The sequence below is a fragment of the Lacerta agilis genome, chromosome 8 (genome assembly GCF_009819535.1).
Source record: "Lacerta agilis isolate rLacAgi1 chromosome 8, rLacAgi1.pri, whole genome shotgun sequence".
In the NCBI taxonomy this organism is placed as follows: domain Eukaryota; kingdom Metazoa; phylum Chordata; class Lepidosauria; order Squamata; family Lacertidae; genus Lacerta; species Lacerta agilis.
In genome coordinates, this window is record NC_046319.1 from 3,791,002 (window position 1) to 4,052,681 (window position 261,680).

Below are 261,680 nucleotides of genomic sequence, written 5' to 3' on the forward strand. Positions count from 1 at the left end.
ACATCAGAATTACATCAAAAATTGGGAGGGTCTGGTAGCAGTGATCTGAGCATCTTGGACCCTGTCCCCATGTCTCCTCTTGCCCTCCACCAAAAACCCATCAAGTGAAACAAAAGATATTTACATTTCCCTATATCCCAGCCAAGTTAATCACACCCTTTTGTCTGACACTCAGGTATCAGGATGCCAGAGATTATCACTCAGGCAGAGGGCTGCTGAGTAGCTGGAGGGGAACCCCCCCCCCCTTTGTTCCTGAGACAAAGAAATACTTGGTCAGTTGGGAGTGAGGCCTGTCTTCCTGTGCTGGTTTTCAGACGTGTGGCCTTATTTGTTTTGGTACATTAATAACAATTATTATATATAAATAAAATACCTTAAAATTCTTACAACAGTACTTAATATAGCTCTTTATCTCCTGGCAATCTCTGTCTAATTCTTTACTCACCGCACACCATGCTTATATTATGTTTGCTCAGAAGTAAGTCCTGTTAGCAAAGATCCTCTGCAGCTTTGGTGAGAAGGATTCTCCTTAGTGTTTCTGCATCTAGTGGTAACTTCCTGCTCCATACAGGAACACAGGGATTGCTCCTGTCAAACTTACATTGGTAGAGAGTACCACAGGGTAGGGTCGTCCCCGTCCCCTTGCCCCCCCCAGTAAAGGCTGAGGCACAATAAATGTCAACCAAACCTCAGGGGCATGGGGGACCCCAAAAGTTTGGTAACTCTTGTGCTACTGAATTAGTTGCTCCACAGCTGCCCTGTTATGCTTATGTAGTCATTACGTTGATTTGTTAAAGCATTTTAATTGTTTTATATGTAATTGCTGCTTGTTTTTTATTTTATTTTACATGAGACATGGTTTTAACTGTTTTTAAGGGAAGATTGTGGCATTTGCTTTGAGGAGGCTAAGTTTATCACATGATAAAAATTTTCTAGAGCCACAGTATTGCAGTGTTGGAAGGTACACAAGGGTCATCGAGCACAACCCTTGCAATGTATGTAAGTCATAGGTAGGCAACCTAAGGCCCGGGGGCCGGATGCGGCCCAATCACCTTCTAAATCCGGCCTGTGGATTCAGCGTGTCTTTACATGAGTAGAATGTGTCCTTTTATTTAAAATGCATCTCTGGGTTATTTGTCGGCCATAGGAATTTGTTCATTCCCCCCCCCCCAAAAAAAATAGTCCGGCCCCCACAAGGTCTGAGGGACTGTGGACCGGCCCCTGGCTGAAAAGGTTTGCTGACCCCTGATGTAAGTTATTGCTTCATATGCTTTTGCTGCATTGCAAACTGCACTGAGATGCCTCGTAGGAAGCGATTCATTGATGAAATAAATAATGTGACCAACTTTTCTGATAATAGCAAATGGTTGAGCACAGTTAAAACAAAGAGAGGTTGTGAAATGCTCCAGGGACCTAGTGAGGTGCGCATCAAAGTGGCATAAGATTATGCACATGGGGCAACACTCCGCCCAGCACCCGCCTTCATGTATATGCTGAGCTGAGTCTCGGGGTTGTGACCGATAGCTTGAGGAAAACATTGGTGTTTTGAAAAAGGTGAAGAGCCTGCTAGAGAACAATTTGGGAAAGGCTTGCAAATAAAGCTGCTGATATCATAATGCCATTATACATACCCAGGGTGTGACTCCACTTGGAAGGCTGAGTTCAGTTCTGCTCCCTGCATCTCAAAAGCGGTATTCTAGAGCTGGGAAAGGTGCAGAAAAGGGTAGCCATAATGATCAACGGGGCCAGAGCAACTCCATCTTGAGTGCCATCAGAGTGGCACTGCCAGTCAGCTATAGTCAATCCTGTACCAGGTGCCCAAGAGGCATTCAGTGCCTTTCCTTGTCACTTCCCTTTCTGCACAAAGCCTGATCTTTGGGGGAAGTTGGTTGCAAGGCCTCCCAGGCAACCTGAATTGCATGGTACGTGACTGAATCCTCCTGGAAAATAGTGATAGTCTGGAAGTCAAGAGGGGCATCTACCTTGCTGGTGCTGAAACAGCTTCCTGGGCTTTCTCCCTGTTCCCAGGCCCATCTCCTAACAACAACAAAATAATAATAATAATAATAATAATAATATAATAATAATAATAATAATAAAAATTATAATAATAAATTATTTCTACCCCACCCATCTGGCTGGGTTTCCCCAGTCACTCTGGGCGGCTCCCAACAGAATATTAAAAACACGATAAAACATCAAACACTAAAAACTTCCTTAAGCAGGGCTGCCTTCAGATGTCTTCTAAAAGTCAGGTAGTTGTTTATTTCCTTGACATCTGTTGGGAGGGCGTTCCACAGGGCGGGAGCCACTGCCGAGAAGGCCTTCTGCCTTGAATACCCTGTGCTGCTTGGAGCCAGGAAACCAGGTGGAGGACCACCTTTTCCACCCTCAGCTTCTGGGGTGCTTTGGTAACTTTTGCAAGCTCTCCTCCAGGGACCCCCAACATGTGAGGTAGGGGGCAACTGAGGAGTGAGCCTGCTTAGTGGTAGCACCACAGCTGTGGAACACTCCCTGCCCCTCAGGAGCAACATATTGTGTTCTTTTGGTGCCATGCAAAATCCTTTTTATTCTTGATGGCAGTGCTTCCCATTGCTGGTCACCAGGAGGTCCACATAACCCACCCAGGAGCTCCATGGCATCACTCACATAACAAAAGCAACCATAGAGATATCAAAAAGTTCATCCCACTTTATCACTACCCGAAGGAGTCTCAAAGCGGCTAACATTCTCCTTTCCCTTCCTCCCCACAACAAACACTCTGTGAGGTGAGTGGGGCTGAGAGACTTCAGAGAAGTGTGACTAGCCCAAGGTCACCCAGCAGCTGCATGTGGAGGAGCGGAGACGCGAACTCAGTTCACCAGATTAGAGTCTACTGCTCTTAACCACTACACCACACTGGCTGAAGTTGGAAAAGGTCCAGAAAGGTGCAACCAAGATGATCAATGGGATGGAGCAACTCACATATGATGAAAGGTTGCAGCATTTAGGACTTTTTAGTTTTAGAAAAATGGTGAGTAAGAGGCGACATGAAATAAGTTTATAAAATCATGTATGGGGTGGAGAAAGTAGATAAAGAAAAGTTTTTATCCTTCTATCAGAACACGAGAACTCCTCAACATCCACTAAAGCTGAATGTTTGAAAGATTAATGGCAGATAAAAGAAAGTCCTTCTTCACACAGTACATAGTTAAACTATGGGACTCACTGCTATAGGAGTCAGTAATGGCCACCAACTTGGATGGCTTTTAGAAAAGGATTAGATAATTCCATAGAGGGGGGGTTATCATAGTTACAGTGGCTATGTTCTGCAGCAGTGCTTCTGAAAACCAGCTGCTGGAAGCTACAGGAAAGGACAGCTCTCTTATGCTCAAACCCTGCTTGCAGGTTTCCCACAGGCATCAGTTTGGCCACTGTGAGAGCCAGATGCTGGATTAGATGGGCCATGGGCCTGATCCAGTGGTCAACCAGATGCCTGTGGGAACCCCATAAGTGGAACCTAAGCACAAGAGCACTCTCCTCTCTTGCAGTTTCCAGCAACTAGTATTCAGAAACGTAACTGCTTCAGATCATGAAGGCAGGGCATAGTAATCGCCGTCAAAAGCCCTCAGCTCTATGAATCTGTCTAATCCTCTTTTAAGACCATCTAGGCTGGTGGCCTGTGGGAGCGAGTTCCATAGTTCAAGTGTCAGACCTTCCAGTCAGTGCTGGATTTAGGGCAGGGTGGACACACGCACACACGCCACTCAACAACAACAACAACTTACATTTACATGGGTACCTATTGAGAAGATTCATAAAAAGCAATTGTGAAAATAAGAAATATTTAGGGGCGCGCCAAATTTTGTCTTTGCTCAGGGTGCTGCCATATCACCCTGTCCACTCCTGTCTCCGTGGATTGGGCCCTTGATAATGAAGAGGAAGGGCGTGCATTTGGATTTCCTGCTTGTGGAACCAGACTGTCTTGGTCTGACTCTGGCCATTCTTGGTAACTTTCTCACCTCTGTCCCTGGAGCGGCTGCCACTTCCTCTCCCCATTGCAGCTTATAAGGACTTGCCCCTCACTTGTTTACCGAAGTGTAGCATAAAAGGAGTCAGTTCACAAATGAGGCGTTGCTTCCCAACTTTTTTCCTGCATACATTTTTCTTAAGATAATAATTCACCGGGTTCTGTTCTACCATCAGCCCAAGGTCAATATAATGAAATAAAACACCTTATATGGCTAACATACTATCCACTGGCCTTTTTAGGGTCTTGGCTTGGAGAAGATCCGCCTCTGAGGTTTTATAGTCTCACTGGTATTTATACCAAAGGCATCGTCAGAACAGAGTCCCCGAGGAAAGGAGGTTTCCTGTACACTTGGTGAGTAACTGCAGAAAGATTCTGCTTCAGCATAAACCCTCTTCTTGGAAACTGCCTCATTCAGGGGCAAGGCAAGAGTTGTGCATGGCAAGGGAGACTTGGGAACCACATTGCTGGCTAGCCAGTTTGGAATGTGCCTGAACATTGTGTCTGCCTGTTGGAGAAGTGAGTGGCCTTGAGCTGCAGTTCAGCCCTAAGCTCTGCCACTTCACGGAAGGTTTCTGCTGGTTTTTGTGGGTGCCTGTCTTTGTGCAAGCGTTAGCGGCTGTGGCTTGCCTCTCTCCACGGCACACTTTGGAGGCGGAGGGGAAGACCGTGACTTCTTGGGTCCATGGTCCAATATGCAATCAGGGTGTCAAGTCGTTTTGTTTTTTTAAAAGTGCAGCCTGGTGTTTTGGATACCACTTTTGGAGAAAGCCAGAAGTTTTTGACTGCTATTCCCGTGGATGCTAAATAATTTGAGATTATCTGTCACATGTTATTGATGCCTAGGGCTAACCCCTCCCCCCCCCACCGAGTTCTTGATTCCATACAGCTGCTTTATTTTCAATACCAGCTGAAATCAGTATTAGCTGTTTTAAAGACGTGACTGTTTCATCTTTCTTATATGATAAAAGCAGCCTGGTGTGCCTGAATCTGAAGGAAATATGTGGGGAGGGGCCTTTTCTCCCTTTCGGAGCCAGGGGTTGGAGAGATTATTTCCATTTTTGGGAAAAGCTTGTGAGAAACCTCGTGTTTCTGTTTATTCTCGCCCAGAGTCCTGGCGTGGGGTGCCATGCTTGCTCTCTGATTCATGCCTGTAGCTTGTGGAAAATTTAGAAAAATTCCAGAGGACCAGAACAAGGCTTGTGTGTTAGTAAAGGAAAATATAAGTATGTGATACAATTGCATCCTCCAGGGAAGGAAATTTGAAGTGAAGTGATCCAAAATCTCTGGTGTGTGAAAATTCTTGTGTAGAAACCTAGCATGAAAGTAACTGCACTCTGCACCTGCTCTGTGACACCTCCCTCTGGTAAAATCCTGGAATTAGGAAAAGATCAGAGTCTGAGAGTTGGTGAGCCCAGGTCCAGTTAAGTCATGCTCCTTGGGGCCCACTTTTATTTAGTATTTATTGTTTTATTAATTTGACTTATATACTGCCCTTTATCAAAAGATCCCAGGGTGGTGTACAACATTAAGAACACACTTTAAGGCAGCCACTGTGGTGGAGCAGCTGGAGTGGCCTGACTTGGACCGGGAGACCTTGAGCCAGTCACTTGCTCTTAGCCTGAACTACTTCACAAGGTTGTTGTGAGGATAAATGGGGGGCGGGGCGGGAGGAGAACACCTTGAGCTCCTTAGAGGAAAGGTGGGATATACAGTGGTACCTCTGGTTACATACACTTCAGGTTACAGACTCCTAACCCAGAAATATTGCTTCAGGATAAGAACAGAAATCGTGCTCTGGCGGTGCGGCGGCAGCGGGAGGCCCCATTAGCTAAAGTGGTGCTTCAGGTTAAGAACATTTCAGGTTAAGAACGGACCTCCGGAACGAATTAAGTACGTTAACCAGAGGTACCACTGTAAATGCAAGAAATAAATAAATTAATTAAATAAGATGAGACTCTCACCACCTGCTCTGCAGATGCGCTGAGATATATAGTCACTTCAATCTTGGCTTCTTGGAAACGGCCTCATTTACAGCACTCATAAAAACCTCAAGCTTTAAACCTGAGTGGCATTTGAACCAGAATGTGTAGAAGCTGAATCAGTGTGGAACAAGCCATGGCAACGGCAGGGAAGTCGAGGCAGTTGTCTTCTGGTCACGATGGCACCTTAGGAGGGTGAGATGTGAAGGCCAGGATGTCAGATGTGGAGGAGCCGGCTGGTAGAGGGAATCCTCCTGGATACGCAGAAAGAACATAAGGTCTTCCTTGCTGGATCAGGCCCAGCGAGGCTCATCTAGTACAACCATCAGTTCGCAAGAGGGGCCCCCCATTGGGAAGCAGGGCAGACATGCATACAGTTGTTGGCGTGGCTTTCCCGTTGATTTCAGCATCTGGCATTCAGTGGTATATTCAGGGCTTTTTTCAGCTGGAACTTGCCAGAACTGGGTTCCAGCCCTCTCAGGTGTATGACATTGCCATTGTAAGAGAATAACGAAGGGATTCACGGTGAGTTCTGGCACCTTTTTTCTAGAAAAATAGCACTGGGTATACTCCCTCTGCACAGAGTCTCTACATACGTATTGTGGCTAATGGCCAACCCTAGTCTCCATGAATTTATCCATTCCATTTTATAAGCGAGAGTGGATGCTTCAATCATTTCAGCTGCTTCCTGCAGCTTGCAGTTGTTTTCCCGGCTTTTGTGAATGGAAACAATCAAAGGAGGGTCCTGTTGTATCGGAGTGACCTGTTGAGAGACCAGCTAACTCATGAGCTCCCCATCAGCTCAGCTTCATGACACATGGGCTTACTTGCTATGATTCTCCTGCTCACTGCTAAGGGGTTTCTGTCTGGCCTTCTGTGTCTCTGCAGTTTGCTCCAATGGATGGGTCGCATCCCTTGATGTTTTCGGTTGGTGCCTTGAAAAGGAATTGGAGGACAGCCCCAAAGTTGCTAAAGCAGCCTTGCCCAGCCTTGGGCCCTCCAGATGTTCTGCGCTACAACATCAGCCCCTGTATACTATGATGGGAGTTGTAGTCCAAAGCATATGGCGGACCAGGTTGGGTCAAGGGGACAAATTATCTCTCATCAAATAGCTCCATTCAAAAACCTAGCTGTTATACTATTTAGCAACTATCATGGCTCTCCTCAAAGAATCCCAAGAATGGACTGCATTTTGGTGAGCATCCTGGTGATAATTGCTAGCAATCCACCCTCACTGAAGTACAGGTCCCAGAGCAGGTTCCTTGCAGAAAGGAATGACTGTCAAACTAAATCTGCACTGCACAACATGCTTGATGGGTCCTCTCACGGTTGGATTGCACTGGCTGCCTTCAAGTCAGTTCTTGGTCAGTCTCTGTGTTTAATGTTTGAACATAATTGAGTCCCCTTCTGCTGTCCTTCATTCAGGGCTGCCTGAGCCAAAACACCAAGATTTCAACTCTATATTATAGCATTCTATGACTAGTGCAAATTCATCCTAATAAACATATTTTTGTATGCAACATCCCCCCAGGATGCATTTTGTATGTCATTTTCAATACTATATTATTTTTTATGTACACTTTCCCCTAGTATATGCATTTTTGTAAGCACTAGTTGGCAAACTGTATCACAAAATTCAGACATGATGAGCATGAATTCTGAGCGAGATTCTGTCTTTTGGTTCGCATATTGTTTTGAAAAGAGCAGATTTGAGAGCTTCGCTTTAAGTGAATCTTGAATCGAATTCCTCCTCCTCCTCTACCTCAGAAAGAAAATGGGTTTCTCAAGGAATGATCTACCCACTGTGGTAAAAAGCATGTGTGTTCTCCCCAGATATGCAGTGACTGCCCAATATAATAGCAAACTCCCACTCAATCCTGGTGAGAGGACATCAGGCTCGCTTGGAGGGCAAAGTGCACACATATCTTCTTCTTCAAACCCCTCATTGCAACTCCTATAGCGTCTGCTGTCTGGTGCCTTGCCTAATGGCAGGGCTGGCTTTGCTTCACCAGCAATGACCCCTCCTGCATGTTTCCTGATCTTCCCTCTTCCAGGTTCCTGCGTCCAGCACCACCACCAGTCGAAGCCATGTGTGAAGGAGACACTGCCCTTGTTTGGACAATGGCTCTGGGCTATGCAAGGCTGGTTTTGCCGGTGACGATGCCCCCCGTGCCGTTTTCCCATCCATTGTGGGCCGCCCACGTCACCAGGTTTGTGCACAGGGTTCCCTTTGGGTGCTTTTAATCAGGGATTTTTTTCAGCTGGAACTCACGGCGCGTCTCAGGTGGACGCCATTGCTATTACAAGAGAACAAGGGAGGCATTCGTGGTGAGTTTCCGGCACCTCTTTTCCTAGAAAAATAGCACTGCTCAGAGCTGAGACACAGTTAGACTGGTAAAGAAAAAGTGATTATATGCGTTGTATGTGCGATATAACATTGTGCCACCAAATGGCAATGTGGAATCCCGTTTTTCTCTGTTTCCCCTGTTTAAATTTACAATGCTTTAAACTGAAACGCTTCTTTGATGTGTCTAGATCCAGCCTTGGACTATGGACTCAGCTATACAGCTGCAAATAAAACATTTTAAGTGTGTTTTAAGTGTAATATACAATGTGGCACTAGATGGCGATGGTGAGCCTTATGGAAAATTAAATGTGTTTTTTTTTAAAGCTTTTAAAAAGGCATTTTCAGAACGGTTTTTATATGTGTGAAGATTCCACTTATAATGCCCATCAGCCTCAGCCAGCATGCTGGGTGGGGCTGATGGGAGCTATGGTCCAAAACCTCTGGAGGGCACCAGCTTGGCAAAGGCTGATGCATGGCATATACATGGGGTAAAAATTATTATTTCCAAAAGTATATGTGCACAAATGAATTATCCAAAGAAACACAAGATGAACTATAAATCTTAAATCAAAAATAAAACGAACACTACAGTTTATTAGGAACCATCAATAGAATACATATTCAAAGGTCATAGAAGGAAGTAATTGTACAGCTAAATGTGTTTGGATGTTAAGAAACTGGTAGTTTCATAGACCAGTAATTTCTCATGTAAGATACTGTAGGACCCCATATTTCATCAGCTAAATGCACCTTGAGATTTGCTGAAAGTCTGGCAGCTTTTTCACTATTAGAGTATCCCAGAGCTTTGCAAAGTCTCTCTCCTGCCCCCACCTTAAAGAACTGGTAGAGCAAATTTACCAATATTTGGAAAATACAGGGTAGCAGAATCAAAGGAGTTCTGAGCCAGCCAATTCAGAAATTCAGCAGGGAAAAGATTCCAGCAAATTATTTGATTGAATAAGATAGAAGAGGATCTGTTTTGAATGTTTTGGTGACAAGCAGCTGTTTGCAGGCAAAGGACTCTGACATGTTAAGGTTTCCCACATGCTGTGCTTTTTTCTGGGGGTGCTCATCATGGGTATGCAGTGCTGGCACCTTCCCCCTGTTAAAAGTGTGGCACTTATTGTAACAACTTCAGGGTGAGTACCAGCACCTTATATATATAAAAGCACTGCCCATGTGAATCCTTGGAAATGGCTCAGTCTGTAGTTGAACTGGCCATGGCAAGTTCCCTTGACTCTTATTTTCACAGCTATTATGCGACTGCATTAATGCCATGCAGGAAGTGACAAGGTGATTGCCAAATGAGAACATTCCCATGTCTGTAGGGAGGAAGGTAATTGATGTTCAAGATCGGTCCTTGTTATTCTATCTGTGAGGCTGAAATAGTCCATATTCTGGGAAATGAGACTTGTGAAGGCCAACATAATTGTACCATTTAGCAGGGTGGAATAAGAGTGCTGTGAGGCAGAATGCCAAAACTTACCATGAGCATGTGATCAAGCTGAGATTTGAACTGAGGATTCCCTGGTGCATCACACTCCTACCCAATATAAATTTCACCTTCTTCTATTTATTTGCTTATTCATTGAAAAAATGTATTTTCCAGTCTGTGGGTTGGAGAAGGGCAATTCTAAATGGTCTGCAGAAGGGAGAAGTTATGGTGGTGGCAGACAGTGGTGTTGGGTTATGCAGAGTTTGTTTCCCTTTCTTTGAATTCCTCGTGCCTGGGGAAGGATGAAGAGGGGAGTTTATGATGTTCCTCTTCTTGGTTCCTAGGGTGTGATGGTGGGGATGGGCCAGAAAGACAGCTACGTCGGGGACGAAGCCCAAAGCAAGAGGGGGATCCTGACTCTCAAGTACCCCATTGAGCACGGCATTATCACCAACTGGGATGATATGGAAAAGGTGACAAGCTCTGCTCTTCGTTAACTTTTTAATTCAGATTTTGAATGGGAGGTTTTTTTTTTTATTAAAATAGAAAAACACAAACAATAGCCAGGAAATAAAATAACTTCTCAGAGCCTTGTATAATGTGTAGATCAGCAGAGCACCTACTAAACCTTCCTTCTGCAGCCTTGATGTTTCTGAGAGTTTGAATAATATTGTATCATTTGTTATGATCAAACAAATAATAGGATAACATATGATTGATAAATTTGATAAATTGATAAATTTATTGCTAGATTCCGTGGCTTTCCAATTGCATTTTCAACCAATTCCAGAAGTATTGTAGGAACTAGAGGAATTTCAACATAACAGTCATAATCAGTCATTTAGCTGAGCCAATGTGATGGTCTGAAGACACGACACAGCGAACGTATGACGTGATGATGGCCTGAGTCTGCTCAGTACCTACTTCGATTTTATAAATAAAGCGTTTTGCTGCTCTTCCCACCAAAAAAGATTCAAAGTATTGTGCGTATAGCCACCATCCTCTGTACTTCTTTGGACCCTAGTGTATCTGATCTTAGCAGATGGGGTGACCAGTCTTTATGGCTTGGATCAGGCATAGGCAAACTTGCCCTCCAGATGTTTTGGGACTACAATTCCCATCATCCCTGCCCAGCGGTCCTGTTAGCTAGGGTGATGGGAGTTGTAGTCCCAAAACATCTGGAGGGCCGAGTTTGCCTATGCCTGGCTTGGATCCTAAGTTCCAATGAGGTCCATGTAAGGAAAGCAATTCTCCATCCATGTGATACTGCACAATCTGATCTGTATTCAGGTTGCTAGGCTTTATAATGGAATTAGTGCCATTCAGTCATAAAAGATTCAGTTATGGAACATATGTGTTTGGGCATTATGGAGGAATGACAGTGGCATTGGCCTGAGGAATGACTGCGCTTCCTGAGCAACCCCCATAGAGGCAGAGGTGTAGGAAGGTCAGGTGGTACCCAGTGCGGAAAATTTCTTGTCAACCCCCCCTTGATTCCCCCCCTGAAAAAATTGTTTTACGTTATTTCATATTTCTTACAAAGGAATAATAACAAGTAGTAGTAATAATAATAATAAAATATAATAATAATAATAATAAAAACAACTTTTATTTATATCCTGCCCTCCCCGGCCGAAGTCAGGCTCAGGGTGGCTAACATCAGATACATAACACTGGTATAAAATCAAACAATAATAATAATATTACCTCCTAAAAACATCTCAAAATCAAATTAAAGTCTGATTAGATGGCTTTCCACAGGGTTAGGGTTGGGAACAGTAAGTGTTCCACTGAACTGAAATTTCAGCCTTCACGACATAGGAAAACAGCCAAGTAAACAGCTATTTTGGTGGAGGAGGGTCAAGATATTAACCATATGCATGAAATTTAATATATAGCTATATAATCCCTAGTATAGTAAGATAAGACCTTTGGAGCAGGCATTAAAAAAAAAGTTTTTATGAACCGCCCTATAGGGCAGTAATTGTTCCTTGATAATTTGTCACCCCCTCCATTATGGAAACTGGGGCAAACCGCCCCCTTGCTGCCCCCTGCATAGAGGCAAATTAAGAGGTTATTTTGCTTTAAGGGAAATCGTGCCTGATAGCAGTAGCATACAATAAAAATGGCTTATCTGAGTCAGCAGCACCAGCTGGGCATGACAGGCAAGACCCAAAGATGGATGTCATTATGGAGTCTTTTCACAATCACTGACCGACCTGAACTAGAGCTTGTGATGCACTGAGAATGAAGCCAGGCGAGACAAAAACTGGCACATTTCATCAGGCAACTCTTGTTTGTGCTCTTTGTCCAGATTTGGCACCATTCTTTCTACAATGAACTGCGAGTGGCTCCTGAAGAACACCCCACACTTCTGACAGAGGCACCCCTGAACCCTAAGGCAAACCGAGAAAAGATGACCCAGGTAAAACCTCCTGTCCTGCTCAGCTGGACAATGCAAATTGACATGTACTATAATGATGCATCTGCTTCAAGTGGGGATTTGGAAGCCATTAAGGGAGGTGAGGCAGAGCTGGGGGGGTGGGGGGTGTCCCACACAAGCCCCATTGAGATGCCTTCTGCAGCTCCTTTTCATTTCAGTAAGATTTGTGCAGGAGAGCAGAATGTGCTCTCGAGACCGAAGCCTCTTCTATCCAGCCTTGGAAGAGTGGCGTGCTGTTCATTCTCTCTTTTCCCCTCCTAGATTATGTTTGAAACCTTTAACGTCCCTGCCATGTATGTCGCAATCCAAGCTGTGCTGTCCCTCTATGCATCTGGCCGCACCACCGGTGAGTGCTTAGCTTCAATTGCTGAGTCTTCAGAAGTCTGAATTCCATGCAAGTCCACACAATTTGAGATGAAAGAGAGCCAGTGTGGTGTAGTGGTTAGAGCGTCGTCCTAGGACCTGCAAGACCAGGGTTTGAATCCTCACTCATTCAGGAAGCCCACTGGCACAATAGCAGAGGTAGCCTGGAGTCCATCCTGCTGCTGATGGTGTGCTGAGACCAAGCACTTTACAATTCAGTGATATGGATGGTTGACAGCTCATTGGATTCCCAGAGACAATGGAGTGGGCCTCCAGGGTTGAACTCAAACTGCTGGAGAATCACAGCACCTGCTGTGGCTGCAGACTGATAACTTGTAATTGCTGCCTCCCATGTTTTTTGCTGTGTTAGCAGTACCAAAGTGACCTCTCATGGGGCACAGGGCTGAACAATGTGTATGGAGTCCTGGGCTGCCCAGACAAAGGGCAAAGAAAAGCAGCATAATACATTGGCACCGGCTTGGCTGCTGGAGTTGCCAGAAGGAGGCGTACAAGGTGCCATCCAGTTGCCTTACGAGACCCAACTCCAGATTTGTGTAGGGTTTAATCGAAGCATAGGCAAACTCCTATGTTTGGGACTATAATTCCCATCAATCCTGACCACTGGTCCTGTTAGCTAGGGATGATGGGAATTTAGTCCCAAAATCTGGAGGGCCGGAGTTTGCCTCTGTCTGGTCCTTAGCCTTTTCTCCCCTCTAAAATGCCCCGCAAGACAGCAGGTGATATTTCCAGAGTAGTATTTTGATGTATTGTTAAAACACAGAGCCTAGGGGTTGCTGATCAGAAGGTCGGTGGTTCGAATCCCCGCGATGGGGTGAGCTCCTGTTGCTCGGTCCCAGCTCCTGCCCCTAGCAGTTCGAAAGCACATCAAAGTGCAAGTAGATAAATAGGTACTGCTGTGACGGGAAGGTAAATGGCGTTTCTGTGCGCTGCTGTGCTTCACCAGAAGCAGCTTTGTCATGCTGGCCACATGACCCGGAAGCTGTACGCCGGCTCCCTTGGCCAGTAACATGAGATGAACACCGCAACCCCAGAGTCGTCCGTGACTGGACCTAATGGTCAGGGGTCCCTTTACCTTTACTATTTTGACGTAAGAAGAGTGAAATGGGGGTTGGGGACCCACTGCATTTGTGTCACAGTCTTCTTTCCTCTTCCTCTTTAGGTATTGTTCTGGACTCCGGTGATGGCGTCACTCACAACGTGCCCATTTACGAAGGTTACGCCCTGCCTCACGCAATCATGCGTCTTGACCTGGCTGGCCGCGACCTTACAGACTACCTCATGAAGATCCTGACAGAACGGGGCTACTCTTTTGTCACCACTGGTAAGGAGGGGCTGGATCCTTGGAGCTGACGGCAGGGACCTAGATGGGCCTGCTCCAGCATTTCTTTTCTTCCTTATTTTTATTTTTTACTTTTTTTAAAGAAAAGCTCAGATAAGCACTTTTTATTGTCAAGCAGCTCAGAAATCTTAGCATTGTCTCCTCGTTGCGTTTTTGGGAGGGGGGAAATTGAAAGTAAATGGGGAGAAAAATAACATATTTTGTTAGACGGGATTGCCTTACCCCATCCATTAGAATCATAGAATTGTAGAGTAGGAAGGAACCACAAGGGTCATCTAGTCCTAGAAATTATAATAGTACAATAAAATATAAAACACACACACACTGAGAGGAAATGGGTAGAGAGGTGTATTGAAAGAAAACTAACAGTAACAATAATAACAACTAAGATAGGATATGTAAGACAGAGGATACCAAAGAAGGGCCAAAGGGGAGAAGCAAAGAAAGGATGAAAGAAGAAAGGGAAAAGGGAAGGGATAAGAAGAAGAAGAAAAGAAGAAGAAGGAAAGGCGGGAAATGTTTGTGTGTGTGGTGTGTGTGTGGTGTGTAATGCAGAGGAGAGGTATTCAGAAGTCAGATAGTTGAACATAGGTAACAAGGGGAGATGCTATCTTCAACCCTTTTCATTCCAATAGCTTATGAAAAGGACCCATCATTCTAGGAACTTGTTATCTTGTTGGCTTCTGACTTCTCTTCCTGAGTATTCCATTTGAACAGAGTTAACGTTTGCCATATTTCTGTAGCCATTCTTTTCAGTTGGTGGGGTGCGGCAGTCACTTCAGCCTTCCAATATTAGGAGATGCAAATTCCGTCTGCATTCTCTTTTCTGTTACGAAGACCAGCTTACATATTGCATGGTGCTTGTGTGGGTGTGTGGAAACATAGGGTATACTCCCCACCTCCCACAAATGAGAAGGCTGTACAAATAGTGTGTACGTGTATTGTGTGACTTACTGTTCAACATCATGTCTAGCTTTCTTAACCTGGGGCAGAATTCCCCAACCTGGTGCCCTCCAAATGTTTGGACTACATAGCCCATCAGCCCGCGTCAGCACGGCCACCTCTGGAGAGAACCTGGTTGGGGAAGGCTGACTTAGGGCATACCTTCACTGCAAATGTAAGTGAGTGCTAAGTCGCTTTTAACTATTGTAGCCTTTTCACTATGAGGAGAGTTCGCTAGGAGTTGTCCTTGTGGATTGTGCTGAGAATCTTGACAGAGGAAATTTCCCAAGGTTCGGTCTACTGGGGAAAGTAAATTAAAACAATTTAATTTGGTAGGCCTTAGTTCATCTACCATCATATCATCATCTTCGTTTATTTAATTTATATACAGTACCACTTATAAGGTGGGTATAACATGCCTCTGTCTTTCACAGCTGAACGAGAAATTGTGCGTGACATCAGGAGAAGCTGTGCTACGTCGCTCTGGATTTTGAGAATGAGATGGCAAACAGCTGCTTCCTCCTCATCCCTGGAAAAGAGCTATGAGCTCCCTGATGGACAAGTTATCACCATTGGCAATGAGCGATTCCGTTGCCCGGAAACTCTTTTCCAGCCTTCCTTTATAGGTGAGTCTGCATCTCTGGAGTCTGGGGTCAGAGAATCTGAAGTAATGCATGGGAACAATATTTCCTTCTCTCTTGGGGCTCTTTTCTTTGATTGTGATATTTCAACTTGAAGAATCGTGTTGTTGTTTTTTTGTATTAATATTTTATTGAAAGGTTTCAAATATAAAGAAATAAAGTGATGCAAAAAAATAAAATAAAAAGGCACAAAAATGTGTAGAAACAATATACAAATATATACATATACGAAAAATACCCTAACCCATACATTCTTATATAAATTTGATATTATTATCCTAATACATATGTAAATATTAATAGCCTACTACATTTTGTATAAATTCATTCCAAATATTGTCATATTTATCAAAGCAAAGTCTACGTCTGTAAGCAGTCCGCTCCTAAGTTGCAAGGGCTATCATATTGTCAATCCATTTATTAAAGGGGAGTTATATATTTATTCCAGTTGATCAATATCAGTCTCTTGGCTATCATTAGAGCCCATAGAATCTATTTTCAATGTCCTGTTGTTAACGTGTATAGTCTATACAATAGGTATATAGTTCAGAAGAATATACTTCAGTCAAGCATGAAAATAAAATGGAGCCTTACTTCTTGCATTCAATTTATTCATCCCTTGCTTATCTCTCCCAAAGGGAATCCCAAACCAACTAACAACACCGTACAAAAAAGTACAATCATCTCAAAGACAAAGGAATGTTTTATTTGACACAAATGCTAGAATAAACCTATAGATACCGGTACATTTTCCATTCAGTACTTAAGAGAATAACAATTCAGTCAACAATGGAAAATCCATAAACAGTGGAAGAAAACTGTGCAATGGTACCTTGGTTCTCAAACTTAATCCGTTCCAGAAGTCCGTTCCAAAACCAAAGTGTTCTAAAACCAAGGCGCACTTTCCCATAGAAAGTAATGCAAAATGAATTACAGTGGTGCCAACGCTAGACGAATGCCTCGCTAGACGAAAAACTTGCCAGACGAAAAGCATTCATTAGCGGAAGGCTGCCCCGCAAGACGAAAAGGTCAATGGGGCTGCCTCGCAAGACGGAAAAAAAAATTTTTTGTCGCGAAAACCGCTTTTCTGCCTTGGTGCTTCGCTAAACGAAAAAATCGCTAGGCAAAGACACTCGCAGAACGAATTATTTTCGTCTAGCGAGGCACCACTGTAATCCATTCCAGACTTTAAAAAACAACCCCTAAAACAGCAATTTAACATGATTTTACTATCTTACGAGCCCATTGATCCATAAAATGAAAGCAATAAACAATGTACTGTACTATAACATAAATAAAACAGTATTGTAGATGATAAAAATTAAAATTGATTTTTTTTCTTACCTGCACTGATGATAGTCATTGTTTGGATGGGGGGCTTTTATCTATTTCCGCAGTCACACAATCAATCAATCAATCAATCAATTGGTAGCTGAACTGGGATCCACACAGTCACAAAAACAAATTAACTGAAATGGCCCTCAAAACAAAAAAAACGCAAAATAAATAGCAAAAACAAAAGCACCAAATACAAGCTCCAAATATCACCTCAGAACACTGCAATTGGAAATGGAAGGCTTGAATTACAATTGGGGGGGGGGCAATTAGCAGTGCAACAGGAAACACAGGGGGACTCAAAACGGAGCATATTAGGTTTCCGAAAAAAGTTCGAAAAGCGGACACCTACTTCTTGGTTTTTGCCGCGTTCAGGTTCCAAGAACTAAGCTGTTTGAAAACCGAGGTACCACTGTATATGAGAATGATTCTTCCCATTCCTATTATATAATTTTACACTATAATAAAATTAAAAACCATGGCAATTTTAAAAAATAAGGTAGCATTTAAAGCCCAGTGAAACAGCAACAGCTCTTAAAGGCAAACCAACAGCTGCGACTTTTGCCAGTTGACTACAAAGGCTCTGATGGGAGAGGTTGCAAAGTTGTTTGAAATATGCTCCCCAGAAAGGAACTTGCGTAATTCTGAAGTTTCATCAAAGCCAACCCTAGTTCAGTGGTCGAGGCACTTGCTTTGCATGCAGAAATAGAGAGTCAGCATGGTGCTGTGGTTAGGGTGTGAGACTAGGACCTGGGAGAGACCAGGGTTCGAATCCCCACTGGGCCATGGAGCTCACCTTGGGCCAAGCACTGCCTCTCAGCCTAACCTACCTCACAGGGTTTGGTGGGGATAAAATGAGAAGGGAGGGAAACCATGAACACCATTTTGAACTCCATAGGAAAAAATGGCGGGCTGTAAATGCAATAAAAGAAATTAATAGCTCAGGTTCAGTCTTTGGGTTCTCCAGGTAGGGCTGGAAGTCTCCTCTGTCTGAAATCTTGCAGAGCTGCTGCCTGTCAGTATAGGCAATACAGAGCTAGATGGAGCAGTAGTCTGACTCAGTGAGAAGGTTTCTTCCTATGGGTAGTGATCAGAGGAAGTTAGTCTTACTGATTTCCCATTGGAAGTGGGGACAAGCTACTGATTTTGGACCATTCCTCCTAGGCATGGAATCTGCTGGCATTCATGAGACAACCTACCATTCCATCATGAAGTGCGACATTGACATCCGCAAAGACCTCTATGCCAACAACGTCCTTTCTGGAGGCACCACCATGTACCCTGGAATCGCAGACAGAATGCAAAAGGAAATTACAGCCTTGGCTCCCAGCACAATGAAGATAAAGGCATGTCTGCCCTATTTTCTTTCAGCGTTTGAAATACTGGTCCCTTAGCAGCCGCCCAGTCCCCATCCCACCTGCAACCTCACAGGACAGCACATACTGATTGATGGGAACAAAAATCCTTGAGTGTGCTATGGGTGGGGATTACCCATGAGTTTTTGGGACTGTGCCCCTTCCAATGGTCAACCACAGGGAACTCTTTGCTGTTATGCTCTGATGGGTATTGGCCCACTGACATGCCTATGGAAATAATCCAAAATTTAAAACTATCTGTAGTAGTTGGCATATATCTGATTGATAGCTGTGGGTCTTGACATTTCCTCAGGTCAGAACTGGCTTGTTTGTTTGTGCTCAGTCTCACACCTTACTTATTCAGTAGCCAAATGACCATAAAAAATGTCCCTTATTAACCCTCTTCTACAAATGTTTTCACAGATCATTGCTCCTCCTGAGCGTAATACCTGTTTGGATTGGTGGTTCCATCCTGGCCTCTCCTCTCCACCTTCCAGCAGATGTGGATCAGCAAACCAGAATACGATGAGGCTGGTCCTTCAATTGTCCACCGGAAGTGCTTCTAGAGGCTAGAGCTAGATTCTTCTAGAGCATGGAGACTCCTTCCTCCTCCTCCTCCTTTTGCATTTCTTTCTAACCCTTCAATAAGCATTAAAAACGTTTTTTCAAACTCTACCTGTAGCACTTTGTCCCCTGTTGTTGCTGCTGCTGTTAACTACCTTGCACCCTAAGGCTCAGGGCTGGTTACAACATTTAAAACACCATTTTAAAACACACACCAGTTTTAAAAATTGCAAAAAAACAGTGTGGGTCCTGGAACCATACATTTTATGTGTCAAAGGTGGTAGGATAGAGAGATACAATGGAAACTATATAGTGAAGGGCCAGGTGTACCTCTGTGGGAAAGGAATGCCACAGTGATTGCCCTCTCCTGGCCTACCTACCACCACTCCAAACTTCTGTGGGTTGTGGAACTACCAAGAGGGCCTACTCTGTTGAGTTTAACACTAGAAATCTGTTTGTAGCAATGAGGTGGTCTCTTTCAGACATTCGGGGCCCAAGCCCTTTTGGACTAAAAATGTTGATGTGATGACCCTGAATTGGGACCAGAAATGAACTGGCAACCAGTTCAGTTGTTTCAAAACAGCAGCTACATGAGGTCTAAACAGAACCCCAGCCAATAATCTGGATGCTGCATTTTGGAAAACCAGTTGAAGTCGCTGAGTCGTTCAAGGCCAATCTCACGTACAGCACATTTCAATAATCCAGCCTGGAATTTACCAGAGCATGGAGTACAGTGGTCAGGTCTTTGTATGCCATTGATCTTCACATCTGACTCCTTTGAGTAAACTTATTTGTGTTTTATAAAGAGAAGATATGCAGTTCAGAGGAGTGGGGGGTTGTTCAAGTGAAATATACATTTACCTGAAAATTCAGTACTTCAGATGCTGATGAACTGTGCTAGTCTGTTGCACGAAAAACAACAGAGCCATGTGGCGTCTTAAGAGGTCTGAATCAAGACCACGATGGGCCCTGGGCCAGCAGCCTTTAGCGCAGCCTTTCTCAACCTTGGGTTGCCAGATGTTGTTGGACTACAACTCCCATCATCCCTGACCACTAGTATTGCTAGCTAGGGTTGATGGGAGTTGTAGGCCAAAACACCTGGGGACCCAAGGTTGAGAACCACTGCTTTAGCGGGTACCCTACTCTATTCCCAACTCCAGAGTCACATGCACGACGTCTTGGGCATGTGAACACACACACACACACACGCATACAAAGAAGAAGCATGTTATGTGCAACAATGGGGTGGTAAGCTCTACTCACACTCAAATTAATGGGCCTAAGTTAGTTGTTGTTGTTGTTCAGTCGTTCAGTCGTGTCCGACTCTTCGTGACCTCATGGACCAGAGCACGCCAGGCACGCCTATCCTTCACTGCCTCTCGTAGTTTGGCCAAACTCATGTTAGTAGCTTTGAGAACACTGTCCAACCATCCTAAGTTAGTTATGTCCACTGATTTCAGTAGGTTTACTGTGAGCAGTGCTTAGTTGGATACAAGCCATGTGGGAAACCTTTCTACATATCTTAAAGCAGGGGTAGCCAATGTGGTGCCTCCCAGATGTTGTTGGACTGCAGCTGCAGCCATTTGCTGACCATCGGCCATGCTTGCTGGGACCAATGGCAACAGCAGCCCACAAAAGCTGGAGGGAACTGAGCTGGCTGCATCTTCTGCGCTTCACCGGAAGCAAGTCTGGAAAGGCCCCCTCACACATTTGTTGTGCCAAGAGGTCTTCTTCAGTGCAAAGCACTGGCCTCACCCCAGGTGCTGCATGGCTTTCCTGGCCCTCTTCCAACCTGCACATGCTGAATGTAGCCACCTGCCTCAGGGAAGCCTACCTGTTTCCCCTGCTGCCTATGTCCAGGGTGTGGACATTAGGGCGGAGCCTGGGGAAAGGGCAGCATCTGGAGCAAGGCCCCTTGCGCTGGTGGAGACCCCTTTGCACAGTTGACACATGAAGGGGGCTTAACACACCACCAAAGGGAGCAGGGGTGAAAGGGGAACGTGCTGCCTCCTGCCCCCACCCCGACCCCCTTCCACGGGCAGGGCACAGACTCTTGCTCTTCTGCTGCCTCAGGCAGCTTCTTCATTCCGCCTAATGGGTGGGCCGGTTCCAGTTCTTTGGCAACTTCTTTCTTCTCTACCATCCGTTTTTACCTCTGTGGCACAGAGCTGTGAAACGCCACTCAAATGCATACCAGGAAATGGTCCGAGCTGTTTTATATCCCAGAAAGGCAGAGTTTGCCGAATGGCACCCATTCTGCTCCTGAGCTGTGAGAGGAAAAGTGGACTCCCTCGTGCTTTTTTTTTGTTACACGCTGCAGAGAGAGGAGGTGGCTACGCTACCGAGCACCGCAGATGGGCCTTACTCCCGAGGAGACATGCATAGGGTGGCGCTGCAGACGCCCGATCCTCTCAAAACATGCGCGCGAACTCCAGGGTGCTGCATTCAACAAGCACATCCTCCTGCCCCGCAGATGGCCGTCTGCGGGAGTACTGCTGCACCAAGCTGGCGCAGCCCAGCGCTGGAACAAAGTGAACTGGGCCCCTTTGGGCGCGGCGGGCTCCGGAAAGACACGAGCGACTTCGGCAGGGCGGTAGCGCAGGCGCAATAGCTCGGCTGACCCTCCCGACAGCTGGGCGCTTGCTCGTGCTGCTCTGCTTGATGGCTGCGGCGCGGGAGGCCGGCAAGAGGCTCGCCATCGAAGGGAACATTGGTAATGGGTCTGGGGAAGGGGAGCAGGAGAAGCTCGGGGGTCATTTCATCCATTTTTATATAGGCAGCGCCATCCTGCGGCTTGGAAGGGCCCGTGCAGCCGGAGGTGGGGGGGAGGGGAAGGAACTCTGCACTTGCTTAGAGGCAGCCTTATTATTGCCTTGGATGCACCAGGGCTCGGGTCCTTGCACGGTTGCAGGATATATGCATTAGATCTTCCGCTCCATTCCCCGTCTTGCAGCAGTTGAGGAAGACGCGCAGGCTCAGGCGTTGGCGAGCCTCCAGGGAAGATCTTGGTTGGGTGGTGATTTACAGTATGTATTTACTATATTTCCATGCTGCTTTTCATTCAGAGGAATAGCAGGCAGTTACAAACAGTAAATAACTAGAACATAATAGTTCCAGTTACAAGTAGGTAGTCGTGTTGGTCTGCCATAGTCAAAACAAAAATTTCAAAAAAAAATTCCCTACCAGTAGCACCTTAGAGACCAACTAAGTTTGTTCTTGGTATGAGCTTTCGTGTGCATGCACACTTCTTCAGACTGTTTCAGTGTATCTGAAGAAGTCTGCATGCACACGAAAGCTCATACCAAGAACAAACTTAGTTGGAATCCCCCCCCCCCGTTTAGAACATAATAGAGCATTCCAAACTCAACACAAATCATATAGAACAGATAACAAATCATAAGTAAAACAATTGCAATCCATAGAACACCATCAACTAAAAAAATAGGCCAAACAGCACAATTACAGCGAATGGCATATCACAGAATTTACAAAGTACTGCAGCTGTCATGCTTAAAGCACGAACTGGTGCCTCCTCGAGTGTTCAGAAGTGAATGGAACTGGGTTGTTGTTGTTAGGTTGGGCGGTATTATTATGCCCCATAATATGCAGAAGGGGAGTGGGGCCAGGGTGAGGTTTGAAGTGGGTCACATGCACACCATACGTTTGAAGCACATGGCGTCCGAATCCTGGGAACTGGTCGGTTAAGAGTGCTGGGAATTGTAGCCCTTTGAGAAGCAAACTACAGGTCCCAGGATTCTTTATCCAATGAAGCTGAGCGTTGGAAGATTCAGGACAGAGAAAAGAATGTCCTCCTTCATGCAGCCCGTAGTTTTAACCACGGAACTCGATTCCACAGGAGGCAGCAGTGGTCACCATCTAGGTGGCTTTAGAAGAGGATTGGACAAATTCATGGAGGGGAGGGTTGTTGATGGCTGCTAGCCTCCACAGTCGGAAGCAGCAGTGCTTCTGAATTCCAGCTCCTGGAAACCACAAGAGAGGAAAGAGCTTTGTTGCTCGAATCCTGTTTGCAGGCCTCTCAGGCATCTGGTTGGCCCCTGTAAGAACAGGATGCTGGACCAGATAGGCCTTTGGCCTGATCCAGCAGGCTCTTCTTCTTGTGTTCTTATTTTATTTATTTCATAAAATTTATATACCGCTTGACTGACCCCCCCCCCGAGCTGTTTGCCAGAATGATTCTTTGGGGAAGCCATGTGCTCCAAAGTGTGTGGCGCGAATGTTCCATCCCATCTCCACGGCTCATTCTCTGCACAACGTAAGCAGAACGAGGTTGCTTTTATTTTTGCAAGGAAAACATTTGGATGGAAATGTTGGCTAATGGGCATACGTACTTTTTGCTCCCCCAGCGGTGGGGAAGTCAACATTTGTGAGAGTGCTCAGAAAAGCCTTTCCAGAATGGTCCATGACCTCGGAGCCAGTGTCCAAGTGGCAGAAAGTTCAAGCTTCTGGTCCCCACCAGGTAAGAGTCCAGATGCCAAACTTGTTAGGTCTGTAAGGAACTGAGCTGTTTTGGTTCATAGTCTTTTATTCAATCAACTGGCACTGGTAGGTTTGCAGGCCTGGGAGTTCTTCTTCAGTACAGGAATTCTGAGCAAAGAGGAAACTTGCCATCTTACCAACATAATCATTCAGATAAAGTAACCATTCACTCTCGTGCAACTTCCTTTGGCACCAAAGAGTTGTTGTTGTTTAGTCGTTTAGTCGAGTCCGACTCTTCGTGACCCCATGGACCAGCTCTTTGTGCCAAAGCAGGCTTCCTCAAACTCGGCCCTCCATATGTTTTGTGACTGCAGTTCCCATCATCCCTGACCACTGGTCCTGCTAGCTAGGGATCATGGGAGTTGTGGGCCAAAAACATTTGGAGGGCCGAGTTTGAGGAAGCCTGTGCTAAAGGTTATAAGAACACCAGTAGAGCCTCCCAGATCAGGCCAATGGCCCATTGAGTCCAGCATCCTGTTCTCACTGTGGTCAGGCAGATGCCTTTGGGAAACCTTCCAGCAGGAAACGACTGCAAGAGCAGCACCCATGGCTTCCAGGAGCTGGTGTTCAGAAGCGTTGCTGCCTCCGGCTGTGCAGGCGGAGCACTGTCATCATGGCTTATAGCCATCAGCAGCCTCATCTTTCCTGAATCTTCCAACATTTGGCTCCCCTGAATGCCTACGAATTCTAGTGTTCTGAGAGAGGTAGAAAAAATATTTCTCTATCCACTTTCTCCATATCATGCATGATTATTTTAAAGTTCAAAAAAAAAATCTGCAAAAATCTTTAAAGACTCCACCCATCCCCTGTGCTGTTCCTTACGTGCTGTGCTTCCGTTTATCCCAACTTTCTGGCTGGGGCTGATAGGAGCCCAAAACATCTGGAGGGCACCAAGTGGGAGAAGGTTGAGCTGGAGGGAGGCAAAGAGAAGAGGAACCTTGCAATATCTTCACATAGCACAGGTTCAGAGGCCCTGCTGTGGCGTCCACCCAGAAAGCCCGCACTTTGTTTTGTGGTTCCTGTTCCATTTGGTTCTTAAATGTTTGCCTCTTAAATTATCCCCCGTCACAGGCCTCACCATCTCAGAGCTTTGCAAACCTGCTTCAAATGATGTATCAGGAGCCCTCGCGATGGTCCTACACATTCCAGACTTACTCGTGTCTGAGTCGGCTCAAGGCCCAGCTGGAGCCCCTGTCTGTGAAGCCCCTGAAGATGTGGGACCACGTGCGGGTTTTTGAGAGATCTATATACAGTGATAGGTATGGTGCCACGATCCTGTTCCTGAAGTTGGCAGCAGCAGCAACAGTGAGATGGGGCCACGTGCCAAGGGAAGTGGGGAGATGTTTGCCTTTTGAAAGAACTGTACAGCCCCTTTGGAAATTGTCGGGGTTTGGGTGCTGGAGCTCCTCGTGCACGGCCTTGGACTGGTTATGCACGAGGTACCAGTTGCGGGGAAAGCGGCCAGCGTTCCGCGTGCTTTTGAGCACGGTCGCCGGCCAAGTCTCACAATCTGAAGGAAGTTGAGTAAGCCAATTGATGACTCCGAAGGTGTGTGAGTTCCTAATTGCCTTCTTAATGAAGAGTTGCCTCGTGAAATAAAATATATACCCTGACTCTGAATAGACGGACCAACTTAAAGAAATTAAAATTTTTACTTTACTCCCCCTTTTAACCCCAAAGGAAGACAGACACCGGTTGTATCTTTAGTGGCTTCGGCAGAACCCGCATAGGCTCGTCCCCTAAGCTAAGTTCTCCTAAGCTTAAAGTCCCTGCGCGCCCAATCTTCCGCGAGGCTAGCTAAATAAAACTAAAACCGAAATATCTTCCGCGGGCCTAACCCTAGGCTAACCTAAAGGAACCTATCTAAAACTAAAACCAAATGATCTTCCGCGATCTAACTCTAACTAAAGAAAAACCCATCCAACCCATCCAGCCCGCTCCTAATCCCTTAAACTAAACTTGACTTCAACTAAAACCCAACTAAAACAAAATGAAAGAATGCACGAACGAACGTGCCTAACCCAAACTGAATGTGCCTAAGCGGGGGTGCCTCTGCCTTTTATTAGGGAACAAACGTGACATCATCATCAATGCCTCAACCAATAAAATCACCGTTGCTGCCCTCCAAAAAGGCGGGAAGCAAGTTTAACGCTCATTAACAACTTTGAACATGACCGGAACTATAAAATAAAGGCGGATTAATCTCATAAGTGAACCACACTATTCATTCATGTTTTCACTTTCGCTTTTGTGCGTAGTTATACCAAAAATAGATCTCGAAAAACCTCATTAAATAACTACATAAATATGAATCCATGGCGGATCCGTGAAACGTATTCCGACAGGAAATGTTTTCAAGTATTCAGTGCCCCCTCTCCATGTGCAGAGTGCTCTGCAGTTTCATCCCACGCTTTCATTGTTGTTGAATGTCCTTGCAGTTCCTTTCAGCTTGTAACTGGAGAAACTTAAGGACGGTGCCCACGAGGAAGAGGAAAACCTTCCATTTTGTAATGATGAATGAATGGGTGCCAATTGCAAATACCATATTTGGGGAGCTTGGCAATTTCGCATCTATCTCTGACTTGCCTGTTCTTCTTCCTGTGTTTGCTGTCCCCCAGGTACGTCTTTGCCAAAAACCTGTTTGAGATTGGCCACCTGGCAGAGATTGAGTGGGCAATTTACCAGGACTGGCACACTTTTCTCCAACAAGCATTCGGGGACCAGCTTGACATCCATGGCTTCCTTTACCTGCGGGCACCTCCAGAGGTAACTGAAAACTACCGTTATATTTTTTAGTCACTTCGCCACCTCCCACCCTCAAAAATGAAAGTCAAAGTGATTTACAGAAATGAAGATTGAAAGCAAGTGTTAGGCCAGATGGTCCACTCATGTAGGAGACCGCCTACTACATCTCTGCCTGAGTCATTGCTCTGGCTGTCTCACTTTCTACTCAGCTGAAGGCAGGTAAATGGATCCTTCAAAGTTGGCACGCTGGGTGCACCTTCTCCCAGTCAGGAAGCATGTCCATGAAGATTTGGGTGGACTTATTTAATCATAGAATTTTAGAGAATTTAGTTGGTCATCTATTCCAACCCCCAGCAATGCAGGAATCATGGCAAGTTTTTACTTGTATACATCAGCAGTGGCTCTGCTTTGTTAGCCCAGGGGCCACATTTTGTACCGGCAAGCTCTCCAGGGGCCGCAGTACATGTTAGGCATTGTCAGAAAAGTGGGTGTGATGACCAGCACACCTGCACATACGTGTGCGCACACATCAGAGCACCATACACGCAACACACATCACGCCACTGAGCACACATGCAGAACGGAGATTGTGAAGGAGGGGGTGGTACTTGGTTGTTCCAGCTAAAAACTCAGCAGTTTCCCCCATTGGAACCTAGAACGCATTTGCAATTCAAGAGGGAGAACGGAGAGGACCATGGAAAGGGAAACCCACAAGAGAGTCAGTGCCTGTGGGAAATCCACAAGCAGGATTTGAACACAAGACACACTCCCCTCCTGTGGTTTCCAGCAACTTTAGTTTAGTAGCCATCACTGCCTGCCTGTGGGAGCAAGTTCCATAGTTTAACTCTGGGCTGCATGAACAAGGACTTCCTTCCATCTGTCTAGAATATTCCAACATTCATATTCATTGGATGTTCAAGAGTTTTATTGTTACGAGAGAGGGAGGGGAAACGTTTTATCTACCCACTCTCTCCACACCATGCATAATTTTATAAACTTCAATCTACCCTGTTGCCAGTTACTCACCATTTCTCTGAACTAAAAAGTCCCAAATGCTGCAACCTTTCCTTGAAAGGGAATTGCTGCACCCCCTTGGTTGCTGTTTTCTTAAGCTTTCCCAACGCTACAATATCCTATTGTACAACGCTGCCTTTCCTAATGGTCCCTAGAATGGAATTTGCTTTTTTCACAGCTTCTGCATTCTGGGTCTATAGAAAGTCACTTGGGGCTGGATCAGGCTTGCAGGCCAGCTGTTTGCTCCATTGGTAAACCTTCTTGGGTACGAGAGTGAAGTGTGCCTCTCTGGCAGAACAGGAGGTGCTGGTTTTAAGGCAGGGTGGGGCTCTGGCGTTCATGGCGCTGGCCAATGAATTCCCCTTTCCCTCCTTTCAGATCTGCATGGAAAGATTGCGCCAAAGAGGGAGGCCTGAAGAGAAGGAGGTCCAGCTGCGCTACCTGGAGCAACTTCACACTCAACACGAACATTGGCTCATGGAGAAGAGCACAGAGTGAGTGACAGGCGGAGCAGCAGAGAGCTGGCTTCATTGGGAAGGCAGTTGTGGCTCTGGCAGGCAGCATCCGCTCTCTGCGCCTGAGCCCCTTCTTTTTGATCCCACGCGGTTGTGTCACGTGGCAGGTGTAAGTTGGTGCCAGAGCACCTGCTTGATCCCACACGGAAGAGAGGAGCATGCAGCCAAGCCACAGTTCCCGTCACCTGGAGATGTGGATGATGATTTACATCCCACCTTCTTTCCTTCAAGGAACCCAAGGCGATGTATGTGGTCCTCTCGCTCCCTGTTTTATTCTCACAACAACTCTGTGAAGTGGGTTAGGCTCCAAGGCAAGTGAGGATTCCAGTCCAGGTCTCCCAGGTCCTTGTCCAACACTTTAACTGTTAAACAGTACTGCCACTGGGCTATGACGCTACACAGCAGCAAGGGCCAAAAGGAACCAGGAAGTCTTGGTAGCACAGAAATGGGTGGGCTAGAGACCATGAGGTGCAGGAGGGCAGCTGTGTACAGACAGGTGCTGTGTCCTGAGCTGTGCTCAACTCTGGCCCCGAAATAAGGTATGTGGCAGGCAACATTTGGAAGTGGGCCATGGGGTGTATTTGCCATTTGCTTCCCAACCAGAATCCTTAACAATCAGTCTCTTGCTCACCAGACACATTTAGTGGTCTCTGGATTACTCTAGGGCAGCTTTCCTAACAGTAAGTCAGGCCTGATCCAGATTACTCTTTTGTGATTCATTTGGGCTTACTTATTGGCAGAATTTTTATCCTTTCCCATTGTCACAGTTTACAGGCCACTACTGTATTAGTTGCAGTGTTGTTGCAAACCAGAGAGAGGCTGGAAGTTTCCGTTCTGCAGTGGGAGCGATGTGTGAAATCACAAGCTAGCTCAGCCTTCTTCAACTTTGTGCCCTCCCCATGTTTTAAGCTGCAACTCCTCTTATCAGCTCCAGCTAGCATGGCTGTGCTCCCATCAACTCTGGGGCACTGGCTGGGGCTGATGGGAGTTGAAGACCCAAATCTCTGGAGGGCATCAAGTTGGGAAAGGCTGCTCTAGGGATTAAGTCATCATCATCCTCTATTTTTTATTCATTCCGTTCCATTTATGAATGCTTCCTGTAGTGACTAAGAATAAAAACAAGTTTGTATATTTAAAACAAGTTCAAATCCAATGCATGCACAGACTGGGATAGAAATCTCTACTGCAAATTCTTTTAAAGGTGCCAGATGTATGCTCTCATTCTGCATGCTTTATTCTGAACACATTGCTAGGGTTTTCCAACTGTTACTTAGCAGGAAGAGAGGCAGGAAGGAATTATTGTTGCTTTACGCCAGCAGTTAAGGCAACTACAACTTCACTCCTCCACCAAAAAGCAGAAGAGACTGCAAATTAAGGGTGCCCAATGTTATCTTCCTTGCTGTTTAATCAGTAAACACATCCAGCAGCCTTGCATATTGTGCTCACTTACAACTGAGCTTCTGGAATCCAGAGAGTCTTTGGGTGGTGATGAATTCACTCAGCTGAGCTCTCTCGCTGCACAGAGCCTGTCTTGTCAACTTCTGAACCTTGATCAGTGGAAGCAAAGCAGGTGAACTTCCATGCTTTGCCTTGGTCTTTCATCCCCAGTCCTCTTGCTCTCAACCTGTAGTTAGTCATGCCCATCTTAAAGAAGAAGTGTTTTTTCCAGTTTTACATTATTAGTTTTCAGAACCAAGCTTTTTTAAAGCTTACATCGTTATACAGGTGAAGCTCGAAAAATTAGAATATCGTGGAAAGGTTCATTTCTTTCAGTAATTCAACTTAAAAGGTGAAACTAATATATGAGATAGACTCATGACGTGCAAAGCGAGATATGTCAAGCCTTTATTTGTTGTAATTGTGATGATTATGGCGTACAGCTGATGAGAACCCCAAATTAACAATTTCAACTTTGGGGTTTTTATCAGCTGTGCGCCATAATCATCACAATTATAACAAGCAAAGGCTTGAAATATCTCGCTTTGCATGTCATGACTCTATCTCATATATTAAACTCCAGTAGCTAATGAAAACAATTGCTTACATAAGTGGACTTTTCCACGATATTCTAATTTTTCGAGTTTCTCCTTTATAGTACGGGCAAAAGCAGCAGAGTAACTTTCAAGCACGGTCAGAACATGGGACTGCCTGACCTCTTTCCACTGCTTGTGAATTCTAATGATTTAATTCATTTTAAATGAAGCCCAATTCTATATCCCTACTTACTCATAAATGTGGGGCACCCCTCCTTTCTTATCCTGATTCCTGACATGTCTCTTCTTGTGATGATGCAGACACCTGCCCAAAACTCTGTCTCCCTCACTTTTGTCCCTCTTGATGTTGCATGTAATACTAATCTGTAGTCAGAAACAAACCATGGCTTACTGGGAATTTGTGTGTTCATCCACACAGTTCAATTTGCACCCACCCTTTGCCAAGCTGGGAGTAAACGAAACCACAGTGCTAGCTTAGCATTTTGTGTGACCCAGCATTGGTAGTTTGCATCTCTCCAAAGAAACTATGAGTAGTAAGTCAAGAACAAACCTTGACTTCTGCCCATGGTTTGCACACAACTCTAATCCAGCGCTGTTGTTTGTTTCCTCCCAGTTGGCAAATGGATGAGCAGAGTGGGTGTGATTTGAGCAGCATGTGTCATCTTGCTAGCACATTCGTCGTAAACTATAGTTTGTTTCTGACCATGACTTACTGTTGGGTGCAAACCAGGCCGTTAACTAGCTTATCCCATCTTTCCTCTATAGCCTGTCACTACAAACACACACCATTCCCTAATTGAAGGCAAATAGAGGTGGCCAGTGACCTGAGCCTCAGTGTTACAAAGAAGTTTTCGGCTGAAAGGTGGAGGCAGAGCGTGGGTGCATGGAGGCTAGATTGTTAAGTGAGCACATTGCAGAAAATGCTTACTGCTTACATGGTGCAGAAATTAAGCTTGGCACCTTAGGTTACAATTTCTACATTTTGGGATGTGCGTAATGGAATTAGTAAGTGCCTTAACAAACGTTTTTTTATCTGAAGGTATAATGCATTTGGCTTTGTTGAAAGGAAATCCATTGAATTATATGAGTCATGGTGATGGTGCAAGGCAGCAAAATTTAGCTTCACTGTGGGTGTATATTAGTCAACATATGTTTTAAGATGTTGAAAGCTCTCTCTCTCTCTCTGTGTGTGTGTGTGTGTGTAATAATCTGTAATCCTTGCATGAAGCTGCAAGAGAGGCTGTTTTTTTTAAAAAAAAATTATTGCTGGTTTTATTAACTTCACAGTGTGATCAACAGTTCAAGGAGTAGATTTGGTGTATAGTATAAGCCACTGTTATCTCCAAATTGCTCTGGGATGGCAATATGGTAAAGCTGAGACAGAGGATTACAACAGGGGCAGGAATCTTTGGGCCCATAATGTGCCCCCCCAGACCTCTCTGTCTGGCCCTTGGAACATTCCCCAGGCCATGCCCCTCACTGACTCTGCTTCACACCCTTTTTTGGCCTGGCTGGAATGTAGGCTTGAACTCTTGATTGTCTGGATGAATGATGGAGGTGTGTGTGTGTGTGTGTGTGTGTGTATAGAAAGTACCCTACTGCACAAAGGCAAACTTTCCATTCATTCTTCTGTCACCAGTATGTGACCCCCAGTAGATTGCCTAGAAGGGAATTTGGCCCCTGGTCTGTAAAACGTTCGCCTTGCTCTGGCTTCCAACAACCTTGGCATATAGCACACTGAAGGGAATGAGGTGAATGAACGAGACAACTCAATGTCAATGCAGATGAGATCATTCAAGGAAGTGAGCTGAACTACCCACAGTAACTGAAGCCACAATATTGATTGTATAGTGAAAAGAATTAAGGAAATAACATTCTTATTGCCCCCACAGGATTCATTCTGAAAACATAAGAAATGCCCCAGTCTTGCTGCTTGATGTCACAAAGGATTTTGAGAATGACACAAATGAACAAGGGAGGCTTATGTCCCAGGTAAGATTTCTCTTCTGTGAAATGTGAAAACTTTGGTATAATGCGATATTCTTCCATCAGATTAAAGTTGGCACCGTAAGCTACCAATTTGCCTCTTACTCTCTGGAACTAACATGGCAACAACTGAACAAACAATTGTTTGGATTTTATTTGAAGATCCGTTTCCTCTTTCCGCAGGTGAAGACTTTTATAAAGACTCTCTCAGGGGAGGCTTTGCCTTCTGCGTCTGCCTCTGCCTCCTAGCCCAGGATCTCAGAGCAGGCTCCTCGGAGTGGATGGCCGCCAAGAAGAGGCCAAGAGAAACAGTCCTTGATGGTCAGCTCCATTGGGAGTTAACAGCTCGGGCAGGTCAGAGGTGCTTGCAAGAGTTAAAGGTCTCTCTGCACAGTACTTCCAGGGTAAAGAGAGGGGTGTTGGGGGCAATTTCACTTGGGCCGGGTGAGCTCAGAAGCCATGCAGAGTCCTCTGTTGGCCAAGTGAGAGATCAGCCCTCTGATCTCTTGCCTGGAAAGGGCCTGGCAGGCTGCTCTGCCACCTGAGAGAGTGGGGGCCCATTTAATAGATTTGGGCAGTGGTGCATCTACTTAATCTTGCTGGCACTGGCTACCAGTGGCTCCCTTGCCATGATTCTGGACCTGCTCCCTCCCCAACTTCTGCTGCTGCATTTTCTCAAGGTGTGGAGTCTCAAGTTGTTGAGTCTATATGTGCCCTCAGTTCCTGCTAATTCTGTGACGTGGAGTGATAGCAATAGACACCTTGAGCTCACTTCCGTAATATATTATTTTTAGGCATCCTGCACTTAGACACCCACTTGAGTTTTCCTAGGCACTGCGGGACCGTCTAACGGTGCCCAGTTCCTGTGCATCTGCAAACCTTTCCATTGTCTGTGCATCAATAGCCTCCCCCTTGGAGAAGAGAGATTGGAGATTGATTGACACTGAAACAATTCAGGGACCAACCGAGGAATCTGGAAGGTTCAGAGTGCGAAAAATAGACTGAATTCTGTACAATTGTGTTAGTGTCTGTATCTGGCAGAGATGTAAAAAAAACAGACATGTACTTGAGCTTTTCAAGGGGCTGTTCTCTCTTCTGCTGCTTCCCACCCCCAGTGCAACTCTTATGTCATGGCAACCTTGCCTTTGGTGTTGCTGTGAGATAACAGCCGGCTCGTTTCTCGCTTTTGAAAGCATTTTATTGTCCTTACTAATTACAGAGCTATAAAAACACGTCTGCATTCTATTGCGGCAAACATCCTAACTGTCTTCCGTTTCGCGCCTCTTCCAGCACAATAACCTCCGGGTGCTTCGGAAGTGACGCGTAAATTTCTTCCTCCCTCTCTTGCTCCCCTCCCCCTGTTTATTACTGACGTCAGCACTCCCCCTTTCTTCTGGCGATACCTCTAAGAGAGGGCTGTCATCATCGGACGTATCTGTTGAGATTAATGGGACCGGTTCTCTATACCTCGCCCCCTCCCCCTGCCTGTCTGCTTTGCCGCTTTCCCTCACTGTTCCTCCTCCCACGCTCCTCTCCCGATCCAGGCTTGTCTCCGTGACATCTTACTTATGCGATGGAGGCCTCTGTGTGCATGAAGAGGCCACTGCATCACACACAAATATGGCAACTGTACGTTGCTTTCAAGAATACTTTTCACCTTCATTATCTGCCTTTATCACATTTCCATCAAATTTATCAAGTTTATCCTACAACCATAGCCCTCTTCATTCATTGCTTGTGCAAAGGGGCAACATGGATACGAAGGTTTTTAATTTTTTTGTAGATTTTTCCTTCAGCACAAACATCTGCAAAGTTCCTTTTAAAAGAAATGGAATAAACGGGATGTCTATCTGTGAGCAGTCCAGTTTAAAGTTTAAGATAGCCCTGTGGTATATTATCTTAAGATGCTGGAGGCACACACATCACCATGAATTTTGCAGAGAGGATATGAAAAGCATGCCCAGTGCCTCTTTGTAGATTGTAAAGTTCACGAAGTTGGCCTTGGGAAACTGGAATATGGATGTCCAAGTGTTTCTGTCCATGCATGTTCCATCCTTTTCTCCTCAAGAAATAGTCCTCTTGTGTTTGATGTTGCCTTTTCAAGCCTCAGTAAATCTATATATGCAAGTTCATCAGCAGTAGATGGAATGACGTGTCACCCCCGTTACTTTTTGTACATAGCATTAAAATTCATGTACCAATTATAAATAAGCTGCAGTACAAAACACTCCCTTTTTAATGCAGTGCTTTTTACAGCCAACCATTCATTAGCTTTTAATGATGGGCATTGTCAACATTTAATTTATCTCCCTTCTAATGTATAAAATTGTTGTATTTTTTAAGGCTGCTGTGTGTGATTATGGCCTGTGTCCAATGGTCTGTTGAAGTTCAGACATTCTGTTTCCAAAGCTGCTTGCAGTATCCTTAGAAAGTTTTGGAGAAACCATTTCTGCCACTGGGCTATTGTCCTTATATACTCAATTGCACTGGTGGCATCAACATTTACTGGAGCTCAAGAAATGTGTATTGGGGGGGGGGAGCTGCTGAAGATCCCCTCCTGACAGTGTTCTTGAATGTTGGGTCCCCCCTTGGTGTGGTTGGATTCTCAATTCCCATCTTCCCCAGACAGCTTAGCCCAGTGGTCAGGGAGTAGTAGTCCGGAACACTTTTCTCCTTTGTGTTTTTTACTACATCCAGTTGATAGTTTCTGTCTCTGCACAAGGATATCATTAGCATGTTACAAAATCCTCTGGTTGCAGCCCTCTTTGTGTTGCTTCTGCGTAAACATGCAGTTGACCTTGAAGGACATGGGCAAAAGATGTACGTGCTTCTTGGAGTTGAATGGGAGCAACCACAGAAGTGGTGTCAGCCATGTAGACTCAAGCTCATCTTAAGCCAATTCTAAAAAGAACTTCTGTGTTCCAGTCTTCTACTCATCTCAGCCTCCCTCATTAAGAGGAAGGCTGCTTCTGTACCACTATAATGTGCTTTTTAAAAGATTGAGTACGCTGGTAAACCTTTTGTTTGTAGATAACTGCATTCTTCTAGAATTTGTAAAATGCTACAGTTAAATCAAGGTCCGTATAGTTAAAGCTGTGGTTTTCCCAGTAGTGATGTATGGAAGTGAGAGCTGGACCATAAAGAAGGCTGGTTGCCGAAGAATTGATGCTTTTGAATTATGGTGCTGGAGGAGACTCTTGAGAGACCCATGGACTGCAAGAAGATCAAACCTATCCATTCTGAAGGAAATCAGCCCTGACTGCTCGCTGGAAGGACAGATCCTGAAGCTGAGGCTCCAATACTTTGGCCACCTCATGAGAAGAGAAGACCCCCTGGAAAAGACCCTGGTGTTGGGAAAGATGCAGGGCACAAGGAGAAGGGGACAACAGAGGACGAGATGGCTGGACAGTGTTCTCGAAGCTACCAACATGAGTCTGACCAAACCGCGGGAGGCAGTGGAAGACAGGAGTGCCTGGCGTGCTCTGGTCCATGGGGTCACGAAGAGTCGGACACTAAACAACAACAACAACAGTTAAATCAGTAAAACGAGTAACTTTAAAACACAGAGAAAGGGAGTAAATAAAATCGAAAATTCTTTCTAGTAGCACCTTAGAGACCAACTGAGTTTGTTCCTGGTATGAGCTTTCGTGTGCATGCACACTTCTTCAGATACACTGAAACAGAAGTCACCAGATCCTTAAATATAGTGGGGGAGTGGGGAGGGGTATTACTCAGAAGGGTGGTGGGAATGGGTGATAGGCTGATAAGTGTGGAAAACCTGTTGACGACTCTAAACGGCTGCAGTTAGTCTTGCAGGGAAATGCAAGGGGTGAGATGGCTAAAGATGGCTTTGTTATGTATAATGAGATAAGAATCCAATGTCTTTGTTCAAACCAGGTTTCTCCATGGTTTTAAGTTTGGTGATTAGTTGCAATTCAGCCACTTCTCTTTCCAGTCTATTTCTGAAATTTCTTTGTATTAAGACAGCTACTTTGAGATCTTTTATAGAATGTCCTGGGAGATTGAAGTGTTCTCCTACTGGTTTCTCTGTCTTGTGATTCCTGATATCAGATTTATGTCCATTTATCCTTTGGTGTAGGGTTTGGCCTGTTTGTCCAATATATTGTGTATGCAATCAAATGCCAACAGTGCCCTTCAGCTCTCTTATCAGCCTATCACCCATTCCCACCACCCTTCTGAGTAATACCCCTCCCCACTCCCCCACTATATTTAAGGATCTGGTGACTTCTGTTTCAGTGTATCTGAAGAAGTGTGCATGCACACGAAAGCTCATACCAAGAACAAACTCAGTTGGTCTCTAAGGTGCTACTAGAAAGAATTTTCGATTTTGTTTTGACTATGGCAGACCAACACGGATACCCACCTGTAACTGGAGTAAATAAAAGTTTGCCTTCCTCTCGTAACACTAGAACTTGTAGACATCCAGTGAAGCTGGAAGATTCAGGACAGATTTTTAAAAGTCATCCTTCACACACATCCAGGCTCTGCTCTGCCTCCATTGTTGGAGTCAGCAATGCTTCTCAATACCAGTTGCTCAGTCTAAGCCACAGAAGGGGAGAGGGCTGTTATGCACTCATGTGCTCCTTGTGGGTTCCCCACAGGCATCTGGTTGGCCCCTCTGAGAACAGGATGCTAGATGATCCAGCAAGCTCTTCTGATGTTCTTAGTTCTTGTTACGCTGGTGACGGTGGTGGTGGAGGGCAGGACTTGAAAAGCACCGTTTCATTTCATATTGTATCATATGGTATATAATACTTTTGTAAGGGAAAAGTTGTCATGCTGCAGTTCACGTGGCCACCAGTTTCTTGCTGCTGCAAAATACAGTGTGAGGACAGACTTAGGCTGGCTGGGCAGAGAGTGAAAGAGCAGTGGGGGGTTGGGGCAGCAGAGGCTGGGGGGGGGGGAGAGTGGGGATGGGCAGGAGACCTCCCAAGACACTGCTCTCTGAAGGGAAGGGGAGAGAAAAGCCTTCTTTTCCTTCAAACTTCTGGGGTTTGTGTACAGAGGGGCACTTGAAGGCATACCCCCCACCCCACAGCTGATAGGAATGTGCTGACAAATTCCCCACACCCCCGACTGCATTTCTCCTTCAGACCTCTGAGGTTAATTATATACAGTATACACAGACAGGTATGTTTTCCTGGGTCGCATCCAGAGTGGTGTTAAGTAACTTGTTCTATTAGCACTCGTGTGATGGAACTCCTCCACCCTTTGCACACACACCCCTGATTTGTTCCAGGGTTCACTCCAATCCTTCTGGAGCAGATTTAGGGAGAGTTTGGGGCACACACAGGGGCAGGAGAGAGGGGAACCTTTGCTGCACAAGCACAAATCTTTGTGCTAATGGAACAAGTACGTTGGGTGCAGTCCCATGAGTCAGATCCTTGGTCCAGCCGGCTCAGTGTTGTCCACACGGACTGGCAGTGACCCTCCAGAGTTTCAGACAAGGTGTCTTTCCTAGTCCTGCCTGTGGATGCTCAGGTTTGAACCCAGGGACCTTCTGCATGCAGAGCAAGTACCACTGAACTAAGGCCCTCTCTAGTTGCAGTGGTGTTTCTGTAGTTAGTATGAGGGATAGGAAAGTGATAGCAGCAAACGCTCTTCAAATTGAAAAAAGGCAGTGGTTTCTGTCTTGAGTAGATGTAAGAGTGGACTTTGCTCACAGCTCCCGCCCTCTGCGCACTCCTGGATGTGGGCTTGCAAAATCTAGGTTTGGACAGCAACATAGAAAGCTGCCTTACACTGAATCAGACCACTGGCCTGTCTAGCTCATTATTGTCTACCCTGACTGGCAGCAGCTCTTGGGGTTTCAGACAGGGAGTCTCTCTCTCTCTCTCTCAGCTGCAGTTTATAGCAGTGATTGGGAACTTAAAAGAGGAGAGGAATGCGGCTTGCAAAAGCCTTGGGGAGCCCTCCACCATGATTTCCTTGTCAGTCCCTGATCTTACTCTAATGTTAAACCGAGCGTGGGCTTGCAAGATCTGAGAGAATTGATCCTGAAATCTCTTGCCACTTTGAGATTGGGGTACATGCAACAATATGCTCCCTCCAACTTCAGAGTTGGATGCCTCTGAATACCTGTTCCTGAGGACCATGTGCAGGGAGGGTGACCTTGTTCATGCACTTACCAAAGGCACCTAAAGGTTGGTGGCTGTGGAAACAAAACTCTGGGCTTGATGGGCGTTTGGCCTGATCCCAAAGCAGTCCTCCTCTGCCATTTCCCCGCTGCTGTCTCCGAAGGGCTGCTAACCAGCCAGGTATTTCCTTTTGTTTCTCCTCTAGCCCCTCGTGTCACGTGCATCCAGCAGTTCTGACTTACAAATAACACTTTTGACTGACGCTGAAACAGTTCCCTGCTCTCTGGCCCAATGGCTTTTGATTGTGCAGCCAGTTCTTTAAAGCAGGGGTGATAATCTGGATCCTGCCAGCAGGAGCAGAACCTTCTTGCTCTTGTTCTCCCCCTCTGTTCCTCTTTCTCCCAGCCCCCCTCTCTCACACACAAACAAATGCATGTGGGACTCCCCACATGCCGATCACCTGATGTCACAGCGATGGCTGCTGGCCACTTTTTGTCCACACAGTTGGAAAGCAAATGGTGCAGGCATGTGTGAGTGTGGTGCAGTGCTTAGAGTGTTGGACTAGGACCGGGGGGACCAGGGTTCAAATCCCCACTCAATCATGAAGCTCACTGGGTGACCTTGGGCTACTCACACGCTCTCAGCCTAGCCTACCTCACAGGGTTGTTGGGATGAAATGGGGAGGAGGAGAGCTATGTTTGCCATCTTGAGCTCTTTGGGGGAAAGGTGGGATAGAAATGTAACAAATAAACAGCAAGTAAGTGTTGATGGTCAGCTGAGTCTAAAGTATTTACTGTTGTTGTTGGCACTTACCTGCCTTGGGAGACAATGGAGTACCTTCCTAGGTAAAGGTAAAGGGACCCCTGACATTTAAGTCCAGTCATGAACAACTGGGGTTGCGGTGCTCATCTCGATTTACAGGCCGAGGGATCCGGCGTTTGTCCGCTCCGCAGACACTTTTTCCGGGTCCTGTGGCTAGCATGACATAAGTTGCTCTGGCACAACGGTACACCGACACCAGAGCAGTGCACAGAAACGCCGTTTACCTTCCCGCTGGAGTGGTACCTATTTATCTACTTGCACTTTTGGACATGCTTTCAAACTGCTAGGTTGGCAGCAGCTGGGACCGAGCAACGGGAGCTCACCCCATTGCGGGGATTCGAACCGCCGACCTTCTGATCAGCAAGCCCAAGGCTCAGTGGTTTAGACCACAGCACCACCCTTGTCCCTGTTAGTACCTTCCTAATTTAGTTAAAAAGATAGCACAGAGCCCTGCAGAACACGACAAGTTCACAACACTCTGGAATAAGATGCCAGTGAAGGGAAAATGCCTTTTAAAAATCTGCCTCTTGATTTTGGCAATGCAGTATGTACATAGACTGACTCTAAAATCGCTTTGCTGGGGAAATAACTATTTGAATTCAGTGGTGTTTCACTGGTCTGGTAAATGCATTTTAAAAGTTCAAAGCCATGGCTGCACACTAGGTGGTGCTTTATTTCAAACTCACTTTCCTGACACTAGAGTTTAATTAAGTGCTTCAGCTCAAGAGCCAGACAGACTCTGGAAGAAAGCAGCTCTGTCCCAGCATGGGAATGAAGCGCTGCTAGGATCGGAGATGTCTTGGAGTCAAATGTTTTTTCCTACCCAGATAGGTGTGATAAGTTAAATATTTTTTGGTTGACTGCTGTCCACATGGTTAATCTGAAAGTAAGGAGGCTCATGCTGAGTGGAGCTGGTGTTCAGGCCAGGAGAAGCTGGCTGCTGCTTTTAACACTGAGGGCTTTAAAAACATTATTTTTACAGTCCGGAGGCTGCTATGCATACTATTTGTTTAATGAATTAAGAATCACTTCCCACAAAACATCCCAAAGTGAATAACAACAAAAAATAATAAAAATGCCAATAAAAGCATCAACACTAAAGAAAATGTGTAACTGTATGTTTGTTTGTTTGTTTGTTTGATGCCAATAAAAGGTTGATGATGATGATGATGATAAAGAACTGAAGTGTTTTATTGCTGGCAGCCTGTCAAGTTCCAAAGGTGTGTCTGACCTAATGCCTTGATGGGAAAGCTGACTAAAGAGCTGAAAGCAATGAAAGGGCATCCAGGTGGCGTTGTTTTTGCTTTATAAAGGTAAAGGTAAAGGACCCCTGACAGTTAAGATCAGTCACAAACAACTCTGGGGTTGTGGTACTCATCTCGCTTTACTGGCCAAGGGAGCCAACGTTTATCTTGCACTTTGACATGCTTTCGAACTGCTAGGTTGGCTGGAGCAGGGGCCGAGCAACGGGAGCTCACCCCGTGGCGGAAATTCGAAGCGCCGACCTTCTGATTGGCAAGCCCTAGGCTCTGTGGTTTAGACCACAGCGCCACCCGCGTCCCTTTATACATGCTTTATACAGTATGTTGAAAAGGAAGGAACAGACCCCGAGTCCCCAGATGACTTATGGACAGCTCTGGAGGGACCAGTTTGGGTAAGACTAGGACTACCTCCACACCAGACATTTAAAGCACTATCAAAACACTTAACAGACATGGCTTCCCCCAAGAATAATAGAATTGCAGAGTTGGATCCATTTGCGTCATGTGGGGAGGCCAGAGGGGTGGTTGCCCCAGGCACATTTTTTTGGGGGGGTGGGGTGGGCACATTTTATTCCTTGCCGCCCTGCCAGCCACATGCTGCTGTTTCACTGTCCACCCGCAGCCCTTGGCACTCCCAAGTAGCACACTCATGCTGCTTTGCCAGCTGTGCCCTTCTTTGCAATGCTGGAGGGCTGCCTGAGGAGGATGCAACAGACATGCTCCCTTCCTGTTCAGGGCACGTGCCTGTTGTGTCCTCCTCATGCAGCTTTGCAGCATCTCGGGGCAGCATGGATGCACCCTTTGGGCGCATGCCTGTTGTGTCCTCCAAGGGCTGCGGGCGGGCAGGGGTGCAGGACAGCCTCGCTTGGCAGGGGGTTGGTGGCGGTGTGGGCTGGGCATGGGCTTCATTCACCCTTCATGCTCTGCACCCTGCCCCTTGGGTACGCAGCTGCCCTCCTCCCCCAGGCACCACCACCACACACACTGTGCCACTAGTTGGAAGGGACTCTGAGGGTCCAACCCCCTGCAATGCAAGAATCCTAGCTAAAGCATCCCTGACATATGGCCATCTAAGCTCTGCTTAAAAACCTCCAGTAGGGAGTCCACCACATCCCAGTATTGGGTCAGAATCTACTTTCCTATGATTTAAATCCATTGGTTTGGGTCCTCCTCCCTCTGGAGCAGGCAAAAGCATGCTTACTCCATCTTCTGTGAGACTGCGGTCTCCCCTTTTTTATTCCCAACTCCCTCAACCATTCCTCATGAGGCTCGATTTCTCTGGGAGTTGTAGTTAAGGGTGCTGAGAGTTGTTAAGACACACACACCCGTTTCCCTCGCAGAGCTACAGTTCCCAAAGTGTTTTAACTGCCCCGAGGGAACTCTGGGAATTGCAGCTTTGTAAGGAGAACAAGGTGGTCAACTAGTAGCTCTCAGGATGTGGGCAAAGATGGAGACAACCATTCTGATATGGGTATGGGGGACATGGGTATAAAAATGCTTTAAGAGGAAACAATAAAATGCCAGGGTTCATAGAATCATAGTTGGAAGGGACCATGAAGACCATCTGGTCCAACCCTCTGCGATGCAGGAATATGCAGCTGTCCCATAAGGGGAGTTTAGTGAGCAAAGCCAAAAGGGAGTAAGGAATTAGTAGAAGTTCTGCCTCTCCTAATTTCCCTCTGCTGCTTTCCCCATCTCTTCTATATGTGCTTGGTGCGGGGGGGGGGGGGGACTGGTGAGTGTAGCACTTCTCCAAGAAAACAAAAATAAAAATCATTTTCCTTGTTAAAATTGAGTGTGTTGAGTGTGCACTTCATAGATCTGAGGGGCCAGGTCATATTCTTTGCAGTGTTGCCAGATGAAAAGAACATTGCTATGATCCAGTTACAGGTGGGTAGCCGTGTTGGTCTGCCATAGTCAAAACAAAATCGAAAATTCTTTCTAGTAGCACCTTAGAGACCAACTGAGTTTGTTCCTGGTATGAGCTTTCGTGTGCATGCATACGAAAGCTCATACCAGGAACAAACTCAGTTGGTCTCTAAGGTGCTACTAGAAAGTATTGCTATGATCCTCACCCTCCTACTCACGGGTAAGCCCCACAGAGCAGCACAAATCAAGATGCAACTGATTTAACTGCAGTGTGTGTGATGAACTGCTGTACTGTTTATATTGTATATTTTGTGTGATGATACTGAATTAAGGTGGACCTGTGACGCTGTGTGTGGGTGCAGCAGGGGGTAAATCCTGGCTACATCCATGGTGATGTGCAGATCATGTAACACACAATCTCTTCTGGGCATAACTTTTCAATTTTATTTTTGTTGATTTTTCACTTACATTGTATATATTATTGGAAACAGCCATGCTCCTCACCCCCACCTTCATACACTTTACTGGGGAGGGGCGCATACGCCTGGTTAGAAACACTGCCCTAACCTAGCATAAAAACCCAAGAAGAGTCTGCTGGATCAGCGCAAAAGCCCATTCAGTCCACTCGACACTGAGATGGTCATGGACAGTACCACTTTAATCTGCAGACTGCAGGTTTTGGGGGGCACCTGTAACTTAATGGATGCTCTTCCAACCCTCAAAAATTTCAGACACAACAAACTAATATTATAGTGGCTAGGTTACATCTCTCCCCCCCCCCATATGATACTACTATTCTGTCGTCCATGAAGTTTATCACTTGAGCCCATACTCGACGGCGGGAGTAGCCCAGCACGGCCACACTTTCACCCCCGCCCCTTTAAAAAGCCCCTGAAAGCTGCGGCCCCTTTGCCCATTTCCAAGGTGGGTTTGGTTGGGCAGGAACGGAATCCCTTCGCCCTCGTGCCAGATAAGGGCCCTGGTGGGTGCACGTGTGAATGGCTCATGTGGTTCGGTTCTTCCAAGAAGCTGAGGCATTTCTAGAACGCTGCCGCTTTCCGGAGCGCGAGTGTGGCCCAAACAAGTTTTTAAAATGCCCGTCGACGGTCCTCCGACTTCCTTTCCGGCTCCTCTCCAGCCCTTCCCTCACCCCGCGAGAGAGGCTGAAAAGCGCAGCTGAGGCGTCTCGTGTGAAGGCGCCGCGGGGCCGGGGAGGGGCGCGCGCCGACGGCGGTAGCCGGGCTGTGGCCACGCGGCTGCACCCAGGGGACCCTGGCCCTCCCGCTGGCTTGCGAGGAGGTCCTTCCCAGAAGCACTCTTCGGTCTCTTCTTCCGCGCTGAGGCGCCGCGGGGACCCCCCGTGGGCAGGAGCGGGTCACGGAGCGCGGCCGGAGAAGCTGCAACTTGGCGAGCCCGAGGCGCGGCGTTGGCGGCGGCGGCGGAGCGTCTAGTCCGGAGCAGCGCTCGCCCCGCCGCCAGTGCCGCGCGTCCCTCCGGCTGGCATTGCGCGGGCGGCGCTGAGTCAGCCCCGCGCCGGCAGCAGGCCGCTCGCTGCTCCCCCCGGCCCGGCCCAGCCCCCGCCCAGCAACCGGCGGGGGGGGGAGAGAGGCACCTCCAGAACAAAGAAGCAGCAGCAACGTGCGCTTCCTCCTGCTCCGCCGCCTTCAAGACCCTGCTGCTGCTTCTTCCCTCCGTCGGCCCCGCCGAGCAAGCTGCAGGCGGGGGCTCCCTGCCTCCTCCCCCCCCCAACGGGCCCGATCCTAGCGGTTCCCCTTCCCAGGAGGCGGCGGCGGCAGAGACTCGTGCTGGTGGTAATAAAGGGCTCCTTTGTGTCTTGGGCGGGGGCGGCGTTTGGAAGCTCCTTCGAGGGGCTTGACCTGCCGAGAGACTAGTTTGCCCCAAACACAACCCCCTCTTCTCTCTTGCGGAATGAGAGTCTTTTAGAAAGCAAAAGGAGGAAGGAGAAAAGTTCTCTCAAGCTTTGCCTGCGAGGCTTCAGGAGGAAGATCCTTCTTTGACGAAAAACGTCCATCAGGGAGTGGATTCCCGCTGGGATCTCGCGCCTGGGTGGGGTAGGGTCGCGTTTCTAAAGTTTTTGAAGGGCGTTCCCATCCCAGGGAAGAGCTTCCTTCTTCTCAAAACAAATAAAAACCGACACATTTTAATTTTTTTGCTGTCTTGGAAACCCAAGAGTGCTGTGTTGCCACCAGTTTGATGTGGAATGAGCTTGGGCTGACGTGTATCCAACCTAGATATGCATATGGAGGGGGTGTGCTGTGAGTAATGACCCCCACCCCGGCCACATTCCTCTTTAGAATAATTCGCTGAGGAAGGGTGACATTGGACCACCAGGTGTGGAGGCTCAAACTGAACTCTTTCTTGATGCTCACCCTGTGCAAAGTTCTTTTCTCTCCATGACGGTCCACCTTCAGAGCACCTCTGACCTCTGTTGTCCTAAGGATCGCACCATTTGGGGGTGTAGCACCCTGAGAAGAGAGAGAATATCGGGAAAGAAATGTAGATGAAGTACAGCAACGAGAATAGTATATCTCTTTTGTTGTTGTTGACTTGGAGCGAGTTGGACTCCTTAGGTAACCCAAATTATTCACCAAGGTGTTTTTAAGATCTTTGTTCTGAAGAGGTACGAAGTCTTGCACAGCTTCATGACAGGGCATCCCCCAAAGCTGGCTCCATTGCCGTTCGCTGCCACTGCAGAGCCATGAAAAAGATCCATTTAGCGCCGCCACTTAGCAGCACTCTGGAGGGGGCCTGTCACCACCCTGACTACAGTGAGATGCTGAGCACAGCCAGCGGTGGTTTCCCAACAACAGTGCAGGATGAAGGTTGCATTGGTGTGGACTCTGCCTCCCAATCCCGGAAGAAACGAAAGCGCTGTGGGGTCTGCACACCTTGCTTAAGGAAGGAAAATTGTGGGGCTTGCACCCATTGCGTGAATCGGAGAACCAGCCACCAGGTCTGCAAGATGAGGAAATGTGAAGCTCTGAAGAAAAAGAAATTGGGGTGCATGAGAGAGGTAAGTGTCCCTCTTCTTAGATGTTTTCTTACATGCTTGTTTAAACCTGGCAGCGTCTACTGAAGGGATTCCTTCTGTTGCCAGGCTGCTGTGGCACTGCTCAGTCTGGGAGTGACCCTTTGCAATATTGAAGAGGATGTGCACTCTTGGATCGTGCCCAGTTGCACATGATCTGTGAGGTGTGGCTCAGCTCCCACTGTGGCACTGGCAGAAGTGTGGATCTGGGACCACCTGTGGGTTCCTTGCATACTTTCAGATGCTCTGTGAAACTACAGTGAGGAATAGTGTAGGGCAGTGGCTGATGAGCAAGAGGTTTCTTAGGAGTAACCTGAGAGACACGCCCACTTTTCAGTGTAAACTTTTAATGTTTAAAAAGAAGTGGCCTCTGTCCTCTTCTGCAAGTGACTGTGTTCGAAGAATGGAAGGGAGATGAACAAAACTGAATGGACCAGAATTTGATTCCTTAGTGGCATGCATTTGGACCAAGGCACTTGTTGAACACCTTCCCCACCTAACTGCTATGTGGTGCTGGTCTGCAAAAGGGTGAGCAAACTAGAAGTGTGGTTGACTATAGAACATAGTTGGAAGAGCCACAGCTGTGTGCCATTTTGAGGGGTCATCATGGGGTGCACTCCTCTGATTGTGTTCTGCCTTGTCAGTCTCCCTAAAAACATGTGTCTTGAAATGGTTGCATGTATTGTTGGGCCAAAACCCTCTTGGGAAAATCTCTTAAGTCTTAGAATGATAGAATGGTAGAGTTGGAAGAGGCCACAAGGGTCATATAGTCTAGCCCCCTGCAGTGCAGGAGTCTTTTGCCTAATGTGGGACTTGAACTCACGACACTGAGCTTAAGAGTCTCATGCTCTACCAATGGAGCTATGCTTGCTTTCTTACTGCCAAAGTGAGTGGTGGGAGCTTCTAGAGCAGGGGTTGGCAAACTTACTGGGCCTTGGGCCAGTTCCTCCAGCGCCGATAGCACGGCGGGCTGGAGGGCAGGGGAGCGCGTGCCCATATGCGTGCGCACACGCTATTTCCGGTGCACTACCGGGTCGGCGGAGCACCAGAAATAGCTTGTGCGCATGCACACGGGCCTCCTCGGACCTGGATGTGCACCGGAAATGATGCTTGCGCATGTGCGCAACCTATTTCTGGTGCTCCGCTGCCCTGGAAGTGGGAAGCCGCGCCGGTAAGAGCGGGCGGTGGCAGCAGGCGGTGGGGGGCACTGCAGGCCAGATAATTGAGTCCCGCGGGCCGTATAGTTTGGAGACGTCTGTTCTAGAGAGCAGCTGCTGCCTGCACTTCAGTCTGGATACTGTAGCTCATAGCTGGGAACCTTGAAAGAGTCTGCTGCGCTTCCTGCAAGCGAATGTTTAATAAGGGATTCTGTCCGTATAAAGATTGTTGTTACATCATGGTTAGCAATTAGACACATGATGTTCAGCCAGATGGGAGGTGTGTCATGAATATGCTTGCTAGTACTGTACCATGACATAATAGCAACTCATGTGGGTGGAAGACTTTAAGCTGCTTCCTCTTATCAAAGTATGGGAAACTGTGGAAGCAACAAAACCAAACTACGCTGCTGCTAAACGCCACTTCGAGATGAAGGCAATGCACTTTCAAAGTTGATTTTACTGGATAGCATGGTAGCACTTGCTAGAGTTCATTGCTCTGTGACTGCTTTGCATGTGATTCAGTGTTGAGATGCGGTCATGGGAAGTTGTAATTTGCACAAGACTCTTTTCTGTTCACTTTTTTCCATGTGATGGAGCCCTCCATGCCAGTGTTAGAAATTAGTCAGGTGCATTTTGTGACCACATGGAGATTTCTGGATGCCAGGTTGCCGACTGACATCTCCATCTGGCAGTCCCTTCCAGCTTCCTTAAGCAAGTAAGCAGAATAACTTATTTATTACATTTATACCCCACCTTTTTATCCAAGGAGTACGTAGTTTACTCCCCTCCTCAGTTAATCCCTACAACAACCCAGTGAGGTAGGTTAAGAGGCTGTGATTGGCCCAAGGTCACCCAGTGAGTTTCATGACTGAGTAGTGCGACACTCTAACCACCACTACTATACACTGGCTTCCTGGAGTACCTCTGCTATGAATTAAGTAAATAAATAAATATGGGGAAAGCAAAATGTCACTCAGAAATATTTTCTGAAATATTTTCCTTGAAGCTTGAATTTGTTTTATTCTGGATTATTTTATTTTATATTTCAACGTGTTGTAAACGGCTTTGAGATTTTTTTCCCTTTAAAATATAAAGCAGGATATAAATGAAATGAAGAAGAAGAAGAAACTTCATTGGTGAAAAAATGGCACCTAGACATTCTGTTGCGGCGACCATAACCTAGGTTTAAGGTGTCATTTGGTGATTAAGCTTACACTTCTGAGTTTCTAACACTGCTCCTTACCCAACAGAGCAGGTTGTTAGTGACTGTTAGTTTCTCTTCATGGAAGGTTAAGAAGTAACACCCTGTCCACCTTCAGCACCTGGCTCTTCTTGCAACTATTATTATTATTATTATTATTATTATTATTACATTTGTTAATTTGTTACCTCAGGTGTCACGGTAAAGAGATGTGTCTTCAGTATTCACCAAAAGTCATATAATGAAGGTACCAGAGGCATCTCTGTGCAGAGTGAATTCCACAGCAGGGGCTGCCACAGAGAATACTATCCCCAAACTTTGAGGGAGGTAGAACTGCTATGTGGGCCTCCTCTGCTGTGCTTAACACCCTAGAGAATCTGTAGGGAAGGAGGCAGTTTTCCAGCTGTTTAGAGGCAAAGTCACTTTGGGCTTTACACTTGAGCATGAGCACTTTGAATTGGGCCCTGAAATGAACTGGCAGCCATTGCAGCTGCTTTAGAATGAGGCCATATGTAGCAACCCCAGCCAGTTAACTGACCACTGCGCTTTGAACCAGTTGAAGTTTCCTAGCCACCTTCACATAAACCACATTGCAATAATCTAATCTGGAAGTTGCCAAAGCATGGAGTACTATGGTCAAGGCATCTAAGTCCAAAAGGGGCAGTAGCTGACGAAACAGCTCCCGCTGCAAATACACATTTGTAGGCTCCAGTGACAATGTTGGAACAGGAGTACCCCCAAGGTATGAACCTGTTCCTTCTGGGGGAGTGCAACCCCATCCAGAACAGGCCATCTTCCCACCTCCTGGATTTGAGAACTTGGAACACATAACATCTGTGTCTCTTCAGGATTCAGCCTCAAAGTTTTTGCCCACATCCAGTCCATCATTGCCTCCAAACACCTGTCTAGCATCTAAGGCACCTCTCATGATTCAGATGGAACAGGGTTGGGTGTCATCTGCCTATCTGTCATACCTCACTCCATATCTCCTGATGACAGCTCCCAGAGGTTTCATATAGATGTTAAAAACATGATAGGCAAGATAGAACCCTGTGGGACACCACAGGACAACTCCCATCAATCGCATTGGACAGTGCCCCCCATCACTATTTTCTAAAGTACAGTGTCCCCAACACCCTTCTCCTTGAGCTGCTCCAGTATACTGTGGTCAGTGGTATCAAAAGTTGGGGAGAAGGCAAGAAGAACGAGCTACGTCCCACTGTAGTCAGATTGAAATGTATCCCATTATTCAGCCGCCTCCAAGTGTGCTGGAATATGGACCATCCTCCACCATCCTCTTGCCAAGTGAATCCTCAATTCTTTTAGGCAAGAGTAGATGTGTTTGAGACCCAACCAGGCATGGTGGAGAGAGAGAAAGAGAGAGAGAGAGAGGGAGGGAGAGAGAGGGAGAATGAATGGAGCACCTTAACTTGTTCATTTGCATATTCTAAAAGGCAACTTCGATCTTTTAAGAGAGGGAGAGAAAGAAAGTATTGTGGTTGCCATGCACAGAAGAATGGTGCATGTTGAAGGATGGTTGTGTCTGCATGAGGCTGCACTGTTTGGAGCTGTTGTTAGAGACTGTTTGGAAACTTCAGTTGGCTCAAAATATGGGTCCAGAATGCTATTGGGAACCTAGCAAATGGATATACAGTGGTACCTTGGTTCTCAAACTTAATCTGTTCCAGAAGTCCGTTTGACTCCAGAAACCGTTTGAAAACAAAAGGCACAGCTTCCGATTGGCTGCAGGAGCTTCCTGCACTCAAGCGGAAACCATGTCAGATGTTCGGCTTCTGAAAAATGTTCGAAAACCGGAACTCTTACTTCTGGGTTTTCAGTGTTCGGGAGCCGATTTGTTCTACAACTAATCCATTCAAGAACCAAGGTACCACTGTAATGCCAATCTTATATTATCAACTACATTACTTCTGGGCTCACTTTTAAAGTGCTGATGGTTTTAATCAGAGGTCGGCCCACGAAAACCGTTTTACCGGCCCACGAGCCGGCTGCTTGGCAATTCCCCTGTGCGTGGCGCAGGGACTCGCCAAGTGGTGCCGGAAATGGCATCTGCGCACGCGCAGATACCAGAAACCGCATCTGCGCATGTCCAGATGCCAAAAATTGCGTGATTTTCGGTGTCTGGGCATGCGCAAAAGCGATTTCCGGCACCACGGACATGCGCAGATGTGATGCCTGCTATGAAGAGATGGGGTATGTTTTTGTATCTTACCTTTTTTGCAACACCTTTTTTGCATTAGGTTTTTTAGTTTATACATTACGTTGTTATATTTATTATTTTGCAGTCTTAGAAAATGTTATCCATTGTATTGCTGAAGAAGTTACATCGAAACAGTGGTGTTTATCTGGAAACGCTGTCCTGTCCACTTCAGCCTTGTTGGAATCCATACTTTTTACAGCTTCTTCACCACTACAGCTTCGTGGGAATGTTATACTTTATGGTTTAGCAGAGACGTTCCAGACGCATTGTCATGAGCTTATATTTTATATACTGCCTACATTCATTTACTATATTATAGCAGTTACGTACGAGTTATCTCAACTTTATAAATCGCTTATATTCATTTATTACATTATGAAAGTTATGTACGAGTTTTCTTGACAAAATATTTGCCTGTGGTCTCGTGTTGCTTTGTTTTTTGATTAAGCCATGAGATTGGCATTGGGAGTCCTGCACCAGCTATGAGGCGCAGGACCTTTTATGAGTGACAGTCCCAAAACTTAGTAGGAGAGATCAGTTGGGCCCCCTCTTTTCCTGATTTTAGATGGACTTGAAAGCCTGCCTCCCCTTCTGTTGTTAGTTGCAATAGTATTCTATTTGTAATCCAGGGGTACCTCGTTTTGCGAACTTAATCCGTTCTGGAAGTCCATTCTTAAATCAAAACGGTTCTTAAACCGAGGCACACTTTCCCTAATGAGGGCTCCTGCCACCGGTGCCCTTCCACTGTTCGGATTCTATTCTTACACCGAGGTAAAGTTCACTATTTCCAGTTTTGTGGAGTTTGTAAACCAAATTGTTCTTAGACCAGACTGTTCTTAAACAGAGGTACCACTGTAGTAGGATTGCTTGTTACAGTATATCTTTTTAAATATTGTTATGTCTTTTTAAATATTATCTTGTTTTAGTTACGTATGAGATTGCCACTGTTTACTTTGATGCACACCACTTTGGGTGCAAATATATGTGAGAAAGTGAGATTTAAATTGATGTACTCTGCAGTCAAGGGACTTTGCTGATTGGTTTGGGTCATCCTGCAACCGTGTGCCAGCGTGACTCCATCCTTGCTGTGCTTGTGTGCCTTCATTCTACAAAGTAGAAAGTTCCATCTAGTTGTCATGATGCCAGAAACTGTCAACTGGCGGTTGGCGCTGCCCATTTTGGAGACTAGAGCGTGAGGGAGATGGTTTTGTTTGTGTAGGGCAGGGCTTGGCTGATAACGTTAAGATAAATAAGGATTTACTGATAGATCTGATTTGCAGCAGATAGGCCAAGATTTCTGGGTGATTTGCAGCAGATAGGCCAAGATTTCTGATTTTTCTAACTTCCAGTCATTTAATAATGCCAACAACAAAATGACTTCCAACTCCAAAATTATATTGTTGTGATGAAGGAAGCTGGGGAAATAACCTGTCACCTGGCTGGCCACTCTGAAAACAAGATGCTAGAGAGATGGGCTACTGGCTCAGGACTGAATATGTGTGGGGCAGCTCCATTCTGCCTCTCAAAGCAAATCCCTAGGTTCAAAATTCTTTTCATTCCAAATGTATGTCTCTTGCATTTCGATCTTGAGGTCCTATTAAAAAAATGAAGTAAATCCCCCCCTGGGATGGCAGGGAGTTGGTGGGCGTGCCTGTAGTTGCTGGTACACTGGCAGGCATACCAATTGTCAGTAAAACCACTGGCAGGCATACCAATTGTCAGTAAAACCACAGCAGGGATTTGGGCCTAATGTGTTTTGAAGCAGTGAGGGTTTTGTTTAAGTGTGTGTGCAGGTTGTGGTTAAGGGTTCCTTGTCCTCTCACTGGCCTTGGCAGCCAAGAATTGCCTCCCTTGTAGCCTTTTGAGGTTGGAGGAGGATCTGCCATTCTCACCACCTGCATATGCTCTGTGGGGGTTTCCCTCTTATTCCCTGCCTTAATGAAAACTGAGACAGTGCTGTTGTTGTTCTGTTCTTCTGTGCTAGAAGTAGGAGGCATGTGAAGAGAGAATTTCTGTGAAAGGGAGACTTGAAACTAAATTTAAAACCCCTTGTCACACTTCTGCATTATGTAGTTCTGCTTCTCAGAGAAAGGAAACTCCTCTGTTGGTGCTTTTTTGTCTTGTAAGTCACTGGTGCTGGCCTTCCTGTCAGTTAGTGACTAATTTCCCAATTTCTGCATGTTGCATTTGTGCAGCCAGAGCAAAGAAGCACAGGCAGGAACTTCTGACTCACAACGTTTACCTACTTGGGAGGAGAGAGGGAGGAAGGTGCTGCAATGCCTGGAGCCACCTTCATACGTTATGCCACGTGGTACCCACCTAAGGACACCAGAAGAGCCTAGCTGCTGGATCAGACCAAAAGGACCCATCTAGTTCAGCACCCTGTTTTCACAGCCATAAGCCTTCTTAGCATAGCAGACACTGTGCCAGTCCTATAATCTGAAGGTCCTGAGTTCAAGCTTCAGAGAAGGCAACTTGCAGCTCTCTCATTTGGATAGCCAGTGTGGTGTAATGGTTAGAGTTGTCCGTGACCTGGAAGACCAGGGTTCAGATCCCCACTTGGCCATGAAGCTCACTGGGTGAGCTTGGACCAGTCACCATCTTTCAGTCTAACCTACCTCGCAGGACTGTTGTGGGTACAAGATGGGGGGGGGGGAGAGAGAACCATGTAAATCATCTTGAGCTTCTTGGAGGAAAAGGTGGTATAGACATACATACATACATACATACATATGGCAGCCAGCCAGCTACCAAGCCCATTATGTGAAGCCTGCAAGCAGGACCTGAGTGCAACTGCAGTGCCCTCTCCACCAGTGTTTCCCAGTCACTGGTAATTAGAAGCATGCTGCCTCTGACACTGGAGAAAGAACATGCTCATTGTTGCTAGTAGACATTGATGGCCCTGTCCTCCATGCATTTGTCTGGTCCTCTTTTAAATCCATCCAAGTTGGTGGCCGTCACCCACATTGGTACTTTAGTTGAAGTCTGACTTGCATGTGCCCACAAGTCAAGTCCCCCAAGAGAGAATGCCACTCTAGTGTGGTCCACAGCACCTGTGCAGGTCTTCGGGAGGCTTTGTCCCAATGCTTGTAATCCAGGGAAGAATCAGCAGCCCAACACTGTAGCACAACCTGGTCTGTGGGACCCCTTACCCCTATTTGTGTGCTCCATCCATGGAAGGTACAGAGGATGGCAACAGGAGAACAAGCCTTGATGGTGGTAGCCCTGTTTGTGAAATGCTCTCCCCAGGGAGGGAATGGTGCCTGTTGCCATCTCCATATAGGTTTTGGTGCCAGGCAAATACTTTCCTTTTCCCTTGGACTTTTGTCCCTTAATTTGAGGGACATTGTGGCTGCTTTTAGTGAGGTGGTACATATAGTCTTGTATTTTTCATAGAATTATAGAATTGGAGATGGAAGGGACACAAAGGTTTATCTAGTCCAACCTCCTGCAATGCAGGAACCTCCGCTGTTTAGCTGCATTTCCCCATCATTTTTATACTGGTGGTGTTGATAGGTTTTTATTGTTTTAAATTGCTTTTAAAGTAAGTTGCTTTGAGTTAAGGTAAAGGTAAAGGGACCCCTGACCATCAGGTCCAGTCGTGTCCGACTCTGGGGTTGCGGCGCTCATCTCGCTTTATAGGCCAAGGGAGCCAGGCGTTTGTCCGCAGACAGCTTCCGGGTCATGTGGCCAGCATGACAAAGCCACTTCTGGCGAACCAGAGCAGCGCACGGAAACGCCGTTTACCTTCCCGCCAGAGCGGTCCTTATTTATCTACTTGCACTTTGATGTGCTTTCGAACTGCTAGGTGGGCAGGAGCTGGGACCGAGCAACGGGAGCTCACCCCGTGGCAGGGATTCGAACCGCCGACCTTCTGATCAGCAAGCCCTAGACTCTGTGGTTTAACCCACAGCGCCACCTGGGTCCCTCTGCCTCTGCTTTGAGTTACCTTTGTAAGAAAAGTGACAAACAAATACAATTAATCATCATCATCATCATCATAATCTTGCAGATTTGCCATGCCTGGTCTTTCTGCCAATGCTGCCATTCTTCCATGGAATCACAGAACTGTAGAGTTGGAAGGGATCCCATTGATCATCTAGTCTAGCCTCCTGCAAGGCAGGAATCACAGTTAAAGAATCCCTGACGTTCGCAATCCAACATCTGTTTGGAAACCTCCACTGAAGGAGAGTCCATCACCTTCCCAAGGGATTCCATTCCACTGCTAAACAGCTCTTATCACCAGAAATTCCTTCCTAAAGTTTATTCGGAATCTCCTCTCTTGTCATTTGAACCCTTTGGTTTGGATTGTGCCCTCTGGAGGAACAGAAAATGTGCTTTGAGCATGTTTCCCCCCAAATGCTGCTTGCTGAAGCATGCACTTTCCTTGTGTCAAAGTTGGGGACACACTTTTACACCAGAGAAGGGTTGTTTTTTGGGGGGTGGTGGTGGTTAGAAATGACCCACCTGCAGAGGAGCTCTCCCCCCCACGTCTCAGCATGACTCAGAATTGCTCTGACATCCAGGAGCGCACATTTCCCCACTATATGACTTGCCCTTCAACACGGTGGCTGCTGGCTGTAGGTGGGGGTTGTGGAGGAGCCAGCGTAGATGGGTTTAAATGGGTATGTGAAATGATGCACATGATTTCACAGCACTGCCGACACATCATCCCATACTTACTAAGCACACTGGCGCACTCATCAGAAACATGCTACACTGTCAGTTACCAAATCCACCCACACAGCAGATCGGTGAGCAGGTCAACACTTGCCTTTAAAAGCCCTCTTGTGACGACAACAAGCAGAAGAAGCTTCTGTGTCTGTTTTTGCCTTTTTCTCTTCCCCCCTCCCCTCTTTTCACTTTCCCTTTGCCTTCTCTTTTTCTTCCCAGCCAGAGGCAGCCAAAGGCATTTGGCTCCTGAGGCAGAAAATCTAAATGACATCATCCCTGCCACCCCTCCCCAAAAAAGTTAAAATAATGAACTCCATTATTTGGTGAGGAGGGACCCTTAGCTCAGTGGCAGAAAACATGCTGTGCGCACAGAATATTCTGGTTCATGCCTTGACATCTCCGGGTCAGGCTGGGAAAGATTGAAGCCAGAGACTGGAGAGCAGAGGCTGCAGCTGATCAGTGTGGATGAAGGGTGGGAATGCCCCCACCCTGCTAAGGGCCACATTCTGTTGGGGGCAATGTTGGGGGGGGGTCCAGAGGGGGGAAGCTTTCAGAATCATCAGCTTTCAGTGTTACACACACACACACACACACACACACACACACACGGCACTTCCACCCATCCATTCTCTCTCTCTCTCTCTCTCTCTCTCTCCTTCCCCTGGAGTGGCAATTGGGGTTTTGTTTTCAGTTTTAAATTTAAAAAGCTCCCATTGGTGTCTATGGAAGTCCTCCCCCCCACCCCTAAGCATGATTGCCACACCTGGGAGTTAGGTGGCGTTTTTATCGTGTTGGCAATGTGTGGCAGGGTGGGGTAAAGGTAAAGGGACCCCTGACAGTTAAGTCCAGTTGCAGATGACTCTGGGGTTGTGGCACTCATCTCGCTCTATAGGCCGAGGGAGCCGGCGTTTGTCCACAGACAGCTTCCGGGTCATGTGGCCAGCATGACTAAGCCGCTTCTGGTGAACCAGAACAGCGCATGGAAACGCCGTTTACCTTCCCGCCAGAGTGGTACCTATTTATCTACTTGCACTTTGATGTGCTTTCAAACTGCTAGGTTGGCAGGAGCAGGGACCAAACAACGGGCGCTCACCCTGTTGCGGGGATTCGAACCGCTGACCTTCCGATTGGTAAGCCCTAGGCACTATGGTTTAGACCACAGTGCCACCCGCGTCCCCTCCGCAGGGTGGGGAGCAGAGGGTTAACATTGTAGATCGAGTAGAGCTGGAGCATCTGTGGGCTAACTCATGACAAGACAGCTGCCTACATTTTGAGCACAATTGCTGACAACTGGCTCTTCTCCTGCCACCCCCAGAGGCAGGCCGCCTCAGCTTGCCTTATGGTGCACTCAGTCCTGTCCCCAGATTCGCCTCATGCTCTGGACATGTTTATGCTCTGTCTCTGGCTCCCCCTGCCCTTCCCCAAATCAGGCAGCCTTGGTGTTTGGAGCCAGAGAAGGTTTAGTAGTCTGCCCCAGGTCTCCCCCCCCAGCAGCTCAGAGGTGTGGAGTACAGAGGCTTGCAGGCAGAGGGAGCTAGAGACCTTCTCTGAGATCTGGCTGTGCCACTGTTTTGTGGGCCTTACACAAGTGTCCAGGATGTGATTGTTCAGTGGGTTTTGTGCCCGTGACTTGGGGGCTGGCAGGCAGGGATTCAGACCTGGTTCACCACCAATTGTATGATGACTTGAGTGTTGATTGTTGCAAAAGGTCCACCAAGTCAGGGACGTCTTAGCCATAGAGCCCAGTGGCACAAGGCGCCACGGCGGCAAGTTCTGGAGGGCGCCTCTGCCATGCCGTGCTGCCACTGCAGCCGCCACCCTGCCGGAGAAGCTGCCTTTCAGTCCCGCCGGCAGCACCCCCCTCGCCCGCCTCTTCTCAGGCTGCAGGTGCCGTCGTGGGGAAGCCGGCGACGAGCCTCCCATCGGAGTGGCAGCCAGGGCTTCCGCCACTTCGGCCGAGCAGTTGGAGGCGGAGGCAGGCCACAACTGGCAGCGTCCCTGCCCGTTGGGCCACCCCCTCCAGCTGCCTGCCGTGCCTGGCCAGCCCCGCCTGCAGCACCCCTTCGCCCGCCTCGGGCTGTGGGCACCGTCGCAGGGAAGCCGCGACAAGGGGTGGGGCAGACGGAGAGATGGAGGCGGGGAAGGATCCGCTTGGGATCCCGGCGGTGCAACAGAAGCCGAGGGGGAGGCGATGCCGGATTTGGGAGCCGCCGAAATCCTTCCCTTCCTCGCGCACTCTTCTTCAGCTTGTCGCTGTTGGAAAAGCTGGAGAGTCTTAGCCATCATCAGTCTTGGCTAGTATAACTCTGCTGGTCAGGGCAGATGGTAGTTGTAATCCAAAACATCTGGAGGGCACCAGTTTGGAGAAGGCTGCTCAACAAATTAGTGCCATACCCGGGGGTGGGGGGCACTGGATGGATCCTTGCACCACGGCGCCAGATAAGCTTAAGACGTTCCTGCACCAAGTCATGAATTGAGGCCTCCCCAAGTCCTCCATCACTTCTGTTATGGAGACACAACCTCTTTTAAAGCTTGGGGACAGAGAGGTATTCATTAAAGATTTGAGCCAGTTGGAAAGCTGTTTTAAATAGCATCCTTTTCCCTTCAAAGAACTCTGGAATTTGTTGCTTTGTGTTGAAACTTTGTTAAGCCATTCACAGCTTCTGGCAGGTGCACAGTTTTCTTAGATGGGAGCCATGGTAGTTGATACGTAGTTTTTGAAACGCATTTCAGTGTGTGGTGTAGGCATGTCTTCCATGGGAGGCCCAGAGGGTGGCAACACAAGAAAGGGCCTTTTCTGCGGTGGCTCCCCACTTGTGGAATGCTGTCCCCAGGGAGGCTTGCCTGGTGCCTTCATTGCATATCTTTGGCCACCAGGCAAAAATGTTTCTCTTTAACCAGGCCTTTGGCTGATTAACATTCTATACCATTTTAAATGTGTTTGTGGGAGGGGGATTATTGGTTTGTTTTTGTTCTTTTGTTTTTATTATGTATTTTGTGGTCTCGTTTTGTATTTTTCTTTCCCGCCCCCCAATTTTTAAAAATTGATTTTGACAATTTTAAGCACTTTACAATATCGTTAAATTTTCATCCTCCCCCCCCTCTCACTGGGGGAAGCAAATTTTCACTCCCCTCTCTCACTGGGAAAGACAATAAACATTTCTCATTTAACAATAATTAACATACTCAATATCATTGCTTAGGCCTGGCCCATTTCTGTAGGCCAGGTATTCTTCCTTTCCTCGTTTTGTATTTTTATGTTGTGAATTCCCTATGATCTTTGGGTGAAGGGCAGTATATAAATTTGATGAAAAGTGAATGATTGTTGTTGTTGTTGTTGTTGTTACTACAGCAATTATACGCTGAGCTGTGCTCCTTCCTGTGGAGCAGGAGGAAGGAAGATGCAGAATGAAGCCTCTGTTTCTGTTTGGCACTGTTCAGACATAGTGGCCAAGCCATAGCTTGTTGTGTTGTGAACAGACCAGACTCAACTGCTCCAATCTCTTTCCAAACTTCCCCCCACATTCCAGTTTAAATAAGCTGAAGGTCTTGGCGGACCACTGAATTTTTTCTGCTTCCTGTTGTAGCAATTGTAACACACTGTGCTAGTTGCAGTATGACCTATAATTGTATTTTTAATTGCCTTTTTTATTTCTTACATATTGTATTACAATGTGAATTCCAGGGAACCTTTTGCAAGTGTCTCTTGTTCACCCTGGCCATTTCTAGTCTATCCTGCTCACCTTGTGGGCAGACTGGGCTGCTGAGTACTTACAGATGCTCTGCAGAGCACCTGCATAAAGCTCATGGACCACAGCTGATCTGCAGGTTTGAGGGCCCCATAAACCATAGTTTGTAATATCCAGATTGGGGAAACCATGGGTTGCTTAAAACAGAAAGAGAATTGTAGTTCATGGTGTCCCATGGGATAGGGAGTGCAGTAGTGCTTTTATGACAGCCAAACCATGTTGTTTGAACGAGGCTTAACTTTTCTCTTTAACCGTTGGTGAAAGTTTATTTGCTGGTGGAGGTAAGATACTGTCGGACAGTTTCTGTAAATCAAAATTTTTGTTGAGACTGCTTGCACTGAACTGTATATGTTTCAGAATTCGCATAAGTGACTTGGAAAGCTGTCACACATTTATGGTTATGGGTGCCACAAATATTTTGATAATATATTGCAGGGAAGAACTATTTAAATAAGAGCCACCAAAGAAGGATTGGAACAACAGTTACAGCACTTTTGGTTTGTTATAAGTTTTTGAATACACACTCCAAATCTAGCTGTCTGTTTCTGTCATTAATAGTTGTTTGGCTTAACCCTTGGCCTTACATGTATATAGTGTTAAAATCAAGGGGGCTTACTCCCAAGTGTCTGGGTTGTTTTTATTTATTATTTAAAGAAAAGAATGATGTGTTTAGCAGGCTCCAATCATAGGACTTCACCTCCACCTCGCCTATGACTTTCTTCCTGATTCTCTTGCCAGCCAGCTTTTAAATTGCTGTTTTTCCCTCCTTGCACAAAGTTCCCTAAGTGCATATTGAAACTGTTAGAAATCCTCACAGTAGGCAAAATGGGTTAATTTGCATTTATAAGTACTGGTACACCAGATATTATGCAGCACATTGAGACAGGGATCAAAGCTCATGGAAGCTCAATCATCTTCGGTCCAGTACCAAAGGAAAAGTTTAAGAGGTGTTGATAGTGTCTATTCCTTCAATCTAGCTGCTTTGTCTGAGGTGAACCATGAAGTTAAATGGTTTAACATAGCAGCTTTATCATGCCTTTCAAAGCGTGGGAATACAATACCCCCATTCTCAGCTCACAAAAGGCCAGGAGCCAATTCTTGCAATCTGATCAATATTAAATATCAGTGTTGCCATCTGACTCACCTTTCTGAAAATGCTTTATGTTTAAAAAAGTAACAATGCACAAATGGGTCCTGTGGCATCAAGCCCCTTGTACTCCTATTTGAAGGATAAGCTGGATCCCCCAAAAGCATTACTTCTAGCATCATAGAATCATAGAATTGTAGAGTGGGAAGGGACCATGAGGGTCATCTAGTCTAACCCCCTGCAGTGCAGAAATATTTTTGCCCAATGTGAGGCTTGAACCCATGACCCCGAGATTAAGAGTACCATGCTCTACCAAAAGAGCTGTCAGATTCCTGTCAGATGGCCCATTCCCTTCATGTCCTCCTTGTGAGCTTCCCACGGTGCATCTGGCTGGCCAGTGTTGGAAACAGAATGCTAGATTATTTATTTAGTCAGTTAAAAGCATTTTTTATCCTGCTCTTTAGCAAATAATAAAATACAAATGTGATTAGGTGGACCCACCTTAGTGTAGCTTTATAAATAGACAACAGCAGTTTACCACAAATCCCAGCTTTTAGTTGCCTTTTGTGGCTGAGCATCCTGCTGTTTTCACCTGTACTTTACTCGTCAAACAGGGCACAGAAAATGCTCACTTTCAAAAAGCAGTTCTCTGCAACTGCCCATGAGTAGCAGTATTATCCCTACAGGTCCTTGCGAGGCTTTCTGTTACTTCCACATCTCTCTCTGAAGCCAAGAGATTTCTGCAGAGATTCACCACCCACTTCTCCCCTTCTTGCTGCATCACTGACGTCCCTAGCTGCTTTGAGAGTGATGCTGTAGTTGGGAAAGTGCGAGCTGTGTTACCATGCCGACAGTGATGATATTGTCAAATTGTCTAAAATTGTTTTTCCCCCCTGGCAAACTCATGTTAGTGTGGTGGCTGGGTGGTGTCATGCCAGTCGGTTTACAGAGTATATGTGTGAGTTTGCCAGCTGCATAAGGAATGTGAAAAAGAATTTGGGTCCATCTTTGCAAATATTTTATAGGTAGTGAACGTGGCTTGTATAAATTTGCTTTCATTTCTTTGTCTAATTGCCCTGTTGTACATTGCCATTGGGACGTGGGTGGTGCTGTGGGTTAAACCACAGAGCCTAGGGCTTGCCGATCAAAAGGTCAGCGGTTCGAATCCCCACGACAGGGTGAGCTCCCATTACTCAGTCCCTGCTCCTGCCAACGTAGCAGTTCGAAAGCATGAAGTGCAAGTAGATAAATAGGTACCGCTCCGGCGGGAAGGTAAACGGCGTTTCCGTGCGCTGCTCTAGTTCGCCAGAAGCGGCTTAGTCATGCTGGCCATATGACCCGGAAGCTGTACGCCGGCTTCCTTGGCCAGTAACGCGAGATGAGCGCCACAACCACAGAGTTGTTGGCGACTGGACCTAGTGGTGAGGGGCCCCTTTACCTTTACACTGCCATTATATAAACAAATGAAGAATAACTTGCATCTGAACTTCTCTCTCTCTCTCTCTCTCTCTCTCTGTGTGTGTGTGTGTGTGTGTGTGAGAGAGAGAGAGATAGAGAGAGAGAGAGAGGCGTTTCATAAATCTGGAATAGATCTGGCTGATCATCTGGTCCCCAAATCTTGATGTGATGCATCATGACCATAGTGAAAGTACTTTTTTGGAGTGGATTGTTTTTAGTTGTTGTAGTTGTTGTTTTTTTAAAAAAGAAGTGCACTGCCAATCCTGTTCTCACACATTTCCTAAGCCAGGATTAGCCAAATGCCCCCTAGATGTTGTTGGACTGTATCTCCCATCATCCCTGACCATTGAGCATGCTGGCTGCAGGTCCAACAGCATCTGGAGGGCTCCATGTTGACTAACCTTGCTCCAAGGAGCCACATCAGCACACCCTCTGATTGCTGTGTAGTTTGTATTGACCAGAAATGATTCATCTGCAGCTCTGCAAATATCATGACAAGAATCATGTGTGTTCTGCTCTCGCTATAAGTGTTTTATTAGATCCCAGCAATGAAAGACCCAGAATGCTGGACCACAGAACAGCCTGATGGATCTGACTAATGGCTCATATAGTCCAGCATTCTTTTATTAAAGTGCCCAATCAGATGCCTGTGGGAAGCTGCAAACAGAACCTGAGCACAACAGGACCTCTCCCCTCCTGGGGATCCCAGCAATTGCATACCCTCCAACATTTCTCCGATGAAAACAGGGGTGTCCTATTTAATAATAACAGTAACAGTAACAGTAACAATGCCCTGCCCATCTGATTGGGTTGCCCCAGCTCCTCTGGGCAGCTTCCAATGTATATAAAAACAGAATAAAACATTAAACATTAAAAAAGCTCCCCTATATGCAGGGCTGCCTTCAGATGTCTTCTAGAGGTTGTATAGTTTCTTGTCTCCTTGGCTCAGGGGGGCCAGATAATACCATACCCTCCAACATTTCTCCAATGAAAATAGGGGCACCCTAAGGAAAAGTGGGGAATTCTGGGATCCAGTCAGAAACCAGGTTGGCTTCTGCAAATCCGGGTCTGTCCCTGGACAACAGGGACATTGGGAGGGTCTGCAACTGGTATTCAGAAGCATTGCTGCTTCTGTCTGTGGGGGCAGAGCATAACCTCCATCCTGCTTGTGGAGTTCCTATTAGGGCACCTGGTTGGCCACTGTGAGAAATGGTGGATGCTAGACTGGATGGAGCACTGGTTTGATTCATCAGGGCTCTTACGTTAGCCATAGGCATCACCATGAGTTGGATGAAATTGTAACAGAAAGCCAACTTTGTTCCAAAATTGTTGCTCTCTCTTTTGGAGTGACTGCGTAACCTTCTGGTTATATCTGCTCCTTAGTCTTAAAACTGCTGGGTTAGATGCCAGCCTTGACACATTGGTAACAGCTGTGATTTACGTTCGTGACTGGACTTAACTTTCAGGGGTCCATTTCCTTTTCCTTTTTTAGTCCATGCCTGCAGAAGAGTTCCTTGTAACTCAAAAAGTCACTTCTATCATTTTATCATCACAGTGCTTGCTCTGTGTTTTTTCTTCTGCTGGACGTTGGGGCTATAAAGGGTGGGTTTTAGCAGAGCTCTTTCAGTGGGGCTGTCACGGGTGTTGTTTAAATGCAAGGGGAGGAGAGAGACAGTGTTTCTGTAGCGAATAGGGGTGATTTTCAGCTGCTTGTGTGTTAGAGGCAGGCAGGGGCCATGGACCTCTGCAAAGGAAAAGAGGAATGGGTTTCTCCCCCCCCACCCCGCCTGTTTTGTTCTAGAGGTCACTATTGATTAGAGGGGAAAAGGTGAATGACCATGGCTTTTATTTATTACAAAAGATCACAGTGGGGGATCTTCGCTGCAAGAAGCAAGTACTCACTGACCCATGAAAACCTGTCTTCTCCCCACACCCTTCCCCTTTTTACTGCAGTGAGACTTTCTCATTTAAGCGTCAGCTGCTGTCCACATTGAGGTGCTGGTTAATGACCAAGCGGCCACTCAGCCCCAAAGCGACTTCATTGCTTTTCAGGTGATGGCAGTTGGGTCAGTGGTAAAGCCTATGTCTGGAACAGGATGTATGAGCCATTAGTGTTGAGTTCTTTGCTTTTGGTGGGTACAGTTGCTCTGAAGTTTGGTTGTTTGTGTGCTTTTGAAACTTACCCAGTTTATTGTACAGACAGTAACTGAGATCATAGAATTGCAGAGTCGGGAGAGACTCAAAGGGTGATTTAGTCCAAACCCCTGCAGTGCAAAAGTGGTTGAAGCCTCTCTCCCCAGTGAAAAATTGTTCTTAAGCTAGTTTTGATTCATTTCCTCAAAATTCCACCCCAGATAGCAGAGCTATAATTGCGCTGGGAACTTTCCACCAGTGGTTAAGTTCACTTTTAGAGTAATAGTAATTTTCACACTTTCTCTTAGCAATGGAGTGTTAAGTGCTTCACATTATATCTCTGTCAGTGGAAGGTTAAGGCAGCCTTTCCTAACCTGGTGCCTTCCAGATGTTTCTGACTACAAGAGCTGTGCTCACTGAGACTGATGAAAGTTATGTGGTCATATCCATACCATATATTTAAAACACTCTTAAAACACCATAATAGTTATGGCGTCCTCTAATTTATTTATTTGTTGCATTTATATGCCATCTTTTCCTCCGTGCAGATCAAGGTGGCTTACATGGTTCTCTTCCTCCCCACAACAACCCTGCGAGGTGGGTTAGGCTGAGAGTGAGCGACTGGCCCAACATCACTCAGTGAACTTTGTGGCCAAGTGGGGATTTAAACCCTGGTCTCCCAGGTCTTAGTCCAACCCTCTAACCATTATGCCACACTGTTGGTTAAGGGTGGTGACCTCACAGAGCTCTGACATCCCCAACAAGCTACATTTCCAAAGAATCTCCATGGCTGGTAAGAGTACTTTAGACGTGTGGTGTTGCTGTGACTATATTCCAAAACATCTGCAGGACACCAAGCTGGAAAAGGAGAGGCTAAGGATGGCAGAGGAGTGTGAAAGCTATAGGATTCCTCATTGACCAGCTTGATACCTGCTGGCTTTCCTGCTGGTGAAAATTGCTCTTGAACAGGCTTGCAAATGTGTCCTTTGCCCGGAGGAAGTTTTTGCTCCTTCCACACAAGTAGATAGAGGTGCTTCATGATTTCTTTTTTTCTTGCTTATCGGCCTTAGATGGCTAACAAAGAACCAATATCTAAAGAAGTATCTGAAGAAGTGTGCATGCACACGAAAGCTCATACCAAGAACAAACACAGTTGGTGTCTAAGGTGCTACTGAAAAGAATTTTCTATTTTGAAAGAACCAATATGTTCTGGTGATTAAGAGTGATTAAGATCAGGCCTGGGGAAACCCTGATTGAAATCCTGATGGCACTTGGCTGCATGATCCCTCTCATCCTTACCTGCCTCAAAAGGTTGTTGTGAAGATAAAATGGTGGCAACCACATATACTGCCCAGTCTTCCACAATCCCTCTGGAAGGGATGTCATGATGGAAGATCTCTGTGATGAGCAGAGCCTCTACCTCCTCTCCTGCTTAGAGGCAGGGTGGGGGCAGAGGCAGCTGCATTGAGCTTATGCATGTTCAAAAGTTGGACACAGCTGCAGGGAGGAAACTCTACCCACCTCTTCAGCTTCCAGCTGGGGCTTCCAATTTTTCCACCACCTAGAAGAGCCTAACCCGGAGGCAGGGATAGTCCTCAACATTGGCTCCCAGTACGTTTCCGAGCACAATTCAAAGTGTTGGTGCTGACCTTTAAAGCCCTAAACGGCCTCGGTCCTGTATACCTGAAGGAGCGTCTCCACCCCCATCATTCAGCCCGGACACTGAGATCCAGCGCCGAGGGCCTTCTGTTGGTTCCCTCACTGCGAGAAGCAAAACTACAGGGAACCAGGCAGAGGGCCTTCTCGGTAGTGGCGCCCGCCCTGTGGAACGCCCTCCCATCAGAAGTCAAGGGTATAAACAACTACCTGACATTCAGAAAATACCTGAAGGCAGCCCTGTTTAGGGAAGTTTTTAAACTGTGATATTTTAAATGTATTTTAATGTTTGGTGGAAGCCACCCAGAGTGGCTGGGGAGACCCAGCCAGATGGGCGGGGTACAAATAATAAATTATTATTATTATTGTTATTAGACTCCTGAGGAGAAGTCTGGAGCTCTTCACTTGCACAGTGAGTGGCAGAGATACATTGCTCCCTAGCACCAAAACAAGGCAGAGTTGCAGGGTGGAAGGGGGAGTGGGCAGGTCCCTAAAGTGTGCAGGACTTTGAAGACCCTGTGGTGTCTGGTTCTGCTTGGAATATAAGCATAAGTGGGCCAGTTACCTTTTTCTGTGAGCTCGACTGCCCTAAGTAGCAATCTGCAATTGTTTCAGACCCAGGTTCAATGGCACCCAGTTATGTTGTGTGTGGGGTTTTTTTTTACCCCATGTGTCAGTCTTTCTCCTTCCTTTATAAGACTCCAATACCTTGCAATAATAACTTACAGTTGTTCATGCTGCTACCCAGGGCTGTGCTTCATTTAATCACAAAGGAAAAAAGAAAATCTGAACTTTGCAACCTGTATGCATTAAGCAGCTTTACCCATATTATCTTAGCTGGCATAAAGCATTCTCCTCCTGCTGGGCATGCAGAGAGCAGTGGACAGGGGTGCAGGGCATCAGGCAGGCTCACGACCTTCTGCTTGCTGGAGCTTCTTTAGCTTTGGAAGTTTCATTCGGCAACATTTCCAGTGCGCTCTGATCTCCAGTGTTTTCAGCATCACTGATGTCTCTTCCCTCAGAGACTCACAGTGGCTTCTTCCCTGGAGGCAGCTTTATCAACTGGGGTTGGCAGTGTGTAGTGTGCGCTTGCTTCCATGCGGGCTCATGTATTGTGTGAATATGGGCTGGCCTTGCCCACTTTTGCTTTGGCCACACCCACTGCTGGCATGCAACCCTTGGAGGCCTCCAGCTGAAAAGGCTAGCCACCCCCTTGCACAGCACCTGTAGTCATGAGTTGCATTCAGCCTCTGGCATGCACAAACAGGTCTGGCAACCAGTTCACTTGCATCTGCTGATTCCAGAAATGTGCTGGATTGTGGTAGAGTGAATTCTTTTCATGTAGGCAGCTGATTTCAATCTGGGACGGATTTCTACAGATGATGGGACAAGTCTGTGCAGATCTTGTAGAGCAGAATGTGACTGGGCATGCAGCTTTCTCTTTAAGAGCACATTTCCATGTATTTTGCATGTCTGCATGAACGTGCTTGGCTATCTGAGATGTTCCTATGCATGAGGAATAAGCTATGAAGGTTGATTGTGCAAATGTGTTTTGGAGCTGGGTTTCACCCTTTTGTGTCTGCTGTGTTCCTGTAGGGCCCTCTGTTGCAATAAGGGACACACCTTTTTTCTTGTTTGAATGAGATAACAAAGACCATTCTGAGAGGAATGATATTAGTCCTGCAAACATTGCCTGCAAACTGTGACCCATCAGCCCAAGTATGACATAGTCTTATAATGGGATTGCTTAGTTAGTAGAGCATGGACTCTTAATCTCAGGGTTGTGGGTTCAAGCCTCACATTGGGTAAAAGATTCATGCATTGCAGGGGGTTGGACTAGATGACCTTTGGGATTCCTTCCAGCTCTATAATTCTGTGATTCTATGATACTATGAAGACTCACATTCTAAACACACCCTGCCACCTAGATCAAGTTTATAACCTTATACTTTCAGCAGACTCTTGAGTAGCAAAAGCTTTGTTGGATTGCTCAGTTTCAAGTTGGATGTGAGGAATTGCATATTAGAAAGCCTACCTGTCAGGGGGAAAAAATCTGTTGCGAACTAGAAGAGCCCTGCTGAATTGGACCAAACATCCACCAAGTTCAGCATTTGGATTACAGCAAGGGTTGGTTAGTGACACGCCTCTTGAAACTCACAAGTGGGCCAAAAAAGGTCTTCCCCTGTTGTTCGTTTTCATCCAGCATCTGGCATTCCCAGATGTACTGTCTCTGTCTCAAGCAGCTACCCCCAGTCAGCGGCCCTCCAGATGTTGTCAGCCTCAAACAATGGAGCTGTAGGATGTTGGAACTACAGTAATAGGAGTTGTAGTACAAAACATCAGGAAGGCACCAGGCTGGAGACTGTGGATGTAAAGGCTGTCATGGAAGGCTGATAATCATGGATAGCCCTCTCCATGATGTTTTCTACCCCTCCCCATTTTAAAAACCACCTAAGTTGGCTATAAGGGACATGGGTGGCACTGTGGTCTAAACCACAGAGCCTAGGGTTTGCCAATCAGAAGGTCAGCGGTTTGAATCCCTGTGATGGGGTGAGCGCCCGTTGCTCGGTCCCTGCTCCTGCCAACCTAGCAGTTCAAAAGCACGTCAAAGTGCAAGTAGATAAATAGGTACCACTCCGGCGGGAAGGTAAACGGCTTTTCCGTGCACTGCTCTGGTTTGCCAGAAGCGGCTTAGTCATGCTGGCCACATGACCCGGAAGCTGTACGTCGGCTCCCTCGGCCAGTAAAGCGAGATGAGCACCGCAATCCCAGAGTCATCTGCGACAGGACCTAATGGTCAGCAGTCCCTTTACCTTTAAGCTGGCTATGTGTTTTCTTCATTGTTGGGTGACCTTGGATCAATCTCTGGCTCTCAGCCTAACCTGCCTCAGGGTTGTTGTTAGAATACAATGGGAAGGACCAAGCACACCGCCTTGAGCTCTTTGGAGGAAAGGTGAGATATAAATGTAATAACAATAAAAAAGAATATCTGAAAGCATAGTTGTGAAAGAACCTAGCAACCATCATTTTATGGTAGCAGAGTGCTTCCTTTAATCTGAACCTGATGATAAGAAAATGATTGCGTTAGAGTGAGGGGTTCCTTGCAGGCTGCTTTGGAGCAAGGGCGGTTTCCCAGGCAAGTGTGGAGGAGAATTGATACATAAAATACTGACCTGCAGTGTGGGGAATATAAAGGGTGACCTACCTGGACCATAAAGAAGGCTGATCGCCGAAGAATTGATGCTTTTGAATTATGGTGCTGGAGGAGACTCTTGAGAGTCCCATGGACTGCAAGAAGATCAAACCTATCCATTCTCAAAGAAATCAGCCCTGAGTGCTCTTTAGAAGGACAGATCCTGAAGTTGAGGCTCCAGTACTTTGGCCACCTCATGAGAAGAGAAGACTCCCTGGAAAAGACCCTGATGCTGGGAAAGATGGAGGGCACAAGGAGAAGGGGACGACAGAGGATGAGATGGTTGGACAGTGTTCTCGAAGCTACCAACATGAGTTTGGCCAAACTGCGAGAGGCAGTGAAGGATAGGCGTGCCTGGCGTGCTCTGGTCCATGGGGTCACGAAGAGTCGGACACAACTGAACGACTGAACAACAACAACAACAAACCTGACCAGGAAGCTGAATCGCTCAGAACACTAAAAAATGCAGAGCATTGCTAGAAAAGATTTGGGATCTTTGCTGTAATGGCAAAATCTTATTACGTGTTATTTGTGAGCAAAAGAAAAAAACAAAAAACCACCAGAAATAAAATTGGAAGCCATTTGTTGAACACTGTGACTGGGCGAGGGGGGAAATACATTGTTTCCCCAGTCAAAGGGTGGCTTTGTAATGTTTCAGGTGTGGATTTGAATCCTGATCTCCCAGGTTCCAGTCCAGCACTCTAACCACTGCACCACACTGTTTCTCATGATTACATGCATTGCGTGGTTCCTAAAGAGTTCTAATAGGAACAATTACTGATTAATAAGTCTTTGAACTTTATATCTTTTGAATTTTTTTCTTTGTATGTGGCTTGTTTGTGGGTGCATTTTTCAATCTGTTATTAAAATTTTCGTACTGTTGTAATATTAAAAACTGTGGTGGTGGGGGACACCAGAAAGATGCACAGCATTATTTGCTTTGTGCAGAGCCACACATGGCTGTGGTGCCCTTGCCAGGCGTTCATGGCATTCTTGGAGATGCCTGCCTTACTTCTTGCCAAACTGGCCCTGGCAGGCGCAGTTCCTCCTCCGCAAGATCAGCCCACGTGAGTGAATGGCCTCATCCTTGCTCTGGACTTCCTCCTTCGAGAGCTGCTTCCCTGAGTAACATGCAGGGGAAGCAGCAGACTCCCATCTCCATCCCCGGTGAACAGATCTTGGCCGGAGTGGCACTGGGTCAGTAGAGCAGTGGTGACAGCTGTGGCGTGACTCTCCTCGTCCTTCTCTTTGCTTTGGACTGCTGCCTCTGTGAGGCAGGTGAGAGCTCTGGGGAGGCAGCTGCAAAGCCCTGCCCACCCTCACCGCCCTCCTGCTCTGGCTGCTGCTGCTGCTGGGAGGGTTGGGTTTCCCCCTCCCCTCCCCTCGTCCTGCCCCTCCTCCTGTGAGGCAAGCAGGCAGGCAGGCAGGCAGGCAGGCAGGCGGAAGCCTGGGCATGCATGTCACGTCCACCCTGCTTGTTTCGTGGGGAGGGGGGAAGAGAGCTGGGAGCTCGGCAGTATGATAATGACTCTAGCGTCTGGCAGGAGAAAAGCCCCCGACTGCACCAGGGTGTCTGTAACGCTGCTTCAAGGAGAATGAGGCAAGATGGCTGCTTGGTAGCGATGGAGGAGGCTTGCTGGGGCTGAAGGAAGGCTGGCTTTTGGGGGGGAGCGGGGAGGCGAACTGGCTGTGAGGCAGCAAAGGGAAGCGGGCCAGCAGAGTGGGAAGCTGCAGAAGGAAGGTTTTGGGCAAGGTAACAAATGGATTCCTTTCTTATGTTTATGTTCAAAGACCTTTTAAAAAAAAATGCAAGCCTCCCGCACCATCCCCTTCCTCCTCCTCCTCCTCCTGAGAGGATTATTATAAATGGAGGATGAACATTTAAATGACCCACCACAGGCCTGGCAAATTAAAGCTCTCTTGCATCTTGCTGGACACCTCGTTGTTGTTGTTGTTTTGCTTCGGCTGCTTTCTAAAATTTCGTTTTGATAGTTGTTTTCTTTCTTTCTTTTTATTTTAAAAAATTCCTCTGCAGGTGGAAATAAAGGACAATAAAGACACCAGCACACGGGGTGGAAAGCCAGCAGTGGAGGTAATGTTTCTTTGTATACTTTTATAAAGAGAAAAGCACTGAAGGGGGATTTGGAAGTGAAGTACGGCCAACTGTGAAAGATGATTGTTTTTTGTGTGTGTGTGTGTGTGTGTGTGTGTGTAATATTGCACTAAAACACACACACACACACACACACACCTCCTGGTTGTCAGTTTCTGAGGCTTGCTTCTCAGCCACAGTTGGTGTGTATGTGTTGGTTTTCTTGGAGTTTCTTTGCACCCAAAGAGCATCAAAACGGTGCCCCAGATTTATGACAGGCAAGCCATGATTTCTCTCTCTCTCCCTGTTCCCCAGATCTCTGTATAAGCTTGTAAAATTATCAAAGGAGACGAGACTATTTGAAACAGGTGTGACATCATCCTGATGTAACCATGGTGACTGTCTTAACCTTTCTGTGATGTGGCTTGAAGTGACCGCTTGGTAGTGATGGTGCAAAACAGGAACTTTCCCTCTCCTAATTTTGGGGAGGTATCAAAAAGGGGGAAAGCGGGTGAGCAGTTTGATCATTTGCTTGTTCAGGACAAGGGCAGTTTCTGCCTCCTGTTATGCTGATCTTTGCGAAGAGCAACTTGACAACTGAAGAGCTTATTTTCCATGCGCCCCCAACAGAATCTGGTCTCGTGGGCTGTTCCAGATCTGAGAGCTGCTTCGTGGGAAAATCCCTAAGAGGAGGCAGTTATGGTGATGATGAAACACCAAGCTCAGCATTGCAGCTTGTGGCGGTTGGGTGTTCTTGGTAGATATGAGAGGGAGGGTAAAGTGAGGTGGAGAGGCTAACTTTTCTGTCTGGTCTGATAGAAGGTCACACAGCCATCCTAAGATTTGGCAAAGAGTTGCCGTCCTACAAAACGCAGGCGATCTGTGGGTTGCATTGCTCTATTTCCTCTTATCCAAGGTTTTGTCCTTTCCCTGGCTGTCCTTACACTACATACCCAGGTTCCTCTTGAGTTTGGCTTATTAAATTTCCTAGACACTTTATTCTAGAGAAAGGCTTACAATTTAAATATGCAAAGGTTAGAAACAAAACAGTATGGCCAAATTCCCAGGACTTACTTAATATTTTCTTATGAAACAATATGAATCTGCCTTTCATTGGCCACTTATTGCCAGCTGCTAGGCTGGTATTCTGAAAATACTGGAAATTTCTGGAGGGAACAGCAATAACCACATGGTACTGTATAAGGGAGTCTGCCAGTTAGCACTTGCGAAAAATATCTGACTAAAAAGTTAAAATTAGTGAGGGGTTTGAAACAAAAGGACATATTTTCAATGGGTTGGTGCACCTTTACTAAAGAAAACATGCTGGAGCCTCCTTCACACTGGTTGGTATAACTTTAAGCTATAATCTGTTCTGATATAATGGGCACTGATCTCAGAGTACTCTGTAACCATTTATCCTGGGGCACTTTGGGGAGGTGGTGATGGTTCTGTTCTTATATTGCTCTTTGTTGACCAGTAACGCGGGTGGCGCTGTGGTCTAAACCACAGAGTCTAGGGCTTGCTGGTCAGAAGGTCGGCAGTTCGAATCCCCACAATGGGGTGAGCTCCCGTTGCTCAGTCCATGCTCCTGCCAACCTAGCAGTTCGAAAGCACGTCAAGGTGCAAGTAGATAAATAGGTACGGCTCCGGCGGGAAGGTAAACGGCATTTCCGTGCGCTGCTGTGGTTCGCCAGAAGCAGCTTAGTCATGCTGGCCACATGACCCAGAAGCTGTACGCCGGCTCCCTCGACCAGTAACGTGAGATGAGCGCCGCAACCCCAGAGTCGGACACAACTGGACCTAATGGTCAGGGGTCCCTTTACCTTTACCTTTTAACGTAAGAAAAAATGTAATCACCTCATTTGCTGAGGATGAAAAGGTAAAATAGAGCTGTGTGTTGTCTGTGCACTGATGACGGAGCATTCCAAGCCTCTTGATGACCCCACTCAATGGTTTCATGCAGATGTTAAATAACATGGAGAAGATCATACTGGGGAATTGGTGGGGCTGAGCAATATCCCCTCAGCACTACCAGCTGGAGCTACCCATTCAAGTAGGAGTAGGACCAGTGCAAAGCAGTGTCCACACCCCCAACTTTTATAGTCCCTGCTGAAGGATATAATGGTTGGTGGTATGGAAAGCTGCTGACAGATCAAGGAGAACCGACAGGGTCAGATTCCCCCACCCCTCTCCTGGTACAAGGTGGCCAAAGCAGTCACTATGCCAGAACTAGGCTTCTTCCCCAATTGAAATGGCTCCAGAAAATTGGCTGCTTCAAGGAAGGGGGAATTTGCCTGTGTCCTAAAGTTGTTAAAGTCTTCCAGGTCTAGGGAGGGTATCACTGCCTCTTTTAGGAAGCCTAGGAAGGAGACATTGAGCCATCACCACCTGGCTGGATTTTAATGAGCCACAAGACACAAGGATCCAATACACAAGTAATTGCATGAACAAGAATTGCACTTTGTCCTTGGGCTTCACTAGCAGAAATTCAAGTAAAACCAGAGAGGAGATTCTTCTCTAGATCTCATGCTTGCTGTAATAGTGGGATCCAATCCCTAGTACATGCAAGCAGTTTTATCCTCGAAATATTTTACAGATATGGTACAGTGGGCACTATTCAGCCTCCTCTGAGCTCCAAACTACCTGGAAAAGTTCAAGCTGGATGGCATAAAGAGGATGCAATGGAGGTGGAAAAGAGGGTTTTTATCCATCACCTCCCTTGCCTACTTAATGGGCATGAAATGTGAACACATACCAGTATTTGGTTGTCTTCACTGGGATTCCCCCCCCCCACCTGAGCTCAATCTGTCTCCCAGCCTGGTTCAAAGACCAAAGAGCTTTCTGAGCTCTGCCAGACAAGGAAGCCTTCTCAGGAGCAATTGTGTCAGCTGCTGCTCAGCTCTCTCTCTCTCTGCATTCCACGTTTCAACCAGGACTTCAACTGGAGTGCCAGCATTATCTGCTGGAATAGCTCGTAGGGCCCTCTGGAAAGCCATATCTTCTCTTGGAAGCACATAACCGCGCTCCTGCCAAATGGGACCACCAACTTCTCAGATAGCAGATTATCCTTGGAACTGCAACATCTGAAAAAGGGAGGGAGGAGAGAACCTTTCAAGAAAGATGTTAACAGGGTAGTCCTTGTGACACCCCCCCTTGGGTGAACTCCCCCTTGCCACCCCTTTTGATATTGCCAGTGCCCATGTTGGCCAGAAACACTGCCTCCCATAAGGTAAAGGACATTGCCCCCCCCCCTGCTGGCAATGTTCCTCTAGTGTCCTCCTCACCTTCAAGGTGCAACATGGCAGAGCAGGGCCAGATGGGGAAAAAAACACTCCTGCCCTGCAGATTGTCCTGCTGCTGCTGCTCCTGCTTGCGTGATGCACATCCTGGGGGCTTGGCGCCCAGTGCGGGTGGGAGGCAGCCGCAATGGCACCCCACGAGGATCGTGCTGCCGGGGGCGGTGCGCTCCCCCCCCCGCACTCCTCTTCCTCCGCCAGTGCTCCTCTTACCAGCCTGTTGAGGCCTCTCCATAGGTATTTTCATTAGGAGATTCTCATGAATCTGTTCCAGGCATGCTGGAGCAAATCATAAGACTCTCAACTACTCAAAAGAACTTTCGCCTGGACCTATTACCTAGACTCTCCTTCTTGATTAACTTGTTCCTACAGATGATTCTCAAACTGGTCTTTATATCTGCATGTGACCCTTCGGTCGTGACTCACTTCTTTGAGCAATTGATGCACACTGTTACGCTATGGATCTGTTGCTTTTGTTACTGTATCCTATATTTTGTACTGTGCAACAATTTGTTTTAAAATAGTAATTTTAAAAGAAAAAAAGTAGTCTGATCATATAACACCTGACTGCTGTACATTTCCTGGCACAATTCAAGTGCTGTTCTAACCTATAAAGCCTTCAAGCTTGGTACCCCAATGCTCGACAGAACAACACTTCTAAAGGGTCCAGAATCTACAGTAAGGCACTGCCCTTTAGAACCAATTAAAACCTCGCAGAATAGCAAGCGGATATTCAGCTTACTCAGAACTCTTCATCAGTTAGGATGTTAAACAAAACAGGAAGCCAACATGAGGAGGGGCCTTCTCTGCAGTGGCTCCCCGTCTGTGGAATGCTCTCTCCATGGAAGTTCGCCTGGCGCCTTCATTATACACCTAAAGCTGCTAGGCAAAAACGTTCCTTTTTAACCAAGTCTTTGATTGATTTGATTGACATCCTATGCCCTTTTAAAATGTGGTTCTTTTGGGGGGGCATGTTATTGGGTGGGTGTTATTTTGATTATATATTTTGTGGTTTTATATTTTGATTTTGTTCTGTGAATCACCTCCGGGTATAGGGTGGTATATAAATTTAGCAGTAATAATAATAATAATAATAATAGTGGTGAGGAGGAAGAAGCTGCGAGTGGTGTTGAAATTGGAATGCAAGGGGAGTTTTGCAGATGTTATTGAATCAGGTGCTCAAGGTGTGAGGCAGATTGTAAGAAACAAGCTACTGCTGTTGTGTTTCCTCATTTTTGAGAATATATAAATTACAGTTTTTACTCAGGTCTAGTTCAGGCCCTAATCACCCTAATTGGGTTCCTTTGGAAGGCAGAGTGGAAAAAAAGGAAAGGGCAGTATAGTTGTCTTCATATTAGCAAATCTGGATATTAGTTTTTAGCTGCTGTGCTATGTAGAAAATCAGATAGGAACGACATTCTGGAACATTGCCTAATGGGTGGAGAACATCCAACATTAACTCCCATCTTCAGGTGGTAGACTACCATTTTCTTGTGGTTTCAGGATCCCTCTCATGCATGTCATATAACACTCACAGCTTTTCTCTTTCCTTTCTCCATTTTATAGCGGAATAACTCAAGGGTTTGCTCACAATTATGTGATATTTTAATTGGTCCTTATTAAACTCAACATCCCTATTGTGGATTTTGAGTATTTCTTTGCCGCTTTAAAATTTCATTATCTGATTGTTATTCTGTGTTTTCAGATTACATCCATATATGTAGGGGTTTGGGAGGGAGGCCAATGGAAAGAATTTTGGAAACACAAAGATCTTTGTATGGTAGGAAAAGCTAAGAAATAGAGAACTGTGATTCCTGTTAGCTTGTGGAATCTGGCAGCTTGGGGACTTCCAATGTTTTCTGCACTGGAGCACAGTAGAGTTGAAGACATTCCCCTTTCCTCCTCCTATCTGCTGCCCATCAGTCGGAGGCAGCACCTCTTAAGTATAGTAGCAGTGCCAGGGCCTTTTTCACTGGAGCTCAGTTCTGGCACCTCTCAGGTGGGCTCCTTTGCTATTATAAGAGAATAAGGGCGGTGTTCATGGTGAGTTCCGGCACCCCTTTTTCTATAAAAAAAAATAGCACTGTGTAGTACTGAGAAATTCCATCCATGTGTGGCAGGACCTCAGAATGCTCCCTTTGTGCATTCTGAGCTTGGCTTTGTATAATTAATGTTCGTGGGGTGGGATTCAAAGTTTGTCTATTTGGTATTCCTCTGAACTTTTTTTTTTTTTAATGAAGTATCCTATATCTTACTCCAGCATGTTTGAATGCGGCATTTCAAAGTTAGCTGAAACCTAAGTAATACCACTTAGCATTTTTTAGAGTGCATTTCAAAAGTCCAAAGTGAAACACATACAGTATAGTCTCAGCCTGGTGGGCAGGCCAAGCTCTTTACTGCCACATCCTAGGCTGGTGGGTAGTAGAGTTAGTTGATAAATATGTGGGTGAGGTGAAATTTGGAATAGGAGAATTTTCCATTCTTCCTAGTGGCAATAATAATAATAATAATAATTTATTATTTATACCCCACCCATCTGGCTGGGTTTCCCCAGCCACTCTGGGGGGCTTTCAACCAAATATTAAAAACACAATAAAATATCAAACATTAAAAACTTCCCTAAACAGGGTCACCTTCCATTGTCTTTTAAAAGTAAAATAGTTGCTCATTGCATTGACATTTGCTGGGAGGGCGTTCCACAGGGCAGGCATCACCACCGAGAAGGCCCTCTGCCTGGTTCCCTGTAACCTCACTTTTCGCAGCGAGGGAACTGCCAGAAGGCCCTCGGCGCTGGACCTCAGTGTCCGGGCTGGATGATGGGGGTGGAGATGCTCCTTCAGGTATACTGGGCCGAGGCCATTTAGGGCTTTAAAGGTCAGCACCAAAACTTTGAATTGTGCTCGGAAACGTATTGGGAGCCAATGAAGATCTTTCAGGACTGGTGTTATATGGTCTTGGCGGCCGCTCCCAGTCTAGCTGCCACATTCTGGATTAATTGCAGTTTCCAAGTCACCTTCAAAGGTAGCCCCACGTAGAGCACATTGCAGTAGTCCAAGCAGGAGATAACATTTGCTTCTGCTTCTCTTACATTGTCCTGTGGAAGCAACAAGTGCCCCTCCCTTTTTGCAGCAGGAATGAGTCCAAAACATTGAAAGACATTCACGAACTGTTGCAGTTAAAACCTGAATTTACGTTGATACATACCTGCCTTATGCTTGGAGATCTATACACTGTAAGGCTCCCTTCTTCAAGAAGCTCAATGCAAGCATAGCAGTGCAATTTGTGTAAAATATTGCTATATTAGTCACAAACATGATAATGACCACCTGCAGTTGTTCAGTAAAGCATGCAGTTATAACCTGAAAAAGACAGTTCTCCTATGCAGTCTTATGCTCTGATCTGGGCATCAGAGTTCCAGAAGGATATTGACAAGCTGGAATGTGTGCAGAGGAGGGTGACCAAGATAATCAAGGGTCTGGAAATTTATGAGGAACAGTTGAAAGAGTTGGGTATGTTTAGCCTGGTAAAGAGGAGACTGAGAGGATATATGATAGCTATCTTCACATATCTAAAGGTCTGTATTATGGAACGTTTTCTCCTGCTTGAGAGGGTACGACCTGAACCAGCGGAGTCAAATGGTAAGAAAGGAGATTTCAACTAAACCAGAGTTCCCCAAACTTGGCCCTCCAGATGTTTTGAGACTACAATTCCCATCATCCCTGACCACTGGTCCTGCTAGCTAGGGATCATGGGAGTTGCAGGCCAAAAACATCTGGAGGGCCAAGGTTGAGGAAGCCTGAACTAAACGTTAGAAGGAAATTTCTGACGGCAAGAGCTGTTCTACACTTCTATTATTCTATGATCCTATGATAAGTGCATGAAATAGTCCTGATCAATAGAGTACTGGCAATTGATGTTTAAATACAATGACTTTGAGATTCCATGTATGTTGATTTCTAATTGCTTTGGTAGGGCTGGACAATATCTGGTTTTCAACACAGCAATAGATCTCTAGCAAAACATTGCAATTTAGTGATATATCATGATGTCTGAAACATTGAACTACGCCCTGAGACCTCTGGGTATAGGGCAGTATATAAATTCAATAATTAATTGTCATCGTCATCAGGTGAAGGAACATCCATGGGGGTTGGGGTAGGGTGAAAGAGCAGTGCGGGTGGAGAGTGTGTGAAGGAGCAGTCTTTGGAGATTGCACAGGTGTGTGTATGTGTGGGGGGGAGATCAGGTGTGCCTGGTGGGCAAAGGAACATGGAGATTGGGCAGGAGGGGGCATGAAGATCAGGCATTTGGTAAGTCAAGGACACACAGACAGAAGGGAGCAAGGGAGGAAAGAGGCTGGAATAACACAGGGCTACTTACTTTGTGGCATCTCAGTAACTCAGCATCGGCAGTGGCTTCAAGAAACTGTGATTTCTGCCAGCTGCTTCCAAGCAAACACACATTGCATGCACACACAAGCTGTGATCCGCGATGTATTTCCACATCAGTTATTTTCAAACGGTTATCATGATGTGGTCTAGAAACCGGTATTGGACGATCAGTATCAATATATTTGCCAGCCCTATGCTTGGGTAAAACTTTTTTCAGTTGGGTTCCAATTCTGCCTGCCATCACGTGTGGTGATCCAGATGTGTTTCCTTCTTCTGAAACTTCCACCACCAAGAATAGGAATCTTCCTTGTTCTGAGTCAGAACGTTGAACACTGACCGGCAGCGATTTTCCCGGGTTTCCCTACCTAGAGATGCTGGGGATTGAATCTGGACCTTTTGCATGCACAGCAGATGCTCTACCACTGAGTTAGGACCCTTCTCTGAAAGAATATATTCATCTGTTAGGTCTGGATTAAAAGACCCCTTTCTGAGACCTGTTTCCTTGCTGTAGCTCAGTGGATATTTATAGCCCCATACCTGTAACATTGCATGTTGGACTGTTTCCCCCCCAATGCTCTTGTGAAAGGGGACCATAATACTCAGTGCAGTGTCTTGTGCTAAGCCAAGGTTCTGCTGCTCATGATCGAGGACTTGGGTGCCTCTTATGAGCCAAGCATTTTCTGGGATGTAGCAAGAGGTCCTGGAACTTTCAGAGGTTTTGCTTGTGCTCCTAAAATATATAATTGCCCCAAGCAACTGTTCAGGTTGCTTGTGTAATTGGGTCAGTCCAGGAGAAAATACTCTAAATTTATATGTTTGACAAATTATTTTCAGTTGTTTATTTGCAGTTGTCAGGAAGCAAAACACAAAGTGGGCCAAGAAAGACCAAGCAGTGTAAGGGTGTAGCTGAAAATTGCTGGTTCCACAGGACTGAACACCTTGGGCCCCCTGTGTCTGTATTGTAATGCCGTAAGCCTGGATTTTCAGATGTTGATGAAGGCTGTGGTCTTTGATTGGCTGAGGTGCGAGGGTGTTACAGAGGGGCAAGGAAGGCAGAGGAATGTCTCTTTGCCACTGGCAGTCTCCCTTGCATCTCGCTTTGTGGATACTTGACTCCCATGCAATTTAGCTTAATGAGTGAGATAGGAGGTAAAGGTGACTCCTTCACTTTGCTGTCAGGAGAGGTCTTAATTGTGATTTCTTTGCTGATGTGTGGAGGCAGCAATAATCTAGACTCAGACGGTGTCCTCCTACTCATTCATCTTTGACTCCTAAAATACTTGTTGTGTTGCAAGGTCACAAACTGAGCTGGAGGCATGATTATAGATGAAGCTGCCTTACCTAGTTGGACCATTGGTCAGTACAGCCCAGGTTTCCCTCTCTGATAATGGCTCTGAAGGTCCAGGTAGGGTCCTTTTGCAGCCATTGCCTCCTGAGACCCCTTTAACGGGATTAGATGCTGGAAATGAAATCTGTGAACTGGTGCCTACAGATCCTGTGCTTCTGCACTGAGCTATAGATCCTCTCCGACTCAGACTACAACTCCTATGATCTCTGATCATTGACCATGCTGACTGGGGATGATGGGAGTTGGAGTCCAACAACATCTGCTGAGACACTAGGCTGGGGAAAGTTGCTCTGGTGTGCAGTGTCACACAAAGACAAGGAGCTGGTGCAGGATGAAGCAGAGATGCTGGAAGCCAAAAAGACATCAAATGCTCTTATAAGTCCAGGTGCTGCTGTTAGGAGGAGAGGCAGTGGGTGTGTGCTCAAAAGATCAAAGGCTTGTTTTAAGTTGCAAAAGACCTTTAATTCTTCAGGAACCATCCCATCGTGCAATCCAGCTCAAAGCAAGTTATGTACACTGCAGCAAAGAAGTAATAATCTCTGAAGGGCCAACTATCAAGAGTTTCTCATCAAGGACAAATATAAGTGAAACAAGTCAGGGGCGGAGAGGAGAGAGAGAGAGAGAAAGAAAGAAAGAAAGAAAGAAAGAAAGAAAGAAAGAAAGAAAGAAAGAAAGAAAAGATAAGAGATGCATCCTCTTGTCTCCTGGAGCTAGACCCAAGGCCTGTTAAATATGTGTATGTATGTACTTTTATAATCAGGGCTTTGTGGGTGCTGAAGCTCTGGCTCAGAAGGGAGTACAATATTAATACTGAGCACAGAAAATGGCTTCTTGAAAACCTCAGTCCCGCCCCCTTCTTAAAAAAAAACCCACAAATTGCAAAGCATGTCTTCTGAACCAAGTTTGTGGACCATGACTTCCGGCGGCGACGCCATCGCCGGGTGGTCGAAGGCTGCTTCGGGTCCGAAGCGCCTTGTCCATCCCGGGGGTTAGGAGCCGCGCTACCGCAGCGCGCGGCTCCGGTTGGGGTGCGGGAAGAGCGTCCCGCACCCTGGGCTCCCCGGCTGCGCCCGCGGAGGCTCTGAACCCTTCCCTTGCCCCCCCTGTAAAGGGGGAGTGGGGGTGAAGGGCAAACGGAGCCGGGCTTCGGGGACATGCCCCAACCGGGATGCAAATGCGGCGACAGAGCCCGCGGTGAGCGTCCAAGTTCTACCTGTGAAGAATGGAGCTAAAAGAACCCGGTGGTCGTGAGTAAAGAATTTGATTAGAAATCGTGCTTTTGGAACGATCCGGGGGGAAGGAGAATGGCAGCCTGCCCTCCCTCCCTTCGAGCTCAAGAATCTAACCAGTTTGACCGATTGCTGCTACAGAACTGGTTACAATGTATTTAAAATTGACACAGGAGACTGGCAAACTTTTCTTTTGGGAAGCCAACTAGAGGAAAATATCTCCTTTTAAAGTTGCGGTATTTGCGCTCCAGTTCAGGAAAATGGCGACGAACAAAGAGGGGAGTAGAAATATGATACCCACTTCCTCCTCCTCTGCCAGTATGCTGGGTTTCGTCCTTGAACTGGCACTGAACTCTGGACTAACGGACGAACAGAGACTCACTGCCTTGAAGGTGGAACTGCTTTATAGAAAAGTCAAAGTCTTGTGTGGGGGTCTGAAATGGAACCAATTGCCCACAGAGGAGGCTTACAAAACTTTTGATACTTTGGAAGAAAGCCTTGCCAAAGAGTTGAGAGGATGGATGCAAAGATGGAGTGAAATGAATGAGCTACTTCGGAGAAGAAATTCGCTTTTTGGGGGTGGCAGCCCCAAGGCGACGTTAAGATTTCGTATATCCAGTCCCCGAGGTGTGAGCTCGGGGGCCAGGGACAGAGAATTAAGGTATGTACAAGAAGAAAAGGAATGTTACAAAGAACCGAAGAAGCTGAGAGATGATGAGATGGACACCTCTGAACTCGCGGCAAGGAGAGGTTTGGACTGTGCCTGGATCTGTGGACGCTTGGAGAGGGAAGAGATATGGAAGTTCAGTGCTGATGCCATTAGGAGAAGAATAATGGACAGAGGGGGTGTGGGGTGAAGCATTAAGTAAAACTTTATGCAGCCTGATATGGTAAATTGAAATCGGAGGGTGAATACTGTCAACAACTTTTTGTTATATTTCTTATTTGAACATGAAAGGAGATATTTCAAGTTTTTATGTTACTAGCAGCAACCTTAAGGATAGAAGAGATAGATTAGATGTGAATGATTTGAGAAGATTTATGAGGTGGACTATAAGCAAAGTGAATTTAAGTGGATTAAGTTTATGGATTTAGAAGATTAAATGGTGAGGTATTATTATGATGATGCATTTTTAGCAACTGTTGAAGATATAATTGAATGTAATTATACAATTGTAGTTAATGTTTTTTTTTTTGTAGGAGAAATGGTTATTAAATAGACTAAGGATACAAACTCGAAGGTGAAAAGGCAGGGGAAGTCAAAAGTCAAGATATGGAATTAGAAATTTTTTTTTTTTTAGAAAGATGCAATAAGAAAGCTTGACATTGTTTGTATTTGTTTTATTTGTTCTGCATTTGTTTATTGTAGGTGTGGGTGTGGGTATATGTTTGTTATAGAAAAATGCCAATAAATTCTTACAAGTTTGTGGACCATACGTGGTGGGATGTCGGAAGCTACCTAGGGTGTGTGTGTGTTTTACAGGAGCAATGAATTCCAGTGGGGGTGGGGAGGTGTACTGTTAGTGCCTGATGAAGACACTCCAGGCATTTCTCATTGCAAGTAGACCAGGATAAACTATGCAGAACAAGACATATATATTAACTTTAATTTACAAAGCTGATCCAGGTCGCAGAATCCTGCATTTCATATAATTGTGGAGTTGGAAGGAATCCAAAGGGTCATCTAGTCTAACCCCCTGCAATGAAGGAATCTCAGCCAATTTCCTGGTATAGGATTTTGGTTTTCATATTTTTAAGTACACATAGTTCATTGTTGGGCAGCAGCATTTCCTTATCTCATATGTATCCTCTCAGCAACCCCATGTGGTAGGTCACTAGCATAATTCTTGTTTTATTTCTGTGGAGAAACAGGCTAATTTGCTGGAAATGAAGAAGTCCAGAGCAAATCTGGAGTTTTTCTTTTTTAAATATAGGATCCCCGACAATTAAGTCCAGTTGCGGATGACTCTGGGGTTGCGGTGCTCATCTCGCTCTATAGGCCAAGGGAGCCGACATTTCTCCGCAGACAGTTTTTCCGGGTCATGTGTCCAGCATGACTAAGCCGCTTCTGGAGAACCAGAGCAGCGCATGGAAATGCTGTTTAGCTTCCCGCTGGAGCGGTACCTATTTATCTACTTGCACTTTGACGTCCTTTCGAACTGCTAGGTTGGCAGGAGATAGGACCAAGTAACGGGAGCTCACCCCGTTGTGGGGATTCGAACCGCTTATCATAGGAGGATGAAATTGCACATGTATAATGATACATCTCTCCATAGGCAGCGTAGTAATTTGTAGCTCTGAACTCCTAACAGTTTCTCTGTTACGCGTGCTAACGTGCAGTAATGTCTGCATGTCATGCTGTGGTCATCAGGTTCTTGTACTTGAAAGGGCGCACACCACGGAAGACGTCCGATGAGATGAAAGGGACTTATGGGGAGGATGCCCCATCATATAACGTAGTCAAGCACTGGCATCGTCAGTTCAAGTGTGGTCGGATTTTGGTGGAATGGCTCCCATTCCTGGGCGACCACAGTCCTGCATTGATGAAGACACCATCCGGCAAGTGGAGGCTGCCATTTTGGAGGATTGTCACATAACCGTTCGCCAACTAGCTGCAGATGTCAAGATCAGTGTGGGCTCTGTAGAAAAAATAACCCATGTAAAAGGCGAAAGATTTATATGATCTGGCGAGAAACCAGAGTATGTTTTGGGATGGCTTAGATCAGGCATAGGCAAACTCGGCCCTCCAGATGTTTTGGGACTACAACTCCCATCATCCCTAGCTAACAGGACCAGTGGTCTGGGATTATGGGAGTTGTAGTCCCAAAACATATGGAGGGCTGAGTTTGCCTATGCCTGATCTAAGCCATTCAGTGCTCTCTCTCCCCCCCCACCCCAGCACACATGTTCCAAAATTCTCTATACCTGTAAACCTAACCTGCTTATCTTTTGTTGTATTTGTGCCTCTACTGGAAGACAAATGATGATAATATTTAGCATTTATAGAACTCACTTCTAGTGGTTAAAGCACGTTACATATCATCATTGGCTTCTCCTATGTATGCCCCTGGGTAAAGTGTTACAATACGCAACATCAATAATTTATTGCTCTGCCGAGCCACAGCTTGAATTTGCCTTTCTTTATCCATGGGATAACTATTTCATTAAAGGCAAAATCAAGAGAGGAAGGAAGGTGCCTTTTTAAAACGGGAGAAACTTTCAGCTTCTGCCTTGGCATTCTCTCCCACATTGGTTTTCTAAGGCCACAAATCTGGTCAAATCTGCAGAAACGCTTTGGGTAATGGGTGTGCCTCATTTTAGAGTGTTTGGGTCATTTGAAAGAGTATCCCTTCTCCTCCTCCTCCTCCTCCTCTTCCGCACCTGCCTGGAGATGAGGCCTTATGCAGTGGTGGTTGGCAGTCAAAACTACCAATTGGTTCTTGCCGCAGTCTGCTTGCCTGCCTGCCTGCCTGCCAGCACGTGGCTTTTAGGTTTACAAACATTGCAGGCTGTGTGTACACCTCCCTGTGAGTCAGCAAACCTCAGCATGGTCCTAGGGCTTGCAGATTGTGGATGAGAAGCTGGAAGACAAGGGAGAGCAGCATTTTCTTGCTTCTTGGACCCAATCCCTGAAATAATGGTGGCACCAAAACCTATCTTGCTCTAAGCTGGTTCTTTTCCTTTTCCTTTTCCTTTTCCTTTCCTATCCTATTGATTCATTTGGCTACTTGGGAGAAGCAGCAGGAAACCTGTGCAAGTCATGGTGCTGCCAGAAAGTGTATGGGATTCTCCTTCTGCCTAAGTGATTTGTGGAAGCAGACCTCTCACCCATCACCTCCACTTGCCTGCATGTAGAAAACTATTTAAGTGCCTGCTTTTTGCAAATTTAATCTTAGGTTTCGGAACGGCACACTGGGAATAGAAAATATGAGGACTTAGCGCTGGACCAACCGTTATTGCTACATAATGGGGGAAATACATTTTCATGTTCATCCTGCTGTTTGTGTTTTTTAAAAAACAAATTTTCATAAAAGCATTTTGGAAGATGGAAGTGTGTGCTTTTGGGGGGGGCATCGGCAGGGATTTAATTACTTTGGCTATTTTAAAATTTATTTTGTTGCTTTTAGATTGACTGGAAAAGGGAGCCGAGAGATTGGGGGACAAAGAAGCGGAAGGAGGAAAATGCTTCATATCACATGAAAATAATGATGCACGGCCAATTCTGGCAAGCAAGGCTACCTAGTAAATTGTGTCCTCTAGAGCCAACTAATTTAGAAAAGAGGGTGGGCAGGAGATACCACCACAATCAAAACACACCAGTTATTTGAAGGGGAGGTGTGGGGTGGGTGAGTGAGTGTTGCATTGGTTCAGCTTCAGTATGTCAGCTGCAGCAAGTAGAGCTCTCTCCTCCCCCTTCCTCGCTGCTGCATTTGAAGAGCGCCTTTTCCACAAGGGCTATTTTTAGCCGCCCGTCTCCAGGCATTAATGGCAAAAAGAGTGACGCCAAGATTTCCCCTGCAGCTCACGTTTGATCCTCTGACACTGGGGAGGGGAAGATGAGAGGAGGGTTGTGAAAACTAGATTTGGGGTTTAGCCAGAGATCCTTTTTTATCTAAATAATGCGCCAATATATATCTCCCTGCCCCCTCTCTCTCTGTGTTGCCTGATCTGCTGGAAGGGAAGAATATATCCCTTCCTTAATGGAAACAACATGACTATTGAGACGCAGAGGAATTTCTCTGGCATCCATTTCTTGGAGGCTTCTTAGCCGCATTAATTCTTGAAGCACACTGAATGCATGTTGTTTGATTTACAGCTGTGTTCAGATTTTGGGAGCTTTTCTGTAGTGGGGGCAGCTTTATTTTGAGGCAAGGGGAGGAAACTATCAGAGGTGCTGGGTTTTGGAAGTCATGGACATAGACAGGACTGTTAACTGTGCCAGAACACAGAAGTGCTCCTTTCAGTGGGGCTTGCAGAGGGGCTCTTTCTCCTAACTGATTTGTGCCTTGTGTTCATTAGTTGAGGGGAGGTGTCACTTGAATTGGCTAGCTTGGGTACCAAAACCAGGCTGAACCTGTCCTTACACCAGGAACGCAGTGTGTTTCTGAAATACATGCAAATTAAAACTTGGGTGAGTTGTTGGCAAAGGTCTAGAGACCTTTTGTGAAATATGTGGTCTTTCCTAGAAGCCTGGAATTTGAGGTGCTCTTTAGATTAATTCAATAGACCCATTTTGCTTAGGTCTGCCTTCATGGGTGTAGGCAAGGGGGGCAGGAGAGGGCAGCTGCCCCCCCAAAATCAATACAAATCTGACGTTCTGCCCCCCTAACAGAAGCCTACCCCCCCAGCAAATATCCTGGCTTTGCCCATATCAGCCTTCCTCAGCCTTGTGGCTTCCAGATGTTTTGCATTACATCTTCCATCAGCCCCTGCCAGCAGTGCCTAGATCATGTTGAAAAAGCACTTTAAAAAAGCAGGGGGCGGGCTTTTTAGCAGCTGTATGTATAGCAGAGGCCCACCAATATCGTTGAAACAACCACCATTGCATGGTGTCAGCCCATTAAAAGTTTCCCTTCCCTTCCAGTTTGATATCAAGCAGTGCCTTGAGACCAAGTTGTTGTGATCTAGTAAATGCATCCAATTCATGTGACCTTAAATATGATTCACATCATAGGACACACTTGAAAAATGGAGTGGAGAAAGTTAACAGGTCTCACTTGAAACAACTTGCCCTAAGACAACCTTTGCTAACCTGGTGCCCTCTAGATGTTTTGGACTACAATTCCCATCAGGCCCAGCCACCCTGGGCATGCTCCCACCAGACACAATACCACATGTTGTGCTTACTGGGGCTGGTGGGTATTGCTGTCCAAACATATGGATGGGGGAGGCTGGCTTAGATAGTTACATAGCTTTTACATAGCGCTTGTCCATGTTGCATTACGTTTACTCAGTGCCAGAAGTAGTGTCCCAGGCCAGTATTTTGGGTAGGGTTAACCAGAAGCATGTTTGTTGCTTCTGGCTATGATGTCAAGTGGCAACCTGTGTGTGCCAATGGGCTCTTGCAGATCTGTTGACCCTCATAAACTGCTGCATTGTCCCAGCCATGTGATTTTCATGTGCACATATCCGATTGCTGTTCACCAAGGTGAGAGCGGTGAAGTGGAGTTCCTGTATGTGTGAACCAGTTGAAGATGAGTAAGCAGCAAAAGATGTCAAGATTCCTTTTGCCTTCTCCGTAGCCATGAAATGGTAAATGGAAGTTCAGCGAGCACTGTTCCTATGATGTGACATGTGCCTCTCCAAATTCTTGGAAGAAGGCTAATCTATAAAGGCGGGCCAATTAAACTACAGTAGTTGAGAGAATGCCTCAACTTCTGTACTTCTGCAAAGATATATATATGCTTGATTCAGGAGCAAATCTTGTAGTGGGGAGGGGGAAGGGGGAAATGTCTCATTGGGAAGTGGATTCTGACATTCAACCCTGGTAGGAACACACACGAGCGAATTGTGTCAGGAGCCCATTTAAGTGAGATGTTCTCAGGTGTGCACTCCCATGCAAGTCAGACTCAAAGACAACCTGAGCATTGCAAATTTTTGCATTGGTACTGGCCCAAGAGTGCTGCCCAAGAGTGCTGCCCCATCTGGGAGAGCCCCTCAACTTTAAATTATGGGGTTTGTACATGGTTTTGGAAGTCCTTTGACCTCTTTTTAAAAGTTTCTTATTTGTAGAAGACAGGAAAGCATTTTGGGGCTCTGCTCCTGAAGGCCCAGGTAGAATTTTATAACTTAGGAGTGTAGATACACAGACTTACATGGCTTGAATGGCAAGTCTGCTGTGAATCACTTTCTAGCTACAGCTTTCTCAGAGAAGACAACTGTCAGGCAAAGTGCTCTTCCTGTTTCCAATAGAAGCCGGCTGTGAAGAGTACTAATTGGCTGTCCCTTGTGATAGTCATACAGTCCCTTCCCCCTTCCTTTCCTGGAGCTGTGTTTCAAGTAGCGGGGAAACTGGCTTTAGAAAAAGGGTGGGTTAGAAAGTGCCACCTACACTGGATGAGTATGCCAGGCATCTCACTCTGGGGGGCAGGGAAGGGAGAGGGGATTCCAAAAGCCTCTCTGGAGTAGCTGGATTTGGAACCGGGGTTGTGCCGTTGTGTGTGTCTGGGGTGATGGGGGAGCAAAGTTGAAAAATGTTTCAGGATGCATTTTTGTACATTGGTAGGTACTTCAACTCCAGCCACTTCTAAAGAAGGCTAACAGGACCATTGTGATACAGTAGCCCACCCTATCAGTTACCACATGGTTTAACAGACTCTACGTGGGTCCATTGTTGAAGATTGTTTGGACACCTACATTGGTTCAAATTGCCTTTGATGAGAATGAGCCAGAAGTATTGCAGCACTTGTTTGAAACAGCTTATCATTCAGAATTTTTGGTACTGGCCTTAAAAAGCAGGCCAGGGTTCATGATAGCTTAAGGGCTCTTCCTGCTTTATCTGTGAGCTCTGCTATGCATCGATGTCATTAGGTGAAGAGGTTCTAATCCAGGCACTGACCTTGTTTGAGTCCAGTGGTGGTACCCTATGGTCTATTCTTTATGGAGGATCATCATTCAGAAGGTTTCTGTGCTCTGGCTGTATTGGAGAGGGTGGTGGAATACAGTAGAATTTTGGACTGCAAGAATATTTTCCTTGAGGGTGGATCTGTTACCGATTGCTTTGCTGCTGGTTGTTTTTGGTTGCCCTTCTGCTTTATTTATATTGTTGCTGTGCTTGGATTTTGGGGTTTCTGTGTGCTTTAATGGCAGAAGCTGTTTTGAGAACTGAGTGAATGTGACAGGACACACATTTCCAAAATAAAAACAGCAATAAGGATGCCTGGCTGGCCCTCTTGACTTGTTACAAATACTATCTGTGCAGTTTCTCCCCAACCTGGTGTCCTCCAGATGTTTTGAACCATACTGGGTGGGGCCGATGGGAGATTCCGTTCAAAACATCTGGAGGGCACCAGAGTGGTAAAGACTGGCTAAGAGGATTGACAGCTAAACAGTGTGGAAAGTGCACAGCTGCCAGAAGTATTGGAATGATACGGGAAAGTTTGGAACATGATAGTAATCTTTGCATACAGGGGTAGGGGGCTTGCTTCTGGGGAGTGTAACTGCCACACTGCGGGGAGAACCTGGAAAGTGGACCTCTGTAGATGAATACAGTAACTGTGTTCAGAAATGTTACAGATTAAATATTAGGAAATCATTTATTTAAAGCAATGGTTCTCAAACTGAGTGGTAGTGCCCCCTGCAGGGGAGGGCAATAGGGTTACCTAAGGGGACATTAAGAGGCAAGGGGGTGGCAGGAAGGCACTGGAGGTGTAAATGACTTTCAGACTTGAAAAGTTGGTGTCACTGGATCAAGTTCATCAGTTTTGTTGAATTAATCAAATAGTTTTAATTGGATTTTGCATAAATGTTCAATTAATTGATGTTTTTATTTTTGTGTGTTATTAACTGCCTTTGTGGACTATGCAAACCATTATTCTGAATAATGCTTTTGATAGGATAGGATAGGAGGCACAGGGAATGAGTTTATGGAACCAAGCGGGCTGTGGCTCAAAAAAGTTTGAGAACCACTGATTTAGAGCATTTTTACTTTTCTCTTCAAGAATTGTTTGATCCGAGTTTGGAGGCTCTTCTGTTCTTTTGGGGGGTGTCTGAATGAACTCAGAATTATTGTCATTCAAAGGCCTCCTTACTACTTCTGTATAATTCTCTCTCCCCCCCCCCCCCACCTATTACTGCTAACCTGGTGGTATTGCCACCCTTCCAAGTGTTTGCATAGCCAGAGGAAGAATTGATGGTTTGTTTTAAGCCATTCATTCCCTTCCCTGGGTAAGTGTTGGAAGCGTTAGTTCAGAAGCTAAGAGTGCTTCTGCTAAGGGAGACAGCTGGTCTAGATGTAAGGAAGAGGACTGACTCCAAGTCTTTTTATTCCCTTGGAACTTGCTCCATCAAGTTCTGACTCAAACAGCTGCTGCAAGGAGCTTGGAAAGCCACAAGGTTTGTCCTGCCAGCTGGCTTCCCCCTGGACATACTTGCTTCCGCTCTGCACTGTGTGGATACTATGATGGGGAGTTCAAGTTACGGTTTGGGCACCAGCATGAATGGCTGTGTTCTTGAAGACACTTCCTTTCCCTGGCAGCCCTTTTCTCTGACATCGTGGTTTCACTTTGTCACCGGAAGGTTTTGTGCGCATGATGCAATTTACAGCAAGACACATCGGGAACTTCCTTACTGAGCCGAAATAAGGGTCCATCTATCCACCTGAGTATCATTTGGCTCCCAGCTACTTTCCAAGTTTGTGGCAGAGGGGCTTTCTTGTTGGAAAATTAGGGCCTTGCATGGAGACCACCAAAGATGCTATGCATGAGCATGCTTAGGGGTGGGATTCAGCTAATGAGCCCTACCAGTAGAAGCGTACTCAAGGACTTCTGCTAGCGCAACAGGGCTCCCCTCCTCCACCTCCTACAAACTGGATCTGGGGAGAGAACCCCCCAAAACAGCGTGCAGGAGGAGAAGATGGGAGATGATTCTGTCAGGTAAGCAGAAATGACAGGCAGAGCAATCTGTTTAGCAGATTAGACTGGATTCCTCCTAACTTCTGCAGATTGCTGTTCTTGAGGTTGGGCTGGCTTTGTGGGCTGCCTCAACACTGGTATTAGCAGATTAAAAGAGCCTTGCAGGATATTAGCAAAGGTCCATCTAGTCAAGCACCCAGGAGCAGGGCATGAAAGCAACATCCATCTGCCAGCGCTGCTCTCCAGGTAATAAAAGACCTGCTGCTTCCACTTCTTGAGGTCATGTGCAGCCATTGATAGACCTCCTCTCCCAAGAGTTTGTCTGATCCCTTTTTTAAAAGGAGGCAATGGTGGCCACCAACCTAGATGGCTTTAAAAAATGATTAGACAAATTCATAAAGGAGAGGGCTATTGATGGCTACTAGCCAGGGTGGCTCTGCTCTGCCCCTGTAGATGGAGGCAGCCATGCTTCTGAATACCAGTTGCTGGAAGCCACAGGAGGAGAGAATGCTCTTGTGTTCAAATCCTGCTTGTGAGTTTCCCACCAGTGTTAGAAACTAAAATAAATAAGCTAGTCACCAAATGGCACCTTAAACCTAGGTTCCAGTTCGCACAATGAAATGCTTGGGTGCCTTTTTTACAATGATATTTGTTGTTGTTGTTGTTTTATTAATTCAATTTCCATACCACTTTAAATTTTAAAGAAAAATCTTAATGTGCTTTACAATGCATTAAAACACCAAATGAAACAACCGAGAATAAAATTAATTCTGCAAGCTTCAAGGAAAATATTTCAGATCCTTCTCTAACATTTTGCTTTCCCCATTTTTATTTACCTACTTATTTTATACAGCTCCCCCATAGCAGTAGTAGTCTAGGAAGCCAGTGTGGCATAGTGGTTAGTGTGTTGGACCAGGATCTGGGAGATCAGGGTTCAAATCCCCACTCAGCCCTGAAGCTCACTGAGTGACCCTGGGCCAGTCACAGCCTCTTAACGTACCTCATAGGGTTGTTGTAGGGATTAACTAAGGAGTTGGTTGAACCCTTGGAGAAAAAGGTGGGATATAAATGTATTAAATAAGCTCTGGCTTACTAGCTTAAGAAAGCTGGTGGGGCTTGCCAGATGGAGATCTCAGTCACCAACCTGGCATCCAGAGAACTCCACGTGGTTGCAGTTGACCCATGCCAGTGACAAAACGTGCCTGGTGTTTCGTTTGGCTACTTACTGGGAGAACAGGATGCTGGTCTAGATTGGCTTGATCCAACCGACTCTTCTTACGTTTTAAGCCATCTAAGCCAGGGGTGACCCCCACATTTTACAGTTCTGTAAATTAATTATGTAATCATAGAATCGCAGATTTGGAAGGGGCCTCAAGGGTCAACTTGTCTAACCCTCTGCAATGCAGGAATCTCAACTAAACATCTGTCATGGATGGCCATCCACCCCCTGCTCAAAAACCTCCAAGGAAGGAGAGTTCACAAAACTCCCAAGGGAGACCATTTTGCTGTCAAACAGCTGTCAGAAAGTTTTTTCCTGATGTTTAGTTGGAATCTCCTTTCTTGTCCTGTTTTGACAATGGAATGGACTCTCTCAGAAAGTTGTGGTCTCATTCATCAGAGGTTTTTAGAAAGGAGGTTTGATGTCCATCTCTCAGGGAGTCTTTAGCTCTGATTATTGCATTGTAGGGGGTTGGACTAGATGACCCTTGGGTTTTCTTCTGACACTATGATTTTATGAGGATGGTCTGCTGTGGATCTCCTGCCGGTCAGATTCCTATGGTGCTCCTGAGTTCCAGTATTATGGGAGAAAGAGAAGAGAAACTCTGTACACTTTCCTCTCTGCCATGTATTAGTTGTCAATCTCTGTCATGCCCCCACTTTAGTTGCCTGTAGTGTGTGTGTGGTGCTGATGATGCTGAGTCTCTGCACAACTGGCTGGATCCATGTGATAGGCAGCTTACAGAATCATAGAACTGTAGGGACCCCAAAGGTCATCTTGTCCACTCCCCTGCAATGTGGGAATCACAGCTAAAGAATAATTGACAGGTAGTCATTCAAACTTACAGATGTGGCTCTTATGTTGGTGGATGTGGTTTTTTAACAGCCTTCAGCTCCATAGGGATTGGGGCTCAGCCTCTTGTGTTGCAATCTATTTTTTAAAATAATTTTTATTATTTTTATACTATAATACTACAAAAACAAAACAAAACCAACATACATTCGCATACATTTTTCAATTTTGGCTTACATAGCCGTGACTTCCCTCAGTCCTTCCACATGGCTTTTGAAATTTTATCTTAATATTATACTTCTTTAATCAACCATTGCTTACAATATCATAGAATTCCTACTTACTCTAACTACCATACTTACAATAATACTTCTACATATTAACTACAAAACTTCTTGAAGTCCTATTAGCATATTCAATTGCAAATTGTCTTTCAAATAGTTCGTAAACTTTAACCAGTCTTTGATGAATTTCTGGTCCCGCTGCTCCCGGATTCTTCCCGTCATTTTATCCAGTTCTGCGTATTCCATCAATTTCACTGTCCATTCTTCTTTTCTTGTGTTGCAATCTTTGACAATCAAGAGTTAACTATATGCCAGGTGTATTCCTTTGGCTTTGAAGTGCCTAAGACTCCCCCCCCACACACACACCAAAAAAAGCAGTTTGGAAGGCAATTTTGAGTGGAGAAAGAAAAAGAGGGAGCAGACTTAGCAGCCCCTCCTTTCTACCGTTCTTTTTCTTCCAGTTACAGATGGGTAGCCGTGTTGGTCTGCCATAGTCGAAACAAAATAGAAAATTCTTTCCAGTAGCACCTTAGAGACCAACTGAGTTTGTTCTTGATATGAGCTTTCGTGTGCATGCACACTTCTTCAGATACCACTGAAGTATCTGAAGAATTATCTGAAGAAGTGTGCATGCACACGAAAGCTCATACCAAGAACAAACTCAGTTGGTCTCTAAGGTGCTACTGGAAAGAATTTTCTATTCTTTTTCTTCCAATGAAGGATGCATTTTCAATACAAAATAAAATGAAATATACTTTGGCCCTGAACTTATGCCCTTTCCATTACAGATAGTCTATTCTTATTATGGTATATATAGGAAACACTATTTTAAAGAAAGTTTTCTCCTTTACACACAAAGAAAAATGGCAAATTGTGCAAAGTTAGAAATCATGACATAGGATTTTGCTTTTCTTGGCATAGAATTTGAGCAGCAGGCATGCAGAAACTTAAGAGAGAGAGTGTGTGTGTACACATGCAAGCTCCACACCATCCTGCCCTGGGACAAGGAGGAAAGCAAGATTAGATTAGGTTCCTGTCCTGCAGACGTGCAGGCAGGCCTTGCAGCGGGTCATGTGGGAAGAGCACTGACTCATGCCCAGCACCATGAAACTTCCAGTATTCTCTGGGTTTCACTGGAACACATCTGTTGCCCAAGAGAAGATGCCCAGCATGTGAACTGGGCATAGAAGTGACTGTACTCTTTGGGGCTTGGAGCTCTGACCAGTTGCTTGTGCTGCTTTGAGTTTTCCAGACTTTTTTTGGAAAGCATCCAGAGCAGATTAACCACAGGTGTCTGAAAACGTTCTCCCTGTGCTATGGTGACAAGCAAATGGGACACGAAGCCCTGTGCTTTTAGTGATAATACTCTGTCTGCAGTTACTCTTCCTCAGGTATCTTCGGAACATTGTCCTCCTTCCATTTGCACAGTTTTGAGGTTGCATTCTTGCTGGACAGTTCGTGAACTTGCAAGCTTCCCGTGGTGAGAGCATGGCGGGGCCAGCGAAGCAAATTGAACAGTTCAAGGAGTGTGTCCAGCTTAGAAACAGGATTGCCACTCATGGCCTTCTTTCCACCTTCCATGATCAATGTGAAGAATCACGGGCGAAAAAAGCTAACACAAAGGAGTTCTGTGGAGCACACCGCAGGGCTCAGGCTTATCAACATCATATTTGATCAGTGTTGACCTTTAAAGCCCTAAACGGCCTCAGTCCTGTATACCTGAAGGAGCATCTCCACCACCATCGTTCAACCCGGACACCAAGATCCAGCGCCAAGGGCCTTCTGGTGGTTTCCTCACTGCGAGAAGCAAAGCTACAGGGAACCAGGCAGAGGGCCTTCTCAGTAGTGGCGCCCGCCCTGTGGAACGCCCTCCCATCACAGGTCAAGGAGATAAACAACTACCTGACATTTAGAAAATACCTGAAGACAGCCCTGTTTAGGGAAGTTTTTAATCTCTGACATTTTAATGTATTCTAATATTTGTTGGAAGCCGGCCAGAGTGGCTGGGGAAACCCAGCCAGATGGGCAGGGTACAAATAATAAATTATTATTATTATTAATATACAAATTGTCCAGCAAGAACCATCAGGGCACCTGAGGCAGATCCCAAAATGGTGCCCCTTTCCCTGCCAGGGAAGATCTACACCAGGAATAGAAGGGGGGGGAGAGAGAGAAAGGTTGACACTGGGATCTGCTGCCTCTATGGGATCCTGCCACTGAAGCAGATGCCTCACTTTTCTGTGGCAGGAGGAGGAGGAGGAGGAGGAGCCAGCCACTGGAGCTGTGCCATTCTCGCCTCCATGCTTCGCCCCTGCACTTTTTGGTCATTGAGGGGCCCAGGCCCCTATTCCAATAATATTTGGAGCGGCGGCCAAAAGGGCTTCTTACATAGCTTCTGTTTCTGGGAAAGTTCCTGTTGGGGTCCCCCCCCCCTCCGCCGTGCCAATGGTTAAACCCTCACTACTTGATTTGCCTCCCGTCTGCAGTCCTCACAGTGCTTATTTTCCATTTGCCTCTTGAGCCTCTTGCTTGCTGCTTGTGTGAGTGTAATATCAAAACCGGCTGGTGCAGTCCCAGCCCACTATAATGTTTAATTTCCCTTTGTTTTCTTTTGGGGAGTTGGCAGGTATGCTCTTTGGCTCTTTAAAGACTCAGAACCTGCTGAGGCAGCTCCAAAGTCTCCCTTCCTCTCTCCCTCTCCCTCCCTCTCTGATCCAGTATTTGCATGTGCCCTTAAAAAAAGTAAAATAAATAAATAAGTGAGTGAGTGAGTGAGTGAGCTATTAACAGGCTTAGTTCAGCCTCAGAGTTGTGGTTCCAAGGTTGCTCCAGATTAGAGCCATGTGGTGAAGGAGGGGGTTGTTCCAAGGCTGCATAGCCAAGCCCTTTCACTCACTACAACAGCCAAGTCCTTCCAGAGTTCCCAAGACGGGTTTGTGTGCAAATGTAGGAAATAGCTCTTAAAATACATTTTAGCAACACTGACACTTCAGAAGAAGACAAGAAATATTTATTCAGAGGATTGCAGAAGATTTTTTTTTGGGGGGTGGAGCTCTGGAATTGGAGCATGTACACACACATCTCATTTTTGTCTTTCTTAGGCAGGTTTTGCCTGTTTGTGTTCTTTCAAACCATTTGTGAAAAGGGAGCAGGCCTCCTGCTTGGCTTTTAAATCGGGGCAGGGATAATCAGTAAATAAGTGATTGCTATTACATGATAAATGCAGCACATGGAACAATGCTTTTAGCTTGGTTGTGTATGTATGTGTTTGTGGTTCTCCTTGGTATGTGAACTAGGGTGTCAGAAGAATGTCTCTAATTTTATCTGTCAAAAGCTGAAGGATTGGCCTCTGAATAATTGGGTTTGTGCACCTCATTCATTCATTCATTCATTCATTCATTGACTGGGGGTTTGAAATGGTTAAGATACTTCACAGTCATAGAATCTTATAGTTGGAAGGGATCTCAAGGGTCCTCTAGTCCAACCCCTGCAATGCAGGAATCTCAACCAAAGCATCCAACCTCTGCTCAAAATCCTCCAAGGAGAGTCCACCACCTTCTCCATTCCATGGTTGAACAAAGTTCTTCCTGATGTTTAGTTGGAATCTCCTTTCTAGTAATGAGCTTAAACTTCATATAGTTGTTGTCTGTTAGAAACATCTGGATATGTGACATTTATTCTGGCCCTTCAAGATGGGGGATTCAGAATGTGTCCCCCGAAATGGTTAAAGAGATACTCACAGTCTGAGCCCTATATTGTATGAGACAGCAGCCAGGGGCATAGCAAGGTAAATTGGTACTCGGGGGCAAAAAAATTTTTGTCACCCCCCCTCCAGGCATGGGAAGGTCAGGTGGTACCCGGTGCGGAAAATTTCTTGTCAACCCCCCCCATTGACCCCCCCTGCAAAAATGGTTTTACGTTATTTCATATTTTCTTACAAAGGAATAATAACAAGTAATAATAAAAAAACTTTTATTTATATCCCGCCCTCCCCGGCCAAAGTCGGGCTCAGGGTGGCTAACATCAGATACATAACATTGGTATAAAATCAAACAATAATTAAATTACCTCCTAAACCTAAAAACATCTCAAAATCAAATTAAAGTCTAATTGGATGGCTTTCCACAGGGTTAGGGTTGGGAACAGTAAGTGTTCTCTGAACTGAAATTTCAGCCTTCACGACATAGGAAAACAGCCAAGTGAACAGCTATTTTGGTGGAGGAGGGTCAAGATATTAACCAATATGCATGAAATTTCATATATAATCCCTAGTATAGTAAGATAAGACCTTCGGAGCAGGCATTTTCCAAAAAAAATTAATCAAAAATTTTCAGAATTTTTTTTCAAAAAAAATTGTGCCTTGATAATTTGTCACCCCCTCCATTATGGAACACGGGGCGGCCCGCCCCCCGCCCCCCTTGCTACGCCCCTGACAGCAGCACATTTTGCACCTTACAGTTAAGAAAAGAGGCATGATACTTTCCTCCTAACGGAGCGTGAACATAGCGTAGAACAGGGGTCAGCAAACTTTTTCAGCAAGGGGCTGGTCCACTGTCCCTCAGACCTTGTGGGGGGGCCGGACTTTATTTTGAAAAAAAACATGAACGAATTCCTATACCCCACAAATAACCCAGAGATGCCTTTTAAATAAAAGGACACATTCTACTCATGTAAAAACACGCTGATTCCTGGACCGTCTGCGGGCCGGATTCAGAAGGCGATTGGGGCAGATGTGGCCCCCCTGGTGTAGAACAAGCCAAGCCAAGTGGGATAGGCAGGGTCCTTGCATTCAGATTTGAGAGAGGGGCATTTGCAGTAGCAGCCAGTATTGTACATGTGTGCTTAAAAGCTTCACTTACTAGAGTGTTATAAGATAGGTAGCCTTTGATGGGTAACAACTTGACTCTTGGATGCAACAAAAACTTCAGATTGGCTTCTCATTGGCTGCAATGGGAAAAAGTGTCACTCTCGTAGCATGATGACTAACACTTCCCCCTTGCTGCCGCAAAACTTAGTTTGGTGCTTCCCACCAGCAGCGAGGAACTGAGCCTGGAGTGGCGTGACCCAGGACCGCATGCTCCATGAAACGGGGTTGGAGATGCGACCATGTAGATGTAGGGGAGGAGCAATGTCTCTGCAGTACTGTGGACTTCTGGATCGCGTCAGAGGGATCATTTATGAAAGAGAGCCTGGGGGTGGGAGGCAGGTTCTTCGCTGTTCTTCGCTGCGCTTACCTTGGAAGGGGTTTCGTTAGGATGAGACGATGCTCTGACGTCAGACTTGTAGTACTTGGGTAGGGTGGGGGGGGGGAGGCGAGGGAGCTGCAATTGGCCACAGCCATGTTTCCGCGCTTCTGTTGCAGCGAGCGCAACTGGTTCCTTTTATCAGAACGGTCAGGAGGGTCATCTGAGGTGGTTTTGTAGATGTCTGCAGTGTGAAAACGCAGCACTTGCGAGACGCGGTGCTTTTAAGAGTGGGCGACTTCTTGTGCATACGTCAGTTTGTGGAATTAGATTTTGTTCTTTTAAAAAATACATATTTTCAAAAGACCCTTTGGAAAGGTGAAGGCCTTCCTCCTCCAAGCCTGCTGGGGTGTGGCTTCCCCCACCCCTTCCAGGGGGGAAAAGTCTCTTCCTGTCTCCTGCAGCAATCCAGTCCTCTCTGACTCTATGCAGCATTGCAGCCATCCTGGGGATGTACGTGCAGTGTGCAGGAGGGATAATGGCCCCCACAGCTGTTCGGAGAGGGGAGGGGGAGGTCTGTGTAGGCTGAATAACTAGATCACTGTTACCTCCTCTGCAATCGGTCTTCAGTTGTGGTATATCTCATTTTCCTCGGGATTCCTCCATGCTTTGCTTTTCTTCTCCTTCACCGTATTTGGTTCTCTCTTGGCGAATTCTGGAAATGTAAGTGCTTCCTTGTGCTGTTTTCCCCTCTTCTCCCCCTCTCCTCTCTTGCCTGCAGTTTTCCAAGATGTCTGTCTGTCTCCTTTGTGTTCGCTGGAGAAGCGTTTGACTGGTTTGTTCTTTGCACAGAGCACTTAGCCAAAGGCAGCTTTTCCTGCACACAGAATGGGCTGCCCTCCTGTAAGCTGAGTTCACAAATCTGGTGTGTAAGGCAGTAAACACACATGTCATTTTTAACAAACAGGATTTGTAGCGCTGTAGCTAAACCGGAGGAGAAAATTGGGGCACCATTAGGGGAGGCTGAGTGCACTTTGGAAGCACTGTGAAACGCGAACCTTTTGATGCCTCTGTCAACATTTTGCTTGCTGTTTCTGAATCATGGCAGTGCCTCTGTGCAGGAGAGGTTGAGGCATGAAGAACTGCAGACAGAGCCCAGATAGTGAATTGTGCCGAGTATGTAGGGAGGCAGATGCAGTTCATGGTGTGGAGGTTACTCTGTCATTTTGGTTTATTGCTTTTCTTGCACCTTGCAGCTTTGCAGCGGAGTTTTCCCATAATTGCATCAAACCACAAATGGCTGCTAACTTTTTGAAGTTGGATTTGAAACCTTTGCCAAAATCCTTGAGGTCATTTTCCCTTTAATGTTGGGAGTTCTTTACATTTTTTTGTTTTAAGTTTTAGAAGAATGCAAACCTTTTGTGTTGGGGGTGGAGTGGAAAATATGTGACCCCCCCTCCCCGCTTTAATTTTCCTCTTGTATTGCTGTTCCCCCCCCCTCAAGCCACGGTGAGGTGTGGTGGGGGAAATGTTTTATTATAAAGCATTAGGATGACTTTGTATTTGGGGTGGTGCTTCCTCCAGGAACATTTAGGCAAGGGAGTGCATGCCACATAAATGATCCTTGCTCTGGGACCAGCATGTCGTCCAGGGGGATCTTTGTTTGCAGAGGAGGAGAGGAAACCAAAGGGTTTGTTTGGATCATGGAGTTTTTGCAAGGGAGCTGGGTGGGAGGGGGATGAATGCACAAAAGGCTCTGGCAGACCCTGCTGCTACTGCTGTGCTGGGAAAGAACAAAGGAATGGATTGGAAAACACAGGAATGGGTTAACAAAAATGGGCAAATTTAATATGCAAAAAAAAAAAATACTTGTAAAAATCAGCAGCGTTTGATAAAAGCTGGTGTATTTATCTAGCATTTCAGAAGTTGGCCAGTCTAAGTTAGATTGTTGTGATTTCAGGATAAGGTAAACTTGTCCCAGCTTGTTGACAAGACTGGACTCAAATTTGCTGCTTCTTTTTTTTAACACGGGCTGCAAGCATAATTGGGGATGCATTGTATTTCTGCTCCTCCTGCTTCTTGAGGGAGGAATTTACTTCACAACCTGATGTTTGTCCACATGCAGTTGCACCTGAGTGTTGCAAGATTCAGGACAGCTGAAAAAAAAACTTCTTCATGCAGCACAGTTAAACTGCAGAATTGACTCCCATCGGAGGCAGTGATGGCCGCCAACCTAGATGGCTTTAAAAAGAGGATTAGACAAATTTATGGAGGAGGAGGAGGAGAGGGCTATTGATAGCTACTAGCCATTATGGTTACACTCTGCCTCCACAGTCAGAGGCATATGCTTTTAAATACCAGTTGCTGGAAACCACAGGAGGGGGGGAGAGGGCTCTTGCATTTGGGCCCTGCGTGTGGGTTTCCCTTTGGGGCAACTGGTTGGCCACTGGGAGAACAGGATGCTGGGCTAGATGGGCTGTTGACCTGAAGCAACAGTCTATTCATATGTTCTTTAAGCAGGTATAATGCCACTGAACAATGTCTCTTCCCCTGAACACTTTTGAGGTGTAGACACACGTGCTCCCACTCCCAACACATCATAAATGCGCTGGGCAATGGGTTTTGTGGGGTGGTGAATGCTTCCCTCTGTGAGAGAGTCTTCCTGGACCCATTTAAAGAAGCGGTTATTAAACTGCTTCTTAAAAAACAATCTTTGGACCTGGCCATTATGGCCAATTATCACCCGGTCTCAAATCTTCCCGCTGTCCTCTCCCCCATGCTTTTCAACATCTATATGAAGCTGCTGGGAGAAATCATTAGGGGGTTTGGGCTACGTGATACCCAGCTCTACCTCTCCTTTAAATTGGAACCAGTGCAGGCAGTGAATGTCCTGTGTGAGTGTCTGGAGGTGGTTGGAGGAAGGGTGGTGGCTAATGGATTGAGAATGAATCCTGACAAGACAGAAGTATTATTTTGGGGGACAGAGGGTGTGTGTGTGTGGAGGACTCCCTGGTCCTGAATGGGATAACTGTGCCCCTGCAGGACCAGGTGCACAGCCTGCGAGACATTTTGGATTCACAGCTGTCCATGGAGGCACAGGTTTATTCTGTGTCCAGGACAGCTGTCAACTAGCTCCATCTGGTATGCAGGCTGAGACCCTACCTGCCTGCGTACTGTCTCACTAGAGTGGTACAAGCTCTGGTTATCTCCCACTTGGGCTACTGCAGTTCACTCTAATTGGGATTGCCTTTGAAAGTGACTCAGAAACTCCCAACTAAACCAGAATGTGGCAGCTGGACTGGTGACTGGGAGCAGCTGCCAAGACCATATAACACCGGTCCTGAAAGACCTACGTTGGCTCCCAGCTTGTTTCCGAGCACAATTCAAAGTGTTGGTGCTGACCTTTGAATACAGAATTAACCCCTTCAGTGTTAAGTTTCAAGAAGTTCAGTGAATAGAATAGAAACAATATTTTTCTGATTGTTTGGAGTGGAATGGATCTAATAAATCTATTTAAATTGTTATTATTAAGGTAATGATTATTCTTCTCTTTCCTAAGTACAACAGAAAAGTTGTCCAAATATGAATGATTAACCTATTAAACTGGGGATAAAAAAACTAATATGAAAAGTTGTTATCCTAAAAATCTTCATCTACTTGCATATTAAAGTTATACCAGCAAGAATTAGTCTTTATGTAGAAAACTGTGATTTACATCAAGCCTTACTGACTAGTGATTTAAATCTTGAATTAAATCGTGATTTAAATAAGTTTGATTTAAATCAAATCCACCCTGGTTCCCAGCAACTGGGATTCAGAAGCACTGCTGGCTCCAGCTGTGGAGGTAGAGCATCACTATCATGGCTATTAACCAAGCCCTCTCTTCCATCAATTTGTCCAATGCTCTTTAAAAGCCATCTAAATCATTGGCCATCACTGCCTCCTGTGGGAGTGAGTTCCATGCGCTGCTGCTGCATGAAGAAACACCTTACTACTCCCAAAGCCACATATCTGCATTCCTCTTTTGTCCCCTGGATTATCTTCTCTCAGCTCTTCTCCCTTCATGCCTCCTTGGCAGCTCCTCTCCCCCAAAGGCCAACTCACAGCCCACCTTTTAAATCTGGCACCTACATGAATTGCTTCACCAACCCAGTGAATAAGCTGCATGGAAAGAATTAGAAATATCTCTTGCCTATTTCAGAGTGTTGTAAGAACCAGGCATTGATTGTGCTCAGCTAGGATTTCTCCAGATTAATACTACTAGAGCAATATGGTGGCTGAGGCAGCACAGTCAGACAAACAAGCAAACAAACAATACTAGGTAGTTATATATTTTATTCTATCAATAAGTTTCTATACCGCCCTTCACCCAACTCACAGAGTGGTTTACAAAAACAAACATAATAAACGGAAACATTAAAACATTCTCATAAATGATAGAAGTAGCATAGGTAGAAACACCATAAAAATTACTTGACCCCATCAGCCACTGAAAGCCTGTTGAAAAATATGGGGTTTTGATCTGGTGTCTGAAAGAATACAAAGCTACACACCTCTGTGGCGAGGTCACTCCACCACCCAAAAGGCTGTCCCGGAGCCATGCACACGGAAGCTCATACCAAGAACAACTTAGTTGGTCTCTAAGGTGCTACTGGAAGGATTATTTTTATTTTTATTTTTGTTTTGACTACATTCCTTGTTTAATGTAGGAAACACCAGGAGAGTCTCTCCCACTGATCTCAAAACATGGCTTGTGTGATAGGGGAGAAGATTTTCTCTCATATGTTTCTTCCCCAGGCTTAATCCGGGCATTAAATGGCAATATAAGCACCTTGAATTGGGCCTGCTTGGCTTGGGAACTGAAGGAATCAAGCAAAACTAGGAATGGCAGGGGAAAAAGTCGTGGGCTGGACAGTTTGTAGCTGGTTGACTGGCCGGATCCAAAGAGTGCTTGCTAATGGTTCCTTGTCATCCTGGAAAGAAGTGACAAGTGGGGTGCCGCAAAGTTCTGCCCTGAGCCCATTGTTGTTCAGCGTCTTTATGAACAACTTGGATGAAGGTATTGTGGGGATGATCATATTTGCAATTGACACCAAACTAGGATGAGTAGCTAATGCTGCAGAAGACAGAATCAAGAATCAATATGACTTTAACAGATTGGAGAACTGGGCCAAAACTAACAAAATGAATTTCAGTAGGGGCAAATGTAGGGTTCTACACTTAGACAGGAAGAACCAGCTGCACAGATATAAGATGGGGGACACCTGACTTGCCAGTAGTTCATATGAAAAGGATCTAGAGGTCTTAGTAGACCACATGCTTAACTTGAGTCAACTGTGTGATTCAGCAGCAGAAAAAAAGCTAACACTATTCTAGGCTGCATCAACAGAAGTCTAATGTCCAGATCAAGGGAAGTAATAGTACCACTGTATTCTGCCTTGGTTAGACTACACCTGGAATACTGTGTCGAGTTCTGGGCACCACAGTTTAAGAAGGATATTGACAAACTGGAAGGTGTGCAGAGGATGTCAGCCAAGATGATATGAGAGCCTTCTTCAAATATCTCAAGAGCTGTCACATGGAAGATGGAGCAAGCATCCAATGACATCAAGCTACAAGAATGGAGATTCTGAATAAATATTAGGAAGAACTTTCTAACAGAGCTGTTCAACAGTGGAACAAACTCCCTCAGGAGGTTGTGGACTCTCATTCCTTGGAGGTTTTTAAGCAGAGGTTGGGTGGCCATCTGTCATGGATGCTTTCGTTGAAATTCCTGCATTGCAGGGGGTTGGACTTGATGACCATTTGAATCATGAATACAGAGGCAAACCTTTCCTACATCTACACAGGCTCATTTCAGACATAGATTCCGGGAACTTAACTTGCTTCACTGTGATAAAGGAACTGATAAACTATGGCTTGTGTTGGGCTGGTAAACCAGAATCAGAAACCAATGTTTGAATTATGTGCACACCGTGGTTTGGTGTGGTGTCTGAATTGGAAAAGCAGTCATGGGAATGCTAAACAGAAGAGAGCAGACAAGAATATATTCTATAATAGATGATACATAATATATCACATTCAAGGCACTGAACATACATTATCATGTTATGAAAACAGAGGTGGGAGGTAGAGATCTGTATTACTAGTCCTAGATTCCAGATGGTCAGGGCTCCACAGTATTTGACTGGCATTGGTAGCCAAGCCACAAACTGCAGTTTTATCGGTATGCTGCTTTCCCACTGGTCCCTCGTCTTTGCATCTCTGCTCAGTATCAGCCACTGTGCTACCTCAGTTTTCCTACAGCTGAGGTTTTCAGCCTTTTTGAGTCCATGGCTCCCTTGACCAACTACATTCTTTCTGTGGCACCCCTGTGGGGCTCAGGAGGCCAGTTATGTCACCTCTTGCCTGCAGAGTGGGCAGCCTCTCACCTCGGGCAGCCTCTCACCTCTTTTCGAACACCCACCCTTGTGGAGTGTGCCCTCCACCTCTTCCCCTCTCTTTGGGAGTTCTCCAGGCAGCCACTGCTGCCACCCTGGTCTCTGAGCTGCCCCCCCCCCCGCCCCAAAGAGAGGTGCCTCCTCACACTGCCGCTCAGAGGCCTGGGAAGCATCCCCTGACCAGCTCCAGAGGCACCATTTGCCTGGGGAGCTTGTAGCCAGGGCTGCTGCAACAAACAGCTGTGCAAGCCTTTGGGAGGCAGAGATGCGAGAGGGCATCAGAGGAGGGAGGGAAGGAAAGAGGGACAGAGGCCAGTGTTGCCCGTGGCACCCCGGACTATCATTGAAGGCACCCCAGGGTGCCACAGCCCACTGGTTGAAAACCACTGCCTTACAGCATCCTTCACCAACCTGGGGTCCTGAAGATGTTTTGGACTACAACTTCCATCAATCCCAGCATCATGTGGCCTTGGTGGCTGGGGCTGATGGGAGCTGTAGTCCAGATTGTTGAAGGCTGCCTCACAACCTTAATTTTTGAACTGGCAATTAAACTACTAAGAGGAGTGAAACAAAGGGAGCATTTCTCTCCCAAAATGTTTGTTCATTGAGCTGCTGAAGTTAACTGATGCCTTCTCTTTTTTCCTGGATACACACACAATACACACACAAAATACCATTCCTCTTTTGTTGCCCTTTGTTGACTACTTTAGTTTCATGAATACCTTCTGGTGAGAGATTTTGTCAAAGACTTTTAGAAAGTCTAAACCTGCCTTATCAAGTGAAACAGCCTTAATTGCAAGGACATTGGAAGCCATGATAAACCTGATTAAATTTGTCAAAGGAAGGGAGAGGAGCCCAGGAATTTTACTCCTGAAATGTTTTAGGTTGGCTTCTTGGAACCTGAAATAGTTTTCCAGCACTTGATAGCTTCTCTACAGCATAATCTTAACTTGGAAAATATTCAGTGGTTTTGCTTGTAGTTGTTTCATTTTCTTTCTTTTTGGGGGGCGGGGGGAATTATGCCTGTGCTTTGAAGTGATGGCTTTGAAGAGGGGTGCGCCTCCTCTGGGTCCTACCAACAAGTTTCTTTCTAATGAAATGGCTTTCAGATGTTTCTTGGCAATATGTTTAGTGGACATAATAGACTGCTTGTATGACTGGTGCTGGAGTATTATAGTATGAAATTCAAAGGAGAAGCAATGGCCCTTCCTAACCTTCAGGGCACTTGATGAATTGTGAATTTCCCCCACATGGTTTTTGCAGGAAAAACAAAAAGCAACTCATGGATCAGTTCAGCTTTTGGGATTCTGAAATATGCTTAACTTAGGAATCTGCCTTGGTCGTCCTGATAATTATTTTCTTCTTGGCTCAGAAATAAAACTGGCGACCAGTACACATTCAAGGTCTCTGAATAGCTCAGCTGGTAGAGCATGAGACTCTTAATCTTAGGATCGTGGGTTCAAGCCTCATGTTGGGCAAAATATTCCTTCATGTCAGGATGTTGGACCAGATGACCCTGGTGGTTCCTCCCAACTCTTCAAGTCTATGATTCTTCCTACCCCATGAATTACAGGCAATGGGGAGTCACTGGGCTTTTCCACAATGCAGCTTAGAAGTTGCTTGTGCTGCTTTTATCTTTCTTTTTTGTGGTATCTACAAAACTTCCTCCTCTTCCAAATGGCAGCCCATAATTTCCCTCTTCTAAATTTGGATTTACTCTATCCACAGATAATCCAATAAAGGAAGAAAAACAGATAGAAACTTGCATGTTACCCAACTGTGGGTGTGCTGAAGCACATTGTGTGGTTAACGTGTGTGGTGGCGTTTTTCTGGGTGCCGTCTATCACTGCACCTGCTGTTTTAATTTTGTTTCCATCAACCCAAAGGAAATTAAATTTAAAAAAGAACAGGCTGTCTTGGTTCCAGCTGAGCAACCAAGAAATTGGTGGGGTGGGTGAGTATCTTCCATAAGGGGTGTCTGGTTTGTGTGTGTAGTTTTGCTTGGCAAATGCATAGGCAAGGGACAGTGAACCTCTTTGGAGTAACCCAGTTGTAAGCTGTGTACTGCCAGGTGGTGTTTCATCTGGGCACATGTGGAGGAATGCTAAGCTATGAAGGGTCAAAGCTGCTGAAGCTGACTTTCCCATTGTTTTCAATTCCACAGCATTAGGCCTCATCAGTAGGTTGGGAGCAGGCTCTAATTGGCTGCAATATAACCTAGCAGGGAAGCAGCCTATAACATTTCCTCGGTTAGAGACATATGTGGGGTTTGCAGGACAAGCACAGCCAGTGTTGTGGTCAGCCAGAAGTAGCCACAACCCCCCACCTTCCTGCCCGTGCACAAGCTACCCCAGTAAACACTGGCAGCCCTGCTTGTTTCAGGAATGCTGAGCAGCCTTTGTGAGAGGAGGGTCGAACAGCTGCTGTACCCTTGACCGACTTGGACAGAGCCCAGGCAGCTTCCAGACCTGCCTTATCTGCTCTCTGAGCAGCGCTGTGCTTCACATTGACAAGAGCTCACACAGAGAGGGTGTGTGTGTGAGAGGTGGGGGGTGCATGCACACCTGTGAGTGGGTTTATGTGCAGGGTAGCAAAAGACTGGTTTACAAGACAGCCACAGGCAGCTTCTCCAAGAAGAGGCTTGTTGGAGCTTGCCCACTCCACTGGCCTGTCAGTGCAGAGCACAAGTCGCTTAACAGGCTTCTGGCCTACAGTGGCGGCGGTAGCAGCAGCAGCAGCACCACAGGAGAGTGAAATAACAGTGGGAAATCTTGCAATCTTTGGAGAGCTTTCCCATACTGAGTTAGAACTCCCAGACGGAGGATTTCTCAGGTCCTGGGCACACAGTTTCAGCACTCTGATGCGTAACTCTGTTCTGTGGCTGGGCCCAAGTTAATGTGCTAATGTTGGCTTAATGAGAGCCAGTGTGGTGCAACAGCTAGAGTGTTGGACTGTGACCTGGGAGACCAGGGTTCGAATCCCCACTTGACCATGAAGCTCGCTGGGTGACCTTAGGGACACTGTCTCTCAGCCTAACCTACCTCTCAGGGCTGTGAGGATGAAATGGGACGGAGGAGAACTATGTATGCCACTTTGAGCTCCTTGGAAGAAATGGTGGTATAAAAATGTAATATATAATATTATAAAATATAAACTGACAAAGTCCTGAATTATTTGGGACCCAGGTACTTGATGGAGTGCCTCTTCTCATGCTGGCCAGTCCAGTAATGGGAACAGCCATAACTCATGCTTTGCATGCAGAAGACACCCATTTTCAATCTCTGGCATCTCCAGGTAGGACTAGGAAACATTCCCTGCCTGGGATCTACGAGAGCCACTTCCAATCAGTGCAGAAAAGACTGAGCTAGATGGGCCAATGATTGTGTTCAGTATAAGGCAGCTTCCTATGTTCCTAAGGCTCTCAGTTCAGCAGAGGGGCCCCTTCCCTTTGCATACCAGCAAGTGTTGCTTGCTCTGTGTGGGTGCAGGATAGACCCTTCTCCTTAATTCTTCTCCAGCTGTGGAACTCCCTCCCCTTGGAGGCACAGATGGTCACATCATGGATGGGCTTCTGGCACCTAATCAAAACATACCTCTGCAAATAAATACCCAGGTTTTGGAGGGTGTGGGGTGAGATTTGCTTTGGCATTCTGGACCCACCCGTGTTGTGCTTTGACCACTGCTTTTAACTGTGTTTTTCTTAATTTACTGTTGCATTGTATTTGGAACTGCTTTGGAGTGTGGTGAAAAGTGGTTTAGAAATATCACAGCTATAATAAATAATAGGCAGATTGGTACCCCAGGAAAAAAATCCTAATTTGGGAGGTGAATGGAGGGAGATAGTGGTACAAAGATAGGCATGGTTTCTAAGATAATTGAATTATTGGTAAAGGAAGTTTCCTATCACTTCCCCACCAGCAGTTCCCATGCCCCATTTCAAATTGTTCAACCCCACAACTCTTCAGAGAAGGCTTAGATCATAGAATCTTCAAGTTTGAAGGGACCAAGGGGTCATCTAGTCCAACCCCCTGCAATGCAGGAATCTCAGCTAATGCATCCATGACAGATGGCCCATCCATTTGAAAACCTCCAAGGAAGGAGAGTCCACCTCCCCTCATGGGAGTCTGCTTCACTGCTCAACAGCTCTTACTGTCAGAAGGTTTTTCAGAATGCTTAGTTGGAATCTCCTTTCTTGCAACTTGGAAGTCATTGGTTCGATTCCTACCCTCCATAGCAGGAGAAAACAAGCGTGCTCCCTCCTCCATGTGATTTGAAGATGGCTATCATATCTCCTCTCAGTCTCCTCTTCTCTAGGCTAAACATACCCAGCTCCTGCAAGCGCTCCTCATAAGGCTTAGTTTCCAGATTATATTGGTTGCTCTCCTCTGCACACGTTCCAGCTTGTCAACATCTTATTAAATTGTGTTGCTCAGGATTGGACACAGTATTCCAAGTGTGGTCTGACTAAGGCAGAACAGAGTGGTACTATTACTTCCCTTGATCTGGACACTACACTTCTGTTGTTGCTGCCTAGAATTTGTCTAATCCTCTCTTAAAGCCATCTTGGTTGGTGGCCATCACTGCCTCCTGTGTCAGAGAGTTCCATAGTTTAACTCAGTGCTGTGTAAAGAAGGACATTCTAAATGGTTGGAGAAGATATCGCAAAGAATGACCAGAAACTGTTTTTATATGCAACAACAGCGGCCAGTCTGCTGTTAGCACAGGTTTGGAAACAACAGCAAATGCCAACAATGGAAGATTGGCAAAAGAAGGTGATGGAGTACGTGGAAATAGCCAAATTAACAGGGGGATAATCGACAACAGGGTGATGAAACATTTCTAAAAGAATGGAAGAAATTTATGTTGTATATAGGTAAGATCTGTGTGAAATAGGAAACCAGTAGAATAGAAATAAACCTCATAACAGGTAATACAAACAAATTTTATTGGAACAACAACAACAATGAAGTACGTTCTAATTAAGTAACCAATTATATCTATAAGTGGTGTACAGATAGACAAAGAAGAATTGTATACAGTTATACCTCGGGTTGCGAACGCTCCATGTTACGTATGTTCAGGTTGCGTACTCCACAAACCCAGAAGTGTAACACGGAGCGCGGACGCTTCTGCGCAGGTCCGCGCATGCGCAGAAGCGTCCTGCGCAGTTTGCGCGTGCGTGAAAGCGCCGCCTGGGTTGCGCACTGTTTGGGGTGCGAACAGCACCCTGGAACCAATTGTGTGCGCAAACCAAGGTACCACTGTATATAGAAAGATGTATTTAATTATAGACAACTTACGGGCAACTGCGTAGTTAGAACTACAATATTTAGAATGGACAAAAGAAATGCGAGAAAATTAGAAGGGACAAAAAGAAGCCAGAAGAAGGAAGGAAGTCAACTCATAGGAATAAATGGTAAATGTACAATGTAATACAATATGTATTTGAAGTATGACGTTCGAAAACTAATAAAGATTATATTTTTTAAAAAAAGTAAAGAAGGACATTCTTCTGTCTGTCCTGAAACTTCCAGCCTTCAGCTTCTCTGGATGTCCACAAGTTCTAGTGTTATGAGAGAGGGAGGAAAACTTTTCTCTGTCCACTTTCTCCATGCCATGAATAATTTTATAAACTTCTGTCATGTCACATCTTACTTTCTCTAAATTATATAGTCCCAAATGCTGCAAACTTTCATTGTAGGGGAGTCTTTGTATTGTAATGGTTTTTAACCAAAGTAGCAGCGGTGCTTAGGCCCATTTTGAATGGCTGTGAGGGGTCAAGGAAGCAGCCTTGAAGGCTTGTGTTAACTTGAATTAAAGGATACTGTATATTGACTAAGTATATCTCTGTTTAAGGGATACAGTTAACACACTATTAAAATGTTTCCTTAAAATGAGATACTCAGTCAATACATTCTATTAGGCAACACGACTATAATAACAGGCCTTTCTCCTGTGTGTTCATATGGATGGTGCTACTTGCATAAAGCAATAGTGTATAAGGAAATGAATGTCAATTGAAGATTGCACCATATGTACAGCAATGGCCTTTCCTGGAATGGTGAGATGGGGAAGCACCTACCTGGGTGCTAAATCTCCTGGCTGTTTATTTGGAGCACCACCTTCTTCCTAGTTGAGAGGCTCCAGTTGGAAGAGTGAGAACCCAAGTGGCACATACAGTGAGCCCACAACTTACAGAGGGGTTATGTTTCAGTTGTTGTTGTTGTTGTTGTTGTTTAGTCATTTAGTTGTGTCCGACTCTTCGTGACCCCCATTGACCAGAGCACGCCAGGCACTCCTGTCTTCCACTGCCTCCCGCAGTTTGGTCAGACTCATGTTGGTAGCTTCGAGAACACTGTCCAACCATCTTGTCCTCTGTCGTCCCCTTCTCCTTGTGCCCTCCATCTTTCCCAACAAAATTGTGTATAGTCAAAACTCTTTGGGTTCATGGCGGATGGGATTGCCAAAGCCTTTCCCTCTCTTTTTATTGTTTTTTTTTTGCCAGGCGTGTAAAGCTGAATGTGCATAAGTTACAAGCTTACTGCAATAACTGCTGCACTGTCTGCTTGGAAATGGAGTCATGGAAGCTGCCTCCTGTACTCCACTGAAATCCTCTAATCACCTTTTGTGACACATTGATCACATTTTCTGGAGCTGAGTTGCATAGGCAGAATGAGCTCAGTGGGTGGAGCCTTGGCAAGAAAGAGGGAGAAGGCAAGAAGTATAGGTAATTGTTCTTTAAGGTTACCTGAAGAATAATCTCACCTGTTATATGCCCAGTGGTGTAGTGAGATGGGGGCGATGGGGGCGGTGCGGCCCGAGTTCCACCCTGGAGGGGGTGGCACTCTGTGCGCCCCCTGCCCTGCAGCGCCCAAGCCTCAACCCGCCACAAGCCTCACTCGGTGTGGCGACGGCAGTGGAGGCGAGGGGCGGGCCCGCCAGCGGCACCCAGCACGGAGTGCGCATGTGTGGTATCCCGCGCGTGCACACTACGACCCCATACGCAATGCGCATGCACAGGATTCCGCACATGCACACTCCGTACCGGGTGTTGTACAGGTGCCGCCCCGGGTCCCGGGGGGTTGACAAAAAATTGTTGCCCCCAGTACCCTCTGGGCTTGCTACGCCTCTATATATGCCCAATCGATCACTCTGATCTGCAGGTGAGGATCTCCTGCAGATGCCATCCTATCAGTAGGCCCATTCTACACAGTGTAGGAAGTGGGCCTTGTGGAGTCTGTCCCTTGAAATCTTCTCCGCTGAAATATTAGGCACTGTCTCTTTGTCCTTTTGGTTCCTGCTGAAGACCTTCCACTTCCAACAAGACTTTTAAGTTGAGATCTTTCCGAGTCTGCATCTGTACTGAAATTGTTTTTTAAGATTTTTTGAAATTGTTTTATCACTTGTTGCTTGCCACCCTGAGCTTCTCTGGGAGAAAGGGTGGGATATTAATTTGATAAAAAAAATTAAAACACACAGACACAGACACACAGACACACACACACACACACACACACACAGGTTAAGATAACTGAACTGAGCACATAAAAGGAACAGAAATAAAAGGGGGAAGAAGGGAGGGGCTTTAAATGGCTGCCTGCCTTGGAGGGATCCTTTTAGAGATCCAGATTTTATGTTTATGTTTATAGGTAGGTCATATAAGTTTGGCACTTAAGTGCTGTTGGCGCATCTGGCACCCCCCCCCCCATTTTCTTAATGGGGGGGCTTTTCCTTCCTGAGCAGCACCGCTCTTCCCGAGAAGACCTCCTTTAATCTACACCCAGGCATTCCGTGGTATGCCTGTGTTCAATCCACAGGAGCTGATGCCAGAATATTTCATCATCATTATCAATGTTTATTTGTATGCCACCTCTCCATAGTTAACATCATGGTGGCTCCAAACATGAAAAGATTTACATAACTGCAATAAATAAAAATACAGTATATTGAAATGTATGCAACAAAATTATTCAGTCCCCACCAAAGTCATCATAAAGCCTAAACATAAAGATAAAAATACTAATATAAATACCAGCAAATTTAACATCTCCAAAATTTAATCTTGACCACATAACACCCCATTCCTAAGCATCTGCCCACCTTTGTACACCTTCCAAGGGCCTCCTGGCAGTTCCCTCACTGCAGGAAGTGAAGTTACAGGGAATCAGGCAGAGGGCCTTCTTGGTGGTGGTGCCCACCCTGTGGAACGCCTTCCCAGCAGATGTCAAGGAGACAAAACAACTATGCTACTTTTAGAAGACATTTGAAGATAGCCTTGTACAGGGAAGTTTTTAATGTACTGTGTTTTTTTATAATTTGTTGGGAGCTGCCCAGAGTGGCTGGGGGAACCCAGTCAGATGTGTGGGGTTCAAATAAAAACATCATCAACATAACCAAGAAGTTGCTTGACTCTGGTTTGTTTGCTCCGCTAGAACTCATTATTTCTGTTTTTCTTCTCTCATTTCAGACCGGTTTGGAGTGCAGTTCAGTTGATGGACCCAAAACAGGCCAAATGGAAGAAGGGCCATTTAGCCATGTTGAAGAAAGAAGGTTGAGCGAGGACCGTATGCCTGGCCTGGCCAATGGAGGAGGATCCCAAGCCGCTGAAAGAGGGGCCATGCTAATGGAAACACCTGCATGGCTCAACAGCTCCTGCGCTGAGCAGAAAGCCAACTGGGAGAGGCTGCCATCTGCCCCAAGCCAGGGAGACTCCTCCAGCAATGCCAACTTGGAGGGCGCTCAGAACTTGGTGGATTTCTCGGCAGCAGCAGAAGCAGCCATGTCTTCACACGGGATGGTGCCTCTGCGGTCCCCTTCCTTGCTGAGCATGCAGCTGTATGAGAAATTCAACGCCGAGATGAATCGCAGCAGTGGGGTAGACAATGACCTGGCAGGGCCTCTTTCCAGCACCTGCTCTGGCAACGAGGACCTGACTGCTCTCAGAGCTGCTCTGAATTATGCAAAGCATGGCGTCAAACCGCCCAACTGCAACTGCGATGGACCCGAGTGCCCAGACTACCTGGAGTGGCTTGAGAAGAAGATCAGATTGGCCACTGGAGAGGACCAGAGTTGCATCCCACAGCCTCTCAGCCAGGAACACCAACCCCCCTTAGACAATGGTGCTAATCATAAGCGGATGCCTGCTACAGAAGAGAAGGAGGCTTCGTGTTCCCTGGAGGCCCTCCCTCTTACGGAAAATGCACTGAATATTGCAAAGGAGAAGAACATCAGCCTCCAGACAGCCATTGCTATTGAAGCCCTCACACAGTTGTCATCTGTTCTTCCTGAGCCAGCCCAGGAGACTCCTCCCCCTCCCCAGAGTCCCTTGCAAGCCATGGCATTCATCTCCAAGGAACAGCTGGAGCAGCCTTCCCGTTTCCCGGCACACAACCACCCCAACTCGGTGCTATCTGAATCCGGTGCTGAGCTGTACCAGAGCCAGGCCTCGAAATCATACATGAGCCACAACCTGCTCCAAGCTCCTGCATCATCAGCACCATCTTCCTGGCAGCAGGGAGCAAAGGTTGCTCAGGATATGGCCCCCTATTGCCTTGATCGCAACAACGGACATCTGGAGCCATCAGAGCTGTTCCCCATCTCCTCTACCCCACAAAAAGTGGAGTTCCCCGAGCAGTGGGGTGATGAAGGCAAGCTGAAGAGCAGCAGCCTATGGGGCCTGCATTCCAGCACCCCTCCTTCTCCACTGGTGACTGATCCCATGGCTGAGCTGGAGCAGCTACTGGGCAGCGCCACCGACTGCATCAAATCCGTGTTCAAGCGACCTGAAGCAATGCCTGGCAAAGCCAAAGCTGTCAAGCCAAAACAGGAGCCATTCGCCCAGAAGGACGACAGTCCCAGCTACCCCAAGGCAGCCTCCTCCAGCCCACAGCTATCGCAGCTCCTGCAGGAGACGAGCTTCCACAAGAAGACCCAGAAGGCTCTGCAGCACCACCTCCACCATAAGCGCAGCCTTTTCATGGACCAGAAGACACCCCCGGGAAGCCCCCAGGAGCAGATGCCAAACTGGTGGGCTCCCAGCACCCAGGCCCAGCCACCACCACTACCAAAGCCATCAGAAAAGCCTGTCAAGGAGAGGAAGAAGAAGGTCCAGGCTGATAAAAATACTCCAGTCAAGCCGCTGCGCAAGCAAGTCCAGATCAAGAGGTCCAAGCAGAAGGATGCTCAGCCCCTCTTCCTCCCTGTCAGCCAGATCAGCTTGGAAGGACTCCGCTCGGTTGCCACTCCAGAGCGTCCAAGCAAAGAGATGCCACCTGAGCAGCTCCTGGTCTCCAGCACCCCTCCCAGGCTCCTGCCTCCTCTTCCCATGCCACCCAGCCCTTCAGAGCAGTCTCCATTGCAGAAGTTACTTGAAAACAGAAGCCCGGCTCCCAACACTCAGGAAACATGCTGTCGCAGCCAGGAGGAGAGCCATTGCTACTACCCTGAGAACTCTGCAGGCAACACTGCTTCCCTCGCCACTCCTGTGCCTGGCTTTCCCCCTTGCTCATCCTCTGTGGCCTGCAGCAATGGGCACGAGGAAGGCTTCCACAGGACTGCAAATCCAGCAGACCACCCTCTCTTCGCCCACAGTTCCATTGCAATGGATGACAAGCTGGAGGAGCTGATCAAGCAGTTTGAAGCGGAGTTTGGAGAAAATTTCAGCTTTCAGAATTCTGAGCTTCCTGCCCCACTGCTCCTTGGGGATGGGCCACTTTCAGCCCACCCTCCTCCTCCTCCTCCTCCTCCTCCTCTGCCCCCATTGTCTTCTCTGAGCCATTCTGCAGAGCCTACAGTGGGCTTAGATGCAGCTCTCCAGTCTCCGGCTAGCAAGGACTGCCCCCTGCCCCTGACAGGTGCTGCCCACGTGGGTCACAAAACGTTACCCCTCTTGCCAGGGGCTGGGCAGCCTTTTGAAAACCCTTTTGCAGCTCGGTCCCCTAAGCAGATAAAAATCGAATCTTCTGGTGCTATTACCGTGGTGTCCACCACGTGCTTTTACTCTGATGAAAACCAAAACACAGATACCGCTTCCATGGAAGGGACACCAACCAAGGATAAAGTGCCGCTCATGCCTACTCTCAGTGGATTTCTGGAATCTCCCTTGAAGTACCTGGACACACCAACCAAGAGCTTGCTAGACACGCCTGCCAAGCGAGCTCAAGCAGAGTTCCCGACTTGTGACTGCGTGGGTGAGTCATGTGATTTCCCTGCCCCCTTGTGTCTTGCAAGGGAATAATCCTGATTTCTAAAAAAGAGAAAACAAGTGTTGCCTGAGGGTGGGTTTCAGAAGAGGGTGTTTGTGTCTGTGCGCGTGTGAGCACATGTGCAGAGTTGCATGGCATTTGCACTCTCCACATCAGGATTTTGAGCTCTTGCAAATAATGCTGAGGCGTTCTGTGTTAACTCTGGCACAAGTTTGAAACCAAAATGAATCTGCAGCACAGGTGGGAACCAGCCTGTGTTGCCAGTCCCTTCTAAAGGATTACTTTTCACAAAACAACTAGCTGAGTCATTTTAACTGACTGCTCTTCTGGTAGGGCAATGGGGCCTAAACTACTTGTATCTAAGTCAGTGACCACCACCACACCTTGTAGCAGTGAGTTCCCTCAGTTAACTGTGCATGAAGTGAATAAGTGTTTGCTTTTTATCTTCTTCAGAAGCATGGGACTTGTTGCATTTAAGGAGTGCAGGGGCGCCATTGCGACTGGGACAGGGCCCATGGAGATGGTGCCTATGTCATGCCATGTGATGTCACACATGCAATGTTTTGGGTTGCCTTTGGGTTGCCTGGCTGGGCACCCACAGTGGAATTTTTCCGGGTGCCAAGGCACCCAGGGCCCCCCAAAGATGGCACCTCTGCCCTGCAGTGTGGTGGCTGTGAGCTGAATACGCCACATGGGAAAGTTAGCTCTTTGTGCTGTGCACACCAGCTTTCTCCATATGGGGGAGAAATAATGCAACAAGAGAGAAGGCAGCAAAGAAGAGTTACTAAGGACTTACGCCATCAGCTGCTGGTGATAAAACCAGACGGCGCTGCATGTCCATTATTGGTCGTTTGTCTGGATGGCTGCTGTCCAGCTGAGATTTGTTTTCTCTCTCTCTTGGCACTGGGCCACAAAGATGTGCTTGGAATAAAAATTAGGGTTGGGTGAGAAAAGGGCGATGATGGGGGAAACAGGAGTTCCTTTGTCCCTCAGAAACCTTCAAGTCAGCGACTTCCAACTTTGAGAGTGCTATAACCCCTGGGGAAAGGAGCCTATGCCAACATGGCACACTCCCAGGGGGCCATATGGTGGGAATTGTAGTCCAAAACATCTGGAGGGCATCAGGTTGACAAAGGCCAATGTAAAGTTTGTAGAGCACCAGCCATGTGCCAGATGTTGTACTGGGCAAGTTCTGAAGTATCTCCAAACTCTCTTGCTATGGCCGCCACAATGTTTGAAGAAGCTGCACTTGGTGTGATCTCCACCAACACCGTGCATTATGTAGCAGAGAATTCTGATGGTGGCCACAGGCCTCAGCCCACTTACTTGCCCTGCGTCAGATGTAGCTAATGTTGGTCCCTCCAGATGTTGCTGCAACTTCCATCACCCCAGACTTTTGGCCAGGCTCCCTGGGGCTGATGGGAGTTGGGATCCAACAACATCTGGAAGGCCTGGCGTCAGTCACCCCTGCCGTTCCTAGATATAATATATAAATGATGTTGGTTTTCCTTTACCATGGCTATGTGTTTAGTTTGAATTCCTGCCCCATAGTGAAAGTATCAGCTGCAACTCTGGGGTGTGGGGACTTGTGTGTGGTCATGGCCCCACAAATTCATAAGCCAGCCTTCCTAAGCATGTTCAAAGTTATCTGTAAGTTACCAAGTGGCCAAAACTGGAATATATGGTATTAAGCCTTCCAGCTAGTATCAGCAGCAGCAGCAGCAGCAAAGCAATTCTAGGGTGCATGTTGCTACCATTGGCTGTGCTCAGCAGGGCTGACAGGAGCTGAAACCCAACAACATCTGGAGGGCATCAGTTTGCCTATCCATGCTTTGCATAGAATCATAGAGTTGTGGAGTTGGAAGGAATCCCAGAGGGTCATCTAGTCCAACCCCCTGCATTGCAGGAATAACAGCTAATGAATCCCTGACAGATGGCCATCCAACCTCTGCTTAACACCCCCCCCCCCCGGTGAAGTGGAGTTCATTCCACTGTCAAACAGCTCTTACCTTCATAAAGTTTTTCCTAATGTTTAGTCAGAATCTCCCTCCTTCTCATTTGAATCCATTGGTTTGGGTCCTGCCCTCTGGAGCAGCAGAAAAAAAGCTTGTTTCCTCTTCTGTGTGACATTCCTTCAGATATACAGTGGATGCTCAGGTTGCGAACGTGATCCGTGCAGTGGCAACCTGCAGTGTTCGCAACCCGCAGCACCGCATCTGTGCACGTGCGGGTCACAATTCGGCGCTTCTGCGCATGTGCGAGCGCTGAAACACGGAAGTAACCCGTTGCGATACTTTCGGGTTCGGCGCAGTGCGCAACCTGAAAACGCGCAACCTGAAGCGTATGTAACCTGAGGTATGACTGTATGAAGTTGGCTATCATAGCACCTCTCAGCTTGTCTCTTCTCCGGGCTAAACAGACCCAACTCCCTCAACCACTCTTCATAAGGTTTGGCTTCCAAACCCTTGATCATTTTGATCGCCCTCTATGTCTCAGCCAACCTCCCTGGCCTTCATGCTGTCTGCTCTTGTGAATATCTTTTGTTTGTATTTTTACATACATTGATGTCTTCCTCTGCCAGCTTCCTCTAGCAACCTCTCTTGGAATATTTTGTTATACAGCAGGTCATACACCTTTAGTTTGGTGGGGGAGTCGCTTTTCAGGTTAGACCTCAGCCCTGCCCTGGACCCAGTCCAGTAAGGCTGTCCTTAGCTTCCCAACAGTATTAGCAGGCATAGGCCAACTCGGCTCTCCAGATGTTTTGAGACTACAATTCCCATCATCCCTGACCACTGGTCCTGTTAGCTAGGGATGATGGGAGTTATTAAAATAGCTTGGCAACTGAGCCAAGTGTAGTCTGGCTAAAGCCAGTCTCCATCAGACTTCAAAGAAAAGACCAGCTGTGTTTACACCCAACAGAGGGCAGATTCTTGCAGCCTGCAAGGAAAAAGAGGCAGTGGAGCAAGTCTCACCTTACTGGAGGGTTTGGTTGCTTTTTTGTTTGCTTCTTTCAAGAACAAATATGGGAAGAAGGAGTTGATGCTTCACAGTTCTGGAAAGGCAACACCATAGGTGCAGCTTCCAACAATTGCCACAAAGCTGAAATCATGCTGCACCTAGGTTGGTGGCTTTTGCTGAATTGGTTTTGATTAGAGCCAAGCGTCAGTGTTCCAAATTCCCAGGTAGGTACCAGGCACATTTTGCTACTGGCACAGGTCCAATCATGACTACGTGGAGAGTTTTGGGCACCAGGTTGGCAACTGAGCCAACTGACTTGCATGCAGTCCTCCATCATCACATCAAGGAAAGTAGGTGCAGGGCTAAGTACAGAGATATTTGACTGTGCTGCAGCCTCTCCACAGGCCACCCAAAGGGAACTCACAAACCACTGTTTAAAAACGTCTGCCTTGTTCCATAGTTAATATCATTTCCATTTCCATTGTGTGTGTTTCTCCGTCTTGCATACTGGGACAAGTGAATTGTAAGAGCAAGCTACAGCCAAGCAGTGTAGTTGAGATCATAAACATGTAGAATTGTAGCATTGGAAAGGACGCTGAGGGTCACCCAGTCCAAGCTCCTGTGAATCGACACCCTCTTGTGGTGACCATGGGACAACCTTGAACTGTTGTTTCTGAGGGGAAGAGAGTGGCATAGCAGTGAACCCAACCCAAGGTGGGGACTCTTGTCTTTCCAGGTATGAAGTGATGTGGTGTCCCAAATGTCCACAAGCTCATAAAATCGTAGAATTGGAAGGGACCTAAAGCATTGTCTAGTCCAACCCCCCTGCAAAGCAGGAATCACAACAAAGAATCCCTGACAGATGGCGTTGGGTCACTGTTGCCAACTTGTGCATGAAATAGATGAGACAGAGTGGGCCAAAATCTGATCCATGGTCAATGACCTTGGAACTCCATTTAAGCTCTAGTCAGGCCGTCTCTAGCTGCTCTCTAGCTTTTTGGGGCTACAGCTCCCATCAGCACCAGCCAGCATGGGTTTGCCATTGTTCTGGTGATCTATGAGAAGTTGAAGAAAGCCCTAGTGGCAGGGTGGTGGGGGGGGGGTGAGGACCCTGATTTCATTCTGTGTAATGCGTAAAACTGGCCTGACGTGCTCCTAGACCAGGCATAGGCAAACTCTGGCCCTCCAGATGTTTTGGAACTACAATTCCCATCATCCCTATCTAACAGGACCAGTGGTCAGAGATGTTGGGAACTGTGGTCTCAAAACATCTGGAGAGCCGGAGTTTGCCTATGCCTGTCCTAGACCCCTGACAGCTGCTTTCAAGGGGCTTGCAAATAAAGCTTCTGGAGCCCCTTTTGGCATTTATGCAATGTCAGATGGGAAAGGCTTGATCTGGTGGACCAAATGGGCATAATTAAGCCCGAGGGCACGGGTGGCAATGTTGCTGTGGCTTTTCACCATCTTACTAAGACCTGCCTTTGCTTCCAGGCCTTTGGAGAACTGACTAATACTGCCTTAGGCCTAGGTGCTTTTGTACACCTCATGGTCTTAGTGCAGTAACGTTGTGTTGTAGTGTATGGAATTGCTTTTAACTGACCTTGGTCTGTTGAACTACCTTTATATTGCTGTACAACTATTTGGGGCTTCTGGTGAAAAATGGTTTATAAATTCTATGAAATAAATAAAATAACTTCCATGAGTAGCCTTGTTGGTTTATTTGAAAAAGATCCCAAAGTCATAGGAGAGTAACAAATTGATTAGGACCAAGTGAAATGTCACAAACAACATGATCATTCTTTCTGCAGGATTTCTCTCTGTGATGTCTTGGTTGGCCCCAAACTGCTTTAACAGATCACCGAGGCTGCTACCTTTAATTAAGGTTTAAGGATGCAGTCCTAACTAGGGCTGGGCGATATCTGCTTTCCAACATCGTAATATATCGCCAGCTAAACTTCACGATATGGCGGTATATTACGATGTCATAAAGGAGATGGGGTGGAAGAAGGCAGTTGCCAGCCCTGGGTGCAATTAGCATCACTGTGTGCAACTTCTGCCTCTTCCTGGCAAGGCTGGGCAGGTGATGCTACCCTGGGCGGAGCACAGCACCCGGGGCACCACATGGCACGGCACTGGAACTGCCAGCCGCAGCTCACCCCAATGATAGTCTCTCACTGTACAAGCGGCGGCTACCACAAACAATTTTAAATTTAAACCAGTTTCAGGCAACGCATCGATACATTGCCCAGGCCTAGTCCCAACCATGTCTACTTAGAAGTAAAGTCCCATGTAATGGAGCTAACTCCCAGATAAGTGAGGTTAGGATATTTGCAACCTTACTTAATGAACTGGTGAAAGCAGTTTCAGCTGAGAGAGGCTACATAAATAGCTAGCTGTTCCTATTTTGGTTCCAGTTTGTTATTGTTATAAATATAACATTATTTTATTAGGGAACAGAAGATCTTGGCAGCCGGCCTCTTTTTCCATCAGTGAGTTGTAGTTTTTGTTTACTAAATTGTAGGTTATCTTATGACAAAGGCCGCAGGAAGGGTAAATCTCAGCTCCCAGCTAGTTGGTATGGGATTCATTAGAACTGGCTGATTAAGATGGGCATGTGGACCATTTGGGAGCCTTTCTGAGATGCAGAGCTGACGGCATTCCTGTTTTTCAGTCAGATACCTTTGTTGTGCTCTGTGGAAACAGGAAACAGAAGCACTTTTTCAGAGCTGGGAGGGAGGAAGGAGAAATAAGTTTTGAGCTCAAGTCAGGGTTGCCATTTGAGCAGTGAAGAATTTTGTATTTGTAGCTTACCTTAATTACTAGGTCAGCAGACCTGAGATCTTAACCAGGAGGGCTTTCCCCGGATCTTGCTTAGGGCCTCTAGATGTGGCTGCACTTTTGTCTGGGGTTGCAAATATCAGCCTGGGACCAGCCCTTTTTGCTACTCCAAGTAGGTGAGAGAGGCCTTGCCTCTTTAGGATCTCTTGCATGTTTCTTAAGGCATTTGAATGAATATTGTGAGATACACAGCAGTATTGCAGTGGGAGGATGCACATCTTTTAGCTTGTACTTTTGCTTCTTTGACACTACTTAAATATAAAATGCCACCAGCTCTCAAGGAGCCAACAGGGAGAACAGGTTATTTGCAGAACAAAGAATGACAGTGTCATGGCGGCTAACTTACAGTTAGTTTCTTTATTAAGGAAGCAGAACAGAGAAAACACTGAGACTTCTACGGGTTGCTGCTATCTAGATCAGGCATCCCTAAACTCGGCCCTCCAGATGTTTTGGGACTATAATTCCCATCATCCCTGACCACTGGCCCTGTTAGCTAGGGATGATGGGAGTTGTAGTCCCAAAACATCTGGAGGGCCAAGTTTGGGGATGCTGATTTAGATGAACCAGTTGCCTGGACTGGCTTGTAACTCCCCCACCACCACCACACACACTCTGACCCTCTGTGTCAAGCACCTTCCTCTGTCTACAGTGAGCCCCAAAGGACCCTCTCTGTTTCTGCCTGGCTCTCTGCTCTGTGACATGCAGTAGATGCCTTGTTCTGGGGGGGGGCTCGCCCCTCTTCCATCTGTGGAGGCAGAGCATAGCCATTGTGGCTAGTACCCATCTGCCTCCCCTACCTGGTCAGGCTTGGAATTGAGCTTGCAGAAAGAACCCACAAATAGCAGAGTTCCCCTCTTACTTGGAGTATAATGCTTAGCCTGTTCTTGATGATGTCACGGGGAAGACAACAGGGTCAGGTGTCTCCCACAGCTTCCCCAATGAAACTCCGACCAGACTGCCTGCCTAATTGACCTTTCTTGCTGCTGTGGTGGCAGCAAGGGAATAGTTTGGGACTGGGGAACCTCCAGCCAATAACCTCCAGTTATTGGACTCTGTCAGCCTCAGCCGGCCTGGCCAGTGAGTCAGGATAATGGGACTTGTGGCCCAGCAACATCTGGAGGGCACCAGTCCTCTACTGTTGGATAATGGAAACTCATTACTTTGAAAATAATTTTTGGCCACTTTTAAGCATAAGCTTAACAAAGTAGTTTGTAATTTTTCATGTTGTGTAAATCACAGTGCAGTTTAAAATCCCAGTTGTGTTTTGATGAGCTGTGCTTCTGTTCTCTCCCTTCCCACTCCCCTCGTTTTTGCAATTTCAGTGGGGCATCTGACCAAGGGCTTCATTCTGCCCACCTTCAGCTTAACAAACTTTCAGCTACACCTGTTCTCTTTGCTATAAAAAGGCAAAGACACTGAGGTGAAATAATTCATCTGGTTTTGTTTTTAAACAGAACAAATAGTGGAAAAAGACGAAGGGCCCTATTACACCCACCTGGGATCTGGACCAACTGTGGCATCCATCAGGGAACTCATGGAAGAACGGTAAGTTGCAAAACATGTGCAGTTTAAAAAAGATTTCTTCTCTTTTCTCTTTTAAAATTCTTGCATCAACATAGATAACCTTCAGCACTTTGATTCTGTGATCACCGTAACTCCCTATAAAAGGGAGCCAATCAGAAAAGGGTGCAGGGGCCCCATAATTTTTTTAAAAAGTTTTTAAAACAGGTCTTTTGGGCAGAAGAGGTATTGCACAAAACAGCTGTGTTAAAAATAGAAATTTTCCTTTGTTAGGTGTAGGATGTGGGAAAGGGAAAGAAACTAAGAACAAAGTTTTCATGCAAGTGGCTCCAAATCCTTTCCTGACTTGGAGTAACACAAATTTTGTATATTTACTGAACTTCTGTGCGAATATGGAATACTGAATAACTTACGTTTAAAAGAAGAATGAAATGGAATGTGTGCCTGACAGGTATGCAAATACCTGTGCACATGTCCACAGTAGACTTTTCTGTGATTCTGTGGGAATCTGGAATATTGGAAAACTTGTAGTTCAAAATTAAATTAAGTGCTTACACACAAAGAACCAAATACTTGCACACAGTGCCCATAATGGGCCTCAGACTTTTGGAACTTACAGTGTGTGGGGAAGCACTATTTTGGAGCCAGTGTGGTGTAGTGGCTAGAGCAGGCATAGGCAAACTCTGCCCTCCAGATGTTTTGGGACTACAACTCCCACCATCCCTAGCTAACAGGACCAGTGGTCAGGGATGATGGGAATTGTAGTCTCAAAACATATGGAGGGCCGAGTTTTGCCTATGCCTGGGTTAGAGCGTTGGACTAGGACCTGAAATCCCTACTTGGCCATGGAGCTCACTGGGTGACCTTGGACCAGTCACTGCTTCTCAGCCTAACCCAGGTTTCCTCAACCTCGGTCCTCCATATGTTTTTGGCCTACAACTCCCATGATCCCTAGCTAGCAGGACCAGTGGTCAGGGATGATGGGAATTGTAGTCTCAAAACATCTGGGGGGGCGAGGTTGAGAAAGCCTGGCCTAACCTATCTTGAAGGGGTGATGGCAATTAAATGGGGAGGGAGAGAGAACCATGTATGCCACCTTGAGCTCATTGGAGGTGGGATATTAATGCAATAAGCAAACACGATGGGATGGCACACAGCGTGAACACATCCCATCAAGTGCTACCCACTAGTGTGGACAGGAAGCACCAAGATGTATTTGGGAGGCATAATAATTTTGAAAGTGCTCATAGATGGATGAAGGTATACAAATGTGAACGTGGAAACAGTGACCCACATATGCCTGATACCTTGAACGTCCTAGTGTTGGTGCAGCCTTGGTGGAGATTCCTCTGCCTCTGGACCTACAGACCTCTCTGCCTCTTCACCTTTCTGCTTTAGTCCTTAGTGCTGCAGGTGTGCAGTCTCAGTCCTCTGTTTTGACTGGCAGGTCCATATATGCCGAGTCAGGCATTCAGCCGAAAGACAAAGGGCCTGAGCAGACCTCTTCATCTTCCTGTTCTATGGCAACATGCATTGTGGTCTGAAACCAGCCAACCCAGTTGAACTGATCTGAACTTGTTTGTGTGTTACTGATACTGATCACTTTCCCCTACCACCTAGACTTTGCAAAACAGATGAGAAAACAGTTTAAACATACTAGCAAATTGGTTTCCTCCTTTAGAGAGAAGGGTTTTAATATAAATTACACTACACAAATTATATATATGTGTATGTAAAAGTAACAATTGTTGAAGTGTGTTATCTCTTAGTTGGTCGCCTCCAACTGCCGGTAAGTTCCATTCACAGTAGAAGCATTGAAACTAATGGGCCTGCGTTAGTCATGTCCATTCATTTCAATGGGTCTTCTCTGAGTAGGATCCACTGATATTATTTACATGGGTGGGAGGCACCACACATCTTTTTTCCATATTCAGATTCAGTGAAAATAAACCCTTCAATGTAAATTTGGTTAATTTTTTTTTTAAGGGAAGATATGCCTCTAATCTTTAGATTATCAAAAACCTCCCAAATTAAGGGTTGTTTTTTTTTAAATAAAAAAAAAGGTTTAATAATTGTTTGTGAAATGTGGTAGAAATCTATTGGAAGACAACATATGCCCTACTTTGCAGGGTTGGTGTGGGGATTAAATAAGCAGGGGGAGAACCATGTACTTCACCTTCAGCTCCTTGGAGAAAACAGTGGGATATAAATACAATAAAGTACCAGTAAATAAATAAAGTCCACATGAGTTTTTGGAGAAGGGAGGAGGGAGCATGCGGCTTGTTTCTAATCCTCCAAATCATGGTTTGTAGAATTGTCTGAAGACTGCCATCTTTTGAAAAAGGGAAGCCTGGGCTGAGGCTCACATGCTCTCAGCATTAAAAATGTAAGATGTTCAGGTACTTCTTTTAATTGCTGCCAGTAGAAGTGTTGTCTCCCTGGCTCATCCAGAAGGTCATTTTAATTTCAGGTATAAGTCATACAAGAAAGAGGTGCTTCCCCCCCCCATTGTTTCCATGGAGGAGTTTTACCCGGGCAGCAGGGAGGGTTAATGCTGCAGACTGCTTGCAGGTGGGCCGACACATGTTCAGACTGATTAGGTTACTCCCCTGCAGTTGACTCATAGACTGCTGAAGAAGCTGAGTCACCTCTAAACACATTGCCACTGAATCACCATCGCAGGCAGCACAACCAGGGCTGGGAGGCTGACGATCCTAAAGGTGGAGGTTGGAAAAGAACCTCTGTGCATCAATAACTGATATGAAGAACAGCTCCCACGCTAAGTGAGTCCTTTTGAGGAGTACGTCTTCTGCAATAAAGTGAAATGAAACCTTTTCTCAGTGAAAAGCAAAGCCCCAGTGTGTGACGTCCGGTATCCCAGAGATACTGCTATTTGGGAAGGTTGAGTTGCAATTAATAGAACTAAGGTGGGAAGTTTTACTTGCCTGTCTCTTAGCTATGGTGCCCCAAAGCACTGTTATGGCAAAGCAATAATCACACCAAGCATTTTAGAGTACATGTTGGGTGAAATGCACACAAACCAGTCCTGGCTTCATAAGCCTTGCACTCGCATGTAGCCTCCCTTTGCTCTTCCTTTCACACAAGCAGCTGAACAAGTCATGTTTCATCTCCTAATCACAGCTTCCTGTTGCATCCAAACCCCTAAACTATGGTGAACAGCTCACAAGCAAGCTAGAATATTAAACCATGGTCTTGAAGTTAGTTTACGATCCTGGCTAGCAGGGCTGTCTTAAGCATATGTGGGACCAGGGTGCAAAGATCCACCCAGTGCCCCCCTGGTTGCCCAGTCCCAGGTGCGCAGGGGGGTGGAGCCGGTTAGCCGGCCGCCTCAGTGTCTTGTTGGCTTGGTTGCCCCCAAACTGATGGCGCAGAACTGCCCAAGCAGAAGAGCCCACTGCAGCGCTCTGACCGACGCGTGGGTTCTTCCTCGGACTCAATTCTTGGGCCCCAGACTCCCGCCCTGGCGGCCCTGAGAGCCCGGGGCCCAGGTGCACCGCACCCCTAGCACCTATGGGTAAGATGGCCCTGCTGGCTAGTTTGAAAGCCATTTGGCAAGTGGAAGCCCAACCCTCCTTGTAATCTTTCTCCAGTCTTTCAGGAAGAGGCTTCCCTAGGATAGTCCTCCAAAGCAGAGCTCTCAGTCATGTGCCCTGTTTGTCTTCCTAATGTTGTGACTTTTACAACCAGGTATGGTGAGAAGGGAAAAGCCATCAGAATTGAAAAAGTGATCTACACAGGGAAGGAAGGAAAGAGTTCCCGTGGCTGCCCCATCGCGAAGTGGGTAAGTGGCTGCCCTCCTTTCCCCTGGCATTTAGCATTTATCCCAGAAACCTGGCCGAAGAGCAGTTCCTATGCAGTCACACAAGAATGTTCCCAAATTCTGCCAAAAAGACCCTCAACAACTCTCATTGCAGGAATAGTGGAAGGAAGATACCATTTCATGGAGGAGGAGGAGGAGGAGGAGGAGGAGGAGGAGGAGGAGGAGGAGGAGGAGGAGGAGGGCAAGGGCTGTCACTTAGGGTGCCACTTCACTCTAGTTGCTTGGGCATACCAATGAAGGGAGGCTTCTACAGCCCACTTATGGTCTTTCCAGAGGGATCGGGCTGACCACTGTGGGAAACAAGATGCTGGACTGGGTGGGCTTTTGGTGGCCTGATCCAGCAGTCAGGCAGCTCTTATGCTCAGGCATTGATGTGGAGACTGTCATCAGCCAACAGAAGTGCAGCACTGCCATGCCAGGGCAGCCAGCAGCAACTGCAGTTCCTGCATTTGTATGGAAAATAAGTCTACATTGTGTCACTTTGCCCCGTTAATGTTGACTTCTCTTTGGGCATTTCTGCCCAGGAGGCTGGGCAGCACCACTCTGGCCTCTTCAGGGGAGGATGGCAGGCTGAGGTTGGAGGTTGTATTTTCCTTGACCAAGCAATATCCTCTCCTCTTTTCCAGGTCATCAGGAGGCACAACTTGGAGGAGAAGCTCTTGTGCCTGGTGCGACACCGTGCTGGTCATCACTGCCAGAATGCTGTCATCATTATCTTGATTCTGGCCTGGGAGGGGATCCCTCGTGCTCTGGGGGACACCCTGTACCAGGAGCTCACCGACACGCTCACGAAATATGGAAACCCCACCACCCGGCGATGTGGGCTGAACGACGAGTAAGTTCCTTTAGCCCTGGCCAGGCTGCTGGAGACAAGAGGCTGGTGGGAGACAGCATTTTCTCAGAGATCCATGGAATTGATTTACTGAAAGGTTCCTTGGACTGGGGAGAGGCGGGTCCTTTATTGACTCCTGATTTCTGCTTCTGAAGAGGTGAACATGTTACCTCAAAAACTAACAAGTTTCTCCTGCTTTCCCTCCTTCCTTCTCTCCCCTGACTACCATTGATTAGGGGCCAAATAGAAGATCCTCGGGTCCAAATCAAACTTGCCCCCTCCAGGCCAACATTTTCAGCTCTTCCCTGTTTAAAATTATCAGTGATAACGGGAATTGGCAATCCTTTTTTTAAAAAAAAAAACCATCTTGACACGAGACAAATAATACTAGAACCACACCGTTGGAACTGCCCCCACCAGAGTGCTTTTATGAGCCTTAACCCTCCCAAACAAGGCAAAGGGTTTTCTTTGCCTCACTTACCAGCTCTGGGAGGTGCTCACAGGAAGGTGTGAGACATCACGAGAGCCTCCCAGAGCCCACACGAGAGCCTCCTAGAGTCCAGTAAGCAAGACAGAGAGATTAAAAACTCTTTCTGTGCTGGGGAATACCCTGTACAAAAATAGCTTTTAAGCTCTCTGCATTCTGTGCATTCAGTTTGTGCAGTTTCAGCCAGCCAGCCTTCAGCCAGGTAAAGTTGAAACTGCACATGTTAACACATGTAAGTTGTGAGTTAAAAAGGTAAAGGGACCCCTGACCATTAGGTCCAGTCGCGGACGACTCTGGGGTTGCGGCACTCATCTCGCTTTATTGGCCAAGGGAGCCGGCGTGCAGCTTCTGGGTCATGTGGCCAGCATGACTAAGCTGCTTCTGGCGAACCAGAGCAGCGCACGGAAATGCCATTTACCTTCCCACCGGAGTGGTGCCTGTTTATCTACTTGCACTTTGACGTGCTTTCGAACTGCTACGTTGGCAGGAGCTGGGACCGAACAACGGGAACTCACCCCGTTGTGGGGATTCGAACCGCCGACCTTCTGATCGGCAAGCCCTAGGCTCTGTGGTTTAACCCACAGCGCCACCCACGTCCTAAGTTGTGAGTTACCTGTACACAATTAATCGTAGCTTTGTGTGTTAGAAAGCTCCCATGATTATGAATACTTATTTAGAGAAAAGACCATAACATTTAAGCTCATTCAAATATTGCAGCATATTAGCCACCGATAAGACATGCATACATAACAGTTAACACACTACGTTACAAGCACATTAAGAGTTAATCTTGGGAATAAACTTCACATCACATTAATATGAGCACAACCCACATCTCCTACATTATCAGAAAGGAAAGGAAATCCTCTTGACTGCTTTGTAAGTCAATGCTTTTTAGAGGCCAAGTGTTGGTTTATGGTTGTGCTCCCTTGATGGGCATCTCCTGATGGGGGGATCTGTCTCTCCCAACTCATTTGTGGTTGACACCTTTAGATTCAGTGGCTTGGGAATGACAAGAGCACAGGCCAGTAGCTCAGTTTGGCCGCTGTGCACAGCATCTGAAATGCCTTCCTTTGTATTCATTGCAGCCGGACCTGTGCATGTCAAGGCAAGGACCCCAACACCTGTGGTGCCTCTTTCTCCTTCGGCTGCTCTTGGAGCATGTATTTCAATGGGTGCAAATACGCTCGAAGCAAAACGCCCAGGAAATTCAGACTTCAGGGAGACAACCCCAAAGAGGTTAGTGAGACACCCACCCACCACCACACCTCCCTTTGTTTCGCTTGTTCATTTTTCAAGGGGGATTAGGGCTCCAGGGTTCACCAGCATCTCTTAAGGGGAAGAGCAATGACGTGGGACTCTGGCAAAGTTCACGTGAGACTTCCCCCAAAGTAGGCTGACCAAATACCTGCTTGCATTTGGCCAAGCAAGTCATTGCTTCCTCCTTGTAAATGTGAAAGGACTGGAAAGTAGCCTCAACAAACCATACAAAAATAAGTGGATGGAAAAAGTTTTGGAATTTGTCCTAATGGCAAAAATACAGTGGTACCTCGGGTTAAGTACTTAATTCGTTCCGGAGGTCCGTTCTTAACCTGAAACTGTTCTTAACCTGAAGCACCACTTTAGCTAATGGGACCTCCCGCTGCCGCTGTGCCGCCAGAGCACGATTTCTGTTCTTATCCTGAAGCAAAGTTCTTAACCTGAAGCGTTATTTCTGGGTTAGCGGAGTCTGTAACCTGAAGCGCATGTAACCCGAGGTACCACTGTATTTAAGATCTGAAGGAGGGGGGCTGGTGGCGGCACTAATAGGGAAACTGCATCACGAATTGCAACCATTGTACTGATTACTCCAGAATGAATTTCTTGCTTCCTCATTTGAAAGGCGTTCACAGTTCTTATAAATAATACAGGTTATTGATCACTATGGACTGCATCCAACTAAGTTCTGCTCAGAGTAGATCAAGTGAAATGAATGAATCTAAGCTTGCCATGGCCATTAATGTTGGTGGGTCTACTGTGAGTAGGACTGGCATTTGGCTACAGCTCTGTGGTGCTAGCTTTTAATATTTGGAAGAAAGGATTGGGTCTGGGTGAAACGCTTGGAAGTATTACCCCTTGTTTTGGAAATGTCCTTGCCGGCTGTAGTTTTTTGATGCAGCTCCTTTGAAATGCTTTACTGTGGATGCATTAAAAAAAGGTGAAAGGGTTAGAGGTTATTGTCCTGTAGAAAAGCCCCTGCTTTGTGTGCAGAAAGTCCCAGCCTGAATGAATCTCTGGCATCTCCCGTGAAAAATGGATCACAGATGGTGACAGCGAGGTAGGAAATGACTCTGGGCCTCAGGGAGATGCTGTTGGCTGCTGGGCACAGGAGGCAAGATTGAACTAGGCAGTCTGACTCAGCAATGAGCAACTATGACTCTCCCAGTCTCTCACTGCAGGAAGAAGTTCTCAGAAGAAGCTTCCAGGACCTGGCCACAGAAGTCGCCCCACTTTATAGCAGGCTGGCACCCCAGGCCTACAAAAATCAGGTACCCACTGTACAGCTCTTGTTATTATTGTGCTGCTGATTTAAGTATAGATCCCAATGTTTCTCAAACTTTTTTCTCTGGGCCATATTTCAGAATAAAATTGGCTTGTGCCACACTGAATTTTTGGCCAGTGGTGGGGTGGGGGCCAGCTTCTAGCAGTGCTTGACTGGTAACATTGAACACACCTACTTTATATGCTCATGGGACATGGGGAAAGTATAAAACAATGCAGCTACATAAGAACATAAATCATTCCAAAATATTATTATAAAGGACCTCTTTCATATGTACCCCACAGTGAGAGGCATGAGCTTGCAGCATCACTTGCGCTCATGTTGAAAAGATAGCTATCCATATTCTGCAATAAAGAAACGATACTATACAATACTGAAATGTTTAAATGTTTCTTTGATTATCCTAAAATCTTTCCACGGCGCTTGCCACCCTCTCCTACTGGTATGCCACAGCCTTTAAGAACCATTGACCTCTCCTGTCTATGAGGCTGTTGCCAAGGTCTGTTGCAGGAAACGCTCTGATTCGTTGTATACTGGTTTGATTGTTGGACCACAACTCATCTCCCAAAACATTGGCCAGCACTGCCTGGGGCTGATGGAAGCTGGAGTCCCAGCAACATCTGGAGAGAACCAGATTGGCACTAGGAGAAGGCAATATAAAAACATTGAGCAAACAAAAGATGGATTCCAGGGTGGGACACGGTAAATGAAGGGTCAGGTCTTTGTGTAATCATAGAACTCTAGAGTCGGAAGGGACTCATATGGACATCTAGTTGAACCCCCTGCAGTGCAGTCTTGTTTTCAAGGACAGTTCAGTCTTGGACTGCAACTCCCATCAGCTCTGGGCATCATAATGTTGGATTCCAGGGCAGATGGGAGGATGGCTCTGGTGGCTGGGGCTGATGGACAAAATGTCTGGACAGCACCAGGTTGAGAAAGACTGCAGGAATCCATTGAAAGTGTGGCTGTTGCTTTTGTCTTGGCCCTCAGATTTTAGCCCTTTGCTCTAACAAATGCCCCACTCTCCCAGCTTGTGGAAAGCTGTCCCAAGAGAGGCATGCCTAGCTCCATCTTTGGGGCTTTTACCTTTCCCCAGCCTTTTGGTCTCTTCTAGTGGTGCGGGAGCTGTAGTACTGCCTCCTCCTCCTATCTAAAGCTGTGTTTCTAGACTTTATTTGTGTTGCTGTGTTTTTACTTTATTTTAATGTAAGCCATTTGAGTTGCTGCTGGTGTTACACTTGCATTTACCTATAGCCCGCTTCCTCCCAGGTGGCTTACACAAATTAAAATGACACAGATAAAATACAAAAATTTAAAAATGTATAAAAGACAATTGTTACAAAATAATTAAACTCCACCTGATGTCAACTCCAGGGTGACTTCAGTATCGTCTTATTTTTTTATTCTACTGCTGACTTTGTTCCGTGGGGAGAGGGAGGGTTAGGGAAATTAGGTGAGTTTTTCTTGTTTTGTTCAACCTCATGCTAATAATAATAATAAAAAAAACAGGTTTTAAAAGTTACATATTAATATAAACAAACAAACAAACAAACAAACCATACATCTTTCCCAAGGTGCTGCCGTAATTTGAGTTGTTGCTGTCTTTTTTCATCAGGTTACAAATGAGGATATAGCAATAGACTGCCGGCTTGGACTGAAAGAGGGGAGACCCTTCTCTGGTGTGACAGCATGCATGGACTTCTGTGCTCATGCTCACAAAGATCAGCATAACCTTTATAATGGGTGTACTGTGGTAAGGAAGCACCACCACTCATTTTATTATTTATTCATTGCATAAATGATACAATAACTCTATTCAACTCTTCAAGGAGCTCAAGGTGGCATACACGATTGCCCCCCCCATTTTTATCCTGTGAGGTAGGTGAGTGGCACAAGGTCACCAGGTGAACCTCATGGTCGGTTGGAGGTTTATTTGTCAAAGTTGGGGGGGGGGGGAAGGAGAACACCATCCATGAGGGAATGGATAACTAAAATCTGGAACATAGTATATGGTGAGAACTAGAGAGGTTAGACAACAAGGAAATGTCTTCATTTTGAAATGGAGCCTTTCATGTAATGTACTGGAGTAAAAGGTACAGGAGAATGCAAATCCATCTGTGTTACTTGGAACTTCGTGATACTAATTTATTATGTTTTATTTTGGTCTTTTCCTTCATGTTTAGCTTTAGATACCACCTTTTACTCTACTTTTATTTCATTTTATTTGGCATCTGTTATTATATTTTCCTATGTTTTATTTTATATACACACACAAACAGATTCTCCTAGCAGTATCCTATCCTTTCACACACTCTTTTTATCCCACATGTAGCCTGCCTATCATAGCATATATTATAAATTCCTACTACGCTATTCACAGCTCTATCTCATCACATCAGTTTGACCTAAATATATAACCCGTGATTAATTGGCTCAGGTAAAGTGAAAGTATTTCTTCAACCAGCTGGCAAAAGATATGCCATCTTGAAATTCTCAAGCTTCTAGGCATGCCTGAAGTCACTTTTTAGACTCTGGCCTTGCTGTTTTGTGTGTCCCCATTGAATTAGCTAACTGGGACTCCCTGTGTGTTGTCTGCCCACTTCTTTAGGTGTGTACCTTGACAAAAGAAGACAATCGTACCACTGGGAGGATCCCTGAGGATGAACAGCTGCATGTCCTTCCACTGTATAAAATGTCCCCCACCGATGAGTTTGGCAGCGAGGAGAATCAAGCTGCAAAGATGGGCACGGGGGCAATCCAGGTTCTCACCTCCTTCCCCAGAGAGGTGAGGAAGCTTCCTGAGCCAGCCAAGTCTTGCAGGCAGAGGCAGCTGGAAGCCAGGAAGGCAGCTGCTGAGAAAAAGAAAATGCAGAAGGAGAAGCTGATTACACCTGAGAAAATCAAGCAGGAGGTTTTGGAGATGCCACCACTTCAGCAGGATGCAGGTGAGGGCAACGGGTTGGGAGCTGAGAAGGCCACTTGTCTTGTGCTTTTGATGTGCTATCTGGTTAGGTTTCTTACACAGCTGCTGTTGGGATGCCGTCTGATCAATAGTTTTCAAAGTTTCTGCCCTTTGGGAATGCTTTATCAATTAATGTCTCTGTTGAGGCACTGCTGTTGTTGTTGTTTAGTCGTTCAGTCATGTCCGATTCTTCGTGACCCCATGGACCAGAGCACGCCAGGCACTCCTGTCTTCCACTGCCTCCCACAGTTTGGCCAAACTCATGCCAGTCGCTTCAAGAACACTGTCCAACCATCTCATCCTCTGTCATCCCCTTCTCCTTGTGCCCTCCATCTTTCCCAACACCCGGGTCTTTTCTAGGGAGTCTTCTCTTCTCATGAGGTGGCCAAAGTATTGGAGCCTCAGCTTCAGGATCTGTCCTTCCAGTGAGCACTCAGGGCTGATTTCTTTAAGAATGGATAAGTCTGATCTTTTTGCAGTCCATGGGACTCTCAAGAGTCTCCTCCAGCACCATAATTCATAATTATGGTGAGGCACTGCTAGGCACAAGCAAAGGATTCTGGGACATATTCTTGGGTGCCAATCAGATTATTAGCTAGGCCATTTGGGCCTCACCATTTTCCTGTGCACCCTGTGTACTCTCTTATCAGCTTTTTCCAGCTTGGGACCCACCAGAAGTTTTGGACTACAACTCCCATCAGCCCTAGCAAGCACTGCCATATTGGCATGGCTGTGCTGGCTGGTGTTGATTGGAGTTGTAGTCCAAAACATCCAAAGGGCATCAGGTCCGGGAATGCTACTTTGGAACAATATTTTTCGAGTTAGTTGCATGCCACCCGACTTACTCCGAAGGCACCGCCAACGGGAAAGCACTGCTCAAGAGCGTGGCAAACAAACACTTGCAGCACAGCTTAGAGGAAGATTGGTAATGGTAGATGAGTCATTGCTGGAAGATTGCTGTCCTCAATTACTATTTTCATTTGTAAATTTCATTTCTGTTCCACACTTCCTCCAAGCAGTTCAGGTCAAGCATTCATGGTTCTCTCCTCATAAGAAAGAACCCTGTAAGGAGGGTTAGGCTGAGAGATAGTTACTAGCCCAAGGCTTCCTCTAGGCTGAGTGGGTTTTTGAACTTGGGTGTCCCAGTCTAATACTGTAGCCACTATACCACAATAACTTTCTCATCCACATTCTTGGTTTTTTTTATAAAAATATATATTTTTAATTAAAAGATTTTCTTGATTTACAAAGGTATGTGTAATGTCTCTCTCATATTTTTCCCATGTAACATTTTTACAAATGGATCCACATTCTTGTTGATGAATATCTAAAGCTGCCAGGAAAGCAGATGATTTCATTGAACCTAGGGTGTTGCTGCTGATGATATTTGCAAATTCAACAGTGAAAGAAAAAAAATACGTAAATTAAATTAAAGAAGGGGGGAAACAAAAAATCAGTATAATCGTAATAATATATTAATAATACCAGTAATAGCAGACCGCCATCCATTCACATTGTAGATACAGTTACCATCAGCACACAAATCTTAAAATAAGATATATAAGTTAATACAAGCCATCCAGATGTCCAAATAGATAACTATGTGAAATTGATGCCTATATAAAACATGTCTGAATGTAGCCAGAACGGTAAGGTAATTATGTAATAGATGGTGGGTGTTTAGCCTTCCAGGTTTGAGGTATAAGCCTCTTAGGCTGTCTTAGTTTTGAAATTATCAGCGTTGATAATTAATTATGGTGTGAATGACCACTGTTGGTTTGGGTGGCAGAAATCCTATTGAGAAAGCTTATCTTCAGTGCTGTGAGAAGTCCCAGGGCAAGAAGTGAATGGCATGCTCCATAAAAATTCTGGAGCATCGCAACTTGCTCTTCCCCACACCAGTATTCGCTTTCCTTTGCTTGTGTGGTGGGGACTGGGTTGTAGCACTGCTGCCATCGTCACAGGATTTGTCAGGAGGATTTTGCAAAGGAAAATAAATGTGGTTGGAATGTGCTTTGCAGGATGATTTGAGATTTCCTCGCCCATACCCTGTCTGTGGGGGCAGAGATATATCCATGGTGCAACACTAGTGATGTGTCTTAGGCAGTGCAGTCACACCATGCAAAGGCCTTGCACAAGTCAAGTGCACAAAGAGATAGGATTTCTCAGTTTTCCTGAAGGTGGTCAAATTTTGCCACTTAGGAGGGAAGTGCAGACTATCACAATGTGCATGTAGCTACTTGGTTAAGTTTCCCTCTCCTACTGTAAATGGTGTTCTTAGACACTCTGGCAAGGGACAGAAAGTCTGCTAGTGTAACTAGCCAGAAGAGTGGCCCAGATCTTCAAAGGTCTTGTGCCAAAGAAGCAATCCTGTTTCTGCAAATTAACATTGGTTCTTGTTTTGCATCTGCAGATACGGCTTTGAAAAGTGGACATTCACAGCGGTCAGCCAAACCTTCCATCAAAGTGGAACCTCAGAACCACTACAACACTTTCAAGTACAATGGGAATGCTGTCGTGGAAAGCTACTCGGTGCTGGGGAACTGCAGGCCCTCTGACCCATACAGCATGAACAGTGTTTACTCATACCATTCCTACTATGCACAGCCTAACCTGCCTTCCATGAATGGGTTGCATTCAAAGTTCTCTCTTCCATCCTTTGGGTATTATGGATTTTCCAGCAATCACATGTTTCACTCCCAGTTTTTGAATTACGGTGACACAAGGAATACACCCTGGGCAGGCACCAGCTACGAGAAGAAGCCTGATGTCCAAATGTTGCAAAATAACTTGAGCCATGGTTACAAGAATCCCGAACATTTAGATGAAATCCCACCCACTGTACGAAACAAAAATCACCACCAGCGCACCTACGAGAGATCCAGCAGGCATGTAGGCAAGCCCACGGCTGTGCCCCAGAGGTGCAACTCTGTCCCTGCAGAAGCCCTGTCATTTGCACAAAACACAAACTGCTTCAATCACCGAACAATCAAGCAAGAGCCAATGGACTCTTTGTCACACATGGAGTCTTTTCAGAGAGCGGCTGCTATTAATGGCCAAAATCCAAATCTGAACATATCTGATTTGTCCATGTCATCTCAGAATGGAGGCCCAGAACAACAGTGGAGCCCTTACAAAGTCAACAGAAATGAGTCCCCTTCGGACAGGACTAGTCATGCTGAGAGCCCTTGGAACATGTTTACACCCAATGACAATGTCGGCGTTGTCAATGCAAACACACAGAATAAGTCCAGCTTGTTTGGTTCCCACTCAAATGCTACCAGGTTACCACAGTCCCACCTCTTGGAAAAACAGTGGAATATGTTTCCTACAGAAGGACAGCCTTTGCCACCTGGCCCCGATGTGCTGGGGAAATCATGGAGCCCTTGCAAAGTCAACGAGAACTCTTCAGCCTTTTCAGTGAATTCAAACCTTCAGGAGAAGCCCTGGAACTTGGGGCAGCTGAATTTTGGTTCCATCAAGGGAAACTCCAGACTTCAAGATGAACTTTGGGGTTCTGCCAAAGCAGATGACAGGAGAACTCCTACGCCGGGCACAGGATTACCCAGCAGACCATGGGCTTCCTTTGGCTCATTGCCCTCTGTGGCATCAGGTGTGTGTGGGGAGAAGCCATTCCCTTCCTTGAAAGCCGATGGTGGTACAATGCATCTGGGTGCTGGCCAGGAAGAAAGGCCATGGGACTCATTCAGCTTAGATGACAGCATGGAAGAGACACCCGAAAAGAACATCAAGGAGGAAGAAGAGGAGGAGGATGAAGAGGAGGTGTGGTCAGACAGTGAACACAACTTTCTGGATGAGAACATTGGCGGGGTGGCAGTGGCTCCAGCCCACGGCTCCATCCTCATAGAGTGTGCAAGGCGAGAGCTACATGCCACCACCCCGCTGAAGAAGCCCAACCGGTGTCACCCCACACGCATCTCCCTGGTCTTCTACCAGCACAAGAACTTAAACCAGCCCAATCATGGACTTGCCCTCTGGGAAGCAAAGATGAAACAGCTGGCAGAGAGAGCCCGGGCGAGGCAGGAGGAGGCAGCCAGGCTTGGGCTCCAGCAGGACATCAAAGCCTTTGGCAAGAAGCGGAAATGGGGAGGCAGCTTGGCCACTGAGCCCCAGCAGAAGGAGAAGACAGACACTGTCCCAACCCGGCAGGCCCTGGCCATCCCAACAAACTCAGCTATCACTGTGTCCTCTTACGCCTACACCAAGGTAACTGGGCCGTACAGTCGCTGGATTTGAGCAGAGCGCAGCTGGCGTGGGGCCATTTTACCTCAAAGTCTGCAGCACTGGAACACAGTGCTGGTTTGTGGTGCTTTTTCCTTCGTGTGTCGGAGAGAAATACGAAGCCAGGCCAAGTGTGACATTTCCAGTATATTATCTGCACTTGGGAGTTGAGCTGAAGAAACTTATTGCTGTTAACATTTTTCAGTAATCTAAAAATATTTATATCTGTGCATTTTTAATCTGTACATCACAATAATGGCAAGAGAAATTTGTAGTGTCCTTTCGCAAAGGAGAGCTTTTTAATTCCATTCCAAATACACATGTGTATATTGGATTTTTAACAGAAATTATTACAACTCTGAAGGGGATTATGTGACATAGAAGCAAAATTTAAAACTCAGCTGCACCCTAAGCCAATAAGAATCTGCACCATCCATCACATCCAAGTGGGGTAGAAATCTCACTTTAGAGACCTCCCAGAAACCAAGACTTACAATTAAAGTAATTGTATAATTTGCTGTGTGATGGTTTCTTAGAGATTTAATAGATCTCTTCCAGGAAGGAAAAAAGGTTGGTGGAAGAATTAAGTAGAGAAGGCAAGAGACTACACCTCCTTGGTTTTGAACAGAGCATAAAATGTTGTGTGACACTTCTCTTAACTTGGGAGGGGCCCCCAACAGAATAGATGGATTCATATAGTGGGAAAGGTGTAAAAATGTGACCCAATTTGCCTGTTTCAATCCTCAACACAACTGAGTCTGCCTAGAGCATCTCAGGGGAGTGCAGCTGGAACATGTTGCTGGCTGTGTAAAAATTATGTCATGTAAACCACTGCAAAGTCAGGTTTGCTGTGAGCTTGTGGCCTAACTTTAACCAGTTTCAGAAGAGGTGGAAATGAAAAGAATTAAGATAAAAATATTATTTCTGCCACTGCATGTGGTTACGTTTTTGAATGAAGTTCTTTTGCCAAGGCAAGAGGCAGCAGCTGTGCAGCCTGTGTAAAGTTAAGCTAGTTCAACTTTTCTCCATCAACTGTTTTGGCATAAATATCTTACCCAGTTAAATTCATGAAGGAAGGAACTGAGAAAAGGATAGATTTGAGGAGAAGAGGTAGAAGGGGAGGTGGAGAGGACTGCGGGTAGAAGAGAGCCATCATAAAACAACATTTGGAAGGGGCTGAGTTTGCCCAGGAAGTGACCTTTTGATTTTCATGTCTCTCACACTGTGGGACTCACAGAATAGCACTTAGCAATGTTTCAGTTCTTGCCAAATTTATCATACAGTGTAATCAACCACACTTAATTTTTCTGTAGGCTAGGCCTGACTGCCTCACTTTTGAATCTTTTGTTCTGTAGTGGTAAACGAAAAGCCACTCTGGACACAGAAGAATCTCGGGTTGAGCTCCTGTATCTTTAAGAAACCATCATGGCAACCCTCTTTTTATCATCTCTGGTGCAGAGTCCAATGAAAAGGAAGGACACAATAGATCTCCTTTGTGCTGTGTTTTCAAAAGGTGCATGCTTACCAAATGAAATTGTCCACACACACCAACCTTTACACGTGGAGATTTTCAAATGCATAAATGAAATTGGCTTATTGTTAAGTTTTATTTTATTTTTTCTGGTGCCATTTTTTAAAGTGGAAACATCAACGTTATGTGATAACTGATTACTGCAAAACAGCTGGTGCTTTTAAAACTTTGAATCACAACTTTTTAAGGTTAACCTCCCTTTCCCCATCAGTAATGCAAGTTGTCTTAAGAATAGCTGATTCACATACACTCTCTGAAGCCAGGCCTCCCCTCAACAGAAGCATTGTGTTGCTAAAATGATGATAGGAAATCTTCCCTAAATTAGGATGAAATTCACTCTAATTCAGAACCCTTGTACTATTTAAACTACACCAAAAAGTTTACTTATATCAGGGTTGGTTGTTGTTGTTGCTGCTGCTGTTTTTTTAAAAAAATCTTAATAGGACAGGGCTCAAGGACAGAAGTGTTGTGTAAGAGGAAGTTTGTGTCTGTGGTTCTTTTCCATATTGTGTGAATTTCATCCTTTACTGGGAAAATGTTAAGTTTAATGATGAAGTCCTTGCTGGGCTTTAGGTGCTCTCACTAAATTTGCTCAGAAAATCTCAATGAACTTAAATTGGAATTGGGGGTAGAACCTTCCAGCCTTGAGGCAGCACCTTCAAAGCATCTCCTCATCCTGAAATGGGTGCCATCTTCAGATTGGGTGGCGGCAGCTCTTTTGGCAATGGGTGCAAGAGTATTTTGCTGCCTTATACTACGGGTCTTTCTGTAGAAAAAAATGGGAGGTCTGACTCCTTCAGCAGAGTAGGTCCCCTATGGCTTTGATAAGCCTGTGCATGCGATTTCTCAACACTGCAGAAGGCCAGAAGATCAAACATGTTAGAGATCTGAAACTGATTATTCCTTGGCCGCCACCTTCTGCACTTAACAGGTGCCTTTTGAGAGAAAAAAAAAATGGCTTGCAAATTAAAACCTGTACATAGCATTTTGTTTACTAGGGAACCTTCTCAATCCTCACGCGCTGGAACAGGAAAAAACAAAACCAGGATCTCTATACAGCATCCTGAGTGTTTTATGTGGTTCTGATTTTAAACTGTAAATAGAGAAAGATTTTTTTAAAAAAGCACTTTCACCAAGATTTAAAAGAAAAAAAATTACCCAATAACTTGAAGAGCAGTATGTTTTAAAACAGATTATTGCGGGAGAAATGTAAATAGAAACAAAATATTTAACATGCTTTTCCGTCCTTTTTTGTTTTTACTGTATTCTGTAAAGATTTTTATTTTATTTTTTGGCAAGGGGAAAATCAGTGAATGATAATTGATTTCATATGCATACCCATGAGCGTATCGTGCTTGTTAAGAATTGTTCCAAGTCAGATTTATAGGAAATGTTCTGAATGTCAAAGGAGGTCGTGATGTCGTCCCGCGCAAGGCCTGATCCTCCCCTTTGGGTAAATCAGCTCTCGATTTCAGTGGGGCTTCTCTGAAGGCCATTCTACATGTTTGTGAAATCATGTACTAGTAGGCCTGCCTAGATTATACCACTTCAGGCTTCAGGTGGGAAAATCACATTTCTTTAAAGATTCACATGGTCCCTCACCTCATAAACAACTACACGAAGTAGAACAGGTTTCTCTCTTGTTATTTTAGATTTCTGCATGCAGGGAGGGTTGTTTTATGTTGAGGCTTCTGCTGTCTGAAGTCTGATCCAGGCATGTAGGTCCAGCCCTCAGTTAAATCGCCACATATTCCATCTTCTCAGGCTTTTTAGGCCAATGGCTGCTTGCTGTTGACTAATGTAGGATGGATCCGTTAGCCAGCTGTAGTTAGGGGAAAGCTTTGGACTTGTATCTCTTTCCAAAAACATTTTAGTTTGGTTTTTTTGTTTCCGTAATTTCCTTGTTAACGTCTCATTTGACTTTCCTATTTTAAAGGAGTTGCAGGGGTGCCTTGGAAGCTTCATTTGCATGACTTTAGAGAGCAAGAAATTGCAATATATGTGGGAAGGGAGGTGTTTCCTTAGGAGGGATGTGGCTGTGCATCTGACCTGTTGAAATCCTATTGTGTGTTAAGCTTCCGTTTAGGGATTTCTCTGAGCTGTCTGATCATGGCATAATGTGGCTCTGAAGCTGTAACTTTCTGACCTAGCAATGTTGCCCTTAAGATTATCCCAAATTTGCCTGTGTCCATTTCCACTGTTTTTTCACAATAGAAATAGAGAAAAGGAGAAAAACTAATTGGCAGGGCAAGTCCTTTATTTGTCTCACACAAATAACCCAAAGGACCAAGTGGTGCTTTCCCTTCACACTGACACAAATCCAGAGTCATTAAAACTGGAATAATTGTTCCCTATTGAAATTGTGTGTAAGGCAAAATTATCATTTGCTTCATCTTAGATGGGTTTCTCTAAGACCTTTGGACTGAGATTTTCTCTTTAAAAATAAAATAAAATCTGGCTCTCCATAATTGGTTGATCTTGGTGCAGATGGGAGGTAATCCACATGCTATTGATTCTGGCAATGACAGTATTAAATCTATAGCAGCATTATGTGAATGCCACTGTCATTTTCCACAGCACATGCATTATATAGACATATATAGACACGTGTGGGTGTGGGTGTGGTCATGCACAAACACACACATGCACACTTTAAAACAAGGCTGCTAGAAGTAAAGGCAAAACTCCTGACTCTCAAAATACTGGATAAATTAATGTAGGCTACTTAGTATATACAAGTATACAAGTATACTTAGTATACAAGTTTCGTGCAATCTGAGGTTGTTTCTCACTACGTATATAACCTACCTCGAATCTCCGTTGTTGGGAAAAGTTACCATGCCTCAGATTTATGAGAAGTATAGAACTGTGCACAGATTATCTACTCCTGCTTTAAAAAAGAAAAAGAAAAAAAGAAAAATTTTATTTGGCAGTCATCTTTTTGCTTACACATGGACAATTACAGCTCCTGTTGTGGTCAATCATCAAATAATGATTACACTTCTCAGTCATGGCATAATGTGCCATTATGGCAGGTCTCCCTCAATCTGCAGCAACATTTGTGAGTTTAATGCTGTTTGTTGCATAGAGCAGCCTTCCCTAGTCTGGTGCCCTTGGAGGACCCATCAACCCCAGCCAGCACTCTCCATGGTCATAGGTGATGGGAGTCGGAGTTCAGCAACATTTGGAGAGCATGAAACTAAGGCTGCCTTAGCACTTACATCTCTATATGCTCACTGAACATCCTATTATGAGGTGCGGGAAGCCAAGAAAACCAGGGCCTTGAGCATCACATTGGCCTTTTCAGAGATCATGAATCCTGACTGCAGCCCTTGTCCTGATGTGTCAAAGGCAAAGCAACTTCTGTAGGACGGTAGTGAGAAATTTCTTTGAAATGTATTTTTTAGGGGGTAGTGATCTGAAACAAGTTAACAGCAACTAACCCTCAATCATAATAGCTGATGGTGCTAAAATTTCAAACAAAACTATAATCCCGGGGGGGGGGGATCTTGAAAAAAGGGTTCACTGGTGCTCCAGCTGAAGTTATTAGCAAACTCCTCTTAAACTTCTCTGGGAGAAAGATTGGGTCGGTTAAGGTCCCTTCTTTAAGTGGATTCTTATTTCCTCTGTATGCTTTGCTGAGCTACTGGGCCACCATGAGTGCCATCTGTTTAAAAATATTTGCTTTGGGGCACTTACTCTCCTTGGTCAATCAAGAGCTCAAGCAGATCGTGGTAAATAGTTATTTATGCATGGACCAAACAGTATAGAAGGCAAAGGAACAATTCTGCATACAAGGGGTCCAGTTTGGGAAGGTGACAAAAAGACTCATTGCTTGTGAACTTGCTATGAACTTTTGTGTGTGTGTAACAGGAATGTTGTGTTGCTGTCTCTGGTTAGCAGACGGTTGAGGAGCTGCATCAGTGAGACACAAGGTTATCCCAATATATCAGTAGAGTTAGATAGCTCCCTTCTTTCTATTTATCATAGGTTGTAACTGTGTCCCATAGAAAGGCAAAGAGAGAGAAAAATGAGCAAAGAAGCCCTGAGTTGCTTCAGCTGATGCAGCGTCTGCACTGTAGGCTAAAGACATAATTTTTAATAACTGAAATCTTCTGATGAAATGGTGCTATCTTGGTGGGTTTGTTTTATAAAAGGGCGTTTGGGTTTGTTTGTTTTTGCCAGATTCCATCTTGCTATGGTGCTACAGTATACGTCAAACCAGAGAACTGTACAATTAACTGATAATAGAAAGTTTCAATGTTTTAAATACATGTTGTTGTTTTTTAAATCTATGCTCTGAGTCTAAAATTTACAGCTAATAATTTTTAGCTCATTTACATGTGTGTAGATCCAGCAGAGGTTACTTTGGTGTAAATGACAACTATCCACACCCTAGGGCTAGATCCTTAGCTGATATAAATGGAGCAGCACAGCTCACGGTCAGATGCTGAGAGTTATCTTTTTACTCATTCAAGTAGTCCTGCTTCGCTCGATGGAATCAGGTGCTGGCAAAACTACCACCAGTGAAAAGGGCTTCTGGGATCAAGCTCCAAGGAAGTTTAACTATGAATAAGTAAAATTTAAAATGCTTTCCTTAAGCAGCTGGAAAATAAGGTACTACAAACTACTTTGAGATAACACTTGTGCCAACTTAGCAAGTGTGCATGGTGCAGGTATACGTAACATTCTGTATTGGTAATTATTATGCAAAAACAATGGGTGCTGAATTGGAAGTTTTGAGGTCACTCCAAGACAGAGCAGCTATTTCTAAAGCAATGTACTTGCGTCTTCTCCAGCTTGCTTGCTTGCTTTTATAGTTAACAGCAAAAAGTTATGACTTAGTCCTGCATACCTTAACCAAGGGAAAACCCTTCTTGGACCACATCTGCATCTCAGTGTAAACAGGTTTATTCTATAGATGTTAATATTGAAAACGGGCCCAACCTGTTGAAGGTTCATAGTGGAGAAGGGAACCAGGATCTGGCCACACATGGATTTGCTACCCTTTAGTCTAAAATGCCAGCTTCGTTCTGCTACTTTATGATGGCTTTTTCTTTGTATATTGCTATTTGTGAGTAGTTGTGTCTGAAAGTTTTACAATATATCTTTTTGGTGCTATTTATTTTCTCTCTCACTCTGTCTTTCACTTTCTCTCTCTCTTTTGTTCACAAGACTTGTTTTAAATGTGTATAGAAGCCAGGTTTTCATCATATAATAAGCTTGCTGTTATCACAATACATACAAAAAATACCTCAGAAACAGAGTATTGTGGCAACCTGTGATTCAGTTAATAGCTAATGGGATTGATACAAATATTAGAAACAAGGTGTGTATTTTGTTACATCAACACTGTACTTGTCATCTTATAAACTGTATGGCCTTTGTAGTTCTATTCTTGGGCAAGTTCTCACTTTCAAAATAATGAAACATAATGAGGAATCAGTGTACAGAACTAATAAAAAGGTGAACTGGGAGAGCGGTGCTTTCATTTCAGTAAACAGTAGATTTTACTGAAGTACCTCAGAACAGCATGTGGCCCACATGGGAAAGCATTTTGAGAATTAAGATCTTAAGCAGCTATATTATCAGTAATCAAATAATAGTTTCTGCACGTTTGTTAAAAAAAATCTGCCCCAACAGAATGTTCTCAAATTCTTTTTGCTGCAGAATTTGCAAAGGTTTCCAATGATGTTTTGATCTGGGAACAACAAAATCCTGACTTTATTCATCACCACCCCTCCTCCCGCCAGCAAAAAGTGCATTATTTTTTCAAACATGCCACCCAGTTGGATTACTCCACTAAGTAGTTTTGAAAATGCAGAAATAACAATGCTGGGTGGACTAAGAAACAGATTCCAGGGGCAAAGATGAAATGTTGGTACTAGATTGGGACAGATCCTCAGCATTTTGCTCTTAGAGCTATACCACTTCATACCGCTTCATAGACAGTATGTGACTTGTTTTCCCAGACAGCAAATTATAAATCTTACGGTAACTAGCAAAGCGCAACATTCCTGTATTCTCTTATGAAGGCAGTTCTCTGTGGAATGCAACAAGAGTCTTGCCTGCATTAAGAATATTTCATGGTCAAGATGTGAATTGTTGTTTCTCTTTTTTGCCTAAGAATAGTAAAGCAAATTGGCCAATTTTATCTTCTGCTCCAATATCAGGGATATATTTTACAGGTGATTTTTGTTTGCCATCCTTTTCCTCCTTTTTTGACACCTGTTGTTTAGAGTTTACTCACTGCTGTTCAATCTTTGGGAAATGTCTGCTGTCCAGCTGGCTTTTGATTTTCTTTTTGCGTGTAAAACTAATTAAAAAGGTATAAAGCTGACTTCTAAATACTTTTTTTAAAAAAAATGAGGAAAAGAAACAGGTTGGATTTGGCAGACTAATTCAGTTTAGTTAACCGAAGGCTGTAACTTCTCAATGTATTTGATTTCTTGTCTCTTTGAATTCACATTTGGTAAACGAGACCTCCAGTGGAGGCCACCTTGTGGACCACACTTGAAGATTTCTTTGTTGATTTGTGACTTGAAATGAAGTTTATCTGGGGTTGGTTGACAAATGGTAGATTTTACAATGTCTCAAGGCAATAGGACTTGTGTATTAAACTGTAGATATCCTTAGTATGGTAAATTTATGCTGATAATTTTATTTTGTATAATTTCCCCTTCTTGTCTTTATTTTTTTTTCCTTTCACACTTCTCCCTTCAGTGTCTCTGAAAATTTATTTTTAGGATGCCTAAAAATTGCAAATATGGACCCTCCTTTTTTTAATTTGTATTTTATTATGTTACACAACCAACTGGTTTGTGAAATGTATTATTCCTGATATCTTTAAACTATTGTGGGTGTTTTAATAAATTTTATATTTATTTTTTGCACTCAAATTCTGTGTGTTTTTTTCCTCTCCATCTTCCAAACTTAGAATTTCTTATGCCCCACATGCCCAGGGCCTCAGAGGACAGAATCCTGCCCTGGCCATGCTGACAAACTCACAACTGCGTGGTCCTCCTTCATAGACGACAAAGGGCACGTGGGATACCTGTCCTTCACCCTTCCTGATGCACAGAATAATGTGGCTGGAATGCTTGCTCAACTCATTTGGCTAGTTTCCTATTATTGGGGTCTAAAACAGCATTGGACACAGTCAGTTTTCCTGGGCATGCAGGTGTGCTTACACCTATCACTCTTTTTGTAAATCCAAAGTTTGTCACCCAGCAACAAACACTTCCCCAAACTCATACACCGAAAGAGGGCTTCATTCTATGCCAACAGATTTACATGCCATGTCAACCTCCTCACCCATGATCCAGTCGTGGATGACAGGCGTTTAGTTAAAATGCTTTTATTCCGTTTTTGAGAAACTCATTAACAAATCCAACAAAATGCAAGTTGATAGTTGCTCCACCAATATTGAAAACAGTCTTGGTGAGTTGCAAAGGAGCATAACTATTGCATGCTAACAAGTCTCCCAAGATTTCCATGCAGTTGTGGTGGTCTTTGATGGATGGTGGATGTTTTGTTCTCAGCAACAGCGGCAGAGCAAGCCAGCTGGCCGTGGGGATGAGGCCAGTCGCCCATGGGGAGGGGCGAGCCGGGGCAGGATGCTCCACAGGGCCTCCAAGGAGTCTGCCTGCTTCCTCCCACTCAGCCGCCCTACAGCTGGGGGGGAGGCAGTGGCCGGATCGTTTGGGGCAGCGTGGAGCCTACGAGCGCCCAAGCCACCTCGTCACTCTCAGGAGAGGCTCAGGTGCACTGCAGGCCCCGTGGTGAGTGCCACCTGGCATTTTGTCACACCCCCCTTCATGGTGACACTCGGGGCAGTACACCCCCATTGCACCCCCCTTCCTCCGCCTCTGCTCAGCAAGCCTGACATTGGGCACCCACAGCATTGGAACAGGAGGTCAGCTCCCCTAGATAGAGTGGGGAGGGGAGCAGAGGGGGCAAGAGCTTTGATGTAACTAGCCCCCTTCCACCACTCTGCCTACCACTACAAAGATGGCAGCCTTGCTCACCCCCTCATCCTAGACACATAATTCCATCTCTAATCACAGCGATGGGACACAACCAAAAAAAAAGAAAGATCCAACCATCCCAGCCAAAACCCAGCTCACCTGTCACCTGGTGTGTTGCAAGCACACGCCCCTGCCTCTCACCTGGCCCAGGGGAACTTTCCCACTCCCCACTACAGGCTCTCAGTTTGAGTAGGTCAGGTAGGTTTGTACAGCACTCCACCATCTACCCACCAACCCTTGGGCTACTCCAGACTATTCTGATCCAGAAATGGCTGTACTTGCCTTACCAGGTAAAAGGCAGGCCTAGCCACTGATGTCATCTCAGACTATGGACCTGCCCTTTCAGAGGGAGTATGACCCCACTCATTGTTGGCAATTGACCAATGACCCAGAGTCAGGAATCGGCCACCCACAGTGCCGTCACCTTGTCAGTATTTAGGGTCAGTTCACTGGCCATTTAGCCCTTGCCAAGCGCAGCATCTCCCAATTCGGATGCTGCAGAGAAAAAACTGCTGGGGACTGAGAACGCACCCCAATGATCTCCTGTGAAATGGTCTTTTAGTCTTCGTGGTTGCTGAAAACAGCTCCATCCAGCTCCTCGAATTCTTTGCCATTACTACAGTACATAGCTACATTTCTGACATGTCACAGTGAAATAATAATTGAAATAGCCACCTGGTCATCCTAACATATATTGAGAATAAAAATATAAAAGGTGCACCTGTAACCATGTACCTGTACATATATTGAAAAACATTGCTGGCTCAGCAGTGTGGTGGATCATGGCATAGCATTATGATACTGAACTACCATGTGAGACTGAAAGGAAGACACACTGTACATGCCTAGAGGCACTTTTTACTTCACAAAGTTCACATAAGCTTGATTTCCTTCCTTTGTTCTCTACTTGTACATGGCTGGTCCCAATTAAACCCTATTCTGTTTACATGGAACTGGTTACTAGTATTCATCTTTTGTTCCATGGAACTTATTTGCAAGACAGTCGGAAGAGGATAGCTGCTCTGCAACCTGAGCCTCTGCATATTTACCCAGGAGTAATTTGCACTGAACTAAGGCTACCTAACATGCAAGAAAGCAGGTGTCTGCCTCCCCTTTGATTCTTGGGAAATACCGGTAATAAAAAAGATAAATGACTTGCAAGTAGGTTAAAAGAAAAAAAGCCTATTTAAAACCACTGCAAATTATTTCAAGATACAGTTTTTAGAAGAAGGTAATAGCTGCATAATCATATATAGACCCAGTGCTGATTCTGAGGTTGGTTCTCCTCACAGCTAAGAAGGGGCATACCTAGGAGTTGGCCAGGTTGGCCCCCGCCAATGGCACAGGCCCAATGCAGGGGTAGATTGTGGTCTTTCAAATTTCAGCAGTGCCCTGTGTGAGACCAAAATTCTCTCTCTCTCTCCCTCTCTCTCCCCACGCCATATTTTCTGCACGTTCACCGAGTCTTAGTTGTGACACCCTGCAGTGCCCCCCCCGGCTCAGTGTCCAGTGCAGGGGAACCAGTTGTGCTTCCCTCAACCTGCCTCTACTCAGGGGGTGTAAAAATCATGCCTCTCCACTCTGGCTCGGCATACTCCCTGGGCCGCTCCTCTGCTGCTCTGGCTGGCTGGCTGAGGAGTCCAGTCTCTTCTGGCCACCTTGGTGGAGGGGCATAAGGAACTGGGGGTGGGTGCTGATACAGTTCCTTGCCAAGGGCGCTAGAGAGCCTAAGTATGCCTCTGATGCAAAGTCCAACGCCTGCTTTCCTCTGTGTCACATACACACAAACTGCCTTCCTCTTTCTCAATCAGGTGATAATTAGGGCTACCCCAGGAATCTCCCTCTGCCTTGAGCTTGGAGAGTGACTCTCTGGGCAGTGGCATAGTGTGGATAGCCAATGCCCAGGGTAAGGCAAGCATTGCACCCCCAACCTGTGGAGCGTTAGCACTCCCGGAGTCCCTTCCACCCGTCCAGTATTGAACCCCTTCTTACCCCCAAGCACATGCATTGTATTTTAAGAAAATACAGTACTGATGTTATTAAAGTAAAATACATTTAATGATAGTATACTTAAATGTATTTAAAATCACTTGGTTTAAATTTGTGCAACTTTTTCAATAACAGTCTTGAAATCTCTCTCCTTGGACAGTATTGCTAGGTTACTCAGTCTTTCTTGGCTTATTGTAGATCTTTTGATACGTTTTGATTAAAGTTTTGCGATCCTCAACACGGGATGCACTTTTTTCAGTTGCTGATATGCATTTGGGTGGCATCTTCAACCACCTTGACCCGAGGTCTTGTTTTGAAGTGGGTGCAGGAGGGAAATCATAGGAGGGTTCAGGAACTGCACAAAGACACAAGAGGGTGCTGTAGCCTAACAAATGAGGATCAAGGCAGACTTAAAAGCAAAGCTAACGTTCTCCTGTTGCCTCGATGAGCCAGGATGCCTGTTCCCTAAATGAAAATTTGGAGATTTCGCGCGCATACGGACACAACCTACCTAATGCATGCAGAGTGCTGTGGACTTGTGCTCTCAGGGCACAACAGCTCTCCCAGGATTTCATTCTGTACTTGCAAGAAATAGATCTTTTAGTGTTGCAGCAAGCACCGTTTGTTTATTTCATAAAATGTATACGCTGCTTTATTGGTGGTTTTTTTTTAATGGTTAAAGCAGTTTACTAAAAAGATACAAGAAAGATTATCAATAAGAAAGAATAATAACAATAATTTAAGACTTTAAAAAGTTTAAAACAACAGTAGACTGAAAAGATTAAAACTCTCATCAACTTCCCAAGTATCTGGGTAGGTTTGTCTAAACAAAAGTGTTTTTTATCAGGCTCTGGAAAGCACACTGTGAAGGCATCTGCCTGATGTCAATAGGCCGGGAATTCCAAAGTGTAGGTGTTGCCGCACTCAAAGGTGGAGTTCTTGCCAATGTGGAAGAAGAGGTCCCACGTGGCACCAGCGGCAGAGACAGTTCCGCCCACTGAAGCAGGCCAGAAGCGTATATGGAGTAAGACAGCCTGGAAGGTGTGGTGGACTCTCCCTCCTTGGAGGCTTTTCAGCAACGGAGGGGAGAAAACCGTATGACTCCGAGCTTTCCCTTGTTAACTCTATACTCTTGGGAGAGCCGAAAGAAGGGGAGGCATTGCGACTCTACACGTTTCCTAACTCTGGGAAGCTTGAGAAGAGCCGAGAAGAGAAACTCGGCTGCACGGCGCGCGTGCGCGTGTAACGTCATCTTCCAGCGCCTCTAAGAGCGCTCTCCTCTGACGCAACGGCGCGATGGCCGCCGCCGTAGCTAGGATGGCCGCTTGTCGGGGGAAGGTCGGTGATCTGTGGGCGTAGAGCTGCGGCGTCCTTGGCGACACTCTTCGCCGGAGGCCCTGGAGCGGGGAGGCCCCCGGGCAGGGCCGGGGAAAGGCTGTGCCGCCCAAGACCGCTCCTCTGCCCCCGCCACCCCAGGCGCAGCGCCGTCGCCCCGAGGACAAGAAGAGCCCCTCCTTTGCCTTCCCGCCCCCCCCCCACCGGGGAATAAGGCGAGGCCCTCGGGGAGCCTCCTGCCGCTGCGCATGGTTCCCTTCTTCCCCGCCCCTCGGCTCGTGCGCCTGGCTATCCGCTGCCTCTGGAAAAGCCGCGCCAATCGTTCCCGCAGTCAGAACTTCTAACTTGACTGCGTCGAGTTTCTGGTTTATTCTTTGTAGGGATCCCAGTGCGGAATAGCTTGTGGGAGAGCGAGAGCGAGGCATTTTATTTTATTGCGTGTGCCATTGTGATTTAGGGGATTGTCGGTGGTAGAGCATGCCCTTAGCATGCAGAAGTTACCAGGTTCAGTCCCCAGCATTTCTAGGCAAGGTTGGGAAAGATTTGGGGCTGAAACGCTGGAGAACCACTGCCAGTCAGTGTAGGCAATACGGAGCTAGGTGCAGTGTGACTCAGGTGGTGGCAGCTTCCCATGTTCCCTTGGGGACGTTTGGATCTTTTGCCATGATTATAGTTGGCTTTATTTTGATGATATCCCAACTAACACAAACTCTTTCCATTTCTCGTCAGATCCATTTTCTGCTGCGCAATATAGTGCGAAGCTTTGCTTCACAGACGGAGGGAGAAATCAGGGTGGCACAAGTCCTTAAAGAAAAGTTCCCTCAGGCTGCTGCTATCAAAGTAGTAGATATATCAGGTAATTAGCAAAGCTTCAGGCTCTGTCTGAACACTTGCCATTCTACAGGCTTTCCTGTCATCTGAATCATTTCTGTAGATAAGATTTGGAGAAAGGCATTGCTTTGTGGTTAATTGTAATTTTGGGTTAAGATTTGGGTTAAGATTAAGAGTTGGCATTGGGTACCCCTTAGTCTACCTTGTGGGTTTACATTAGCCTAATGAGAAATACTGTTTTTCTCATTTTGCTTTTGGATGCCTTTAACAAAGGTACTGTATATTGAAAAATGCAGTGACAGTACTCTTAGAGAATCAACATGTAGAGAGAAATGAAAAGGCTAGATGAATTCCCCCCCCCCCCCCCAAAATCTTGTAAATTCTAAGTCCAACTAACAGGCAGTTGGTTGCCTTAGGTTTCCCATGTTGTTGTTCTTTGGTGATCACTCATAGCTGAGTAAGATTGTTTTCCATGAATATGGTCTTAACAGTGTGTCCGTAAGTGACTGTGGAGGCCAATTCTGTAGCTGCAAATCTTTCCACAGTTAGGACATAGGTTTCTGGGCAGAAGTTGATCACGGTGAGGATTTGCCAAACGTGCCTTCCTCTTAGCTCATGCAGAATACAGTGCAGTTTTCATTTGGTATCCACTGCAGTCATGAACATTTCATTTCATTATTTAATATTTTATACCATGTCTTGGCTGCCAAAATACAGCACAGAACACAAAATAAAAATCACCTCTGCAAAATTATAATCAATAATGAAATTGAATGAATCCTAAAACTTAAAAATAAAGTTAAATGTTTGAATAAAATAAAATTTAAAAGTCAGGTTTGGGCCATCTATTAAAACAGGAAGAGCAAAGTGGCCCAGATGTGCTCCTTACTGAAATATACAGTGGTACCTCAGGTTACAGACACTTCAGGTTACAGACGCTTCAGGTTACAGAATCTGCTAACCCAGAAATAGTACCTCGGGTTAAGAACTTCGCTTCAGGATGAGAACAGAAATTGCGCTGCTGCGCCGCTTCGGCAGCAGCGGGAAGCCCCATTAGCTAAAGTGATGCCTCAGGTTAAGAATATTTTCAGGTTAAGAACGGACCTCCGGAACGAATTAAGTTCTTAACCAGAGGTACCACTGTATTCCAAAGCTCAGGCAACACCACAGAGAAGGGTTGACTTTGCTCCCACAAATCACACTAGTGTGAAAGCTGGGGCAGAGCATTGCTTCCCTTGAGAGGATCATGAAAGTATAGAGGACCTGCACTTTGAAGGTAGTTGCCAGGGTGTTGAATTGGGCCCTGGAGCATATTAGACCAGAATAAAAGTGATATTGCACTGTGACATCCCATAGCTCCCAAACATGGTGAGCAGCACCTTCTGTTATCATCAGCTGAGAATCTTAACAGGAAAGTAGCACCAAAGAGAACCCCACAGTATTCTGAAGAGCTAGAGAGCCAGCATGGTGTAGTGGTTAAGAGCGGTGGACGTGTAATCTGGTGAACCAGGTTCACTCCTCTGCTCCTCCACATGCAGCTGCTGGGTGACCTTGGGCTAGTCACACTTCTCTGAAGTCTCTCAGCCTCACTCACCTCACAGAGTGTGTGTTGTGGGGGAGGAAGGGAAAGGAGAATGTTAGCCGCTTTGAGACTCTTTAAGGGGAGTGAAAGGTGGGATATCAAGTCCAAACACTTCTTCTCTCTTCTTCTAGTGTAACCTTGTGCATAATGCCAAAACTGACAAGCCTCCCAACCTAGGCTCTGCCACCTTCATGATCTTTGTCATTGAATTAATAACTTGTTTGCCCTCAACCATCCATCATCATAGGCTTGTAGAATTGTAAAGTTGGAAGGGATCCCAAGGATCATCTAGCCCAACCCCTGCAGTGTAGGAATCTCCACTAGATCATACATTGCAGAAAGGCACAAATGATATATTGTAGAGTTAGTTAATATAAATTGTCATGTGGTTTCTGTTACCATGTGGATTTCTTTCCCTGGTTGATCATGTGACACCCCCCTCCAAAAGCCCCCATTTAAAAGTGATATCAAGTTAAAGTGCATAGGGGATTGTTAAAATAAAATGGCTGAAAATATGGTAAAATCAAATCCATTTTGTCAAGGTGGCTGTGGAGCAATGTATGAAATCCATATAGAGTCTGAAGAGTTTAAGGAAAAGAGAATGGTACAGCAACACCAAATGGTCAATCAGGTAAGCAGGTTAACATATTCTGGGTTGTCTATCTCTGTGTTAATGCAGTGGGAAATTACATTACATTTTCATTGTCATGGATGCTTTGGATCTTGAGTTTTTGAGTTTCAAGCATTTTCCAGGATAATCTGTTCTTTTCTGTTCAAGCTCCCCCAGACTGTTCCTTTTTCTTTGAATTAACTTAATTGTTCAAGTCTTCGACCTTAGTTGGGATGAGCTAATACAAACAGTAGAGTAAATTTTTGTATGGCCAGATGTTTAGAGCATGCTTATAAGTTGCTTTGGGTTGCCTAGGACAAGATAAACTGACCAACAAATACAATAAATAACAACAACAGAGGTGGAGTACTCTGAAGGTCGGGAACAATTCACCTGCTGCTCAGTTCATTGCAGTAAACAGCATCCATACCTGGACACAAATAGCTTCATTTTTGAACTGGTTGGGTTTTTAAATTCCACAATCAGATGGCCAGAAGCACCTTCCCCACTTTGAAAGCAAAATACGTTGGATCACATAGAAGCTGCTACTTTGAAACCTGTCTGTGCTTGAGGGGGTGTCTTGAACCATGCTTGGGTGCTGCCTTCTGGTCTTTGAGGTTGTTTCATCCCACTTTTGTGTAGCTGCTTGCAATGCTTTCTTCTTCTAGGCTTTAAGTGATGAAATTAAAGCAATGCATGGACTACGGATATTTACTTCTGTTCCCAAGCGTGGCAGCTAGGAGTGGCTGACGACGTGCAAGATTTTCATATTCCAGAAACTGGTGAGGCTCTGAGAGAATGCTGCTTAGCACATGATACAGCCATATGCCTTCATTTCCACCCTCCCATGCTTCTCCATCTCCCTCTGATCTACAATCTACAAATAAAATCACTGTGCTGATGTGCTGTAAAATAAGGGTACCTAAAGGCTCGTTTCAAAAGCAGTATTTATTTCAGATGCAGAGGTCAGCTCTCTTAATTGCATTGATTATCCTCTTTTCCCCAAGAAGACTCGTGTCAGAGTATCGTGTGAGTCTCTTTTACCAACAGCTCTAGAGAAAGAATGGAGAATATTGTAGACAGGAAGAAGTACTCCTTGATACCCACCCCTCTTTATGCAAAAGTATGCCAAAGTTCAAGGGAAAATTATAGATGAAATGTGCTGCACTTGTTTCTGGGGTTTATGGCGATTGAGGAGCTCAAAAGGAATTTCAGAACAACAACTACTGAAAGAAGAATGCAGATGCCTTGTACACAGAGTGCCTTCCTTGTAACGAGGTTGCTTTAAACCAGCTGTTCTAAACAGCACAGTTTTCTAGCGTTAAATGATCCTAGCAACATTGTTTTATTAGCTGTGATAAGCAGGGCTGCCTGTCATGACCTTTCTAGGAATGTTACTGCAGTTAGTTTCTTGAAATGTTAAAGGAGGTGTGATCTTTGGTGAAGAGTCATTTGCCATTTTAGCATGAGCAGAAGTGTTGAGTTCTGAATATCTAAAATAAAAATGCTACTTAAGTTTTCTTCCAGTCTAACTGCAAAGCACTCTGTACTCTAATAGTATTGTATAGTGGGCTGCACTGGAATACAAAAGGGCCTTTTTGGACTGCAACTACAATTAGCCATATATCACACTGTGGTCTTTGGGAACCACCAGTACCATTGCGATGCAACCCACTGTAATATCGGTATAGGATCCTTTGCACGCCCTGCAGCAAAGTTGAAAGGGCAACAGCATCACTTCAAGCCACAGAGAATGCAGCAACAGCATTAGATAAACCTCAGCAACCATGGCAACGTTGCTGACACTCACCAATTACACTGTAGCATTGGGATGCCTTCACATTAACCTTGCATGCCAGGAACCAAGCCATGCATAGTGACAGTGTATCCCTGTAATGCCATACTGCTCACCACACAGATGAGACTCAAACTGGCAGATACTACAGCACTTTCAATGTTGTTTGAACCACCGTGGTGTCCGCAACACAAGGCAAGTTTATTTATTACCACTTTAATAGTGTATCTTCCTGTGTGTTTAAGGTAAAGGTAAAGGGACCCCTGACCATTAGGTCCAGAGTCGTGTCCGACTCTGGGGTTGCAGCGCTCATCTCACGTTACTGGCCGAGGGAGCTGGTGTACAGCTTCCGGGTCATGTGGCCAGCATGACTAAGCCGCTTCCTGGTGAACCAGAGCAGCACATGGAAACGCCATTTACCTTCCCGCTGTGTCTTTAGTTCTCTGTAAATCTCCCTGGAATCAAGAACTGAAGGGAAGATATATACATGTTTTCATTACATAAACAGTCCAGCACTCACTGCAGCTGGGGGATTGAATCCCCCTTTTCCACATGCAGAGCTTGCCAACAACAGCCTGTGTTGAAAGGGAAGCAGAATGAGGTGCAGAGGAGAAGGAAGATGGAAGCCCCTAAGAGCTGCTGTTGATGGTGGTCAATTGCCATTCATACTCAACAGTTCTGAGCACTTAGCCAGGCAGAACACAGTACGCAATGTGAGCATTGGATACCACCTGCTAAGTGATTGATGTTACAAAATGGCTGTGGAACGTGATGGAGCAGATCATACATCTGTGCCTAAACACACTTTTGTCTGTCTTTTAGTCATGTTAATAGAGAGAATCGTATCACCTTATTGTCTGTTGGCACTATAAAACACCCACTGTGATCCTAAAACAGCGTGTGCTACAACCTTTATCACAGCAATGAGAGCGTTTATTCAAATAAAGCATAACATCATTTTATCACTGAAGTCTTAAGACTTGTTTTGGAGCTGTTTCATCAGAGAATCTTGAGTTCTAGTCAATTATTAATTCATTTTCTTGACTGCTTTCCACAAGAGTTTTAAAGCAACTTACAAACACTATAAAAATACTGTATTTAAAATTGGCAATTAACACACTAAAATCCCCTAATCCCCTAATATTTAATAAATGAATGAAACGATGGATAAGAATGCCTGCAGGAGCCGTAATGACCTTAACATTCAAATGCTTGGGAGAAGAGAAACATCTTCATTTTGTCCCTGTTCACTTGCACAACAGTGAAACTATGGATGGACTTAGGGGACTGGCCTGCAAACAGACTGGCTTCACATTGTAATGAGAACAGTGAAAATACAGTATTGGCGTAAAACCAGTCCCCACAAGGGGGAGAGTGGAGCCGTCCTTGCTTCATGGTACAAGCAGGAGGAAAGCAAGATGAGCTTAAAGATAAAGGTAAAGGTACCCCTGACCATTAAGTCCAGTCGGGGATGACTCTGGGGTTGTGGCGCTATAGGCCAAGGGAGCTGGTGTTTTGTCCACAGACAGCTTCCGGGTCATGTGGCCAGCATGACTAAGCCGCTTCTGGCGAACCAGAGCAGTGCACGAAAACACTTATTTACCTTCCCACCGGAGTGGTACCTACCTTTATTTATCTACTTGCACTTTGACGTGCTTTCAAACTGCTAGGTGAGCAGGAGCTGGGACCGAACAATGGGAGCTCAGCCCATCTGGAACCGCTGACCTTCTGATCGACAAGCCACCCGCTGTGTAAGATGAGCTTACATGTCTCTTATTATTTCTCTTCCTCCTCCTTCTCAGCACATTACAAAGGTTTGAGGCTAGCTTGAAACTTGCAGGGGTCTTACTGGCAGAGGAGATTGTCCTGCTGTCACCTCCCACCTCTGGGAGTGGCCCTCTGGCAAAAACGAGTGTGTAAATACCAGGTGTTAGACCTGCTTTTCACGTTTAGTGGGCAGTATTTGACTCACTGCTAGAGATGTATGTTTTTGTGGCAAGAATAAGGCAATGAGTGGTTGTGTTGTGGGGGTGGAGAGTATTGAGAAATACAAAGCGTATAACTTTCTAATCACACCTTAGCACACTTTGCTGATTTAAGAGCATGGTAATTTGTTTTGCAAACAGGCATGTTCAGCAAATATACAAATTTATCTTTACATGGCATAGAGCACCCTTCCCCAACTTTATGCCCTCAGGCTGGTTGGGCCTGATTGAAGTTGTAGTCCAAACCATCTGAAGATCACCAGGTTGGGGAAGGCTTGCATAGAAGTCCATGCTACAGAAAATAGAACCCAGCACAAATTTCTCACATCTCTGTCGCTGACCTTATTTAACACCAGCTACTGTGTGGGAAAAGCCACTGGGAATTGTGTTACATATTATAGTGGGTTCTTTGCCAAGCGTTCCAGAGATTTTTTTCTCCCTGCTCGCCTGGGAGACTAAAAGCAGGAGAGCTATCAAGCAAGGTCATCTGAGGCTAAGCATCCATATGCACATGGAGTACAGTTGCCTAGCAGGCCTTGATGAAATCAAAGAATTGTAGAGTTGGAAAGGATTCCAACCCCTGCAAAGCAGGAATCTTAACTAAAGCATCCATGATGGCTGGCCATCCAATCTCTGCTTCAAACCTCCAAGGAAGGAGAGTCCACCACCACCTAAGGAAGTGCATTCCTGATGTTCAGTTGGAATTTCCTTTCTTGTAACTTGAAGCCATTGGTTCGAGTCCTACCCTCCAGAGCAGGAGAAAACAAGCTTGCTCTGTATTCCATGCGAGAGCCATTGAGATCATTTGAAGATCATATCTCTTCTCAGTCTCTCTTCCAGGCTAAACATACTCAGCTCCTTCAACCATTCCTCATAAGGCTTGGAATTGTTATAAAATTTAGAGTGCACACACATAGCAGGCATACCACAGGAAACCAATCCTTCACCCTTCAAAATTTAGGAAATATTTCCTGAGAAAATTACACATTAGTTTAGCACACAGAACAATCCCCAAAAGCCATCCTGACTCTTGACTAAATATTTCCTCTGCAGGAAATTAAGGGCATATTTTGTGTATGAATAGCATGGGCCTGGCACCTGGATTCAAGAACCAAAGTATTTACCATCTCAAAAGAACGGCCAGACTGCCCAGGTAAAGCTATCAGTAAAACATTATCAGGTATCCTGGCAAAAAGGAGAGAAGCCACACAATCAAATTTCTGTCCTAGACTGCCTTTCTGTGATTTATATGTGATGCTTTTAGTGCATAGTCTTTGGCTAATGGGTTGGGCAACGTCTATAAAGGGGCTTGCAGTCATTTGTTCCGGGTCTCTCGCCTCCCTGCAAGGAGGTGGGGAACTGTGTTGCAATAGAAAAATAAAATCTGCCTTGCTTTCACTAGCTCCTGCCTCCACCCATTCTTCTCTGACCGACTTATGGGACTCAAGAGTCCCTTGAGGAATTGGGCAGCAAAAGCCAACCCCCCCTTTCCTACAACAGTTTCCAGATCCTTGATTATCTTGGTTGCTCTCCTCTGCACATGTTCCGGCTTGTCAACATCCTCCTTAAATTGTGGTGCCCAGAATTGGACACAGTATTCCAGGCAGAATAGAGTGGGACTATGACTTCCCTTGAGCTGGGCGCTCGACTTCTGTTGAGGCAGCTTAGAATACCGGTAGTATTAGCTATTTTTGTACCGAGAACTAAACACACAGGAAGATACACTATTATAGCCGTAATAAAAAAAATTCGTCCCGAGTTGAGGACGCCACCGTGGGAACTTCTCTTTCAGAGCAAAAGGCAAGGAAGTGCGGGCCGCGTGGTTTCCTGGCCTTCCCTCAGATTGCTTTATTTCAGGACCTGTAAGCGCGCTCTTCTTTCCTGCGTTTGCCAATCAGGGCTTTCGATGGGCGCTTAAGCCCGCCTCGCGGCTCCCTCCTTTCCCGGGTTGCATCAGCCTTTTCCCCCCGCCGGTTACAGTACGTAGAAGCCACGGGGCGCTCCTCGGAAGAACCCCGCCCTGCCTTTGCGTCATTCCCTGCCCTCGCCCAATCAGAGCAGCCGCGACTCTACCCTCGCCGGATCGCGTCATTCCCCTTTGCAGCCAATGGCGGCGAGGCCGGCTTGGGAAACGGGGCGGGGCAGAGCCTTTATAAGGCCTTGCTCTCGCACCGGCGGCCGGTTCCTCGCCCCTCTCTCTCTCTCCTCCAGCGTTTCCGAGAGCTGTCGCCATGGCAACCGTCTCCGCGCTCCCGCTCTTCCGGATCCTGGCCCGAGCCACTTCGGCCGGCCCCGCCAATTGCTGCTGCCAGCGCCTTCCTGCCCCGCGGGGAACTCGCCGGCTGCACCTCACGGCGCCCAGGTAGGGCGGAGGCCACAAACTCGGGTCCGGGGGATTGGGGGGGGGTCGTCTCGTTGGGTGGTGGAGCCTCCCTAGCCGGGCGCAGTCTACCTGGGAGCACAGAGCGGGAGAGCCAAGAGCGCGCCGAGGCTTCCTCCCCCTCCGCCCTTCCCGCGTGGCCCCGGAGGCCCAACAGGAGAAACAGGGAGGGGCCCTTGTGGGGTGGTGGATCCTCCATGGCTGGGCGCAGACTACCCGAGGATGAGGATGATAGTAATGGCCAGAGGGCTCCGAGGCTTTCCCCTCTCTTTTCCTGCTTCTCTTCCCCGCGTGTCCCTGGCTTCTCCCGGTCGCCGCCTTGGGAGAGGGAAGGGGGGGCAGGAGGGGCTGCCTGGCGGTGACTCCCCCCCCCCCGCGACCCCTCCCCTCCCCTCTCCCCCGGTCCATCTCTCCCCCCCCCCCCCCGCTGCTTCCCACGGGGAGCCCCTCCTGGGCGGGCGTCGTGGCGAGACTCCCCCTGGCGGCGCCTCGGAGGGCGGCAGGCTGATGAAATCGCCCCGGCCGCTTGCATGGCTCGGCCCGGAGCTGCTTCTGCCGCGGAGTTTGGCGCCGCCAGCCCGGGGTTGCTTCCGTGCCTGGAAGAGAAGCTGATGGGGCGGGTCACGGGAATGCTTTATAATCATCATTATGGGCATCGGAGGCGCAGGGAGCAAAGAGTTGGAGGTGCCTTGTGTTGTGTAATGGTTAGTGTTGGCACAGCAGCGCCATCCGAGACCCGAGTTCACAGCGCTCACTGGGGGCAGCAGTCACTGTCTCTCAGCCCATCCTACCTCGCAGGGTGGTTGTGGGAGATTATAGGAGGAGGGGGAGAACCACATGCATTGCCTTGAGCCCTTTGGAGATAAAAGGTGGGGTATTAAATAAATACATAAATAGTCGTTGCTTGAAAAGGAGTGTTGAATTCTGTCCCTAGAGACCTCCGTGCCCCAAGACTTTCAAGGGCAAAGTGTGGAGCCCTAATTGGAAAAGGGGCACCTGTCATGTTTTTCTCTCCCTGGTCCTCTTATCGCTTGAGGAAGCCTGGTCTGCTGGCATGCAAGATAATATTCTGCAGAGCGCAGTTGCACTTTCCCCACTTCATGAAAAACAGCTTTGAGAACTTGGTTGGTGTTGGGCAAACAAGATTCCCAGGCACTTTTTTGAGATTCTGGAAGTTTGAAGAGTGTGCAAAAGGAATGTGAGAGAAAGATTATCTCTTTCCACAGCAGATTTGTCCAGTGGGTATTGGTATACCTGATTCACCAAGACCCATTGCGTGTTAGCCAAAAACCCAGCATGTTTGGCTCACAGTAGCAGCAAGAGGGGTTCCTGCCTCACCGCAGCAATAAGTGAAACTTTCTTCTGAGGCTGCACCAAAATATCCTCCATTGTTTGCACAGATGGTAGCTTGAGTAAAATGCTTTTGCCTGAATATATTTAAATGTTGTTCTTCCAAATGGACTCTGTGAAGTCATTCTACTGATACTGCAATAGCAATTGCATGCAGAATTGGGTATTTTCTGTTACAGGTGGGTAGCCGTGTTGGTCTGCCATAGTCGAAACAAAATAGGAAATTATTTCCAGTAGCACCTTAGAGACCAACTGAGTTTGTTCTTGGTATGAGCTTTCGTGTGCATGCACACTTCTTCAGATATCTGAAGAAGTGTGCATGCACACGAAAGCTCATACCAAGAACAAACTCACGTTGGTCTCTAAGGTGCTACTGGGTATTTTCTATTTTTTAGAGCAAGAGAAGGCCTGATCTTGTCCTGGAGCTCATCATTCTCTTGCTCTTCACGGTGCCTGTGAAGGCAGTTATGTAATGCCTTTGTGGGCAGTTGATCCTGCGAAGTTTTTAGCTCCCTTGCATTCTTGCTCCATTTTGCCAACTGTTGGCTGTAGAGCACATGCATTCGACTGACCCCCCCCCCCCAAGTCCCTGCCCTTTTGTTAGGATCCTGCCTCCCATGAGATCTGTGAACCTTTAAGTGTTGGCCCGGGAATATGTGCAAGCTACTCTGTGGGGGAAGTGATGAATTTCCAACAAGACACTCCTAATCTTTTTGGGGATCAAATGCTTTAAAAAAAAAACCTCTGCTTGCAGGAATGAAGCAGTTGTCATTTCTGGGAGGAAGCTGGCACGGCAGATCAGGCAAGAAGCCCGTCATGAAGTGGAGCAGTGGGTTGCAGATGGAAACAAAAGGCCCCATCTCAGTGTGGTTCTAGTTGGTGAAAATCCTGCCAGCCACTCCTATGTCCTGAACAAAACCAAGGCTGCGGCTGATGTAGGTATGTCTTTCATGGCCAGGTTCTCCTGCAGTATTAGTCATTGCACTATTGCTGGCAGAAAAAAGGTCTCAGATGAGTGTTGGTCCAAACAACTCAGCTTGGTTTGTCTCTCCTCCTGACCATCTCCTGGAGCCTTCTCAGCTGCTGCTTCCTCATCTGCCCTTCGTTTTGAGCAGTGTAACCTCGCCGTACCTCAGGAATACTGGCTGCAAGTGGTTCCCATGGTTTAAGAGAGGCTTCCTTCCCGGCCCTACCTGGACACACCCAAGATTGAACCTGGGATCTTTTGTATGCAAAGCAAGTGTTCTTCTGCTGAGCTACAGCCCTCCTCTAAATTTTGGGCAGTGAAGGGGCTGGGGTGCAGACGGATGTGCCTTTTAGCTATATGGCAGACTGCAGCAGGGTGTGGCCAAAACTGTCTCTACCCCACCACAGTCCAATTAATTTTGGTTTCTCTGGCTTCTGCCATCTCATCCCTAATGCTGCTGCTCTAATAATCCTGCTTCACTTCTGTGTCAGTAATTGTTTCAAAGCTTGAGGTGGGAAATTGAAGTAGGACTTGAAAAGTTTCATGCTGAAAAATTCAGCAGGTGTTACCTCTTTAGTAAGTACTTCCTGCTGCTATGGTGGTACAGTGGTACCTCGGGTTACAGACGCTTCAGGTTACAAACTCCGCTAACCCAGAAATAATGCTTCAGGTTAAGAACTTTGCTTCAGGATAAGAACAGAAATCGTGCTCTGGCGGCGCAGCGGTAGCAGGAGGCCCCATTAGCTAAAGTGGTGCTTCAGGTTAAGAACAGTTTCAGGTTAATACCATTGTATTAGTAGCAACAGCAGCGATCTAAATGCTTTAAAACAATATTTTGGGTTGCTGAGCTTTATCAGAACTCTGTCTAGGCAGCAGTTGCTTTTGGGGCTTCACTCTAGATGTGACTTTTGAGTGGAAAATGTAAAAGGAGAAAGACCCCAGGGCTTGGCAGCCACTTGAGGTTTTCATTTCACTGGTCAGATTGCAGTTACTGGATCTTCACTGCCTCATCCACTCCTGCTGTAGCTTAACATGAGGACAGTGGGCCTCATGTATCCTAAAGAATGTACACAACATTTTTGCACTGTTAAGCAACTCTGGTATTCATGGCTTCGTTTAGCTGGCCCTAGCAATTCCCTTGCATAGTTTGCAAGCCTGCTAAGTGTTTTGGGATGGGAAGTGTTAACCAGGGGCAAAAGGCATAGGCTTACTGTCTGTCCAGATGTAGGATCATATATAAAGACACGGGCTTCACCAACTCGTGGACAATATCACAATTAAAAGTCCTTACCCACAGACCCATAGTCCAGGACACAGTGCTCACTAGAAGAGCCAAAATGGGGTATTGCTCACTGCATCTATTATTTCTTTTGCTTCTTCAGAATACTTTTCTAACATTCTGCGTTTCCATCTTGATCTGTTCTGTATCTTAATTTTGTGTGTGCTGCTGTTTGCCTTTTGTGTTCCTTCTCTCCTGTATTTTTCCTCCATAGTGACTTTTTTCAAAAAATGTAAATAGCTTTGGACCAGGATTCTATTTGATTTCTCCCCTCCTGCCCCCCCCAAATAAAATAGAATAAAATTCTATTCCTTGACTTATACTCATGAAGTATGGTTTACCAACTTCAATCTTCTTTTGACCCTCTTTCATCACTTTTGGTACTTGCAGGAATCAGCAGTGAAACGATCCTGAAGCCAGCCTCCATCACTGAAGAGGAGTTGCTTGATTTAATCAGCAAGCTAAACAATGACAGAAATGTAGATGGCCTCCTGGTTCAGCTCCCTTTGCCTGGTGAGTGCGGTGCTTTGGGAGAAGCTCTTCATCCAGCATCCCTAGACACATACCCATAAGTGTCAGCTTCTGATTTCCCCTTCCGTTCATCCCGTTCCTGGGATTACATGCATATGACTCCTTGCACTAAAATCTCTCCTCCCTCCCCCCCCCCCCCGCTTTTCCCTCCAGAGCATATTGATGAGAGGAAGATCTGCAATGCTGTGAACCCAGAGAAAGATGTGGATGGCTTCCATGTGGTGAATGTGGGCCGGATGTGCCTTGACCAATACTCCATGCTGCCAGCGACACCTTGGGGCGTGTGGGAAATCATCAAGAGAACGGGTAGGTGTTGGTGTGCAAATACTGCTGGCCTTGAGTCGCTTGAAAGAAGGCGGAGCCTGACTTGGGTGTGGGTGTGCTGTGTTGCAGGGATCCCGACCCTCGGCAAGAATGTGGTCGTGGCTGGCCGGTCAAAGAATGTGGGGATGCCCATTGCGATGCTGCTTCATACGGATGGGCGGCACGAGCGCCCCGGAGGTAAGGTTCTGGTGGGCCTTCGAGTGCGAGCTGCTTTTCCCAGGGATTCTTTTCCTCTCGGTCCACTTTCCTGGTGAGACGGAGGCTTTTCTGATCTTTGCAGGAGGCAGCAAGTCATATTTGCTGCGAGTTCTTGTCGCTGTGTGGCTCCAGACTGACAGGTCCACTGTGATTCTGGGCTGCTGTAGCTGCTTCATCTGGCTGGGTTGTGTCCTTGCACTGTGATACTGCCTCTTGCTTGCCTGGATAGAAGAGGTTGGGGGCTGCATGTGCAAACCTGGCTTTTACAGTACAAAGTTAAGAACCACACTTGTCTCTCCACCCGCTGCCTGCATGTTGCCCAGGAGGTCCTTCACCCTGTTATATGGAAGGTGTGCGTAGCCCACGTTCCCCCTTCAACTGAAGCCTTTAACTCTGAATCGTTAAACTGTTGTTGTTTTTTAATGCGCTTTTTCTTGAGGCGCTGGGAGGTCTTGCTGGACCTCTTAGTGGGAGGATACAATCAAACCCAAAGTGTTTAATGAGGAGGGTGCGAGGAGTGCAGACTCTGTGGGTGGTAGGAGCATGTGTTGAATTGCCAGGGGTGATGCAGCCCCATTCCACCTCCCTAGCTGCCGCTTGCCCTTCTGAAGGCCGTTTGAGGCTTCTGCCAGGAGGCCCGGTGTGTCCTGTTCTCACTGTAACTTCTCTTTTCAGGGGATGCGACAGTAACCATCTCTCACCGCTACACTCCAAAGGAACAGCTCAAGCAGCACACGATTCTTGCTGACATTGTGGTTGCAGCTGCAGGTAAGATTCTGGGTGGCTTCTTTAAGAAAAACAGCCTTTGAATACAGCCCTTTAATACGGCTGCCATTCCTCTAGTGGCCGTGCTAAGAATAACTGGGAAGGCTTCCGCTAGGAGTCGCTTCTGCCTGTGGAATTTCACATGCTGCTTCAAGCAGATGGCTAGTGGCTTGCGGTGGCTGCCCTACGTTACGATGGATGGCAGGCACCCTTGGGCTTTGTCCTGTGGCCACATTAAATGAAGACCGGTAGCTGCCTTACATGCTGAAGGGCGGGTCAAAAACGAAAGTGAATGAATTAAAATGTTAACCCCTGAAATGTTGCGTTTCAGGCATCCCTAATCTGATTACAGCCGATATGATCAAAGAGGGAGCTGCGGTTATTGATGTTGGCATAAACCGTGTCCGGGACCCTGTTACTGCAAAACCAAAACTTGTTGGAGATGTGGATTTCGAAGGTATGCAAGGTGCTTTGTATTTGGGCCCCCAGTGACTGATCTTGCCTTGCCTTAGGCCACCTGAGGCCATACAGCTGTTTTGGACTACGCCTCCCACCCATCTTGTTCTGACGGGGGCTGATGGGAATTGTAGTTCAAAACATCTTGAGAGCGCCAGGTTGGGGAAGGCTGGGTTAGGCACATAGGCTCCTGCTGTCTCAGCTATCCTTGGGACGGTTGCAGTTTTGAACGAGCTGCATAGCTTCTCCTATAAGGGAGTGGGTTAGCTTGATGCAGAATATATCCGGTTACTTGATATCTTGCATAAAAAAAGATTGTAACTCTTCCTTGTAACTTCATCCTGAAACTTCTGTGCTGGATGGAGCAGCTGGTGGGCTGCGAATTTTGAATTGGTGTGTGCTCTTGGCAGCACGGAGTGGACTCTTGCGTGTGACCTTGTTTCAGCAAGTAATGGCAGGAGTTCAAATTTCTGAAAGCTTTAACACATGCAGCTCTTGATACTGTAAATATCGGCTTAGCTAACATATTAAGACAGTTTGCCCGACAGAGAAACACCTAGATCTGGCCAGTTTTTTTTGTAATAAAGGATAGGGAGCTGCCCGGAACTCCTGCTGAATGTACACCGCTGTGGTTTGGGGCTTCTGGCAAAAAGGCCTGACTCCCTTTCCACTGTTGCCCCTGCAGGACTTCCCCTACCAATTACTCTGGCTGATAATATGGAAACACTCTTCACTATGGAAGGCATCTAGAATGGAGAATATGAGGGGTGCTGTGAACTTTAAAGGACACTGTAGCTCATTAGGTTTTTTTTTTGTAAAGGTTAATAAGGATTAGGACAAGGATACAAATTATGGGTATCTCACAATGCTAAGTTTTAGATATTTTGTTTTTGTTTCATTTGGCAACTAGCTTGGAGACAAAAGCCCAGAGGTCCAGGGTGGCTTTCCAGTGGTCAGGGGAAGTGGCAGCAGTGCTGTCAGCAGCACTTGTGGCACTTTCTTTGCCTTGCTGGGCCCCCCTCGCCCCAACGTTCTCCCTGTTGTGTCACCACAGTCTTTCCCAGCAGAGATTTCAGGAATTGGCTACTTTGGGGCAGCCTCCCTCTGCACCCCCCATCTTCTGTGATGGCTCTCTGCCTGTGGAATACTCTCCCCATGGAGACTTGCCTGGTGCCTTTGTTACATAGAATCCTAGAGTTGGAAGAGACCACCAGGGCCATCCAGTCCAACCCCCTGCCAAGCAGGAAACACCATCAAAGCATTCCTGACAGATGGCTGTCAAGCCTCTGCTTAAAGACCTCCAAAGAAAGAGACTCCACCACACTCCTTGGCAGCAAATTCCACTGTCAAACAGCTCTTTAAGTGCCAGGCGAAAGCATTCCTCTTCTCCCAGGCCTTTGACTAATTAAACAAATTAAACAATCTATGGCCTTTTAAACTGTATGTGTGGGGTTGTTTTTGTTTGTTACTATGGTACACATTTTTATGTTTTTATATTGTAAACTGCCCTTTGATCCTTGGGTGAAGGGCAGTATAGAAATACAGCAACAACAATTTAGTCCTGGAATTGCCTCTGTCCTGCTTGCAGCCTCCTGCTAGGGCTTTTGACACTTGTTTTCCTCCTGTGCTCCATCATCTCCTTTCCTCCTTTTCTGCAGGTGTGAAGCAGAAAGCCAGCTACATCACTCCAGTCCCTGGTGGGGTCGGGCCCATGACAGTTGCCATGCTCATGAAGAACACCATCATTGCCGCAAAAAAATTGTGGCGGCCTCAGGAGCTTGAAGCCCTAAGTGCCTAATGCTGGACTTCCTAGTGGCAAGCAGCAGCATTCCAAATCTCTTCCCAAACACAGCCTGAGGGACAATGCAATATTTATTTATTGGCTGAAAGGTCATCAGAGAGTCTCGCTCTGGAGTATTTATTTTAAAGCAATTGTTTTTCAAGGCAAAAGGGTCCAACATGATACATTATGATTCCGATCATTTATGTGCAGGAACCAAGCTTGAGGTTAGAATACAGGGGAGTGATTGTGCAAGCTCTCAAACCCAGCAGGAAGCTGTAACTGGGGGCCAAGTGTGTGTGTTCATTGTACAAAATGTGTCTTAGTGTGTACATGGTGCAATTTCAATTCAGCAACCTCCACTGAACCCAGGAGATACTATGTTATCTGGTAGGATTATGCTACAGCTATTCCGGAGTCAGATGTTGCTATTTTCTACAAAGCCTTATTTGTATGACCTTTCGAAGCTCTTGTAACAAAAGTTCTCAGTTCCTAAACATTTTTTTTCAAAGATGGGATGGACTCAGAAGCTAGACAGTATTTTGAGATACAGTGTTGTTTTAGCCTGCAAAAACTTGGGTGAAGTTCTCTGTGCCTGCTGTTCAAGCTTGCTTGCCATTTACTTGGGCTGTTACTGGAGCTTGGAGGTTGCATCTGAATAAAAGCGCTTCACATAGCACATCCAAACGTTTGCATTCCAATGTGTGCACTGACAAGGGGGATCTTAATTGTGCAGCAGCCAAGAAAGAATAGTAAATTGGTGGTAAAGCATATGTGTTGTGTGCCAAAGGTCCCAAGTAGTATTCCTGGCATTTGCCTGAAATCCTGGAGAGCAGCTGCCAGTTAAGTGTCCACTAATTATGCTAGTGTGGCCCCAGGTTTTTTTGAAAACCAAATCTCAGTGTGATCCATGTGGTTTTTTGCAGTCTGTTAAGAGTTCCATGTTTTGTGACACTTGACATTTCCAATACAGTATGTGACTGACTGCATCTGATAACACACTGCTATTAGACTCTCTTTCCCCAACCTGGTGCCCTCTAGATATGTGGTCAACAGTGCCCATCAACCCCAGCATCATCCAGCTATGCCGGCCATGAGTCATGGGAATTGTAGTCTAAAGCATCTACAGGGGCACCATGGGGCGGAATCCTGGCTTATAGCACCCAAGTCATTTTAGATGGTATAAATCTGAGAATCCTTAGCAAAATACTGAATTGGCTCTTGAAGATGAACATGATTTTCATGAGCTCAACACAAATGGAAGAGGTTCAAAAATTTATTAGACTATAAATGTTACTATAGTAGCAATGTAATAGCTCTGGGGCTGAAAATCTTTTGCTTTTGAAATTGTCTGTGTGTTTGTAGTGGCAATGAGCACTGCAGTGCCAAGTAGCTGATGGTGGGAGCAATAGATTTTACAAGCACAGGTGCATGAAACACTTGGCTTCCACAAACACCCTTGGCTTCCACAAACTTGGCTTCCACAAACACACAAATCCTGCTAAAACTTTATAACAGTATTGTTAAAGCAGCCTCTACTAAGCAGTGCAACAGTAGGCACACAGTACTGGTACAAAATAAGTAAGGAAAATATACAAGGCTATGTTCAAGTTCAAGTTCAAGTTGTTCTTGCAGCCTTCACTGGCTTGGCACCTTCCAATGGTTTAGGAATCCAAATCCTATGAACCTCCACTAGCATGGCCACACTACAATGGACTGATGGGGCACAAGTTGCAGGGAGGCAAAGTTAATTCTATTTCAAAGTTGTTGCCCAGGCATAAAACACAGTTTTGTGGAATTTTGTCCAACAGTTAATGGGTACTTGATTGATAAATAGGATGCTAAATTCAAGTTTTTCTTTTGTTTTGACTTCAATATTTACAATGTTACAAGGAAATCTGCATTAATTTCACACAGGTTCAAACCAGGTGCAATATTTAGCAGGCCAGAATATTCTGTACACAAGAGTCCTGCTTTAGAAGTAAAGTATCCTTTCCAAAGAAATCATCAAGTCTTTGAAACTGCACAATAGGGAAGAAATGGTAACTGGAAAAAATCTGGTGCCAAGATATTTTTCTGTCAAGTAGAAGGAATGATCTTTAAGCCAGTTAAGGCCAACAGCAATCACACAGCTTGACAGCAACACTCTCACATTTCTGCTGTAGACCGCCTTTTTCTGTGACACATGTGTGATGCTGTTTGGGTGGTCCTTGGCTAAGGGACAATTTCTAAAGCCTTTAAAAGTTCTTGTGCTCCTTTGATCTGGGTCCTCCTACCAAGCAGAGGGGGTGGGTGGGTGGGACTTCTGTTGCAACAGAATAATAAAGATTTGCCTTGCTTTCACTGGATCGTGCCTCAGCTCATTCTTCTCTGACAAATAATAGCTCAGTTGGTTAGAGCAATAGTGCAGATAATGCAGAGGTTGCAGGTTCAGTCCCTGTATGGAGCTGTTGCATATTCCTACATTGAAGGGGGTTGGTCCATTCCAACTCTAACAAACTTGGGGGACTCGAGTCCCTTAAAAGGGGTGTCAGGCTGTTAAAGCCCACCCCCCCATTTTCTGGGGACAGTGGTATTGGCACACACCGAGGGAGGTATCTGATGGCACTATGGTTGGCCAGGAGTGCCATGCTGGGAACCCCCAGCTCTTAAACGAAAACACTCATTCACTAAGGGCTTACCCACATTTCCTCTTGTTCAGATGGCGAAGGTGGACATTCTCTTGAAACCAGCTTGGGGCCTTCACGGCAAATGCACAGACCACCAGCATGTCTCATGAAGGAATTCCATGAGAGGTGTCTTGGGCAAATTGTTGAGAGTCATCAGAAGTCCAAATCTGCTTTACTGCAACTGGATTCTGTTGCTCCTCAGCCTTCGGTCAACAAGCATGTGCAGCATTCAGAGAAATGATACGTCATTTGAAGATGGCAGTAATCCGGCTCCTCCTGCCTCTGCAATACTATGGTTGATAGTGATAGAGAGGCTTTTTCTACAGGAGTGGAAGGTTTTATACGCTTAGCTACGAAGTGAATAAAAAAGCTACTGGCTCCACTGAGAGATGTCCCACTGAAATCCATGGGCTTTCAGAGGAAAAGAGCAGGCCAATTGGACGGAACTGCTGCAGACCACAGGAAAATGCTCAGTAAAGACATCCAAGTCCAAAAATGATACTGTTCCTCCATCCAAGGAGCTAAAGTTCTAATAAGTTCCTTTGTTCCCGCAGACTTTTAAAGTCCTATTTCCATGTTGCTCGGATGGAGCTTAAGCTGGAGATCTAGGGTCGTCATGGCACATGACCAAGCAGGATGGAATGCTACAAATTGTCTAATTTTCTGATGCTAAATGTGTGTGTATGTGTGTGTGTGTGTGTGTGTGTAGACACACACACACACACACACACACACACACACACAAAGGACCCCCATTCCTGGGACTATAGAGTGGTCTCGCTGCCCATGTCCCGAGGGTGCTTTTCTGTGTCAGTGTCTTCGTAATCTGACTCCATCTCTATCTTCACCTGGGGCACAGCACAGATGGGATTTCGAGAGTAATTAAATGCAGGAGAAGATGGGCAGGAAATCTTCAGGTGAAGTGTAATACTGGAAGAAAAGCAGGAAAGAGGGAGTTAGCTGGTCAGACCATTACAGCCAAGGAATTCAATTCTACTCTACTCAGGCCTTGTTGTCCCTCTGCCTGTCATCTCATCATGCTGAACAAACCCCCTTTCCACCCCTCTCTTGTGGACCCTCAAGACTCACGAAGCAGCTGCAACCTGGTGCCCTCTTGGCTCCCTGGCCCACAGTTCAAATCCTTTCCCATCTTGCCACTTCCTCCTGGGCTGACCGTGATGGTGGCAGCAGCAGAGTTGGGTCCAGCCCTGCTTTTTGGTTTTGCCAAAGCTGGGTGCTGCTCTGCAGCCCATTGCTTGTTTTGCTCCATTTCCTCTGGCCATTCTGTGCCTTGGCCAGGCTCTCTGGATCTCTCTCTGACTTGTTGCACAGGCTCTCTCCTCGCTCTGAGGACAGGGGGGTTCCTTCCAGTTGCCTCACTGCCACTGTCCTTTTCCTCATTCCTTCTCCTTCACTTAAAAATTCCTCATACCTCCGTTGGCTTGACCTTGGCTGCCTTGCCAATTATTTAATTTATTTACTTATTTACAGCCCACCTTTTCCTCCAAGGAGCTCAAGGTGGTATACATGGTTCTTCTCCCCTCTTTTCATTTAATCCCCACAACAACTCTGTGAGGGAGGTTAGGCTGAGAGGCAGTGACTGGCCCAAGGTCACAAGCAGTGAGCTTAATGGCCAAATGGCAATTTGAACCCTGCTCTCCCAATCCCAGCCCAACACTCTAACGTCTAACCTACACTGCAATAGCCCTCCCCCCTCCCTCCCAATATGTCTTTCCAGCTGTCAGCTGGTGCAGCAACACTGTTTGTGCCCTTGATTTGACTCAGAGCCAAATGGACCAGTTTTTACGTCATGTCACTGAAGTTGACTTGAAAATATTAGTTCCATGAAATTCTCACATTCCATATTTTTATTATGCCAATCTGTGCTGCAAGACAGTGTGGTATGGTGGTCTAGAAGATGGAGAGTTGGGGGGCTTCTGGAAATCCCCACTTGGACATGCTCTCCTGGATGAGTTGCTCTCCAATTTGTGTGCTGTTTCAAAGTGCTACATAAACATTTCATTGTGTAAATCAGCGCCATGACTGCATAACATTGTAGGGCAGGCATAGGCAAACTCGGCCCTCCAGATGTTTTGGGACTACAATTCCCATCATCCCTAGCTAACAGGACCAGTGGTCAGGGATGGTGGGAGTCCCAAAACATCTGGAGGGCCGAGTTTGCCTATGCCTGTTGTAGGGCATAGAAGTAAGAGATGGCAGAACCCTTTGCAAACTGAAAAGGGGTATAGCAATGAGGCATTTAATTGCTACCCCTTTTATAATTGTTAATAATCTTCCTATTCTCAATTCCCCTTTATCAGGGCTCCCCCCCCCCATCGGAACTCACCAGAACTCAGCCATTGCCATTATAAGAGAACAAGGGTAGCGTTCATCATGAGTTACAGCACTACCCCTTATAACCCCATCTTCTGCTGCTTTCTGCCCCCCAGATCTGGAGGATTCTCTATTTGCATTTCTTTACGTTAAAGTAGGAAAACTGTCAGCTGACCAAGTGTGTTGTTTACCTGCGATCCAGGTCTGACCCGTTAGGAGATGCATCAGAACGCAAAGCTGCAGCTGGAAGACCTCTTTCCTGCAGAGAAACAGAGATGGCTATGAAACTGTTTCAAGGCAGGGGAGGAGGAAAGCATGAAATAAGAGAGAGGAAGAGCTGCGGAAGGAAAGGCCCAGCTTGTTTCCAACCAAGTTCTCATCACCCATTCCCAAGGTGCCTCCATCACTGACCACTTTCTTGGAAGGAAATGTTTAGTGAAAAAGGATTTTGGATTTAATGAAATTTGCATGCCTTGCCCTGCCCTCAACCAATTTTAGTAGAACTGTGTTCTTCCAATAGTCTTTAAAAGCTGTGGCTTGAGGCCACCCCAAAATGCAAAAGCCCCATCCCACCCCTCTGGCTCTGGGCAAGGAGTGTGGGCTCCGTGAGAACATGACACACCATGAGATTTCTGGGAGCTCATGGCCTCTGGGCCCCTGTTGGCACCCCCAGTTCCAGAAATCAACATGGGACACAAGCAATCCATCTGCGCAAGCCCAGCTGGTGAGTGGGACCCCTGCTGCTCTGCCCCAGCTCCCACCCCTCTCAACGGGACAGCTGGTGAACTGTTGGGCAGACTTTGCCCTCAAAGCACCACACTGATTTGACTCCCACTCTGCTGCCACCGTTAACAGCTTCCAAAATCTGCTGCCTCTCACCTTGCTCATGGTAGGGCGGCCTCTGATGACTCCACTGAACTGGAGCCTTCTTGCAGGAAAAAAGTGAAGTGTGTATATCAGACATAGGCATAGTACGGAAGACAGGCATTTACGAGTCCTGAATAACCCAGAACACTGTTCACCTTGGCTCCTCAGCTCATCTCAGAGAGGCAGCATGTCGGTTTTTGCACTGGGTTTATCAACTCGCCCTTTCCAAAAAGGCTCACAGGGGGGCTGGTGGGTGATTACTGGCCACAGCTCAGGATCCTTCCCCAAATCCTTTCAAGTGCATAAGGGCCTAACACTATGTATTCCACCCAAGAGGAGGATGAGAGCAGGAAAGGCTGTTCCATGCGGAGTGCAGAGGGGTGATTAACCCTTTCTCCACCACCCACTGCATCTCCCACTCCCATGCTTTCACTCCCACTGGGTTTCAAACGCATCTTTGCCTCCCCAAGGGAAACAGCTCTGCCCAGCTGATGGATTTACTGCTGAGGAACTGGACAATGGTCTTCTGAGAAGTGTTTTAGTGCAGAACTTCATTTCCTGCAACTAGAAACAAAGGACTCGGCCATCAGTATGAAGTCCCCCTGAGATAAGGCGACAAAACTGCACAGGAGTTTAGTGTGCGATTGGTGCTGCTCATCCATGTAAGCAGCCCTACAGGTTCCAAATTACATCGCTGGCATCATAATGTCTCAGCCTGTATTTCCCTCTATTTAATATGAAATTACTCTTTCCATGGAAAATCTGATAAGCCTTTCCCCTTCCAATTTTAAACTGTTCCTAAGAACCCATTTGTGATATTCAAATGACCCTATTTGCAATATCCTCTGCCTGGAGGCAGCCCAGGATAGTTTTGTGGCAAGAAAGATTGTATCCAGAAGAGATTTAAGGTTGTTCTCGAAATCCTGAGCATCCCTAGGATCACTGTGAGCCAGCTACATGCTCATAATATCTGCAAACTGCAAGCTCTAAATGGCAACCTGGAGTATCGCTGGGTGTGTTCAGAGTGCCAGGTCCTGCCTGGGGCCTGCCTTAAAGCGGTGCCTCTGCAGAGCCCGAATGCACCATCATGTGAGCTGGGTATGTTTAGCCTAGAGAAGAGGAGACTGAGAGGTGAAAGGACAGCCATCTTCAAATAGATGGAAAAAACTTGTTTTCTGCTGCTCCAGAGTACGAAACTCAAACCAAAGGATTCAAGTGACAAGAAAGGAGATTCTGACTAAACATTAGGAAAGACTTCTGAAGAAGTGTGCATGCACACGAAAGCTCATACCAAGAACAAACTTAGTTGGTCTCTAAGGTGCTACTGGAAGGATTTTTTTATTTTATTTTGTTTTGACTATGGCAGATCAACACGGCTACCTACCTGTATTAGGAAAGACTTTGTGATAGCAAGAGCTGTTGGACAGTGGAATGGACTACCTTGGAATGTCCCTTCCAACTCTACAATTCTGTGATTCTGTGATCATGGACTCAGAACCTTGTAACAACTTCTGCTGGTGGGGAGTGAGTTGAACCCATGGTTTAATCCTCCTGCAAGTCAATTAACTGAGAGGCAAACTAGAAAATAAACTGTGCTGTGGGGGGCGGAGAGAGAATTTATTTGAAGAACTGGAGGCAGAGAATATCCTAAATGCACCCAAATGCTGTCTGTCTGTCTCCTTATCCCCACCCTGCAAACATGCACACATTACTTCAAGCTGCAACGCGAAGTCAAGTCATGTCTCATTCTCACCATGGGTTAGTGTGATTAGTAACCAACAAAAGATAAAGAAAGCCCCACTGAAATGAAGGGGAAATATGCGAGAAGACACTTCTGGGCCAGTTCCAGTTCAGTTCAGTGGCTCTTGTGTTTCTGGTCAAGCATGTCCAAAGGTTTTTAAGTTGCTGAGTTAGCTGTTAATTAAATATCTGACAGAGCGCGAGCATGTTACTTACTGGAAATGCAATGCATACTGTTTTGGGGTTCAGATGGGACAGGGTCCAGTGGGATGGTTATGACAGAGGGAGTGGGGAGCTTGGGCTGGGAGAAAAGTGGAAAGGGAGACAGTGAACAACTCCAGTAGTGCTGACAGGTTCAGGTTTATCATGGCAGGGCAGACACAACACCCAACCCAAAGGAAAACACACACAATCTGAGGATCTGGAATACATCGCATCCTCCACAAGGTAGACTCAGATTCATATTAGAAGCTGGGCAGAAAATCAGCCAAGTTACCATGACTTTTCCAAAGCAATTCTCATAATAAATTACAACTCTTTCACAGGGACTGTAGTAATGCTGCTCCAGTTTGAAAATTTTGGTCACCCAAAAACAAACTAAGTTTAAAAAAAACCCTCAGTTTAAAAAACTTGGCAAGCAATTCATTGCTGGGGCACTGAATTATCATAATGTGTATTAAATTGTTTTTTTTTTAAATATTTTATTAAAGATTTTCAAAGGTAGTACAATGTCTCTCTCAAGTTTTTCCATATAACATTTTTATAAGTCAGTGTTGGTGAGACATTAGAAAAGAAAGGGGGGAAGGGGGAAGAGGTGGGTGGGACAGGGAGGTAGGTGGGGTGGGGTGACTGTGTTTCTTTTTTACTTGATATGAATAGGGTTTGGTGTCAGCATTGTTTATGTAGGTTCTCTGTTGTTTGCTTATGCTCGTTTGGCGGTGAGAGAGGTCGGAGTTGGCTTGTGGTGTGGTTGTTCGTTTGTGGTTGGCTGTGGTGATCTTTGGTTTCCTGTGTGAGTGGGGTTGGTGGGTATTTTTGGTCAGGTTAGCCATATTGATTTGTATGCTGCCGGTAGATTTTTGTCATTGTCTTGTTGGGCTGTGTATGTGATGAAGGGGAACCATACTGGGGTGAAGGTGTCTTCTTCAGTTTGTTCCCGTGTCAATTTCAGCTTACTGGTTAGTTTTTCTAGTAGGGCTGTTTCCCATACTGCTTGGTACCATTGGTCCGTGTTTACTCCTGACAGGTCTTTCCAGTGTCTGGTTATGATGTTTCTGGATGCTGAGAGTAGATGGATTATGAGTTCTTTGTGTTGTAAGTGGGCATTATTGTCTTGGAAGATGTTTAGTAAGATCAGTTCTGGGGTGATTTCTAACACTTGCTTGGTTATTTTACATATTTCTTGTGTGGTTGTTGTCCAGAATGTTTGGATTTTGGGGCACTCCCACCACATGTGGAAGTATGTGCCTATGGAGGTGCACCCTCTCCAGCATTTTGGTGAGGTTCCTGGGCGTATTAGCGCTAGTTTTCTAGGTGTTAGATACCACCTGTAGGTTAGTTTTAGGGTGAGTTCTCTTCTCTTTGTTGATATGGATTTAAAGGGGGGTTTAGACCACATTCTGGTCCATTGGGTGGGGTTGATTTCGTATCCTATGTCATCCTCCCATTGTTTTTTGATTGTGTCTAGGGAGTTCGTGGAATTTTTGAGTAGTATTTTATATATTGCGGATACCAGCCCTCTATCGCATCCCTTTGTCATTAGGATGAGGTTTTCGAAGGTTGTCAGGGGTCTGGTTGCTGCTGATTTTACCGTTGGATTGTTTAATATGGCATGTAATTGGTGTTGTGTTAACCAGGGTATTTGGGTGTCTTCTAATTTGTCCTGTATTTCTTGTGTTGACAGAGGTTTGTTGTTTTTATAAAAGTCTATTAGGCGGTATAGTCCTTTGGATTGCCAGGTTTTGGTTTGGAGGTTTTGTGCTGCTTTGTGGAATAGTGGGTGGTAGGTCAGGGGGATTAGTGGGGATGGGGTTGGGGATAGTTTGCCTGTTTCTGCTTTCCATGCTTTGAACATGGTTTGTGTGTATCTACTAAGTGTTGTGGGGATTTTTCTTAGTTTGTTTGGGAGGAGTGGGTATGCTGTGGTGCAGATATTCTCAATTGTGTCCCTTTCTAGGTGTATCCATTGTTTTGTCTCGTCTTCTAATATGTATGGGATTATATGGCGTATTTGGTTGGCTCTGTAGTATGCTTCTATGTTGGGGATTCCCCATCCTCCTTCTGCGGTGGGGAGGTGTAGGTATTTGGTGTATATTCTTGTTTTTTTGTGTGAGAAGATAAAGGATTGTAGTTTTCTTTGCCATTTGCGGAGTTGGGTTGGGGGAATCCAGATTGGGAGGGTTTGGAATAGATAGGTTAGTTTTGGGAGGATGATCATTTTGATCATGGCTATTTTGTCTGAGAGAGTGAACTTCATGTTGTTCCATCTCTTTAAGTCTTTGTTTATTTGTTGCCATAGGGGTTTGTAGTTGTGGAGGTATAATTTGTTAAGGTTTTTGGTTATTTGTACTCCTAGGTATCTGAACTTGGTGTGGCAGAGTTTTATCTTGGTGGTGTTGGTGAGTCCTCTTTGGATGTAAGGTGGGGTGTTAAAGCACATGGCTTCCGATTTTTCAAAGTTTACTTGTAGGCCTGAAACCGTTGCAAATGTGTTGAGTTCTCTGATTAGGGAGGGTGCTGTGTTTGAGGGATCTGGTGTTGTGACCATTAGGTCATCTGCAAAAAGTCCTAGTTTATAGGTTCTGCCTTTTATTTCCACCCCCTTGATGTCTGTGGCTGCTCGGATTCGGATAGCTAGGGGTTCCAGCGCTAGGATAAATAGGAAGGGAGATAGTGGGCACCCTTGTTTTGTGCCTCTTTGGATTGTTATGGTATTTGAGTCCATATTATTAATTCTGCATTTTGCTGAGGCTTGGGAGTATATTTGTTTGATGGTTTGTAGGAAGTAGGGGCCAAATTTCATGCTAGTTAGTACTGCTGATAGGTATTTCCATTCTAGGCAATTGAAAGCTTTGAGGATGTCTAGGGACATAATTGTTAATGGGAGTTTAGTTGCCTTGCTGTGTTCAATTAGGTTCAGTAGTTTCCTGATGGGGTCTGTAATATTGCGACCAGGGACGAAGCCAGTTTGGTCTGGAGCTATTAGTTTGGATAAGAATTTTTTCAGGCGGTTGGCCAAGATTGATGTGAATATTTTGTAGTCTTGGTTTATTAATGAAATCGGGCGGTATGATTCTACCTTGAGGCTGTCCTTCATTGGTTTTGGGATGGAGACTATTTTGGAGAGGGTCCAGGTTTTGGGGATGGGCCCTCCTTTCATGATGTCATTAAAGAGGCGTGTCATGTAGGGCATCAGGGGTTCTTTGAATTTCTTATAGAATTCTGCTGTGAAGCCATCTGGGCCTGGAGCTTTGTGTGGTTTTAGGTTTTTGAGGATTGTGTCTATTTCCTCTGGGGTGATGGAACTGTCCATATATTCTTGTTCCTCATTAGTTAGAGTAGGTATGTTCATCTCTGCTAGGAATTCTTTGATTTCCTTCTCAGGTGGGTTACGGGAGGTGTATAGATCATGTGTATTAAATTGTTGAATTGTTTATATATTTAAATAACCAAACCATTATTTCTGAGAGAAAGGCATTTTCATGAATGCAATGGGCTGGTGAGTTATTCTTTCTTTTTTAAAAAGTTAAATAGCATACATTGAAACATACTAGATGTACATCAGGTCTTTGAACTTGCATTGCTTTAGTTTCTGGTGCTTAAGAACATCAGAAGAGCCTGCTGGATGAGGCCAAAGTGGGCCCATCTAGTCCAGCATCCTGTTCTCACAGCAGCCAGCCACATAGCTGTGGGAAGCCCGGAAACAGGACCTGAGCACAAGAACAACTCTCCCCTAATGTGGTTTCCTGCAACTGGTCTTCAGAAGCATTGCTGCCGCCAGTTGTGGAGGCAGAGCTGAGCCATCCTGGCTAGTAACCATTGATAGCCCTCTCCTCTTCATGATTTAGCTCCGCACTGAGTGAAGAAGCACTTTCTTATGTGGAAACACTATATATGTATGTGGCAATGGATCTCAAATGGTCCGAAGAGGATGGGTTTCCTGCTTGGCAGGGGGTTGGACTGGATGGCCCTTGTGGTCTCTTACCAACTCTATGATTCTAGGTAGGCACTCTGTAATGCTTTTCACAGAAGAACTGCTCCTTGCGTTGACTCTGAGTGCCAATGCAGACCATTTAATGCAGGGGTCAGAAAACATTTTCAGCTGTGGGCTGGTCGACTATCCCTCAGACCTTGTGGGGGGCTGGACTATATATTTTTTTGGGGGGGGGGGAAATGAACGAATTCCTATGCCCCACAAATAACCCAGAGATGTATTTTAAATAAAAGCACACATTCTACTCAACGCACTGATTCCCAGCCCATCCGCGGGCCGGATTTAGAAGGCGATTGGGCCAGATCTGGCCCCTGAGCCTTAGTTTGCCTACCCATGATTTAATGGGTCTGGCTGGCAAGAAAGAAACACATGTCCCACCACACTGCCCCCAAGCGTCACGGACACACCTCGTCACTGCTATCATCCTCCCCTTTGTTGCCTTTCTTTTTTTTCTTCTTCTTGTCATCCTCCTTCTTCTTATCCTTTTCAGGGATGATGTTATCAATCCACGCAAGGTCATGTTGGGAAAAGACAAGGTCTAGCATCTTCCGGACTAAAATCAAGGCTAAAATCTAAAAGGAGAGAGAGAGAGAAAAGAGAGAGAAAGAGAGAGAAAGGAAAACAAAAACCCACCAAGACAAGGCTCAAATAATCTAGCATGAAGACTATGAGTTGTTTAGAATTCAAGTACTCAAAGTGCAATGAAATGAGATCAAATTTCAGTGGGTTACAGGTTAATTCCTTGCAGGGCGTGATTCTGTGGCAGACCTGGGTTGGTGTAGAAGCAGCAGCAAGAGGAGACCTCCTGGCCATGATAGTGGCAGGCCAAATTATTTGGAGGGGATGCAATTTGGAGTGGGAGTTCATTCATGTTTCTTACTCCTTCCTCAAAATTTCACATGTGGAAGGCACAGAGAGGCTGGGTTTGGCCTGGCACTTTCCAACTCTTAGGTGGAACCATTTTTCTTTTGCACCCTGACACAGACAAAGAGATGGTTTACAGATTAACTGCTTCCCACGCCACAGAAACAGAGATATATTTCTCTCCCTGGAGAGAAGTTGGCATTCACTGCTTAATTTCATCCAACAACCTGGAGCCCTGGTTTGGTCTACAACTCTCACCAGTGCTGGCTGGGGCTGCTGGGAGTTGTAGTCCAAAACATCTGAAGTGAACCAGGCTGGGGAAAGTTGCTTTCTTTTTTTCTGCAATAATTTTTATTGGTTTTATAAATGAACACAAGCAGTAAAAAACAAATCTATATAAAGGGATTCTCCGAATCTCGAGACTCCTCCCCCCCCCCATGGGATCTACAACTGCATATTCAGCTGTACTCCAATTTTTATATCAAACCATATTGTCCGTAATATTTTTACACTACAAGTGAGTCAAAATCCTGGGAAAGTTGCTTTCTTTAGTAACAAAAGAACTCTGAATAAGACACATTTGGAGCAACAGATCTTTGGGTTTGTGGGTGGGTGTGCACATCCCAGAACCTTCTCCCAGCGGGCCCTAGAACAGGAGACAACAGTGAACATAGCTGCCTACCATCACAGGGAAGATTATGGCTGCCACAGTGGATTTCAGGATCCAGAGGACAGCCAGACAGACAATCTGAACCATGGTGAACAGGTGGATTCGCCGCAGGGGGACATGCCTTAGGTAGACGTAATCAGGCTGGTGTTTGGCTGGCATCAGAAAGAGCTTGCAGCGATCCCAAAACTGTTGGGGGAAACGGAAGGAAGGCATGAAGATTAGTTCTGGGGGGTGGCCAGTGATGAGGAGCGGTAAAGATGTCGAAGCAATCATTGAAGGTTTTGTTAAATGCTAACAATGTACAGTGGAACCTCGGGTTACGTACTGTCCTCCTTACAAATGCTTCGGGTAATGAGTAGATGCCCCTAGTTGCGAACTTTGCTCCAGGATGAGAGCGGAAGTCACACGCTGGCAGCATGGAAGCAGCGGGAGGCCCCATTAGCGAAAGTGCGCCTCATGTTAAGAACGGTTTCAAATTAAGAACGGACCTCCAGAACAAATTAAGTTAGTAACTGGAGGTACCACTGTACAAGGATCTGTGCTAAGCACAGAATTTCATAAAGTCCATTTTCTGCGGGCTGCTGCCAGGGCTGGCTCAGATGCAGGTCAGCACTCAAATGCAGAAATGAGCAGGAAGTTTAATTCTTTATTCAAGGAAACAGCAAAGAACGCAGGGAACCCTCAAGGCAGGACCAGCTTCCATAGCACAGTTGCCAGGACTGATGGTTCCTGCGTCCCGCTTCTCCCTAAAACCACTCCTCCTCCAGAAGCTGCCAACATAGACGTAAGCTATGGCGGGAGGGAACTTTGCCCACTTGGTCTTTTCAGGATGAGGCAGAAGCTGCGCACTGTGATGCTAATAATCTCCATGGCCGGCAACTCCCTTCTTCCTCCCCGCCTCCTTTCCAACATCGTAATATACCACCATATCATGAAATTTAGCTGGCTGTATATTAGTGTGTTGGAAAGCAGATACCACCCAGCCCTAATGCATAGCAATTGGCATCCTTGGAGGTAACGGGGGGAGGGGAGCCTAATACAGCAAGACAGGCAAGCTCCTGGGAAGCTTCCCGTGCAGAGTCTGAACCACTGTCTGCCCTTGGCTCTTCCCTCTCGCTCACGCCTGTTGCTTCTTCAGCAGCCCACCATTCCTCCCCTCCTTTGTCTTCTGACCCAGCCAGTCCCTGACAGCTTGGTAGTGGGGCTGGCATCAATAGTTGGAGCAACCAGGCACCTGCACCTCAGCAGCAGCCCCACGGACAAGAGATGGGCTCCCTGAAGCAGGTGGGCCTGTGGATGGTGCCTTCCCCACGGGACCTCCAAAAACCCTGCAGAAATGTAGCCTACACTTTTCTGAGCAAACCTTCCCATTGCTAAGTAGAAACCTGGCCACTTACGCAATAACCTGAGTGGGTAGATAAAGGTGGTGATTGCCAAAATCATTATGAAGTTGCCAGAACAATTCACATTCCTACCTGGATGCCATTGAGCGAGGCCACTCCCATGTAGAGGAAGACTCCATACAGCACAGGCATTGGGATGTACTATGGAGAGATGGGGGGGGGGAAGGCAGGTGAGGCCTCTTTATCAGACATTTCCACAAATGCTTTTTGCAAGGGCTGCTAAGGCATGTTCCCTTGATTAAACTGCCTTTTAAATGATGAATCACTTAAGGCAGCAACACTATGAATGCTCACTTGTGAGTAAGATCTTTTGAACACGGCAGGATTTATATCTGAGTAAATATATATATAGGGCTGAACTGAAATTAATCTGATGTAGATGTTCAGATTGGGCCAAAGTTTTGGATAAAAATAAGAAACCACATGCTAAGCCTATGCCTAAAATGATGACACAAATCTCTGGAATGTGTTACCTTTAGAATTGGAGCCAGGAAGACAGATATCCCAGTCAGAACAAAGACAATGATTCCTGTGACTCTCTGCTCCCTGAAAAAGAACAGAAGCAGTGAAATCAAGGATTCAACTGTTACCACATTCTGTTTGTGGTTCCCCATAATCTACAGCACAGCCCCATGGATGTTGACTTGGACAGCATTCAGTGGAGCTTACCTCCAGGTAAGTGTGCACAGGATATAGCCTAAAACTCTTGTGATGCTCTACTAGAGGTAATCACTGTGCATGGATCATTTCCTCCCATGCCTAGCATAAGCACTGTTAAGAGTCCCTGTTGGTGTATGGCTGAGAAATGATCTACAAATTTAGTAAGTAACAAACAAACAAACAAACAAACAGACAGACAGACATTGTTGTACTGTTGACTCGAATGGCAGAACTGCATAGGATTCTGATTACATTATGCTGATGGCAGGCCAGTTTTAGTGGCTGCTGGCATAACAGGACCATGGAACTGAGATCTAAGCAAGGTGAACAGGAGACAGCCAGAAACACAGTCTGCAAGATGTGAAACAGGCCTGCTATAACAACATGCCCCCCAAAACCCTCATGGTCAAGGAGGAACTTACGTAGAGCACTGTTACATTGCGCTTCTATTCGCAACTGCCCTTTACAGGTGAGTTCAAGGAACCCTCACCTCACTCCCAGGAACTGGGGCTGCTCTCCTGGTGCACTGGTCTCTGTCTCCATCTTTAAGCTGTCAATGTGTGCGATGGAAATGACTGTGGCTGCTACATACCATGGTAGCCCCATGAATGAACAGATCGCCATAAGGACGCCCACCCAAAAGAGGTCCAGATGATAGCCTGCAGCTTTCTGGAAAAAAAGGGACACACTGTTTTCATAGAAGGAAATGGATTCTACCCCTTTAGCCAAGTAAGCTCTCAATATACCCAACACATTAAAACTAGGATTTGTAGAGGATGCTGGGACCCTAAGGCTAAGCATGTGTAACAACTTATCTGTTTGAAAAACCAGAGAAATCGGAGATTAAGGCACAGCCAGAAGTATGGTCAGGTATAACAATGGGGCGGTGGAAAAAAGAGCTGTGATAACTCCTGTCTGCTTCAAAGTGGCAGAGCATTTGTTTTGAATACAGAAGGTTTAATCTCCAGCATCTCCAGGTAGAGCTGGGAACAATACACAGGACACACAAAAGGGAATGCCAGACCCAACCTCTAAAAAAGGGTCAGCCAAGCCACAAAATTGGGCTGGAGCAAAAGAAAATGTATGGATTGCTATTAAAATTGATATAAAATAGAATTGAAGTTTAATCTTCCCCAAAATTTAAAGATACATAAACAATGAATGAAATTTCTAAAATGCAATAATTATAAGGTAAAAGGTAAAGGACCCCTGGATGGTTAAGTCTAGTCAAAGGCGACTATGGGGTTGTGGCGTTCATCTCGCTTTCAGGCCGAGGGAGCCAGCGTTTGTCCGCACCAGTTTTCCTGGTCATGTGGCCAGCAGGACTAAACCGTTTCTGGTGCAAACACCGTGACTGAAACCAGAGCACAGGGAAACGCCGTTTACCTTCCCGCCACAGCAGTACCTATTTATCTACTTGCACTGGCATACTTTCGAACTGCTAGGTGGGTAGGAGCAGGAACAGAACAATGGGAGTTCACTGTGCAACGGGGATTTGAACCGCCGACCTTCTGATTGGCAAGTCCAAGAGGCTCAGTAGTTTAGACCACAGCACCACCCGCGTCCCTAATAATTATAAACACAGCAATGATAAAATGAATGCTGCAGGCCACGGGCATTTCAACCCACAAGGGGTCTTCCTCAGCAGCCAACAAATAAAGAAATTACAGAGTTGTTGCCAGAAGTAAACATTTGACTGATCTAAACAGATATGGTGAGCTGACCAATTGTTCCACCAAATAATTCTGCATGCGTGGGAAGCCTAGAGATGAATGGATTGATAGAGAACAGGCATTTTTCTATGGCCAGGTCAATCTTTCAAGGGCATTCTCCAGGCTTCTGAATATCAATTGTCACCCACCCACCCATTCATCCTGGGTTGTATTTTAGAAATTTCACACACACACACACACACACACACACACACACATATAAACTTTCAGATTAAAGTTGAATTCTATGTTATATAAATCTTAGCAGCATTCCATACATATCCTTCTGCTCACACACAGTTTTCTGTCAGGGATGGCAAAGATTCCTGTGTCAAACTGGGGAGCACGGAGTCTTTAAGCAAGCTTGCGGATAAATGATCAAAGAGATTAATAGAAGGGGAAATGTTTTCCAAAGTGGGCAGTACTGCCCCCTGGGGGAAATGGGATTACTGAGAGGGGCGTTAAGAGCCAAGAGGTGCTGGAGGTCTAAATGACTACCAGACTTTTAAAAATTGGCACCACTGGATCAATCCATCAATGTTGTTGCATAGTTTTAATTGGATTTTGCATAACTTCACAATTAATTGTAAGGGAAGATTATTCATTGCATTTATATCTCACCTTTTCTCCAATGAGCTCAAGGTGGTACATATTGTTTCCCCCCTGCCCATTTAGTCCCCCTAACAACCCTGTGAGGTAGGTTAGGCTGAGAGGCAGTGACTGGCCCAGTGATTTATGGGACAGACAAGTGGGAATTCAAACCCTGGTCTGGCACTCTTAACACTACACTGACAATTTCTACTTCTAGACTCCACAAAGATTCCTGGGATAGTTCAGTCCTTAGAATGTGAGACTCTTAATCTCAGGGCCATAGGTTCAAGCCTCACATTGGGCAAAAGAATCCTGCATTGCAGGGAGTTGGAAAAGATGACCCTTGGGGTGCCTTCCAACTCTAGAGTTCTTTGAATCTATGAATTTTATTATCTTTCTTAGTCGGTTGTGCAAACTGCTGTTCTGAATAATGCTTTATATACCCTATAGGGTAGGAGGGAGTGGAGATGAGTTTATGGAACCAAGGGGTATAGACAATACTGAGCCAGGTGGACAAATGGTCTGACTTTGGATAAGGCAAAGTTGTATGTTCCTGGCCTTGTATCCCTTTCCTTTTCCAAATGAGTGGGCCTTTGAACTCCATGCCCACCATGGCTCCATCATCAATGCCTTCTTCCAGGTTTCCCAGCAGACAGTTTTCTATCTCTCAGTGGGTTCAGCTGCAAGGGAGGGAAAGGAAATCATACCCTGAGCTTGTGCTCCTTCCTGTTCACTATGACTGCCGTAATTTGCTGGTCCATGAAGATCAGGATGGTGACCAAGAGAGCGGGGAGCGCACTGGCCAGGTAGATCCACCAGGGGTTCTTGCCAAATGGGAACACAAACCATCCACGGTCTAAGCGAGTGGGCTGTAAATGCAGTTCAAGGGTAGAAGGTTACCTATCACCACATGATGAGTATGGCACACAAGACTGGCGGGAGGAGCCCTACATTTCTTGTATGCTGCCTCACAACACAGGTCTGCCTTGTGTGGGAGGGCGATTTCTCTCTCACTTCAGATTTCAACATCGAAAGTGCTCAAATGGAAAGCAGAAACACAGCTGGAAAGGGGAAGCCGTACAGCCTGGGAGCCCAAGAGCAGTACACATGATATGGTGGTGGGATGCAGGCCTATACAGTATCTTAAGACATATTGAAAAGAAGAAGAAGAAGAAGAAGAAGAAGAAGAAGAAGAAGAAGAAGAAGAAGAAGAAGAAGAGTTTGGATTTGATATCCCGCTTTATCACTACCCGAAGGAGTCTCAAAGCGGCTAACATTCTCCTTTCCCTTCCTCCCCCACAACAAACACTCTGTGAGGTGAGTGGGGCTGAGAGACTTCAGAGAAGTGTGACTAGCCCAAGGTCACCCAGCAGCTGCATGTGGAGGAGCGGAGACGCGAACCCGGTTCCCCAGATAACGAGTCTACTGCTCTTAACCACTACACCACACTGGCTCTTGTTGTTTGTTGAAACAAACAACAAGAAAGGTTGAAATGAATTGATTACTTCAGTGCAAATTTATCAGGGGTAGGTAGGAGGCACCGGGGCTATGGGCATGGGCCATACTTGATTTGCACAAATTAAGTGAACCAAAAACACAGCTATCCCTGGAAATTCTTCTTTTTCTGAATTCAGCAGTGCAGTTCTCCAACCAAATAACATGCACAGAAATATACATATTAGGGGAAAGTGTGGACAGAAAGGCAGGTAGCCGAGAAAACAGAATAAAGGTATGTATTATGCTAGGGGAAATTGCCATACAAAAACGTGTATACTGGGCAAGATTGCATTAAAGTGTGTGTATGAAATGAAATAGGAATGCAGACAATTTTTAATGAGGACTTCTTTAAAAATGGAAATTGATGTGGAAATGTGAAGAACTAAATTTAACATTAGAAAAATGGAACCACAAAGAAACAAAATTGACTAAATCATCCAGTTCTAGTTGGGGCAAGTTGGAGTTTTGATCTGATCTACCTCTATGATGGTCTCATTCATTGATTTTACCTTAAAATCTGTAGGCACTTGTAGTTTTGGAGTATTCAGTCCAAAAAGACAATCAAGACCAACAAACATTAGTATGGACATGAAGATAGAGAAATCACTAATAAGCTTTCGGAGCTAGAAAAGGAGCAAAGGGAGAGAACACACACCAGAAAGAAAGCAGAAAGTGGCCGTGTTAGAACATTAAATAAGAGAAAAAGAAAAAGATTTTAGTTAAGAAATTGTTTTAAAACAAACAAAAAAATTCTTATTCTACTTTGAAGGGAGAGAGAACCACCCTTTATGGACATTAGTTACAATACATTTTTCAGCATACTGGGGTCTGAATTAGGGCGACTGCTGGTTCAGATCATTCTGCCCTCCCCAATCCCTTTCAAGCACAAATTGCTTTGCATGCTCCGAGTTCAGCATTCTCTGAGACACTGAAAATCCTACATGCAACTCTCAGACCAAACACTGATCTGTTTGCACTATATATAAATGTGGTTTCTCATGGACAACTTGGTGGGTGTTTCCAGAAAAAAAAGTACGTGAAACTGGAGGCAGAAGTGGGCAGATGTGACAAATGACTACTGCACTCCAGCCACACAAACAAGTCAGGTGTATATAACTCTGACATACACATTATCTCCAGGCAAGCTAGGAGCATCACTGTAGTTCAGAGACACATTCCAGCCAGGCAAAAGCATTCAAGGAAAGGGTACAGTGCAGGACCAGCAAGGGGCTTGACCCTGATGAGAGTCCCAAAGGCTGGGCAGAGCCTTTGGCCCTGGGCTTGAGCAGGGGAAGTCCTTGATCTTTCAAATTTGACACCCCTGCCCTCTTGCCTTCTGTTCTGCATGTGCACTATCATCATGGTTGTGGTGCCCTGGGGTGTCTCACTTGGCTTGGCGCCATGTGTGTGGAACTGGTCGCGCTGCCCTAAATCTGCCTCTGGCTTGAGGTTCCCCCATTCCTGAGACACACCAGTTCACTTTGACGGTTGGCTGTTTTTCAAGTAACTGGGGCAGCCAACCACAAAGCAGTAACGAAACCTTGAGGCTACACAGAGGAGTTTTTGGAAGCAAGCAAGCAAAGGGGTGGAGCAGAGGGGCATTAGGAGATAAGAGCACATCAAAACCCACAAGGGAATCCAACCTTAATTATACTGGGCACATGCAATTTGGGGGTATCCAGTCCCAGACAGGCATCTATTCCACAGAAGAACAGGATGGAGAAGACAATGGAAAAATCAGCAATCAGGGCCCTGACCTAAAAAAAGAGGAGACAGGGTTTGGAAGGAAAAGGCAAATAAAGTGGGGTGATGGCACGGAGGGATCCTTGGCATCATTTTGGCTGCCACGCAGGTAAGCAGGAAGGGGAGCCATCTGCAGGTTTGCAGCTTCTGAGAGCTAGATGAGCAGACACACAGAGGTTTCAAGCTCAGGCTGGTTAAAGCAACTGGTTCACACCTCATTTTATTTCAGTTTCACACCCCATTGGCTCAGAAGAAATCATTGCCTTTTTCTGTATAAATGTGCCTTTGGAAGTTGGAAGTGCTTTTTCTTACTAAATTTGTGCAACTGTTTTAAACTTTCTGTAACCCTGCTTAGGATAAAGAGCAGGCAAATAAATAAAATAAAATATAAAATAATTGTACCCACCTTGATCTAGTTGGGGGGGGAGTGTTGGATAGAACTGATTAACATGTAGCCTATAGATTTTTGGGGGACCCAAACTGTTTTCCTCCTAATGAGACTCTTAATCTCTGGGTCATGGGTTTGAGCCCCATGTTGGGCAAAAAGATTCCTGCACTGGACCCTCGGGATCCCTTCCAACTCTACACTTCTATAATCAATTGCCCCCCTCCCAGACGCCATGCCCTTTGACCTGGTTCTGTGCCCCCTTGCAGAGCTCACTGCTGGATTCAGGCTTGGATGCACGTCACTTTCCTGATAGTACTTCTAGCGGATCAACTTGCATTTTGTGATTGAAAAGTTTTGCTTTTGGAGTATAGAGCTGTCTTCCCCAACTTGTTGCCCTCCAGATGTTTTGGATTACAATTCCCATCAGCTCCCAGCCATCTCATCTGTGCTAGCTGGGGCTGATACACCTGGAGGGCACCAGGTTGGGGAAGGCTAGTTGAGAGGATCTGTGGTTTTACTTACCTTTGTAGGAAAGTAGCGACTGAACTTGAATTTTTTCAGAGTCAAAGTCATGGAATAAGTCCCAAAGAAGAGAATGAAAGACATGAGGGCCAAGTCAGGGACGAATTTACAGGACTTCCCCACCAGACTCCCTCCATATTTCAGACACTCCTTTTTGCTCAGCTGGGTCCAGTCCAGAGCTGTTACATTAATAGGATTGTACTTGAAAGATGGAAGAAAACAAACCACAGTATTTTTAGGATGCTAAACAATAATTTGTTTTCATGGTCAAATAAAATGCTGTTAGTCTTAAAACGCACAAATCTCTTGGATTTAGAAGGTTAACAATGTTCCTAATCACTGTCCCGTCTGAAAAGCTTGTCAGAGGGAAGCGCAGGAATATCAGTAGCAGCAGAATTGACTGGCAATACAAGGTTGCACAAAGTTCTTCTGAAACCTTTGTTTTGCTTTGTACAGTGTTTTAATTCTTATTTATTTTATTTCATATTTCTTACTGGATTATTTTAACTTCATAATAAAAGTCTTGAAAATTGAAGAAAAGTTATTTTGAAGATTATCACAACTAACATTCACACGCTCTTCAACAAGTTTGACCTATCTAACAGCATTTTTGATTGCTCTGATTTATATGAGCAATCATACTCTACTCCTTTGCCATTTGTGATCCATGAAATAACACTACCAAATCCCATTGGAAAAAAGCAGCTGCAGGGTTAAGAAGGCAGATAAAGAGTGAAGAATCCACGCAAGCAGTGCAAAATACCCACTGGGTGGCAGCAGTCATCGTTGCTCAACTGGGTACCTGGAAATTTTGGTTGATTCACAGCACAGTTCTATGATTTAAACAACTTCCCAGGTGTGCTCAAGGAAGTTTACTCCCGTGCTTGCCTCTGGCTACCTGGTGTGTTTGTAGTTGATGGGAAATTTTAATTATGCAATCCTAGGTGGGGCCAATGAGCATTGTAGTCTAAAACATCTGGTGGGCGGGCAAGTAATCAAATCTTTTTTTCTCAGCCTAATCTGCATGCTTTGTAGATTCACCCTGATATAAAAAAGGTAAAGGTAAAGGACCACTGACAGTTAAGTCCAGTCGCAGACGACTCTGGGCTTCTGGCGCTCATCTCGCTTTACAGGCCGAGGGAGCTGGCGCTTGTCCACAGACAGTTTTTGCGGGTCATGTGGGCAGCATGACTAAGCGCAACGGAACACCGAAACGAGAGCAGCACATGGAAATGCCGTTTACCTTACCCTTCCCTATTTATCTACTTGCACTTTTTAGCGTGCTTTCGAATTGCTAGGTTGGCAGGAGCTGGGGCCGAGCAACGGGAGCTCACCCCATCGCGAGGATTCGAACCACCGACCTTCTGATTGGCAAGCCCAAGAGGCTCAGTGGTTTAGACCACAGCGCCATCCACACCCCTCACCCTGATATCGGGTGCATTTAATCTGATATAGAATCTGCATGTTTGTTTTGCTGTGTCAGGGCTGTTCCCAATGTCTTGCTTGTCCTTTGAAAACACTGGTCAGAAAGTGAAAAAGAAATGGCTGAATTCTCCCTTCTTTTATTCGTTTACTTCTTAATAGATTTCTTTACTGCCCTTCACCAAAATGGCTGCAGAGGCCATAAATAAGATTTTTAAAAAGACAATAAGCAAAACATTAACATGGTTCTCATAAATTACATTAAAATGTAATTAGCATCATCATTCAAATGACAAGCCACCAGCCTCTGAAAGCCTGACCAAAAAAGGTATGTCTTCACTTGGCATTCAGGAGAATTATAGAATCGTAAAGTTGGAAGGGACCTGAAGGGTCATCCAGTCCAATCCCTTGCAAGGCAGGAATCTCAGCTAAAGCATCCATGGCAGAATATAAACGTGGGGTAAAAATGCACCCCAGCAGGGAGGCCATTCCATGGGCACAGAGCCACCACGGAAAAGGCTCTTTGCCACCCCCCGCACTAGAGCACCCCCTTTGACACAGAGACCACCGGGGAACCTGCTCCTCTGATCTTAGTGCCTCAGCAGGTCAATGCAAGATACTTAGGCCCAAGGCTGTTCAGGTCATTGAATGTCAACAGAAACACTCTGAACTTATTGAGATGTCAGAAAAGAAAGTTTTATAAATGCAAGCTAAGAGTTCTGTCTTCATGGAAGTAGCCCTGATTCCACTGGCTTTATTAATTTTGCCTACTCTATGGAGTTAGGTAAAACATGTAAACAAATACGCATGCAGCAGTTATTATATATGACAGGGGAGGCAGAGTAGAAAATAAATCCCAGCTACTTACCACAGAAATGTTAGTGTTGTTTGGGGCCAGTGGAACTGAAGCATTGAACAATGTTGTATTCACTGCAGAAAAGGAGTTAGTTAAGATTTTAAAAATATATATATTAAAGAAAAAGCCTCACTCCAGATATGAAATCTTGCTTAACAAGCCATTGCTATCTCCACTGGCTTGAACTGTTTCGAATAATCACTATTTTATAGGCAAAGCAGAAGCACAATCCATATTCAGTTACAAATTCCAGGTTGGGATCCAGAATCTCCAGTCAGTTGCATGATGAGGCATGAAGCTTGAAACATTGACAAAACTCTGACCAAATTTGGGGGTGCAATTACAAATTCTTGTTGGTGGGTTAACAAGGAAATGCCTTTCTGCCTGAATGAGGTTTGGCAAGTTGGAGGACAAATGCCCTGGTTCTAACTCCAGCAGAAACTTCTCCCTGATTAACGTAATGTGTGTGTGGCCTTCCAATTTGGCTTCAGGGGTGAAAAAGCCGAATTAGATGCCTCCCAGATACCCCAAGGTGTCTTTTGGCGCATATTGAAACAGTTGACCTCATCTAATAGCTACGGAGTATCAGAGCTGCTCAAGAGATTGCATGGCTGAGAGGCAAATGGTCCAATTCAGATCAACCCGGAGGACAGGATCTACAACTGCACAGAGAACTCTCCATCTTGGAAGAGGCAGTGACGGATCCTAATTTGATCCCATTATTTGTTTCCAGACATCCTGGCTGCCAAGCAAGGCTGACTACAAAAATGCAACTACCTCATAAATAGAGAGCCATTTGTAATGCGATGGTGATATTGCTGAGCCTTCATCTACCTGGTGCCATGCTAGCTGGAGCTGGTGGGAATTAATAGTCTAAAACATCAAATCCCAACTCAACAAAGATGCTCTTGGGCCAGTCTTGATTTCCCAGTAAGCTGAAGTCGAGGAGTGGGGTGCCATGCATGTTGGCGAACTATTTGAAGCCCAGCCCATTAGAACACACACAATCACATTTTGAGAAGGCTGCAGTTCAAAACAGACAAGATACTCACCTGTTATGTGATGGGAGAAAGTGGCAGGAAGAACTGACCAGATGGCTCACTCATAATCAAGACTTATAACTTATTTTTTTAATTTAAAAAATACCACATAAATAATGACTTTTGTACTTTGCTAGGTTGCATTCTTTGGTACAAACCTTTTTTATTCTGGAATTATTGTCCCAAGACAAGAGATGGGGTAGAAATTTGTTTTGGTTTACATTTTGACGCAAACTCACCTAACTCACACTTACCAAACTAGCTTGAGAACTGAAGCAATTCACAATACAAATTTTGCAGTGCAGCTTGCAAAAAAAAAAAGTACATAAAAAGCTTATGTTAACGGAAGGTGTGTGTACAAATTAGGGAAAGGGACCTTATAAAAATAAAAACAAAAATTGGTCAAAAATGTTTACAAAAATGTCTATGTTTAGGAGAAACGTGCATGAAAATGCATACAATTTTCTCTGTAGGTTTTTTTTAATTGTAAAATGATGCAGTAATAGGAACTGAACTTAAGACTGGAAGCAGGAGAAACTGAATTTAACAAATCTCTTCAATCCCTACTGAAGGCCACCACTGTGGAAAATACAAATAGAAAACACCCACCCACCCTCCAAAATTTGTGGTCAGTGGGTAGCATCTTCTTCAGGAAGTGTTCTCCATCTGCCATCCTGGATTCTCACTGCAAGAAAGAGGATTCTCTCGATCCTTTCCCACCCACCTTTTCCAGAAGAAAACAGAGAAAAAGCAGGCCACCTTTCAGGGAAAATATGAAGAGAAATTCCAAATAAGCAGCACTGAAACCAAAACAATCCTTATAATACTACTCCAGAATTTCATACCAGGGGATCTCAAAAGATGTGCTTTTGCAAATAGTAGTGAAGTCCAGAACAAGTCAGCATTATCCTTACTTTACAGATGTGGTCTATCTGCTTCAGCTTGGTCAGGTAAATACTTGAGGTCAGTCACAGGTGGCTTGAGGGAGCTGCGTGGCCAATAAATGCCGCAGGTTCACTCACCTACGTCTCCTTCATTGGACTCTCTCACCCCCACTGAGCTTATGGAGATCAGACCTCAAGCAGCCAGGATCTCTTCTGGGAAAGCCTCCTTGCTTTGGGGACCGCAAATATTTAACTCATCTCTGCTCAGGATTCCAGAATGATAATAGTGGGGGAAAGGAAAACATGTGGCTGAAAATAACTCTAACCAGCCTGAATGAGCCCCAACATGAGCAATTTTGTGCAGAAATGTGTGTTTGGTTTTGATCACGGCGTCACTAAGCCAAGCTGTGGTACTGCATTATCTCAGCGATAATGAATCTTTTCAGTGGAGGACAACATTACAGGAGTTAATGAAGGAGAAGTGATTGCTGGGTTAGAATCAGAGTTTTTGGTACTATTGGGTCATAACACTCCACTGCTGAAGAAAAGCAAAATAAGACCAAGCAGAGAACGGAGAAAACCACTGCTATTCATTCCAGATTCCTTTATGGGGTTACAACAAAGTTTCTCTCAGTTTTTTCCAGGACCAGACATATTTTGTGATTTCCAGTAGCTTAAAAAGTGATTGTTTCTTTACCCAACGTAAAAGAATTCTGTAGCATTGGCTGTATTATTATTATTATTATTATTATTATTATTATTATTATTAAAATGGTTTGGATGAGAAGGCTCATGAAATTCTTTATGTAGGCTGTGTATATTCACAAGTAGTGATGGAAGTAATAACTAAAAACAAAAAAGGAACGAGTATCAAATATTAAATAATTTTAATATTTATAAAATGATACTCACTTGAGATTGAAAGCAGCCAAATAGATGTGTGCAGCAGAGACAAATATGGTACAAATCAGTTACAGTAATAAAAAATCATAACTAACGAAAAGAGAAAACGAAAAAAGCACCAGAGGGCGATTACAGCAAGCACTCTCAGTATAAAGAGGAGAGAGAAGTTTAATTCTGATACCATTTATGTAAAAACATAAAATAACAAAATTAAGCTGATCTGTGGAAGGACCATCAACAGCATGCAAAATGCGAAAAAGAGAATGTACCAAATTATCCTATGGTGCAGACAAGACAATGTCAGGGACCAGAAAGCTGGTCTCAACATGGTTCAGCATCCATTTCTGGTTTGCCCACAAGCTAACACAGAACTGAATCCCATCCATGGTTTCTGAGTGACTGGAAATGGATCTGGGATTGCCACAGCTACCCTGTTGTTGTTGTTGTTGCTGCTGCTGTTGTTATGCTTGCAGAAAACATTATTACCCAGGTATCTGCAAACATCACCCTGTGTCCAATTCTGGGCACCACAATTTAAGAAGGATGTTGACAAGCTAGAACATGTGCAGAGGAGGGCAACAAAGATGATCAAGGGTCTGGAAACTAGGCCTTACGGGGACCTTTTGAAGGAGCTCGGTGTTTTTAGCCTAGAAAAGAGGAGACTAAGAGGAGATATGGTAGCCATCTTCAAATATCTGAAGGGCTGTCACATGGAAGATGGAGCAAGGTTTTTTTCTCCTGCTTTGGAGGGTAGGACACAAACCAATGGCTTCAAAGTTACGAGAAAGGAGATTCTGGCGAAACATATGGAGAAACTTTCTGACAGTAAGAGCTGTTTGACAGTGGAATGGTCTCCCTTAGGGGAGGTTGTGGGCTCTCCTTCCTTGGAGGTTTTTAAGCACAGGTTGGGTGGCCATCTGTCATGGATGCTTTGGTGCAATTCCTACATTGCAAGGGGTTGGAGTAGATGGCCCTTGGAGTCCCTTCCAACTGCATGATTCCATCTGGTACCTGGTAATGCAGTCTGCATCAGGTTGCTCTGGCTCAGACAAGGCACCTGTGAAAAACCTTAGCTCTGCTCTGGTGCACACACAACTCATCTCAATGGAAAAAGCAGCACTGCGCACACAGAGGAACACCTGTTAAGACCTGCTTCCCCCAATGGAAGTGTTTGGGGAAGTCCATGGCTGAGGTCAGAGTGGTCTCTGGACACATCAGAAGCCCCTCTCCTAAGAAAACACTGAACTTACTGGAGACCTTGGCAGTAAAATGGGAATTTTACTTGTGCACTGTTTAATGCAACCTTCCCCAACCTGGTGCCCTCCAGATGCTTTGAACTGCATCAGCCTCAGCATCCAATGGCTGTGCTGGTTGGAGCTAATGGGCATAGGAGTCAACTCCTAGGGGCCAAGGTCCCTTTGCTGCCATAAAATATTTGAGCCCCCCCTCCCCAGTTGATGGACATTGTCATTCAAATGGTATGTGTGCACCACTTCATGTGACTGATTATACAGGATGGGGCTTCCCTCCCCCCTCATATTTTATTCATGTTGACATCCCTGCTAAGGGGAGTTGAGGTTGCTTCTGTGTATGGGGCTTAGAATCAGTAATACCTCTAGTGGCCAGAATGAACCTTGAGCATAAGGCTCTCTCCTTAGATGCTCAGGAGATGTTGGTTGCCAGGAGCAGCTTTGATCAGCTGCCATTGATTCACCAGCCACAGGTCCTGTTTAGAGCAATGGATCTAAGCTCATGCACTGGTGACATCCAGACTGTATTGCTCTCTATGTGGGGCTACCCTTAAAGGGTGACAGTTGGGAAACTTCGATTGCTGCAAAAAGCAGTTGCTAGAGTACTAGTAGGACAAAGATAGTCAAGCTCACAGTACACCTACCCTACAGCAGTTAACACGGGTTGGCCATTTGTTTCTGGGTTCAATTTAAGGTGCAATCATTGACCTATAAAGCCCTAAGCACCCTGGGACCCAGTTACCTGGAGGTCCCCCTTCACCCTTAAGAATCCAAGTGAGTCGCTTTAAGATTATCATCTCAGCAGAGCAGAATTATGCTAAGTGATAAGGAAAAGGATTCCTCTGAGAACATGCTCAGCCCAAGGATTTTTGAAGAGGACCAGAACCAAGCTCACAAGTCCTTCCATACAAAAATTCATGCCTGGTTTCCCCCACAAGCAGTATTTTTCAGCAATCTAATTTAAAGTGGGAAAGCTTTTTAAAGAATTGCTATAGACAATTGACAGTCAGAAATCCTTTTCTCATCTATGGCAGATCACCAAGAGATCTGCCAGTAGATCCCAGTCTTCCTTCTGCCCACCCGACTGAAAGAGCAATCATAGGTACGGTTACTCAGTCAGAATCAAGCCACACTGAATTCAACAGGCCTTACTTCCTCCCAAGTAAGTGTGTATAGGATTGCAGTTTTACTGAACCCTGGGGTAATATCGATAGATTTCACAGCCACCAAAGAGCCACCACACACAGTTCCAAAAACAAAGTAAAGTTTGTATCTAAAGTTCAGAAAACTAACACTGGGGGTGAGGGTAGCTGTGTTGCAGCAATGAACACTATCAGGCTAGAGAACGCGGAGGCCATGTGTCCTTCAGCGGGGGTGACAGGATGTGGTTTGAATGCTAAGGAAATGAGATAAACCAGCAGCAGAAGAGCGACCTTGAGAGATGATGCCAGTGCCTCCAACAGAATAGGAGTAACTGAAATGCAGAGAGGAGAGTGTTACCCCCCCCCCCAATGAATGTCTTTCCCTCCAGCTCGGGATGGAGACAAGTAACTGAGAAGTCCAAGTTATATTTAATGCTGTATTGTTTTAAAATTCATTTGGGAGCCGCCCAGAGTGGCTGGGGAAGCTCAGCCGGATTGGGGGGGGGTACAAATAAATTATTATTATTATTAATTCAATAGGTTTTTTTAAACTGCAGAATCTCCATGTATTTTGTTCCAAATACCACTTCTTCTGAGAGTTAACATTTTCTGCTTATTTATTATTATGCAGAGAACTCTGTTGCCCTTCAATATAATGAAGGTAAGTTTTGCACTTTTTGAGCAAACATATACTTGAGAAATGGCAAGTTTTGGTGTGGCTCAAATGGGCAGGTGCCCCCTAGGAGTGGGGATGAGGGAGAAATTCAATTCAGCTGAATCTATCAAATTTGCACTTTCCAAAACAATATGAGAACTGAACGTCAAAATTCACACTTACATGAATTTTGCATGACAGTTCTCCAACTAGACAGTGTTTACAAAAATGCACATAATAGGGGGATATGTGTATTAAAATGACTATATTAGTGAGAATTACAAAAGTGCATTATATCAGGAGAAGCTGTTTGCAAAAAATGTGTGTGTTAGTCAAAAGTGCAGACAAAAGTGTGTTTATTAGGAGAAAGTCACACTAAAATGCTGAAGAAATTCAATGCTGTTTTTTAAATCTGCATCCTGGGAGTCCATGCTGGTGGTCTGTTAACAAATTGACTAAATAAATAAATAAATAAATAAATAAATAGCCTTCTACAATACAGCCACTGTCAGAGAAGAGTACATCATGGCTCTGGAAAAAAAGAATTTGTTTTCTTTTCCCCTGATGAGATATTAAATTGTCTTATAAGTCCGCTCACCCCTCTTGGTGTGGTGGCATTGCAGGACAGTGGAGGCTTCACTGGGGCCCCAACGAGAGAACTGGAACTAAGGTGCCCTTCCTGATAGGCGGTGGGGGCATAAGGCCCCGCCACCTATCCAGGACAGGGTCCTAGCCCCAGACGGAGGTCCCTGGGGGGGGGGGAACCCTATTTGATGTAAGTCTTAGGAACCCCCACCTGGATTGACCACGCATCACTTCCAGTGGGCGGGCCAGAAGTATTTAGATTGCCCCATGCCCAAGCCAAACCTCTTTCATCTGTATTCAATAAAGTTGTGGCCTGCTTTGACCCAAAGCCAGTCTTATTGGTCTCTTATTTGCATGGGTTGGGGTATGGGGAGCCCAACGCCTGGTCCTGCAACTAAGATGCTCTCTCAAACACTTTATAGACGTTCAAGAAAACTTTTCAAATGTCAATATTATAAGTGGAGATATATCTAGATCATAGCTGTCAACTTCTCCCTTTTTTAAAGGGAAATTCCCTTATTCCGAATAAGATTCCTTGCAAGAAAAGGGAAAAGTTGACAGCTATGATCTAGATCATGGGTGCCACATCATTTTTTTAAATTTTAGTAGAACCCCAAGATCAACCAATGAGAGACTGGTGTTGTTCTTTTAAGAGGAATGGTTTGGGATGGACACGGGGTGGGACCTAAGGGGATTTCTTCTTCTGTGACTCTCATTGAGTATTACAAAATGAAAGTAACTGGGTTTTCATCTTTTATTCATCATTTGTAGAAGTGGAGTTCTTTAGTCGTTAGTTAAGTTTTTCAGTTTAAAATAATAGTAATCAGTGTTAAAGAAGCGCATGAATTCATCTACCACATAAATCAGAGATGGGTTACAATAACGTGAACTCAATTTTTGTTTTGTTTCGATCTGCTTATATAAAAAATAAGAGCGCTTCTCCTTGGGAGTATCTCAGAGAGAGCTTGCTAACTGAATGTGCTAATAAATCCAGACTCAGTTCTGTCTGAAGGTATCACAAATTCAGCACCAAAGAAACAACAACTTATGCATCTCAGATGAATTAGGCAAATTTGCTTATATTTTCCTATTTTTTGTAATATCCTCTGCTGGGATGTATTTTTTCAGAGGGACAACTACTCTGCTGGATGTCACTGCTCTTTCCCTTTCTGGAACTTCACACGTTTTCAAGTTTAACTTCACAGCCATAAGGACTCCAAGCTTACATTACAAAAACCCAGAAAGCTGGAAAAACCTCAGGAATTTGAATTCTGTATACAACACCATATACCATGCATGTGCCTTGATATGCAAGCCTCTTTGTGATCCATCAGGTTTAAAATCTCACATGGAAGGAACATTGATTATGTTGAAGTAAGGTTCAGTTGCCAGTCCAGTCAGCTTCTGTGCATGGCCCCAGCCTCAGGCAGCAAAATGACTTGGGCTGGCCTTGACTCTGACTGACAGATCCTGGCGTCCTTGGTTCTTAAATAGCATTTTGTTAAAATGCTGGTAAAATTATTTAGTACACCAACCACCAATTTAACTTGAACATATTGCATGCCAGTTTTCACCCGATTGCCTCAACATACGATGCCTCCCACACATTGCACCTCTATGCACAATGCTCCTGGGCACTGGCCTGAGCACATTACAACATCATGCAGAACAAGCCCCAGTGAAGACGGGCAGCCAGAGATGCCTCTGCTATCTCAAACCAGTCTTTCTTTGCAAGGATAAACCAGAAACCTTTTGCAGGACTCATCCTTCAGGCACAGGGTATCAACACAGAACTGTGGTCCAAACAATGGATGGCAGCAAGGAACACACACCAGAATTGCATCAGGAGGATGCAAGACTTGTACTCACCTGGGTCTGGAGCAATGCACTCGCACTTATACATTGTCACGTAGTCTGGCTTGAAGCCTGCATTGATAGGGTAGTACTTGAAGGCTCCAATCATCTTCTTGATGGCGTCGTAGATGAAGATGAAGCTAATGAGAGTGGAGAACCCTTCCTCAGTGAACCGTGTGATGTATTTTATAATGAAGCTGGCATCTGTAGCCACCAGGATAAGGCACTGGAGAGCAGAGTGCAAGCCGATCCAGAGGCGAAACTCCATGTAGTCAATGCCATTGCCTCTGAAATTGGAAATGAAATGAAGTCATGGGTTGTTTTAAGTAATACTAATAAGATATTTGATCCTTATAAGGAAATGCAAGAAGAACATGTGAATGATGTTGCCATAACTCAACTAGTATTTTATTTAATTAGGGTCATGCGAGGCTGCTCGTCCACTAGCCCAGGAGGCTTCCACTTGTGCAATGGAGCCTCCCCCTCCTCTCTGCAGCCCCCTCAACTGCTGATGCAAAGAAACATAGAAAGGAGAATTCTTGCATGCCAAGATCCAAGTTTGGGGCAGTACTCTTTGGTGAGAGAACCCCAGCAGAGATTTAATAAAGTCACAAAATCTGCAGCAAAGCAAAATGTGGAAATATGTGCCCCTCCAAGTGAGTTCCAAAATGCCCCCTTAAAAAGTTTATTTCAAAAAAAAAATCTTAAAAAGTTTATTTCTTTCCCTGTCTGCCCAGTACACAGTTGGGAAGTTAAAAATTGTCTACTTACAAACTCTCCAAAGGTCAGGTTTATGTGCTTTTCCATACATCAGTCAGAAAAGCTGCACAGGAAAACTTATTTACAAAGTGGTAAAAGTAGTCCCTAAACTATCGATACAGGAACTCAAGAGAGGTTTGTGAAAACTGTGCAACTGAGCTGGAGCTACCAGCTCAGACCTCTTCACATGCTGAGCTTCTTAGGTAGACTGGGGGAGAACAAAGGCTTACTCTATGGTATCAAACCCTTTGTGCATTAATTAGACTGAAGCATGTTGGTTATATGAGGCTGGTTATCCCACAAACACCCTGAGGGAGTTGGATGAACGAACAGATTTTGAGAGTGCCCAGGGAGTGAAACTCTGCATCTGTCATGTTGGATGCAACCCTTGTTTATTCATACATTTTGTAGAGCCCTTTTCACTGCAGACATTTCCAACACAAATAAAAAAACAGCACTTAAAACAAAGTGACAGTTAAAACATAAATTAGCACAGAATCGAACAATCCTAAACTCCGGAGTAGGGTTAGCCAAATGCATTAGAACGAAGCAAACTTACTTCTGTAAATTAATCCTGTTAGGAATTATTTCGCTTACTTGCTGAAATCGTAGAGAAGTTTTTCAAAGATTAGGATGGGTCCTGTGCTGCTCAGGATAATGAGGGGCTGCCCAGCAAAGAAGCAGAACATGGACCCTGCCATTGCTGTGCCAAGAAAGCTCTCCATGACTCCCTGGTGGAGGAAAACAGCTAAATGTCAATAGGTGCCATTTTAAGTGCTGTCAAAAATGACACTGTTTGGGTGCAAAACATCATCACAACCATCATTGCCACATGTTCAAGAGTGCCTGGGTACCAGGTACCTGCAGATAAGAGGGTAGGGCTCTGGGACCACAGGCAGCATGCAGAGTCATGTCTGTGCTGATGGTTCTTCACTCACCTGCAATGCTTTGTTCTACATGCCCACATCTGGAGATGGAAGATGAGCCTAGGTGCACTCAGATGCACACCCACCTAATTATGGACAGTTTCAGTCCCACAAATATGCATTTAAGCATTTGTTTATGTATTTTTGTACAGAATGGAATGGTCTCTAAGAACAAACACATTCATAACTAGCCTGGACCATGAATCAGCTTATCTGCCCATTTCTAGGGAGCACTGCCTGTTCCTGAAGCCTCCGTTTTGGCTCACACTTGCCTGGTAGTTTTCTGTAGCATCCCCCAGCAGCCCGCCAAACGTAATGGCATTTGTGATGCAGCCAAGGTAGATGAAAAGGATGGCAGAGATGGATTGGATGTGAAAGCCCTCGTAGAAATCACTGGGAAACCATGGAAGCTTCCTCTTGATATCCAAATATAGGCCACCACAGAACCTGGAAAAGGGAACAGGAGAGGCTGGGCACACTCTGCACCAAAAGAAACCACACAAGAGCCACTGAGGGAGAGCAGGGTTTGAATCCCCACTCAGCCATGTGACCTTGGGCCAGTCACTCCCTCTCAGCCTAACCTACCTCACAGGGGTGTTGTGGGATTAGATAAGGAAGGGGAAAACAATACACACCACCTTGAGCTCCTTGGAGGAAAAGTGGGCTACAAATGCAACTACTACTAACAACAACAACAACAACAACAACAACAACTGCATAAAACTAAACAATAAATAAATTTTAAAAGAATACGTTTCCACAAAAGTCAACTTCTGTGACGAGAGCGTATTCTGCAAATCAAATAACTCTGGCTAGATTTTCGGTGTTGCCCGGTGTATTCTACTTCTGGGGGCCATAGGGGGAAGACACTAGCCAGCACAACATGTCATGTGACAAAGGCACATGAGAGTGGAAGCAGCAAAGCAGTGCTGGGGCTCCACAATCATTCGGGCCTACTAAAGTTATTCAGGCCTAACTGCTAACTGTTGAGACACTCTGACATGTGACTCATTCTCCTTAAAAGTAGCAGCCATTTTCTCTCTGTGTCAGTAAGTTCTTAGTAAGATTTTCAGTCAGAGTCTGTCTGCCTCAGTTGTGAGCAGTCAGTATGTAATCACAGTCAAACTGTTTGGAACCATGTTGTTTATTAAGTTTACTTTAACTCAGTAAAGCTTTTATTATTTCACTGAAAAACTCTGCATTATTAATTTACACTGCACGACACAACACTGCGGCTGCCTTCATTCTGCTTCCCCAACTGTTAATTTCAGCATTATATTTGAGCTTTCACATGACGTAAAAGACATTTCTGGAAATCTAGCAGAATACTGTACAGTGGAAGTTTAGTGCTTTTTCCGTGTTAATGGCTCCCAGCAAAAAACAAAACAAAAACAAAACTGTTTCTAACTCCATTAATTCTGAAAATTGAGGGAGTAATGTGATGAAATTTGGGTGGCATCCTGCCATACACTTTTCAAGGGGGAATTTAGTGCAACTTGTCAGTAAAGGTAAAGGGACCCCTGACCATTAGGTCCAGTCGCGGATGACTCTGGGGTTGCGGCGCTCATCTCGCGTTACTGGCCAAGGGAGCCGGCGTACAGCTTCCGCGTCATGTGGCCAGCATGACTAAGCCGCTTCTGGCGAACCAGAGCAGCGCACAGAAACACCATTTACCTTCCTGCTGGAGCGGTACCTATTTATCTACTTGCACTTTGACGTGCTTTCAAACTACTAGGTGGGCAGGAGCTGGGACCGAACAACGGGAGCTCACCCCATCGCGGGGATTCGAACCGCCAACCTTCTGATTGGCAAGCCCTAGGTTCTGTGGTTTAACCCACAGCGCCACCCGCTGTCCCACAACTTGTCAGTACATTGGTCCAAAAGCTACAGGTCCAAAACACAACAGTTTTTGTGCAGTGTGAAAGGAGTATTATAAAAAGGGAAAGCTAGCATTATAATCAGGAAAACTAACATAACGTTCACCCTGTTGGAATGCCCTCTTATCATTATCCCTACCCCAGCCCCTGGGAGTCCTACTGTGCTCGTTCTCCACCAGCAGGGCAGTTTGCCTTTTGCATGCTTCCCCCCATGTACACAAATCCAAGATGATACAAAAGAGCAAGAGGCTAGCTTCACGTGGCTGTAAGAATTTTTGAGTGTAGGTTGTGCAGCATCCAAACATAAGGTGTTTTCTGGACACAACACAAGACTAGACATAATAGCATCAGGAGTGGTTGGTGAGGCACAAATGAACCTGGCTTCCCAATGCTGTGATTCGCTGCTTGTAAGAGAGAGGCACAGGCGAGGCACCTAATTTGAAGCTCCCGCCACTGTGCTTGTGCTGAGCTTCATGTTCTCTTGCCTTTTCCCCTCTTGGTAACAAATAGCTCCACACCGCCACACAACCGCTCCACCACCCTACTGGATGGCATTGAGTTCATACATTTAAACCTGCATCTATCTATCTATCTATCTATCTATCTATCTATCTATCTATCTATCTATCATCACCGTGTGGTTCACATCATAAAAGTACAAAACGAGAACACAAAATACTTAAAAAACAAAAACAAACCAGTAAACCTTATGGAGAGAGGCGGTCCTTGAGGTATTGTGGTCTTGAGCTGTTTGAGGTTTTATAAGTCAAAGCCAGCACTTTGAAGTGGGCCCAAAATGTATTTGGCAGCCAGTGCAGCCAGGCCAGGACTGGTATAATTTATTTAAACCGTCTTGTCCCAGTGAGCAACCTAGATGAAGTTTCTGAACCATCTTCAGAAGCAGCCCTATGTAGAACGCATTGCAGTAATCTAACCTTGAGGTTACCAGAACATTGACAACAGAAGTTAGAATATCCCTCCAGCCGAAGCTCAATCATATAGAAAGCAGGGGGTTGGAGGGGGTTGGAGGGCAACAGTGATGACCTCCCTGCAGCCTGTTCCTGAAGGCAATTTCTGCCTACTCTGGGTAGGCGCTGATGATGGATGTGAACCTGGCTAGGGAATAAGAGTTGAGAGCCCAGCTTAGATGGCAGATTGCAGAGAGGACTATTATAATTTTTTTTTTGTTAAAAAAAAAACCCATTCTATACAGTTGCAGTAGGTCTGGGTTTAAATACATAGATTTGCTGCCATATTATCTAGTTTGGTCCATGATCACAGGAGCTCGGTACCACGGGTGAAAATATCTCCAGCTTGATGACTGTGTTTAGCACTTTCCCTCAGTCCCTAAACAGATTCTCTTTCTGCTCAATGAGTCCAGAATGTTTTGCTTACCTTCCAGTCCAGATCAGCTCCTCCCCAATTTCATGCACAGCTGGCATCTCTTCATCTTCGCTGCCTCCCCCGCCCCCACCCCCTCCGCCCCCTCCGCCTCCTGCTCCTCCGGCTGTGCCATTCATTTGTCCAGCCTCACTCAGTGAAAACACAGATTTTCTAGTGGAAGAGAGAAATAGCAAAGTGTTAGGAAACCTGGTGCCCAAAGTGCAACACCTCTTAGCCCAGCCTGCAAGCCTTTGTTCCTTTGAGGTTCTTTCAGCAGAACTACTGCTGAAAAGAGCCCCCCCCCCTTTACCTCTTCTCAGCAGAGGGCACTTTCTTGGGTGGCTCTATTCTAATGTTTGGGTCCCACTCTCCAGGCGGCAGAACGATGACCTCATCCAGAAACTCATCTATTCCAGCTATCAGGTCATCTCTGTCTCTAGCTTTGTAGGCGACATCGCTGAACAGCTGGAAGTAAAAGTGAAAACAGCAATTCTCTGAACAAGTCATTACCCAAGAAAATGCAGTGAAATACAACGGAGAGCCTCATTTCTTATGTGTAAACCAGTTTCCACTTGAGTAATGGAACTTCTCCCCCTCTCCTTTACCTGTGTGCTCTCCAATCTCTGCTAGGGTCCCCCCCCCCACCTTCTGGAGCAGATCTGGGAAGCGCACCGGAGGTGGGAGGTGTCATGCAAGCAGAAATCCTTCATTGACTTAGTTTAAACCTTTTGGTTCAGTTCCATTGCAAAGTTGGCTACATGTTTACCACCTTTCTGCAGAAGGTACAGAATATGCCTTTTGTAATGCTGATCCAGGGTTCTGCTATTGTTGCATGCCATCCTCACTAAAATATGAGAGCAGCATGGGTGTAGCCAGGATTTTGTTAGGGGGGCAGGCTTAATTTTTTGGGGGGGGAGGACAGAACCTCAGTTAGTTAAGTATATTTATTTATTTACTAGGACAGGGGGGCCTGTTGTCCAGCCCCCCCCTGTCCTAGTAAATAAAAAAAATTACTTAACTAACTGATGGAGTTAAAGATGGAGGGCACAAGGAGAAGGGGACGACAGAGGATGAGATGGTTGGACAGTGTTCTTGAAGCGACTGGCATGAGTTTGGCCAAATTGCGGGAGGCAGTGGAGGATAGGGGTGCCTGGCGTGCTCTGGTCCATGGGGTCATGAAGAGTCGGCCATGACAGAACGACTGAACAAACAAACAAACAGGACGGGGGGCAGCTGCCCCCCTTGGCTACGCCCATGGAGAGGAGGCATCTACGAAGGCATTGAAAATCCACTTACGTCATCTACCATGAGGGTGGCGATGGCTCTACCAATTTCATTGTAGGATTTTGCCTTTCCAGTGGGACCCAGGAGGATAAAGAGGAATCTGGTTTAAAGAGGGGAAAAAGAAGCAAACTCATGAAACATGAATGATGATAAGCAAGCCATCTCACTATGCTGCTCCCAGCTTAAATGACTGTTACGCTACTTCAGTGTCTCCCAACATGGCCCCCTTAAGCTGTTTAGGACTGGGGCTAATCAGCTGCGGCTGATGAGAATTGGAGGGCACCAAATTGGGGAAAGGCGTACTAGGAAAACAGTTTCTATCTATTGCTCCCTTTTGAGGCTTCTATCCTAGACTTCTCTTAACGAATTGAAACATCTTGAACTCCTTGGGTGTTATTTTCCTTTCAATAGTTAACATGAAAGTCATATTGTTCAGACAGATTTGCTCTGCCAAAATGGGACTATAATGCCTGCTAATTTCACTATTGCTGTCTAGATGTACTTAGAAACATTACCTTGGTGTTTTGTACACACAATGGGCGAGTTACAGCCACGTCATGCAGAAATTACCGGTACTATTGCTTGTAGCTGCATCAATTACCTGAGATTTAATTCTATAGCACAGAATACAATTACCTGTGCCTATTGTTTTGGGAAATAAAAACCAGTAGCTCCTGATGGGTCGTTTTTCTGCTAAACACAAATATTTGGCAGGTCTGGGGTTAGTCAGTTGGAAGACTGCCTGCAAACTGTGTATTTGCTGCTTTGGGTGCAGTGATGGAAGAAAGTGGAGATAAATATACATGTAGCAAAATAAAATTAAGAAAAATGGAAGCAGAATTGAGAATGCTGATCAAAAGGGTGTACTTTCATGGGATGGTGTCCAAACGGCAGACATATTCAGGGGGCAGAAAACATTCCTCCTGAAGGCCTCGCTTTCAGCCACCCTCTCCCTCTGCAGGGCTGGATGGGGGGGCACAATCCTCCTTTTAATCATCTACCTACCTCGTTGGGACAGGCACTTCTGTCACTCCACCCAGCATGGTCGACTGAATGAGCCGGACAAATGCTACAAACGGCTTGTCCAGGAAGTCCACTTCTCCCACAAGGACATTGGAGGCCTCAGCATCTTTGGGGATCTTCTTAATGAATTTGTTTTTGAGCTGGGAGAAAAACAAAAGCATTTCTCTAAAGATCAGTGATCCCCTTCTTTCGATTTGTCTCTTTCTGCCTGAGTCAAAGCAAACTCCTTGCCAGCTGGGGCAACACGTTGCTTAGAATCCGCCTGGGACTCTTAACACTCACAATGTGGCTGCAGTTGGATTTGTGGTAATTCCCAATTGTGAAATTTGCCTTGAGAAGTTCCCACCACAAAAGTCACTTCCAAATCCAATTTTGTGCCAGCCTCTGCAGATTTCCTGTTTTACACCTTAGATATTACCCTCAGTGTTTAAAGGTAAAGGTAAAGGTACCCCTGACAGTTAAGTCCAGTCGTGAATGACTCTGGGGTCGTGCCGCTCATCTCACTTTACAGGCTGAGGGAGCCGGCGTTTGTCTGCAGACAGTTTTTCCAGGTCTTGTGGCCAGCATGACTAAGCCGCTTCTGGTGCAACGGAACACCGAAACCAGAGTAGCGAATCATGGAAGCGCCGTTTACCTTCCTGCTGGAGCGGTACCTATTTATCTACTTGCACTGCATTTACATGCTGCCCTCAACAAATGCTAAAGTCGCTCAGTGATGTGGTTAGTACATCCTCTATTGAGAGTGTTTTTATTTATTAGCCATTATGCCAATTTACTTTATTTTAATCTGATTAGTAGCTGTACCGCTTGTAAACCTAGCTTTATACTTATTTAATGTTGCTGGAGACTGGGTTCCAGCCATCTTAGTTTTGATTCTCGGTAGTTTTACCGAATGTTGGGGATGGAGAAGAAATTTGATTCAGCATTAATTTAAAGCTGAACCTATCAAATCCACACGTTCTGAAACAATGTGTAAACTGAAAAACAGCTGTCATCTGAAATTCAATTCAGTTCTCTGAGCAAAAAATGTTTACAAAAATGCATATATTTTGATTTTATACTGTATGTTATATTGGCTTAACACCAAATTGGTTACTGTGTATGTACTACCAGTATGTTACTACTATGGGAAATCCAGCTTTGGTGTTTACAGTTTCTGTTTGTTGTTCTTATTGTTAAAATTGTCAACAAAAATATTTTTTTTTAAGGAAAACAGAAAAGAAACTATAAATATTGTCAAATGAAATCATATTTATCAGAGACAAATGCAAATATTATGGGAAAGTATGCACAAACATGAAGATATCGTGAAAATAACTTACAAAAATGTGTTAGGAAAACTGCTTGCAAAATGCATAATTTAGGCAAAACTGCATATGAAACTGTTTATTAGAAAACATTTGCAGTAAAATGCTGATCAACTGTCATGAGTATTTTAAAAAAAATCACAAATTGCTGCAAAATGTGGAGAACTGAATTTAAGATTGGAAAACTGAGAAAGAGAACAGTGACACTGACAGATCCATCCTTACTGAAGGTAGACTATATGGCTGTGGTGTCATTGCAATAATTATCCTAAATCGGCCTTGCCTGACCTGACTACAACTCTCATCAGCCCCAGTCAGCAAAATCATAAGATGTGGGTGCTTAGGGGAGCACAGTTGTACTGGCTAGGGCTGATGGGAGTTGTAGTCCAAAATTATGGAGGCTGCCATATTGGTATAGGCAGACTTAAATCAATTTTAGTGGTTCACTGGGAAGTTCTACTGTGCTGTCATTAAATCCCGTGGGGTTTCAGTGGTAGAACACCCCCTTGGACTGTGCCTGAAGAGTATGAAATTAATCCATAGTGCCAGAACTTGACTGTATAAGCACCCACCACTTCCCTTGCTAAGTCCTCCGCATATGCCCACCACAGAACATCGCAGTATATTTATATTTTAGGAACAAGGAAACTGCCTTATATTGATCCATCTAATTCAACACTGCCAACACTGACTGACAGCAGCTCACCAGGATTCCAGACAAGGGTCTCTTCCAGCCAGCAGCGGGTGATGTGTTGGGGACATCCATCCAAACAGATGAGTCACTGCTGCTTACAAGGAACAAGAGGAGGAAGTGCAAAGGCAATGGCAGGAGTGCTGGATTGACTCTGCTGGTGCCAGCCTCCCTGCCATCTCCCACCTCCTCTTTTCCTTCCCAGTAAGCAGCAGCAACTCAGCAGTCAGGAGGTCAGATGTGATAAGTGAGAACTGCCATCTTAAGTAGGGCTACTAAGTGAGCTCATAACTGAGTAACATGATTCAGGGTCTTCCAAGTTTGCATAGCTCGTACTCTAAACCACAATGTTATGCTAATTTCATCTTCTTGATCACAGTGGGAAGGTAACTTATAAATCCCATAAGTAAACATAAAATGTGTGGGATAACCAGCCTCATATAACCAACATGCTTGAGTCTAATGCATGAAGGCATTAATATCATAAGAATAAGCTGTCCTGCCAGGCTTAGCTATGACCACTTCCCCTTATCTTGGGAGGAACTAAGTAATCAAGCATTTGTTCTCCTCCAGTATACATGTGAACTTTGGTGTGAGAGGAGTTCTGAGCTGCTCCTGCCAGCCACATGGCTTTAACAAGCCTCTCTTGAGTTTCTATACCAATAGTTTAGGAACTTTTACCACTTTCTAAGCTAGCTAAGTTTTACTGCCTGTGCAACTTTTTCTGAATGCTGTATGGAAAAGCACATAAACCTGACCTTTGGAAAGTTAGTAAGTAAACCATTTTTAATTTACCAAACATGTGATCTTTTTCCTATGCTGGGGAAAGAAGGAAACTTTGGTAGGAACTTGAAGGAGCATATTTTAAAGGTCTAACAGCCTATATTTCCACCCTTTGATGCATATTTTGTGATTTTAAAGCTCCACTGGGGCTTTCATTACAAAAGAGTACTTGCCCCCAACTTGGATCTTGGGATCCAGGAATCACCCCCCCCCCAATGAAGGTAGCTGAGATACAAAGAAGGAGAGCACTTCTTTGATCTTATTACTTCTGTAGAATTCAGCTTTTGATAAAACACCTTTGTGGAATTCTTTCTTCTTTGCAAACATTGAAGCCATTGCAGCAAAAGAGAGAGAGATGGTGTAGTGGAGGATGGAAGCCTCATTTAACAGATCCATGCCCAAGACTCTTCTTGTCCTTTTCTGGCTGTTTCATTATTAGCAGCCTAAAAAGGCTCAATAAACTTCAGGCTGAGGTTTATTATAATCTATATGCTGGCATGAGGAGAGGCATGTGAGTAAGGCAGAAAGCTCTCCCTCCTACCCACTGCTGCCACCCCCCCTTTTTACTAATCTTTTAAATCCATAATGGAAAAGAAGCCAACAAAGCTTTTGGAATAAGCAGAGAGCAGGAGTTAGGAGCAACCTCTAAGCTTCATGTAAAACTTCATGTAAAAGTCCCTTTGTAGTGGCCCTACTAGGCTGATTAAGACCAGTGTTCTTTTGGGAGCAAAATACTTTGCATGCCTTCGGGTTAACCCTCCCCACACCCACTTTTCAAAGTGGAGCTCTTGGATCCAAGCAGGAAACATAAACTTGCATTCAGAAGCTGCCATATACCGAGTCAGAGCAATCATCTGGACTGATGTCTAAGTTCACTGGCAGAGGCTCTCCAGGATTTCTGATGGATCTCTCTCAGCCATACCTAGAGATGCCACGGATGGAATTTAGGACCTTCTGCATCATGCAAAACAGGAGCTCTGCTACAGCCCTTCCCTTTGTGTCAAATCAAATCCTCACTGTGGAGAACTATGGAGGTGACCCCAAAGCAGTACTTCCATGGCTGCCTGCCACAATACTTTCCCCTGCCGCCAGTGCCAGTGCCTTTGACAGAATTTGGCATTAGTTGTGTGGGATAGCTCAGTTGGTAGAGCATGAGACTCTTAACTCGCGGTTGTGGGTTCAAGCCCCATGTTAGGCAAAAATGGTCCCTTCCAATTCTAAAATTCTATGATTTTTTCATGCTGTGCCTATTGTTGTTCATGTCAACACTTCCCAGAATTCTTTGGGGGAAGACTTGACTGTTTAAAATGTTGGCACAATTTGGATCCTTACTCTGATTGGGTCCCACCCAAATCTAAATGTATCCTTTCCCCAACTCCTGTTCCTGAGAGTATAAAAGGAGCTCGCCCTTTCCCTCCTGTCAGTCAAGTTCCTACGGCAATAAAGGAGATTGTTCTTGTTAGACTTGACTCCTAGCAGCATATCCTTGCTAGCATGCTGAATCACCACCCAGAGCTGATTACACGAAGAGCTGAAATCGTATAGACACTGCACTCGCGACATAACAACTGGCGACGAAGGTGGGATTCGAACCCACGCGTGCAAATGGGGCCTAACTGATTGAAAAGCCATCACTTCCTGATGCTATAATCTCACTGGGCAGGGGTTTAATGAGGTCTATTCCAGTTATAATATTTATTCCTCATCCTAACCCTTTCGCCCTCAGAGCATCACCTATATGTGTAGGCCAGGATCATAAACTGGTCAAGTGTCCCTAATTTACAGAAGCTGTCCTGGTTTCTGATTTGATCCTGGAATGTCCCACTTTTCCTTAGGACACCCCTATTTTCATTGGAGAAACGTTGGAGGGTACTGAGTTATCCAATCTCTGAAACTTCTTAAGGCAGTCCTGTATAGGGGTTTTTTTTTTTAATGCTTAGGGTTTTTTTTTAAAAAAATGTTATTATATATTTTGGAAGCTGCCCAGAGTGGCTGGAGGAACCCAATCAGAAGGGTGGGGTATAATAATAATAATAATAATAATAATAATAATAATAATAATAATAGAATAGGACGCCCATATTTTCATCGGAGAAATGTTGGAGGTAGCTTCTGAAAGAAACGTCATTTGAATTTATGTTCCTCAGTACATCCATTCCTTTCACAGACTCCTGTCACTAGTCCTGCCAGCTGCCAGAGCTTCCTACTGAATGCTCAAGCTGCCACAGTCACCACTCCCAATGCAATGAATCCTAGAATCCTAGAGTTGGAAGAGACCCCAAGGGCCATCCAGCCCAACCCCCTGCCAAGCAGGAAACACCATCAAAGCATTCCTGACAGATGGCTGTCAAGCCTCCGCTTAAAGACCTCCAAAGAAGGAGACTCCACCACACTCCTTGGCAGCAAATTCCACTGTCATGGCTGCTCAAAAGCAAATTCCACTGTCAGGCTGCTCAAAAGTAGCCTCCAAATCCCCCCTCACCATTAGGATGAAAAGGGATGGGGATCTGTCAGTTCTGGTTCTCTCAGTTCCTATTTTTCCAAATCATAAATTAAGTTATCCAAATTTCTGCAGCAACTTGCAATTATTATTATTATTATTATTTAATTTTCATGAAAAATTCACCAGCATTTTGGTGCAAATTTATCCCAATAATATTTTTTGTTGGCAGTTTTGACTAATATGCATTTTTGCAAGCAATTTTCTTAATACGATGCATTTTTGTACATTATTTTTGCGAATGTTTTAACTTTCATGCACACATTCCCCTAATATATTCATTGATTGGAGAATTGCACTGCAAAATTTGAATAAGTGCAAATTTTGAAGGATGACTGCGTTTTGGTTTTCACAGCATTTCAGAAAGTGCAAATCTCACAGATTCATTTTTAGATTCGAACTTGTTTTGTTGCACCTTTCAGAAAGCGGTTCCTGCTTTAACCTGTTCCCTCCCTCCCACCATCCTTCTGATGCTGCTGACCACTGTAATGAATCCTTCACACGAGGTATATCCTGCACAGCAAAGAGAAGTTCTGAAAACAATTTCAAGTTTTTTTTATTGTGACAAAGAACACACATGCAAGAAAATTGCAACTGGTTCTCATTTAGGGAAGCCAGTGATTACATTCGTGGGCTGACATTTGTTCCTGGAGGTTGGGAACCTAAAAGAAAAGATTTTAGTGTTTGGGATTTCCTACCTGATCTGTGCTTGGTGTATCTGTGATGTCGTTCATGCTTCTGCTTTGTGCATGGCCTAAAGGAGTAAACACATTATGCACCCATATATGATAAAATATCATTTAATAATAATAATAATAATAATTATTATTATTATTATTATTATTATTATTATTATTATTATTATTTGTACCCCGCCCATCTGGCTGGATTTCCCCAGCCACTCTGGGCAGCTTCCAACAAAAATCAAATACAAAAATATCACACGTTAAAAGCTTCCCTAAACAGGGCTGCCTTCAGATGTCCTCTAAATGTCTGGTAGTTGTCTATCTCTTTGACATCTGAAGGGAGGGAGTTCCACAGGGCGGGCGCCACTACCGAGAAGGCCCTCTGCCTGGTTCCCTGTAGCTTTGCTTCTCGCAGTGAGGGAACCGCCAGAAGGCCCTTGGAGCAGGATCCCAGTGAACGATGGAGGTGGAGACGCTCCTTCAGGTATACAGGACCGAGGCTGTTTATGGCTTTGAAGGTCAGCACCAACACTTTGAATTGTGCTCGGAAACGTACTGGGAGCCAATGTAGATCTCTCAGGACCGGTGTTATGTGGTCCCGGCGGCCACTCCCAGTCACCAGTCTAGCTGCCGCTTTCTAGATTAATTGCAGTTGCCGGGTCACCTTCAAAGGTAGCCCCACGTAGAGCGCATTGCAGTAGTCCAAGCGGGAGATAGCCAGAGCATGCACCACTCTGGCGAGACAGTCCACGGGTAGGTAGGCATATATATATATATATATATATATATATATATATATATATATATGAGAGCTGAGATTCTGGAAATTCTGTCTAGAGATTCAGGCTTTTGTGTTCTCTGTCCTTGATGTGATTTCTTCACCAAGAAGCCACTACAACCCAACCTTGGTTATACCACCACAAAGTTTCTCAAACTAGATACAATCAGGGCAGGCTATAAAAGAAGATTGATTTGGGGAGCTGTGTTCATACCCCAAGAAAATCCCCAACCACATTTTCTGCAACACATTCATTGTTGCCACCAATTTGCATATGTGGTGGAAAACCTATAGATTTTGTACAATATACAATATACAGGCATTAAAAAGAAAGTGTCAAAACCATGTTGGGGAGGGGATATTGAAAGAAAGAAAAAAGGAGCCAATTGGTCTTTCAAGATGTGTGAAGGAATTTGCTGATGAATTTGCTCTTCCTCTCTGCACCTGAGATGCTACTTTTGCTCTGCCTGATAAGCCCGCTTCCTAGTAATCTAACTGTAACCTCTGCTAGTCACATGACTTAATTTCTATGTACTGTATTAGTAAAGCTCAGGCAAGGAAGTGCCTCTATATAAGCCTGTGCAATTTGCAAGCCTGTGGACTCCACTTTTGTGGTTCTCCAGCAGCTGCTGTTATTCTGACCAAGTGAAAGGTGTTTCAAACATCACAACAGGCCTGGTTAATTGAAGGAAATTCACTGCACCTGGCCCCATGCTCAGCACCAGAAATCATGGCTTTCCTCCATCATCCTGCTATCCTGGTACCGCAGTGACACGCACCTGTGCAGAAGTGTGTCAGGACAAGGATGCCAGGGCCTTCCTCCTAGTGCCAGGGCATGGGGTTGCCACAGTAACTTGTTTCCTGCCTGCTAAGTTTTCTCCTGCCATTCTGTGACAGGAAGAACTGGAAGGAAACTCACGTAATCGCCCATAACTTGCGCTCTGCCTCATCCTGAGATCTTCTGACGAACGGTGAAAGCTGGCCCCTGCAGCTGGACTCCGGACAGGGCTACGATCTGCAAAAAGGAAGAAAGAAGACTGGAAATGAGAGGATCACACTTTGCATTCTTCTTTTTGAGATAATGAACAAAACAAATTGTACATCACTGCCTCAATGCCTCTGTTTTCGGATGGGAATGCAACTCCATGAAAACTATTTTCCTGGCTGAGGTAAAGGACAAGATGGCACCTCTCCCCATTCCATAGACCAAAGCTGATTGGATGGGCTCCATTGACAGGGCAGTGTCCTCCACCCCCACCCCTGAGTGCAGCAGGCTGGCTTAAGGGAGCGTAGGGTGGTAGGGCATTTGGCATGGACATCTCTGTCTTCTAACACCTCACTGCCACCCCACAGCATCTGCCACCTGAGGCAGCTGTCTCACTCTACCTAATCCCCACTTGGCCACAAGGCTCACTGGGTGACCATGGGCCAGTCACTCCCTCTCAGCCCAACCTCCCTCATAGGATTGGACTTAACCACCCAGGGGTCCTTTACCTTTACCTGTGGGGATTAAATGAGGAGAAGGAGAACCATGTATGCCACCTTGGGGGAATAGGTGGGATACAAATGCAGCAGCAGCAACAACAACACAACTATGGGTGTGAATGTACCCAGGGTGAATCTCTGTCTATACTCCCACTGCAAATGTGTCTCTTCCACCTTGCCTGTGCAGAATGGCAAGCCAGGCAACCTGCACTCACTTGTGTTTGAGACAGATTTTCCAATATCTGCTAGTGATCGGTGGATGGGTTTCTTGGTCTGATGACGGTGTTTTCTCAGGAGCACGTAGCTTATTTTCTCGCGCAGTTCTGGTTTCAGCAGGCCGTCTTCTATTTGCTTCTCAATGACATCATCTGGGAGGGAGATATCGTACATGTTACTTGTCTACAGGGCCACCCCACCCCAGGTCATGCGCTTAACTGTGACAATCCTTGATGCCGCAGGACGAGGGGGAAAGTCACTGCCATGAGCCTCATTAGTGCCAAATAAGGCTCTATCTATCTATCCATCTGTCTATCTGTCTGTCTGTCTATCTACCTATCTACCTATCTATCTATCTATCTATCTCTATCATCTATCTATCTCTATCTCTATCATCTAGCTATCTATTGGCTATTTGGGATGAACAGCATGTCAAGAGACTAAGAAATGTGTGTGTATGTTTTTGTACATTCACAGTTACACTTAGAATGGATTGCTGAGTGCTAGTATGGTTGGTAAAGATATTTGACCACCCAGTTCCTAGTAAAACATGCTGATAACTCAGGATTTTGCTACTTTGATAGTGATTTCATTAACCCACTGACCCGTGATAGGGACTTATTGGTGGTTCCCCATTTGTGGAGTGTCCTGGTCGAGGTGTGCTTTCCCCCCTTCTCTATTAACACGCAGGAGGGGTATTAAAACATTCCCATTCACCCAGATACTTGATGACTGAAAGATGCCTAGCAACCTAGAAATTATTAGCTGTGGCAGTATGTGACTGTTGTTGTTATTTTTTTAAAAAAAGAATTAGATGTTCTTAATGATTTAATTATTAAAAGTATATTCTTAGTTATTTTAATTTTTAAAAATAAGTTTTTGTTTTATTTTTAATTGCACTGTTTTATTATTTGTTGTTTGCTGCCCGTGTCTGCTTCCATAGGACAAAGGGCTGCAGCCACAAACAATAAAATCCCCTTTTCAGAAAGAAAAAAAAATACTCAGCGCCCCCCCCCCCCGGAAATCTACCTTTAAGCAAACAAAAGAAGTGATAAATTTGTGTTCTTTTATGTATCTCTAGTTTCTACCTATGTCCTACAACATAGTAAAGAAAGACGTTGTTGTAAATAAGGCACCTTGAAGATTGAAATTATAAAATTATTTATTAAAACCCATGGGGCAGACTGGAGTGAAGGCTGCTGGCTCAGTCCAATCCGCCTGCCATTGGCCAAATAGGCAGGCAAGCTGCAATCCACTTCCTGGGCCTGGGGGAAGCCAAAAAGGGTTCCCCTAAGCCCGGGAAAACCCCTCGCCTCCAGGAAAGGCATTGTTGCCATCCTGCAACAGCACCTGATCTGGTGGTAAGCGTCATTGCAAAATAGATGAAACGTATGAACGGTTTTTCAATTTTTTCTTCTCTTGTTTCTTTATGCTTCCACCGCCCCTGTATTTTTATTCGATACCCCCCAGTTGCACCCAGGCTACTACAGCCCCCTGGATTGTCCCAGAACCCCCCAGGGGGAAGTATTGCCCACTTTGGGAAACACTGGACTAGACATGGCGTTGGTCACCAACCTGGACAGCTATAAAAGAGGATTAGGCAAATTCATGGATGATAAGGCTATCAATAGCTACTGCTTGTTGGAAGTCACTTTGAGTTGCTTTTGTAAAAATAGAGACTAGTACGTTTAATAAATAACAATGGCCACAATTATGTTCTATCTCCACTGTCTGAATCAGAATGTCTCTGAAAACCAGCTGCTGGGAATTACAAGTGGGAAGAGGGCCACTGTTCTCAGGCCCCACCTGCAGGATTCCCAATGGGGCACCTGGCTGGCCATTGTGAGAATTGAATGAAGGACTAGATGGGTCCCTTTTGGCCTGATCTAGCAGGACTCTTCCCATTGACTGAAATACATTACAATTCGTGGTCCTGATACCACCCCTAATTATTGGTTGAATCGTAGAGTTGGAAGGTACCCCAAGGGTCATCTAGTGAAACCTCCTGCAATGCAGAAATCTCAGCAGCAACTTTCGAATGCCTCATTGATTTGCTCAGCAGCTTCTGAACGGATTGTGCTTACAGTTGCATTTTTGAGGTTCATACCTATTATTTGCGGCAAGGAGTAGCCATCTAGATCGAGCATCACGGTACCCGTCTGCAGGCAAGTGCGTAGTTCAAACAGGCTATGCAAAGATAAGGTTGACACGTGTGGTTTGCTCCATCTCTCCCCTCCTTCTTCTACCTTCTCTTCAAACTTAATCCACCTGAAACACAGATGAAGGAAATGAGACATGAATAGTGCTCAGCATAAATGATACACATATGGGGTGACCAACACGTCTTATTAATGCATGAAGGGGTTAATGCCATAGAGTAAGCTGTCCTTCCAGGCTTAGCTAGGGCACTCCCTCTCCCCTTGGGAGTAAGGTAACCAAGACTATTGTTGTATTTCAGGTGTGTGCAATCTGTGTGTGCAATCACACAGTCTCTTGGAACAGCATGCTTAAGTTCTGTTAAGAGGCAAGGCAGCTGTTGGGGAGATTTTCACTTTTGGCAGCATTCAGTATTTGCTATGGTTGTTGTTGTCCCAATAGTAATAACCAAATAATCAAAATGATATGTGTGTTGCATTTCTGGTACTAGGGCCATTTAACAATTTATGGCCACTTCCAGACTCACTAATTTGCAGATACGTATAATTAAATTGTACACCAGCAAATTTAGGCTGTGCAATTAAAGTGGATTTGGAGCCCCTGTGCAACAAGTCCACTCTCAAAAATGAAACAACTCCCCAATGCTTTTATGTTATGAAAAGTAACGGGAAAATGCACTGGAACGTCTGGGATGATGGTGATACTGGGCGATGAATATAACCTCCATGCAAACAAATCCAAATGAGTGCTGCTCAATAAAGAGCAACATCATATATACATAACCACTCTGTGCTATATATAAGGATCATACATAAGCATCATACATAACCACACTGTGCTATATTTAAGGATAAAAGCTTAATAAACAGGTCATCTGGAAGAGCCCCATACAGCTGTCATTCAGTTATAAACTACTGCTTTAAAGCTATCTTTAGCCATCTCACCCCTTGCTTTTTCCTGTAAGACCAATTGCAGTCGTTAACAGTCAGGTTTTCCACACTTATCAGCCAATCCCCCATTCCCACCACCCTTCTGAGTAATACCCTTCCCAACTCTCTCACTATATATAAGGGTCTGGTGACTTCTGCTTCAGTGTATCTGAAGAAGTGTGCATGCACACAAAAGCTCATACCAAGAACAAACTTAGTTGGTCTCTAAGGTGCTACTGGAAGGAATTTTTTTGTTTTTTATTTTGTTTTGCTTTAAAGAAGTCATTACATGTGATCCTACATAAGTGTCAGGGGATCCTCAGGAGGCAGCGGAGAGCCGGCTGAGGTGGAGGAGGGACCCCTGATGCTGAAAGTACCCAGCACCGCCAGAGAAGCCCAGAGACTTCCTGTGGGAGTGATAGGCAGGGAGAGAGTTCCATGGCAGAAGGGCAGTCAGATGTTGCAGAGTCCAGACACCAACTCAGCAGTTCTGGGACGGAGGGGGAATCGGTAGTTCCATCGCCCCAACTACGTAGGGGGATCAAACGGAAGGAGGAAATGAGGAGACTTGGGGTCCCCAGGTTGTTTTGTTGGAGGCGCTCTCGCGAAGCGCCACTTCCGGAATCTGAGAGTGACTATGACAGTCATGGAATTTGACCTGTGTACATATCTGTGTAATAAACTGATGTAAATATACAGATCCTGAGTCATCACCTTTTACTCGTAAGGAGCACCACTGGACCCTTACAATAAGGGAGGGGGTGCTTTTAAAAACAGTATGTCGAAAGTCTGGACAAAATTTTATTTATTTCTAGGTTGTCTATTGACCTAAATCTTCTGGGTGGTGTACAAGAATCGATAAAACAGCAGAAGAGCTCCATTTTGGCAGGCCCAAAAGTTTACCTACTTTCAAACTACTTCTTGCTTAAGGGTGTGTGTATTTAGTCACTTAGCTCCCTGTTGTAAATTTGGAATCTGACGTCTTTCCATCTTTAGTGAGCATTCATTCTGATTTCTTTGTGGGGAAGTGATATGATATGATTTGATCCTGATCCTCATGCCACTTGGCCACGGCCATGGCTTTCCTCAAAGAATCATGGGAACTGTCATTTCACCTCACAGAGATGCACTTCCCTGAGTTCTATGGGAAGAGGGTTTGATTGTTAAACCTTCTGGACATTGGGGGGGGGGGAATATGGGTCTCCTAACAACCCTCCCCACCCTTAACAGATTACAGTTCCCATGATTCTTTGGGGGAAGCCATGACAGTTCAAAGTGGTACATATGATCCTGCTTTCAATGCATACTGCAGAGAGGGCCATAGGCTGTAACCACCTTGTAGCAGGGACCTTCCTTTTCATAGTTTGTAAAGGATCATGAACACGGATTGTGCTATACAATCAATTCTCCTCAGAACACAGGAGCCAAACATGTGCACAGAAATGGGGGAAATCAGAATGACTGCACAATAAAATGCCTAGGTTGAATAACTTCCCTGCAAACTTTGAACAAACAGTGCAGGATGAATGCCCCCCCCCCAAAAAAAAACAGTTTGTCTGGAAGCGACCAGTGTCACAGAAGTACATAATGAGTTGTGATCCAAAGCATTTGTGGAAGAAGGCACCACAAGCCAAAGGCAACACATTTTAAACATGGCTGTTACTATCTTTCTGTGTGCAATACAAGTATAACAATTAAAAGTGGGGTGTGAATATTCTCTTTTTATTCCCCCTCCCGCCCCCTTAGCATTGCAGTACTGTATATACCGGTAACCAGGAAAGTAGGCCCATTACAGTGAGCTGTAATGTTTCTTGCTTGGTGGTGTGCCATTTTTAGGCAAAGGAGGATAGAGTAGTCATTCCGTTTCCCCACCCCAGCACACACATTTCAAAGCACATGTACTTCAGGAATGCTTTGATACGTGGCCAACTTACTGGTTCTGCGCTCCTCTGTACCGAGTATGCATGCCAAAGGTGCAAATCCCTTTATTCACAGAGGCAAATGTTTAACCTATCTTGATAATATTGCTTCAGAATTATTAGAGCAAAACAAAATAACCCTAATAAATGCTCATAAAATACGCTTCTGTTTTGCAATTTAATCCAGAACAAAGAGCAGGCTGTGAAAGTTTCTCAGCTTTCAACTACCGTATTTTTCGCTCCATTGGACGCACCGGACCATAGGGCGCACCTCATTTTTAGAGGAGGAAACAAGGAAAAAATTATTTTTCTGGTTTTCCTCCTCTAAAAGCCCTGGGTGTTTTTTTTGTGGTTTTTTTTAAGGATCAGCTAAAAGTTTTGCAGCTGTTTTTGCAAAGGCAAAAGGCCTTTTTTAGGATCAGCTAAAGGTTTTGCAGCTTTTTTGCAAAGGGAAAAGCCCTGGGTTTTTTTGTTTTTTTGTTTTTTGAGGATCAGCTAAAGGTTTTGCAGCTTTTTTGCAAAGGGAAAAGCCCTGGTTTTTTGTTTTTTTTAGGATCAGCTAAAGGTTTTGCAGCTTTTTTTGCAAAGGGGGAAAAGCAAAGAGGAAAAGCCCCATTTTTATGGGGTTTAACTCACATTTCTGAAAAAATCTTAAGGAAAGGGAGCCATTTCTACTGTTTGCAGACAGATAATCTAATCAGCCAGTCACATGTCCTGGGGAAACAAACAACCTCCCTCTGCAGCACATTCAACAATGGAGGGCGTGGCTGAAAGGGAGCAGGGACTCTTATCTCTCTCCCGATCTCTTGTTGATCAGCTGCTGAGCGGGTCCTTTCAACACTCCCCTTTCTCTTTGTAAAATAAAAAGCACAATCTGCTTTTGGCCCCTGGGCAATCCAGCTCCAGGGACCACCATTCCCTCCATAAGACGCACAGGTATTTCCCCTTACTTTTCAGGAGGAAAAAAGTGTGTCTTATGGAGCGAAAAATACGGTAGCTGGAGAACTACAGAGTTGAATGACTGCATTGCCTGTGGGCGAGGGGTGGCTGGGACTACCAGCAGGTGGTGTCAGAACCAATGACAGGCAGAGTCACTCCGCTGCACTGGATGTAAGGAAACAGGCAGGTGGGTAGAGGCTGGCTGAAAGCAGACGGCGTTTGGTGGCCAGTGCCCCATTTGTCCTAATGGACCAGCCTCCATGACTGTGGGTCCTAACACAGCTGACTGCATCAACAGAAGTCTAGTGTCCACTTCGAGGGAAGTCATAGTCCCACTCTGTTCTGCAATGGTCAGATGCCACCTGGAATCCTGTGTCCAGTTCTGGGCACCACAATTTAAGAAGGATATTGACAGACCAAAAAATATGGTCTGAAGCTCAACATCAAAAAAAAACTAAGATCATGGCCACTGGTCCCATCACCTCCTGGCAAATAGAAGGGGAAGAAATGGAGGCAGTGAGAGATTTTACTTTCTTGGGCTCCATGATCACTGCAGATGGAGACAGCAGTCACGAAATTAAAAGACGCCTGCTTCTTGGGAGGAAAGCAATGACAAACCTAGACAGCATCTTCAAAAGCAAAGACATCACCTTGCCGACAAAGATCCATATAGTTAAAGCTATGGTTTTCCCGGTAGTGATGTACGGAAGTGAGAGCTGGACCATAAAGAAGACTGATCGCCGAAGAATTGATGCTTTTGAATTATGGTGCTGGAGGAGACTCTTGAGAGTCTCATGGACTGCATAAAGATCAAACTTATCTATCCTTAAAGAAATCAGCCCTGAGTGCTCACTGGAAGGACAGATCCTGAAGTTGAGGCTCCAGTACTTTGGCCACCTCATGAGAAGAGAAGACTCCCTAGAAAATACCCTGATATTGGGAAAGATGGAGGGCACAAGGAGAAGGGGACGGCAGAGGATGAGATGGTTGGACAGTGTTCTCGAAGCGACTTGCATGAGTCTGACCAAACTGCGGGAGGCAGTGGAGGATAGGGTTGCCTGGTGTGCTGTGGTCCATGGGGTCACAAAGAATCGGACACGACTGAACGACTGAACAACAACAACAATTGAGAAGCTGGAACGTGTGTAGAGGAGGGCAACCAAGACAATCAAGGGTCTGGAAACCAAGCCTTATTTGGGATTTCCATAGAATGCTGTTTGCTCCAATTCAGCTTTAAATGGTGGGTTTTTGCAGAGAAAGCTCCGGAGCAAAAAAGACACTCAGACACTGAGCTTTAAAACACAGAAGATGCCTGAAGAGTGCAGAGGTAAGTGTGGCACCCCAAATTTCAGTGGCTCCTATGATCTGCCTTTGGTATGGCTAAGCCCTAAGTTAGGTTGTCTAGGATGGGACCTTTCTATTTAAAGCAACTGTGCCATTTTGATTGGTGCCGGGCTCCGAGGATGAAAATTCCTATTTTGACTTGCCAAAGGTTCATTTTTTTGCAAAGCACCAGTCTTTCACTATGTGAAGCCAAGCCTAGGCACCCTGCAGCTAAATTCCTGATCTGGATTCCTAAGTCAAGGAGAGCGGAAATCCTGAGCTGGCAATGCTAAAATGCTGACAGAGAGGCAAGCAGATATCCTCGTGGACTGTGGCAGCGGTACAGAAACTCAAACGGTTTCAAGCATTGGCATTTTGTTTGTAGAATAGGAAATGCACAGTGCTCTCACCCTGGAACCAGTAACGTATGAATGAGTGTTTGCTGGGTTAATCTCCACATGTTCAATGGACAGTATCCTGCCCTGTCATGATAGATATATGATAGGGGACATGTGATTTTTAAGAACGCAACAATGTAAGAAGAGTCTCACTGCAGTAACTCATCTAGTGCCGCATCCTGTTCTCACAGTGGCCAGTCATATTCCTCCAGGAAGTCTGCGAGTGGAACTTGAATGCAAAGAGGGTTTGGGGGCTAGTAGCACAACCTTCTGGGACTCACGGCTGTGACAGGGTGGCCCTACCTTCTGGCAATCACCTCAAGCAGAATTACGCTGGGAGGCCACAGTAACAGGCCCTTAGCTGCTCTTCTCCCACAATATTCTCCTCTGTTAGAGCAGAGCTATGTCTCTCTCTCTCAATAACATAAGGAGAGCATGCTGGATCAAGCCAATAAATAGCCCACCTGGTCCAGCACTCTGTTCTCAAAGTGGCCACCCAAGTGTATATATAGAGAAGCCCACAAGAAGCACAACAATGTTCTCTTGCCTTTTGCCTAACTCAGCAAATTTTCTTGGAGAAATTTTCTGCTTAGAAACTAGGGATTAAGATTTTCTCTGTTATGTAGGGCTCACTCAAGCTGTGCTTACACAGAGTATGGCTGTTGCCTTTTCTGAGGGCTTTTCAGTATTGCCCAACAGAAAATCTACCGGTACATTGTTAACCCGTGTGCTAGGAAGAAAACTCCATGCTTTTGAAAATCTCCTTCTTGATAACCATACTAGATATTCTTCTTAACCAATCATTACTTTATCACAGATACCTAGAATGCGGATGGTCACCCTCTGCACTCTCAGGGACCACCCCTCTTCTCGGCTCTCTGGAGCAGCCTTTCCCCCTTCCGATATTTTGAGTTATTGGCTGCATTCATATGGCAGTTTGTTCTGTTTTCCTGACATTTCCCTAGTTTTAATTTCTGCATTATATTTGTGCTTTCACACAACAGGAAAACGGCTTTTGGCAGCTCTGATACACAGGAGCTATTTTGAATACAAAACCAAAGAATGAAGGTTTTGCCCTGCCCCGTCCCTCCTGGCACTGAGTGAGCACATTAGACAAGGTCATTATGTGGCACAAGCTTGGAGCCACTGCGGGGCATGTGGGGCAGAGGGAGACAGAGTTAATCAAAATCTATCTTATTAACTGCCTGACCTCACAGCATTGATCCCATTTAAACATGGCATAAACACCCACAAATCCCTTTGTTCTTCACCATTGAGAGGCTCAGCTAGGCTCAAACCTGCTATTTGCGTCCCCGACTCTTCCCCTCCCTGCTGCTCAAACTCAGGATGTGAAATTTAGTAAATAATAATAATAATAATAATAATAATAATAATAATGAAAAAGCAACTGGTTATAAAGCCTCAGCTGGAAAGGAAATTCCATGTGGATTTCATTTGTGTGAAAAACATTACTAAGCTCGTAAGTCAATAAAGTAAGGACATCTTGCATTCTCTCTAATACTTTGATAAAAGTTATGGGGCTTTTAAAAGGTTTACTTTGTTGGTTTGCAATAAAAGAGCAAAGTTAACTCTTTAACTGCTGGCTGCAAATAAGGCTCAAACCAAGGTGGCTTTTTCTTGTGACTTATTCACATAGTTCAGATTTATGCTACCAGATCAGCATGGGGCTGCCCTAAGGGAAGTGACTTGCATACTGCCAAGATAATGTTTAATTCAGACTCAACAGCCCATTTGCTTGAAGGCAAGCCCCACTGTGTTCAATGTGGCCTACTTCTTAGTAAATGTGCTTAGGATCTCAGTCTGAGAGCTCTAAGTTTTGGGGAGGGGGGCAGATGGCCAGAGATTGGGTGCCAACTGGGGAAACTGGAGGAAACAATGTGTGTATGTGGTGGCAGGGGGAAGACACTGAAGTTGGCGGCACCCTCCATGCAGGAGCAGGAATGCAGGGAGGAAATGGTACAGGAAACTCTTAAACGGAGTTGGCCAATCTGCGGCCCTCAAAATCAGCCCCAGCCAGCATGGGCAATGGCTAGGAATGGTGGGATTTGGAATCCAAAGCACCTGGAGGTTTGGATTTGATATCCCGCTTTATCACTACCCGAAGGAGTCTCAAAGCAGCTAACATTCTCCTTCCCCTTCCTCCCCCACAACAAACACTCTGTGAGGTGAGTGGGGCTGAGAGACTTCAGAGAAGTGTGACTAGCCCAAGGTCACCCAGCAGCTGCATGTGGAGGAGCGGAGACGCGAACCCGGTTCCCCAGATTAGGAGTCTACCGCTCTTAACCACTACACCACACCGGCCCACCCTTTCCCTAAAGGAAGCTCCAAGCTTGAGCCCAGTAGCAGTAGAATGGATTTAAGAACATAAGAAGAGCGTTCTAGATCAGGCCAACGGCCCATCGAATCCAGTAGCATGATCTTACAGTGGATGACCAGATGCCTGTGGGAAACCAGCAAGCAGGACCCAAATGCAAGAACATTCCCCCCTCCTCTGGTTCCCAGCAGCTGGTCTTCGGAAGCATTGCTGCCTCCAACTGTGAAGGCAGAGCAGGACTATCATGGCTAGTAGCCTTCAATAGCCCTCCCCTCCATGAAGGATCCATGCTGGTCCAACAAAATCTGACCATGGTTTCCTCTTATGTGTGAACCAGCTTTCAGGGTGTTAATTTCTGTTCTGGTTGCAAAACAGAAAGCAATGAGCATATGAAACAGGCTAGGACTGAAGGCTTTCAATAGCTTTCTCCACATACCCCAAACACTCACATTGGATCACTGGACAAGGTAATAATCCTTTTTTACCCCTGATAAATAATATTTTGCAGCTTTTCGTTTGCCCAGAAGTGACAGTGCGGCAAAGAAGATTGTGAATCAAGGCATCTCTCAAACCAAGTTCTACTCTCTTAAAAATTATTGTCTGCCTCCAGCGAAGGCCTTCTTCCTTCAAGAGCGCATCCCTCAGGAGGAAAATGTGCAAGTCACCCAAGAGAAGCAGCTGCTTGCAACCCTCCAGCTTTCCCCATACCTGGCTGATTCCTTCCACTCCATTTCTTCTCCATCATGCTGGAGCGTGTCCATCTCAGTGAACAGCGTGGGGTTGGGGGGCTCGTCATCTTCACGCAGGATATACCGAAGGCGTTCAGCAGCCGGAGACACTGAGCCAAGATTGGAAAAGAGAATCAATGATAGGCAGGTGCTAGTCACATGTTCCAAATTTTCAATTCAGTTGCTCTAGAAAACCATCTAGAAGAGATGATGATGATGATATTTTACTTATACCCCGCCCATCTGGCTGGGTTGCCCCGCCCACTCTGGACAGTTTCCAACACACATAAAAATAATTTTAAAAAATCAAACATTAATAATAACAATCTGATCCAATAGAAAAAGTCACAATAACTTTAAAATAAACAACTTATATAAAATAAAGCAATATTCAGTATTATTATTATTATTATTATTATTATTATTATTATTATTATTATTTCAACTTATACACTGCACTATACCTGGAGGTCTCAGGGTGGTTCCAACTAGACTACAACATATAATGTTATATATGAAAACAAATTTTAAACAATTAAAAACACTAGCAGGATTGACATAAACATGAACAGTAAGAAGTAACTTAAAGGGAGCAAAAATGTTACATTTGTAAATAGGTTTGAACTGGTTATGCAATAAGATTATGATATAAAATGAGGAACCACATAGTGGGGAGGAGAGAAGTAAAAGAAAAAGCAGGTTGAATTTGTTTATATTTATATTTTGTTGTTAAAATATTGTAAAATGGAAAAATAAAATGTTATAAAAAGCAATATTCAATAATCCATTAGAATCCAGTAGGAAACAGTAAAATTAAACACCAGCAAATAATAATTAAACAGTTTACACTTATCAATTACAATAAAAAATTACTAATCTATAATCAATAAAAATAACAGCAAATCACAATGCATAAAATACCTCAAAACGCACAAAACCACTTAAAAGGATCAAATTGAGAAACAAGCACACACAACTTATAATTTATTTATTTTCAACTATCCCTGAGCTACTCTCTTTCCAGCTGCTTCTGCTGTTCTCAAAGTCATGGTCTGGGAAAGGCTCCTAGGCCTGGAGGGTGGGACAAGCCAGGTGCCTGATGACCGGCAGAAAGTCTGTCTCCCTTCAGTTCTTCAATTAAAGATCAAGTAAAAGAGTAGGGTTTGTTGCAAGGGATCCAGCTACAGTGAAATGCTAACATACACTTCGAAGGTCCCACCTAGAACCTTGTCAGTGGGGCTGAGCTAACCCAAACATAATCTGCTTTGGGTGGTAATGACAGCCTTTCCTAGCTTGGGGCCTCCAGCCGTTTTTTGACTACAACTCCCATCAGTATATTTAAGGCAGGATTAACTGCCATACCTTTCCTCCAATTACAGTAATCTTTGGAAATTGTGGTGTAGGTTTAACTGTTATACTGTCCTTCCAAGAATAGGTGGCACTGTATCCAGCTGAGGCCATGAGCTATGCTGTTGTTCTGGACCAGAGCTTCCCAAACTGTGTGTCATGTAGTGTGTCGGCTGCAGTGTGTAGGTGTGCCACACGAATGTTCCCCATGCTCCGCCCAGGGCTGGAAAGGGAGTGGGCAGCCTGCTGATTTACTAGTAAAGCTGAGTTACAGGTAGGTAGCCGTGTTGGTCTGCCATAGTCAAAACAAAATAAAAATTTAAAAAATTCCTTCCAGTAGCACCTTAGAGACTAAGTTGGTTCTTGGTATACCAAGAACAAACTTAGTTGGTCTCTAAGGTGCTACTGGAAGGACTTTTTTTATTTAGTGAAACTGAATTAGTGTGTCATGAAATGGTGCATGTCTAAAAGGTGTGTCACCAACATGAAAAGTTTGGAAAGTTCTGTTCTAGACTGTTATTTTTGCAAAGTGCACCACATAATCCCATACACCCTGGAAGACAAAATGAAACAATGGGTGCACATGAAGATAGAAAAACCGGAAACACCCCTACTACAGCGAATCCATTCCTCCAAAACATACTAAGGAAAATTCCCACAACACTAAACAGATTCCCACAATGCACTAATTCCCATCGCCACTAATTCCCCTGGCCCAACACCGGCTATTCCACCAAGAATCCCAAAGCATCCAAATAGAAACCTGGCAAACTAAAGGCCTATATCGCCCATATCAACATGGGGGGACACTCCAATACCCTGGCTGACCCAGCACCAACTACAAGCCTTCCTAAACAACAAAAACAGCAGCCACCGGGCCACTGACTAGCTTTGAGAAACTCCCCCTAACAATGGAGGGACAAAGTAAAGCGGTGGCCTCTACAATACGTAAAATACTACTCCAAGACTCTACAAACCCCCTTACCATGATTAAAAACCAAGTAAGCATGGCATAAGATATGAATTAAACCCTACCCAATGGTCTAGACCAGGCATAGGCAACCTTCGGCTCTCCAGATGTTTTGGCCTACAACTCCCATGATCTCTAGCTAACAGGACCAGTGGTCAGGGATGATGGGAATTGTAGTCCGAAACATCTGGAGAGCCGAAGGTTGCTGACCCCTGGTCTAGACTATAGACCACCATTTAAATCCACCTCAGCCAATAACAACAAACAACAACAACAATTTATTACTTATACCCCGCCAAAAGAAGGGAACTCACCCTAAAACATATACATAGATGGTACATAGCAACACGGAAGCTGGCACTGATACACCCAGGAACCTCATCAAAATGTTGGAGAGACTGCACCTCCATAGACACACATGTCTACATGTGGTGGAAATGGCCCAAAGTTCAATCTTTCTGGATATCAGGGCTGCAGGAAATTTCCAAACTAACAAAACAGGTAATAGAAGCAACTCCAGGACAGCACACACACACATGCGCGCAACAAGGAACTCATAAATTACTTGCAGTAGGTAGAAATATCATAACTACACACTGGAAGGAGCTATGAGGAGTGAACAGATCACTGGTACCAAAATGTATGGAAAACCACCCTACCAGAGAAGCTAACCAACAAACTCAAAATACCATGGGGATAAGCAAAGGAGGACACCTTCATCTCAGTATGGTTTCCCTTTATCACATACACCGCACAAAAAGACAACACAACCCATCCTCCCCAACAGCATATGAATCAATATGACTAACTTCATCCAACAACCTACCCCCCCCCCCGCACAAACAAGCCACACTGCAATCAACAGAGCACAACCAAACAAACCTGGGACACCCCCCCAACCTCTCTCAGTATCAATAAAAAGAAATAAATACATAAACGAAGGACTAGCCATGTGATGCTGACACAAACCCCTACACTGGCAACAGACAATAGAACAATACTCTATCTCTCTTTCCTCCTCCCTTTTCCCTCATGCAAGATGTATACGACAAAATAGATAAATGTAAATCACTAAATGCAATCAAACTCTGAAAAAGCGTATGAACTGAAAGTGGAGACAACAATTGACCTTTCCGTGTTTATCTATTTGTATTGTAACAAAACGAAACAAAGCTTTAATAAAAACTAAAGAAGAAGCTGTTCCTTGGCTAAGCAACCAATTTGGCCTTGCATCGTCTCTGAAATAACCTGACAGAGCCTTGTGTGACTGCTGAAAGGCAGGTTCCCAGAACCTTCATTAAATAAACAACAGTCCCCAGATTTCCTTGAGAGTTCAGTGAATTAAACCACTTGAAAACTGCCCCGAGATCTTTTTATGAAGGGCGGTATATAAATTTTAACAACAACAACAACAACAACAACAACAACAACTTGCTCTAAGATTTTACTGTTGATGTGCCCTCAGGTTTTCCTCTCCTCGGCACCCCCATCTCCTTCTGCTCTCTTTCTTCTTTCCTTCTTCAATTCCCTTCTAACAACTGACAAAGGGAAATGAGTACCTGAGAAGTCTTTAATACTTGGGCTGTGTATGCACCATGCCTTCAAAACACATTCCTTTCCCTCCAAGAATTTCTGGGCATGGTAGTTTAGCCCTCATAGAGTGACAGTTCCCCCAAACCCTTAACAAACCATCAGGCTCAGAACTCTCTGAGGGAAATAATGTGCTTTAAAGGTACTGTATACTGCAGGTGTGGAGAAACTTTGGCCCTCTGGATGTTGCTAAACTACAGTTCCAAACTAGAACAATCTGGGATGCTGGAAAGTTAGAATCACAGAATTGCAGAGTTGGAAGGGACCCCAAGAGTCACCTAGTCCAACCCCCAGCCTCCATTCCAGCTTGTCAATATCCTTCTTAAACTGTGGCACCTAGAACTGGACAGAGTATTCCAGGTGGTCTCTGATGAAGGCAGAAGAGAGCAGGACTATTACTTCCGTTGATCAGGACACTATTTTGGTGGTGCAACCTAGAATTGCATTAGCTTTTTTTGCTGCTGTCTCTTGTTGACTCACATTAAGTCGCAGCATATCCCCCAACATTTTGGAAGAACAAATGAGGGTACACTCCCACCACCAACCCGCTGCCCCCATTGCTCACCCCCTCACCACAACCACAACCCCCTCACTCACTTGCTGCCACCCCTCACCCCTCCCTCCTGGCTCATAGCTTTTTCCACAGCCTCCACCCAGGGGCGTAGCAAGGTGAATTGGTACCCGGGGGCAAAACATTTTTTGTCAAGCCCCGCCCCCAGAGGCATAGGAAGGTCAGGTGGTACCCGGTGTGGAAAATTTCTTGTCAACCCCCCTCCATTGATCCCCCCCTCCACAAAAATGGTTTTATGTTATTTCATATTTTCTTACAAAGGAATAATAATAACAAGTAATAATAATAAAAAACTTTTATTTATATCCCACCCTCCCCGGCCAAAGTCGGGCTCAGGTTGGCTAACATCAGATACATAACATTGGTATAAAATCAAACAATAAATAATTACCACCTAAAAACATCTCAAAATCAAATGAAAGTCTAATTAGATGGCTTTCCACAGGGTTAGGGTTGGGAACAGTAAGTGCTCCACGGAACTGAAATTTCAGCCTTCATGACATAGGAAAACAGCCAAGTGAACAGCTATTTTGGTGGAGGAGGGTCAAGATATTAACCGATATGCATGAAATTTCATATATAGCAATATAATCCCTAGTATAGTAAGATAAGACCTTCGGAGCAGGCATTTAAAAATAAAATTCAAAAAAAATTGTTCCTTGATAATTTGTCACTCTTTCCATTATGGAACACAGGGCGGACCACCCCCCGCCCCCTTGCTACGCCCCTGCCTCCATCTCCTCCTTCTCTGCAGCCTGAGCCTGCGCCAGCGCAGCCTCGGGAGAAGCTGCACCAAGCAGTGCAGCCTTGCTAGAAGCCATGTCAACCAGCCCTTTTTTTTGGTTCTGCGCTCTGGTGTGAGCCAACTGACTCGCAGCACAGGGCAGGATGGGGAAATGCTTGTCTTTTGGTCCACGCATTCTGGTCAGAGCATGGGAGGCAAAACAGAACATGCAGGATTGGGATCAGAAGTTGGACCGGCTTCTATGAATCCAGATGTCCTGCTTTAAATGGGACAGTTGGGTGGTATGTCTTAGTTCAGCAACTTCTGCAGGGCCAAAAGTTCCCCACATCATGTATAGTCCAAGCAGCAAACAGAGTCAAGCACTGGGGGTGGTTTAAAGGCCTTCCAGTCCAGCCCCTCTCCTCCACACTCTGGTGCAAGGCAGACTATCAGCCCCCACAGATCACCCTAGTAGGGAGCAAACTTCAAATGCCTTGGGCCGATTTCCTGCAGAGAGCCAAGTAAGTCATATGGCAAAAATAACCCCTGAACCAGAGGCACCAGCTTGTGAGGGCCAACATTGTGCGCAGGACATCAGGAAGTCAGGAGGAGCCGGGGCAGAACCAAATGAAGCGAGCGGCTGTGCGGCTTCAATGGCCAGTGGCTCTTCCTGCTACTGCATTTTTTCTTTGGACCACCTGGAACAACTCTACTGGATTGCTCATCGATAATGCAATACAGGTGGACTCTCAGGAGAGAGTGGGTCAATAGCTCTCCTCTCCTCACCTCCCCACAGCGAAACAGAGTCTCAACAGGATCACTGGCTTTACTCTCTGGAATACCCCGCCCTGAGTATTCAGAGATCTAACAGGAGTCTCCAGGGGCAGACCAACTGACTCAGTTCCCCATCACGGCAAGGTGGGTTTGCTGCACACAGTCCAAACTTCACTAGGAAGTGGCCTGATCATGCCTGAGTGCCGTGGTGCCATGTGGTGGATCTCAGGTGAGCACTATCTGCTTAAAATAAAGTTAGCTTTAACGTGTTAGAAGTTAATCTGATTATAAAAATGTCTGTGCTCAAAATCCTCTAGCTTGTTCTCTCACACTGGGTACAAACAGTGAGCATTTTTGTGTTTCGGTGTGTATATATGTGTGCGCGTGGTCATAAGATGAAATCCTAATGCAGCAAATGGATAGGCTCCAAATATTGAGGTTGCAATGAGGAGTGCCTTCTGAAGTCATATGAAATTAGCATGTGCGCTAAGTGCAACTTGCTTTCCCTCCTGGAGAATGTTCCTGTTTTCTGCCAAAAGAATCACAATGGCCCCCAAAGAATAGGATGTTCGCTTTTACTATAGATTAGCCTGATTTACTTGCTAAGAACCTTGAAGCCAAACTACTGGAATGAAGGTGAAATCGTCAAGTGCTTAGTGGACTTCAAAGCCTTGGGAAATTTATTTCTGGTTTAGGGTTTCCATCACAAAAGCACCCAAGGTGGGACAAAGGGTCTTTGGGGTTAAGATGTTAACAAAACAACCCAAAACTTGGTGTTAGGAGAAGAGCTGCCTGTGGCACCCACTTGGCATGCACAGGTCCCAGGTTCAATCAGCAGTGTGTCTCAGCAGAGCTGGGAGAGGTCCCTAGAAGCCGTGTTGATAATGCCAAGCTAGGTGAATCAGGGGTCTGCCTTATAAAGGCAGCTTCCTTCCCGTGGAGCAACAATTCTGGGTTTGAGTTTGCTCAGTTCACAGCTTGCCAATGATCTGGAAATATCAGTACAAATCTTATCACTGTAAGAACATGAAAAGGTCCCACATAGTTTTTAAAGTTGGAGAGCCTGTCTGCTTCACATGGGCGGTGGTGCCCACGGCAGTCTCAAGTAGCTGTCCCAGATTATGCAAGCAATTCTGCAATAATGCAGAGGCTGGTGGGGCAAAACTCTGAGAGTGCAAGCAGTTGAGGAGTTATACCTTGGCATCTTCAGCGATATGGCAAGGGGTCCTGAGTGGAAACCTCTTGGGATACACTTTCCCAATAGTACCTGATATTGCTTGTAATACTCAAACAGTGATGGCCACCAACTTGGATGGCTATAGAAGAAGATTAGACAAAGTCATGGAGCAGAGGGGGTATTGATAGCTACTAGCCATAATAGTTAAGGGATGCAGGTGGCGCTGTGGGTTAAACCACAGAGCCTAGGGCTTGCCAATCAGAAGGTCGGCAGTTTGAATCCCCCTGACGGGGTAAGCTCCCATTTCTCGGCCCCTACTCCTGCCAACCTAGCAGTTCGAAAGCACGTCAAAAGTGCAAGGTAAACGGCGTTTCCGTGTGCTGCTCTGGTTTGCCAGAAGCGGCTTAGTCATGCTGGCTACATGACCCGGAAGCTGTACGCTGGCTCCCTCAGCCATTAACGCAAGAGGAATGCTGCAACCCCAGAGTCAGACCCGACTGGACCTAATGGTCAGGGGTCCCTTTACCTTTACTAGCCATAATAGTTACGGTATGCTCTGCCTCCACAGTTACAGGCATCAACTGCTGGAAACCACAGGAAGGGAGAATGCACCTGAGCGCAGATCCTGTTTACTGGCTCCTCATAAGAGGCACCTGGTTGACCACATCTGGTTAGTCCAGAACAGGATGCTGGACGAGATGGGCCATTGGCCTGATCCAGGAGGCTCTTATGCCCTTACGAGTTATGAGCAGGGGTGCCAATCAGTGGGGAGGGGGGGAGACCATAGTCATTAATAATTAAACCTGTATAATATAAGTGTGAATATGAATCAAACCACAGTTTGGGAGAAAAGCACTGGTTTCAGATTCTGTATGCCAGTATTACACTACAAGAAAAGGGAATGCCTGCAATTTTTAGCTTTTATGAGTACTTTTATTAGAACTGATGACTTAAAAAAAAGTGCTGGAAATATATTTAAGCAAAAGCAATTGATTCATCAAACTGATTATCACAGAATCACAGAGCTGGAAGCAACTTCAAAGTTCATCTAGTTCAGGGGTTTACAAGCTCGGGGGGCCTAATTTTTTGCCACCACCGATTTTATAACAGTGGCAAACGGGGTGGGTTCATTTGAAGAAGACACATGTTGCTGTGGGTAACAAATCATCTCCTAGTCACTCATCTGATTGAACATTTGATGAGTGGAAAGAGGGGGTGATACAGCCCCATGTTCATTCAATCTGCATGGATCATCAGAGGAGAGGGTGCCTGGGTGCCTGGGTGTGTGATAGTGTTTGGGAGAGTGTGTGGGGTGACCACACCAACTTGTTACCTCCGTAAAGTAGACTAGTTTCTACAAACTCTTGCAAGTGCTTCTCTATTCAGGAAACAGAGGCATTGTTAGAGTTCTAGCCAGGCAAAAGCACTCAAGAAGGATGTGAAGCAGGGCAGGTGAGGGGCATGGCCTGAGGAGAGGAGATAAGGTTGTGGAGGGCTGGCGGTGATAGTTCAATGAACCAGACAGAGAGGCTTGGAGGGCTGCATCTGCCCCCCCCCAGCCTATAACAGCATCACAGGGTTTGCCCACACTTCCACTTGTACCGCTGCTTTCCCACTTCACCCTCGAATCAGAGCAAATGTCCACTGTTTTCCACAGATTTATGTTTGCTCCAAGTCAGCAGTAAAGAGCAGGTTTTCCCGGGGAAAGGAGTGGAGCAAACAGAAAACCATTGAAATCCATGACTAGAAAGCATGAGACAAGTGGAAAACCTCTCTAGGGATATGTACAAAAAATGGAAAAAAGGGGGAAACCACTAGAGAAGAATTCAAACAAATAGCCAGCACATGTAGAGACAAAGTCAGAAAAGCTAAAGCACAGAATGAACTCAGGCTTGCTAGAGAGGTTAAAAGCAATAAAAAGGGCTTTTATGGGTATGTCAGTGGCAAAAGGAAGAACAGGGAAACAGTGGGGTCACTTAGAGTAGAAGATGGTGAAATGTGAATGGGACAGAGAAAGGGCAGAACTCCTCAATGCCTTCTTTGCCTCAATCTTCTCCAAGAAAGAAAACAATGCCCGACCTGGAGAATATGGAGCAGATGATTCAGCCCAGAATAAGTAAGGAGGTAGTACAAGAATTCTTGGCTAGTTTAGATGTATTCAAGTCTCCAGGGCCAGATGAACTACATCCAAGAGTATTAAAAGAACTGGCAGAGGTGATTTCAGAACCACTGGCAGTAATCTTTGAGAATTCCTGGAGAACAGGCGAAGTCCCAGCAGACTGGAGGAGGGCAAATGTTGTCCCTATTTTCAAAAAGGGGGAAAGAGAGGACCCAAACAATTACTGCCCAGTCAATACCAGGAAAGATTCTAGAGAGATCATTAAGCAAACGGTTTGTGAGCACCTAGAAAGGAATGCTGTGATCACTAAAAGTCAGCATGGGTTTCTGAAAAATAAGTCATGTCAGACTAATCTGATCTCATTTTTTGACAAAATTACAAGCTTGGTAGATGAAGGGAACGCTGTTGATGTAGCCTATCTTGATTTCAGCAAGGCCTTTGACAAGGTGCTCCATGATATTCTTGTAAAGAAGCTGGTAAAATGTGGGCTAGACAATGCTACCATTCAGTGGATTGTAACTGGCTGACTGACCGAACCCAAAGGGTGCTCATCAATGGCTCCTCTTCATCCTGGAGAGAAGTGACTAGTGGGGTGCCACAGGGTTCTGTCTTGGGCCCAGTCTTATTCAACATCTTTATTAATGACTTGGATGATGGGCTTGAGGGCATCCTGATCAAGTTTGCAGATGACACCAAATTGGGAGGGGTGGCTAATACCCCAGAGGACAGGATCACACTTCAAAATGACCTTAACAGATTAGAGAACTGGGGCCAAAGCAAACAAGATGAATTTTAACAGGGAGAAATGTAAAGTAATACACTTGGGCAAAAAAATAAAATGAAAGGCACAAATACAGGATGGGTGACACCTGGCTTGAGAGCAGTACATGTGAAAAGGATCTGGGAGTCTTGGTAGACCATAAACTTGACATGAGTCAACAGTGTGATGCAGCAGCTAAAAAAAAGCCAATGCAATTCTGGGCTACATCAATAGGAGTATAGTGTCTAGATCAAGGGAAGTAATAGTACCACTGTATTCCGCTCTGGTCAGACCTCACCTGGAGTACTGTGTCCAGTTCTGGGCACCACAGTTTAAGAAGGATACTGACAAGCTGGAACGTGTCCAGAGGAGGGCAACCAAAATGGTCAAAGGCCTGGAAATGATGCCTTATGAGGAACGGCTTAGGGAGCTGGGTATGTTTAGCCTGGAGAACAGAAGGTTAAGGGGTGATATGATAGCCATGTTCAAATATATAAAAGGATGTCATATAGAGGAGGGTGAAAGGTTGTTTCCTGCTGCTCCAGAGAAGCGGACACGGGGCAATGGATTCAAACTACAAGAAAGAAGATTCCACCTAAACATTAGGAAGAACTTCCTGACAGTAAGAGCTGTTTGACAGTGGAATTTGCTGCCAAGGAGTGTGGTGGAGTCTCCTTCTTTGGAGGTCTTTAAGCGGAGGCTTGACAGCCATCTGTCAGAAATGCTTTGATGGTGTTTCCTGCTTGGCAGGGGGTTGGACTGGATGGCCCTTGTGGTCTCTTCCAACTCTAGGATTCTAGGATTCTATGAAAGCAGAAGTGTTGACGAGCCCACAGTGAATAAAAACAGTGAAAAAATTACAGTATGTTCCACAGGCATGCTGGCAAGTCTTAGAGAGGTTTTGGTCTAAAACTTAAAGTTCCCAATAGCAGAAAATGTGTGGAACGCTATATGGAGTGAAGCTCCTTTAAGAAACATATATTCCCAAACTAGAGAAGTTGTGCTGAAATTAACCTATCAATGGCACTTTATACCAACTAAGGCAGGGATCAGCAAACTTTTTCAGCAGAGGGCTGGTCCAATGTCCCTCAGAGCTTGTGGGGGGCCTGGACTATATTTTGGGGGGGGGGGGAAGAATGAATTCCTATGCCCCACAAATAACCCAGAGATGCATTTTAAATAAAAGGACACATTCTACTCATGTAAAAACACTCTAATTCCAGGAACACCCGTGGGCCGGATTTAGAAGGCAATTGGGCCGGATCTGTCCCCCGGGCCTTAGTTTGCCTACCTATGAGCTAAGGGCTCACCCACACTTCCGTTTGTCCCATGTCTAGAAAGCACGTGGTTGAGTTGTTTTCCCTTGATGCTGCCCCTATCCCAGGGAAAACCTGCTCTTTATCTCTAAATCGGAGCAAACACCAGTCCTGCCCAAACTCAAATGGCTGTTTGCTCTGACTGAGCGCTAAAGAGCAGTTTCCCCTGGGAGAAAGCAGCGGGACTACCAGGGCACCGTCATAGAGAAGCCCTATCCCACATGAGAAAGATCTCTCCTGCAGAATATGAGGCCCAAGCCCGCATACAAGGGGGAGGGGCTCCTTCAAGAATATGGCTCCTAAACTGTTTTAGGGCTTTCCATGGAAAGGAAAACACATTGAATTGACTTCAGTAGTGAATTGGCAGCCAGAACAGTTCATAACAGATAGGGATTATATGATCTGTCTATACCAGGGGTCGGCAAGGTTTACCTTGTCTGGACTGGTTCACTCCAGTGGAGATCCCTCTGTGGGCCAGATTGCACATGTGCATAAGTTTGCGTGCCTGCATTTTTTGGCGTCTGCGCAAATGCGATTTTCGGCGTCTGCATCTGTGCAGATGTGATTTCTGGCGCCAGCGGAAGCAAGTCCCAGCGCCGCACTGTGCTGGTTTAGCGCAGCACACAGGGGCTCGCTAAACGGGTGGCTCAGTTTGGGGGAGGGGCTCATGGGCCAGTTAAACGACCCCTGTGGCCGCTTGTGGCCCATGGGCCTTAGGTTGCCTACCCCTGGTCTATACTGTTCCCCTCAAATCTCTTGCAGCTGCGTTCTGCACATTTTTTAAAGTGTACAGTACAGTGGTACCCCGGGTTAAGTACGCTTCAGGTTAAGTACGCTTCAGGTTAAGAACTCTCCGCTTAAGAACAGAAATCATGCTCTGGCGGCGCAGTGGCAGCATGAGGGTCCCATTAGCTAAAGTGGTCTTCAGGTTAAGTACGCTTCAGGTTAAGAACGAACCTCCGGAAACGAATTAAGTACTTAACCCGAAGTACCACTGTATCCATATTTTAGAGTATGTGACAATAATCACTTATGGAGAAATGGGTGGTTTCTGGTTCTTTGCATCCCAGGCTTCCTCCAAACCTTCCTGTGCAGAATTTTACTCATCGGATTCCCTTCCAAAGGAGAGTCACATGACTGGCTCATGGAGAACAGCCATGCAAATGTTCATATTCATTTGGAGGCACATTCATTTTTGATTAAGGTGTTCTGATTTAAAGTGATGCTTTCTTGAGGTGAGAGAAAGAGTAAGAGAAAGTGAGAGAGAGAAAGGCTGGATAAAAAAGTGATCAGTCAATCAATCTGAATATTTCTGGTACAGCACAAGCAAATAATAATAATAAAGTTTCCCCCTTTTTAAAACATTCATTAAGATATCCCAGGAGACCAGCAGATCTTTCCTGGGAATTAGAGATTCTTGGATTTGCAAATTATCTCCCTGTACAATTGATTTCTTATTCATTTATTCATTTCCTTATTCATTATTTATTCACTTTCCTTGCTCATTTATTTAAAATTTACAAATCATGTTTCCATGGTGCCAAATGGTGCACAATAAGCAGCCATTATTAAATACTAAAACAACGAGGCTGTGTGATGGGTGGGGGGGGGGGGTTAAGGTGCCAAGGGGAACTCTGCTCCACCATCTGGTTTTCCACAGTGGCCCTCTGGGTGCATGAGGGCAGCAGCTCTTTCCTGCCAAGTTCTCCAGCAACTGGCATTCAAAGGGTTACTGTTTCTGACTCTGGAGGAAGCACAGAGTCACCAGGACTAGTCCCTTCCAACTCTACAATTCTATGTGTCGGCTTTTTAAAAAGTATCAGCTCCCGAAGCTTAACCAGTTAACCGGTACTGGCATTATTAGCTGCTTGTTCATTCAACTGTGTGCTACTGCATTAGAAAAACAAAATCCCAAACAATAATTAAAAAATACCACAGCAAAACTACCGGTCACTGAAACAAACAGAAAACAAAGGAGGACATTTAAAATAGAAAATAAGGGTTTTTTTTCTTTCCTTTCCCATTTCTCCAGCTTAAGGCCTAAGCCGATCTGTCTATGGGCAACACGTACCCTCGGCTGGGATCCACGAGGCATTCTATCCGACTGGAGGAAACTTCATCATTCAATATTGTGTGAATGGATGATCTTAGGGTCGTTTACAGGTCTTTCCTCTCTCTAAACCTGCTTGTGTTGGGTTTCTGATTGGGGTCACTGGTTGCAGACAAAGAGTCATTTGCTAAAGCGGAGAGAGCTTCTGTGGAGGGCAGGAAACGGAACAGCCAGGGCAAATTCTCAGTGCTCATTCACCTACAAGACCTTTCTTCTTTGCAGTCAAACCAACAAGGCACTGAAGCCTAGCTGTGTTTGCCAAGTATAAAACACACCTGGAAGGCAGGGGGGGGGGGAGAAGCTTTAAACACTATCAATGAAGGAACCAGAAGGTCTGCAAAACACAATCCATTTTTGATTGCTCCAGTTGGACCATGGGGGTATCTTCCATCTTTGAAAGAAGGATTTAGAAAGAAGCAGGTTAAATCTTTTGGAGCTCTGATTTAATAGAACAGCTATGGATTGGTGGGTGTGTTTTTTAAAAAAAAACCTTAAACATTGATTATGCTTATATCTAAAGGCATTATATTTCAAAAGTGCCTCGGAGGCTCACATATTTAAGGCAGTGGAGGCTAGTATTTGGGGGCCTAAGGGGCACATTCTTCTCTGGGGGCCACATACCAGTTAGTGGAGATGGCCACAATCTCTCTCATATGCATTCTCACATGTACATGGGACATGTACACATAGAGGCAATTACCTACACACAGACCCCCCTCTCACTCCTCTGCTGATCCATGGAAGAAGAAGAAGAAGAGTTTGGATTTGATATCCCGCTTTTCACTACCCGAAGGAGTCTCAAAGCGGCTAACATTCTCCTTCCCTTCCTCCCCCACAACAAACACTCTGTGAGGTGAGTGGGGCTGAGAGACTTCAGAGAAGTGTGACTAGCCCAAGGTCACCCAGCAACTGCATGTGGAGGAGTGGAGACGCGAATCCAGCTCCCCAGATTGCAAGTCTACCACTCTTAACCACTACACCACCACCCCAATTTCTGCTCATCAGGTGCTCAATCTGAGGAATGAGGAGGGGGCGATTTTCTCACCCAGCACTGTGGTGTCTTTCAATATTTCTCCTCATGTTGCCATTGCCAGAAAAAATGGTGGGGGCTCTGTGGGCCAGTGAAATTGGCCTGGAGGGCTGGGAGCTAGTAGTCACCCCTGCTTTACAGCTACTCTCTTGCAGAGTGGGGGTGATTAAGAAGATGTATTTGTTGGGGAGTGGCACAGGGGTATTCACGTCCCGAGACTGCCTGCCCTGGTATGAGCAGCTGGCAGTACCTCAGTCTCAGATACAGACCCCACAGTGATTTGGATGCATATTTGGGTGAGGATGGAAGTTATAGGAAGGTTGTATGCATTAGAGATTTTGTAACTGCTATGTTTATTTAGACTTATGTTGGGGAAGGCTGGTTTAAGCAAAGAGAGCAAAGCAGTCTGGTCTACTGGGAGAATTTGAGGGCCTTTGATACTTCAACACAAAGACGCAAGGGGAATTTGGGAAGGAGATGCTTTGGTGCTGGAATTCAAGTAACACTATATTTCATTTGCAGGTAGGTAGCCGTGTTGGTCTGCCATAGTCAAAACAAAATAAAAATAAAAATAAAAATTCCTTCCAGTAGCACCTTAGAGACCAACTAAGTTGTTTCAACTAACTATATTTCATGGTGCAAAATGTACAAGGCTCACACTGCAAAAAAAGCACCTGCCCTTCATTTGATGTTCTCAGAACTGCTTCTTAGGTACTTTGACGTTCCAGCACACATGCATGGGCTTACATGTCTCATACCTCCAGTATCAGAACACAGTTCATTTTATTTATTTATTTACTTGCTTTTCCTTGCCCTGTATCTCAGCTCACTACCTTTCCTGCCAGCTTCATGCATCTGATAAAACAGGCTTCTGCCCACTAAATCTCAGACCCAAATGTATTCGCTAGCCCTCAGGACTAGCTAAATATATCACATAAATCTTCGTATAGGAAGAAACAGATATGTATGGCAGATGAAGGCTGCACAGCAAACTGTACCATACATAGAATCAAAAATTTCAGCACTAGCTAACCCACAAGAGAGGATATAGACCACAAAATAGCTCGATCTCCCTCCTCATTAACGCTGGTGACATGTTCTAAGCACTACCCCGCTTTCCATCATTCATAAAGACAGTGGCTTCCTTTGCTTCAAATCAAACTAGACACATAATTTTTACACTTCTTTTTTCTGGAAAGATTCCTAGACTCTTTTGAAGAAGAACATATGGGGGCTATCAGATAGAGGGGGGGGGGGAGAAAAGACAGCAGCAAATCCAAATGCCAAAGGCAAGAAATGCACACCTGAAATCACAGTATGAATAGAAATGATGATTTAAAACACCAGCCCTTTTACCTCTGGCCTTTATGCACAACACTTGCTTAGGCCAGGAGTAGTTTTCTTTACATGGAGTAGTTTTCTACCACTTCTATCGCATTCTTTTCAGCGCCTCTCATCTGAGTAGACAGTGCACCAGTTTCCAAAATGCTCTTTGGTCGTACATTAGACACCTGTCTAAGGGGAAGAATTTGGTTGTGCCAGCAGCCCCTGGGGGTTTCATCCTCAGTCCAAATTTGTCCCTTTGGGAGTGTAAGACGCAGTACCCAACCTCCCCCTTGGGCTGTAAAGAGATGAAAAGGCAAATCAAGACTCCTAAGCAGGCGTCCTTTAGATCGTAACAAAACCTTCAACAAGACCACAAGGCAGGCTAAAAAAAAAACAAACTCTCAAGTGAAAGCCAAAGGGCTTTCCAGACCCCAAGATACTGAAAATATGTGAAATGGTTTCCTACCTGGAATGTTTGGAATCTGTCCCCCATTTTTTTCCTGGCTGAAGAAATATTCACAGCACTACACACAACCCCGCCCCCCCACCCCAAAAATCCCAACCAAGCAGCAGCAGCAGCAAAAACAAGACCCTCGGAGTTATTTTATCACCCTGTTTAGTTAAACTCCACAGCTTACTGAGCAGATTATAGGGCATATGAAGCCCTTTCCTTTGCCCTCAGCTCTCATGACGTGAACTTACCAAATAAACGCGATGCCTCAGAAGAGGTGGGCCTGTTGGTGACGGTGTGTGTGTGTGTGTGTGTGTGTGTGTAGTGAGAGGATTGAGGTAGACAGAGAAGATGGAAAACAACAGGACCTTTAAAAAGTAATCCCTTCACAACCAGAAATGTTAAACATGACAACGCCTGCTGCAAACTATTCTGAGGAAGCGCCTTTGACAATGCCACAAGAAAAACAGGTGCTTCGATAAAATAATTTTATTCTGATATGCCCGTCGATCTGGAAAATTTAAAATTCCCTGAATCAACTGGCCTATTTGTTTCACATATGTGAGAAATCACTTCTGTTCAGCATGTCTTGGGCCAGTCTTCACTAACTTGGTGTCCTCCCAGCCAACAAGCTGATGGGAGTTGTAGTCTATAGCATCTGGGGGGCACCATGTTGGGGAAGGAGGGATTGGTTATTACCTTACCAGAGGCAGAGAGGGTGGAAAGCTCCAATGCCTTTGTGTTTCTCCATCTCTGTGCTGCTCTGCAACATCTTCAGTGAGATGTGCAAGAGTGGCAAAGGGGGCCCATCTAGTCCAGCATCCAGTTCTCAGTGGCCAACCAGATGACTCAGTGGGAAGCCTAAAAGTAGGGTTTGAGCACAACAGCACTCTCCCCCCTGGTTTCCAGCCGGTGATATTCAAAGGTGTTAGGGGACACATCATGCACTCGTTTTCACCTGTGGCTCTAGAAGCTGTCTGCATGTGACAGCAGCCACATCCGGGAACAGCCTCGACTAGCCAGCTAACCAGGTGAGGGGAGCCAATCGGTCTGAAACCCTCAGTGAGTTAGGGGCTTCCCCTGCATGTGGAGACAGACTCTGGCGGATTGAGTGGACGAGACCAAGAGTGGGTCCAACAGTCAAGAAGGCAGTTTCTGCATGTGCTGCATGTAGAGGGAAGTGAAGGGCAGGTGGGTCTCATCAACCTGGGGAGGTAGCCCATCTAAGGAAAAGGAAAACTCCAATCCTAAACCTTGCAGGATATCTTCAGGAAAAGAAAAGGCTAAGGAGTAAACTCTACACAAATGTGGAATGGAATCACAAAGGCGTTGAATGGCGCCTTGTATGGCTCCTTCTGGCAAGTCCTGGAGCCAAGCTGGTGCCAATATATTGCTCTGCTGTCCTTTGGACCATGTTAGTGAGACTGAGAAGGGGTCCTGTCATTTGGGCAGTTTGTGCCCCGGGGAGGTAACTTCGATGCGGCCAACACAGCGGTTTTTCACCCCTGGACGTGTACTCCATTGTCTCTTGAGACCAGGGGTGCCAACTTGAATAAAATATTGTGGCAAACCCAGCCCTGCATAACTGATCTCACGACACAGTGCACACACCCCATTTGAATCGGAATGCCCATCAACTTTGTGGGGGGGCCGGTCCCCTCAAATATTTTATTGTGGGGGCCAAAGCCCCCATGGCCCCTAGGAGTTGGCTGCTATGCTTGAGACAGACAGACAGACAGACAGACAGACAGACAGACAGACACCAACAACTTTCTCCAACAGTGCAGGAAAACATAGCCATCAATATCCCTCTCCTGCATGAATTGTCTAATCTCTATTACAGCCATTCCTGTTGGTGGCCACCCCAATGACCATCCCACTGGGAACCATTTCCACAGTTTAACTATGTGCTGTGTCAAGAAGCACTTTCTGTTATCAGTCCTGAATCTTCCAGCATTCATTTTCACTGGATGCCCGCGAATTCTAATATAATTGGAGAGGAAGAAAAATATCTCTCTGTCCACTTTCCACATGGAATCCATATTTTAATGCCCTCCTACCATGTCCCTTTATTCTCTCCTCCCTCAACCAAACAGCCGCAAATACCTCTTTCCTCTTCATCATTTTGATTGGACTTTTCTGAACCTATTCCAGCTCCACCATGTCCCTTTTGAGGTGAGGCAACCAGAACTGTACACAGTATTCCAAGTGTGATCACACCACAGATTTGTATATTATGATACCAGCAATTTCAATCCAATTCTAACCACTGTGGAGGGAGCTGCGGCTGAAATTACAGGAACTTAAGATTTGGATCTCAATCCTTAGTAGAAACAAATATTGTAGCTCGTCCTTTCTGTTAATTAGTGGGTGGACACAGCAGACGACACAGTGATTTTCAAGCAGCTCTCATTTATTCTCAGGCTGGAACAGAAGTGAGCTGAAGGGCTCAGCAGCCAGCTTATATAGAACTCAGCTACAAAGCAACAGTAACAACTTTCTGTAGTTACCCAATCCCTGAACGTCACTTTCCATCCCTCATTTGCATGTGCGGACCTGAGTGAGAACTGCAGCAGAATGAACTATATATACACACACCCCTAGTGGCCTAGGGTGAGAACTTCAATACATAACACTTTTGTTAATTCTGACGACAAAATAGGTAAAGCATCAGTCTCAGGGAATCAGAACCTGCTGGATGAGGCCAATTGTCCTTCTAGTCCAGCACTCTGTTCTCACAGTGGCCAACCAGATACCCCAAAGGAAAACCCGCAAACAGGATCTAAGGACAAGAGCCTCTTCCCTCTTGTGGGTTCCAGTAGCTGGTATACAGAAGCACCACCACCTCCAATTGTGGATTTACAACAGTAAAAACAGCAAGAAGCAGTTGTCTAATGCAAGAGGACAACAAGAGCAGGTGACTGGTTTAACCTTTGCCCCTTAATGAATATCCATCGTTACTTCTATGAAAACATCATGCAGTGTTTTATTGGGGATTTCACAGTGTGGGGTAGGGGGCAAATATTGGCCCTTGCCCCAAACACTGAGTAGCCAAGCTAGCCATGGAGAAGGGCCTCACCAGAGAGTTGTGGTGGGCAGTGCAGTGTGTCTGGGTGTGCAGAACAAAGAGGCACACTGGTCTCCCCCTCTCGGGATCCCTGCAACTTCTTGGCCTCTGGCCGCCCCTGCCCACCCTAATGACGGACATTGTGCTAATGATTTTGTAAAACCCAAGCAAAGTGCACCATGGAAAGCAGACAACTATTTTGGTATGCAAAATGCTAAGCTTTCCTAAGGAGCTTACAGACTAGGCTGTATGGAATAGACAGGAGTGAGCAATTCCATGTTGGCCTCCAAAGCAAAGTCTGCAGACTCTGCCATTCACAATGGAGGATGTTAAAATGGTAAACTCTGTGTGTTCTCTTCACTTCTGTGTTTCCCACAGCAAGCAGATACTTTATCCCAAGCATCTCTCTCCCTTTTAATTTTAAGCTTTCAAGCAACAATGGAGTTCTGGCTCCCAGAGCCATAGCTAGGGGGTGGCAAAGTGGGCCCCTGCCAGGGGCGCAGATGAGAGGGGGGCGCAAAATTGGCTAAAACTATGTCCATAAATAAAAATATTGATTACTGCCTCATAAGAAAAAGTTTTAAATAGAGGGTAAATTGAATTGGGGGGGGTGGGGGCGGGTTGGAGGAGAGGCGGAAAGAAGAGCTAATTAGTCCCTGGCTAGGGGGCGCAATCTGGACAGTTCTGCCAGGGGCGCTAGATCGCCAGCTATGGCTCTGCCGCCTCCTTAGTCAAAGAGAACATGCAACCTTTCTTTTGTTGGTAGCATAATGTGATCTGTCTTGCAAACATTAATCTGCCGGGGGGGGGGGGACCCACCCACCCTCAAGTGCAGGTAGGAACTGGGGCAGGATGATCTTGGCAAGAGAGATATGATTGCATGCAGAGCCACCAATTCTTGTAGAGATGTGTTTTTTTCAACCTCTTTCTGATTTTGCAGCTTCTACCTCACTCCCCAAATAATGCACGACGAGCTGTGTGGAAATCAGGCATTGTTTCATTTTTCTTTTTCATGCAGACTGCAATGAATTGTGATCGCTTGCCCTCCCTCTCCACTGTCAAAATTTAGCCTGTGGGCTCCCAGAGGCAGCAACTTGTCTTTCACTTAGGCAGGGTTGGCACCAAGGGTTGGCATGGCTGGGCATTTGCTGGGGACCCGGTGAAGAGCCCCCAGGACCTGGTGCAGGATGGGCACCTCCTCCAAAACCTGGAGCCAATACTGTACTGCGTTTACAGTACCATGTATACTGATAGCAGTGATGCAGAGATAAGAATGATGATCCTAAGGAATCCTTCGCCTTATGTCTCCCCCTTTCCTACTCACTAGTCCTGCTGGCATTGTCGTTTCCATTCTCGTAGCTGATCCTGCCCCCGTCGTCTGTGTCTGAGCGGTCCTGGCGCTCATAATGCCTCTCACTGTCGCCGTTCTTGTCCCGACTGGACGACGATCTCCTCCTGCGCCTTTTTCTCCTGTAGCCACGTGGCACTGGCACCCCAATGTAGATGGAGTGGTAATCTGCTAGAAAGAGGAAGAGACAGAGGCGAAGAGAGAGTGCAAGGGAGGGAGGATCAGAGGGGGAAGAAAGAGAAAAGCCCACAAGGCAAAGCTCCAAAATCATTCCCAACAAATCTCTTGGGCTCTCTTTCATTCTGTCCCTGGCTCTGTTGGGGGGTATGGAGTTATGTGACCCCCGAGCCAAGGAGATAAGTAACAATACCACCTTTAGAAAAAAATCTGAAGGCAGCCCTGTATGGGGAAGGGGTTTTTTAATGTTTAAAGTTTTATTACAGTGGTACCTTGGTTTTAGAACAGTTTAGTTTATGAACAACTTGGAAATAGAACGCTGCAAACCCAGAAGTGGGTGTTCCGGTTTGTGAACTTTGCCTTGGAAGATGAACATGTTCTGCGTCCTGTCGAGTGTGTTCCGTTTGTTGTTGTTTTTTTTTTAAAAAAAGAGGCTTCCTGTTGAGTCTGTTGGCTGTTGAGTCCTGAGAACCCACGCAACACAGGTGATATTTGGAGCTTTTGTTTTTGCAATTTTTTGCGTTTTTGTTTGTGGGACTGACTTGTGACTGTGCCTTGTGACTTTGTTTTTGTGACTGTGTGGAACCCAGTTCAGTTACTGATTGATTGATTGTGTGACTGCAGAAATGAATAAGAGCCCCCCCCCCATCCAAACAATGACTATCATCAGTGCACCTAAGAAAAAATAATAACAATTTTAATTTTTAACATCTACAATACTGTCTTATTTATTTTATAGTACAGTACATTGACTATTGCTTTCATTTTATGGACCAGTGGTCTCGTTAGATAGTAAAATTCATGCTAAATTGCTGTTTTAGGGGTTGTTTTTAAAACTCTGGAACGGATTTATCTGTTTTGCATTACATTACTTTCTATGGGAAAGCATGCCTTGGTTTTGGAACGCTCTGGTTTTGGAACAGACTTCCGGAACAGATTAAGTTTGGGAACCAAGGTACTACTGTATGTCATTTCAACAAGTGAATTAATCAATAAATCAATAAATAATAATAATAATAATAATAATAATAATAATAATAAAAGCTGAACAAGGAAAACATGCAAAGGCGATATTTTCTTCATGCTGATGTTCAGATGCCCCATAAAAAGGGACGCTTAGAGGATCTGTAATTGTACCCTGCCCATCTGACTAGGTTGCCCCAGCAACCCTGATGGTTCTGCTTTGCCTCTGCAGTCAGAGGAAGCAATGTTTCTGAATCCCACTTGCGGGAAACCATTGGAGGGGAGAGTGAATCCTGCTTGCAGGTTTCCCACAGGCACATTGTGGGCCAATTTGAGAACAGGATGCTGGACTAGATGGGCCACTGGCCTGACACAGCAGACTCTTCTGATGTTCAGATTTCCCGAGCTTTGTGGCCAGAAAGCTTTTTGTTGATTGTGTTTATTATGATTAGTTTTAGTATTTCTGGTGTGCTTGTAAGTCACTGGGTCATTTTAAAAAGTGAATTAAATAATAATAATAATAATGATAATAATAATAGAAGTTGAACAGGGAAAACATGTGAGGACAATACCTTAGTTCTTGAACGTTTTGTCTCCTGAACGCCACAAACCTGGAAGTGAGTGTTCCGGTTTGTGAACCATTTTTGGAAGCCGAACAGGGCTTCTATGGCTTCCGATTGGCTGCAGGAACTTCCTGCAGCTAATCAGAAACCATGCTTTGGTTTGGGAAGTCAAACGGACTTCCGGAGCAGATTCCGTTCGACTTCCAAGGTACGACTGCATTTTCTTCATGCTGACGTTCAGTTGCCCCAAAAAGGGATTGTACAAGGGTGCGTGCCTTTGCTAGTGGGCACAAGGGAAGGCAGACAGATCAAACTGTGACACATGGAGTCAACTTACCATCTTCATCATCATATCGCATCCTGGAGGTGCTGAGGCCTCTCTCGCTCATTGCGTCATCATCATCCATCGTGGCCAATCAGGGGACGCTTAGAGAGTACAAAGAGCAAGAGGAACAATTAAAGTCTTCTGGGTTTGGTTTTGTAAGAAAATCATTTTTATTGTTATTTCCCGTCAACTCAGGACCTACACAACGTAAGAGAGAGCTCCTCCACATCCCTGTCTCAGCCATCCATGGAAACAAAGGCAGTGTAGTCAAGCTGGCACATTTCCACCCCGTCTTTCTTCCTCCCTCTCCTGTAAGGAACTTCCTAACAGAGCAATCCTGTCTCTTTTAAAAATTGGATATACTTTTATCCAGATATCTAGACCAGATTTTGCTAAGCCTCAATGCAGTAGGCAAATTACAGTCCTGTATGACATTAGCACCTTCATACATGGGCGTACCCGGGGGGGGGGGCAGCTGCCCCCCCAGAAGCAAAAAAAATTAAAAATATTAAATGGTTATCGGCAGCCTAAAAGGAAAGGAAAGCTCTCCTCCTGAATAAAAGCTCAACGACTGGTCTTTCTCCCCCTCCCAAAATCTCAATAACAATTGAGCTCTTGCCCTGTGGCCGAGGCACAGTTGGCCACTGTGTGTGTGTGTGTGTGTGTGTGTTGCGCCGGCTGTTTTCCTCCCTCATGCCGACAAAGAGCTGGCGTGCCTATTTGGTCAAATGGGGATGCAGGCTGAGACTTGGGCAGTGTCAGGGGGCGAATCCCGAGGGCTGACCATGGTCTTAGCCTGGGTTCTCATCCTTCCTCCTCTGCCTGCTTTTTGTATCCACGCTACATCGTGCTGGCAAGAAGGGAGCTTGGGAAACTGAGTTCCCTTGCGTGGTGAGTAGTTCTTGCCCCCCCCCCCAGTTTTGATCCTGGGTACGCCCCTGCCTTCATACACCACCACCTCCATTTTATTTGTATGCTGCCTTTCTACAAAAAAATTATGCCCAAAGCGGCTTGCAATAACAATGAGAACAATAAATCACAAACACGGATTGCCATATTTTAAAAAGTGAAAATCCGGACACAAAGTTGTTGCAAAGTTTCTGAGCTGCTGGGGGGTGGAGGGGGTGGGCAATATCTCGAAAAACGTGAGTTTTTAACCTATTTTTAAAGGAAATTCGCCCCCAAAAATCAACACTTCCGATATGCTAATATGGGCTGCCACACACCCGGGTTTCCCCGGACATTTTAACCGAGTTCCAAAAAATTCCACCCAAACACAATTTTTGACAGACGAATCCTGGCTATGTCCAGGAAATTCCAGACGTATGGCAGCCCAAACAAAACCCATTGTCTCAATAGCAATTTCACTATGACAGCAATAACAAAACTGGAACGTATGTCAATATCAATATGAACAAAGATTTATAATACAAAGCTTATAAACTACGGTGTTACGGGCAGCAGAAGTTGCTGAAATAAATAAATCAAAAATATTATTTGGGGGGAGGGGTGACAGGAGAAAGCCACCCCCCTCACAGCAATTCTGGATCCTGGGACTACTCAACTAGTTCTCCACAGTTGTTGTAGGGCAGTGATGGCGAACCTTTTTGAGCCCGAGTGCCCAAACTGCAGTGGAAAACCAACTTTTTTATTTCAAAGTGCCAACACTGCAATTAAACCTGAATATCGAGGTTTTTAGTTAGAAAAAACTCCTACAGTTGTCCAAACATTTGCAGTCTTAAAAGTAAAAGTAAAACACAATAACAAAGTTTTCAATGTTACAGTTTTTTATTGAAAAAAAAACCATAAACTCTACATGTGCATGTATTTTAGACAAAGGGATACTCAACTTGTAATAATGATTATATGCCAGACTGACATTGTATGGAACAAGCCTTGTTGTTGTTGTTCAGTCGTTCAGTCGTGTCCAACTCTTCGTGACCCCATGGACCAGACCACGCCAGGCACGCCTATCCTTCACTGCCTCTCGCAGTTTGGCCAAACTCATGTTAGTCTTCGAGAACACTGTCCAACCATCTCATCCTCTGTCGTCCCCTTCTCCTTGTGCCCTCCATCTTTCCCAACATCAGGGTCTTTTCTAGGGAGTCTTCTCTTCTCATGAGGTGGCCAAAGTACTGGAGCCTCAACTTCAGGATCTGTCCTTCTAGTGAGCACTCAGGGCTGATTTCTTTAAGAATGGATAGGTTTGATCTTCTTGCAGTCCATGGGACTCTCAAGAGTCTCCTCCAGCACCATAATTCAAAAGCATCAATTCTTTGGCGATCAGTCTTCTTTATGGTCCAGCTCCCCCTTCCATACATCACTACTGGGAAAACTATAGCTTTAAGTATACGGACCTTTGTCGGCAAGGTGATGTCTCTGCTTTTTAAGATGCTATCTAGGTTTGTCATTGCTTTTCTCCCAAGAAGCAGGCGTCTTTTAATTTCGTGACTGCTGTCACCATCTGCAGTGATCATGGAGCCCAAGAAAGTAAAATCTCTCATTGCCTCCATTTCTTCCCCTTCTATTTGCCAGGAGGTGATATTTAGATAGTTTGTTACTATTTCAACTTTGATTCAGACTGAAACAATATGCATATGATCAGGATGTCAAGTACTTATAGAGCCCAGTTCTGAACACTGCATCTGAAATTGTGTCCAAATGGTATTTGTGGATCTTCGTGAACAGATGGAGACACAGGCAGAAGTAGAACATTGACAGAATTTTTATATCGAATAAATAAATGGATCACTTTAACAGAATATGTGCTAAAATTAAGCTGCTGGTCAGGCAGATATATGTGTTAGCATAGTGGAAATAACTCATCTTATGCACAGTCTCTGAATAGCAGTAACAGATAGAGATTATAGTGCTGCTCCAAAAGGTTTTCTTTTTCTTTTTCCTTACAAGCATTTCTAGGGGCAAGCAAGATGTGATGTTAAATGTGTCTTTGCATCCAGTGTGCTGGCTTGCTGTTATTGTTTTAAATTCAAATAGCATCAATTGGGGCAGTTGATAATAATCAGGGCCACAGCAGATGGAGAGTTCAACCCTTTCCACACCTGTTGTGGTCCTTATGAAAACCACCCCTTTGAAATTGCTATTTGCATTGGTAGGAAATGCAAATGCTAACACGGGAGGCTCTCTCCAAAGCAAATTAGGAATTGACCTCAGAAGAGCAACAGTCCTTAGGGCTGCAGCATGGGAGGAAATGGTTAAATTGCCTCTCCATGCCTGCTGTGTCCTTCATAAATATCCCTCCCCCCCCCCGCAAGAAGAGATGTTTTTACAATGCAAACCCACATCCCATCAGGAGAATATGCAATGCGGAGGGGAGAAAAGAAAAGAAAAGTGGAGTGGAGAAGGCTGAAGGAAATATATCGGGCTGGGGTGGAAGAAATGGAAAGGACGCAAAGAGGAGCAGGAAAGGAGGAAGGGAAAGGGACAGAAAGCGAACGAGAATCAGGAGGAGGCTGAAGGAGACCAGCAGCGCAAAAGGAAGGGAATATGAGGAGCGAGGGGAGAGAAAAGGGCGAGAAGGGCGAAGGTGCCCGAGGGAGGGGCAGAGAGAGAGAGAGAGAGAGAGAGAGAGAGAGAGAGAGAGAGAGAGAGACGGGGGGTGCGCATGGATGGAGGGAGGCAGGGAGGCGCGAGAGGGAAGAGCGAAGCCGCGCGGCTCCCCCCCCCGCTCGCAGCGCTCAAAAGGAGGGCTTTCCCCTCACCCGCCGCCCGCCGCCCCTGGCCCAGCCCCCGCTGCTGTTACCTCGTCGTCGTCGTCGCCTCGCGTCGAATCCTTCGCAGCAGCCAGCAGCAGCAGCAGCCAAACACCACTGGGACAGGCGCCAAGGAGGGAAATTGCTGCCTGCTGCTGCGCCTGCACTGGCAGGACGCATGAGCAGAGCTGTGCGGCGGCGCCATTTCCCCGCCCCTGGCGTGCCAGCAGAGAGAGCTCTGCGTGCCAGCTGTGGCACGCGTGCCACGGGTTCGCCATCACTGTTGTAGGGTGTGTAGGTAAGGTCGCTTTGCAGTTATGTTTTCCAGAATAGTTTAACTGTTTAAATTGTTAGGATTTTTAACTAGCTTCTGTTTTTTTTGTACACAGAATTTTAATTACTGCACAATTGTTTTAAATGCTCTCGTAGAATTGTCTTATTGTGTGTGCCTTTTAATAATTGATGGATTTTGTAACTGATTTTACACTTGTAAACCGCTTAAAAGCCATTTGGGCATGTGGGCAGTAAATAGCAGTAGTAAATAGCAGTAAATTCATAAATAGTAAATAAATAAAATCTTTATTACGGTCCAGAGACCCAACAATTCATTATAAAACAGTACACAGTTTTGACAGCCCGCCTTCAGGTTATATAAACATTATGTACAGACTTAGGAAGGGAGATCATTAGTTCTTGCCATAAATAGTACGGTAAATAGGTAATCATATCTCCTCCACGTAGCATTGGCTGTTAACCTTTTGCCTGTGAATCCCAGCGGGGGAGAAGAAAACAGAAATTTCTGATCCAGCGGGTAACTGGCCAAGAAATCAGAGAAGATGGAGAACTGAGTGATTGCTGATGTGCTAGTCTTTGTGATGGAGTTTTGCACTTCTAAAAATGGCACCTGCCTGATCATGCAAGCCAGTGATTAGTCACAACCAACGTAAGTGTTAGCAAGGGGCTCTGCCTCACCATCATTTTAAGACTTACCCTAACAGCTTCTTCATGCTAGTGACCTCCATTTTGCCAGGGAAGGCGAACTAAGCAGAGGCTCAGGGAATTGGCACAAGAGCCTCCTTTACCTTCTGGAGTGATGCTTCCCAACTAGACAAAGGGATGTGAGGGAACGCAGGTGCCTTCCTCTCTGCCTAGTCTCAAACTCAATCAAGTCACCCAAGGCACGCCGACTCTTGGGCCTTTCAAAGAGCCCCAGTAAAAGCAGACCCATGCCTAAAGCACTGGGGAACCCAGTATAGATACCTGGCCAGCCATCAACACCCATTAGCATTTGTCATGTATAGGAACCCCATCATAGGAAGCTGCCTTTTACTGCACCAGACCACCTAGCTCAGCATTGTCGACAGTGGTCATAGGCACCAGCTCTCCAAGGTTCAGGGAGCATTCTCTCCCAGCCCTACCTGGAGGTGCCAGGGCTGCATGGCTTGGGACCAGGATAACAGAAAGATCACCTCACTCCTTATATAACCAGCTGAGCTGAGGGCCTCCTGCAGGTGCTTTTTTTTCAGGAGGCCTGTTCCACACAGTGTAGGAATCGGGCCTTTTGTGTAGTGGCCCCTGCCTTTTGAAATCCGCTCCCCTGGAATGTTGTTTAATTGCCTACTGTGACCTTCCTTCAACATGTTTCAAAGCTGAGGTCTGCATCTGTACTGGAATTGTTTGAAAGATGTTTTTATAGTGTTTTCACTTGTGGTTTGCCACCCTGGGCAGGATATAAATAAAATGAATAAATAATCGAACAAGGAGGCAAATAGAGGTGGGGACTCATGTGACAGAATGGCACTCCCCCATACTTCTTTTCTGAATGCCCGAACCTAGAAAACATGAATGGCACTGGGAAATCTAAGCTAGCACCCTTCCACTTTGTATCTAGTTTTACACAGGGAAGGATATTTTTTTTGGGGGGGGGTTATGGGGGATCATTCAACCAGCTGCCACCTGCAATCTAAAGTGGCACAGGCACACACAAGTTTATCACCTCATCTGCTGCTTGTGAGATGTAGGTCACACAGTCTACTTATTAAGGCAGAATTAGGGAACAGCAGCATATTCATCCACAAAGAGTGTTTATTCCAAGGCTCAGCTTAAACCATAGTTTCAAATTTCTATTCTGTGGCATCTTTCCCTGTATAGCACCTGCAGAGTATCTGAGTCTTTAAAATAAATAAATAAATCATGAATGCTATTAGTTTGCTAATTATTTCATGTGCCCTGATTGCCCTTCATGGGTGACTGAAAATCAAAGGGTGATTGCTCATGGCAGGAAAATCAATCCCCTCCAAAGTCACTTTGAGACTGAACCAGCAGCCAACACCCATTCGGGGCTTCCACCCGCTGCAAACTAAGAGCTGGAATCCATTCATTTCATTACCGCAACACCCTGACCAACATCTAATAAAAATATTGTTGCATTGCAGCTGATTAAGGAATATAAATACTTATTTAAATATTTATTATGACTGCTGCCAGCCAACTGACACAATTTTAGTGATTAATCACCTGGGTTTTTTAATCAGCCTATTGCAGTGACTTGACAGTAGCCCCATCACACTGCAAGACTTAAAAGATAAGTTGCAATATTCCCAACAGGCTTACTAAGGAGTAAGTATCACTGAAGTCAATAGGCCTTTCCTTTGGTTAAACATGCACAAGCTCAAGCTGTTAGTTGATTAATGCACCCATGAGAGCTTCTTGCCTCTTTGATATCCCACTTTCCTTTTTTGTCGAATGAAAATCCTAAACTAGGAGAAACCACAGCGCTCAGTATTAATGCAGGCTGCCCACCCCTCCCTTTTCTGAACAATTCCAGTACCTGACAGGGCTACAAAAGTTGAAGTAAGTATTGTACTACTCACGCTTGAAACGTCCCAGGAAATACTCCAAACTGAGTTCAGGGGACCTGCAGCCAATCTGGGGTTCTGTCAGGTCTCGGGTGGCTGAAGAATGAGCACGGAAGTCACGGATGCAAGGGCACTATTGACTCCCAGTGCCCAAGGCTGGACAGCCTCCCAAATGAGGCCATCAGGATTGATTCTTTCAGAGCACAGTGACATCACATCATGGGACACAGATAGATCCCCATAGAAGTTGCACCAGCAAATACAGCTTCGCTCAGATAAACGTAATCAGCTTAAAGTAGCCAGTCTTCAGGTGGTCCAAAGGCCAAGATGGATCTGTTGGAACTCACGGGTGGAGGAACTGAAAGGCCATGGTGGATAAAGTTTAGGCGAATTGTTTGAATGGGCAAAAGTGATGGAGTTTCTGAATAATACAGAGACAATGGACTCTACCACTGAGTACCAGATAGGAACAACAACATATTCTGTTGGGAGGGCCATATCTGCCAATTTCAGTTTCTCTCTTAAAATCAGTTCTCTGCTTTTTAGCATCAATGTCTGTTTTTTAAAAACAAAAATTCACCAGTATTTTAAATGCAATTTTTTCCTAATGCATTCTTGCCTAATATACACATTTTTGCAAAGCAATTCCCCCAAATATAATACATTTTTGTATTAGTGAATACATTTTTGTATTCACCAATCTATGCATTTCTAGGCACACTTAACTCCACTGTATGCATTTGGTAGACATTACTTGGCAGGAGAAGAACTGAGTTTCCAAATTCAGAGAACAGTAAATTTTTGAGGCTTTTGGTGTTTCCACTTGCTTATCATTCTTTAAGGTGCAAAAGTAGGTAGCTTCACTTTTAAATGTGTGGGATGAAACCACACAGGCTGGTCCTCAAAATTTGAGCCTCAAATGCAAGTTGCACCATTTCAATAACCTCTCACATTTGCTTTAACCCACTATGCTGATTACCATAACCTACATTGCAAAAAATAAAAGGTACCCCTCGTTGAATAACCCTAGAAATCGTTCTTTGTTTGACAAGTGTTGTTCTATGACATCCCGTATAAGAAGTTCAAGGGATCAGAGGCAACCTGTACCCTGAGCTGATGCAGAATTCTTTAATAAAAGCTCTGGGATTTCCTGAGCCATGAGTCTGAGGCTTTCATCCAAGGGTGGGAAGGAAGATAGCTGTATGTGTCATGTATATATCATGTGCTCTGACCTGTGCCCCCTGTGCTAGCTTAACCATCTCAGAGATGCCTCACTGGACCTTCGAGAGACCCCACCCTGAGCCCTGCCTTGATCCCCAATTCTCCCCCATCACCCCCTGCACCTCAGGTACAATGGCAATGGTGGACCAGGCAGGAAGCCCAACATCATTAGGTTGGCGTACAGTTTTAGTAGCAGGGGTCTACAGGGCAGAAGGACCAACTTGGGAGGAGCAAGAACACCCAGCTGAAAGCCATTGCTCATCAGAGGACCAGGAAGAAGCAGGGACTATTTCAGTCTGTCTCCTCTGGACCTCTGCTGGATTAGCAGCAGCTCCCTTTGGAGCGCAATAACCCCCCAGCACCTGCTCTGATTTGTTGTTGTTTAGTTGTTTTTTTCTTTTTCTAATTTTTTAAACTTTTATTATAAATATCAATATATTACAAAAACTATACACATTTGCATGTGTGGCAGTAGATGGGCTGGATTGGTGTCCAGCTTCAGGAATGGACTGGACGGGAGCAAATAAACCGAAGCTCAGTCCAGATGACTGATTGAAGCAGCTGAGTAGAGACAAAAAGGGGTCACAATAGTCTGAATCCATTTTACAATCCTGGCAAAGTTGCCAGCCTTTTTCTATGGCTACCGAAACCATGAAACATGTATGCCAAGAAAGTCTCTGGCACGTGGGGGAGAAATCTAATGATCAGCTGGACTTGGAAGTCCCAACCACACCCCATCAACGGACACTGGAGAAATAGTCTCTTGGCAGGAAATAAATGGCACTACAGCAACCACAGTTTGAGAGAGAGACAAATAGATCCATCTGGGCTTCTATCAGCCTCTCATTTTCCAATCTTAATTTTGGTTTGCCTCATTTCTGCTTCAGAGTGGATTTTTTGAAATATAAATAAAATCTGAGCGAACATTTGCATGCATTTTCCTCTAACAGACACATTTTTCTCTGATACTTGGCCCAATATTCTTTTTTTTTGCAAGCAGATGCCCCCAATACAATGCATTTTTCTACGTATGTTTACTATATACAACTTGGTGCACACTTTCCCCTTTTGGTTTTTCTTTTTTGGCATGCCTTTTTTTGTTGAAGAACCACATTGCAATGTTTGAAGAAGTGTGCATTTTGAAAGACAGCTGTGTTTTAGTCTTTGTACTGGCTCCAGCAGGACAAATCAGAAAATGTAGAATCTGAACAAATTACTGCCTTGTGAATTTCAAAGCACACACAAAGACACGCCAAACAACAAAAAAGAAGCCCAATCAACTCTTTCCCAAACCTATAACAGAGCCTTTTGGTCCACAAGATGGTGCTGCACAACCACACACTTTACTCTGCCGGAGGAAAATGAGCAAAGTGAGAGTGAGCATTTCTTACTGTTGGTTTTTTAGGCATTTTATTTGTCAACACCTGAAATGCCTGATAAGGAGGGAAAGCCAAGAACCTTCTCTGTTGTTGTGCAGGCCTATCCATGCAGCCTCCCTCCCTCCTCAATCATGCTCCAAAGGGCCGAGCAAAACAGAAGTGAAATCCAGAACAAGGCAGAAGCGTTGATGGTTGGCAGTCCGTGCGTTATGGAGGGAGGAGCGTCACTTTTTCTGCATGGGATCATACCCTTCCCAGACCAATCCTGAACCCTGTGTTGGGGAAGGGACATAGCTCAGTGGCAGGACACCTGCTTTGCATGCAGAAGGTCCCAGGTTCAATCACCAGTACCTCCAGGTGGGGCTGGGAGTGACCCTTGCCTGAAACCCCAGAGAGCCACTGCCAGTCAGTGTAGGCAACAGTGAGATAGATGGGCCAGTGGTCCGAGTCAGAAAAAGCAGCTTCCTGTGTTGCTCCATGGATGCAAGTGCAAAATCAGCTACATCTGACCCACTGAGTGACAGGAAGTTGCCCATTGTCGTACAATTATGGTTTAGCTCTACCCTGAATGAATGTAATGGACTTTGCATGGATCTGAAGCTTGATGGTTGGGGTGTGATGGACATTTCCCTCACTGCTGAGTCACATCAAAAAAAGATAAGATGGGAGGGTTTCTAGGTCAGAGGGGGGTCTTCCCAGAGAGAACTGAGCTATGGCATCTGTTTCTAGAACTCCTGCTCTGCGGTTGCCCCACATTCTCCCAGAATCCCATTTGGCTGGGGAAGCTTTTATCTGGTTTTAATGCACTTGTGAGCATGATTGTTCTCAGAGCACGGTTCCTTCATGAGTGAGTTGACCAGCACCACCTTTTGATTCAGTCATTGAAACAGAAATTATCAAGCCAAAGAAACAGGAAGAAAAGCTGAAGAATGAAGAGGCAGCGCCAGCAGCAACAGAAACAAAACTTGCATGAAATGGAATGTTCTCCATTGTTGGTAGGACACAAATATAGAGGAATGCCATTCATTCATTCATTCATTCATTCATTCATTTCCACCCTTCACCCTAAGGTCCCACGGCAGCTTGTAACATTAAAACAGATTAAGAACAATTTGAAACAGCTTACATACATAAAATGAAGCTGAGTTCTAAACACAGGCATCTCAAGTGTCAAAAAGCCAAAAGGAAGAGATGTACCAAAACCACCACCTTAATTATTATTTAAATTTGTATACTGCCCGATATTCGCAGGTCTCAAGGAAGTTCAAGATAAAATATAATACAAAATAATAATCAAAATAGAAACAAAACCAACCCACTAAACCCCCCCCCCCCAAAAAAAACACATTTTCAAAGGGCATTGGATGTGAATGAGCCAAATGCCTGGTTAAAGAGGAACATTTCTGCCTGGCACCTAAAGGTGTAAAATGAAGGTGCCAGCTGAATCTCCCATTCCAAAGGGGTGGATGAAAACTTTTTATTCAGACAAGCATTTGGTGTTTGGTGTATACTGTGTTTGCTGAGATTGTGCTTTATCCACTGCTATTACTTGTTGTTCTTACCAAGGTTTGCATTATCACATGGTTTTGTATTACTGCAAAACAACAGCAGCTTTCCTGCACAGTCCCAAGGGCAACACTAGAGATTCAGCAGGCACTTTCTGCGCCAACCTTTATGTGCCTTCTGAAAACTATACTATTCCATCAGTCTTATGCTGGCAATTAACAAGAAATCATTCCACAGTAGTTCTCCAATTTTAACTTTTTCAAATGGGTTTCGTGTGTTTGGTTTTACATACAGTTGTTGTGAACCACTTTGGATGGTTTCTTATGAATTCAGGGTATATAAATATTCTTATTATGCATTTATTGCAGTTATATCCCCCTTTCCTTCAATGAGTTCTAGGTGTCATACAGAGTAATCCCACAGCAGCCCTGTGAGGCAGGCTAGGCTGGGAGGAAGTGGCCGGCCCAAGGTCACCCAGTAAGCTTTGTGGCTGCGTAGGGATTTTTAAAATTAATAACAAACAAACAAACTACCCCACCAAATAGAGGGAAGAAGAGCTTTCATTAGGGTGCATTTACCTGGTTGTGGAAGTACCAAATACCCAACAAAAAGTAAAGAAAAATCCTCCTGACTCAATCCAAACCAGCACCACTTAGAAACTGTGCATTACTCAAAAGCAATGCATCTAACTCTTCTGTTTAAGGAGTTCAGCCCCTCTGCAGCTGCTGGAGCTGCTCCTTGACCTGCTTGCTGCCCGGCCAGGCTAAATGCAGCAGAGAAAAGCCATAATAGGAAAGCAGTGGTGGATCTTGCGGTCTCAAATTTCAGCAGCACAACATCAAAATTCAGTGCCCCTCTCTAGCGCTCCACTATAAATCATAGTTGCGGTGTTCCCAGCGACATCCCCAAGGTTCTGTGCCCAGTGCAACTGAACCGGTTGGGCTCCCAAAAATCCGCCTCTGTGCACAGGCAGCACTCCTGGCCAGCTCACAAGTTCATTTTGATGACTGGAGTTACGGTTATTTTGGGTACTTATTTCTCTGTAGACGCAGGCTCTCCAGAAATCCACTGCCTTTATTAGTCATCATTCAGCTGTCATGCCCAGCCCACAGTGGGCTAATTTGTGAAAGGCCCAGTGACCTTTCACGAACTTTTCCAACCAAAATTCTATTATTGTTTCCCCAAAGGCACTTTCAAGCTTGCTGGGGCGCATCTGTGTTTACTGTTTTTCCTTCTTCGTTCACTCTCCCTGTTTCTGAAGCTATTTCTTCTTGTGGCGATTGTGTAAGAGCATCTTCACCATCCTGTAGGCAACTCAGCATCTTATACCCATTCCTGCCCCAGTTCCAACCCCAAATCCTGTCTTAAAGACCTTATTCATATTAGAACATAAGAAGATCCTGCTGGATCAGGCCACTGACTAGCCTAGTCCCGCATCCTGTTCTCACAGTGGCCAGTCAGATGCCCCAATGGGAGTTCCTGCAAGCAGGAACTGAGCACAAAGAATGCTAATGGGTTATGCAATTGAAGTTCAGTCTCCCCCCAGGTGGAATTTTTTGTCTCTCCAGCCCAAGGAGCAGGTGCTCCAGGAAGTCTCCTGGCATGCCCCCTCCACGCACCACCATAGTGCTATGCATGTCCACAAATTCCAAACTAAAGCATTTGTACAGTTAAACCTGGGTTGGGGGGGGGGCTGTGTCAGCATTTGGCCTCATTTCATGTGGCCCTAAGCATCATCCAGCTTTCTGGGCCCACTCCTGCTCCTCTGGGCATCGCTTCCCCTCTATAGGTGCTTGGAATGCTGTAGACGTCCACCCAACATGGGCTCTACCCTCCTTTGGCTCTGGGCTCCGCCCCATCTATTATGCTATCACCACTTGATTGTGGGTCAATGGCTCTTCATAGGGAAAACGTTCCCCACTCCTGAATAAAATAAAGATCTGACTTCCAATCGGGTAATCAGCCACAGAAAGAAAATCCTAGAGACTGAGAATCTATTAACCCTGATTATAGAAGAACTTTAGGTTGCAGTCCTATATAGTTACTCATGTGAAAGTCTGCCCCACTGAATTCTGATTATTTGGACATGCAAGGTATTTTATTCCATGTAACTGGATCAGAGTCAGGAGCTGTTTATTCTCCAGTAAACCACCCTCTGCCATCCCAAGTCCCTCACTTCTCTTCATCCAACCAGTCCTTGAAAATACCTCAAGGACTGCCTCTCCCCATATGAACTGACCCACACCCTGTGACAACCATCTGAGGCCCTTGTTCATGGGTTTCCTCTGCCAGAGGCCCAGAGGGTGGCAAGACAAGAACGGGCCTTTTCTGCAGTGCCTCCCCACTTGTGGAATGCTCTCCTCAGGGAGGCCTGCCTGGTTCCTTCATTACATAACTTTAGGCACCAGGAAAAAACATTTCTCTTCTCCCAGGCCTTTGGCTAATTAGGCTGTGGTTAGGCTGCACTCTTGAAAAGTGAAACGGTTCTCACTGGCAATAGGTTTTGCAGAATTCTGCCTTATCTCCCATTGGCTCTGATTTGAATTACTGTTGGCCTCCTAATTTTCTGCCCTTCCAGTCCCAATGGACCCCAGCCAACACTCTCAGAGGGAATACGCAACTGTGTTCCATCCTGTTGCTCTTGTGCATTGACTGGTGTTGCATGTGTATGGTTAACATGGTATCAATACCAGGGCTGCCATGATTGGCGGTTGGCAAGAGAGTGTTGCCAGGGAGGTTGTGGGCATGTCTCCTGTTGCCCTGTTGCTTCTGCTAGTATTCTGCTGTTCTGCCTGGTCATGGTGATGGCCACCTTAGCTGGTCCCTAGCCTTGTCTCTCCCCCCCCCACTGCTTCAGCACAGCATTTAAATGAATGGGTCCAGCCCCACGTGTCAAATCACTCCTGACTAGCTACCAGCAGTGCATTACAGCAAAAGGGTGCCTTTATGCCGTTTGTCCTTGGATCATTGCTGAAATTCTGCCCTTTGCATTAATGGTTAGACATTACTATGCTTAGCATTAACCCAGAAATGGGAATACTCATTCAGCCATCTGCCTTCGTCTCTCTAACATTAGTGAAACCTGGCAGCTTAGTGGACAAAATATAAAACACTGTACTATAATTATCCTGTGCCATTTACAGAGTGGTATTTTTGCCTGGGGATAACAAATGCCTGCCATTTCTCAGCCAAACATGACACACAAATTAAAAGTGAAGGAGCAGTTTCCAACCCCAAAGACTGTAGTTTTCTCCTTGTGAA

General features: G+C 45.5%; 6 protein-coding genes and 1 long non-coding RNA gene across 12 annotated transcripts; 5 read left to right on the forward strand and 2 right to left on the reverse strand.

Annotated features, from left to right (window-relative positions):
- Positions 1 to 8,079: 8,079 nt before the first annotated feature.
- On the forward strand, positions 8,080 to 18,887 carry ACTG2 (actin gamma 2, smooth muscle). The gene is given in 13 exon segments (XM_033159087.1): positions 8,080 to 8,104; positions 8,107 to 8,201; positions 10,118 to 10,246; positions 12,088 to 12,198; positions 12,478 to 12,562; positions 13,760 to 13,921; positions 15,316 to 15,339; positions 15,342 to 15,388; positions 15,390 to 15,507; positions 18,022 to 18,203; positions 18,636 to 18,658; positions 18,660 to 18,693; positions 18,695 to 18,887. Coding segments are annotated over 13 exon segments (1,119 nt in total). The 3' UTR covers positions 18,779 to 18,887.
- LOC117052287 lies at positions 13,655 to 28,455 on the reverse strand. The gene is made up of 3 exons (XR_004427242.1): positions 28,327 to 28,455; positions 18,612 to 18,614; positions 13,655 to 13,677 (listed from the first exon to the last, which is right to left on the reverse strand). It is a non-coding gene; the product is annotated as an uncharacterized LOC117052287 (long non-coding RNA).
- Positions 21,357 to 32,647, forward strand: DGUOK (deoxyguanosine kinase). 2 transcript variants are annotated; one of them, XM_033159088.1, is made up of 7 exons: positions 21,357 to 21,489; positions 23,141 to 23,253; positions 24,345 to 24,532; positions 25,892 to 26,039; positions 27,411 to 27,526; positions 31,434 to 31,533; positions 31,711 to 32,647. In XM_033159088.1, exons 1-7 carry the CDS (start codon positions 21,438 to 21,440, stop codon positions 31,774 to 31,776), a joined length of 783 nt encoding a protein of 260 aa, XP_033014979.1. In that variant the 5' UTR covers positions 21,357 to 21,437; the 3' UTR covers positions 31,777 to 32,647. The 2 variants fall into 2 exon arrangements, with proteins under 2 accessions (XP_033014979.1, XP_033014980.1); XM_033159089.1 differs by lacking the exon at positions 23,141 to 23,253 and having other exon boundaries at positions 21,428 to 21,489.
- An 11,635-nt stretch (positions 32,648 to 44,282) lies between these two features.
- TET3 (tet methylcytosine dioxygenase 3) lies at positions 44,283 to 137,360 on the forward strand. 4 transcript variants are annotated; one of them, XM_033159092.1, is made up of 11 exons: positions 44,283 to 44,612; positions 69,192 to 69,248; positions 111,470 to 114,191; positions 121,457 to 121,547; positions 125,232 to 125,325; positions 125,991 to 126,199; positions 127,772 to 127,922; positions 129,122 to 129,211; positions 130,841 to 130,978; positions 131,834 to 132,170; positions 134,601 to 137,360. In XM_033159092.1, exons 1-11 carry the CDS (start codon positions 44,298 to 44,300, stop codon positions 136,442 to 136,444), a joined length of 6,048 nt encoding a protein of 2,015 aa, XP_033014983.1. In that variant the 5' UTR covers positions 44,283 to 44,297; the 3' UTR covers positions 136,445 to 137,360. The 4 variants fall into 4 exon arrangements, with proteins under 4 accessions (XP_033014983.1, XP_033014984.1, XP_033014986.1 ...); XM_033159093.1 differs by lacking the exon at positions 69,192 to 69,248; XM_033159095.1 differs by lacking the exons at positions 44,283 to 44,612; positions 69,192 to 69,248 and adding an exon at positions 96,883 to 97,075.
- An 11,866-nt stretch (positions 137,361 to 149,226) lies between these two features.
- BOLA3 (bolA family member 3) lies at positions 149,227 to 154,799 on the forward strand. 2 transcript variants are annotated; one of them, XM_033159099.1, is made up of 5 exons: positions 149,227 to 149,314; positions 150,041 to 150,167; positions 152,267 to 152,355; positions 153,003 to 153,116; positions 154,688 to 154,799. In XM_033159099.1, the coding sequence occupies exons 1-4, from the start codon at positions 149,273 to 149,275 to the stop codon at positions 153,072 to 153,074; spliced, it is 330 nt and encodes a 109-aa protein (XP_033014990.1). In that variant the 5' UTR covers positions 149,227 to 149,272; the 3' UTR covers positions 153,075 to 153,116; positions 154,688 to 154,799. The 2 variants fall into 2 exon arrangements, with proteins under 2 accessions (XP_033014990.1, XP_033014989.1); XM_033159098.1 differs by lacking the exon at positions 154,688 to 154,799 and having other exon boundaries at positions 153,003 to 153,860.
- Positions 154,800 to 158,313: 3,514 nt separating this feature from the next.
- MTHFD2 (methylenetetrahydrofolate dehydrogenase (NADP+ dependent) 2, methenyltetrahydrofolate cyclohydrolase) lies at positions 158,314 to 166,825 on the forward strand. The gene is made up of 8 exons (XM_033159097.1): positions 158,314 to 158,476; positions 160,599 to 160,783; positions 162,481 to 162,603; positions 162,775 to 162,927; positions 163,015 to 163,122; positions 163,819 to 163,911; positions 164,240 to 164,365; positions 166,023 to 166,825. The coding sequence occupies exons 1-8, from the start codon at positions 158,346 to 158,348 to the stop codon at positions 166,160 to 166,162; spliced, it is 1,059 nt and encodes a 352-aa protein (XP_033014988.1). The 5' UTR covers positions 158,314 to 158,345; the 3' UTR covers positions 166,163 to 166,825.
- A 2,814-nt stretch (positions 166,826 to 169,639) lies between these two features.
- Positions 169,640 to 225,142, reverse strand: SLC4A5 (solute carrier family 4 member 5). The gene is made up of 24 exons (XM_033159100.1): positions 225,015 to 225,142; positions 216,414 to 216,574; positions 214,306 to 214,458; positions 213,525 to 213,620; positions 211,840 to 211,895; positions 205,843 to 206,000; positions 204,850 to 204,937; positions 203,864 to 204,018; positions 203,566 to 203,724; positions 200,566 to 200,740; positions 199,965 to 200,098; positions 198,624 to 198,895; positions 190,308 to 190,369; positions 188,018 to 188,218; positions 187,008 to 187,121; positions 184,575 to 184,736; positions 182,055 to 182,233; positions 181,378 to 181,450; positions 180,977 to 181,045; positions 179,514 to 179,687; positions 178,375 to 178,539; positions 173,971 to 174,055; positions 171,339 to 171,406; positions 169,640 to 169,743 (listed from the first exon to the last, which is right to left on the reverse strand). Exons 1-23 carry the CDS (start codon positions 225,065 to 225,067, stop codon positions 171,372 to 171,374), a joined length of 2,979 nt encoding a protein of 992 aa, XP_033014991.1. The 5' UTR covers positions 225,068 to 225,142; the 3' UTR covers positions 169,640 to 169,743; positions 171,339 to 171,371.
- Between the last annotated feature and the right edge of the window lie 36,538 nt (positions 225,143 to 261,680).

What these genes read in the sequence shown, in the direction of transcription:
- SLC4A5 (XM_033159100.1), bottom strand. Translation starts at nt 225,067, where the DNA reads ATGGACACGCTCCAGCATGATGGAGAAGAAATGGAGTGGAAGGAATCA. An exon ending in GAGCTGATCTGGACTGGAAG is followed by an intron (nt 200,741 to 203,565) that starts GTAAGCAAAACA and finishes TCCCTTTTCCAG; the next exon opens with GTTCTGTGGTGGCCTATATT. An exon ending in TCCTGGCTCCAATTCTAAAG is followed by an intron (nt 181,046 to 181,377) that starts GTAACACATTCC and finishes ATCTCTCCATAG; the next exon opens with TACATCCCAATGCCTGTGCT.
- DGUOK (XM_033159088.1), top strand. Translation starts at nt 21,438, where the DNA reads ATGGCTGCGGCGCGGGAGGCCGGCAAGAGGCTCGCCATCGAAGGGAAC. An exon ending in AGATCTATATACAGTGATAG is followed by an intron (nt 24,533 to 25,891) that starts GTATGGTGCCAC and finishes GCTGTCCCCCAG; the next exon opens with GTACGTCTTTGCCAAAAACC. An exon ending in CTCATGGAGAAGAGCACAGA is followed by an intron (nt 27,527 to 31,433) that starts GTGAGTGACAGG and finishes TTGCCCCCACAG; the next exon opens with GATTCATTCTGAAAACATAA.
- MTHFD2 (XM_033159097.1), top strand. Translation starts at nt 158,346, where the DNA reads ATGGCAACCGTCTCCGCGCTCCCGCTCTTCCGGATCCTGGCCCGAGCC. An exon ending in CTGCACCTCACGGCGCCCAG is followed by an intron (nt 158,477 to 160,598) that starts GTAGGGCGGAGG and finishes CTCTGCTTGCAG; the next exon opens with GAATGAAGCAGTTGTCATTT. An exon ending in TGGAGATGTGGATTTCGAAG is followed by an intron (nt 164,366 to 166,022) that starts GTATGCAAGGTG and finishes CCTTTTCTGCAG; the next exon opens with GTGTGAAGCAGAAAGCCAGC.
- TET3 (XM_033159092.1), top strand. Translation starts at nt 44,298, where the DNA reads ATGAAAAAGATCCATTTAGCGCCGCCACTTAGCAGCACTCTGGAGGGG. An exon ending in GTGGAAAGCCAGCAGTGGAG is followed by an intron (nt 69,249 to 111,469) that starts GTAATGTTTCTT and finishes CTCTCATTTCAG; the next exon opens with ACCGGTTTGGAGTGCAGTTC. An exon ending in CCCAGGCCTACAAAAATCAG is followed by an intron (nt 129,212 to 130,840) that starts GTACCCACTGTA and finishes TTTTTTCATCAG; the next exon opens with GTTACAAATGAGGATATAGC.
- BOLA3 (XM_033159099.1), top strand. Translation starts at nt 149,273, where the DNA reads ATGGCCGCCGCCGTAGCTAGGATGGCCGCTTGTCGGGGGAAG. An exon ending in TGGCCGCTTGTCGGGGGAAG is followed by an intron (nt 149,315 to 150,040) that starts GTCGGTGATCTG and finishes ATTTCTCGTCAG; the next exon opens with ATCCATTTTCTGCTGCGCAA. An exon ending in AACACCAAATGGTCAATCAG is followed by an intron (nt 152,356 to 153,002) that starts GTAAGCAGGTTA and finishes TTCTTCTTCTAG; the next exon opens with GCTTTAAGTGATGAAATTAA.